Source organism: Sceloporus occidentalis, unplaced genomic scaffold, assembly GCF_023333645.1.
Source record: "Sceloporus occidentalis isolate IW3139 unplaced genomic scaffold, rSceOcc1.0.p SCAF_1, whole genome shotgun sequence".
Taxonomy (NCBI): Eukaryota; Metazoa; Chordata; class Lepidosauria; order Squamata; family Phrynosomatidae; genus Sceloporus; species Sceloporus occidentalis.
In genome coordinates, this window is record NW_028316981.1 from 216,818,171 (window position 1) to 217,064,172 (window position 246,002).

The 246,002-nt window shown below is 41.6% G+C and overlaps 12 protein-coding genes and 1 non-coding gene across 16 annotated transcripts; 4 read left to right on the top strand and 9 right to left on the bottom strand.

The window, feature by feature from the left end:
- Positions 1 to 1,355: 1,355 nt before the first annotated feature.
- Positions 1,356 to 5,107, bottom strand: LOC149323416 (taste receptor type 2 member 104-like). Its single transcript, XM_089477580.1, has 2 exons — positions 5,002 to 5,107; positions 1,356 to 2,248 (listed from the first exon to the last, which is right to left on the bottom strand). The coding sequence occupies exons 1-2, from the start codon at positions 5,105 to 5,107 to the stop codon at positions 1,356 to 1,358; spliced, it is 999 nt and encodes a 332-aa protein (XP_089333706.1).
- An 18,107-nt stretch (positions 5,108 to 23,214) lies between these two features.
- Positions 23,215 to 24,150, top strand: LOC149323417 (taste receptor type 2 member 10-like). Its single transcript, XM_089511182.1, has one exon. It carries the CDS (start codon positions 23,215 to 23,217, stop codon positions 24,148 to 24,150), a length of 936 nt encoding a protein of 311 aa, XP_089367308.1.
- Positions 24,151 to 32,098: 7,948 nt separating this feature from the next.
- LOC149323418 (taste receptor type 2 member 143-like) lies at positions 32,099 to 33,022 on the bottom strand. The gene has a single exon (XM_089511194.1). It carries the CDS (start codon positions 33,020 to 33,022, stop codon positions 32,099 to 32,101), a length of 924 nt encoding a protein of 307 aa, XP_089367320.1.
- A 3,031-nt stretch (positions 33,023 to 36,053) lies between these two features.
- LOC149323419 (taste receptor type 2 member 8-like) lies at positions 36,054 to 36,980 on the bottom strand. The gene has a single exon (XM_089511209.1). It carries the CDS (start codon positions 36,978 to 36,980, stop codon positions 36,054 to 36,056), a length of 927 nt encoding a protein of 308 aa, XP_089367335.1.
- A 490-nt stretch (positions 36,981 to 37,470) lies between these two features.
- LOC149323420 (taste receptor type 2 member 8-like) lies at positions 37,471 to 38,403 on the bottom strand. The gene has a single exon (XM_089511223.1). It carries the CDS (start codon positions 38,401 to 38,403, stop codon positions 37,471 to 37,473), a length of 933 nt encoding a protein of 310 aa, XP_089367349.1.
- Positions 38,404 to 49,459: 11,056 nt separating this feature from the next.
- On the bottom strand, positions 49,460 to 50,687 carry LOC149323421 (taste receptor type 2 member 8-like). Its single transcript, XM_089511237.1, has one exon. It carries the CDS (start codon positions 50,536 to 50,538, stop codon positions 49,615 to 49,617), a length of 924 nt encoding a protein of 307 aa, XP_089367363.1. The 5' UTR covers positions 50,539 to 50,687; the 3' UTR covers positions 49,460 to 49,614.
- A 17,494-nt stretch (positions 50,688 to 68,181) lies between these two features.
- LOC149323422 (taste receptor type 2 member 105-like) lies at positions 68,182 to 69,114 on the bottom strand. Its single transcript, XM_089511250.1, is given in 1 exon segment — positions 68,182 to 69,114. A coding segment is annotated over 1 exon segment (918 nt). The 5' UTR covers positions 69,100 to 69,114.
- An 11,833-nt stretch (positions 69,115 to 80,947) lies between these two features.
- LOC149323423 (olfactory receptor 2A1/2A42-like) lies at positions 80,948 to 134,560 on the bottom strand. Of its 2 annotated transcripts, XM_089488903.1 has the most exons (3): positions 134,540 to 134,560; positions 115,243 to 115,354; positions 80,948 to 81,889 (listed from the first exon to the last, which is right to left on the bottom strand). In XM_089488903.1, exon 3 carries the CDS (start codon positions 81,866 to 81,868, stop codon positions 80,948 to 80,950), a length of 921 nt encoding a protein of 306 aa, XP_089345029.1. In that variant the 5' UTR covers positions 81,869 to 81,889; positions 115,243 to 115,354; positions 134,540 to 134,560. The 2 variants fall into 2 exon arrangements, with proteins under 2 accessions (XP_089345029.1, XP_089345031.1); XM_089488905.1 differs by lacking the exon at positions 134,540 to 134,560 and having other exon boundaries at positions 115,243 to 115,357.
- Positions 133,945 to 161,732, top strand: SCNN1A (sodium channel epithelial 1 subunit alpha). Of its 2 annotated transcripts, none has more exons than XM_089488902.1 (14): positions 133,945 to 134,010; positions 143,021 to 143,066; positions 144,516 to 144,924; positions 146,435 to 146,690; positions 147,346 to 147,533; positions 152,846 to 152,946; positions 154,628 to 154,791; positions 156,137 to 156,235; positions 156,329 to 156,446; positions 156,728 to 156,806; positions 157,467 to 157,524; positions 158,245 to 158,300; positions 159,008 to 159,083; positions 161,353 to 161,732. In XM_089488902.1, exons 3-14 carry the CDS (start codon positions 144,530 to 144,532, stop codon positions 161,671 to 161,673), a joined length of 1,911 nt encoding a protein of 636 aa, XP_089345028.1. In that variant the 5' UTR covers positions 133,945 to 134,010; positions 143,021 to 143,066; positions 144,516 to 144,529; the 3' UTR covers positions 161,674 to 161,732. The 2 variants fall into 2 exon arrangements, with proteins under 2 accessions (XP_089345028.1, XP_089345027.1); XM_089488901.1 differs by having other exon boundaries at positions 133,966 to 134,101.
- A 1,301-nt stretch (positions 161,733 to 163,033) lies between these two features.
- LOC149323425 (vesicle-associated membrane protein 1-like) lies at positions 163,034 to 174,795 on the bottom strand. Its single transcript, XM_089488906.1, has 5 exons — positions 174,710 to 174,795; positions 168,688 to 168,820; positions 168,447 to 168,605; positions 167,712 to 167,763; positions 163,034 to 167,400 (listed from the first exon to the last, which is right to left on the bottom strand). Coding segments are annotated over exons 1-5 (363 nt in total). The 5' UTR covers positions 174,712 to 174,795; the 3' UTR covers positions 163,034 to 167,383.
- A 7,154-nt stretch (positions 174,796 to 181,949) lies between these two features.
- On the bottom strand, positions 181,950 to 189,425 carry MRPL51 (mitochondrial ribosomal protein L51). Its single transcript, XM_089488909.1, has 3 exons — positions 189,335 to 189,425; positions 184,533 to 184,640; positions 181,950 to 182,242 (listed from the first exon to the last, which is right to left on the bottom strand). Exons 1-3 carry the CDS (start codon positions 189,423 to 189,425, stop codon positions 182,046 to 182,048), a joined length of 396 nt encoding a protein of 131 aa, XP_089345035.1. The 3' UTR covers positions 181,950 to 182,045.
- A 2-nt stretch (positions 189,426 to 189,427) lies between these two features.
- On the top strand, positions 189,428 to 235,758 carry NCAPD2 (non-SMC condensin I complex subunit D2). 2 transcript variants are annotated; one of them, XM_089488908.1, is made up of 31 exons: positions 189,428 to 189,533; positions 194,514 to 194,589; positions 197,733 to 197,791; positions 198,233 to 198,414; positions 199,135 to 199,268; positions 199,535 to 199,662; positions 199,793 to 199,916; positions 199,987 to 200,134; positions 201,445 to 201,642; positions 204,055 to 204,189; positions 205,071 to 205,152; positions 208,938 to 209,112; positions 209,287 to 209,408; positions 209,832 to 210,044; positions 213,857 to 214,031; positions 214,398 to 214,482; positions 216,038 to 216,171; positions 217,183 to 217,315; positions 219,720 to 219,804; positions 219,894 to 220,055; positions 220,233 to 220,450; positions 221,477 to 221,588; positions 222,248 to 222,371; positions 222,510 to 222,665; positions 223,059 to 223,236; positions 225,374 to 225,468; positions 226,029 to 226,109; positions 232,114 to 232,300; positions 232,489 to 232,621; positions 234,114 to 234,266; positions 235,469 to 235,758. In XM_089488908.1, exons 3-31 carry the CDS (start codon positions 197,785 to 197,787, stop codon positions 235,546 to 235,548), a joined length of 3,939 nt encoding a protein of 1,312 aa, XP_089345034.1. In that variant the 5' UTR covers positions 189,428 to 189,533; positions 194,514 to 194,589; positions 197,733 to 197,784; the 3' UTR covers positions 235,549 to 235,758. The 2 variants fall into 2 exon arrangements, with proteins under 2 accessions (XP_089345034.1, XP_089345033.1); XM_089488907.1 differs by lacking the exon at positions 189,428 to 189,533 and adding an exon at positions 191,974 to 192,134.
- Positions 197,840 to 198,157, top strand: LOC149323428 (small nucleolar RNA U85). Its single transcript, XR_016279606.1, has one exon. It is a non-coding gene; the product is annotated as a small nucleolar RNA U85 (small nucleolar RNA).
- Positions 235,759 to 246,002: the final 10,244 nt, after the last annotated feature.

Genomic DNA, 246,002 nt, shown 5'->3' on the forward strand with positions numbered 1-246,002 from the left:
CCTGGCGCCTCGCTACGTCGCAAACGCGACGGTAAAAGAAGCTCCATTTTGGAGCTTCTTTTTCGGTCCGCGCGGGAGTCGGGCCGTCTGAAGGCTCCGGCTCCCCCGCGGATCTACTGGCGGCGGCGGCAGACCGCCGCAAAGCGGCGGTATGTACCCCGCCAATATAAGTACATTAGAAGTACAGTACCTAAAATGAAACATAGTTATAAAACTGATCATAAAAATCTATACCGCAGGTTCAAGATACAAAAATGGGAATATCTTATTAATAGTTTCCATAACTTTATTGTACCTTTTTTCAGCTTTAATTTTCTTGAGCCAACAACCCCATTTGATAAAGATCATTTCCTTTATTTAAACATTATATTTATCTTTTCTCTCCCTTAAATAATCAAATAAAAGATATTCTGCAATATAATGCAACCAAAAGCCCCGCTAACATTGTTTGTTTTTCCATCCCAATGCTATTGCATCATATGCTGCTTTTAAAAGATTCTTTATTACTTTTGTTTTATTCAATCTGAATTTTCTCAGATTCAGAGTTTAAACATTCTTCTTATCATATTGGAGGTTTCTCCCCATCATTCTGTTTATCTCTTGTATAACTTCTAACCAAATTTTTTTGTGCACAGGGGCACTCCCACCATATATGAATATATGTTCCTATTTACTCACATCCGTGCCAGCAATTTGGAGAATTCTTTTAAAGTTTATTTTTATTCCACAAGTGCTCCCAAATAGAAAATACAAAATATACAAACTAACATCTTACAAACATAATGGACAATGACCAAACCATTTTGTTATACATCTCTTTTTTATATAAACCAAAACCAAATAACATATATAGTCCATCTAGAAATGTTATAGTTAAGTTTGAAGGAGCATGATCAGAGATCCAGAAACTATATCTATGCATTTATCCTATTTGAAAACTATTTGCTTGATTTACTAAATTGTGGATTTTGATATGACCCATGGATAATAAGTTGAGGGTAACATTTAGGGGCATGTAACAAAGGATCTATAGGATGAAGCAAAGGAAAACGATGCCAAAGAATTTACAAAATCCCAGCAGGCATAACTGTTTGTGCTCATATTAAAGGCTGAATGGATGAGAGAGTAAAGAGGGGGTGGGATGATTCAAAAACAGCTTACGCTCCTGCCTTTCACCAGGTTCCTTTTTATATAAGAGTTAAAGAATTACATTGACCTGAGCATAAGTCAACTTAAATGTTTTCAGTAATTTTCCCCCTAAAATGTCTAGATTTATACATGTGTATATATACAGTAATTCAATTCTGGTTATCCATCCCCCCACCCCCACCCCCGGTATAAATGTTGAGTATCCATTATGAAGGTCTCTGTCTGATGCTTAGGATGTGAGCAGATATTTCTTTCAGTTTAGGGTTGGTTAATATTAATATAATGGAGTGCGCAGAAGGAAACAGAGACAACAAGATGTTAATAAGCATTCCATCAACTCTTCCATTATAAATAACATTTTTCGTATAAATTATCATAGCAATGAAATATAAAAGGTAGAAGAAAAGGCATAACAACAAAGATTTCGTGACTTTAATGTGGACCTGAATGCTGAGGTCTGTCACACCACTTTTCTTCATATTTCTTCTGTGCTTCTGTAGAGAAGTGAGCAAAAGGATGGATGAAATGGTGCTCAGGCAGAAATTTATGAAAGAAAGAAAAAATTCCAAAGGAAGCAAAATAATGAAAATGTTGTTGCAAACGTCATTTTGACTGACATTCTCTAGCAGAGTTCCTGTAACATTGCAATCCTTTTTCTGTCCAAAAAGACTGACAAGTGAAGGAAGGTACAAAACCATGGAAATTACTATTGATATTCCAAGCAGCTTGGGTATAAGCACATTGATCCTTGCTTTCATCCACAGGAAGAGAGGATTGGCAAAGCTGGTGACCTTCACACAATAAAAAACACTAAGCCATGTGGCACACCAGTGGCTAACCATGCTGGAAAGCATCCAGGAAAAGTATATTAATTCTGCTATGTAAATATGCATAGTAGGCTGAAGAAAGAAGTAGATCACGGAGCTGTTCACTAGAAGGATCAAATGTACTAAAAATCTGGAGGTGCTCAAAGTAGTCAGAAGAAAATCACAAGGGACCATCTTCTTGCTTTGCAGCCATTGGTGTCCATTCACCACTACGATGAATCCATTTCCCAAAATACCAATCAGGGACACAATTCCAAAAATAATCCAAGAAAAGATATCCCATCTAGACATATTTCTACCTGTTATTTCTGGTGAAATTGTCTGTAATTTTGTTGTAATTTTCCCGGTTTCTGCCTGATGTTTGCTGAGGAACACTGCTGCTTGGGGCTTTTTAAATGATCGGATCATGCTACAGAATGCAATGTAAATTTCAGGAGGATTCTGTTACTAGTGACCTAACCAGGGATCATGTGGCAGATGTGAAATAATCATTTTTCCAGTCAGACAACACTAATGTAACTCTCATTTATTTATAGTTCTGTATCTCTTATTTGAGCCTTTTGTTGATCCCAGAAGTGTGCAGGATAGGACTTACTTGTAGCCTTATTCATGCAATTCAAACCTACATTCTGCAAGGGGAAATCCTCAGGATTTCCTCAGTATTCATCCTTACCTGTAAACATAACTAAAGCCCGATACAAATGGGCGCCTTATGGCACCCTCAGGCCAAAACTAGGGCTCAGGAGCTCACAGCAACCGCACACTCCCAAGCCCTAATTCATGTAGACGGTGCCATTGTTATGTATGTAGCAATGACATGATGTGTGTGCCACGTCCAAACAGCGTGACATGTGTGTTACGTCACCACGACATCCCAGGGCACAAGTGGCGCCTTGGCGGTGGTTCACCAAAGGAGCTCCATTTTGAAGCTCCTTTTTACTGTGGCTCGTTGCCTCCGGCCATCCCTTTCTCCAGGTCTGTACCAGGTCTATATTACTAATTCCCTCTTTCTTTTCCACTCCATTTGTCTGACAATTCATAGAATCATAAAGTTGGAAGAGATCACAGGGGCCATCCAGTCCAATTAATTAACCTTCTTTGACCATGCAGGAATACACAATCAAAGCACTCTTGACAGATGACCATCCAGCCTCTGTTTAAAGACCTCTAAAGAAGGAGAATCCACCACTCTCTGAGGGAGCGTCTTACACTGCCAAACAGCCCTAACTGTCAGGAAGTTCCTCCTAATGTTGAGGTAGACCCTATTTTCCTGCAGCTTGCATCCATTGCTCCGGGTCCTAGTCTCTGGAGCAGCTAAAAACAAGTCAGTTCCCTCCTCAGCATGACATCCCTTCAAGTATTTAAACAGGGCTATCATATCACCTCTTAACCTTCTCTTCTCCAGGCTAAATATCCCCAGCTCCCTAAGTCTTTCCTCATAGGGCATGGTTTCCAGACCCTTCACCATTTTAGTCGCCCTCCTTTGGACACGTTCCAGTTTCTCCACATCCTTTTTAAATTGTGGTGCCCAGAACTGGACACAGTATTCCAGGTGGGGCCTGACCAGAGCAGAATACAGTGGCACTATTACTTATCTTGATCTAGACACTATACTTTTATTGATGCAGCCAAAAATTGCATTGGCTTTTTTAGCTGCTGTGTTGCACTGTTGATTCATGTTCAACTTATGGTCTACTTGGACTCCCAGATCCCTTTCACATGTAGTTTCATTCAGCCAGGTGTCCCCCATCTGTAGCCAAGGGTCCGTAGGGGAATTTTATTATGTTGTTATTAGTCCAAATATTGCAAGAGGGGGCTGGCTACAAGAGCCCACCAAGATCGTCTCCCGATATGTATACGGAGTAGACCAGGGCCTCCCAATAACTGGAGCTGAGACAGACTTCTAGAATTAATAACCAATTTATTTATAAGGGGGAAAACACATACGATTCACTAGCATATACACACACATACAAGGCTCAGGAAAAGCATAGGTTAGCATGGAATAGGATTTTAGGCATCACTGGGGTGATACGTACCAGAATGTAGACTCCCTCCAGGAATCCAAATGGAATATGATGAGGATGGCATGAGGCTCAGCCATGGAATGACTGGCCAGGAATCAGGAGCCAGGAGCCAGGTCAGGGTTCAAGGGGACAGAGCTTCCCCCTGAAATCCAGACTGGCCCAGTGAACAAGCAAATCTTGGGAGTATTTATAGGCAAAATCTTGCTTCTGGCAAAGGTGCTTGATGGTGAGAACAAAGGTGTTTAATTACTTGCTTTTCACCTGGATGTCCCTGTCTGATTGTCTTAGTGGTCTTAAGCTGCTCGGACAACAGACCCTGGGGAGGCAAGAGCCTCAGGCAAGGCAAATATTTGCTCTTCCTGGTCATATGATAATCCTCTTATGCGACTCTCTAGATATGATGATGTGGGTGCCCCTCAGGGGTGTGTGTACATGTTCTCATGCCTTGCTGGCAATGGTGGATAGGCTATTAGAGTTCATCTAGGGGTCATTAAGGGTTATCATTTATACCAAAATTTATATGGAGCAGCATGGGTAACACATCCTATATCTGTGCATTTCATTTTTCTGCCCTAAGTGCAGTCAGTACCTTACATTTCTCCCTGTTGAAGTTCATTTTGTTACCTGTGGCCCAGTTTTCTAGTCTATTCAGGTCATCTTTAATGTTGATCCTGTCCTCTCGGGTATAAGCTACTCCTCCTAATTTGGTGTCATCTGCAAATTTGATAAGTATGCCCCAAATTTTGTCCTCCAAGTAATTGATAAAGATGTTGAATAGCACTGGGCCCAGGACAGAGCCCTGTGGGTGTCAGAACCAGTTAAGATCAAGTATAATATTAGACATATCCAGTTATTTAATATTCACTTCATGTATTCAGCTCATATATGATCACTGTTGTATGTAGATAGATAGATAGATAGATAGATAGATAGATAGATAGATAGATAGTTCTGTGTGTTGAAACATTGTATAGTGTTGGGGGTTGGGAAAATAAGGTGGAATATTAAGGGTGAGGTTTGGCTTGTGGATGGGACCCTGCTAAAGGGTTTGGAATGTGGGATAGAATGTAACAGTTCTTCAACTGTAAGGTGGCTGGTGGCCATGAAGATTGGAGTCCTGGGTGGGGTTTTAAAGTGGGAACCTTTCCTTTTGCCTCCAGATTCTGCAAAGACATGCTTGTGGTTACTTCTGCTGTGCATCTTACAATAAACTTTCTTGTTTTACATTACGTTGGTTGTGGATCATTAGCCTAAGGTTCTCAATTCTCACAGCGGGATCCCACTGGTCACTTCTCTCCAGGATGAAAAGGAGCCATTGCTCAGCACTCTTTGGGTTTGGCCAGTCAACTAATTACAAATCCATGTAACAGTTACCTTGTCTAACCCACATTTTACAAGCTTGTTTGCAAGAATGTCATGGGGAACTTTGTCAAAAGCCTTACTGAAATCAAGATATGCTATATCCACAGCATTCCCTTCATCCAACAAGCTGGTAATTTTATCCAAAAAAAAAGAGATCAAGTGTCTGGCATGACTTGTTTCTCCGAAACCCATGTTGACTTTTTGTGATTATGGCATTGCTCTCTAGATGTTCACAGACTCTCTGTTTAATGGTCTGCTCCAGATTCTTTCCTGGTATTGATGTCAGACTAACTGGACGATAAATGTTGGGATCCTCTTTTTCCCCCTTTTTGAAGATGGGGACAACGTTTGCCCTCCTCCAGTCTGTTGGGACTTCTGTTCTCCAGGAGTTCTCAAAGATTATTGCCAATGGCTCCAATATTACATTTGCCAGCTCTTTTAATACCCTTGGATGGAGTTCATCTGGTCCTGGAGATTTATATTAGTTTAGATTAACCAGATATTCCTCTACTATCTCTTTGCTTATTCTGTGCTGAGATTCCCCTATTCTGTCCTCTGCTCCATTATCCTCATGTTGAACACTCTTTTCCTTTTCTCAGAAGACTGAGGCAAAGAAGGTGTTGAGTAATTCTGCCTTTTCTCTGTCTTCTGTTAGCATTTTGCCAGATAGAACATCTTTGAAGAACATCAAACAGAATCAAGGTATACTTCCATAAACCTTTTTCAGTTTAATAAAAAAAAAACTTAGATTGAATTGATGTTTGGAGACACCTTTATGGAAGTGCAAGGGATTATACCTACTTCTCAGGAAGACATAAAACCTTCTCAAGGATTGATTTATGTTTAGTCTCTAAAACATTGTGCAACATGATTATAAAAATTACAAAGTTATATGTAAAAAAATCATGGATATAATGCCAAGGTAAATTTCTGATCATAATCCAATTACAATGTCTCTTAGAGAATTAAAAATTGATTATAATTGGAGACGATGAAAACTTACAAAGCAATCAGGACATGTTTTAAAAAACCAAACAAATATTTAAATTGCATTTTGAAGAAAATCTGGATAAGGGAGTAAATATAATAACTGTATGGGAGCAAGGAAGGCTATGTGTGGCTTCTTTATTCAGAAAAATTGGAAAATTAAAAAGAAGCAAAAAGAGAAGATTTAGAAAATAATGTCAGGAGTTAGGAGTACAGAACAAAAACTACAAGAAGAACCAACGAATAAAAAATTGCAAAAGAATTAAAGATCTTATAGAAACAAATATCTATAGAGATATCAGAAGAAATGGCAAACAAATTAAAATATGCAAAACAAAAATATGTCCAATATGGAAACAAACCAGGGGAATGGCTGGTGCAACTGATAAGGAAAGAAAAAGAGTAAAAAAAATATTAGAAAAATACAAGATGGAGGAGAAACATTTACAGAACAGGGGAAAATCAAAAAGATTTTTTCAGATTATTTTTCAAAACTGTTTAAAGAACCAAAAAATGCTATTAGGAAACTAGAAGAATATCTGGGGGGGAAAACACAGATCATTCCTCTAAAGGAAAATCAGAAAGAAATACTAAACCAACCAATAACATCTATTGAAATAAAAGAAGCTATAAACAATTGTTAGACAGGAAAATCTCCACACCCCAACAGTTTTCCACCAGCATATTACAAACACTTTCAGGATGATCTAATTGGAGTTTTGGGGGGAAATGATGAACAACATTAAATAACACTTTAATCCCTAAATAAGATCGAAACCATCTCCAGCTCAAAAATTACAGACCGATCTCTCTGTTAAATAATGACTACAAAATAGGCTAAAGAAATTCTGGGAGAATGGATGGATGAATGAAGATCAATGTGGCTTTTTGCCAAAATGATATTTAAGGGGTAACATCAGGCATATACTTAATTTAATTGAGTATTATGAAATACATAATGAATAGCAGCTGGCAGTGATCTTCATTGATATTGAAAAAGCCTTTGACAATTTAAATTGGCAATTAATGTTGAGAATATTAGAAAACATGAAAGCAGGTAAAAGGTTCTTGGATTGAATAAAAGCAATTTACAGTAACCAAAAATCTCAGATAATAATAAATGGTGGGAAAACTAAGGTGATAAAGATAAACAGGGGGACAAGGCAAGGTTGCCCACTGAAGTTCTTGATTACTTTAGAAATCTTGCTGAAAAATATAAGATTTGAACAAAATATTAAAGGAGTAAGAGTCAAAGGCACAGAATTTAAAACTCGAGCATTTGCAGATGACTTGGTAATTTCCTTAGGAGAACCTCTTACAAATGTAAATAGTCTTACAGAAGCCCAAAATGTTATTTTTATTTCAAATATCCCCATTATAAAAAAAATGAGTCACCTTTTAAAGAACGGCAAAAAGGTTTAGCACATTTTATTGGGCCGGTAAGAGGCCCAGGATCAGATTTAAATATCTGCAGAACTGTAGAGAACAGAGAGGCTTAGCCTTACCAAATCTGAAAATGTATTATGAATCTAGTTGTTTGGTATGGATTAAAGATTAGGTTTACTTGTGCAACAGGAATTTAAAATTAGAAAGAGCTGGCTTATTTTATGGCTGGCATGCATATCTCTTTTACAACAAAGAGAAAGTTAATAAAAAAATTTAAAACCATTACATTAGGGACACACTTCTACGAAGATTTTACAAATATGGAAAAAACACAAAACAAGAATATGTGAAAAGATACCAACACGGGCTTCCCCTCACAAAGCACTATTCAGAATTGATCCATGGTTAAACAAACAGTGTTATAAATATGAAGATTTAATAAATAGCACTATATGTCAGGGATGTTTACACCAGTGAAGAGATCCAGGATTTATATTCTGGAAGCCAGGTGGAGAGCATCTGGATAAAAATGAAAGGGGAGAGAAACAACAGGGATGTTATTGTGGCGTCTACTACAGACCCCCAAGTCAGACTGAGGAATTGGATGATGACTTTCTAGAACAGATACAACTAGCTATACAACTAGAAATGTTATAGAAACATTGATAGGAAAACATTGATAGGAAAATGTGGGGAAGAACAGAAATAAAAGTACTTAGAAAAAGATAAAATAATACCTCGAAGATCATAGTTAAAGAAGTAACGAGTGATAAGATATTTATATGTAGTTAATTGCTGTTAGTAAGGGTGGGTTTTGAGGGGTGGATGTAAGTATGTATGTATAAGTATTGGTTTTTTTTCTTTTTGAACTAGAATTATTAAACCAATAAATCACCTTCTTGTGTCTGTGGCACTTCCTCCTTTTCCCCCTCCCCAGGTTTCTTTCAGAAATTTGAAGAAATGAAGGAAGAATCATCTTGTGCACTAGTAATGAAATCATTTCAAAGTGGTCTCTGTGTTTCTAAAGCTCGGGACCCTTTGGGAAGTCTATTTCTCAATCAGCCCTATTTGATAATCCCCACATCTTCTCAATCACAGTTTTGAAAATATTACTTTGTTTATCAGCTTGATCAATGATGGAAGTATCTTCTTGTTTACTAATACTGAAATAGATGCTGAAATCATTCCAAAGTATCCTCTGTGTTTCTAAGGCCCAGTATCTTTTATGTAAATCTCTTTCTGACTCAGTCCAGTTTAATGACCCTCTCCCCTTCTCAATCACAGTATTGAAAATGCTGATGGATTGTACTACTTTGTTTACCAGCTTGAGAGTTATTATAGCCATTTCTACTTCCTTCTTCCTCTCCTCTTTGGTAAGACTGCAAATTCCTAAGGATGGATACTCTTGAAATGTTTACAGATCACTTCTTCATTTCTAATGAAGAGATTTTACTAGCAAATTGCTGGTATTGGTGTTTTTGCTTATGATTCCAATGAAAGAAAAGTCTGATTGGTAGCAATTACAGTTCCTGGAATTGGTTTCACACTAAGAGCCATATAATGCGAGGCAGGTGAACTGAAATTGTGTCAGAATAATAGCACCTTTGGTTGATGCTTATGGCATGTCTTTGCCCCCTTTCTGATATTACCCCACAGGATACTATTTTAGCTGTGTTGATTTTTAGTAACACACACACACAAAAAAAGCCAGTAAGTACCATCTTTCCTGTTTGTGCTGACTTGGGGAGATGGGTATGTTTAGTCTGGAGAAGAGACAGTTAAAGGGAGCTATGGTAGCCCTCTGTAAGTATTTGAAGGGGTGTCACATTGAGGATGTAGCCCTCTGTAAGTATTTGAAGGGGTGTCACATTGAGGATGGAGCCCTCTGTAAGTATTTGAAGGAGTGTCACATTGAGGATGGAGCCCTCTGTAAGTACTTGAAGGAGTGTCACATTGAGGATGGAGCCCTCTGTAAGTATTTGAAGGGGTGTCACATTGAGGATGGAGCCCTCTGTAAGTATTTGAAGGAGTGTCACATTGAGGATGGAGCCCTCTGTAAGTATTTGAAGGGGTGTCACATTGAGGATGGAGCTTCTGTAAGTATTTGAAGGGGTGTCACATTGAGGATGGAGCCCTCTGTAAGTATTTGAAGGAGTGTCACATTGAGGATGGAGCCCTCTGTAAGTATTTGAAGGGGTGTCACATTGAGGATGGAGCTTCTGTAAGTATTTGAAGGGGTGTCACATTGAGGATGGAGCCCTCTGTAAGTATTTGAAGGGGTGTCACATTGAGGATGGAGCCCTCTGTAAGTACTTGAAGGGGTGTCACATTGGGAATGGAGCAAGTTTGTTTTCTGCTGCTCCAGAGAATAGGACCCAGAACAATGGATAATTATTATTATTATAATAATTATTTATTTATTTATATGCCGCCTCTCCCACAAGATTGAGGTGGCTTACAACACTGAGTAAAACACAGTATAAAACACAACATACAGTTAAAATACATCCCATTAATTCCCTCCCCCCATCTGTACTACTATAAAATATCACTAAACAAAGAAAGAATTACAATAGTCAATAATCAAGCCAGTGAGAAACAAGGGGATGAGCAGTTTAGGTGTTCTCTTTAATGGTCTGTATCCATGGGAGACCAGGTGGGTTATTCAGGCAAGGCCTGTCAGAAGAGATCTGTCATGACAGCCCTTTTAAAGCTGTCAACGTTGGTAATATTCCGCATCTCCTCCGACAGGCCTTTCCACAATTTCGGAGAGGCTGGTGAGAAGACCCTCTGGATAGCCATGGTCAACCTGGTATTTATTGGTTGAAGGAGGTCCTTCCCAGAGGACCTAAGTCTGCAGCGCGGATTATATGGAAGGAGGCAATCCACAAAAAGGTTGGACCCTAGCCATGTAGGGCATTAAAGGTGATAACCAAAACTTTGTACTGTGCCTGGAAACTAATAGGCAACCAGTGAAGAGATTTTAAGACGGGGTAATGTGGTCACCCCTAGCTGTCCCAGTGACCCCTCTGGCTGCCATATTTTGGACTAATTGAAGTTTCCGGATGAGGCACAAGAGTAGCCGCATGTAGAGTGCATTGCAGAAATCGAGTCGCAAGGTTACCAGTTCATGTACTACAGTTTCTAGCTACAGGAAAAGATTCCAGCTTAACATTAGGAGAAACTTCCTGACAGTATGAGCTGTTGGACAGTACAACACCTTCCCTTGGAGTATGGTGGAGTCTCCTTTAGAGGTTTTTAAACAGAGGCTGGATGACCATCTGTTGGGGGTACTTTGATGTTGAGTTCTCGCATGGCAGGGCATCGGACTGAGTGGCTCTTGTGGTCTCTTCCAACTCTGTGATTCTATGATTCTAAGTACCAGTGTTTGTGTATGACCTTCTGTATATCTTTAGTGATATGATTAAATATCAGAGAACAGTGTAGGAGATTAGACTGAGGTCTGTGTTGATTTTGTAGAAGCTCCAGTCTAGATTTGCCAGCTGCTTTTACCAACCCTTTGGATATCACTTTGAGACTCATAAAACACAGAATAGGAGAACATCTCTCTAATCTAAAGAATAGAAGGATAGGAGCTCCTTTGGTTGGTCATTTTGCAGAAATGCAGAGTTCTACAGCAAATTTCCAATAATAGAAAGAATTTATAGTAGCAAAGATTTTTTTAAAAAAGAGGTGGAATGGATTCTAACACTGAAATTCCTGTTACCTTCAGGACTAAATATAGATTTGGAACTACAATATTTAATCTGAATACAATAGAGAAAGATTGTGTTAGAATAGAGGTATATACATGAGTGAAACAATGGCATGAATGGGCTGAGTAATCACCTGGAGAGATTGCATCAGCTGTCCCTGTGTGTCATTCCAAGACATGTCATTGTTTAGCTGAAATATGTATGTATAAAGAATTGCTGTAGATTCTGATCTCTTCAATCTCCATGGTCCTGTATTTGGGAGAGTGTTTACAACTCTATTGAATTCTTTGGGAGGGTATGTATTATTTTTATATGAATAATGTGAGTATTTTTATGTTATAGTCCATTGAGTGTTGTCTCACCTTTCCAATATGTATAATATATGTGTATTGATATTTGTTTCCTGCCCCCGAAGAAGGCTTTTTTTCATTGTATCTGAAACATGTTGGACTTTTTGAACACTGACTAAACAGTTGACTATCCTGTTTATCACATGGAGCTTATCTCCTCACATTTTTCTACTTTTCTGTGTGCTTTTCAGTACTCTTTTCATTAATGATTAGATCTGGGCCTGGTGGTGTTCCAGACCTGATCATAAAAATCAGCAACTCAGTTTCATGTTAGGTCATCAATAGCCATTCTGGTGTAGCTAATGAGCCCAGAGTGGAATTTAAAACTTCTAATTCTATGGTTGAATTCCCTTCTTTATCCTTAAGTAGTGTGGAAACATAATCTTCCCATACATGGGAAGGAATATTACAGCATGGTGCTTCGTGACATTACATTACATTACAGACCTCTCCCATAACAGAATTGTTTGGTATTCTTCTGTAAAGAACATCAATCAATGCTGACCATTGTTTTTGCCTAGATTAACTGGTTCTTTTTGCTACTAGATTTTTATAGTATTGTTTTATATGTATTGTAGTATGTTTTAGGTAAATCTCGACAACTATCTCTCCTGTACTAATAATAGAGGTTCCCTAAGACTTTTGTTTCGTTTTGTTTTGGTGCATTCTTTTTCCAATTCTGTTTCTGGCCTCTTCTAATTGGAAACTGTTTTTCTTTCCTCGATGCTTCTTATGATCAGTGTAAACATAATAAAAAAGCATTGAGTAATCTCCCAACAAAATAGAGCTAGCAGCCTAGTTCTATATAACTGCATCCAGAGGCTTTCCAAACCAGTCCCTGAACAAGGAAGAGAAGGACAGCTGTTTCTTGGTGGCCATTTTCACTGGGGACCTTATCGCGCACACCATTTTCAACGTTCTGGGGACTGAAGGAGGACGCTCGTGTGCATGCGCAGCCGCCCAAAAATGGATTTTATTGCACACAATTCAGTCCTCCAACAGTCCCCGTTCCATCCCCCGGCACACACCCGTTCGCGTCCAGTCCTGACAGGCGCCATTTTTTGCCAACGGAAGGTAGTCCGTCAGGCAAAAATCACGCCTGTCAGGACTGGACGCGAACGGGTGCTCATCGGGGGATGGAACAGGGACTGTTGGAGGACTGAATTGTGTGCGATAAAATCCGTTTTTGGGCAGCCGCGCGTGCACACGAGCGTCCTCCTTCAGTCTTCAGAACATTGAAAATTGTGTGTGTGATAAGGTCCTTAGTGATAGTTTTAAAAAAAAAACTTGGAGAGTGTGTCTGTTGCTCAAGGCTTCTGTGAATCACTTCTGTGAGTCACTGGGAGGTGGAGCTAGCAGCCTGGCTGCAGTTATATAGAGTTAATTAAAGGAGCCCTAATGGTGCACAGAGTTTCACAGTCAAGGAGGACTTAGACCACAGTGCAGAAGGTGAACTGGGAACAGTTTGTGAGGGGAGCTCCTTTAATTTTTCACTTCTTTTCTTTAAAGGGCTTGTGGGGGGCTTTTGCTCTGAAAGCAAACTTTGCTCTGATTTCCCTCCAGTGGGAGCTAGCTGCCAGGAGCTCTCTATGTAGCTATAGCCCCGGTCGACTGAGGTCACTGACAGAGCTTGGGGACAAAGAGTATAGAACCATAGAATCATAGAATCGTAGAGTTGGAAGAGACCAAAAGGGCCATCCAATCCAACCTCCTGCCATGCAGGAACTCTCAATCAAAGCATCCCCGACAGATGGCCATCCAGCCTCTGTTTAAAGACCTCCAAAGAAGGAGACTGCACGACACTCCGAGGGAGTGTGTTCCACTGTCGAACAGCCCTTACTGTCAGGAAGTTCCTCCTAATGTTGAGGTGGAATCTCTCCAGGTGGAGAGTGTCTGGATAAAAATTAATGGGGAGGGAAACAACAGGGATGTTATTGTGGGAGTCTACTACAGACCCCCAAAAGTTTGCTGAATTTGAGTAGGTTATTCTGGAGAAAATTCATATGTACTTTGAGGTTAAAGTCCTTTTTTTCTGGGATTCTGTTTTCTCACCCCCAAAAAAGAAACAAGGTAAAATAGCCATCTAAACTTCCAAGAGTTTTCTCCCAACTGTGTTTTTTTAAAATATCTCTGTCTTTTCACATCCAGGAAAATAACTGTCCTATGAGAGTTCAGGAATTAACAGAGGCATTTTTAAAGGGGTGTGCCATTTTGTTTTCTTGCAGACTTGTGGACCTAGGAAAGCTACACTCTTTTCCAGATAGTCTCACAATCAAAAGATCACAGGTAGTTTTGAGTAGGTACTGCAGGAAGGTTTCACTCCTTTTGACATAAAAGGATGCAGAGGGATTTATTTTTGTTGCCCAGTGCCATACAAAATTAATTCACAGCAAGCTATCTTGTCTGAAACAGACTAACTAGAAGTTGCAACTTGGGGAGCATAGAGATTTGCCAGAGAACCAGCTTTAATCCCATTAAAGTTATCCAGAGCAAGGTTCCTGCCACATGATTCTGCTTTGACTGCTATGGGTGCATCTTATGAAATCCTGGTATTTGTAGGCGTTTATCAAATGGGTTTTTTCCAGCTCAGATCCAGGGCGAGTGTGAATCGAGCGATGCGAATTCACATCATAACATAAGTATTTTCACACCTGGTTCCTTTCAATGGGAGCTCCTCCCGTGGGGCTTCCGCAGGGCTTCCGAACTGAACCCTTACTGGCTCCTCATTTTGGGGAGTCCGCTAAAAAGTGCGTTGACGGGATTCGCATTGAGGCTCGGTTTGAATTCACTGCGTATTGGTCTGGTGTGGAATACCAGTTTGCTTGTGCTCTGGAACAGCACCGTAAAACCCCCAGGTTGCAAATTTCCCATGATGCCGTGCTGCAATTTTGCCCCATTTGCTTCCGGTGCTCCCCCCTGAATGAATGCATTCACATTTTAACGTGGACAGGAGACATGCTGGTGAGGAGGGGGGGGGGAAGATGGCGGGAGAGAGAGAGGGAAAAGAGGGAGCAAAGAGAGAGAGAGTGGGGTTAGGAAAGTTTCTAAAGGACTCTTTGGGAGTGGGGGGCAGGACGTCCTCCAAAGTGGGGCCAAGGTGAAGGCAGGGTTTACTTCCAAGTAGAACTGCAGTTTCTACAGTTTATTATTTTGCAGTGAAAGAAATTTCACTGATTATTTTGCAGTGAAAGAAATTTATTATTATTATTATTATTATTATTATTATTATTATTAAAATTCTTTCACTGCAAAATAACAACAACAACAACAACAATTTTGCCGGTGGGTGATACATTCGGATGAAGCAGAGGGCATTTAGAGTTGGTGACATTCCCTATCATTCACGTGAGGCTAGGGATGGAGGGTAGGTCCAGATGACAGATCTGAAGGGAAAGAAACAGTAGGCTGGAGGGAGAGATGGAACTCCCAGAATTCCATAGCCTTGAGCCAAGGACCCCACAACAAAATCCAACTCCCATAATAATAATAATAATAATAATAATAATAATAATAATTTATTATTTTAAAATAATAATAATAAATTTTAAAATAATATTATTAATAACAATAATTTAAGTTATTAGTTTGCTGAGGCACCAGAGCTCTCTGGCAGAGAAGGCTCAATGTCTCAGGACACTACAGTTCCCAGAATTCCATAGCACTGAGCCAGGACAGTTAAAGTGAAGTCAAACCGGATTATTTCCCCAGTGCAGATGCAGAGGCTAGCATTCACATGAAACTGGAAAGGGATGAGAGGTAGATTTCAATCCAGATGACAGATCTGAAGGGAAAGAAACAGGAGGCTGCAGGGAGAGATGGTACTCCCAGAATTCCATAGCCTCAAGCCAAGGACCCCACAACAAACTCCAACTCCCATTATTATTATTATTATTATTATTATTATTATTATTATTAAAATAATAATTTATTATTATTATTAAAATAATAATAATTAATTTTTAAAATATTATTATTAATAATAATAACAATAATTTAAGTTATTAGTTTGCTGAGGCACCAGAGCTCTCTGGCAGAGAAGGCTCAATGTCTCAGGACACTACAGTTCCCAGAATTCCATAGCACTGAGCCAGGACAGTTAAAGTGGAGTTAAACCAGATTATCTCTCCAGTGTGGATGCAACCTAAGAGAAGGCAACTGCTACAAAGGGAAGGAGAGATGTAGATGAAATGGATGCGGAGAATGACAAGAGGATAGATGTCAATATGGCTGAAATGGATGGGGGCTCTGACAGGGAGGAACTCTTTGAATTTGGCTGCCAGGGATGGGAAAATAGAAGGGAGGAAGAAAGGGGAAGCTGTCATTCCCGTGAAAGTGGAACCAGGCTCCCTTCACCCCGGAAGTGCAAAGGTTCAGGATGCGTCCAGAGCCCCACTGAGCATACGCAAAGGTCCCAATTCGAATAGTTGAATCCGCATGGTATGCACCAGTGTGGTAATACAATTTGCACTCACTCCGCTTCACCTGAATCCACATCACGTGACTTGCCTTGGATTTGATTCCCCCTCAATTCAGAAGGGCAACCAGGTGTGATAAAACAGTCACTCTATAACGTCAATTCGCATTGTTCGACCCACAGTCACACCTGATCTTAGCTTCAATAACCTCAGTGTGATAAATGCCGTAGTTTGGAGAGGCAGTAGAGCTCTCTGATTAGGTTTCTAAATGTCTCAACAATGGGATCATTGCAGTTGGCGTGGAATTGTAGAGCTATAATTGTATAGTGTGAAAGGGCTGAAGTAATGTTGTGTAAAGGGTGTTAATTTTTGGATCAAGGATCAGGTCACACTTTAATATAGATTACTCTCTTTGATGGTTATTCTCCACAAAGAACATTCAGTTTTGTACTTAGGGCTAATCGGAATGAAAAGCAATGAGAATGGAAAGGAAATTGCTGAATTTAGACTCTAAAAAACACTAACAAAGGCATGAGAGATAAATATTGTGGAAAACTATATGGGAAAACATATCTTAAAACTTCCATCTCAGCTCTGACCATAATAGTAATCTTTTGAATGCTTTTGGTGCTCTTTGTGTCATTTTGACAGCAGATAAACCATTGAGTCATAAAACATACAGGCCATTTGTTTCTATGGACCTTATCACATAGGGAAAAATAGGAAGAAGCAGGTATAAACTAACATTATCCTGTGAAAATCATACAATCATGGTGAACATTTTCACACATAGCGATTAAAGAGACTTATCCCAACAATTGATTTCCCCATTAATGAACTACCTGGTTATTGCCAAGATAAATCCTCTTTAATTGTGATGTTGTTCAAAAATCTTCACCTCAATTGCGCTATTTTCATGGAATAATGTCCATTTAAACCCCTGCTTTTCCCCAATTTTCCCTGCATGATAAATTCATATGTGTGTGTTTTGAAGATGATTTGTAATAATATTTTAATGCTGTATTTAAAACAGTCAATAAAGAAATGGGCATATTTTCAAAACCCTTTTTAAAAAAGAAATAGAAAGATCCTGAAGAGTAAAGATATATAACTGAGCACTAAAGTCAAAATCAATTAGGCCATTGTATTCCTCGTTACCATTTACAGATGTGAGGGCTGGAAAGTGAAGGAAGCAGACAGAAGGAAAATCAACACATCTGAGATGTGGTGCTGGAGAAGACTACTTATGATACTGTGGACAGCCAAGAAGACAAACAAATGAGTCCTTGAACAGATCAGATCAGAGCTCTCCTTGAAATCCAAGATTATCAAGTTGAGGCTATAATACTTTGGCCACATAATGAAAAAGCATGGATCGCTAGAAAAAATAATAATGCTAGAAAAGGTAGAGGGTGGAAGAAGGAAGGGAAGACCACAGACAAAATAGATGGACTCAATCAGGGGGATTATGGGCATGGACTTGTGGACTTGAGAAGAGCAGTGGAAGATAGGGATACTTGGAGATGTCTCGTCCACATGGTCGCCAGCTGGAATCGACTCAAGGGCAGCTAACAAGAACAAATGCACAACCATCTCTCTCTTTGGAATCGCCCATTTTATTCTCAGATTTCAATTCCCCCCCCCCCAAAAAAAACCCTTTCTTTGGGCCCATTCACACTACAAAAAAAATCGGTTCCCAAACCGATTCAATCACGTGAAGTTCATACTCACCCCGAATCTCACACAAGCGAATCTGAGGCTTGCACACCCGTTCCGTGGTAAATGGCCCCTGGCGCGGTTTTTTTGAAACTGGTGCAAATACCGTTTCTTTTGAAAAACCCCGGGTCCTGGGAATGAGAACTTTGGCCTCGATCACGATCGAGGCAAATTGAGGGAGGGATTTAGGTCAGGGGGTGGGCAAAGGGCAAGGCATTTCCTCCCCTCATCGGAGGGGAGGGGGAAGAGGAAAGAGCCCTGGGAAGAAGGGCTGCTGCTGGGCAAGGAGCAGGCAGGGCTCCTGGCGCCGGGAGGAAGGGGATGCTCTCCTCCTCCTCCTCCTCCTCCTCCTCCTCCTCCTGCTGGCCCCTGCTCGCTCCAGGGCCATTCAAGGCCGCCTCTCTTGCTGGGGGACTTGGCCAACCCCAGGAGGGCACATTGCATGCCCACGGAGGCAGCCGCTTCCAGCCTGGAGCCTGGCACCCAGAGAGGGGCTCCCCCGAGAGCCAGCCTGGCAGCCAGGGGATGGCGGGAGGAGGAGGAGGGTCGCTGGCCAGGCAGCAGCAGGCCTCCAGCAGCTGAAGCAGGGAGAGAGATGCCTCTCTCTCTCTCTCTCTCTCTCTCTCTCTCTCTCTGTGTGTGTGTGTGTCAGAGGGAAAAGGGGGGTAGTCTACTTCCAGCTCCCGCAGCCTCCCCCTTGCTCTTCTCCCTCACGATCCCAAGGCTGGAAGGGATCCCCAAGGGACATCCAGTCCAACCCCCAATCAAAGCAACAACCCCCCCTTTTTTCAAGCATCCTCTTTTGACAATCTATGCACATGATTTTCGGGGTGACATGCCTGGGATGTAGGGAAATGGATGCAGGAGAAGCAGCCTCTTTTGACAATTTATGCGCATTATTTTTTTTGGGGGGGGGGGGTGACATGTCTGGGATGTAGGGAAATTCCCAATTGATCCCATGAGGTCACTCTCTCTCAGCCTCAGTGGAAGGCAATGGCAAAGTGTAAGCAGGAGGAAAGAGTTCAGCAGAGGAGGAAGCTACAATAATGTTGCAAAAGACCTCACAATCAATGTTACATTTTTAAACAATTTGTTTGGTGAGGAAAAGGAAAGCTAAAATGTTGCTTTTAAAAGCAAAAAAAAATGCATGGCAATCCCATCCTTTGCCTGGGACAGGGGCAGATCTGACCCAAAAGCCCACAGGTTTATAAAAAAGAGAGAGAGAGAGAGAGGCATCTCTCTCCCTGCTTCAGCCGCTGAAACCCCTGTGCCTGGCTCTTTAAAAAAGGAGGACACTTTCCCCGATGCCCTGCAAACGTCACCATGACGATAGCTTGATTGGCAGCGGTCACCTCACCAGCAGACACAGAATGCATTCGATTTCTAATTTGTAGTGGGCACTTGCTAACGGAGCGATTTGGGGGAGGGGCATCCAGATCAACCCAGTTCCTTCCAGGTCTTTTAGGCCAGTATGAATGGGGGCTTTGCTTTAAATTTTTGTGCTGGAAACTTAGGAGCTAAACAGACTGCCGTAATCAGGGCCGCAGCAGCCACAGCCCCAATTTGGCATTTTTCCAGTGCAAATTGCCACTCCTTTTTACCCCAGAAAAAAGGTGCCCCTTTCACTGCTGCCATGGCTCTTCTCCACTCCTGTGACGTGCGGCATCTAATCACTGCTCAGAAGGAGCGTTCTTATGCTGCCCGCCATTTGTGAAGGTGGGTGGGCGGCATGACTCCAGCTTGGGGGCAGAGTCGGGGCATGGGCATGCAGTCGCCACTCCCCAACGCCACCTCCAAGCTGGCTCTTACTGCCGGTCTGTTTTCCCCCTTAGAGTATTATTGCATAAGACTCCTCCCCTGCCACAACTGCGTTACACTTAAACATTAGCATAACACATCATAATACAACAATGGCAGGAAAGGCAGTACTTTCTAGATTTGTGGTGTTAGTAAAAATCATTGCATCTAAACACCTCCCCTGTGGAATAATAGCAGATTAGGGGCAATGTCATAACATAAGCACCAACCAAAGGTGCTATTATCCTTAAACAATTACCTGCTTCGCATGATATGGTTTTTATTGGCTCATGGTGAAGGGTCTGGAAATCATGCCCTATGAGGAACAGTTTAGGGAGCTGGGTTTCGCCTGGAGAAGAGAAGGCTAAGAGGTGATATGATATCCCTGTTTAAATATTTGAAGATATGTCATATTGTGGAGGGAGCAAGCTTGTTTTCTGTTGCCCCAGAGAACAGGACCCAGAACAATGGATGCAAGCTCCAAGAAAAGAGGGTCCACCTCAACATTAGGAGGAACTTCCTAACAGTAAGGGCTATTTGACAGTGGAACACTGTGCCTTGGACAGTGCCTTGGAGTGTAGTGGAGTCTCCTTCTTTCCAGGTCTTTAAACAGAGGCTGGATGGCCATCTGTTGGGGTTGCTTTGACTGAGAGTTCCTGCATGGCAGGATGGGGTTGGACTGGAGGGCCCTTGGGGTCCCTTCCAACTCAATGATTCTACAATTCTATGATTCTAGTGTGAAACAAATTCCAAGAACTGTAAGTAATACTACCAGTCAGACTTTTCTTTCATTTGAATCATAAGCAAAACCAATATCAGCAATTTGCTAGTTAAATCCCTTAATTAGGAATGAAGAAGTGATATTTAAACATTTCAAGACTATCCATCATTAGGAATTTGCTGTCTTACCAAAGAGGTGAGGAAGAAGGAAGTAGAAATGGCTATAACTCTCAAGCTGGTAAACAAAGTAGTACAATGTATCAGTATTTTCAATACTGTGATTGAGAAGGGGAGAGGGTCATCAAACTGGATTGAGTCAGAAACAGATTTACATAAAGGATCCTGGGCCTTAGAAACACAGAGGATACTTTGGAATGATTTCAGCATCTTCTTCAGTATTAGTAAATAAGATTTGCCATCATTTCTCCCAAATGCTGAAAGAAACATTGAGAAGTGGGGAGAGAGCGAAGTGCCACAGACCTAAGAAAGTGATTTATGAGAATTGTCCAATGACCTCCCAAACACTGAAGAGCTGGCAAACAAAGTAGCATAAAATATTTGTTCATTGAAGCCCCAATGGCACTTGATTAGTCCATTAATATGATGGGATAGTGGTGTGTACTTGAGTTGTTTGACTCTAATAATAATAATAATAATCATCATCATCATCAACCACAAACTATGATGTTCCCTTGGCTTGCCATAACAAAAACTTCATTTGAAGTTCCTGGCAGGTTCCCTTGCTCTTCCCTCTCCCCCCCCCCCCCCCGCCATAAATAAATAAGAGAGAATCTGCTGGCTGGAGCCTGGCAGTCAGGACAAGGGAGGGAAACCAGCGAGGAGACATCAAGCAGGCTTGCCCTGAGGAGGAGGAGAGGCCAGAAGTTGGAAGTAGTGGTAGAAGGAAGAGGGAGAAAGTGGCTAGGGAAAGTCACTGTTATAGGCTGGCCTTCAGGTCACCATGCATAAGAAATAACTTGAAGGCACACAACAATAACAAAGGGAATGCTACTATCATGGATTACTACTGCATTCTGTGTAATACTGTGTAAGAGTTGGGACTCAACTTGAGACTTAACTTGAAAGTATCATACAAGGACTTGAGATGCAACTTGAGACTCAGCTTGAGACTTGGAGTAAAAGACTAAAATACACTACTATCATGGGAATTTACCTCCCAGTACCAGAAAAGAGAAGGACATAAATGAATCTCAGGAGCAAGGAAGCGTATTTGAAGCAACAGTGCTGTTGGATGCACTGAAGGCAATAGAAAAATGTTTGGCCCAGCATGCCGAACAAAGCTTTTATACCTTGTAGAACCTTATTGACTTTGTGATTGTTTGGTTTAAAAATGCCACCTTGGCAGAGAGTGAAACAGATGCCTCAATATCCCACCCATTAGTTGGTGTTTTTGCTGATAGATTTAAGGCACAGGGTGCTGTCAGTCTGTAAATTGCTTTTCAGCATACACAGTAAGCACATGCCAAAGAAAACAAGCCCAAGTTTCTTATCTCAATTAATAACAGAATCCTTCTAAGGGCTCATTCCCACTTGGACATTAATTTGGTTCCTGACTCTCCCTTGCTCTGATTTGGAAAGTGATTCTAAAAGGTCCCCTGTTCCCATTATGAAGGGAGATCTTTTCCCTCCCCCATTGAAATCGCTTTTTTTTTTTTTTTTGGCACAATTCTTGTCCCCACTGCTAGTGCCACTTCAAAATCCCCCATCAATCATCTGTGATGTAAGAAGCAGCCTGGCTTGGACATGGGGGTGGGTGGGTAGAGACTGAGAGAGTGTAACCTGAGGCTGAGAGAAAGTAAGGCTGAGAGAGTGTGATGAAGAAGGGTCAGAGCAGTATGAGGAGGAGGAAGAGGAAGGCAGGAAGAGGAGGATGGCAATGGAGCAAGGCCAGGGAGGATGGAGGACAAGGCAAAGGTCCAGGGAGGAGGCAAGGGACAGAGGCAAGGGATCCAGGGAAGCTTGGAAACAGAGGACACCAGGACCCAGGAAGGCTTGGAAAAGGAGGTCACTGGGACCCAGGGAGGCTTGACATGGGACCCAGGGAGGCTTGGAAATGGAGGGCACTGGGACCAAGGGCGACTTGTGGGAAGGAGAACAGGGCATCTTTTCTTTTCTTTCTTTTCTTTTTCATTCTTTCTTTCTTTTTTCTTTTTCTTTTTGAAAATAAAATTAATCAGTGTAGCAGTAGAATGGTTTAGCACCTTTGCAAGTAGTTGCTAAACCATTCTGTCACTTCATTGATTATTATTTTTTTAAAAAAAAAAAAAGAAACAAAAGTCACACCAATAAATGAAAAGACAGCACTGGGGGAGGGGGGATATCATATCCAAAAAAATGGGGAGGGATGGTAAATACCCCTCTGCCATTAGTTCCTCCCATCCAAAATGCTGCGATTCCAATCTGTCGTTCCCACTTGTTCAACACTCTTTGAGATCGCTTCTTTTCAAAAGAACCTCTTTTAAATTAGTGGCTAGAAAAGCCAGTTCTTTTGACTTTGCCTCGCTTCATCATGACAGGATTCAATCACATCGCAACAGGAATCAGTTTCAAATAGGAACGAGGGTCATTTGCACCGAATTGCAATTTGCCCTTAGATTTGCATTGCTTTCCATATTATGATCTGTCTAATTAAAAAGCTCCAAACAGCAGAGTGTCCTCTGCCAGACATCACAGATAAACCAGATAAATCACACACAGATACATCCTCTTGGTTTCTTTTTTTCTTTTCTTTTTTAAAGAAAATGACAATAATGGTTACCAACTCAGCATCTCCACTGGATTTACTCTTGTGGACCTTTACAGGAATTGTATCCATGGCTTGTCTTTTAGGAAATGGATTTATCACAGCTGTGCTGGGACAACAATGGCTTCAAAACAAAGAGATATTGACTTGTGAGTTCCTCTTGATAAGTTTGAGCACATCCAGATTTGTGATGCAACTGCTATCCTCAGTGAACGCTCTTCTGCATCTCGTCTCCCCAGAGACATATGTGGATTCTTCCAGACAGGCAGCAATCAATATTATCAGTATGTTTTTCAACATGGCCAGCCTCTGGTCTGCCACATGGCTAAGTGTTTTCTATTGTGTGAAGATCACTAACTTTGCCAATCGTGTCCTCCTCTGGCTGAAGCCAAGAATCAATATACTTGCACCCAGACTGCTTGGAATGTCAATAGTCATTACCATCGCTCTTCTTCCACTGGTTGAATATTTTGGGCACAAAAAGTGTGGAAATCTAACAGAAACTCTGCCAGGAAGTGTCATTCACAGTGGATTTTATCACAAAAGAATATTTATTTTTATTCCTCTGATGGTCATTTATACTTGTATAAATTTCACCATAAGCATAGCTGCATCCATTCTTTTAGCTACCTCCCTTTGGAAGCACATAAAGAATTTGAAGAAGAGTGGTGCTGGAGTTACAGACCTCAGCACCCAGGTCCATATCAAAGTCATAATATTCTTGTTGTTTTATGTCTTCCTCTTCTTTCTATATTTCAGCATCATTATAACATTTGCAGTTAATAGTATCAAGTTTAGAAACCCTGAGACACTAGCTCTGAAAACCCTGACAACTACACTTCCTTCTGCACACTCCATCATATTAATATTGACTAATCAAAAACTGAAAGAAATGGCTGCTCGCGTTCTGAATATCAGACAAAGAACTTCATAAAGAGAAGAAAAGGGCAGAAGACATGCACTCTTTTTGCGTGTGTCCTCAAGAGTGCAGAGGAGTTTATCTGCCAGTGTACTGGTATTTTGTGCTTGATACCTCCTTATGGGATTTGCCGTTCCCAAGCCTAGTACTGACTGGCAACACTAGCCTTGTGTCTGTTAGGGCGTGGCTCACAGGCCAGAACAAGCCTTTTTGTGATTAGGATTGCATATACTTTATGCTTTTTAATTTCCTTTATTATCTTTTTAGCATTCCATTGCTACATATTGTTTTAATAAAATTGCTGTGTTTCCCATTTTCATCCCCCCTAAACATTTGTCTACTCACTTGCTTGTTTCAGTTTAGGGTATCACCTCCCAGTTTTTCCAAGATATATACCAACAAAACAGATATTGTTAGCTGGAGTCAGGGCAAGATTCTTTCAAGCCATAGGATCTTCAGACTTCAGGTTCTGCCAAATTTACATCATAAACTACAGGAACTTCAGACTTCTTCTTTAAATGGACATATATTAATTGTGGATGTTGCGTTATCCATTTCTGATTGTTCCCTGGAAGGTGAATGTTTGTAGGGAAAAAGGTGAAAAGGAAAAGAAAAAAACAAGACAAGATCCCTTGATCTTTTCCTTGCCTCTGCCCCAGGATTATCTTCCTTTAAGGGAAACAAAAATAACAGTAACTTTAGGTAAAATCATAAAAACCCAGAGTGCTAAGATCTAATAATACAAATATTACAGTGGACCCTTTCCTTACGTTCCGGACCCACTTACCCCCATTTAAGGGAAATTCCGCGGATTCTCAAGCCGCATTAAAAGTAATGGGGCTCATGCCAGTGATGGTGTGGTGGCGCGCGCACACTGTGGGTGTGCACACCATTAGTCTTTCCAGTGTGTGGCGCTGCTTCTTCAGAGTATGCTAAAAACCATGTATATTGTGACAGTGTATGGTGCGGATGCATTAGTATATTTGTGCCTTTTTAAAACTAATAAAACAATCAGAGCATTTAAACTAATAAATCAGTCATCCTTTGAGCATCCTGAGACATGAGTTTCTTCTACAGATTTTATTGCATGCTTCCTAGTTTCTCTTTAAAGTATGTTAATTGGTTTCTCTTAGAACATGTGATTTAGCAGCCAGCCCTTGTAAGCAAAATCTGGAAAGTGATTTAAGGCGCGGTACAGAGCGCCGAAAAACAGCGCCCTACCGGTGCCTGTTTCCTCTCCACAGGGAAGCCGCAGCCACCAAACCACGCGGCTTCCCTGCGGAGTCAAAAGAACCCGCGAAAAGCAGGTTCTTTTTATGCCACGGCTGCTGCATAACAAGTACACCACTGGTGCACTCGTTACACAAGCACCACATGCTGCTTGTGTAACAATGGCGGTGCCCATGTGTACAAGGTGCCACCATTTTGATGCCCTTATCACATGCTAGGGTTGAGGGGCATCTGGAAGCATCACCTCAAGGCAACCCTTGCACATGATTAGGGCATCAGAAAGGGCCAGTCTGTACCAGCCCAATGTCAACATGTGTTTTCTTTTTCTCTCAGAAAAGAACTTAAGGAGGACTCCAGTTCAATGATTATTATAAATGCTGTTGCTAAACTTCAGGTGTGGGCACACTTACATCGTTAGTTTGTAAATAGTGACATTTGAATAAGCAAGATTGATAATTTATTTAAGACAAAGGCCCTGTACAAACGGGCAGGAAGGGGTGGTGAGACACTGCCCCTTTCTGCCCCGTATCAGTGCTGTGGCAAATGCACACCATGGCAACAATCCAGTCTCCGCAGAGCACAAAAAGGAGTCAGTTTTTCCAGCTCCTTTTTGTGCCTGCGAAGCAGCGCCATAGGTGCCGGATGGCTTGATCATGCCCCTTAGGATGCTGCGCCAAAGGGACGTCATCATTGCGCATGCTGTATGAATGAAGCACACCAAGATGGTGCCTGGGCAGTACAGGGAAGGCTGTGAACATGGGGACACTCAGCCCTCACTCCGCCTGCAGGACGGAGCTTTTTGCCCAACTGGACCAGACCTAAATTAACTTATTTTGAAATCACAAAAATACCTAAGTTAAATATATCATACATTCTAATTTTTCAATACAACCATGAACTCATAGGACTTTATCACACGGAGGCAGGGAGAAGGAAGAAAAAGGCAAAATCCCAGGCTATCGCACAATCACAAGCCAGATTTTCAGATGACGTTGCGCTGAATCAGATATTATCCCAAGAAGAGCCAGGAATGAAAAGAGAAAAAACTATTCACAGGATATCCCGTGAATAGTCTTCCCAATATCGCGACTGAAGCATAATTGGCAGTGTTTGAAAGTTATTTGCACTTCAGTTGCGGTACTGGTGAAGACACCCAGGCATTTTAAAGGGGCAGTAAATGTGAACTTGGCCCCAGTCATGATCGGGTCATTTAGGGGGAGGGCTAAAAATCAGAGGGTGGGCAATGGGCGGAACATGTCTCCCCTCTCTAGCGGCTTCTTTTTTTAAAAAAATATTTGATAGATTATGCAAATGCAACATGCTCCAGGGAAGGAATCCTCTCAGCTCCCTCTCTAGGCCCCCAGCTCCTACCCAACGTCTTATCCTCTGCTAATGGAATACTGAAATCCGTAGCCAGCTTATGAAAAAGCATGGCAGTTTACCACAGTTCTAGGTACTGAAAAACCATCCAGAAATTGAATTGAGAAATGGACTGCACACGAGATTGCATACTGATCATGTCTTGGAGTGAAAAAGGTGATGAATCAATCCAAATTTCCCTGGGGCAGTCCCTTGGCACCTCTCCCAATCGTGACGCTCTCAGAATGGCACTTTGAGGTTTTGAAAATGTCCTGCATTCCTCTTCAATTTTTGTAGCAACTATCTCAGGTAACTCCTTAGCAGATTTCATTTCTGTTTGCAACCCAGGTCCCATTATGGGAATACAATTTTTTTTTTATCAAACCCCTCCCTAATGTATGCAGCAACCAATTTGTCTGGTTAACAGGCCAGCAGGGGCAATATTATTTCAAGGCATACCGAGGTATATGGCAAGCCACCCATCCCCACTTGCCTGGTCAACTACAATACTTAGAATCATAGAGTTGGAAGAGCCCACAAAGGCCATCTAGTCTAACCCCTGCTGACATGCAGGAACTCACACTCAAAGCACTCCCTGTGACAGATGTCCATCCAGCTTCTATTTAAAGACTTCCAAAGAAGGAGACTCCACCACTCGTTCCACTGACAAACTTTCCTTCTCATGGGAGATTGGTGCCACTGGAGTGGGACGCAGCCTCCTTCCTGCTGATGGCTTTGAAGATGGGTCGTGAGAGGCCTGAGATAGCTTTCGCAGCCATGCTCCTATTTACAGCAGGTGCATTGGCACTTCCCCTTGTTAAATTCCCAGCCCGTCAGTCTGTGTCTTATTCCTACCAATTCACCAAAATGATCTGAAATTCTCACCCCTTCCCCTATGTGAGGCCCAACAATAGCCAACTACAGTTTATCATACAAAAGTTCCCGTATAGCTAGGGTTGCCATTCATCAGGACCTCCAAACCGGGACAAATGTAGGACAAAATGTTCAAATGTAGGACACATTTTTTGTGTCCTACATTTGAATAGGAGCCTCGGAGGCTTTCCCTCTCGGTCTGGGCCCCGCCCTCGGCAGGGGCGGAGCCCAGGCGGGGAGGGACTCATCCCCTTCAGGGAGGCTTTCCCTATGGGCCTGGGCCCCGCCCTTGGCGGGGGCGGAGCCCAAGCAGAGAGGGACTCCTCCCCTTCAGGGAGGCTTTCCCTATGGGCCTGGGCCCCGTCCTTGGCGGGGGCGGAGCGCAAGCGGAGAGGGACTCCTCCCCTTCAGGGAGGCTTTCCCTGCAGGCCTGGGCCCAAGCAGCAAGGGAAAGCCTCCCTGAGCTTGCCATATCTCGCCCGGGAGCAGGGGCAATCCCGGGGGCGGGGCCAAACTAGGGCGGGACCGTGCAGCCCCGCCCCAAACCGGGAAAGTCCCACCCCCAGGCGGGATATGGCAAGCATACGTATAGCCCCTGTGTTCTGCAAAGCACTCTTGCAGAATCCTATTCCATGCTCCATGGCAGCTGCCACTTCCTCCTGTGCTCCTGCCTTGAGCACATTCCCAGATGATTAGAGATGAGCCAGACCCTTTCTGGATAAGCTACTTGGACTAGTCCCCCCAAAAATGTGTATAGAGTTACAAACATAATAATTGTAATTATTCAGGGTCATTACTTTTCTTACTCCTAACGTGCACTGGGATTAAAGAAAAACTCTGGCTACTCTTTCAGAAATAAACGGAGATGATTCTTCAAGGCAGTAGGAAGGAATATTTAGGAAAGACCTTCCAGAAAAAGCTGTTAAGAGAGAAGAGATTAACCATTTTCTGCCATGGTTATTCAAAACACTGATGCAGAAGAACATTTTCAACTTTTCCCAGTACTCCTGCTCCTCACAAGCATTTTCACTCATTAGTGAATGACACCCTCATCACATTCTAGGGTTGCCTTGGGGCGGAGAGCCCACATGCCCCGCAACCCTAGCACGTGACAATGGCATCATTGCTGTGCGGCACCATATAGATGGTGTACATAGCGATGACATCACTGCTGCGCTACTTCCAAATGCTGCTTGTGGTGGCACAAAAAGGAGCCACTTTTTAGCGCTCCTTTTTTACTGCATAGCAGCACAACACAATTTGGTTGCTGTGGCGCTGCTGCGCAGCAACAAAAGGCGGCCCCCAGCCTGCACTTTCAGGCCCGTCTGTTCTGGGCCCTTGATTTAATAAATCAACCTTTTAATAATAGTAACAGTAACAAAGAGCATAATGTATAACAAGGTTAGGCACAAGTAATTTGTGCAGTTCTCTGCCTCAGGTGCCAGGATCTCACCAACCTTTGCTATTGTGTATCTTTGCCATTTTCTCATCTGTCTCAGAAAGCAAAATATTCTGGACTGGTCCTGATGTGGCACCTAGAATACTAGACATCAGAAAACTTCATCTACACTACATGCCAGAAAAAGTGTTGACGGGAAAGAGGAAAATGGGGCCACCCGAACTTACCGGCCCAGCCCGTTTGCTGGGGAAGGGGAGGGCCCTTTAGGGCGAAGTTCCTGGTGGCGCAGGTGGCTTGGATCCCACACAGCAACATCTGTCTCTCTGGAGGGAAGCGCACCAGTGGGCAGGCCCACACAGGGCATCCCATTGGGTGCTTGGGACACTTCCGGGGACTCCAACTCCCAGGATTCTTGGGAGTGGAGCAGAAGTGGACCCCACTGGCTGGGGGCTGCTGTCCTGGGATTGGCCGGGAGGCCCAGGAGGGCAGCATCTCTTGGTCTCCTGGCCTGTCATTGGCCACTGGGCCTATCTAGGGATCGACGCCATTTTTGAACCTGGCTTCCCACCCTCCCTCCCATGCTTTAGGGTCGATGACGCGCTGTTACAACTTTCTAGGGAGAGGTAGCATAGGTCTTGGATCTTAAGGGCATGGTTTCCTGTGCTGCGGAGTACTGGGTCAGAAGTCCTTCAGGGATCCAGGGGTACTGAGGGAGAGTGATGTTACCAATGCAGGGGCAACATCGATTCAGCGTTCCCCAGTGAGAAGGGTGGAAAATGTGCATATGCGCATATGCACATATCCAGCTGGGCGTGGTAACACACATTAGGTCGGTTACCCCTCTGTCATCCCGAGGCCTGGCCATGGCCAGGTGATTCGGTTCATTGATCAACACAGGTTGGTGAAGGACAGGTCCAAGCCTTATGCTTTTTGGGCCAACCCTCCCCCTGTTTTATGTAGTCAATAAAGTTGTGGCCTTTTCTGCCAATTGGGTGTCCTGTCTTCATTCTTCTCCTCCTCTTCCCCCATCCCCAGCAATCATATTTCTTGAGGGCAGCTATGTCAGTCTGTTAAAGTCAAAACAATAAAATCTGGATTCAAAACCAAAGCATGCATCTCCCCCCTGGCAGGCTTAATCCTCGGGTACAAACATGTTTCATTTTCTTTTCCTGTTTCATTAACTGATATAAGTTTTTCTTTTTTTTAATAAACTTTATTAAGGTAATATTTAAAAAAACATATATCACAAAACAGGAAAAACAGGAAATTGATACAAACAAATATTCAAATACCTATCTACCTACATACCTATATACTACAAATAATATAAAATATATAGACCTTAAGACATCACACAGAAAGAGCTTTCTGAGCTCTGTTTTGATATTTCAGTTATTAACTTATTCTCCAAGTGCCTATAAGTTATTAAATCTCTATTAAATCCCCACAAGCTTAACTAAACTACTCAAGTGAGTAAATATAAACCTTCCTGAATCATTCAGTACTGCAAAGTATAATATTATAGCATTAAATTAAAAGAGCGGTTAAATAATAACCTTCTTGCCTGTTTCTTTATACAGGAAGTCTATCAGCAGTTTCCAGTCTTCTTTGTGTTCATGGCAAGAATATTATCTCATCAAACAGGTAAGTTTATCTATTTCAATGCATTCTATAAGTTTATCATACCATTCATTTATATCAGGATATTCTCTGCCTTTCCTTTTATGTACATATACAATCCAAGCTGTTACAGTTAAATAAAATAAAATCTTCCCATATTTATTTTTCTAATGTCTCATTATTGACCATACTTAATAAATAAAACTTAGTGTCCATATTTATTTTGCAGTTAAGTATATTTCTAACTGAACTATGAATTTCTTGCCACTAAATTTTTTGCTACTCTACAGCGCCACCACATTTGGTGGAACAAGCCAATTTGTTAGAAGCATTTCCAGCATGTATTGCTGGTTCCTTTAAACATTTTTGCCAATCTAACCAGTGTCAAATACCATCTACTATACATTTTATGTACATTTTCTTTTACGTCGTAATTTAAAGAATAGTTTAGCCTCTTGCTCCGCAATTTCTCCCACTGGTCTAACAATATTTTGTTTGAGTTCCCGGGATCATTTTACCATACAATCCTTGATGGTTTCTTGTTCTGAGTCCCATTTCAAAAAAAGTTATTGGACAAAGGTATTTTATGGGTTTTTTTTGTTTTGTTTTGTTTTGCAAATAAAATATTCTCAAACTCTTGTTCTGCCTTTCCAATATTCAGGGTATTATTATATTTAATAAATCTTTGTCTTAATTGCCTATGTAGAAACCATCCAGAACAATATCCTTCATCTTCCAGTTCCTCTTGAGTTTTAGTCCTCATTTTTTTTTGTATTTTCACCCATTTTGATCAGTTCTTGGTATGTTAGCCATTTATCCTCACACATCATCTCTCTTTTATGGAAAGCCTCATTGGGTAAAGTCCAATTAGGTATCTGTCTAATATCTTTGGTTTATACTTTAACCAAACTCTCATCAAAACCTAACAAAATGATTAACAAAATCAAAGATATGCATGCAACCCAAATCTATTATCAACTCCTTCTAAATTTAATAATCTTTTGTTTTGGAGTTTAATGCACTCTAACAACCAGTCAAAGTAGCATGCTTCATAATAGATATTCAGATTGGGTAACTGTTAACTGATTTAAGTTTTTCAAACAAAGCTAAAAACAGTGAATGAGCCAATGAGTATTATCTATTTTTTGATGCCATGGCAATTATTCATTCAACTTCTTGTGTTAGAGTCATTTACATATGGAGGTATCTGAATGAATGATTACAGAATTACCAGACTGCATCTGGGATTTAAGAGGAGTCTTTCAACACATCCCAGGAATAGAGGTGTGTGGAAGGGGTAGCCTATGATTCTCGTTCAAGCATCTATCCTGCATTTTCAAGGCAATCCAAAGATCAAGATGGATGGATGGATTATCCACATTCTTTTTTGATGGTTAGCAGTCTCCCCATTTCAGAAGTTTACTCTTGAGGACACACACACACACAAACACACAGTGCATATCAGCTGCCCTTTTCTCCTCTTTATGAAGTTCTTTGTCTAATATTCAGAATGTGAGCAGCCATTTCTTTCAATTTAGGATTGGTCAGTATTAATATGATGGAGTGTGCACAAGGAAAGGTAGCTGCCAAGATGTCCAAAACTTGTTTTGCAGTAGTTCCATACTTCACAACTTTACTTACAAATAATATCATGCTACTGAAATATAGAAAGTAGAAGAAGACATAACACAGCAATAGCATTATGACATTGATATGGACCTGAGTGCTGAGGTCTTTATCACCAACACCACTCTTCTTCAAATTTCTTGTGTGTTTCCATAGTGAGGCAAGTAAAATAATTGATGCAGTTATGCTTATGGTGAAATTTATGGAAGTATAAGTGAGCTGCAGAGGAAGAAAAATATAGAGAGTTTTGTGTAAATCCCCTCTTGGGTTGGCACATCCAGGTGGAGTCAATGTTAAATTGTCCCACTTTTTGTGTCCAAAATATTCAACCAGTGGAAGAAGAAAGAAGATACTGGAAACGACCATTGACCATCCAAGTAGTCTCAGTGCAAGCATGTTGATTCTTTGCTTTAGCCAATGGAAGACACGGTTAGCAAAGTTAGTGACCTTCACACAGTAGAAAACACTTAGCCATGTGGCAGACCAGAGGCTGAGCATGTTGAAAAAGATCCAGACAATATAAAGATATGCCTGTTTATAAGAACAGGTCTCAGAGGAGATGAGATACAGAAGAATGTACGCTGAAGAATGCAGTTCCATCACAAATCTGGATGTACTCAAACTAATCAAGAGGACATCACAGGTCAACATCTTTCTGTTTCGAAGCCATTGATGCCCCTCTACAACTGTGATAAATCCATTTCCCAAAAGGGAAGCTATGCTTACAGTTCCTGTAATGATGGTTATGAGTATATCCACTGGAGACTTTGAGCTGATCATTTTCTTTTAAAATTAAAAAAAACACGAGAGGATATCCTTGTGTGTGATTTGCCTGGTTTATCTGTGATGTTTGGCAGAGGAAACTCTGCTACCTGGAGCTTTTTATATAGACAGTTTGTGATATGGAAAGCAATGCAAATTTTAGGAGGGTTCTGTTACTAATGAGATAAGCATCTCATTGAGCTTGTTTTCTTTGGCATGTGCTTAGCGTGCCTTTCTGATGTCTAGTGTAGATGGAATTGGTAGTGTTCTAGGTGTCACATCAGGACAAGCCCAAGATATTTTGCTGAAGAGCAGCTTATAAACTGACAGCAACCTGACCAAAGCAGAATAGAGTGATATTGTTACTTCCCTTGATCAGCAAAAGCACCAATTAAAAGGTGGGATATTGAGGCATCTGATTCACTCTCTGCCTAGATAGTGTTTTTAAGCCAAACAATTACAAAGTCAATAAGGTTCTACATGGAATGCTGGGTCCACCATTTTTGTATTGCCTTCAGTACATGCAAAGGACTGCCGCTTTAAATAAACTCCCTTGCTTTTGACATTGATGTCCATCCCTTTTCTGATACCGGGAGGTAAAATCCTATGACAGTGATGTATTTAAGTTTTTTATTCCAAATCTTAAGTCAAATCTCAAGTCGAGCCTCAAATCTTACTCAGTATTACAAAGAATGGAGTAGTAATCCAAGACAATAGCCTTTCTTTTGTTGTTGTTGTATGCCTTCAAGTCATTTCTGATTTATGGCAACTCTAAGATGATCTTAACAAAATGAATTTCAACAGGGAGAAATGTACAGTACTCCACTTAGGAAGAAAAAAAATCAAATTCACAGATAAATGATGGGGAACACTTGACTTGACAACAGTACTTGTGAAAGTGCTCTAGGAGGCCTAGTAGACAACAAGTTCAGCATGAGTCAACAGTGTGAAGATGCAACTAAAAAGGCCAATTCAATTCTAGGCTGCATCAGTAGAAGTGTCTAGATCAAGGGAAGTAACGATATCACTCTATTCTGCTTTGGTCAGGCCTCACCAGTTCTGAGCACCACAATTCAAAAAGGATGTTGAGAAGTTGCAGCGTGTCCAAAGGAGGGCAAACAAAATGGTGAAAGGTCTGGAAACCATTAAGTCCTAAGAGGAGTGACTTAGGGAGCTGGGTGCATTTAAACTGGAGAAGAAAATGTTTGTGATAGCCCTGCTTAAATATTTGAAGAGATGCCATATTGAGGCTGGAGCAAGCTTGTTTTCTGCTGCTCCAGAGAATAGGACTCAGAGCAATGGGTGCAAACTACAGGAAAAGATATTCCACCTCAACATTAGGGAGAACCTCCTGACAGTAAGAGCACGCACACGCAAGAATGGAAAACACTCCTTTGGAGTGTGGTAGAGTCTCCTTCTTTGAAGGTTTTAAACAGAGGCTGGATGGCCATCTGTCGGGTGTGCTTTGATTGTGATTTCCTGCATGGTAGGTTGGACTGGGTGGCCCTTGAGGTCTCTTCCAACTCTGTGATTCTATGATTCAACAATTCTATCACAGTCTCTTTCTCTAGCTACTTTCCTTCTCTTTTTTCTACCAGTACCTCCAACTTCCAGCCTCTGCTTCTCTCTTTCCTTCTCCACAGCCCAAGCCACCTTGTTAGCTCCTTGCCAGTATCTCTCCCTTCTCCTAACTACCTGGCTCCAGCTGACAGACCCTTTCTTATTTAATTTTTGGGAGGTGGGGAAGGAAGGAGAGGGAGAGGAATGGAATCTGCCAGAAGTTTGAAATGAAGCTGTTGTCATGACAAACGAAGGGAACATCAGGGCTTTGACTGGACTGTGGTTAGAGATGTCAGTGTGCATGTGTATGCATGTCTTTGTAGATGAGAGGAACATAGGGGATATTCAGACTTTTTTAGTGCATCTAAGTAAATAATCTCTCTCACTCATTCCAGGTTTTTTGTTCATACTAAAATTTTGGATTAGAAACACATCTCTGCACATCTCTGAGAGTTCTGTTGCTCGCATGTGTCAGCACTGCAAAGAAAGATGGATCGATGATGTGGATGTATTGGAAGCCCGTTCAAGGCATGAAGAGTTTTATCCCAGTTAATCCCAGATCTATTTGCATTGGTGATTCATACAGAAATGTGAATCTTTTAGAAAAACTGGGGGGGGGGGGGGGACCCAAGATCGATTATCCAAGATTAAGCGGGTTTTTTGGCAGCCTCCTCCCCCCCAAAAAAAACCCTTAATCAGTTGTATTCAAAATGCATTTCAACAATAAAATCATCCCGCATTTGTATTTTTTTCCTACTTTTAAATTCGTGTTTTTTAGTGGGATTTGTCTAGTGCGATAAGGCTCCATGTCACATTAGCTTTTCACAATGACACCCCTGGGCTAGATGGCATTTGTTGTGTAAAGGGCTGGCAGGATGGCGGCAGCCTCCCCCACTCACTCACACAAAAGTGTATGGTCAATTACACACTTAATAATTGTAATTATCAGAGTCAGAGATTAAAGGAGATTGGTCTTCAAGGCAGTAGGAAGCAATATTTAGGAAAGAGTTTCCAGAAAAAGCTGTTAAGAGAGGAGACATTAACCATTCTTTGCAATTATACAAAAGACTGTTTAGAAGAACATTGTCAACTTTTCCCAGTAATTCTACATAATAGAAAGTGAATGAGCAAATAAGTATTATATATTTTTCCATGCCTTGGCAATTATTCCATTTGCTTACTTCTGTTAGAGTCATTTACATATGGAGATAACTGAATAAATGATTACAGATTTACAGGAATGGTGTGTTGAAGAGGTGCTTTCAACACATGCCAGGAACAGAGGTGTGTGGAAGGGGAAGCCTATGATTCCGCCCATGGAAAGGTCTATCCTGCATTTTGAAGATAGTCGAGAGATCAAGATGGATGGATTTTCCCATTTTTTTCTTGATAGTTAGCAGTCCCCCCGTTCTAAAAGCTTACTCTTGAGGACACACACATGTGGGCACACGCACACAAAGAGTGCATGTCTGCTGCCCTTTCTTCTTCTTTATGAAGCTCTTTGTCTGATATTCAGAATGTGAGCAGCCATTTCTTTCAGTTTGGGATTGGTCAGTATTAATATGATGGAGTGTGCACAAGGAAAGGTAGCTGCCAAGATGTTCAAAACTTGTTTTGCAGTAGTTCCAAACTTTACAACTGTACTTACAAATATTATTATGCTACTGAAATATAGAAAGTAGAAGAAGACATAACACAGCAATAGCATTATGACATTGATATGGACCTGAGTGCTGAGGTCTTTATTACCAACACCACTCTTCTTCAAATTTCTTGTGTGTTTCCATAGTGAGGCAAGTAAAATAATTGATGCAGTTATGCTTATGGTGAAATTTATGGAAGTATAAGTGAGCTGCAGAGGAAGAAAAATAATGAATGCTTTGTATGCAACCTCACTTGGGGTGGCACATGCTGGTGGAGTCCCTGTTAGATTGCCCCAATTTTTGTGTCCAAAATATTCAACCAGTGGAAGAGGAAAGAAGATACTGGAAACGACCATTGACCATCCAAGTAGTCTGGGTGCAAGCATGTTGATTCTTTGCTTTAGCCAGTGGAAGGCACGGTTGGCCAAGTTAGTGACCTTCACACAGTAGAAAACACTTAGCCATGTGGCAGACCAGAGGCTGAGCATGTTGAAAAAGATCCAGACAATATAAAGATCCGCCTGTTTATAAGAACAGGTCTCAGAGGAGATGAGATACAGAAGACCACTCACTGAAGAATGCAGTTCCATCACAAATCTGGATGTACTCAAACTAATCAAGAGGACATCACAGGTCAACATCTTTCTGTTTCGAAGCCATTGATGCCCCTCTGCAACTGTGATAAATCCATTTCCAAAAAGGGAAGCTATTCTTACAGTTCCTGTAATGATGGTTAAGATTATATCCACTGGAGACTTTGAGCTGATAACCATTTTTGACATTTTCTTTTAAAAGAAAAAAAACCGAGAGGATATCCCTGTGTGATTTGCCTGGTTTATCTGTGATATTTAGCAGAGGAAACTCTGCTACCTGGAGCTTTTTATATAGACAGATTGTGATATGGAAAGCAATGCAAATTTTAGGAGGGTTCTGTTACTAATGAGATAAGCATCTCATTGAGCTTGTTTTCTTTGGCATGTGCTTAGTGTGCTTTTCTGATGTCTAGTGTAGATGGAATTTGTAGTGTTCTAGATGTCACATCAGGACCAGTCCAACATATTTTGCTGAAAAGCAGCTTATAGACCGACAGCAACCTGTCTATCCTGCATTTTCAAGTTAGTCCAGAGATCAAGATTTTCCAAATTTTTTCTTGATAGTTAGCAGTCTTCCTCTTTTAAAAGCTGTGTCTTGAGGACACAGATATGTGGGAGTGCGCATGTGCACACACACAAAGAGTGCATGTCATCTGCCCTTTCCTCTTCTTTATGAAGCTCTTTGTCTGATATTCAGAATGTGAGCAGCCATTTCTTTCAATTTAGGATTGGTCAATATTAATATGATGGAATGTGCACAAGGAAATGTAGTTGCCAAGATGTCCGCAACTAGTCTTTCAGTACCTTCAAACTTGACAACATCACTTGCAATAATTGTTATACTAACCAAATATACAAGATAGAAGAAGACATAAAACAACATTGGTATTATGACATTGACATGGACATGAGTCCTCGCATCTTTACCCCCAACACCACTCTTCTTCAGATTCTTTGTGTGCTTCCAGAGTGAGGTGAGCAAAAGAGTGCATGCAGGTGTACTTATGCTGAAATTTATGGAAGAGAACATGACATGCAAAGGAAGATAATTAACGAATCTGCTATTATATATCTCACTTTGGTTTGCTCTTCCAGGCAGAGGTTCTGATAGATTGCCCCGCTTTTGGTATCCAAGATATTCCACCACTGAAGGAAGAGAGATGATACTGGAAATAACTACTGACATTCCAAGCAGTCTGGGTGCAAGCATGTTGATTCTTGGCTTCAGCCAGAGGAAGACATGGTTGGCAAAGTTAGTTACCTTGATGCAATAAAAAACACTTAGCCATGTGGCACACCACAGGCTAGCCAGGTTGGAAAACATCCAGATAACATTTAAAACTTGCTGTCTGGAAGAACCTGCATGTGTCTCTGGGGAGATGAGATAGAGAAGAATGTTCACTGAAGATGACAGCTGCATAACAAATCTGGATGTGCTCAAACTAGTCAAGAGGAAATCACAGGGTAACATCTTTCTGTTTCGAAGCCATTGGTACCCCTGCACAACTGTGATGAATCCATTTCCTGAAAGGGAAAATATATACACAGTTCCTATAACAATCCAAATAAGTATACTAAGTGAAGAAGTTGTACTGATGTCCATTCTTGTAACTTACTAGAAGAAGCAAAGGTCAGAGATGATGTATTTGCTGGTTTATCTGCGAAGTCTGGAAGAAAAAACCCTGCTATTTGGGACATTTTAAATAGACAGATCATACTATGAAAAGCAATGCAAATCTTAGGATGATTCTATTATTAATGATCCAGTCAAGTGTCATTGGGGCTTTTGTGCATTGATATTTTATATCACTTTGTTTACCAGCTTTTCAGTGATAGTTCACTGGAAAGTTCTTTTAAATCACCTTCTTATGTCTGTGGCACTTCCTCCTCTCCCACTCCCTGGAGGTTTCTCTCAGCATGTTCAAGAATTTACCAAGAAATGTTTTTGTTTGCTAATGCTGTAGAAGATGCCGAAATAATTCCAAACTTGCCTCTTATGTTTTTAAGCCCAAGACACTGTTAAGCCCACTTCATCCTGTTTAGTTTCAAGCACAGGGATTTTCCAGGGGGGAAAGGATCACATTTTGTCCATAAGTCCACAACCTTGAAAAAAGTGTTCAGGATATGAGACTAATTAAAGTGTCTAGTTTGGGCTTCACTAGACACTTAAAGTCCACTTTGTGGTTATTGGCTTAATCTGGTGTCCTAGGGCAAAAATACAGAGATCTTAAATACTCGCTTGTGATTTGTCTAAAACAGTTGACAGATCAGGTATTTGTTTTGCTCCTATTCAATGCCACACCAGCTGTGGACTTCTGTGGCATAATGGACAACTCTTTAAATTGTGTGCAGAAATGAACAACAGGGCAACATAAGCGTCTGATCATGGAAGGGGATGTTACATCCACTGGAACTATATCAACTACAGCATCTAAGTCAAAGCATATCTGAGTGATTTTTGTTCTCAAAGTACTGTGGAAATTCTTCACAATAGTCAGAGGTTGTTTGGCAAGACCTTAAGAACTTCTTTCAACTCTTTGAAAGCAGGCTTCCATTTTCTACTGAGGACCAGTGTGTAATAAATCTCTAACTATGTAAAACAGCTCTGGTGGAAGGCGCTTTGCAGATGCTGCCCACGCTGCCATAGAGTAGACCTTCAAATAGGCCCTTGAGCATGTTCCATCAGGCTCACTCCAAATCTTCTGTAAATGTCATGCTAGTCTCCACCTTACCTGCTTCATCATTGCCAGTTCCCTGGAAAACAGGGGGCCAGTTTGAGTCCACTCTTTAAAAGGGGATACTCAGGAGCAATTGAGTCCACTGCCATGATCATTTCCCCATTCCAGAGATCAGATAGGATGTGGCCTCCCTCCCTCTTTCCACAGCAGAAAGAACTGGAAGTAGAGTATATGGTTGTGGTGGAGGTCTGCCTTTAAAGAGCTTCATGAGTTGAAACAAGAAATTCTTAAGGTCTTTGAATTGATAGGTGATCATTCCTCCCCAGCCCCAGCCATCTTGCCATAAATATAAGTATTGGGTAAGAGACTGCTAGCCATTGCAATATCAACATTTCTGAGCGGATGGCAAGGGAGCTGCAGAAATGATGATATACATGGATAGCGAGTGAGTGCCACTCAGAAAGCTAAATAATAAAGCTGTAGAACATCATATAAGAGCATGAGTGGAATAGACATGGTAACTTGACTGTACAAAAAGGACTTGTACCAGAGTCTGTGGTTCCCTGATGTTCTGAGAGTGCAGGGTGGATTGTGTAGTGAGAGGTGTTCCCATAAGTAACTCGGGCCCAAGCCTTGTAGAGCTTTCAAGGTAATGACCAACACCTTGTATTGCAGAGTGGAGGAGACATGCCTCACTTTATTATTTCCAGTGTCTAGAACAGAGACCCAAGAGGGAAGAAAATGATAAATTTTCTAGCATCAGCACATGAAGCAGCAGCGTGTCATACTTCACATGAAGAAATGTAAATACACCTTAGTTGGTTTATCCTACAAATGATAGAGCCATGCCTCATGTAAATATATGTCCAGGGATAAATTGAAATTTGCCTGATTAATCTCTCTGTTTCTTGTTGTTGCTATATTTGAATGAGGTGACTTGCAAAATAATGCAAAGGAGTACAGTCACTGACTGCAGCCTTGAACCTATTCTGAGCCTTGAAGTCATGGGCACAGAATTTATCACTGCTAAATGAAGCACATTATGCCATTCTTATGCCAACTACTCTAAGAAAGCTTATGGGACAGCAGATGATCTGAGAGAGAGAACTGAAGAGCACTTATATGAAGCAAAAGCAAAAGAGGAGACAAATCCCCACATGCTGATAGATGGTCACTTGCTTTATTTCTTATTAATTCAAAAAGCCCAACAAATTTTGGGCTCTATCAAAGTTTGCCTTCTTCAGGGGATGCACTAAAGAAACACACAAATATATCCCATGAAATATATTATCAAGGACAGCACACAATTAGTTATATTCTTTTAAAATCCTATGAATTAAACTGTTATACATATACCCTTAAACATACATTTCTGGTATTGTTTTTTTAATTATCATTTATTTATTCTAATATTTCTTAAAATTACAACAAACAGACATAAAACAACAGCAACAAGCTACAACTAACAAACAGTATGGACCTTATCACGCTAGAGGAATCCCACTCAGAAATGGAATTTAAAGTAGATTTAAAGTAGAAAAAACCCGCAAATGCAGGCGGTTTTTCACACAAAGTTTCTGCAAAAGAGAAATAATGCGAAAATAAAGTGAACGTAAAGGGGACAAAAATGACACCTTTTTTACTTTTGGAACTTTGGGAACGTTTGTGTTATTTCTGCATTATTTCTATTTTGCAGAAACGTTGTGTGGGGGAAAAACCACATTTATGGGGGGTTTTTCTACTTTAAATCTACTTTAAATTCCAGTTCTAAGCTGGTGTGACAAGGTCCTGTGATACAATACACTTCTATGTAACTTCCAATTATTTAAACTTATATATAGAAATATATATTTTTCATAGTACTCCTCAGATAACTAACCTTTACATATCCTTCTACAATTATTTCCTACAGCAATCATACTCTAATGAAATGTTGCAAAGTATATGCAAAAATATTATTTGAAGTTTCTCTTTTTTATAACAAAAAATTTGCTGTTATATTTCCTTTCTGAGCAACTCTTCCTTTCACCCCCCTCCAAGATAGCTAATAGATATATCAATATATTATTATATGCTGACGATACAGTTATATTATCTTTGATCTCCATAGGACTTAAGAGAGCTCTAAAATCTCTAAAATCTCTTGCTCACTATTGCATTGAGGAAAAATTAATAATAATTTTTTCTAAGACTAAGATCCTTACCTTCTCTAAATGTCCTAAACTGAGAAATTGGATGCTGGAAAGGCAGTCTATTGAACAGGCTAAAATCTTTAAATACTTGGGGATTGTATTTCAAGATTCAGGGAGAAGAAACGCTCACTTAGATTATGTCATTCAAAACACCCAAAGAACGGTAAATACTATTCAAAATTATTTTTTCTCCAAGGGAGCCCAGTTTATTCCCTTCACAATTAAACTTTTCACAGCCAAAGCAAGATCACAATTGCTATATGGAGCTCAATTAGGACCTTATAATGGCATAACTACCCTTGAACGAGTACAAAGTTTCTGAGGAAGATATTCCAGGTAGCTCTCTGTGTACCAAATGCTGTATTGCGAAGGGAAGCAGGGATTAGTAAAATTGAGACTATTCTGTGGATTAACATCTTCCCTTACTGGTTTAAATTAAATAAAAATTCTGGAGGATTAGCTCAGTTAGTCCTGGTAAACACTCATAAATCCTCTTGGGAAATAGCTATACAGTGGACCCTTGTTATACGCTGGGGTTTGGTTCCAAGATCTCCCATGTATAACAAAATCCGTGTATGCTCAAGTCCCATTAAATATAATGACATAGCAAAATGGTGTCCCTAATAAAAAATGGAACATCAAGGTAAATTTATACTTTTTTGGAACATTTTCAAACCGTGTATGCTTGAATCCGTGTATAAAAAATCCGTGTATAAGAAGGGCCGACTGTAATCAATAAATTGAATCACCTAGGACTTTCCAGGGATACCATTCAAAAGCTATAAATAGATCAAGCAAAATCGGCTATTAAACAAAGGATCTTAGACACTGAAGGCCAGATGGAAATTGCTGCTTTCTCTAGGTATATAGTGGTTAATAATCAAATGTTGTTCTCTTCTCCAGCTTCTTACCTATTTCATGTCACAGTACCTAAATTTAGGAGCGCTTTATCTTTAGCTCGATTTAATGCTCTCCCAACAGCAGTGCTAGAAGGAAGATATAGGAAAACACCTTATGAATCTCAGCTCTGCCAGTGCGATGATGGTGTTATTGAAACAACCGAGCATGTTCTTTTGTACTGTCAATTTTATAAAACATTCGCCATCAGTTGATTACTCCTCTCCTAAATAAATACCCTGGTCATACTGACAGTTTTTATTTGTGTTATCTTCTAGATTATCAGAAACCAAATGTTTTTCACAAGGTAGCAAAATTTTGCTATAATGGATGCAAATTATGCCACCAACTGGTTGACGGGAACTGAAATGTCTACAGGTGATCTGAAATTGTATTTGAAATTGTTTTAACAATTTTTAATAACTGTACTGTGCAATTATTATTTTATCAATTTTTGTATTGGTCAATGACCGAATGAATTTTACTACTTGCTGTGCAAGTTGTTTTATAAACCCCTACATTTTCCTTCCTATTGATTATCTCTTTTTGATGATAGCATATTTATTTGTAATCACACATTGTTAAATGCTACTACTTCATTTCCATATATATATATATATATATATATATATATATATCAGTGTCCCAGTGTCCCATGTTCCTGCATGGCAGGAGATTGGACTGGATGGCTCTTGTAGTCTCTTCCAGTTCTAAGATTTTATGATTATATGATCATATTTAGGAACTTTATGTCCTAGCTAATATCTTCAATAATATCAATTGCCCCATGTTTTCTTCTTTTACAGGGGGTCCTTGTTATCCACTGGGGTTTAGTTCTAGGATGCTCTACTGATAACAAAATCCGTGTATGCTCAAGTACCATTAAAGTCAATGACATAGCAAAATGGTGTCCCTCTTATAAAATGGAAAACGAAGGTTTACTATTTGGAATTTACACTTTTTTTGAATAGTTTCAAGCCGTGGATGCTTGAATCTGTGGATAACAATGCATGAATAAGGAGGACTGTCTGTACTACATAATATCCTATTAGTTCCGTTATTTCTGCAGTAATTTGTTGTTTATATGCCATATATCTTTCCAGTATTGTACAGTTCATTGCCATTGCTCTTCAACTTTTCTGATTGGTTTGTCATTTAATAAATTTGTTAGCTGGTCTATTTCTCTCATTTCATGTATTTTTTTTTTTGTAAAAGGTAAAGGTAAAGGTAGTACTTTGACATTAATGTCTAGTCACAACTGACTGTAGGGGGTGGTGCTCACCTCTGTTTCTAAGAGCCAGCATTGTCTGCTCACCAATGGCTCCTCTTCATTCTGGAGAGTTAGCAGGGTTCCACAGGGTTCTGTCCTGGGTCCAGTGTCATTCAGCATCTTTATAGAATCTCAAGTGCTTTATCTTGTCTTCTTTATTCATGTGGCCAGCATGACTGCAACAAATGCTGTTACCTTCCCACTGAGAAGTAGTACCTATCTATCTACTTGCATCTGCATGCTTTGGAATTGCTAAGTTGGCAAAAGCTGGGACTAGTGACAGGATCTCACCCCATCAGGCGGCACTCTGGCCTAGAACTGCCAACTTTCCGATCATCAGAATTAGCTTCCGTCAATTGGCCACCGCATCCACACCGCACGTACTTTTTGTAACCAATCATGAATAATAATAATAATAATAATAATAATAATAATAATATGTATTTATATCCTGCCTCTCTACAAAATACAATCGGGGTGGCTGAGGATTCATTAAGCTAAGGATTCTTTACTTTCCATTGTCTTGAGATAATTATTCTGTCTGCCATAATTAGATATAATATTTTTCTCAAGTGCTTTGTCTTGTCTTCTTTATTTAAAATTGAGCTTATATTTAGGATAAATAATTCTGATGTAAAGGAATAATGCCTTGACCTTGTGAATAATCAGAACTGCAAATATTAAGTCCACGAATGCAGAAGAAGTGTAATGATTTCTCTGGAACTGCTGCCGGAAGAGTTTGGGGGAAACACCTTTCGAATTGGAGCTGCCACTTCTGCCGCGGAATGCGGATTGCCAGTGGACACTATAAAGAGACTGGACAGGTGGAAATCCGATGCCTTGCGAGCTACATTTGCCCAGGTTGGGACTCTTGTATAGTCCCACACTGAGGACTTCGCAGGGTTGGTGGAAGGCATCTTGGGGGGGGGGGGGGGCCTTCAGTGGCCATAGCATAGGTCTTGGATCTGGTGGGCATGGTTTCCAGGGCTGCATAGCACTGGATTGGGAGTCCAAAGGGGACATGGGGGTGCTGAGAGCAATGTGGCATTTCCATTGCGGGTGCAACATTGATTCATCATCCCCCAGTGATAAGCGGCAGAGATGTGAACAAACAAACAACCAGTTATCGGAGTTTCAGATGGCCGCTTAACCAGCCAGTCCCTTTTTCATCCTGAAGCTTGGCCGTGACCAGGCAAATGGGTTTATCGATCAATCAGGGAATGATAGATAGCAGATCCAGGCCTCATACTCTGAGGCCAACCCTATGTTATTGTTGTTTTTGAGTAAAGTTGTGGCCTCTTGCTGCCAATGGCTGGTTATTCCCTTCCATGGCAACCAAGATATTCAACCACTGAAGGAATAGAGAAGATACTGGAAATGACTATTGACAATGTAAGTAGTTTGGGTGCAAGCATATTGATTCTTGACTTCAGCCAGAAGAAGATATGCTTGGCAAAGTTAGTTACCTACATACAGTAGAAAACATTTAGGCATGTGGCAGACCAGAGGCTGGAAAGGTGGAAAAATAGCCAGATAACATTTAAAACTGTCTCTCTGGAAGAATTCACATGTGTCTTTGGGGAAATAAAATACAGAAGACTGTTCGCTGAAGCTTACAGCTGCAGCACAAATCTGTATGTGCTCAAGAGGAAATTACAACGCAACATCTTTCTGTTTCAAAGCCACTGATGCCCCTGCACAACTGTGATAAATCCATTTCCTAACAGGGAAAACTGTGTATACAATTCCTATAATGATCCAAATAAGTATGTCAGGTGAAGAAGTTGTGGTGCTGCCCATTATTGTCACTTTCTAGAAGAAGCAACTGTCTGAGAGTATGTACAGTGCACCCTTGCCTTACGTGGGGGATCCATTCCTGTAAGGCAAATAGCGTGTATGCTTGAGTCCCATTGGATAGAATGGGGGTCATGCATGACGCACAGTAGGTGGAAGGGAGTTCTACGGAACCACCTCTTTGGGCCTTGAGACCTGGGAGGCGGGGAAAGAGACACCCCTTGGGACTGCATGGAGAATAAATCCCTCTCTTTAATTATTGAGCATTGGGAGAGGGACTTTCATGTAAATGTTCCTGATGTGGGCCAGACAATAGATAGCCCAGCTTTTGGGTTACTGTTGGGGCTCAGGTGCTATCGCCCAGGGGAGGCTGCAGAGGTGGTCTCGGAGATAGACCATGGGCTACAGCTGCTCCCATCATTGGCTCTTTCCCCACCTGGTTTGCAGTTTTGTTAAGAAATTAAAAATTGGTCAAGTTAATAAATGGCACTGATTGAACCCCCTTTCTGTTGTCTTGTCTCATTATTCCTAGAGTGGGTGGGCAAAACTTGGAAAACCTGGAAAAGCAGTTGCAAGTAGCAACATCATCAATATCAGCTAACATCACATACTTCCCCAAAGAGAAGCGGTTCCAGTCATCACATTAGCAGTGTTACTGTTTGACCAAATACAGCAGGCTAATTTTTAAATAGATAATTTTGTATGGCCTGTGAATGATGTTATAAATATCTAAATGGCCCTTGGAAGAAAAAAGGTTCCCTACCCCTGCTTTAAAGGATGACAAAAACATATGTCCTTTGGATGGGGAAAAAAACAAAAGCGCCGGCCTGCATACACACTAGGGTTGCCTCGGGGCATTGCTTATATACGCCCCACAACCCTACTATGTACTCCGTACATCAAAATGGTAGTGCTCTGTACACATGGGCGTCGCCATTTTAACGTGATGGACGCTTACCTTCCACACGTCCCAAAGCCATTGTGATGCTGCAAGTGCGCCATTGGTGCATTGCAGTGTCACAATGGCGCTGCAAGAAGAACCCACTTTTTAAGGGTTCTTTTTGCTCTGCGGGGAAGCCCCACAGTCTGGCAGTCTGTATCCTGCCTTAGATTTAAAGTTTTGCAAAATGTGAAAGAGAGAGGATTGTTGTTACTCAATTTAAAAATATATTATGATGCCTGTTGTTTAGCTTGGATTAAAGAGTGGATTATCTTAACTGATAAAAGACTTCTTAACGTTGAAAGTTCAAATATAATTTATGGCTGACACATGTATCTTTATTATAACAAAGACAAAGTTAACAGAGATTTTAATAATCATCATGTTAGAAAATCTTTATTGATGGTATGGAAGAAATACAGAGTTACAAAATACAATGGAAACATCTCCACACAAAGCATTTTATGAAAGAGAAAGAGGGGAAAATCAAAAATTCGATTAGCTATAAAGGCATTTTAATTCTACAAGATAAAAAATACAGATTTAAAACGCAGGAAGAATGATCAAAAGAGGGGATAAATGGACATTGGTATTTACTTAGAGAGCTAAGGGAAAGATTTCAGACGGGTTCAAAATTGCAAAATATAGAATCAAGAAAAACAGAATTAGAAACTATTTTAGTCTAAAAATAAAGCTTTGTTATAAAAATTAAACAAATTTCTTTTGATGACTGAGTTGGAAAAGGAAGTGATTAAAAACAACATGATTAGCTGGTCTCAAAATATTGGATATTCTATAGACTAAAATATACTAAAAGCCAAGATATCAGGGAAAACTACTATAAGATGTGTAAATTTACAGCGCTTTATAAATAAAGGTTAATAATAATAATAATAATAATAATAATAAGTTTTATCATTGATATTTGACAATGGATAAGCATTCTAAAATGTGTAAGGGAGGTAGATAATAATTGTTGGAAGTGTTTGAAGGAAAGAGGCACTTTCTGTAATATTTGGTAGAGTTGTTCAAAAGCAAAAAAAAATTGAGTTCAAATAAATTAATAGGAAAAAAATCTTCAAATTAATATTGAATTTAAACCAGAAACATTTTTATTAAATGTGACTGACTTGAATGTGGGGGGAAATGTGGCAGGGTTCTGGTTTATTTAACTACAGCAGCAAAAATGATGTACACCAGGTACTGGAAAAAAGAAAAGCTACCAGACATCAATGGCTGACTACTGAAAATGTATGATATTACAGTGATGGACAGATTGACAAGATTGATAAAAGAAGGAAAGTAGAAGAAATCTGAAGAGGACTGGAAATGTGTGATGCTACATTTACTTCAAAAATGGGGTCCATTGGTGATGGAAATTATCCTGTAGAATGTACACCATTGACAGGTTTCATTTTTATCGATTTTTAATTGTATGTACAGCACTATGTAAAAACTACAGTGCTATATAAATAAAGTTTAATAATAATAATAATAATAATAATAATAATTTAAAGAATAAATGGTGATTAATAGGATTAACAGTGAACTAAAAACAAATATGATAGTTAGATGTTGTAGAGCAGTGGTTCCCAACCTGTGGGTCGGGACCCCTTTGGGGGCGAATGACCCTTTCACAAGGGTCACTTAAGACCATTGTAAAACACATATTTGCATGTAGCAAAGAAAATAATGTTATGGTTGGGGGTCACCACAACATGAGAAACTGTATTAAAGGGCCGCGGCATTAGGAAGGTTGTTAACCACTGTTGTAGAGGATTATAGATGTGCATAAAAAGAAATAGTCACAGTTTCAGAGATAGAAAACCAGTCACTGCAGAAAAGAAAGAAATTCTTGTTATGTGTATTTTTAGTAAAATGTCTCATCCTGTCATTAGAGTCTTGTCATCATTATGTTAAAAGAAATTAAAACTGCTAAAGTAAGCAGAAAGTATGAGAAAATGGTATGCGGTAAGGTATAGGAGAAGAGGTAAGAGAAGTAGGTATAAAAGGAGTTGGAGGAGGAGGAGGAGAAAGTAGAGTAGGTATGTAGAAAACGTGACAATGTGTGAGAAAATGTTAAAGTGGTAAGGTAAAAGAGAAGGGGCAAGAGAGTGTGTGGGGAAAATGGTGAGAGAGGTAGGAGAACATGAGTAAGAGAGTGGAGAAGGCAATTTGGAAGTGGTAAGAAAAAGTAAATGGATTGTAAGGAGCGGAAAGGGGGAACGAATGGAAGACTGGATGATTGAATTAAATAACTTTTACATATGTTCTGATATAGAACAAAGTTGAAATTAGAGATAATACGTAGTGTGTGTATATGTAAGTATGTAAGATATATGTGTTAAGTTTATATGTTTACATGTCTATATGTGTGTTTGCATTAATATTTAATAAACATATTTTCTAAAAAACAGAGGAGAGATTAACCATTTTTTCAAGTGTTATACAAAACACAGTGCAGAACAACATTGTCAACTTTTTCCAATACGTCTGCTCCACACAGACACTTTCACTCATTAGCTAAGTTGTTATTAACCTTTTAATAATGCTAATAGTAACACAGAACATAATATATAAACAGGTGAGGCAAAAGTGATCTGTGCATTTCTCTGCCTCAGGTACCAGGACCCAACCCACCTTTGGCCACTGTATATTTTTGCCATTTCCTGACCTGTCTCAGGAAGCAAAATATCTAGGACATATCCTGATGTGGCACCTAGAACACTACAAATTCCATCTAAATTAGACATCAGGGAATGCTGCAATTTGAGTTGAAGGAAAAGAGGAAGTCATATTTCTTGAAGACAGCTATGTTAGTTTATTGAAGAAAAAGCAACACAATCTGGATTCAAAACCAAAGCATGCTTCTCCTGTTTCATTCTCTTTTCTGTCATTTTTCTGTCACGCATCAATCCTCAGTTTCATTCTCTTTTCTTGTTCCGTTTAAATGATTTAAATGTCTCATATAATAGCTGAAGACAATGAATGAACAAATGTATTTTTAATTTTTGGATACCTACTTGCTGCCCTTTTCTCCTCTTCATAAAGTTCTTTGTCTGATCAGAATGCGAGCAGCTATTTCTTTCAATTTTGGATTGGTAAATATTAATATAATGGAATGTGCAGAAGGAAATGTAGTTACCAAGATTTCAAAAACTAGTGTTACGGTACTTTCATACTTTAAAGCACCAGTTGAAATAATTGTTATACTACTGAAATATAATAAATAGAAAAAGACATAAAACAACAATGGTATTATGACATTGATATGGACCTGAGAGTTGAGATCTCTATCACCAACACCACTCTTCAGATTCTTTATGTGATTCCACAGTGAGTTGAGCAAAATAGTGCATGCAATTGTACTTATGCTGAAATTTATGGAAGCAAAAGTCGCATGTAGAGGAAGAAAAAAGGTGTTTCTATTATAAACCACACTTTGGTTGGCACATCCTGGTGGAGTTCCTATTGGATTGTTACACTTTGCATATCCAATATGTTCAATCATTGAAGGAATAGAGAAGATACTGGAAATGATTATTGACAATCCAAGTAGTCTGGGTGCAAGCATATTGATTCTTAGCTTCAGCCAGAGGAAGACATGGTTGGAAAAGTTAGTTACCTTCACACAGTAGAAAATACTTAACCATGTGGCAGACGAGAGGCTGACCATGTTGAAAAACAGCCAGATAGCATCTAAAACTGCCTGTCTGGAAGAACCCTCATGTGTCTCTGAGGAGATGAAATACAGAAGACTGTTCACTGAAGATGGCACCTGCATCACAAATCTGGATGTGCTCAAACAAGTCAAGAGGACGTCACAAGGCAACATCTTTTTGTTTCGAAGCCATTGGTGTCCCTGCACAATTGTGATAAATCCATTTCCTAAAAGGGAAACTGTGTATACAATTCCTATAAAGATCCAAACAAGTATATCAAGTGGAGACGTTGAGTTGCTGCCCATTATTGTCACTTTCCAGAAGAAAAGGCTTGAGATTGTGTATCTGTGTGTGATTTGCCTGGTTTTGCTGCGATGTCTGGCAATGAAAACATTTCTATTTAGGGCTTTTTAAGGAGAAAAGTCATACTATGGAAAGCAATGCAAATCTCAGTAGTATTCTGTTATTAATGATCCAGTCAAATGTCGTTGGGGACTCAATGAACAGACACCACTTTGACAGCTGGGAGTTCATTGGAAAGTTCTCTTAAATCACCTTCTTAAGTGTATGGCAGATCCTCCTGTCCCCCTCCCTGGAGGTTTCTCTGGAATGCTGAAGAAGATGCTGAAATCATTTTAAAATTGTCTCATGTTTTTAGGCCCAGGATCCTTTATTTGAGCCTCTTTCCTGCTTTAAAGACCCTCTCGCTTCCACTGACAGCATAACAGACTTTATACTTGACACACAAATGAACAATGGGGCAGTTTGGTCATGTAAGGGGCAGTGACCTCTGCTTAGGTCGGGCTGGTTTTTCCAATGTCAGCGGGACGGTGAATGTGCTCCTAAATTTAGAGCAGATTTTAGGGAGCTAGCCATGGTTCTGGACTTTTGGGGGGTGGGGGTTATGGTCAAGCACTTTGGATATTTTCTTTAAAGTCTGGACTGAATCCCAAATTGGGTTCACAGTATTACTACTACTGCTACTGCTGCTACTGCTGCTACTATTACTACTACTACTGTTGTTCCCTGAAGATCAGGATGCTGGTGAGTGATGTTTACAGTGCTCTCTTGGTTGCAGGGCATGTGTAGAACAGGAGCTGTAAAGACCCCTGGGGAAGGAGGAGAGTCCTGTCATTGCCACCTGTCTCAGTGTACCCAAAGAAAGCTGAAGAAAGATTATTTACTAGGTACATGGAAGTAATATGCACTGTATACTAATATAGCCCAAGACGAAGCTTTAACTATCATGTATTCCACTTTAGGGAGGAGGGAAGTTAGACATAGTTATAAGAAACATTGCTATTTAATAGAAAACATTTCAAGATGTTAGATCTTGTAGCATCTTTGAGACTTACTGAAAGAAAGAAATTGGCAGCATGAACTTTCGCAGACTTCAGTAGACTTCAGCAAATGCATCTGAGGAAGTAGCCTGACGTCTACAAAAGCTCATGGTGCCAATTTCTTTCAGTTAGTCTCAAAGTTGCTTCAAGATCTCTCTATGTACTGATTTTACAGACTAACACGGCTATATCTTTGAATTTCAGCATGTTGTCAAGAGTTGCAGTGCATCATGCCTGCCATGATAAGTTTGAGAAATTGGGATGATGGGTTATACAGCAGATGAAAGTAGTAGAACAGTGGTGAACATATGCAGGTGTTGAGATAACAACGGAAAAGAGGCAAGACACAGCTCTAGGCCATTCTGCTGAGAGACTAACTGTAACAAGAATGTGAGGAGTGGTGTGGGAATGAAAGGAACTACGCTGTTTATTAATCAGAATGGATGGAAATGAGGCTGCATCTCCACAGCAGAAATAATGCAGTTTGATACTGCTTTAACTGCAGCAACTCAATGCTATGGAAACTTGGGATCTGTAATTTTGGGAGATATTTTGCCTTCTCTGTTAGAGAGTTTTGGTGACACCAAACTACAGAACCCTTTATAAAGCAATAGTAATTACCATGTAGGGTTTGCATTTTATTTGCTTTGTTGGCTGATTATTTTTCCCCATTTATTTGTAATTGTGGGGAAAGAAATTGAGGGGGGCACCCTAAGAAATGAAAAGAAAGTGAAAAACAGTTAATGAAAAAGGATGGCCCTGCAGATAATACACTGAAAATGCAGCATCAAAAAGCCATGTATGCATAAACGTCTAGAAAAGGTGAACAAATACCCATTTGATATTGGTCTTATATAATTTAAGACATTTGTACACAATTTAGATCGTGTTCTACTTTACAGTCATGCAATTGTCTTATACACTTTGTGCTATATCATACGTCTGAGGAGCTGAAACATATATACTGAAATAAAATGCCTTGCTGTTGTTGTTGTTGTTGTTGTTGTTGTTGTGATGTCCAGTGCAAGGGTAAAGGAGACAGAAATGCATATCAAAACATGTATAGACCTGAGGCAGATACAAGTCACATAGTTGCAACTAGTGATGCCAGAGACATCCACCCCAAAATCCACTGGTATCAGATGTTCTCGAGGGGAACATCTTCATAATGCTCAACAGAATCTGTGGCTGGTAGGGAAGGACCTGCTATTCTCAAAATGTACAGAGTAATTTACATATATGTCTATGGAAAATACTGTATTACCTTTGAAGGTGATGGATGAAGATGAAAGAAATGGGGGGGAAAGATAAGGAAGAAGATTTTTTTTTGCATGTGCAAATCCATATAGGGGGGTTTCATTGTAATATGTCTTGTAGCAAGATGTGTATAATTTTGCATATTATTCTACTTCCCCAATCCTCTACCCCCCCCCCAAAATATATCCAAAAATGGTAGTCTGTGGACAGTAGAATGGACAAGAGCCCTGACCTAGAAAAACACATGCAGGTTGCATTACGCTTGAGTCATAGGACCCTAATTATAACTAACCACAGCTCTGCTCTCTCTCCTTTTTACATATGCACCAGCAAAAAACTGCTATAGGATGAGTCCAAAAATCAGGTATTGGGGCTCTTGGGACATAACAAAAGCACAGAAAGTCTTTGTGTCTTTGGACATAGGTGATTTCCCCATCCTCCCTGCCACAGTTCCTTGATTCTGTATGTGTGTTGTATGGCTACAGGTCGTTTCTCACTTCTGGCAACCCTAAGGTGAACCTATCCTGGGGTTTTCTTGGCAAGATTGGTTCATAGGAGGTTTGCCACTGCATTCCCCTGAGGTTGAGAGCATGTGACTTGCCCAAGGTCACAGAATGGGTTTCATGGCCAAGCAAGAATGAAACCCTGGTCTTCAGAGTCAAAATCTAATGCTCAAACCACTATGCCACACTGGCTCTCCAGTTGGCATTTAAAACAATAGCCAGGATCCTCTGTCCTCACTTCTTTTTATCTCAGCAGCCATGATTGAAGGGTGAGCCAGGAGCCTTGCCATCCCACGCCACCTTTACTCTTGCTGGTATTGTTGCACTTGGCAAATAGCTGGATTTAAATCAGCTTTCCTATTTTACAATAGCTTGCTCCTAAGATTGACTTCAAAAAGAATGTTGTACCATGTAACCAGGAATACCACAGACATGAACTTACTAATTGCATCAACAAGGGCCTTCGCTTTATGTTCTGGAAGTATTTGCCAGGTATGCCCTTTATGTTTGTCCCATCAAAGATCTCTATTAGAGCATCATATATAATATCAACATGGCATCTCAGTGGTTTCAAAGCATAGCTTTGACTCTCTCTTCTTATTTCATTCAATGGCTTAACAGTTATACCTAAATCTGGTACATGGCTATTTAGAATTTTCCAATACTGCATCAATGTAGAGAAATAATAATAGTTCTGTTGAACCAAACTGAAGAAACTAGTTGTTTCCTGGCAATACTTAGTAGCATAACTGACTACCAAATTAGACTCTCTTTTGTATACCATTTTCTTTGCCCTTCATGACTATGATCATGAATATTTGACCAAATAAATCCTCAACTGGTAAGCCCATTTCTCACGTTGTCCGAGAAAAGTTTCTGTCATAAAGGCACCTGTAGTCTACTAGATCAATTCCACAAGATTCAGGAAATCAAAGAGAAATTTAAACCAAGGGTGGGGATAATCTCCTACCACAAAGGGAACATAATATATGACCAAGATGAAATAAAAAGCAAAGCAGAGCTATATAGAAGAGCTATATAAAAAGTGTGAAAGGCTGAAAAACACATGGGAAGAAGAAACTTATAAAGATGAACCCCAAATTCTAGAAAGCAAAGTGAAAGCCTCACACAAAGCAGTTGGGAAGAATAAATCACCAGGAACAGATGACATATCGATAGAACTGTTGCAATCCAAAGAATCAAGTGCAATTCCAACTAAAATCTGCCAACAAATACGGAAAACAAAACAGTGTCCCACAGATTGGAAAATATCAATGTACATTCCAATGCACAATAGGAGACACAAAAGACTGCAGTAACTACAGACCTTTGCACTAATTTCCCACACGAGCAAAATTATGTTCAAAATTTTGTAGAAAAGACTCCTACAATATATGGAATGAGAAATCTGAGAAATGCAAGTGGTTTCAGAAAAGGAAGAGGCACTAGGGATCACACTGCAAACATACAATGGATAACAGAACACATCAGGGAATTCCCAAAGGAAATTTACATGTGCTTAATTGACTACAGTAAACCTTGTAACTGTATAGATCACAAAAAACCTATGGAACAGTCTCAAAGAAATGGGAGTACCACTATTGTCCTGATACATAACCTGTACTCAGGACAAGAGGCTGCTGCCAGAACTGAGTACAGAGAAACAGAATGGCTCCCAATTGGAAAAGGGGTCAGGCAAGGCTGCATACTATCACTTTTTTAATTCAACCTGTTTGCAAAAAATATCATACACAGAGCAGACAGACCCAGAGGGAAGAGGAGTGAAGATCGGAGGTAAGAGAATTAAGAAGCTAAGATACATAGACAATATAATTCTACTAACAGAAGCCAACAAATAGTGATGTGACGATCATTCGTCATGGTTTACTAAAGACACAAATTGGTGATTTCTCAGCTCCTTTAACTGTTTTATGTATGAGCCGTGGTGTGAGAATTTTCACATAATTCACTTGCAAATGAAGTAAAGAGGTGGAAAATTCCTTTTGAAGTTTGTTGTTCTAAAGGTTTATTTTTTGTGACATCATTGCAATAAAATTGCAGATTGCAAGGGGTGTTCATTTTCACACTCAAGTCGATACAAAACTGTCTTGCCACTGAGGTGTTGAATTTGTGTGTTGCTGTTGTTTTTTCAATTACTAAACTCAAATTTTTCAAAGCTCAAACAGAAAATATCACATAAGGGAGGGTGGGTGGAGGGAGGTAGCTTGGTATAGTTTCTGAGGGAGATAGAGTGAAGAAGACAAACTGGGATCAGTTTTGATAACAAGTCCTATACCTGAAAGGAGGATTATGGAAGCTGTAGTCCATAACTTTTCCAAGCTCTATTCTCTTTCTTTCTCTATCTTGCTCTCTTCAGTGCATATTATAATGTCCTGAACTCAAGGGAGTTATGGAGTCCAGCTATTTTTGGACTGCAAATTCCAGCAACCACTAGCTGAGGTAGCCAATGCTGAGGAATGTTAGGAGCTGCAGTCCAACAACAGCCACATCTTGGAAGCTATGTAGGGTTAGTCAGAGCTGATTAGTACTTGGATAGACTAAGGCCCTGTACAGACTGGCGCAAAGCTCCAGCCTAGTGCCAATTTTAGGGCTCAGAAGAGCAGAGTGTCCGCATGCTCCCAAGCCCTACCGCACATCCAGATGCCATTATGGCTCACCTCCATCCACACGGGGGCCGCCATGATGATGTACGTGCAGCAAAGCGTCCAAATGGCACAGTGCCTCACTGAAGTCATCGTTGCGCATGAGAGCAGCAATGGCACCTCGTGCACAGCACAAAAAGAACCCACCCCACATGGAGGCCATTTGGTTGGTGTGGCCTCCATGTGGGGCAAAAAACAGCGGATGCGGGCCGCCCTTTCAGGAATACTAGGAGCTGAAAACTAGCTTTCAGAGGGAGGAACTGGGAAAATCACCTTTGCAGATGTTCGCTCTCTTCTATGTCCTGCTAATGTGCAGTAACAGAAACAAAACTGTAGGCCCTCTAGGCATATAGCACTGTCTGAGGAAAGCACTCTCAACAGTAGCTAAAAGTAGCAGAGTATGGAAGAACCAGTTCAGTTTTAAGTATTGACAATGCATTGACCACAAACTCACAGACAAGTTCTTGGAGGGTCTTTATCTTGTTGCAATATATACAGATATGCACAAACAAAACAATAGTATATTGTAGGTTTTTTGGGCTATGTGACCATGTTCTAGAAGAGTTTATTCCTGATGTTTTGCCAGCATCTATGGCTGGCATTTTCAGAGAATGTTGGCATAGAAGAGATCAGGATATATACACTACTAATGGGGCTTGAGCATACGTGTTTCTTCCCTTAAGCAAGGGGGTCCGGAATGGATCCCCGCGTAAGGGAAGGGCGAACTGCAAAAGACGTTAAACAGTGGTTTACTGGTGCCTCCTTCTGTGCACTGCTAATGAAAGTAGTACTGTGCCACTGTTTTTGTTTTTGAGAGATTCTCTGTCAGGTTCACTGACACACAGACACACACACGCACACACTGTTAGATTGAGTGGTTTTCCTATTCACTTTCCCCCTCTACTATTCAGGTTGTTCCTCTGTCAGGCCATGTGCCATCCAGCCTCTGGCCTCACAGTACTAACCTAACCTCAGGTGCTCCAGACATCACCCTTTGGCTTCTAGACTCCATTCCTGTACATGATCCTCAGAAAGAGAGATTGGCTAACCCTAAGTAGAATCATAGAGTTGGAAGAGACCTCAAGGGACATCCAGTTCAACCTCTGATAAGCAGAACCACACAAAGTACCCCCGATAGGTCTGACCAAACCTTCACCTGATGAGCAAAAGATTGTTATAGCATATGCAAATTCACTTGTTTTTGTTTATACTTATGAAAGACACAGACTCAACAATACAAAACAAATACAGTGAATGTTGTAACAGAATCTCTCCAGATTTTGCATTGTTGCTGATTTGAGCATGTAGGAAAATATTCCCCAGATTTTTCCTCCTTGTCTGATAAATCATCATGTGAGATATATTCAACAACTTTTCCATAACATTTTCCATAGCAAAACATTAAATGAAATTGAGGTCTATTATAGAATCATAGAATCCTAGAGTTGGAAGAGACCACAAAGGCCATCCAGTCCAACCCCATTCTGCCATACAGGAACTCTCAATCAAAGCGTACCTGACAGATGGCCATCCAGCCTCTGTTTAAAGACCTCTAAGGAAGGAGACTCCACTACACTCCGAGGAAGGAGTGTGTTCCACTGTCAAACAGCCCTTACTGTCAAGAAGTTCCTGCTAATGTTAAGGTGGAATCTTTTTTCCTGTAGCTTGCATCCATTGCTCTGGGTCCTAGTCTCTCCAGCAGCAAAAACAAGCTTGCTCCATCCTCAATATGACATCCCATCAAATATTTAAACAGGGCTATCATATCACTACTTAACCTTCTCTTCTGCAGACTAAATATCCTCAGCTCCCTAAGTCGTTCCTCAAAGGGCATGGTTTCCAGACCTTTCACTATTTAAGTTGCATTCATTTGGACACACTCCAGTTTCTTAATGTCCTTTTTGAATTGTGGTGCCCAGGACTGGACACAGTATTCCAGGTGGGGTCTGACCAAAGCAGAATAAAGAGGCACTATTACTTCCCTTAATCTAGAGACAATACTTCTATTGATGCAGCCTAAAATCGCGTTGGCCTTTTCAGCTGCCGCATCACACTGTTCAATCGTGTTCAACTTGTGGTCTACTTGGACTCCTAGATCCTTTTCACATGTAGTACTATTAAGCCAGGTGTCATCCATCCTATATCTGTGCATTTCATTTTTCTGCCCTAAGTGCAATGCATTACATTTCTCTAATATTATATTGTTGTTGTTGTTGTTGTTATTATTATTATGTTGAATTTCATTTTGTTAGCTCTGGCCCAGATTTCTGGTCTATTCATGTCATCTTGAATCTTGATCCTATCCTCTGGGGTATTAGCTATTCCTCCTAATTTGGTGTCATCTGCAAATTTGATAAGTATGCCCCCAATTCTGTCATCCAGGTCATTGATAAAGATGTTGAATAACACTGGCCCCAGGACAGAGCCCTGTGGGACCCACTGGTCACTTCTCTCCAGGATGAAAAGGAGCCATTGTTGAGCACCCTTTGCGTTTGGCCAGTCAACCAATTACAGATCCATCTAACGGTTACTTTGTCTAGCCCACATTTCACTAGCTTGTTTGCAAGAATCTCATAGGGAACCTTGTCAAAGGCCATACTGAAATCCTCAGTCTGCTGGGAATTCTCCTGTTCTTCAGGGATTCTCAAAGATTATTGCCAGTGGTTCCAATATTACATTTGCCATTTCTTTTGGATGCAGTTCATCTGGTCCTGGAGAGTTATATTCATTTAAATTAACCAGGTATTTCTGTACTATCTCTTTACTCATTCTGTCTTCCAAATTCTGTTTCGTCCTTTTCTATCTGATGCAGGTTTTTGTCCATTTTAAATCTTTCTAAAATTTGTCTGTAAAAAAACCAGTTGCACTTGTATCCTTCTTCCAATAGTCCTTCCATTGTTTTCATTATATATGTGTCTTTTACCATCTTTAATAATTCATCGTATTTTATCCAATCATTTTGTTTCATTCTCTCTCCTCTAAAGAATGCCTTATTTATGCCTTGATGTCCATTTTGGTATTTTCTGTACCAATCGTGGTTCATATTTTTGCCAAATTCTTAACAAGGATTTTCTTATAGAGTTGTTGTTGAATTTTTTGTGTATTTTAATGTTGTCATAGATCAAATATGCATGTCTACCAAATGCTATATCAGATCCTTCTAAATGTAATAATATTTCATTTGTAATTTGGACCCATTCTTTAATCCAATCGAAACAGCAAGCATGGTAATACATTTTTAAATTTGGTATTCCTAATCCACCTTTTACTTTTTTTATCTTGCAAGATTCTCATATTGACCCTGGGTTTTCTTTTATTCCAGATAAATGCTGAAATTTCTCTTTCCAATCTTTAAAAGGACTATCATTGGTGATAATTGGTAAAGATTGAAAAATAAACAGTAATTTAGGTGTTACATTCATTTTTATTGTTGACACTTTTCCAAGCCATGATAAATTCAATGTAGACTACTTTTGTAGATCTTTTTTATTTCTTGCCACACTTGACCAGAATTGTTTTTGAAAAAATATTCTCATAATATAAATGCCTAAATATTTGATCTTTTTACTTATTTCAAATCCTTATATTTGTGTTAAATTTTCTTTATCTTTCTTTACTATATTCAGTGCCAGCATATTTGTTTTCTTTTGACTGATCTTCAAACCTGCATATTTTCAGTATTCTTTGTTTGTAATAGAGGTGTTATACTTTCCAGTGGATTAAACAGAGTTATTACCATGTCATCGGCATATGCTTTCATCTTACATTCAACATACTTAATTTTGATTGCAGTAATTGTTTCCTCTTTTCTAATTTTATTGTTTAATATTTTTAAAGTTGTTATATATAGTAAGGGCAACATGGGGCACCCTTGTCTAGTCCCTTTCTGTATTTCACAACTGTTTATTTTCACACCATTTATCAATATTTTAGCTTCTTGTTTTTTATACATTGTTTTTATCCAAATCAAAAAATTCTGACCCAATTTCATTCTTTTAAGTGTTTCTATCAGAAAATCTCAGTTTAAGTTATCAAAGACCTTTTCTACGTTGAGGAAAACCAATGCTGATTGTTTATCAGGGCTCTTTTCATGGTGTTCTATAATATTAATAATACAGTGGACCCTTGTTATACGCTGGGGTTTGGTTCCAAGATCCCCCGTGTATAACAAAATCCGTGTATGCTCAAGTCCCATTAAATATAATGACATAGCACAATGGTGTCCCTTATAAAAATGGAAAATCAAGGTAAATTTATACTTTTTTGGAACATTATCAAACCGTGTATGCTTGAATCCATGTATAAAAAATCCGTGTATAAGAAGGGCCGACTGTATTTCTTATATTTTCTTTCATCAGTCTTTTAGGTAGGAATCCACACTGATCTCTATTTATCCATTAATCTAATACTTTCTTGAATCTTTCTTCCAAAATCAAAGAAAAATTTTATAATCCGTATTCAATAGTGCTATAGGTCTGTAATTTTTTTGGATCTTCTAATTCTTTGTCCTCCTTTGGAATAAGTCTCTGGGTTTGCACCTTGCAATATGGCATTCATTGTTATTTGTAATGGGTTTGCAATGTAGTCTACCAATTGTTTACAGCATACAGCTGATATACCATCTGGTCCCGGCAATTTCCTAATTTCAGGGTTTTTTATTGCTTCAACCATCGCTTTCATAGTTACTTTTTTAATCCAATTCTTCCCGTTCTGCTTTAATTGCTTGTATATTTTCATTGTTTAAAAAATTCTCCATATCTTCCTTGTTTATTGTCTTTTTAGTAAATAATTCCTTACAGTATTTGTGAAATACCTTTTTAATTTGACTTTGATCTGTGTCTATTTTTATTCCTTCTTTTATTTTCCAGATTGTTCTTTTTTCTTTATTTTTCTTCAACTTCCAGGCAAGCCATTTTCCAGGTTTGTTGGTGAGTTTGAAATGTTTTTGTCTTGTACATCTGATTTTGCTCTTCATATCTTCCACCAAAATTAACTATATTTGTTTTTGTAATATTTGTATCTCTTCTGTCAATTCTTTTTTCCCTGGGTTCTCTTTTAACTGAGTTTCTTTTTGTTTTATATCTTGAAATATTGTTTCCATTATTGCTCCATTTTTCTTTTTTTTCTCTCACAACTTTTTTGGATTAAAAAAACCTCACATCACTGCTTTAGCTGTATCCCAAACAATGTGTGGATCTACATTGTTGTTTAAATTTTCCCACGTAAAGATTTGTTTTTTTTTCCCTTTTTTGTGGACTATTCAGTCCTTTTATATTCCATCACAGAAATTTAATTGACCTAAACATTTTTTTTCTGTTATTAGTATTGTTTGGAACTCTTCATCTTGTTCTTGTTCTTTTCCTCCCGAGTCTGTTATTCTTTCTTCTTTTCTGTTTTTCACTATAGTGTTCTCCAAGAGTTGCACTTTCATCTGCACTTGTTCTTGTTCTTCTTGTTGTTGTTCTAAGTCTTTAAGAAAATCTTCAAGAAATTCCTTTGCATTCTGTATCGAGTTTATTTTGGCTCTCCTTTGTCTATATCGAAACGAGGTACCTTCTGGGTTCTCCCATCTGTATCTTACTCCAGTTTCTCCCAGTTTCTTTGTTAGAAAGACATATTCTCTCCTTTTTCTCATTACATTCCCCAGTATGTCCTTCAAGAGTGGCAATTCTACACCATATACTGATAATTTTGTTTTGAAATGTTGATGTAAAATTAGATCTTTCATTTGTGTCTGCACAAAATAAATTACAATGTCTCTTCGTACTTTTTTGTTTTGTTTTGTTTTGCTATCCAAGAATTAGCATCTTATCAATTTCCAGTTCCATAATTTCTTTATCTCTGCCGATAAACTCTGCCCATACAATTGTCATAAATTCAATTAGGTTTTCGTTTTCCATTTCTGGTAATCTTCTTATTTTCAAGCATCTCTCCCTCATTTTTTATTCCCAGATTATTCTCTCATCTTGTATTTTTTTTCTTTAATAATAATAATTTGTTTTTTTACTCTTTTTTTACTCTATTTACTCTTTCAATCTTTCCTCTAATTCTTGATTTTTCTTCTCTAGTAACTTCACTTTAGATTTAACTTGTCTTAACATCTGTTGAGATAGTTTTTATTGTTTGGTTGATTTCATTAAGATCAAATCTTATTTCTTGTTTTATTTCTCCTTTCATTTTCTCCATATCTTGTCTTAATTCCTCTTTGTCTTTTTTCCCCTTTTCTTGTCTCATTTGTCTTATTTCTTCCAAACGCATTGTATTTACCCTATTTCCCCCAAAATAAGACATACCCATAAGGCATAGCATGATTTCTAAGCATTTGCGCAATATAAGCCATACAGGCAGGGTGCGGAGTGGAAGGGGATGGGGAGGGAGCAGAAAGATTGGGGCCAATGGTTCTAAAGGAAATGGATTTGCAAGAAATTTGGGATGGAATTCTGGGTTTGGAGAGTTATGATGATGTTCCAGAAGAAGACAACTTAACTATATTTAAATAAATGTAGGTTGTTGTACCATACTTAATAAAAATAAGGCATCCCCTGAAAATAAGCCATAGTGTGTCTTCTTGAGGAAAAATAAATATAAGAGGGTATCTTATTTTCGGGGAAACACCGTATATCCCATGTTTTAGAAAGCTCTATTGATGGCCTTCTTTGTGATTGTATTTATTGTTGTTGCATTTTTGTAGTTTGAAGCCTTGTTGTTACAGCCATCCTGTCCCTTAAATGATCAAATAACAGTTCACAATTATTGTTTCAACAGTAATCAACAATATCAGTAGCTCAACAACAATAATTATTATTTCAACAATAATATACAATTACCAAAGTAATTATTAAAACTATTTGTGATTATATGAAATTTTCTTGATCAAATGGTATAATTCTAGTTGAGAGATTTTTTTTTCTCTCTGTATTCGAAAATCTGGTTATTCCTTTTTTTACCATTCTTTTCATTTATTTCCTAATGAATTGATTTCTCTTATAATTGTTTCCCCCAATATGATTTTAAATAATCACTATGCAAATCTAATAATATAATCAATGTTTTAATGCAAAAGTAAAAAAAAAATTACCTTACAAAGATTCTGGAGATCCAAGTCTATTATAAATTGTAAATCCAATTAGACACTGTATCTATTAAATCAAAAAGTTATATCATCAAATATATAAGTGCTTTGAAATATAACTGTTATCTATATTTCTTTCTATTTTATAATCTTTTCTTTAAGCTGATAGTCATCAACAACAACAACAATGTTTATTGATTAGTCGGCTGATCATATCAACAATAAAAATTCAAAATACCAAAATGCATACACAGATAAAAATAATCTCTATCTTAAAACACATATAAAAATTAACTAGATAAACAGGATGTGAACAGTGTCCTCTATGACTGGAGCACCACAGATAGACACTCTTTCATGGTATGGTATTTTTTAAAACTGTCCTGTTCTTACCATAGAATTCAGTTGCTCTAATCTAGCTCTGGTGAAAGCTATTCTTAGGTTCAGCCTAAGGTACTTTTCTAAACCAAGTAATGTTTTATTTTTGGCCAACCAATTTAGAGACTTGAAACAAACCAACAAAGCTATGTCTGTTTGGGCACTGATACCCAAAACTCTTTGTTGTAATGTTTCCTGAGCTGTATGACCAGCGGAAAGTAGAAAGCTGGTACATTAGTTTGAATAACTGGCATATCCAAACATTTGGTCACCGAAGATCTAGCTGTTCTTCTAAGCAGAGTTTAGGGAGTCTCCCTGGGTCCATTTTGAGGATCCTTAGCCAGTAATTAAAGACTTTTATCAAAACCTGGCACTTGATAGAATGGGCCCCAGGTTTTGCTCTCACTGCTTTGGCTGGAGTGTTCTTATCTGTTCCCAGTATCCTCCTTAGGAAGCAGCTCTGTTCCTGCTCCAAAATGGGTACTTTCATATGACCCCATAGTTCTGCTCCATATGACAAAATAGGCATGATTTTAGTCTTATAAACTTTAATAAGATAGCGGATAAACTAGTGGGATGGTTGTAATTTATCAGTTTTTAAAGTACACTGGAATTAGCTATAGCTCTCTGTTTGTTTCTTCTAAGGTGATATGTCCATTTTCCTGTATTTGAGAAGGACAACCCTAGACATAAATAGGAATTAACTTGCTCAATCGGGACTCCCTCCAGGAACCAATTATATTTTTGTACCTTTTCCAAATATCACCACCTTAGACTTATCTTTGTTGGTGGCTAAAGAGTTAAGGGGACAATAAGTAGCTAGGTGCTCTAAGAATCATCTCAAACCCACCTGTGAATGAGCGATCAGAACCATGTCATCGGCATAGAGAAGAGCATTAAGAAATGTATTGCCTATCTTTGGTGTGTGGACCATTGTTGAGGAAAGAAAACCTGAGATGCCATTGACATATAAATTAAATAAAGTAGGGGCCAAAATAAATCCCTATCTAACTCCTTTATGCACATTGACTTTCTTGGACAATGCATCACAAGCTCCAATACACACTTTAAGGAAGGTATCTGAGTGAAGAGCCTTAAGCAGATAAAGGAGTCTTGGCTCCTGGATGAAAGTTCCAGAAAAAGAGATTCCACCTCAACGTTAGGAGGAACTTCTTGATAGTAAGAGCTGTTCGACAGTGGAATACACTCCCTTGGAGTGTGGTGGAGTCTCCTTCCTTGGAAGTCTTTAAACAGTGGCTGGATGGCCATTTGTTTGGTATGCTTTGATTGAGAGTTCCTGCATGACAGGAGGTTAAACTGGATGGCCATTGTGGTCTCTTCCAACTCTATGATTCTATGAGAAGACACAGCATTGCGTTTCTCATTGCATTTCAGTTTATTTATGTTACCTCCTCAGCATTATGAGGAGATCTCCCAAATCTCCTGTAACAGAACACAAAATTCATGGACAGCCACATTACTATGAAACTAAGGGGCTTTCTGCACGGACATTTGGGACGTCCTCCGGACGTCCCATTTTAAAAAAGGGGCGTCTCTTTTAGACGCCCCATGGTCTAGTACGGACTCCGTCCGTACAAGATGGCGGCGCCCCTTCTACATGGGCGCCGCCATCTTTACGCATCGGACGCACAGCGTCCAGACGCGTCGCGCCGCTGCTGACGTAGCGAGCGCGCCCCTGGCGCCTCGCTACGTCGCAAACGCGACGCAAAAAGAAGCTCCATTTTGGAGCTTCTTTTTTCGGTCCGCGCGGGAGTCGGGCCGTTTGAAGGCTCCGGCTCCCCCGCGGACCTTCTGGCGGCGGTGCCAGACCGCTGCAAAGTGGCGGTCTGTACCCCGCCAATACATACCTAATCTGTACAAATGCTAGCTATTTTACTTCAGCACTTTGAAGGTCAGACTCATCCTGACAGCAATGTTTGAGTTCTGAGAACTCACATTTGCCCTTCAAATATTTGTCCACCCCTTGGAAATGAACATTTGGTGAATGGATTTTTTATTTCCTGTCAGTGGCAAGAAGACTTTGCTTCAGCATTGGACAAATAAATGTCAGTTCTCAGAGCTATGAAGTTTTGTCATCAACAGCTGATAAAGTACATGTTTTGTCACAAATGGAAATGATCAAGCATCATGTTAAATAAAATGGCATCCATCAGTACACTATTTGGGGGGGGGCATAGGGGTACTCTTCCTCATGTGCAGAAAAATAAGGGAGAACCCTGCCTCAATGCAATGTTACCTCCCCATGAAATTTCCTTGAGCAAGGTAGGGGGAAAAAGCAGACAATCTGGGATGAGGCATTGGTAGGCACCGCTTCATTTTGAAAATAAAAACATTTGTCATTAAAGAAGTAGCTCTGCTAGCTTGTGCCAGCATAAGGGAAAAGGGAGGGGGAGAAATAAACCTAGTAGACTTTTAAGACTATCTGGCTCTCATCATCATCATCATCATCATCATCATTTATTTATTTACATAATGCCATCCATTTACATAGTGCTTTACAAACTGTTACAGAATAAAACTGTTTATTTATTTATTTGTTTGTTTAACTAATTTAATTAAATTTATTTTAAATTTTATTTGTTCATTTATCCATATATTAGCATGAGCTCTTGTGTCTATCATCCACTTCCCACATACAATGACTGAGGAAGTGATTTGATATCCACAAAAGCTAATGCTCAAATATCAATCAGTTGGACTTAGAAGAGGCTGAAGATTCCTTTTTCCCATCTCCTCTCCACCCTTTTCCCTTTTCATTCATTCTCAAATGTGATTTGTCATTTTCCTTCTTCAGCACTTTTTCTTCCCTCAGAATGATGACTCCAGGGGAGATTTTAAAGGGGGTGGGAGCATTATCAAAGTCTCATAATGTTGGGTCCTCATATGACCAGATCGGCCAGATTTAAGTTCAGATTTTAGGCATTGTACACAGTACCTGTTAGGATGCAGACCTGTTCTCTGCTGCCCCGGAGGTTAGGACCAGGTCCAATGGTTTTAAGTTACAGGAGGGTAGATTTTTACGGAATGTTAGAAGGACCTTTCTGATAGTAACAGTGGTTCAGCAATGGAACCAATTGTCCAGAGAGATGGTAGGGTCTCCTTTGTACATCTTCAGAAAGAGGATGGACAGCTACCTGCTGGGGATGCTCCATCTGATGATCCTGCAATTAGCAATGGGTTGGACTCAGTGGCTTATGAGGCCCCTTTCAATTCTATGATTCTATGCTTCCACAAAGGCCCCTAGTTCATCTTACATTCAACACAACCAAAGGAAGATGTATCACAGATTTCATCTATGCACAGAAACTGATTTGTCGTTTTTCAATGGCCTGTTACAGACAGCCAAAATAAAGCTGCTTCGAGTCACAGTGGAGGTATGTTGTTTCAATGATGCATGCGTCCTAAGAGTCCAGAAGTTGCACCAAAGCCACGCTCCAGCCCTAAGGACTGGAGCGTGGCTTTGGTGTGGCTTCTAGACTCTTAGGACGCATGCATCATTGAAACACTATACCTCCACTGTGACTCGAAGCAGCTTTATTTTGGCTGTCTGTAACAGGCCAATGTTATTACATTTTAACTGCAAAGAAGGAAAAAGGTGTCCTTGCAGTTTTCTGCCTGAGATGCCAAAATTACTTGAATCAGCTCTATCTTTGCCATTTGTTACTAGGCTTGACTTCAAAAGCTGTCTCTACTTGACCACAAACTATCTATGCTACCTGACACCAAAATATAAAACAGCAATATGTTTAAAGTAATCCTCCATTTCTAAACGATGGCCATGTTAGTCCTTTGTACAAAAAGGAAAAAGCACAGCACTCTTTCCTCACATGCTTCATCATCTGGTTGTAAACATGGCAAACAAAGTTGTCACATATAAGTGCCTTATGTTCTGCATTTACTAGATTATGGCAGTAGTTCCCTCAATTTATAGGTGTTGCAGTGATTTATATGTGGAAATGTCTGGGTAAACTATGCAGAGATCTGGATTTCTAGAAAGAAGTGCATTATGGAGAAGATTTACAAAGAGCAGTCAAAACATCCCAGGAACATATCCACATGGAAGGACACCATAGCAGCCAGCCCATTCATCTTCATTCCTTTGTGATGGCTACAAGCCTCAGCCATTTTGGTATTTACTGTATCTCCACATTTTTTACATTTACTATCCATGTGTGTATGTATAAACACATATCTGTGTATATAACCATGCCATAGTCTCTCCAATTTCTATGTGTGGTTGTGAAAGCTGGACAGTCAAAAAAAGCTGATGGGGAGAAGTTCATCTCCTTTGAAATGTGGTGGTAAAAGAGAGCTCTGCAGATTCCATGGACTGCCTAAAAGACAAATAAATGAGTCCCAGAACAAATCAGTCCTGAACTCTCACTAGAAACCAAAATGTAAAGAAACCAAAATGTAAAGTAGAAAGCAGCAAGAAAAAAGAATGGATCGATTCAACCAAGGAAGCCTCAGCCCAGAGTTTGTAAGACCTGGACAAAGCTTTTGATGACCATAGTTCATGAAGGTCTCTAATTTGTAGGGTTCCCAGAAGTCAGTCACCTTGACAACAATACAATAAGCAACAGCTAAAGTGTGTGTATGTGTGTATATATATATATATATATATATATATATATACACACACATACCACACAGAATGTGGGTTGTCTTTTTGTCTCAGACGGAAAACAACATGCCTGCTATCCTCCTCTACCTTTCATGAAGCTCATTGTCTGATGATTAGAATGCACCCAGCTACTTCTTTCAGTTTGGGATTGGTCAATATTAGTATTACAGAGTGTACCAAAGCATATAGAGACAGTACTATATCAGAAATCATTCGCTCGGTTTTTCCAAACTCAAAAAGAGCACTGACAGCTATCACCATAGAAGGAAAATATAAAATATAGAAGAAGACAGACACCAACAAAAACTTCATGACTTTGATATGGACCCGAGTGCTGAGATCCTTAGTGGCAACCCCACTTTTTTCCAGATTTCTTGTATGTTTCCAGAGAGAGGTGAGCAAAAAAATGGATGTACTCAGGGTCAGGCTAAAATTTATGAAAGCAAAAGAAAACTGTGGAGCATTCAAAGCATTGAAGAGTTTGTTGCAAACGTCACTTTGACTAGCATTCCTTGGAATAGTATCTGTCAGACTGCACCATTTTTTGTCTCTTAAATAACTGAGAAGTGAAGGAAAAAATAATACTATAGAAACTACTATTGATATTCCAAGCAGTCTGGGTGCAAGCACGTTGATTCTTGGCTTCAGCCAGAGGAACAGGCAGTTGTCAAAATTAGTAACCTTCACACAATAGAAAACACTGAGCCATGTCACACACCACAAGGTGGTCAGGTTGAACAACATCCAGATAAAGTTGAAAGCTGCTATTGTGGAAGTATGGAAATAAAGCTCTGGAGAGATGAGGTACAGAAGATAGCTCACTGCACAATCCATCTGCAGCAGAAATCTGGAAGTGCTCAAACTAGTCAACAAGAAATTGCAAGTGACTATCTTCTTGTTCTGGAGCCACTGATGTCCATTCACAGCTATGATAAATCCACTTCCTAAAAGGGCCATGATGACCAAAATTCCTAAAATGGCCCAAGTAAGAATGTCAAGGAGAGACATTATGGGAATCACTGTTGTTAGTTTCTGGGAGAAATGTCTATGAGAAAGTACGTTGTGGCAATTTCCCTGTTCTCTGTCTTATGCTTGGAGGAAGAAACTCCACTGTCCAAGGCCTTTAAATAGTAAGGCCAGACTACAGAGAGGAATGCAAATTTCAGGAGGATTCTGTTGCTAATGACCCTACCAGCTATCATGTCACTTGGGGATATATAATGTGACTTGCACAACTAAGATTTTTATGCCAGTTTATTTGCCAGGAAAAAGAGATAGACAGGATGATGGGCCCCAGAGGACACTGGCAGTCCTGTCATGGTGGCAGCAGGAGCAAAGCCCAGTCCATCACAGACATCAGGTGCAGATCAGGAGAAGGAAGAAACACTTTATCCTCTTGACAACATAAGTATGTGTCTTGATATTGCCATATGTATACAATATCCATGCTTGCATGTGACTATATTCTTGTTCTGGAGCCATTGAGGTCCATTCACAGCTTTAATAAATCCATTTTCTAAAAGGGCCATGATAACCAAAATTCCTAAAATAGCCCAAGTAAGAATGTCAAGTAGAGATATTATGGGAATCACTCTTGTTACTTTCTGGAAGAAATGTCTCTGAGGAAGTACGTTGTGGCGATTTCCCTGTTCTCTGTCTTATGCTTTGAGGAGGACCCTCCACTGTCCGAGGCCTTTAAATAGTAAGACTACACTTTCTGCACACGTGTACAGGACGTTTTGCTCCAATGCATGTTTTTACAATAATAATTGCCAATGACATGACTGGATAATAAAGCAATATTATTTGCAGAACATAAACTCTTAATCGACTATACAGTCAGCCCTTCTTATACACGGATTTTTTATACACGGATTTAAGCATACACGGTTTGAAAATGTTCCAAAAAAGTATAAATTTACCTTGATTTTCCATTTTTTATAAGGGACACCATTTTGCTATGTCATTATATTCAATGGGACTTGAGCATACACGGATTTTGTTATACACGGGAGATCTTAGAACCAAACCCCAGCGTATAACAAGGGTCCACTGTAGTGCAATTCCATCTTGCACTTTAAGCAGGGAAAGGAGTGAGTGAGATGGATGGAAAGAGGGGCTGGGGGAATTTTCAAGGTATGAGATTTTAATCTGGGACAGGAGGAAGGAAAGGAGAAGGATAGGGAGGGAATATTTGCACAACATTTGATTCCTGCAGCAAGTCAAGGCTTGTCTGTGCCAAAGTATGGCAAACGCCATTAGCCTTTTAAAGTATTGGAGGATACACTTTTCAGAAGGGGATGTATTCTGCCCACCTCTGTCATAAATACTTATCCTCATGGTTTTCAGTTGAAAGAATCACTATTTATGCTTATATATTTAATTAGAATATATAAGCATAAATATAAATATTTAATTAAAATAAAAATTAAAATTGTTGGCAAATTCAATAAATATCTTAGCTACTTAGTAATATTTTTTTTGAGATCTGCACTAGCCCTATCTTCTCCATAAGACATGTTACTTTTACAGTGTGATTTTCTACAGCACTTTCTTTTTCAAGGAACACCATTACTGCATTATAGCAGAGCACAGGTCCCAAAACACCACCACCACCACCCGCCTTGGAGAAGGAGGGAATGCCCACCAGGTGAACTGACATGGTGCAAGAAGCAATTCCAGCCTCTTTCAGCCAAACCAAAAAATTTAGAACAGGATAGGCCAGTGGGGCTGAAGACTGGCCACACTGAAGAATGCATGCAGCTTACCCACAGCTTTCCTGTAAGCTATGAAGGTGGCTGGGGCCAGCGACACCAGGACGCCCTGCAACACAGCAGATTTCCAACTTTCCACAGTTATCCTGGAAAGGGCGTGGGTGAGGGCTCTACTCCAGGTGCCCAAAGCCAGAACCTAACATCCTGAAAACGAGAAAAAGCATCTGCAACATTACTCTCAAGGCCAGGTATGAAGTGGACCCTAAACGTGATGTTCTTGTGGAGGCAGAACAGGACAAAATGATGCAGCAAGAGCATGACCCCCTCAGACTTACAGGTTTGGGAGTTGAAGATCCCAACCACTGCTTGGTTATCACACCAAAAGCAGACTGACCTGTTGGCTAAGGCACTGCCCCAAATATGGACTGCCACCATGATGGGAAAGAATTCAAGGAAGGCGAGGTCACAGAGAATCTTCCCCTGCACCCAATGTGTCAGCCAGCATTGTGCACACCAATGTCCCTGGAAGTAAACACCAAAGCCTAGGCTTCCAGCAGCATCAGAATGCACCTGAAGTCCCTGCCCCAAATCTCATAGCCACTGCCATAGGGAAACCCTATTGTAATCTGGTAGGAATCCATCCCACAGGTGAAGGTCCTCTTTGATGCCTTTGGATAAGCAGATACAGTGGTGGGGTGCCCTATCACCTGCCGTGACCCTCTCAAGCCTGGCTCAGATATCCCTGAATGGGGAAACAACCCTGCAGGCAAAGTTAAGGTGCCCAAGGATGGCTTGGATTTCCCTTAGGGTAGACTTATTTGATGAGAGGGTGGCCTTGATCAAGGAGTGCAGGATGAAGAGTTTGTTCTCTGGGAAGTGAGACACACCCATCACTGAATCCAACTGGATCCCTAGGAATGTGATGTGGAGGGGTCCTCCCTCTTTATCACTGCTATGGAGACGCCCAGCTCAGCTGAGAGGACTTGAAATGTGGCCTAGAGTTCAGCACAGCTCTTAGAACTGGCCTCGCCAATTAAAAGGAAATCATCAAAGTAATGGATAACCAAAGGGGACGTGGCCCGCCTCTTCACCTTCCACTCTAAAAAGGAGCTAAAAGTTTCAAACGCTGCACAGCTGACAGAGCAACCCATGGGCATGGCCTTATCAATACACCACAGCTCCTTGAACTTGAAGCCCAAGAGGCAGAAGTCATCAGGGTGGACAGGCAACAGTTGGAATGCCGACTGAATATCACATTTTGCCAAGAGAGCTTCACACCCACAAGCCTGGATGAGCCTGACAGCATAGTTGAATGAGGCATAACAGACTGAACAAAGCTTGGGAGGGATGTATTGTTGACAGAAGCGCTCGGAGAATAAGATAAGTGGTGAATGAGCTGGAATTCCCCTGGGGCTTTCTTGGGGACCACCCCCAGAGAGGAGACCCTGAGGTTGGGGATGGGTGGTGATTGGAATGGGCTCACCACCCTGCCAGCCTCCCACTCGAGAATCTTGGACCTGAGGACCTCTGGCATATCCCTGGCTGACTTGAGGTTCTGGGTATCTGAAGCTTCCCATGGACCAAACACCAGGATTCTGAAACCCCGGGTGAAACCAGCAGCAAAGAAAGTGACTGCCTCCTTAAAGGGATAATTGCGGAGGAGCTGAAGTAAAACAGAAGGGTGCACAGGTATGCAGGTGAGAGTGAAGTGCAGCCATGCAGCTGCACTCACTTTAGACCCCCCCCCAACCCCCCGGTACCAGAACTGACAGATCCATCTTTCTTACCAGAGGCTGCTGGGATGGGAGCCCACTGGACGACAGCAAGCCAGCTTGGTGTGTGGGCCCATGCAAAACTCTCAGCAATGTTCAAACGTACAGTGTGTCTGAACATACTTTCCTTGCTTGAATTCCCAGCACACCAGCCTGTGGATATCTTTCTTCCTAGCCCTCTTGGAACTCTTGGTGGGATCACCCTGCCCCTGACATGGGGACCCACCTCCAGGAGCCAGATCTCACTATTGATGAGATCCCACCTGTTAGTGTCATTCTGGGAAGCCCACAGGAAGAAGGTGGTATCATATGCTATGGCTGCAGTCTCCCCTGCAATGGCCCTGGTCTTGAGGAACATTGGCCATGTAGTTGGTCAAGTGCCAAGCCCGTTCAGGGTACACCATAGAACCCACCCCCAGGTAAATGGAAAAACCTTAGGTTCAGTTGGTGAAGAAGCGCTCTACCTGGTGGGCTTTAGACTCCCATTTATCACTTCTTTGGGGAACGATGACACTAGCTTCCTTACCCAAGGGCTTCAACAGAGTGAACACATCTACAAATTTGCCCCTGAGGATTTTTTCCTAACCTTTTTGGACAGATGAGCTACAGAATCAAGCCAGTAGGTAGGAACAATGGGCAACCCAGGAATGAAGATTGAGAAACAGACCAGACTCAAGTGACTTATAGAAAAAAGAGTATTTTAAAAGCTAATGATATGTTCAAGTCTTTTAGTCCAAGTCTCAAGTTAAGTCTCAACTCTCTACCTTCAAGTCTCAAATCGAATCTCAAGAACTTGCAAGATACTTTCAACTTAAGTCTCAAGTCAAGTCTCAATCTGGGAGATGACTTCTAAAAGAAAAAAAGGAAGGGTGTTTTTTTCAGAGGGAACAGCATTAAGCAATGAGCTTGAAGTGAGGGTTGAGGTCTGCTTGGCAGCATGTCCCTGCTGCACATCAGAGGAGCCTTCTAAAGCTTTAGAAGGATCCTTCTGCCTCAAGTACATTGCCTAACACATTTGCTATTCTCTTCCAAGAAATACACCTCGCACATGGGGGGAGTCTTGCCTGCTGCTCGAAGTTAATTGGCACCAGCAAGTCAGAAACCAAAAATATGCAAATGTCAAGTCAAGTTGGGTCAGTGTGTTATTTTTGCCAAATCAAGTCCAAGTCAAGTCATTGAAGTGACCTGAGTCCAACTTATGTCCATGTCAATTGACCCATGTCTGCATCACTACCAAAAGCTGGGTTGAAGAGATAAGGTCAGCAGTCAGGATGATTTTGTTGGATATGATATTAAACTTGTCTCCAATGCCCAGCATAATAGTACCCATGTTTAATGTTTCCACCTCTGGCTTAGGGCAGGGAAATTGCACTTTGATCTCTCACTCTCATTCAGTGACTGAGTTCATGTCCTCTGTCTGCATTGCTGGCACTGATGAGACCAAAGCTGAACCTTTGGTCTCATCAGTACCACAAAATGCTGTGTAGTCCAAATATAACAGTGCTCATCACTCTGAGAACACCATCTCCACAGTGAAACATGGTGGCAGTATTATGTTGTGGATATGCTTCTCCTCAGAAGGGACTGGAAAACCGAAGGAAAGACTGAAGGAAAGATTCAAAGAACCAAAATAGATTTTAGAAGAAAACATATTTCACTTTGCAAGAGGAACGCAATTGGTTTAGTGGTTCCAGCTGGACACTGTCCCTAATTACGTAGCCTAAGTAGCATTGGGGTGATTTTAAAATAAGTATCTGTATGTTTTAGAATGACTCAGTCAAAGCCCAGATTTCAATCTTTTTTTTTATTAAAATTCTATAAACAAACATACAACAGAGCATACACACAACTTGCACAAATCACATTTGCATAAAAACAATTACAAAAAACTTCCTTTCCTTTACAGCGATTATTTCTGAACTCCAGTTACACTGGCTAATATGACCTTCATATTTCCCCTTTTCCTTGTAACCTCTTTGGCTATATCCTTCATGAAGGTATAGATTCTTTTTTGTATTTCTAATTTGTTCTCTTAACATGATATATTTCCTGGTATCTTATCCTTTTATTTTTAGTTGACTCTTATTTATTCTTGACTAATGCACAGAATTCATTTCTCAAATGCTATTACACCATTAAGACCATTCTCAGTTTTCAGATAGTTAATGACTGGTTGCCATTCAGTTCTATATTCAGCATTTATCTCTCAATAAGCATGTCATCTTATCTAATTCCATAATCTCATAAATTTTCAAGAGCCATTCTTGTACTGTCAATTCATCATTCCCTTTCCATTTTTTTACAATTATAAATCTTGCAGCGGTTAATAAATAAAACATGATTTTCCCATACTTTTTTCCCACATCATCTTGCAACATACCTAACAAAAATATCTTAGGGTCCATCTCAATCATAATATTTAACATTCTTTCCAATTCTTTATGTATTTTTTTCCAGAATTTCTTGACCCGGTGACATTCCCACCACATATGGAACATAGTACCTAAAGATTTATTGCAATTCCAACAATCACCTTTACTGTTTTTATATATTTTAGATACTTTCTCTGGTGTCAAGTACCATCTAAATTGTGTTTTATAATATTGCTCTCTAATTCCATAGCTTAAGGTATGTTTAATCCTTTTTTCCAATTTTTTTCCCATTCTTCCAATAATATAGGTTGTCCAAAATCTCTGGCCCAGTTTATCATATATTGTTTGATAGGTTCAGATTCTGTTTCTATGCTCAGCAGTATTTTATAGAGTTTAGAGATAATATGTTGGTTTTCTAGAATTAACACTTTCTCGAGCTCTCTGTCCTCCTTCTCAATTCTAAACAACTTTTGATCCGTTCTGAACCTCTCATGCAATTGTCTATATAAGAACCAACTGTTTTCATATCCTTCCTGTATTAATTCCTCAATTGATTTAATTTTCTCTTCTCCTTTTTCTTTTTTTAATAGGTCTTTGTATGTAGGCCAATTACCTTGCTTGATTCTTTCTCTGGCAAAGAAAGCTTCATTCGTAGATGTCCATCTTGGTATTCCTCTTATCATTTTGTTTTTATATTTTAGCCATACCCTTAATAGATTTTTGCGGATAAAGTGATCGTTGAATTGCTTGTTTACTTTGACTTTATCATACAACATGCCAACCGTAAATTAAATCGAATTCTTCCAATTGCAGTATTTTTTCATCATCCAGTTTTATCCATTGTTTGACCCAATCGAGACAGCATGCATAATAGTAAATTCTTAAATTTGGTATACCCAATCCTCCTTTATCTCTTGTTTCTTGCATAATTTTCATCCTGATTCTTAAAGCCCAGATCTCAATCTGACTAAGAAGCTGTGACATGATTTGAAAATTGCTGTTCATCAATGGTCCCCGTTTAACCTTCCAGAGTTGGACCAATTTTCCCAAGGAGAATGGACAAAAATTGCAGGATTCAGATGCACAAAACTGACAGAGATTTACCTAACAAAATTTGCAACTGTAATGGTTGCCAAAGGTTTCTTGTTAACTGTTGTCAAGTCAACCTTGACTTATGATGACCCTATGGATGAGAGGCCTCCATGGCCCCCTATCTTCAGTGCATCTGCTCAGGTCTTGCAGACTCAAGGCTGTGGCTTCCTTTATTGAGTCTATCCATCTAGAATGTGGTCTTCCTCTTTTCCTACTGCCTTCTACCTTACCAAGCATTATAATCTTTTCTAGTGAGTCATGTCTTCTTATGATATGCCCAAGTACTACAACCTCAATTTAGTCATCATGGCTTCTAGGAAGGATGCAGTCTTGATTTGGCCTAGGAGCCATTTATCTGTCTTTTTAGCAGTCCATTCTATCCATAGAACTCTTCTGCACCACCACATTTCAAATGAGTTAGTTTTCCTCCTATCAGCCACTACATCATGCTGGCTTAGACTGATTTGGAGATGAGTGTACTGTTTTTAAAGCACCTTATCCCCAATGGAATAGAGGCATGTTTAAATTTACAAACAGGTTTTATCGCATTCGCCCATATACAGCCCGTATGCCAGCCAGGCTTATTCTGAAGCGTTTCAAGAATGGGAAAAGCCTGTTTTTGAAAAGCTGCAGAATAAGCCTGGCTGGAATCCAGGCTGAATATCAGTTGCATTCACTCAGCCATGGGTGAATGCAATAAAACCCATTTGTAAATTTAAATGAGCCTCTATCCCGTCAGGATAGAGTGAGCTATTCTCCCTTGTCTCAACGTAAATCAGGAAACTATGGCCAGATAGGAAGGAAAACAGAAATCTGTGGCCCAATGGGAAGGATCCACTGCCTTCAAAATTTGCAGAGACATTTTCATAGACGTCTCTAGAAAATATTGTCTTACTTTGAAAGTGATAGATGAGAATGAAAGGGAGAAGAAGTGCATTTTTGAATATACAAATACATATGTGACCTTGTATTAACAAGCCTTGTAGAAAATGTGTATAACTTTGCATGCTATTTTCTGCTCCAAACATGATAGTGTCATGAAAAATAAAAAAATGCCATTAATCAGAAGCAGTAAAATGCCATAATCAAAACCAAGTAGCCATAACACAACCTTTGTGTTAAGAATTTATATGCAGTCGTCTCATGGGAAATCACTAGCCCAGTTAGAATATGCACTTGCTGGGAAGGTCACAGCTTGCAACATTAAATGTGCTCAATGTCCAGGCAAACTCTGCAAAAAATAAAAGAAACTACTTCACCTTAAATTATATAACATGAAGCTTTGTGCAGGTGCATGATCAGTACATAGTAAGAGAATGTTCAAACTATGATTGGTTGCAGAAGGTATACGGAACTTCTGTGTAATATTAGGGAGACTACCTCCCCCCCCCCTTTCTCTCTCACTCTTGGCCTTTGTTCTTTGTTCAAAGAAAGTGGGTTTGTTCTCTCTCTTTAATCAAGTTGTCCAGTCCTTCAGCTAGATAATGAACAAAGGAGTGGTTTTCCTCCCATGAAAATTGTGTGAAACCCCCCCAAAAAATAACTTTGCAGGTGGGGGGGAACAAGAGCACCTCAGCTACTGAAACATATATGGATGGATTATGATTGATTCACACATCATCACTGCTGGCAAAACTGAGATGTAGGTTACTTCTGCAATTGCTAAAGCAGGCACCCATCTCTCAGAAAATAGAAACCTTTCAGAATACTGGAAAGAGAGTCCCAAATATTGGATGTGGTTGTTGTTTTTTATTGGTTTAATCTTTTGCCACTGCTACTTCCTTTAAATGGAGAATCCCCATAGATGTGGCTGCACTCTCCTATGAGTTACAAGCTTGACCAAGTGGATGGGAAAACTCAGAGGAAGGGGCTATATTGACTGGTTTAATTCAGAAAGAGAAAGAGCTAGAAGTGGAGAGGAGCTGCAGTCAGCAGGGGCTAAGTGGTGGTGTGGTGTAGTGGTTTGACCATTGGACTATGACTCTGGAGACCAGGGTAAAAATCTTAGCTCGGCCACTGAAACTTCTCTAAAAATAGAAGATTCCTATTGTCTGAGATATTCATACCAATTGTCCAAACTGTTGTCAAGCCCACCTCAACTAATAATGACCCCATGAATGAGAGGCCTCCAAGTCCCTAGAAAGCTGGGCCAAAACTAACAAAATGAAATTCAACACAGAGAAATATAAGGGCGGAAAAACGAAATGCATAGGTATAGGATGGGGGACACCTGGCTTAAGGACACTACGTGTGAAAGGAATCTAGGAGTTCAAGTAGACCACAAGTTGAACATGAGTCAACAGTGTGATGAGGCAGCTAAAAAGGCCAATGCAATTTTAGACTGCATCAATAGAAGTATAGTGTCTAGATCAAGGGAAGTAATAGTGCTATATTATTCTGCTTTGGCCCAGCCCCACCTGGAATACTGTGTCCAGTTCTGGGCACCACAATTCAAAAAGGATGTTAAGAAAATGGAGCGTGTCCAAAGGAGAGCGACTAAAATGGTGAAGGGCCTGGAAACCATGTCCTATGAGGAACGGCTTAGGGAGCTGGGGATGTTTAGCCTGGAGAAGAGACAGTTAAGAGGTGATATGATAGCCCTGTTTTAATATTTGAAGGGATGTCATATGGAGGAGCGAGCAAGCTTGTTTTCTGCTGCCCCAGAGAACAGGACCCAGAACAATGGATGCAAGCACCAGGAAAAGAGATTCCAGCTCAACATTAGGAGGAACTTCCTGACAGTAAGGACTGTTTGACAGTGGAACACACTCCTTCCTTGGAGTGTAGTGGAGTCTCCTTCCTTAGAGGTCCTTAAACAGAGACTTGATAGCCATCTGTCAGGGATGCTTTGATTGAGAGTTGGACTGGATGGCCCTTGTGGTCTCTTCCAACTTTACTATTCTATGATTCTATGATTGTATGATTTCCCCTATCTTTAATGCTTGTGCTCAGGTCTTGCATGCTCAGGATTATGTGTTCCTTGATTAGTCTATCCATCTAGAATGCAGTCTTCCTCTTTTCCTACTGCGTTCTACCTTACCAAGCATTATAATATTTTCTAGTGAGTCATGTCTCCTCATGATATGCCCATCTTTTGGCCATTCTTCTCTCCTGGAAAACCATTTAGCAGTGAGTTAATCTATTCATTCTGAGATTACTACCCTGGGATATGATTCTGAGTATATCTACCACCACCTAGAGAATAGCAATTTGGTCTACTTTAGTACTGGGCAGACACTCTGTTCATTCTACTAGACTACTCAATAATCTGGCAAGGCAGCTATTGAGCCATTTTCATTCTGGATGCCCATCAGTTGGAACCATGCATCAGGATCAGTACTGTATTACCATTAGAAAAGCCTCCATACAGGATTCCAGCCATGGAATTAATAGAAATGATTCAAGAAGAAAAATTAGCACAAGAATATAAGAAGCAACATTAAAAGTAACAATTTTATTCTCCTTATTTAAGCAAAACTCCCACTAAAGAAATGTGCGCAGTAGAACAATACTTCCTCAGCTCATGTTGCTAATTTATCAGCTCCACTTCACATAGTGAATTGGAATGAATATTAATTAAGACTGGAGTCCTAATTAACATTTTTTAAAAGCAGAGGTGGACAACTTTGGTGAATCTAGAGGTACATTTTCCTCTTCCTGGAACAACGGGCCTCATGCATCCTGTACATCAGTGGTGCACTACTAAAATGTAACAGCAAATTGCAGAAAGTAGAAACATCTTGTTTTGAAGGAGTTGTTCTGGTTTGTCACCGGATTTCAGAAGCAAACTACAAAGACCCCTTTAAAGCACATATTTCCAGCTCATTGTAAAGGGCTTTTCATAGTCTGGTTTTGAGTATGGCTGAAGACAACAAAAAAGCCTTAGGGCCCTGCTTGCAGCTCATGGCCTGTGTGCTGCCCACCCATTTTAAAGTATGTTCTAATTTGATCTCATAAACATGGGAAAGAGAAGGGAGCGTAGCTTAAGGAATGGGATTTGCATTCAGAAGCCTGAGTTTTAACCCCGGTGTGTGTGTGTGTTGTGTGCCTTTGTTTTTTTACTTATGGCAACCCTATCATGGGGTTTCTTGGCAAGATTTGTTCAGTGGAGGTTTGCCATTGCCATTCCTGGAGGTCGAGAGAGTGTGCCTCGCCCAAGGTCACCAGTGTGTTTCATGGTTGAACTGGGAATCAAACCCTGGTCTCCAGAGTCATAGTCCAGCATTCAAACCACTACGCCACAACCCTGGTAGTCTCCAGTAAATAGCATAGTGCTTCCCCAGAATCTAGAGCCTGTCTTTCCCCACCATAGGAGGTGCAGTTACCAAGGAGCAAAAACTGGGGAGCAAGCAACAGCATATACAAGAGCCCAAGACAGCACAGCTTCAGAGTCTTGAGACTATTGTTGCTAGTTGCCTTTGAGTTGACTTTGACTCATGGAATCTCTGTGAAAGAAACATCTCCAAGACCTCTTCTCCTCAACCTCTCTGCTCAGATCCTGCAGGGTAAGGCCTGTGACCTTTTTGATTGACTCTTGCCATCTGGTGTATGGTCTTCCTCTCTTTCTAATGCCTGCTCTACCTTTCCTAGCATGTTGTTTCCAATTTATGGTGACCGTAAGGCAAATCCATCATGGGGCTTTCTTGGAAAGATTTGTTCAGAGGGGGTTTGCCTTTGCCTTCCTCTGAGGCCTCTGAGAGTGTGAATTTCCCAAGGTCACCCAATGGGTTTCCATGGCCCAGCAGGGATTCAAATCATGGTCTCCAAAATCATAGTATCAAACCACTACACTAGGGTCAACATAAGTCAGAAATGACTTGAAGGCAAAGAGCAACAGAGGTACATCCAGAAAGAGGCAACAGGGCCATGATTTGGCAGGATCTTAGGAAGGGGGGAATCAACCAACCTAACACTTCTGCAGAATGTTAAGCCAAGCTCCTTTCACCTCCTTGTTCTTCAGGCTGTATATTACAGGATTGAACAAGGGAATGACAACACTATAGAAGAGAGAGATTATTTTATCCTGACCTGGGGAGTGGCTAGACTCAGGTCTCATGTACATATATATGGCTGCCCCATAGAAGAGGATCACTACAGTCATATGAGAGGCACATGTGGAGAAAGCTTTGTGCTGGCCTTGAACAGATTGGATTTTCAAGATGGAAGTAAGGATACGGATGTAAGTCATCATGATGAAGGTGATAGGAAAGAGTAATGTGAAAATGCACCCCACTGAAGTCACCTTTTCAACAATATGGGTATCAGCACATGCCAGTTTCAGTAACGCTGGGATTTCACAGAAAAAATGATCAATTAAATTGGGTCCACAGAATGGTAGCCGCCAGGTTAGGACAATGTGTGCCACTGGCAAGAGAAGTCCACTTGTCCACGTGGCTGCAGCAAGGTTAATACACACTTGTTTGTTCATGACAGATGTGTAGTGCAATGGGTGACATACAGCTATATACCTATCATATGCCATCACTGCCAGGAGGAAACATTCAGTTGTGGCCAAAACCAGGAAGACATACATCTGTAGAGCACAGCCAGCCAGTGAAATAGGCTTGCTCGGATTCTGGAGGTTAATCAACATCTGAGGGACTGTGCTGGAAGTGTAGCAAATGTCCACACAGGCAAGGTTGCTCAGGAAAAAATACATGGGTGTGTGTAATCGTGAGTCCAGCCAGATGAGCATCAATATGATTGCATTGCCTGCTAGAGTCATGGCATAGGCTGTAGAAAAAAGTCCAAACAATAAGAGACGAACCTTCAAGCTCCTGGAGAGCCCAAGCAGGAGGAATTCAGCTACAGATGTTGCATTGTTCATGATGCCCCACCAGTCTCATTTCTAGATAGGAAAAAAAAGGATTGAAAGATGTTGGATGAGGGAGGAGAGAGAGAGAAATCTCTGGACTTACATTGGAGAATGAAAAATACTGATCATGCCAACTATCATAAACATTTCATGCATGCAATTCAGACAAGTCCTTCCATGCAGACAATGATATGTTGAAGAAGGAATGGAGCCCAACTGGCTAGCCCTGCAAGAGATGCTGCATCTCTTGCTCCATAGAACCATAGAGCTGGGAGAGACTACCAAGGCCATCCAGTCCAATCCCTTGCCATGCAGCAACACACATTCTAGGCACTCCTGACAGATGGCCATCTAGCCCCTGCTTAAAAACTGCCAAAGAAGGAGACTCTACGACATTCCATCCCCAACATCTGCTCATTACATGCAGTATCTCCAAAGTGAGACTGCAGTTATACTTAGGCGATACCTATATGTATCCTGTAAAATTAATCTACGCAAAGAATTGGAAGAAAGAACAAACACTGGACATTCTAGAATAGATGGGAAAGATGATGGACCTAGCTATTTAGCAAAATTAACTAGTTTAGTAAATGGTGATGATATGGAAGATTTTATAAGGAGTTGGAAACCATTTCTGGATTATGTTAAAGAGTTAAGAGGAGACCTAGTGATATTGTGTTTTAAGTTATAAGATATTGAGAGGGGAAGAAGAAAAGGGACAATAATAATAATATGATTTTTCTTCTTGTTGTTTTTTCTGTCCTCTACTTTTTCCTCTCTTTTTTTTTTCTTTCTTTCTATAGAAGAGTAATAGTAGGATGTATATATAAAACTATCAATTAGATGAGTGGGAAGCCAAACAATGCACTAAAGTGATGGGTTAGGGGTGCTAATATTGTGTGTGTGTGTGTGTATTCTATTTACTTTATTACTTTATATTTTTCTCTATTTCTTTTTCTTATTTACTAACTTATTCTTTTTTCCTCTAGTATATTTTGTACGTGATTTTGATATAAGATATTTTATATATAATTATATTACTTTCTTATTACTATCCTTTTTATTCTGTAAACTCTATTCCATTTAATAAAAAATTAAGCCTTCTTTAGAAAAGAGAATATTTTAAAAGGAAGATGGAGTAAAGACAAACACTTGCTGACAAGGGATGGAGGAATCTATAAAATCAAACCATAAGAAGTTATAATAGATAGTATAACTTGCCACTAGTTACTATATAGACAGCTGAGAGAAAAAATATAGATGGAAATGCAGTTAAATGGCTTTGGTGAAAAAGAAACTAATACTGTTTCTTTTTTAGCAAAATCATCTAATTGTATTTCCATCTTTATTTTTTTCTCTTATAATTACAAATTCTTACAATGTGGAACCAATGGATACTACTGAAGATTTAAAAGACATTGTTAAAATGAGACACCAAAGATGAAATGATAAGGAACCAATGATAAAGTGCTCGCAAAATCTGGATCAGCCAATTGAATTGCAACATTGGGAGAAGTTGTGGATCAAAAATATGCAAATAAAAAAAGGAATTAAAATCAAACCAATATCTCAGAGAAAAAACAACTGAGGTTGGGAGTTGTAAGATGTCACGCTGTCTGTAGAAATATTTTTTAAACTCTGTGTGTGTGTAGTTTTTAAAATATTTTTATAGATACTCTGACATCTTACATCTTCTAACCTCAGTTGTTCTTTTCCAAAATTATGAAATATATTGCAAATCATAATATAAGAGAAAAAATTATAACATGTATTATAGATGGTATTTGGCCCCAACAAACTCTCAAGAATGTGCAAGACTCTAAGATGCTGAGCAGATGGAGGCAAAAAGCCGGTTTATCTTCAAGCTTTATCTTCATGGGGAGAACCCAATGACTGCACCACCAGCTCCCACAACAAGCTGAACACCCACAGGCAGTCTTCATCGCCCCGTTCTTCTGCCAAGAGAGGGCATTTGCAGGTACAACCTGTGCTACATTGTTATTATTTTTTTCACCCCAAAAGCATGTAAACACATGAACGGACATGTCACAAATAGCTACCAATCTTCTCCCTCATCCTACCCAGCTGTCAGCTCATTTGAAGCTCCAAGCAAATGGCTATGTGATCAGCCACTTAATCTCACAAGCAGTTGATTGCCCTTATGGGCGCATTGGTGCACTCAGTGATATATTGGCACAGTACAATCATGGAGACCACCTGTACATAAGCCCCTGTTGGACTGATCAGTTTGTTGATGTTCTTATTAAATCCATTGTATTTTTGAAGACCTGCCATGTTTGACATCATTTCATTTGGATGATGGTGCAGCTGACCACTCATGCACATACGTGCCCAATTCTCTAGCAAGCAACAAAAATACTATGGGTAGCAATGGCACTAGCAACTCACTGGACCCTTCCCCATCTCCACACCGGTGCAGAGACAGCATGCTGGTGTGATAGTTCACACTTTCTGGATTGAACCAGAGCAAACTGGGGATTATTTTGCTGCAGTGTTTAGCGCCATAGCATGGCTTTATTCCAGTTTCCTCCCTTTTTGGCCACATGTGTTGTTTAAACAAGTAGTAGTAGTAGTATGTTTATTTGTATTGCACCATAGGCTTTACATAGCGCTTTACAGAGGAGGGAAAACAACAATCCAAAATAGAAACAAAAGCCTGCCTACATCGCACAATCTAAAACCACAAACAAGATTATAAAATTAATAAAATAAGTTAAAACAATACTATAAAAGTGTAAATTAATACAGATAATATGTCATAAAAATATACAATCATAAAATCAAAGTGAATGGGGTGAAACTGCTTTTTTTGCTCATGCAGACAGCCCTCTGATAACTATAAAGTAAACAATTTTGGAAGACACTAAGTAATAAATGCTGGAAATGTGGGAAAGAAGTAGGTACCTTCTTTCATGCTTGGTGGTCATGTCAAAAAATTAAGAAATTTTGGAATTTAGTGCATTGACTGATAGAAAAAATACTTAATTAAAAAAATAAAGACGACCCAACAATGTATTTACTTGGCTTCACTGAATAAAAACTAGATAAAGAACACAGTAGAATCGTGTTTTATATGACTACTGCAGGTAGAATATTAGTTGCTCAGGTTAGGAAAAAGGATTTTCTTCCATTTATTGAGAATTGGATTTTGAAATTATTGGACATAGCTGAGATAGATAAATTAATCTGTCTCTTAAGAAAGGGTAGAACAGGAACTTTTAAAAGAGATTAGCATATAGTAACAAAATATAAAAGTAATATATGGAATTACTAGTTATTGGGGTTTTTTGTGTTGAAAATACTGCGGCTCCAGAGAATAGGACCCAGAGCAATGGATGCAAACTACAGGGAAAGAGATTCCACCTAAACATTAGGAAGAATTTCCCAACAGTAAGAGCTGTTTGATATTGGAACACAACTCCCAGAGGCTTGAACTGGATGGCCCTTGTAGTCTCTTCCAACTCTATGGAACTATGATTCTCTATGATTCTATGAACTTCTCCAGGAATGGGCACAGTTGGCACAATAACTTTAACTGTGCAAATGTATTCCTGATCACTGCTGAAACATGGGCTTTGAGGCTCAGGGCTGAATTCCTAAACTGCAAACCTGTGTATTCATGGGAAGTGTAAACCCATCTAACACAAGCTGAATCCCTATTTTCAGATCTATCTTTTAAATGACCAGGAGCACCTCTGTCTTTTCTGGATCAAGCTTCAATTTATTTATCCTCATTTAGTCCATTAGGTTCCAGCATAGAAACAGCTTCCTTGGAATTGCATAGAAAGGACTGATAGAGCTGGGTCCCACTATCATACTGGTAACGCCTGACTCCAAAACTCTGGACAACCTTTCCCAATGGTTTAATGTAGATTTTAAATGTCATAAAGAATAAGACAGAACCATAGGAGACCCCACAATGGTTGAGGAGTCAAGCAGGAGTCCCCCAGCACAGCCCTCTGAGAGCATCACTCCATGAAAGAATGGAGTCACTGTAGGGCAGTATCTCCAAGCTCCATCCCAGAGAGGCAACATGGAAGGATGCTATGGTTGATGGTGTCAAAAGCCACTGAGAAGTCCAGCAGAACCAAAAGGAACACAGTCCTCATGACCCAATGTATCAATAGAAGTATAGTGCCTAGATCAAGGGAAGTAATAGTACCACTATATTCTGCTTTGGGCAGGCCCCACCTGGAATACTGTATTCAGTTCTGGGCACCACAATTAAAAAAGGACATTGAGAAACTGGAGTGTGTCCAAAGGAGGGTGACTAAAATGGTGAAGGGTCTTGAAACATGCCCTATGAGGAACAGGTTAGGGAGCTGGGTATGTTTAGTCTGGAGAAGAGAAGGTTAAGAGGTGATATGATAACCCTGTTTAAGTACTTGAAGGGATGGCATATTGAGGAGGGAGCAAGTTTGTTTCTTGCTGCTCCAGAGTACAGGACCCGGAACAATGGATGCAAACTGTAGGAAAAGAGATTCCACCTCAACATTAGGAGGAACTCCCTGACAGTAAGGGCTGCTCGACAGTGAAACACACTCCCTCGAAGTGTGGTGGAGTCTCCTTCCCTGGAAGTCTTTAAGCAGAGGCTGGATGGCCATCTGTCGGGGATGCTTTGACTGAGAGTTTATGTATGGCAGGGGGTTGAACTGGATGGTCCTTGTGGTCACTTCCAATTCTATGATTCTAGGTCATCCATCAAGGTAAACAAAGCTGTCTCCATCCCATAACCAGGCCTGAAACCAGACTGAAATGGAGCTAAATAATCCACCTTATCCAATAACCCCTAAGGGGTCTTACAACAGCTTCCTTCAAGTGAGTTGTGACCCTGCCTTGTCGTAAAGAGGCATTAACCACTTTCTTTACCCACTCACATACTCTCCTCTAACCTTTTTTAATAAACCAAGAAGGGCTATGGTCTAATACCCATGTCGTAGCTCTCGCCTCACCAAGAATCCTATCCACATCCTTGGGCAGAATAATTAAGATACATTTCTAGGCACATTTATTTGGGACTGAGTTTCACTGAAGCTAGCAGCACTTACTGTCATGAGTCTATGCATAGGATTGCACTGATTGAAGGAACACACATTTTATTACATTAATTGTAATAAAAACTCTTTCAGATTGCAAAAGCAAATACAATATTAACTGTATTTTAAAAGTATGTGTCAATTTAAGAGAGGGGAGAAGGAGGACAAGAGATCTGTGTATCACTTCACATCATAGAAAGGAGACTGAATTTCAAAGTGTCACTTAAAATACAGAGAGCCAATTATGCTAGAGTGAAAGTTTGGAAGTCCTGAACTATTGGTGACAGTTCATGGGAGAGTTCATGGGAGAGTGCCCTGTAGCATTGCTATTGTTCCGGATTAAACTATGACCATTATAAATAGTGGTTTGGAGCTATTTCATAATTAGTCATTTGTCAACATTTAATAAATCATTAATAATCAGACTATTTTGTTGCTGTTAACTGCCCTTGAGTCAGTCCCAACTCATGGTGAAACTGTGGATGAGATATCTCCAAGCCTCTCTCTCCTCCACTGCTCTGCTATATCCACACTGCAAAAATAATCCAATTTGACACCACTTAAACTACCATGGCTCAATGCTATGGAACCTTGGGATTTGTATTTTGTTATGGCACAAGAGCTCTCAGACAGAAAAGGCTAAATATCTCACAAAACTATAGTTCCCAGAATTCCATAACATTCAACTATGGAAGTTAAAGTGGCAACAATCTGGATTATTTCTGCAGTGCAGCTGCAGCCTTAGATGCATACAATTAAACATTATCATGCATAATTTGTATTGAGCCTCTCCTTTGTTAACTTGTTTCTGTCTTTGTTTTTCCCATTGGTTCTGTATTATTGTTCTGTATTATTTTATGTTGTCTCTATTGTATAATTATTATATGTGTGAATATTGTATGTTTTATGTAATATTTGAGATTTAACAAATGTTTACGTTTAAAGGAGAACAAGACTTATCTGGGAGTAAAAGATACTATGCCCTCAGCCATAATTTTCTTTGGTGCCTTGTCTATTGGCTAACACAGTATTCATTTCAATGTGATGACAATGTTGTGAACTGTGATCAGGAATCTAAAGTGTGCTGGGAGCTATCACACACCCGGTAGGTTTCCTACTTCAGACCCCCCCCCCCCCAAACCCAAATTACAATGTAAGGACAGTTGTGCTCATCCATTTAATGTAACTGTAAATTGCATGGTAAAAATAACATATCATATGTATGTAATGGTTTCCTGATAGCCCCTGTTCTGATGGAAAATCCACTTTTGGGAGGAAACAGCCAAATGTGGAGAAATAAAGGGGGAGAGGGTGCTTAACTATTTCCCTACCCACCATTTCTCTTTTCCACGTCACTTCTAGCAATTCCCTTCTCTTATTTAAGTATAAGTTTGAGAACTTTGGGGCTTCAAGACATAGTACAACTTCAGCCATAGTACAACTAAACTAAAGGCAGTGTGTTTGTCTCATCCCTGTTTACAATTTTCTTCGGGTTAGATGGAAAAATCATTGGGGAAACAGGAGAAAGTTACAAATGGAAGTGTTGCAACACATCTCACACACACACATCACAATTCCTGATAAAAGTGAACGCATCTCCAAGTTAAAATCAGAAAGAACAGAAATAAAAACCTGGGACTTTCTGGTCTTTTTCATCAGCCTGGTTGCACTCTAAGACAACTATGCTGAAATCACGATGTGAGCAGATTTGGAGAGAAAAAAATGTGAAAGGGCTAGGGCATTTCATGCACAAAACAACAGCAAAATCAGGCTAGTCATTTTTTCATATCTTGTGCAGTTTGGCCCTACAAAAGATGGTTACCTGAATATGTCAGACAGGAACTGATCCTAGAGTGATTCCTCTCCAGGCTGAAAAACTGCCATTTGTTGTGATTGCTGCAGCTGGTAGGGTGTTCCAGGGAAAGAATAATAGAAGCTATGCACACTTGTTCTATTTCCAGTCTTTGCATAAAGCTGAGTTTTTCTCTCCAAAAGATTCCCTAGAGATTTTGTCTCAAATGCCCTTTAAACCAAGCTACACTTACTTCCTTTAGTGCAATGTGCTTCCTTTGGGAAGTGTAAAAAATAACATCATGACTTCCCCATAGCTACCTCAATATTTCTAAAATAAGCTAAATGACAAAATGATATTTAGTCAAATCATCCTAATTCTTGACAGCCTTTGAAAGCAGCCACAAGAAAGTGGTGTTTATTGGCACTCAAAGGGCAGAGGTCAGGTCAGCAGAGATACAGCCCATGGGTCATTACAAACAGAGGTAGTTAGGCGGGATACAGACGGGCAGGAGAAGACGTCTTGGAGGTGTATTCTGCTGAATACGGAGCCTCCAGACCGCCCGCCCCGGGGACGTGCTTCAGGTGTTGGGGCTTCCACACGGGGGGCAGTGAAGACGCCTCACCTGGGTCCGTTTCGGACCCGTAGCTTCTATACCGCCGCCTCGGAGGACGCCGCAAAGAAAGGGGCAGCTTCCTCACGGGCGGCCCAAACCGCGGCTTTTTTTTTTTCCTTTGCCGGCTGGTGGATGCGCAGCTGCGCATCTGCAGCGCTAAGCAGCGGCGGCAGAAAGCCTATGTGCGCATTTAAAGCGCCCAGGCCCTTTTAAAACTTTTTCCCCCGCTCTGCCCAAGAACAATGGTGGTCTCCTGCCAGCTGGTGATCAGCTGGTGTTGGCATCCTTGTCCGCTTGCACTTTGCCAGTGTCATCAGCATCATAGGTGCCTCCTCTCCTTTGGTCCCCGCGCTCCTGCTGAATCTGCAATGCACAGCCACAGCTGTCGCCGCTGCCACCGCTGTCCCCCTGCCATCCCCCATCACCTCCCTTGTATATATGTAAATATTTACAGTTTTAGCGGTTTTTATTGTTAGGTGAAAATGGCACAGGAATGTGTGTAGGGGCTCACTTTAAAGTCCAAACTTTCCAAGCAGCGCATGCGTACATGTTGCTCTAGGGTTAGGGTTAGGGTTAGGGTTAGGGTTAGGAGTCTTAAAATGCGCTGCAGCTGTGCTGCAGCTTCCACACCTGCATGGCAGCGGACGCTGCAATTAAAGCCTGACTGCAAACTGCGCATGTTCCAAGACCCCAACTCATTATGCGACGCAGCAGACACGGAGCTTTTAAATGGGCAACTTAAATTAGCGGCGTAGCAATTCTGGTGTACCGGTGCAGCAGCTCTCATGGCTTCTTCCACTTCTCGATATGTGTCAGCATTCAGGTAGGACTGCTCCAATTTTTGCAGAATGTTTGGCTGGGACCATATAGCTATGAGGTCAGCCGTCTCAGTATGAGACCAAGACGTCCCCCTGCCTTTTTTCGGGGTGCTGGTGGATGGCTGAGCCATCCTGCCTGGTGCCAAAGGGGAGCCGCCGCACAGCTGTGCCAGGAGCAGCCGAACTGTGCCCGTTCCCAGGTGAAAATGGCGCAGGAATGTGTGTAGGGGGTCACTTTAAATTCCAAACTTTCCCTTATCACTTTCTACAACCAAAACATCCGCTGGCAAAACTTACAACTTCCCGCGGTTCCAGCAACGCATGCGCACATGGAGCTCTAGGGTTAGGGTTACGAGACTTAAAATGCGCCACAGCTGTGCCGCAGCTTCCACAGCTGCATGGCAGCGGACGTTGCAATTAAAGCTTGACTGCAAACCATGCATGTCCCGGACCTCGACCCATTATGCGACGCAGCTGACTCGGAGCTTTTAAATGGGCAACTTATATTTGCGGCGTAGCAATTCTGACATACCGGTGCAGCTGCTTACATACGGAGCTGTGCACGTACGCCACAAATCAAAAAGAAGCGGAAAAAAGCAGCACCTTTTTAATGCCGCCTCTTCCCGCTTGCGGCGTGCGGGCGGCGTGTTCATGACGGCATTCAGGTAAGGGCCGTCTGAAGGCTCTACCTTCATGACGTCATGAATACACCCCTTTTTGCCCGTCTGTATCCCGCCTTATATTGAATTCACTGCTCCTCCATGGACCCTCCACTGTGTCCCATCAGTAGGAGAAATACATAGTGGGAGCACATGGGAGAGGACATTTTCTGTGGTGGCACTGATTGTGGAATTCTCTCCCTCTGGAGGCCCAATTGGTGCCAACATTAGAATCATTTTGTCATGAAGTCAAAATTTGACTTTTTTCTTAAAGCTTTTAAGCCAAACTGATTTTATACAAGCTACACATGTTTTACAGTTTTGGTACTCAAGATTGTTTTAACTGGTTTTGAATGGTCTGAAAAAACAGATAAAATGCTACAAGTAATAAAGGAAAGAAGAGAAGCAAAACACAAAGGAGATAGGAACAAGTTAAAAACAATGAATGCAACAGTACAACAGCTAATGTGAAAAGATAAAGAAAACTACTGCAATGACCAATGCAAAGAAATAGAAGACAACAACAAAAAGGGAAGAGTGAGAGACCTATTCCACAAAAGCCGGGAAATCAAAGGAAATTTCAAACCAAGGACCGGGATGTTCTAAAACAATAAAAATAACATAATTTAAGACCAAGAGCGGATGAAAAGACGTTGGATGCAATATTCAGAAGAATTATATAAAAGAGATGATAAAGTGAATGACATGTGGAATAAAGAGCCATATGAACATCAACCCCAAATTCTAAAAAGTTAGGTGGATGCTGCAATAAGAGAAATGGTGAAAAACAAATCACAAGGAACAGATGATATCCCAGCTGAACTGCTGCAATCCATGCTGGCAGAGTCAACTATAGTGCTAACTAACATATGACAACAGATATGGAAAACAAAGCAATGGCCAACACAGTAAAAACAATAAATATATACGCCCATCCACAAAACAAGGAGACACAAAAGAGTACAGCGACAATTGGACCATAGCACTAATCTCCTACACAAGCAAAATTATGATCAAAATTCTGCAATATAGACTCAAGCCATGCATGGAGGGAGAAATCCCAGAGGTCCAAGTGGGGTTCAGGAAAGGAAGAGGCACATTACAAACATACGATGCCTAATGGTGCACACCAGGGATTTCCAAAAAAAAAACAGCATGTGCTTTATGGACTATAGCAAAGCATTTGACGCCATAGATCATGAAAGGCTATGGAATGTTCTTAAAGACATGGGAGTGCCAGCACATGTGATAGTCCTGATGAGGAATCTGTACTCAGTACAAGAGGCTACTGTCAGAACAGAACAAGGAGAAACAGAATGGTTCCCAACTGGCAAAAGGGTCAGACAAGGCTGCATCTTATCAACCTACCTGTTCAACTTATACGCAGAACATACGCCATAATACTAGCAGAAAACCTCCCAGACCTGGAACAACTACTAAGGAAGATCAAGAAAGAAAGTGCAAAAAGCAGGCTTACTGTTGAACATAAAGAAAACAAAAATAATGACCACGGAGAATCTACACAAATTCAACCTAGGCAATAAAGAAATAGAAATAGTAAAAGAGTTCTCATACCTGGGATCAAACATTGATAGAAACAGAGACTGCAGCCAGGAAATCAGAGGAAGATTAAGAATGGAGAGAGCAGCTATGAAAAAACTAGAAAAGATCCTAAATGCAAAGATATACAACTGAGCAGAAAAGTTAGAATCATACTAGTGAAGAAACAAGATAAAAAGAAAATCAATTCATCAATTCATTTGAGATGTGGTGCTGGAAAAAAAGGACAAACCTATGCAGTCCCTGTTTGTCTTATGAGCAGATCAAGAAGATTGGTTGGACCCAAGCCATTTAGGGTTTTAATGGTAATAACCAACACTTTGTACTGGGCCCGGAAACTAATTGGCAGCGTGATTGTCAGGTGGTTGCATTCCTTGCAAAAAAAGGGAAGGCTGGTTCTCTGTGTCCATTTTGCTTGGGTAAGAGCTTAAACTTTTAAAGTGTGAGCCACTTCTGTGGGTCACTGGGGGTGGGACTAGAGGCCTCATTCTATATAACTGCTGGCAGCAGACTTCCAGGGCATTCCTTCCAAAAATGTGGTGTGAGATGAAAAATGAGATGTGGTGCTAGAGAAAAGTGTTGAGGATACTGTAGACAGCTAGAAACACAAACAAATGGGTCCTAAAACAGATCAAGCATGAACTCTCCTTGGAAGCCAAAATGACTAAATTGAGGCTGTCATGTTCTGGCCACATCATGAGAAGGCATGATTCACTAGAAAAGGCAGTAGTGCTAGGAAAAGTGGAGGGTAGCAGAAAGAGAGTCTGACTGCTCAACAGATGGATAGAGTCAATCAGGGAGGCTACAGAACTTAGTTTGCAGTACCTAAGGAGGGCAGTAAAGGATAGGTCATCTTGGAGGTGTCTCATACATAGGGCCACTAAGGGAATAGCTAGGGAGAATCTAACACTGGTAATACACTCTATTACAACAATATCCCAAAATAAAACCAACAAGACTGTAACAGACAAAATTACAAAACTGTTTCAAAGCGTCCCCAGAAACTCAATGGGAATGCGATGGGAACACCTGGCAGCGACGGCAGCGTTCCACTGTGCGGTAAAATAGCATTCTGGGCCCTATCAGGTTCCCATCACGCTCCATGCGCACCCTCGCGCGTGCATGTTAGAACGCACTGGGGAATGTTTTAATCCCGGTGCGATAATCTTCTATGTCTTCATCAGTAGCAGTGAAATGTATATTCCAACTGAGTATAAACTTCAAAAACCAGTTTCCTAATCGTAAACTCAGTTTCCCAATTTAACTCGTAAAGAATTCCTTATTTTAAAAACATTAGCTTTGAATCAAAATATCATCATACAACCGACAGATAAAGATGGAGCTATATTTCTTTTAGATAGACATCATTATCAACAGGAAGTTGAATGCCAACTTAGTGATCATAATAGTTATCAAACTTTAAAAAGCGATCCAACCAAATCTGTTCAGTATGTAATTAAAAATTCTAATAGAAGAATGAGAGTCCTTTTATTTTTCTATAGTTTTTTGGGGCATTGTTTTTCAATCACTTGCCCTCCCCCATCCAAATCCTGTATCCCTTGGGGTGTACCCCTTCCCCAACATTGGAAAAGTCAAAATGGCTCTATGGGGGTCACATCTCCAGTCTGTGGAGTAAAGTGTTCTGTTGAAAAGAACAGAACAAGGGACTGTAGAAGTGGATTCTCTCTCTCTTCATGTTTGACAAAAAAGTATAATAGAATCATAGAGCTGGAAGAGACCGCAAGGGCCATTCAATTGAACCCCCCTGCCATGCAGGAATACACAATCAAAGCACTCCATCCCAAGAAAGTGCTAGGCTGGGAACAATAAATAAGACACTCTATTGTTTATCTCTGTAGGTACTAAGATATGGGACTGAAGGGTCAATCAGCTGAAGCAATGCACAGGAAATATGTGATGTATCTTCAATGAGATTAATGTTGTTGTTAGCTGCTCTCAAGTTGACCTCAACTCATGGTGGCCCAGAGACATCTCCAATTCTCCCTGTCTCCACTGCTCTGCTTAGGACTTGTAATTTCAGGACCATGGCCTCCCTAATTAGGTCTAGAAATCTAGTAGGCAGTCTTCCTCTCTTTCTACTGCCTTCTACCTTTCCTAGGGCCATTTTCTTTTCTAATGAGTCATGCCTTCTTATGATGTGACCAAAGTACAACAGCTTCAGTTTTATCATACTGGCTTCCAAGGAGATTTCAGGCTCTGTTCAAGGACCCATCTGTTTGTCTTTTTGGCTATCCATGGTATCCTCAGCCCTCTTCTCCAGCTCCAAAGAATTGATTTTGTTTTTATCTGCTTTCTTCACTGTCCAGCACTCACATCCATACATTGTGATGGGGAATACAATGGATTGGATGTTTCTAACTTTAGACTCTTTAGGGTCTAGTATAGTTCCTTTGGTTATACATCTTTCACCACTTGGAAGAACACCACTTCTAAATGAAGGCTCATCTGTTTTTCATAGAATCATAGAATTCTCCTAAAGTCTAGAATGTGTGTCTGACTGTGCCTGGCTTCTCCTTTCCGCTGTATAACAAACTCCAAGAGAACATGATCACTTCCACCTAAGCATCCCACCACTTGCACCCCATTAACCAAGTCATCCTTGTTGGTTAGAATCAGATCTAAAATAGCTGATCCCCTTGTTGCCTCTTCCACCTTTTGGACAATGAAATTGTCTCCAAGGAAAGTGAGGAATTTGCTAGACTTTGAGGATTTGGCTGAGTTTGACTTGCAGCAAATATCAGGATAGTTGAAGTCACCCATCACTACTACATCTCTCCTTTCTGGGTGTGTGGTCAGCTATCTTAGAAAGGCTTCATCCAATTTCTCCATCTGGCTTGGGGATCTGTAGTAGACTCCCACAATAACATCCCTGTTGTTTCCCTCCCCTTTAATTTTTATCCAGACGCTCTCCACCTGGCTTCCAGTATTGATGTCCTGGATCTCTTCACTGGTGTAAATATCCCTGACATATAAGGCTATTCCTCCTCCTTTCCTGTTCACCCTGAATTGGCCCTCAGTTTGAATCTTTGGGTTGGTAGTACTTGTGCTTTAAATTGTCAGAGTACACAAAATGCATGGAGATTTGTAATATTTTACTGATTTTTAAACAACTTTTACGCTTCCTTTTGAAAATAGTACCATGAATTAAAATTAAGACAACAGGAATAAAACAAGGACATTTTTTTCCTGTTACTGTAATTAGCCACAGTTGACTTCAGCCACTGGGGGAAAAACTCCAAATAGCTTACTTATAAGTAGCATCTTTCTGTAATAAGGTCTTCTGCAACATCTTGTCTTGGTTGACTTTCCTGCATTATTTTATGGATGAAAAAAGAGTTCTCTAAGTGATCCCATTGTGGCTTATTATAAACATATCTTACGAATTCTCCATGGGAGATCTCTGTTGATGTTACTCAGGTTAGGTGCAAACCAGAAATTGCAAATAAATCATGTCTTTATTAAGTTTAGGACCCCATAGTTTAAGAGTCAGGATGTATAGTTTAGTTATGTTCTGCCATGTCATCTTCAGTCATGCCCCTGTGAAATCATTTCAAAGCACTGTTCCCACCCTTTCACTTTTGCAAGGCAACTAGGGGCTGGTTCATTGGTGGTGGTGGTGGTGGTGGTGGTGGTGGTGGTGGTGGTGGTGGTGATGACGACCACCATCACCACCGCCATCATCATCATCAGGAAGCTCTCAACATTAGTTTATGTTCCCTCTCCCCATGTTTGGCTCAGAGCCCCGAGATTTCTATTTCCTGGAAATGTTGAGAGTCCTGTATGAATATAACATGAGTTCTGAAAACAATTTCTTACTTTGTCTTACTTTGGACCCCACTGCAAAGTGTGTATGTATTTCTGCTGCAGAAATAATCTTTTTTCCTGATTCCTTGCTCAAATGCCTTTCTAATTTGGATCAAGCTGCTAGATGCAAACCTCACTCTTCTGACAGTTTTGTGGCATCCAGACACATTACCCTGTTATCGCCAATTACCCAAGGCATCATCAGTGTCAGTGTCTCACTGGGCTGCCCAGCATGTCTGTCACCACAAGTGGCTCATTCTAACTGAAGATAGGGGGAACTGAAGATCTCTCATTCATAGTGTCACTCTAAGTTGAGATCATGGAATCCTTGAGTTGGAAGAGACCTCAAGGGCCACCCAGTCCAACCCCCTTCTGGCATGCAGGAACTCACAATCAAAGCACCCCCTGGGACTGATGGCCATCCAGCCTCTGTTTAAAGACCTCTAAAGAAGGAGGTTCCACCACTCTCCAAGGGAGTGTCTTCCACTGTCAAACAGCTCTTACCATCAGGAAGTTCCTCCCAGAGTTTTAGCTGGAATCTCTTTTTCTGTAGTTTTTAATATCCAGCTTAAATAACCAGCTTTGGAAAGCACTCCCTCACAGAAGGGAAGTCATAGTCATACTGAGGTTGTTTTCTGCTGCTCCAGAGATTGCAGCAGCTGTCTGGATAGGTTTCCTATTGTCATCCTCTGAGGCTGAGAATATGTGACTTGTCCAAGGTCACCCTGCTTAGCAGGGAATTGAACCCTGATCTCCAGAGTCCAACACTCAAACCACTACGTCATGCTGGCTCTCTGCGTATATTCATATGAAAAAATAAAATGTTGCGACTCTTCTACAATTTCCCCTACTTCACACAATAGTAAACATATTAAATACAATAAACTCTAATGGAGAGAATAGCAATGCAACTCTTTAAGAGATGTTTCTTTATTTTCAGCTCTCTACTCAATCTGAGGGACTATTTTTAAAAAAACACATGAAGGTGATGAACTTCAACCAATTATTAATTTTCAAATAAATTTATTAATAAATTTAAGGTGATTAAATATTAAATGCTACAATTTAATATTTATTAAAACCCCGGAAAAAGTGCTTTTCAGGAATTAATCCCTTAGCTCAATGGCTTTTGTTGTTTGTTGTTGTGTGCCTTCAAGTCATTTCCAAATTATAGCAACCCTAAGAGGGACCTAACCATGGGGTTTTCTTGGCAAATTTCTTCAGATTTCAAATTTCTGCCATTCTCTGAAGGCTGAGAGAGTGTGATTTGCCCCTGGTCATTCAGTGGCTTTCCATGGCCAAGCTGGGATTTGAACTCTGATCTCCAGGTTCATAAACTGCAACCGTATTACAGAAATAATCCAGTTTGACACTGCTTTAACAGCAAATGTAGCTGCTTCAAGAGGAGGGATTGAATGTTTCGCTAGCACACGGAGCTCATGAAATGTGCTAGCATGGAGCTCAGCAAATTTGATCGTCTCTGTAATTCCCAATTGCTCTAGACACCATAGGTAATGATGGGGTTACTAAAAAAAGAAAACTGATGTAGAGGTAGGGCTATTCCGATGTTCTTGTGCATCCAGGAGGGTGGGAGCCCTCGCTGTGCCTTTCCCAGTTGTCCAAAAATATGCGACCAAGTCTCCAGCCTATCTTGGAGGGACAGAAAGGCAAGCGTCTGTCACATTGGGCCTCTCTGTGCTGTAAGTGGTTGTAGCCATCTCTAGCCATTTCCAAGGACAGAGTAGCCAAGTAGTTGCAGCTGCTTCTCCACCCTTAGAATCATAGAATCAGAATCATAGACTCATAGAGCTGGAAGAGACCACAAGGGCCATCCAGTCCAACACCCTGCCATGCAGAAACTCTCAATCAAAGCATCGCTGACAGATGGCCAAGCAGCCTCTGCTTAACTACCTCCAAGGAAAGAGATTCCACCACACTCCAAAAGAGTGTGTTCCACTGTCGAACAGCTCTTACTGTCAGAAAGTTCCTCCTAATGATGAGGTGGAATCTCTTTTTCTGTAGCTTGCTTCCATTGTTCCGTGTTCTAGTTCTGGAGCAGCAGAAAACAAGCTTGCTCCCTCCTCAATAGGACATCCCTTCAAATATTTATAGAGGGCTATCATATCACCTCTTAACCATCTCTTCTCCAGGCTAAACGTCCCCAGCTCCATAAACCATTCCTCATAGGGCATGGTTTCAAGACCCTTCACCATTTTAGTCGCCCTCCTTTAGACACACTCCAGTTTCTCAGGCGGGTTACAGACCACCTGTTTAGGGCGGGCTGCACCCACCCCTTTCCCCGGGGTATCGGGGTCTCAGTGTCCAGAGCGGCAGCCGCTGAGGCCCCAATCCGCCGCTTTCCAGGCTGCGGGGAAGTGGCAAAAGGCCCCTTCCCCACCGCCTGGAAAGGGGTGTCCTTGGGGCTTCAAGCCCCAAGGACACCCCACGGCGGTGGGGAGGAGGAGAAAGGGGCCACTTGGCCCATTTCTCCTTTGGTCTGCTGGGCACAGCCATGTGAAGGCTGCACCCAGCGGACCAAACCAGGAAGGAGCTCCGAAACGGAGCTCCTTCCTGCTCCACGCTAAGGGCGCACTAAGCGCCCTGGCGCGGAGCAAGGACGTCACGTCCACGCCGCCCCATATAGAGGCGGTGCGGTCGTGATGTCCTCATGGCGGCGGCCGTGTGGAACGGCCACCGCCATTTTGTGTGTGCAAAGCACGCACTAGGGTTAGGTGGGTGCAGAAGCACCGCCCCTTTCTAACCCTAGTACGCGCTCAGCGCGTACTTTCCTGCCCGTTTGTAACGGGCCTCAATTTCCTTTTTTTGAATTGTGGTAACCAGAACTGGACACAGTATTCCAGGTTGGACTCCTAGATCCCTTTCACATGTTGTCTCCTTAAGCCAGGTGTCCCCCCATCCTATATCTGTGCATTTCATTTTTCCACCCAAAGTGCAATACCTTACATTTCTCCATATTGAATTTCATGTTGTTAGCTGTGGCCCAGCTTTTTAGTCTGTTCAGGTCATTTTGAATTTAGATCCTGTCCTCTGGGGTATTAGCTACTCCTTCTAATTTGATGCCATCTGTAAATTTGGTAGGTATGCCTCCAATTCTTTCATCCAAGTCATTGATAAAGATGTTGAATAGCACTGGGCCCAGGACAGAGTCCTGTGGGACCCCACTGGTCACTTCTCTCTAAGATGAAAAGGAGCCATTGATGAGAATCCTTTGGGTTCAACCAGTCAACCAATTACCAATCCATGTAATAGGTACTTTTTCTAGCCCACATTTTACCAGCTTGTTTGCAAGAATGTCATGGAGAACCTTGTCAAAGGCCTCGATGAAATCAAGATATACTATATCCACAGCATTCCCTTCATCTACCAAGCTGGTAATTTTATCAAAAAAAGGAGATCAGATTTGTCTGGCATGACTTGCTTCTCTGAAACCCATGTTGACTCTTTGTGATTATGGAATTGCCTTCTATATGTTCACAGACTCTCTGTTTAATGATCTGCTCTAGAATCTTTCCTGATATAGATGTCAGACTAACTGGACAATAGTTGTTGGGGTCCTCTTTTTTTCCCTTTTTGAAGATGGGGACAACATTTGCCCTCCTCTAGTCTGCTGGGACTTCTCCTGTTCTCAAAGATTATTGCCACTATTTCTGATATTTCATTTGCCAATTCTTTTAATGCCTTTGGATGTAGTTCATCAAGTCCTGGAGACATATTCATTTAGATTAACCAGGTATTCCTGTACTATCTCTTTACTTATTCTGTGCTGAGATTCCCCTATTCTGTCCTCTGCTCCATTATCCTCAGGTTGAGCACCCTTTGACTTTTCTGAGAAGACTGAGGCAAAGAAGGTGTTGAGTATTTCTGCCTTTTCTCTGTCCCCTGTTAGCATTTTGCCATCTTCTCCGTGCAGTGGCCCTACCATTTCCTTTTTCTTCCTTTTGCTGCAGACATACCCAAAAAAGCCCTTTTTATTGTTCTCAACTTCTCTGGCAAGCCTGAGTTAATTCTGCACTTTAGCTTTTCTGACTTTACCCCTACATGTGCTGTTGTTGTTGTGTGGCTTCAAGTAATTTCTGACAAGGCAAACCTATCACAGGAGTTTCTTGGCAAAATTTCTTAAGAGTAGGATTTGCTTTTGCCTCCCTCTGTTGGGCAAGTGTGACTTGCCCAGCATCCCTCACTGAGATTCCATAGCTGAGTCAGAATTTGAACCCTGGTCAGTCTCCAGAGTTGCAGTCCAGTGCTCAAACCACTATACCATGCTGGTTCTCTTGATTCAGCCTCACAGCAGAGAAATAGTGTTGACAGTGAGGGAGCTAATGGCAGCAACCCACTTAATCTAATGCCATCTGGGACTAGACTGTTTACTGGGCTGGACCCTTTACGGTTACAGGATTTGCTCTCCCTTTCCAGGCTCCCAGGCCTGTTCTTTGAGGAGTGGAAAGTCTTAACTCAGACTGGGCCTTTTTTCTTTACTCCTCTTTTCCACTCAATCCTCCTTGTTTGTCATGATAATTTGACTTTGGATTGCAATCTGACTTTGGGCCCCTGATGTGGAATGGGATAGTTCCTAAGAGTGTGGACTCCAGAGGTCCCAGTTCAATGGCCCCCACTCAAGAACCCCCAAAGACAACCTTTAGGTCCTCCTCTTTCTAGTTCACCTTTGTACATGGTTATTGGTGAATAAAGGATCAATACTAACGAACAGTAGTCCTTCTTACACTATTCAAGATCCTCCAGTTTGATTGGAAGCAAATTTAAGTATGCTAGAACTGTATTAAATGTTTCTGTTAGTTTTAGTGATGTTCAGCAGATGGCAGTATTGCCTTTTTCAGCTCTTTGTTTTTTAAATGTAAGTTTAACTTCAAAATACAGCTGGCAGGCTGTATCTCCACAAACACAGCCTATCTCCACAGTATTTCAAGAACTTCACTGGTTTCTTTACTATGTTTCTAAGAACAATTCAAAGTACTGGTGCCTATTTTTAAAGCTCTTTGGGATTTATGACCTACATATCTGATAAATTCCTCCTCCTGGGTGAATCTGCCTATGTGACGGAGCCACACTACACACTTATAGCACTTTGATACCATTTTTACTGTCATGGCTGAACAAGTAACATGGGTTAGTACCAATTTAACTGCTGCTTAGAATCTCTGTCAGAAAGCTCCAGTACTGTAGTCTGGGGAAGTGGACAGGAGTATTCTAAGTATGTCACAATCTAAGGCCCCTTTTCACACTGGCGCATTTGCCATGGATAGATCTGGGCAGATCCGGTAATCACCACACCAAATGTCTCCAGATTGATGTGCCCACTGCTTTACCCCAAATGAACATCCCCGATGCAATTTACCTCGCTGATTGATATTCACACTTGTCTCCTTCTTGTTGCCAATCAAATGATTTACATAATCACTTCCGCTTTCACAATGGTGATGTGCCATGCAACCATTTGCCAATGGCATGGGTGCTTTCCCCGCTCCTTTTTTTAAAATCTAGTGGGAACATTTGCATATTCTGTCATTTTGACAGATTATGCGAATGCTACATGCTCCAGGGAGGGAACACCTCAGCTCCCTCTCTAGGCCCCCGGCTCCAACCTGCCCTTGGCAGCCTCGCCAGCAGGGAGCCTGGACAGAGCAGTCCTGGGTCCTCCTCTGCCTCCTCCTCCCTCCCTCCCAAGATGGGAGGCATATTCCACCCACTGCCCACCCTCTGACCTTTAGCCCTCCCCCTAAATGACCCAATCATGATCGGGGCCAAGTTCACATTGGCCTGACCCCCGGTTTTCTAAAAAGAAACAGGGAAAACCCCAGTTTCAGAAAACCTGAGCTGAGGGATTTTGCCCTGGATCGGGTGTGCAAAACCCCGATCCAGGTGTGCAAAACCTGGCGCCACTGGAAACAAACTACTTTTAAATCGGGTTCAAAATCGGGGTATATGGTAGTGTGAATGGCCCCTACAACTCCCAGGATTCTGTAGGATGGAGCCATGGAGATTAAAGTGTGATTAGATAGCTATAATCATCTAGTGTGGACACATACATGTGCAGTTAGGTCCTTCACAGAGGGCCTCTTCCAAATGTCCTCCTCCAACCTGAGTCAGTACATTCTTGGGTATATAATCCCATATGTGTGTAATTTACACACACACACACACACACACACACACACACACACACACTGACAACAGTGTCATCTATTTGGAACTAAACAAAAGGAATTTTTGGTATCCTAGTCTTTTAATGACTAATACAGCCCATGGATTGTGCAATGTCCAATAATAATTGCAAACATGGCTAAATTGTAGCAAATGCAAGCCATTGTTTACAGTTCAGATCTGTGAGAAGATGTGCTGAAATTCTCCCTTCTCTGCAAATGCCAGAAGCAAAGGAATCTCGTTCCAGAGTTGCAGGGACAAATATTGTAGGAGATAAAATCTGCCTTGGATTTTGCACTCATCAAAAGCTTGGCTTGCTAGCTGTTTTGAATTCTGATCACCTATCAATGCACTGCCACGCTGACTTCTCATATGACCCATTGTGGTACTTATATTCCTTCTATGAGACATCCTGGACCTAGTTTGAAAAGTGCACTGATCCCATGCTAATAATTGTCAAATTATGTAAAAGTTATTAAGTAGTTGGAGGGGTTGCAACTCTAAGATCTGGACAACCACAAACTGTGGGGAATATCACTTTATCATACGGGGGAAATCAGGGGTTTAACAAGGCATTTTACGGAGACAGTTGCACGATTGTGGCAAAGATTTTCCCATGACATCGTGATTAGAGAGGACTTATCCCGGGAAGAACCGGAAATGCTTCAACAACAAATCATTCACAGGAAAATCCTATGAATGATTTGTTGCTGGAGCATTCTTGGTTCTTCCTGGGATAAGTCCTCTCTATGCATAATGTGTGTGAAAATCTTTGCCGTAATTGCACAACATTATTATTGTTATTATTAACTGTCCCGTTAATAATATTGCCTTGTTAAACCCCCAGTTTTCCCCCATGTGTTAAAGTCCTATGCACTGACATGACCAGGTGGATGCCCTGGTCTATGAGATGCCCTCACTTCAGGCCTAGTCCATCAATTCAGCTGGAGAAGGACAGGGGTAGTAACAGTACTAGGGCATCTCAAAGACAATAGCCTCCTCATCTCACTGGATGTTGGCCCAAAGGTTATTATGACAAGCTCACAAGGTGGACTTCGGGGGGCATGGGACAGTGAAGTCCCATTGTCTTCAGTGGTGGTGCAGCGCTGTGGCTGCATCACCATTGAAGACAATGGGTCTTGAGCATTTGCAGATTTTGATATCTGCAGGGGAATCCAGAACAGATCCCTCGCAGATAGTGAGGGCCCACTATATACCAACATGCCGATGCTGTAAACATCAGCAATAAAGACAGTTTGTACATCAACACCATGCGCCAGTGAAAATGTAGAAAGCAGTGATGAAAGAATCCAAGAAATCAGCCCTGTGAAACCCTGTAATGTAGAAGAGCCAGTGTCTAAACCCTGGAGCAATGTGAAACACATTATCTTGGGCAGTGGCAATTTGGGCGCTGACAAAAAAATTAGTTAAAATTATCAGAAAACCTAACAGAAATAGGTCTCTACTGAAAAATTCCACATTCATTTAACATGGAAAGAAATGCTATTTTAAGCTAAAATTAGTGGATGGAGGAAGGAACAATGTAAGAGAGGACTGCTGAACATTTCCTGAATGTTCTCTGGGAGATGTTTGAAATTCTTCAACAAGATAGGAGGTGCTCTCAAAAGATAAATAAATTCAAATTTGTTTCAGAAAATCCCTCTCTGGAAAAATTTGGCATATTCCTGAGAGAATTACAAATTTTCACAGAGGCCTGCCCATTGTATATTTGTGTAAGTTGCTGCTCAGGACTTGTCTCCTTCCAGTGAGACAGTGAGTCATGCAAAAACACAAAGGGGATTGACTGCTCCAAAGGCAGCTTTTTCCAATCCATGGGCCGGTACACATGGGCCCTTTGTGACGCCCTCATCACGTGTTAGGGTTGCCTCGGGGCGGAGTGCCTACATGCCCCGTAACCCTAGCATGTGACAAGGGCGTAACAATGGTGGCGTATACATGTATACATGGCTGCTGCCATTGTTATGTAAGTGTTGTGCAGCGTCCGCATGGCACCGTGCGGCGCTTACATAACGAATGCACCAGTGGCACACTTGTTACACTGCCATTGTGGCTTTAGAAAAACCTGCTTTTCACAGGTTCTTTTTCTGCCAGCGGGAAGCCGCATGCTTTGGCGGCTGTGGTTTCCCTCCGGCAGAAAAAAGGCCGCTGCCAGCCCAGATAAAACCCCAGGTATGTACTGGGCCTTAACTATAACTAGCATTTCATATTCAGTAGCATTTCATATATTTGACTACAGGCCCAGCAATGGAGACAGCCTCCAATTCTAACTCACCATCAGAGTTGCAGAAGCATGAATTTAAAAGGTAGCAATGTGGTTTGAAAACCACCATCACAGACCATGGAAATCTCTCTGAAGAACAGTCTGTCTATTTTCACCCAAAGAATGCAGTGACTGGTAATTCTGCTGTATCTTGTTTGGATAAGGTAGTACTCTACCAGTCTTTAAAAGTCAAAGGAGTTTTTTGCACATCTAAAAAAATCTGACTTACTTTTCCCAGTTTGAATCCTCTTCCAAGATGCAGCTTGATATTATCATTTGCATTTTGCTGCTGATGCCACCTCCCACCTAAAACCCAGCTAGAATCCAAGTTCAGCTGGCCAATTTGCAAAGCGGGAGGCGGCATCAGCAGCAAAATGCAAGCGATGAACTCTGGTTACATCTCGGAAGACGATTCAAACCAGGCAAGTCGCATTTTTTTAGCTGTGTGAAAAACTCCAAAGTGTGGTGAGATGTGTTTGCAGAAGACTAGCAAAGAGATTTTAGTAATCCTCATCCATCCATATGCATTTCTTATAACATATGACTAAACATACATATAGTAGCTTCCTTTAAAGACTATGGCCTGTTACAGACAGCCAAAATAAAGCTGCTTCAAGTCACAGTGGAGGTATGGTGTTTCAATGATGCATGCATCCTAAGAGTCCAGAAGCCACACCAAAGCCATGCTCCAGTCCTTAGGGCTGGAGCGTGGCTTTGGTGTGACTTCTGGACTCTTAGGACGCATGCATCATTGAAACACCATACCTCCACTGTGACTCGAAGCAGCTTTATTTTGGCTGTCTGTAACAGGCCTATGTTTCTTAGCTTCATTGTATTCTGTTTGGGTTACTCAGTGAAGAGGCCTTAATCTTAAAGATAAACAGAGATACAGCCAGGGTGATTGTACTAGTCCAGGTCCAGATGTGAAGCTCACTCTCTGAGAGCCTTAACTTCTCTCTTAGTCTCAGAGGGGGAGGAGAAGAGGGGAACCAAACCCATCCTGAACCTCAGAGTGTCATCTGATATCCTCTAAAAAGCTTAGTCTGTTAAGGTATATGATTTCTACCCATGAGGGATTTGCTTTGCCTCATTCTTCAGAAGGGGAAATACCTGCACCTTATCTAAGGAGTTTATCACACAGAAAGTGCCCAAATCCCATGGATAAACGGGGTTTAAATCCTGGGAATATCCCGGAAGAGTGAGATTATATTCAGACATGTTGAGCAATTTTGACATTAACCCAACATTAACCTGGTCAGAAAACCACAAAATTGCTCCATTTTTTAACTTCAGGGAAAAGTGGTGCAATTTTATGGCCTTCTGTTAATGTCATATTAATGCCCAAGTCATGCGACGTCATTAGAAAACAATCCCGCTTTTGTGGGATCTTCCCGGGTTTAAACCCCATTCCTTCCCATGTGATAAACTCAAGAGTTTGAAGGCCCATCTGGAGCTAAGAGAACATGATATCTAGCAGCCCAGACCTGAGGACAATCTGCCTTGAGGCTCTGTTTAATTAGATGTGCATATTTTATCATGTTTTATCATATTTTATCATATTTTGCACTGCATTGTCCAAAGAGGCAGCCAATTTGTGTGGTAAAAGGAATGAGCTTCAGAACTCTTAAAGGATCACAACCATCCTCAATGTGTTGCCATTTTTAGGGAGGGGCCCAAAACTAGGATCTTACCCTTGGGACAGGAATGAAAAGTCATTACAGTAAGCAACAAAATCACTTTCTGTCCTCGTGCACAACAACACAGGACTTCTTTGTGGTACTATTTCTCCTCAAATATTAGGTCAGTGAAGGGCAACCAGAATGCCCTGTTGTCCCTTTGTTTGCTAAGAAAAATGATTCCATTGCAGGAGGGTTTTCTCAAGGCACACAATGTCAAGTAAGTGATGTCTGCACTTGTTGTTGTTTTTTCCCTTGTGCCCATTGAAGGCTGCTTCCTGGTTCTCGGCTATGATGATGGCGGAGAGTAATTCATCATTTACAGAAACACACCCGGAATGAGCACTCAGAAAAGCCCAGCTTTGTTTAAGGACCCACAAAACTGACAGCATAACTGGACTGGTTAAAGAGCCCACCAAACTGCCTCACTGCAGGGTTTGTTTACACGGCAAACTCTTGCAGGCTGAAGCAGGCCAGAGCTCCACAAAAATTTAACATTAACTCTGACCTGGAACCTGGAAACGCTTCTCAAGCAGCCTCCAGATGAAAGAGCAGTAGCCTAACACCTGCTGTTTCAATCCTATATTACCCTATGTGGTGTGATAAAATGTATACAATTGCAATAAGCTGCAATGCAGTAATCAGAAACAACGTACTTACTACTTGCATTGAGACTGTGAAGGCAATTACTTGTAATATTTATTTGTACAGTATATATACAGATTTACCTTTAAAAGAGATCTTGCTTCAGTTTCTACAGAAACAACCATCTTGGGGACTCTTAAAGCACTACAAAATGTACTTTGGGCAGGTTCATAGACAGATGTTGGGGATGATATTGATGGGGAAGCTGCAGGTACTGAGGTCAGAAGAACTGGGAAAAGTACAGACACTGGTAATTATCTGCCCAGTAGTTATTCACAAAACAACGGCACAATATAATGTCTACAACATTCTTCCACCGAATTCTGCAGTGTGATAAGAAAATACCCTTCTTATACACAGATTTTTATATATACGGAGATAAGCATCCACGGTTTGAAAATGTTCAAAAAAAGTATAAATTTCAAATATCAAACCTTGATTATCCATTTTTTATAAGGGACACTGTTTTGCTATGTCATTATATTTAATGGGACTTGAGTATCCACGGATTTTGTTATCCACGGGGGATCTTGGAATCAAACCCCAGCATATAACAAGGGTCCACTGTATTTGCCCTTGTTCAGGGCCACATGAGATAGAATCATTTGATGCAAATCTCAAGAATTATGCACTGAAATCTATCTTGAATTGATTTGAAAATGGATTGCAAATACTGGTAGGTGCCATGCATATTTATAAACCTCAGAGACAATAGCTTGTTAGCATGCTGCTACAAAAACAAAGAGTCTTATAGCTTTTAAAGACTAACATGTAATAACTGGCATGAGGTTTCACAGTCTGTTGCCACAAGACTGTTCTTTTTACTGCCATAGACTAGAATGGCTACCCTGCTGGAAACAGTAGCTTCTGCTTTCCAAGCCTTTTGGCAGATGACCTGAAAAGGGAAAAGAATGCTTCCAAAAGAATGCCTTCTGTTTTTAGTTTTTAAAGCATCACTTCCAAGTTTTACCCTATTCAGGACTTTATCACACCCACCTGTTTTCTTGCAGCAATCACATGGTTAAAGCATTGATTAAGCACATGGAAACATACCAGTATAGAAACAATCACTATCACCCTTCTCTTCAATAGTGTGATGCTGCTGCATTGGCGATGCATGGTCCTACTATCAGTGTACCACACGGTTTCACTGGCCTGGCCTCCTATCCATCTCATAGCACATGCATGTTTTTCCTTTTTGGTTGTCACCATGCAATTGTGCAATTTCACCATTCCTGGAAAACCACACACTGGTTATATACTATTTTTCACCATAACAAATTACAATTTGTGCAATTACATGTGCAATTATATCATTCTTGCAAGAGCACCACTATAATTTCAGATTTCTGACAGTATGTAAAGAGCCTTGGTGGTGCAGTGGTTAAATGCTGGTATTGCAGCCACAACTTTGTAGGTTTGATCCTAGAGGAGGGCTCCAAGGTGCATTCAGCCTTCCATCTTTTCGTAAGTTGGTAAAATGAGTACCCAGCTTGTTGGGGGCAATTGGTTGACACATTGCAAACTGCTTACAGCAGTGATTCCCAGACTTTGGCCTTCAAGATGTTTTGGACTTCAGTTCCCAGACCATTGGCCAAGATATCTGAGGCTTCTAAGAGCTGAAGTCCAAAACACCTGGAGGACCAGAGTTTGGGAATCACTGGCTTAGAGCGTGCTGGGTTCACTGATAAGTGGTATAGAAATGTTATTGCTTGCTATTTCCCCCTGTTGCTGTCATTTTGCTCTCGAGCCATCTGGGCATAGCAATCTGCTGCTCCAGCATCTGCAACATGTGTTCACCTCTCAATGTCTCTGTGATCCTCTATTACCATGGATCCTGTATTGGAAGCTGCCCTGTTACTCATCATTTTGGTCAGCCCATGGAGGCTTTTTTCAAGAGAGGGTGGAACCAAAAGCTTAGGCAGAAGTGCCTCCTACTGTATGTTTCAAGGTGTTTGGAAAAGATGGGGGCTTTCATTAGGTACTCTTTCCCAAAAAATATGTTTGCAGCCCAAGGATACTCTGCTTGCTTGGCTTTGCACCTGCCCTGCACCAGGATGTTGGTGGGTGAGGCCTCATGTCAGGTGGCGGCGGTGGAGAACCTAGGAGTTCTCCCTGTGGGATGGCAACATGTAGCTGCACAATTTCAGAATGATGAGGGCCACACTGTTCCAGACTGTTGATGTTCTGCAACCTCACCTCCAACACTAGAAAATGGTAATGAAGGAGACCATTAGCACTGAAGAAAGAGTCACCATTGCAATTTGGTGGCTCTCTAGCCTTCTCATATACTGCACGATAGCAGCTCACATTGGAGGTCACTGAGCTTCCCATAGAGGTCTGCCTCAATACTGAGCATGTAATGCTGAGAAAAATAGTTCAGATAGATGACTATCACAAAGTATTATGCCCTTCTCAAAAGGAAACGTAGGGCAGTGTAACCTTACATACAGGAGGTCTGTAAGTAGCACAAAAGACTAACAAAGAAAATCCTGGTGCTACTCATATAACATTTAGTAAATAATGCCAATATTTATTCAACTTATAAACTGCATATATTTACTACTGATTAAGTTACCTTACAAAGTTTTCAAAGCACCAGTATCTTTCCTACAGTTTTATATAATAGAAAAATAATACCATTTAAACTATCTAGAAAACAATCATATAGCAATATTTATTTCAAAACAACCACAATGTAAGGCATACCATCCCTGAAACTGAAAAATACCATTAAGGGAACTGAGTTTGGACCAAATCCCAGTGGACACCAAGGGCCCACTGTACCTGTGTCAGCTTTTTCTTTTTATTTGGCTGTTATTTGGTTATTTGGTTGTGGGTGCTTTATTTTGGATTTTTTTTACAAAAATCTGGACTTAACTCTATTTTTTACTCTATGGTGTCACTAAACAATCTCATTCTCCAAGTGCTGCAAATATACTGTTCTCCTTCTTGTTTCCATTTAACTGATGTTTACTTGACAGCTTGAACAAATCCACCAATGCACTGAAATTATCATGGTGCTGGACCTCTTGACAGCTTTTGATGCCATCAACCATGGTATCTTTCTGGGCTGCCTCTCTGGGATGGGTTTTGGGGGCATTGTTATGCAGTAGTTCCAGTCTTTTTTGGAGGGGCAAACTCCAAAAGTGGTCCTTGGAGACTCTTGTTCGACTCCCTGGTCATTGGCCTATGGGCTCCCCCAGGGCTCAGTTTTGTCTCCCATGCTGTTTAATATCCACATGAAACCACTGGGGGAGGTTATCCAGAGTTTTGGGGTTCAGTGTCACCATAGAATCATAGAATCGTATAGTTGGAAGAGACCACAAGCACCATCCAGTCCAACCCTGTGCCATGCAGGAAATCACAATCAAAGCATATCCAACAGATGGCTATCCAGCCTCTGTTTAAAGACCTCCAAGGAAGGAGATTCCACCACATTCTGAGGGACTTTGTTCCACTGTCGAACAGCCCTTACTGTCAGGAAGTTCTTCCAAAGGGCAAGGTGGAATGCAGATGACACCCAACTCTATCTCTGCTTTCCATCCAATTCCAAGGAAACTGTCTCAGTATTTAACCAATGTTGTCAGTAATGGATTGAATGAGTGCAAACAAATTGAACTTAATCCAGACAAGACAGAGGACCCCTTGATCAGTCAAAAGGCAGATCAGGGAATAAGGACTCCGCCTGAACTGGAGCAGAGTATGCTCCCCCTGAAATCTCAGACTTGAAGCTTGAGTGTGCTCCTGGACTCAACTCTGGGTCTGGATGCCCAGGTTTCAGCAGTGGCTAGGAGTGCATGGTACAGGTAAAACTAGTGCACCAGCTGCGCCCATTCCTTGAGATGTCAGATCTGGCTATGGTGACACATGCCTTCATTACATTCTGTCTCAACTCCTGCAACGTATTCTGCATGGGGCTGCCTTTGGAAACTGTTCAGAGGCTTCGGTAGGTTCAATATGAAGCAGTCAGAATGCTGACTGGAGCCAGTTACAGGGAGCATATAACTCTCTAGCTGAAACAGATTCAGTGGCTATCAGTTTGTTTCTGGGCACAATTCAAACTGCTGCTCATGACCTATAAGACCCTATACGACTTAGGTGTAGACTATCTGAAAGACTATTTCTCCACACAAAAAGCTATATGAATGCTAGGATCTTCAGGGGAAGGCTTTCTCTTAATCCCACCACCATCACATACTCCCTTGTGGAGAACCTTCTCAGTGGCTGCTCTTACCCTTTGGAACTCCCTTCTGTGAGATGCTATGCTGGCCTCTTCCCTACCTTCCTTTTGTCAGCAGGCTTTAAGCAGGCTTTTAATGGTTAGGCAGGGAGAGGTTTGTTTATGTGTGTGTTTTATTTCTTTTTAGCTTTCATAAGCTTTTAAATGATTGTATAGTGTTTAATGTGGGGATTTTTAATTGTTTTTAATTTTTTAATGTGAACATTTTTAATTTGCTGTTTTTGGAAGCTGCTTTGGGTCTCACTTTGGGAGAAAGGCAGCATATTAATGAAGCCAATAAATAAATAAATAGCCTTTTTTCACACTCCCTTACTTCAGCAGAGCACACTGTAGAGCAGAAAAGAATATTTGTGGTTTATTACAACTCCCTCCTTGTTGTTGATGCCAGTTCCATCTAACCCTCCTCATGAAGCCTGAAAGTACCATTTTCATTAGATAAATATGGTAGGACATACAGGATTGACTGTCCCCAAATACTAGTTACAGAGATTGGGGATGCCTGGTTCACAATTTAAGACACTGGTAATAATTCTATTGCATTATATAATTAATCTCCTCTTCCTGGCATTGCACTGGGCAAGGAATGCTTGCGATTGTAAGGAGCATATATCTTGTTCACACAATGCAATGGGCCATGCAATGTATTGCAGAGAAGGCCAACACATGAAAGTAAGAATTACGCATACTGTGGTTTTATTCTTCTCTTCCCAGATTTAAACCAGTGGCTGGGGAACAATATGCTGAGCTGAAAGTTATGTATGACCTCCTCCTTTCAAACATGTCTGGTTCTCATTTCTAACGGGTATTCCAAAAGCTCCTTTCACACTACATAGTTATATTGGTAAATTTCTGCTGTTACTGGCATGTTTCTTTGTAATCCTGGGGTTTACAGCTTGCAGTGGAGGCTCGGATCTACGGCTGCTTTCACGTGCCCAAAAAATTACCTTTAAGGGCCAACCAGTTTATAAACTAGATGTATAAAATCAAAGTCTGGAAAATTAGTATGCAGAAGAATCCTGTAGCACTTTTGAGAAGTTTCAAACGTGCTACAAGATCCCTTTGCATAGGTGTCTGAAACTTGTACTAAGGTCTTTTTGCTGATCATATGAGCAGAAAATGACACAATGTCATTTTGATTGTCTTAGAGTTTGGTCCATGTTTAGCAAGTACAAAAGAATCCATACATACCTCCATTTTCTCTCTTTCCAACACGCAGAACCTCCTTGGCCTACATAAACCAGGTTCTGAAGGATGGCTACAAGAATACAGCTCAAATCATTACTGGTAGGATCCACAATTGCCATGGCTGAATCTCATTGACTTAAAGAACTCTTTGGGGTTTCCCACCTATAAACTAGATAGCAAGATAATCCAGGGAATGCAGCCATTATTCATACAGTTTTCTTGACCACACACACCTTTCTCCCCATGTATCTCACCCTTCCTCTCCCTTCCAAATAGCCCCATACTACTCTCACCTATGCAACCCTGGGGACCCTCTCTTGTTCATATCCCATGCCCAACAAAAACCTGGATTCCATGGGCCAGAGGACTGTATGGTGGAGGTCATTGAAAATGGCTATAAAGTATAGAAAAGTCAACTGGGAATGTGTTCTTATCACAGTGATCCCTACACAATATGTATTCAATTGCTGGGGTTTGTTTTCCCCAGAGATTTGCCCTAGGAATTTCCAGTTGCTGCAAACATGTTGCTGTCTACTTGAAAGAGAACATCTACATAGCATTTCACACATATTTATTATGAATAACTTCAAGTAAACCAAAAAGTTCTCAAACAGTGCAATATAACTCTTTTTTTTAAAAAAGAGACTTTTTTAAAGTGTGCATTAAAGAAAACAATTTCAAATACTGGGGAAACTGATGCTTAGACGACTAGGAAAACATTTTTGGGGTGAAACCGTCGCATGTCCATGTGGGGCAAGCACACAAATATAGATAGTTCAGGGACTGTAACAATCAACATTCCTCTTCTGCTGATCACATCCTTTGTCTTCAGCTGTCTGGAGTGTCACTTCTTCCATTTTTGGTGATGTGGGTGGCTGCATGTGGAGAATCTATTGTGTTTGTAAAGGAGCGCTGTTGCACTGTGTTGGAAAGAAGTTCTCTTTTGAGGCCAATGGGGAGCAACTGCCCTTCTGCTTCTTCCTCACTATGGCTCCTTTCAGTGGGGTGTTAATTGATGTTGACCTCACTCTCTGGCCTTCTTGTCCAGTGAGCAGAAGCCGCTGTGCAATGATTCATCATGCAGTTGGCCATTCCAGTTAGGGCAGGCATACAGTCCACCCATTCTCTCCACTGTTCCTAGCTGGACTTGCATCCTCGTGTAAAACACATACCACATCACACAGAGTATGGAAAAATATGCCCATGCTATGCAGAAACTTGTCTCAATCTTCCCTTTGTGCTACATGTAACAGCTTCATCTCTTGCTGAGCTTGCTCCATTATCACAAGGGCTATCATCTCACCTCGACAACCCTTCTTTTCTATGTTGCAGAGAAAAATCCAGGCACATCTCAGGAGACAGTGTTACTTCTAGAGGATCAGTGTGCCACCTCGGGTGGGGTGGGGTACAGAAAACATGTGAGTGAAGGATTCCAGTGTGCCTTGTCTTTATTTATTTATTTATTTATTTATTTATTTATTTATTCATTCAAATATTTATATCCTGCCTTTCTCCCACAATGGGATTCATCTCTAAGCATGAAAGTATCCAGTATCTCTTCAAAAACCAAACTAAGCATATTCACTGGTTCCAAAATGTGACCAGTTAACACTCAGGTGTGCATATTAGCTTGGCCTTGACAACAAAAGCAACAGATAACATAAGAAAACTGAACAATTGTGACAATTGTGTTGCAGGACAGAGTAGGATACTGCAACATCTTTCAGTGGAGTTGTGACTGTGTGCCTCTATATGAGACAGACAGCCATGCACTACAGTTTCTGCAATCTGCCCTGTCCAGTAATGCCCTGTTCATTATGAGCAAGGTTAAGTGGAGGCTATTTATGGTAAATTGAGGCTATTCATATGGTACATTCCCACTAAGGTATAAGTAGTATTCCACTTAGGAGACAAACATTTTTAAAAGACAGAAATGGTGTGGCAATATCATAGAAGAAAAGAATATCCATAGCACTCAGACAACATTTAGTGAAGTCCAGTCAAATAATATTAGTAGCATCCGATGGCAAAGATCTTTACCTTCAGCCATTCAAAAAGAGGCAATGCACTATGTGGATCAAAGGTATCTATGTTGGAGAATAGATCATAAATCATTTAAGGTATGCGGGGGGGGGGGGGGGGGACTGCTACTATGCTACTCATATAAACTGGTATCAGCTCTGCCACTTGGGTTTCCCATCCTTCTTCTGCTGATCAATCTTCTGGAGCATGCCCTGTGAAGCTGGAAGAAGTGATAATTGGAAGTTGGGAGAAGTGATAATTCAAAGGTAGTATCAGGGCAATCTCTGCAGGCACACCACACAAAACAAAACCTAAGTTCATCATGGCCAAGGAGAATGTGTGTCAATGGCACTCATGCCCAACCAGTGTTTCCTATGGAAACGCAAAAGGATGCAGCACTTCTCACAATATTTACTCCCAGAACCCTCAAACTTCACAGTGATGTACGGAAGCTAACTCCCAGTCAACACTTTGGAAATATAAGAGGGGAGCAGTGAGGCTATGTGCTGCATGGCATTCTTCAAACCTATGCACCCTGTATGTGCTTGTCCTAAATCAGCAGAAAGCCACACAAGGAGCACCACAAATTCACCCTCACTGGTGAGAACGTTAAAGAATTGCACTGGTTATTCCTGAAAAAGAGTGTCACCTTTGAAACTGTCTAGAAGTGTTTACATGTATATTTAGAACAGAAAAGTAATTTGGCATGCGTTCCCCTACCACATTACAGAGCAAATCAACATGTGAACTAAGCCATGTTTCTTACTAGGTTCAGAATTTCTGCCTGCATGTTCATTGGTTTCTTGAAGCTTAGATGTTTAGATCACCTGGATTGGCAAGAGGTGGGTGCATTGGGACTCCTTGGTGCCAGTAGTCTTGCGGCAGGCCCAGCAGGACAGAAAACCAGATGCCATCATCATTCAGCTTGGAGAGAATGATCTGGGGACAAGCACAAAACTCGACTTTTTAGACAACACAAGGAATGATCTAACAGAACTTCAAGATCATTTCCCCTATATGACAATTATGTGAAAGGAGTTATTGGAGCAGCTTTGCTGAAGAGATGCTGACCAGCCAGAGGAGGCAGACATTGTGCATCACAAACTGACATGCCCAGTGGGGGACTTCGTTTTGTCTTGTGAGTGACAGTGGGTTGATCATCATCATGATGGTAGAATTAACAATTTGAATCACATAGATCAAGTGCATCTGTCAGAGTAGAGTCAAGACACATGGCTATAAGCATTGCAGTTTGAATTATGATGCTGGCTGCAGTTCCAGGTCCAGTAGATTTGGTGGAAGAAGGGAGGTGGAACCCCTCCCACACCTTTTGTGGTGGCTTGGCATAGGATCTCCATCCAGGGGATTGCACACCCATCAGAAGGGTAAAGGGATCCCCTTATGGGACCTTGGAAGTGTGTGCAGAAGAGATCATGTCCATCTTGGGGGGCATTTGGATTTGTCCTGCTCTGAGGTGGCAGAGGAACCAGGCAATTCTGTCTACCCCTGTGGATTCCTACATCTGCCATTCTAAATGGAAGACCAGCAAGCAGCTCACCAGCCAGGAGGTAGGTGAGTAGATCCCTTGATTAGGAGCCATGTGGATGTCTAGCTTCTTTGCAGCTTTAACATTGCCTGTTTTATTCCAACTGAAGAAGCCATATGTGGTTTTTGATCAATGAAGCAGCATTTCCCAAAGAACCTGCAAAGGAAGATATGGCAGGCACAACTGGAACTTATATTGAGTACTGCACCAGAGTGACTTATATTGAGTACTGCCCCTCACTTCCCATTATCAGCAGATAAGCCTGGAGGGGGAGGGGAAAGTAACTGGGATGGCTGTGTGTTGAGGAAAAACGTGTCGATGCAAAATGAAATGTAGAAGAAGGTGGCCAGTGTGGGGGATCATGATCTTGGAGGCCACTTTCCATAACTCTGTGATAATGTCACCAGTGTCCAGCCAATCTGCACAGTACACCAATGCACAGAATTCATTTTCTCCAACCTCAGTCCCACTGTTTATGAGAACAAAATACAGGAAGCACTTCACCGCCATTCTACTGTTCAAACCACACAAGACCAGAGCTTAGAAACATTACTTTTTTGAGTATCACTCTCAGAATTCCCCAGCCAGCCTGGAAAGTGGTAATATTGGCTAGATTATTTTGGAGATATAGTCCAGAAATAACTTTCCCAAACTCTGCCCTTGAATTCCAGCATGCAGACTCCACTGCAAGTATTTGTCTGCATTGGGAGAATCAGAGAGCAAACAATGACTTGCCTCTTCTTCTATTGGAAGATTTTCATTGGATCAGGCTAGCTAGTCAAGCATCCTTCCCCACAACACACATGACTAGTCAACCACAATTCCTGGATGCTTACAAACAGAACAAGATGGCATTGTTTGTAAACTTAAACCTTGTTTTAAAATCTGGCCACAGGTATTTAAGGCAAATATCAAAATGTTGCTCCCTCAAAGGACTGGTGATCAATGGCAGACAAAGGCTTCCATGTCCGTGGTGAATCCACTTTGGGTTTTATTCTAGATTCTGAAGGAACTATCCAGGGTGCTTAGCTGCTATGGGACCTATGTTGGGAGAAAGGAGGGATATAAATCTAAATTAATAGATAAATGTTGAAAATATGTTTAATTGTTTGGGTGGGCCCTGTAAAGTTCAGACTGAAACATGGACTAGTTCCCCCAAAGCATTAAAGTTACTAGTTGCCACTGCTGGTAACAAGGGCCTCTCCTTGCCAGTCCTGCCCGTGGATGGCAAGCTCTTCTTAAATGCTACTTTCACTGCCTCTTAAACAAACTTGGATTTCACAGCTTCACACAGGAGGACATATTTACAAAAGTACTCCTGCAAATATTTACAGGGGGGAAGAATACATGAGAACAGCAACCTTTTGAACTTAAAACTACTTCCTGCAGCAGGGGCCACAAATGACTTAGCACTATCAAAATGGAAGAGTTATTCCAGTCAGCCCAAGATGGAAAAGTTGCACGGTTGGTTGTCCTGAGGTGGGAATCCAAACATGTTGACACAGAGCTCCTGTTGTTTTCAAAGGGGGGCTGTGCAAGCAAAGCTTCCTGGTGGATTTTGCTATCTGCCACTTTTCCACAAGGAATCTGACACCTACTCTAACATTGCTGGGGGAGGGAGGCACCTAGGCAGTTTGGGAGATGAAGAAGGTTCCTCCAGACTGGCAGATCATCACAGAACATGCACATTGTTCTTCTATTATTAATAGGGTTGCAAGGTCAACAGTACGCATCTGAGATTTCACGGATCTGAGGATTAAAGATATATTTTTTCAAAAGACAGCAGCATCTACCATTATCCCACCCTCTTCTCTCTCCTGTTTTCTGCCTTATTCAGGGAAGTTCCAAGAGGAGCAGGGAGGAGATAGACTTGAACTGATGTAGATTTTGGGAGTGCCTCCTGCCCAGCTTGCATCTCTGGCAGCAAATATCTGTTTCCCATTTCTAGCACTTCAGTGAGTGAGTGTGGACAGAGAAGCCAATATGGTACAGGCCTTATTTAGTGAACTTGGGGCAAAGTACCCAATCCAACCCCACCCCATTAGGATACTCCTGCACCCCTTCCTTCATTGGAACCAACTGAAAACACATCCAGTGATGAGAAAGTCTCCTGTCAACTTATGGAAACTCCAGGAGTTTTGTAGGAAATTATCAGATGGGGAAAAATCCAGGAATAAAAGGCATACTCCCAGCAAAGCTGTGCAATTGTGCTGAAGATTTTGAGACACATTATGCTTATCCAGGACTTTAACCCATGAAGATCCAGGAATGCTCTAGCAACAAACCATTTATGGGGAAGTCCAGGGAATGGTTTGTTGCTGGAGTATTCCTGGATCCTCATGGGTTAAGTCCTGGATAAGCGCAACTTCATCTGAATGCCTTTTCCTTCCCTGATTTTCCCTCATCTCATAATATCCATAGAGCAGCAGTTCTCAACCTGTGGGTCACAACTCCTTTGGGGGTCAAGTGACCCTTTCACAGGGGTCGCCAAAGACCATCGGAAAACACATATTTCCAATGGTCTTAGGAACCGAGACACTGCTCCTGTATTCATTGGAGGTCACCACAACATGAGGAACTGTGTTAAAGGATCACAGAATTAGGAAGATTGAGAACCATTGCCATACAGTTTTCCTAGGGAAGGAATACTCAGAGGGGGGGTTGCCCATTACTTCTTCTGAAATATAGCCTACAGCACCTGGTGGTCTGCAGGAGGGATTTAGTCATACTGAAAGCCATGTGGGGAGAAGGGGCAGCACGCCCCATAGGGATGAATGGGGTGTGTGCCCATGGCGTGCACGCACCGCCACGCCACCACATCACTGCATGCACGAGCCCCATGCATGGAAATGGGGCTCAAGCATAGGCGGTATTTGCTTTACGCGGGGGAATCTGGAACGGATTCCCCGCACAAAGTAAGGGCGCACCATACATGTGAAAACTATGCCTCTTTTTAAAAAAATAGAAGAATAGTGTTGATGAAGGACAGCCAGTGTAGTGTCATGATTTGAGTGTTGGACTACAATTCTGGAGACCAGGTTCAAATTCCTTGCTCAGCCATGAAACCCACTGGGTGACCCACACTCTCTCAGCCTCAGGGGAAGGCAATGGCAAACCTCTGAATAAATCTTGGCAAGAAAACTCCATGACAGGTTTGTCTTAGGGTCACTATAAGTCAGAAACGATCTGACGGCACAACAACGAAGTGTTGATGAAATGCATAGGTCTGCTATTCCTTCATTCTTTAAAAGAAATAAACCTCCCATGTCTACCCATCCCTTTGTCGGTAATAAGAAGTATAGGCAACGACAGTATTTTTTAAAGTTTTTGTTACTAAAACCCCCTTTAAATATCTTTGCCACCGAGGACCACTAACACTTAACTCAAGATTTAAAACCCTAAAAACAAATTAAGTTGCAAGGATCTTCAAATCTGAAGAAAAGAGATTAATAAGTAAATGCACACACTCCTATAATTTGTTAGTTGCATGATTCCATACAGATTTCAAATACTAATACTAATAACTGAACTGAACACCAAACCATAGCCAAATATTACTTATTAATTTTAATTAATTAATCAGTGAGAATGCTGGTGCTGCATTTCAGTTACAATCCTTGTTATATCAAGCTCAGTAGGTAAAACTTGTATTTTTGAGTTCAGACTACATTTTTCAAACAGTTTCTGTATTTTTTCGTAAGCTAAAAAGAGCAAAGAATGGTTTTTCACGCAAATATTTTGTTACAAAATGCATCAATATTTTCATAACCCTCTTTGATAATTCTGCAAAATCTGCTTGTGAGCCCAGAAATTTGGAAGGGACCTTTCCTTGAACTGCAATTTCAGAGCACCATCCATGGATATTTGTATGAGCTTGTCTGCTTCTGCTGCTGTGAGTCCCTCTAGCTCATACATATTAACTGAAAATGGATCTCTAGTCCAGTTTTTGTTTGCATAAGGAGCAAGAAAATATTCACAGAAATAATGCTACAAATCTTTCAAATGACAAGTTGTCCTCCTCAGACAACTCTTCGGCAGTGGAACCAAGAAAATTTGTGAGGTCTGGGAAATGTCTCATAGCTTCAGTTCAATAGGCAATGGTGCCATGATTCAAAATTTTTCATCATGGATTCAGTCTTGTCTTCAGTTTGAGAAACTGTAACTTTTTTTCCTTTAAGATTTAATTTGAGCATATTTAAATGAGTGGAGATATGTGATAAATATGCTAATGTTACTAATCTGGAAAAATGTCAAATGACTGCTGAGGTGAATTTGCTTCTCCATCAAAAATAATCTTATCTCATCTCTCAGTATCTAAGGACTGGAGCGCAGGCTTTGGTGCAGCTTCTGGCCTCTTAAAATGCATGTGTCATTTAAACAGCATACCTCCAAAGTGACCCAAAACAGCTTTATTTTGGCCTGTCTGCATGTTAAGACTCAAAAATCCCCTTTTCTGGAGTAGAACACTTGTGTTATTCATTACTAATCAGGCCAATAATTCTGTTACTATAATTGGGGTAGACTGGTATCTGCTCGCTCTCTCTCTGCTTGAGCCTCTGTTTGGTGAAAGACTGCTAATGCTGTTATGTTTTCTGCTGCTTAAAGTAAGTTCTTGTGTGAACCTCTGTCTCCCTGAATGTTATTTTTACAAGGGAATAGACAGGGGTGAGCCTATAAGGTTTATTGCTGAAGTAAGTAAAACCAGCAATAACCTTAACAGCATCTTCATCAATATAATCTGTGGTTCTACATTTCAAATTTAGCCACAAATCCACCCTCAAGATCATTTTCAATAATCCACAGTTATCATTCTGAAGTCTGTCCAAACACTCAGTTACTCACACTGACTAACTCTGGCGCGTTACAGACCGCCCAAAACGGGCAGTCTGCCGCCACCGTCATTTGCAGCGTGGAGGAGCCCCAGCATCCAAACTGCATTGTTCCTCCACACTGCAAAAAGAAGCCGCCAAACGGCGCTTCTTGTTGCGGTGCGCTTATGATGCCGCGAGGCGCCAATGGCGCACTCGCGGCGTCATTTGTGCTGTGCGATGTGCGGATGCAACGTGTCCACTATGTCAACATGGCGGTGCCCGTGTGGAATGGGCGCCGCCATTTTGTGCATGCTCTGTGCGTATTAGGGTTAGGGGTGTCAGGAAGTGATGGAGCGCATACTATAGGCCCGTGCGGAACGGGCCTCTGACACTCTCTTTCCATAAAAATGGTCTTACTTGTGTACATGAACTTCTCTGAGAACATTCTTGACACAGCTACAGATTCTGAGAAGCAACAGGGAAGCAACAGACATTCTGAGAATGTGAAGGCACAATGTGGATAATGCTGGAGTTCAGTACAGCTACAAATACAACTTCTGGCTTTATGTGTCGTAGGACGAAATGTTGTGTGCTTTCTCTAAGCCGCTCAGCATCATTCACTTGCATGGTCTCACAACATGCAAAAGTAGAAATTTTTTTGGCTATCAAACAGTAATTTTCATAACTACTGTAATTTTGTTTTGTTTTGTTTTGTTTTTAATGGAGGCAGTAAGTTAGAAGAGCCCGGTTTTACACAAACAAGTGAGATAAATTTCTTGTTTGCTTTTAGTCGCTCCCCATGTCTGTCTTTCCATCACATGACTCTTGAATTGTTTGATGTATCTCAATGAAATTTGATATGGGGAATGTCCATGATCTCATTATGGTCTGTGTGTGACTGTCTGTCGGTCTGTCCATCCATCTTTTGTCTTGGTAAATGCCATTCAGATAAGTTTTGAATTATGTGAGAAATGTTTATTTTCCAATAATGTTTGAAAGGTTTGAAATATTGTAATGAAACTTTGTACAAATATCTATCACTAGTAAAAGACTCCTTCTCTTTGAGATCAATGTATGACCATCTGTCCGTCTGTCTGCATTTCATTCATTCATTCTATTTTAACCATACAAGTGCGTAACATATCTTCAAACCTTTGCAGATCACCTGTGCAGACCTGGGGGGGGGGGGGGTCTATGGACCACAAGTTAAAAACTGCTGGGCTATGGTATAGTTTTACTTCCCCTCCTCCCCCTGTGTGCCACCCAAAACCTCATTTCTTGTCAGCTGTTCAACTGCTATCTTCCCTTGGCAAAGCCGCTTCATCATCTGTGTGTTCCACCAACGTATCTCAGATGTTCAACCAGCATATTTTCATGGTGGGGGTGTATCTATTATTTTGTTCCTGCCCTTGGGGTATTATCCATCACCACCATCCATTTTGTGTCATCTGCAAATTTGATAAAAATACCATCTATTCCATCATCTAAGTCATTTATAAAGATAGTAACCAACACTGGACTCAGTCTAGGCATACAGCCTGGTTTGCTCTGGAAAGCATCAAGCCCAGATCCTGACATGTGAAAAGTTGCTTTGCCCCCAAGCAAACTGGACAGGCAAAATTCCACACGGTTTTTGAAGGTATGGGAGTTTGTACAATATGTACAATGCCTGTAAATATTAGGTGCATAACTAAATGTGAGACACACACACACACCCCACTTGAACTTGCGCAGTTCTTGGAAGAGACAGTGCTTCAGCACTGTCTCTTTCTAATACCTAGAAGTCAAGCCTCCATGTTTTTGTTCCCAGCTACAGGACATATCCTCTGACTCATTGAAATTAGGGAATGAGATCTACCTACTCAAAGCACAAAGTCATGTGTGTTGCCTGGAGGAGCAACATCCAAGTGCTTAGCTTTGAGGCCAAAGCTGAATGATTCTTGTGTCCTTTTCCATTCTCCTGGGCCAAGAATGATCACTTCCTCATTCCAGACTCAAAAGTACTACCCAAAGTACCTAACTGTCAGGAAACCACCCTCCTTCAATCTTTCTCTTCTAGTAACTGAAGCATTAAAGTCATCCAAGGATGAATTCCTGATAGCAGATCTTTCATAGGAGTGTGAGATTGGGGGGGGGGGGGGCAAGATGCCAAAAACACAGAAGGGTTGCTTCTCTTGTCATCAAAATGCACATATGAAACTATATAAAGTGTTTTCTTTATTTATTTTTGAAGTGCTATCAATAAGTCTTGAATCTGCCCCTTTTTTCCTTTGCTTTGCCTCCTGTCCTGTAAAGATAACAATCCTATCAATGATAGTTTTGTAGAAAAGAGTCCTCACCCATTAAAACGGGAGAGGGTCTATCCTGATTAAATGTTTGCAAAGCTCTCCATTTTCATTACTGTAAAGAGTTTGTAGCTAATCTCTATTCCTGGAAAGGCTGGTGCTAGGACAGTTAAGCTAATGTTTGTATTTGACATCCGTACAGGTTGAGTTTCCAATCCTACCTGTTCCCTCCCTGTGATCCCAACACAGGCTGGGCAAAGAGCCCAGGCAAAAGCTGAGCATTTTAATCCTTCACCATTTATAAGCCCAAAGGCATTTCCAAAGGATGGGCCGATAGAATCAAACTGCTTCCAACAGGATTCAAAATTTTAACAATTTTAACAATTACTCCACTTGTAATGATATTGTGATGACCATGAATTAGCCCTTCTGTCAACATGGAAAAAGACTGCCTGGCTACCACAGTGGTCTGGAAAGTACATGTCGAACACTTTTACACTTTTACTACAATTGTTGTGTGCCTTCAAGTAATTTCCGACTTAATGACGACCCTAAGGCGACTCTATCATGGGGTTTTCTTGGCAAGATTTGTTCAGAGGAGGTTTGCCTTTGCCTTCCCCTGAGGCTGAGAGTATGTGACTTGCCCAAGGTCACTAATGGGTTTCATGGTCAAGCAGGAAATCGAACTCTGGTCTCCAGAGTTACAATCTAATACTCATAGAATCATAGAATTGTTACTCAAACGACTATACCTGCTGGCTCCCAATATCTATAATCCTGTTAAAACTGTCAAATAATTTTGTTTTCAGCACTCTCTAAATCAGGGGTAGGCAACCTTTTTGAGCTGGGGGCCGGGTTGCTGTCCCTCAGACAACTGGGGGGGCAAACTCAAAATGGCGCCTGGAGCGGCGCGGAAGCTGCGGCGGGGGCGGCAATTGGCGGCAGGACCGGACTGGGGCCGGTCCCAAGGCCTCACCAGGTCGGATCCGGCCCGCGGGCCGTAGGTTGCTGACCCCTGCATTGAACCATTGGCAGTCATAATGCTGAATATATTTATCATGCTTAGATTTTAAAACCTGCCAAGCTAGATCCTACCAGGAGTCATTCAAGCAATTTTTTTACACTACACTTTTTATATTTTTAATTTGTTTAGCCAGGCCTTCATGCCACCTACTATTTATTTAAGTACTTCACAACATTAAACAGCAAAGTAGAAAAAAACTTTAGATAGAGAAGTCGACAAGTCACTGGGATCTATTTGTGATGAGAGAAATTAGATAAGTGGGGACTAGAAAGTAGAAGAGGGTAAGAGGAAGTGTGAAAACAAGGAGAAGAAGAGAAAGATGGACAAGAAGAGAAATAGAAAGGGAAAGCGAGAAAAATTGAGAAAGGAATAGATAGGGTTAGAGATAGAGAGAAGGAAATTTAAAGGGGGGAAGAAAGGGAAGATCCAATGACTTGATCAATTGCTGAATTTAAAAAACAAAGAAGCATTTGTTTAAGTTAGCAAATATAGTTTTGTTATAAATTTAAAGAAACATGATTTGATTTTATTACTATAATACTATAGAGGTGTATATGAGATGGATATAGATGTGTGATGATTGTCGATGGTTTGAGTGCATGGATATAGAGTATGTATAAATGTATGATGTTTTAATTGAAATACTCAATAAAAATATTTTTTAAAAATAAACAACAAAGTAGAAAGTATTGATTAAAAGCAATAAAATCCCCCCTGTAGCTTCAACAAATTTGTTGGCGTGTCTGCTTAGAGAAAATGAAACCCCACAGAAAATTAAACTCCAAAAACATTGACTATTTTTGAGCACTTTTGATCCATTACTAATCAAATCCTTAATGGCATTTCAGGGGAAATAATTGAAGAGACCTACAGTAAGAGCTTAACTCTTAAGAAAGAATGGGAATTAGACTTAATCATGACATTACCTGACCCTGTCTGGCAAAAGAAAAATAGAGCATTCCTCCATTTAAACCAAAGTCTGCACCAGTTAAAGTGAAATTAATTCATAGATGATTTGAAATTAATTCATAGATGCTCTCTCACTATTCATAGCTACTATTCATAGATGCTATCTCACTCCGCTACAGATTGTGAGAATTTCAAAAACTCTTCTGCAAAATGCTGAAGAGCTTGTAATGACAGTGGTACCTATTTACATATGTGGTTTTATTGTTCTAAGATAAACATGTTGTGGTCAAATGTGATCTCAAACATCACACAACAAAATACTGTTCTCTGTCCCGATCTTTCACCATTATCCATGTTTGTTGCTGAAAACAAAGATGTGAATCATAAGAACCTAATCTGTTTCTTGTTAGCAGTTACCAGAACAGAGATTGCAAACTGGAAGACAAGCAACCTACTCATAGCTGGTGGCACAGTTTTAGGGATATTTTGTTAATGGAGGGAAATAGCAGATAGATTGAACATGTTGAAGGAGTCCATGTTACATGATTCTTTTATAGAGAAATGGCTTCCATTCCTAGAATAAGTTAATAAAAATTCCAAAATGGCGACTCCACCAATCCATTTTCTAGACCTTTGGAACAATGTCTTGTAGGTGACTTCAACAAGGTTCTGATTCCCAGCAATATCCGCCATAGTTGTTTTCATCCTTCTAACCCTACCCACTAGCATCCTTCTTCACCTTTTATTTTTATTTCATTTATTTTTTGACTATGTTTGTTTTATTAACCTATTTGTTACCTGTTATATTTGTAATATTTCATGTGAAATAAAATAAAATTAAGTAATAAAATTACATTTCCAGTATGTATTGTAGCATAAATAGCAATGAGCCTTCTAACACCTTAAGGTCTAACGCATTTATTTCACAACCAGCTTTCTTGGACCAAAACCCATTTCATCAGGTGCATGAAATTTAAAGCAATTGAGGGGTCATCAGATTAGTAATTATAGGGTCAATCCTCAATCAGTAAATGGGAGGTAGAGCTCATTTCAAAGACCTGGGAGGATAACGATGTTTTGTGCTGTCTCTGAACGGAGGGAAGTGCCAAAGCAGGCCAATAGTGGAAGCCAGCAATGTCCTATAATGGCAAAGGGTATTCCATAGAATGGGAAGCAGCAAATGGAAATGCACTACTCTAATTGTATTCTAATCTTGCAACCATAATGATACCCTGTGTAGCACTGGACAAGTCTTCAAATCTTTTCTGACTTATGGTGACCCTAAAGGAGCCTGTCATGGGTTTTTCTTGGCAAGATTTGTCCAGAGGTTTCCATTGCCATCTTCTGAGTCTGAGAGAGTGTGACTTGCCAAGGGTCACCCATGGCTGAGCTGGGATTCGAACCTTGGATGTACTAAGATAAAAGCTTAGTTTTTAAGTGCACTTTGTTCATTCACAGTACTGTATGTGGTTTAAAAATTAGACTGCTCCATCTTCAGATGTGATATTACATTTGTAATAAACATTAATCAAATACTTCTTAGGAATGTGGGGCATAGAAAAGTTTGGAAACTACTATAGGTTTTTTGTGGGTTTTTCAGGCTATGTAGCCATGTTCTAGAAGAGTTTATAACTGACGTTTCAACAGCATCTGTGGCTGGCATCTTCAGATAATGAAAACTACTGTTCTAATCACACATTATGTTCCCATGTGGGCATCTGAGAAGAAGGGCATAAAAGTGAAGGCTTTTACTCATTCTTTGTCCACAGCAACCAGCATATCATATTCAGAGGATCACTGCTTCAGTTTTAGCTTCTGCACCCAACTCTTCTCCCTCCCAGCCTTATTTAAAACCAATCAGTACTATCTCATGGGAGAGGGGAGTGGTAGTGGTGGTACCTATGAAGATATCCCAAGGGAGTGACAAATAAAGCAGTAGAGCAGTTAGGATGATGACACAGCCCTCAATATCTGAGAACATGTTTCCTTAAAGCCTCTTTATGTAAAGTTAAGAACAAGAAGAGCCCAAGACTTAAGTCAGATTAGTGAGAATGTACTGGGTTACCATCACTAGAACATTAGAAAGGAGGATGGAAAACCCAGCTTCAGCCCCAGCTCAGCAAATCACTATAAAGGGAGGTCTAGGCAGAAGTAGGTGAGGAATACATATAACCTCACCTTCATTGTACATTGGACCCTTGTTACACGCTGGGGTTTGGTTCCAAGATCCCCCATGGATAACAAAAGCCATGGATGCTCAAGTCTCATTAAATATAGTGACATAGCAAAATGGTGCCCCTTATAAAAAATGGAAAATCAAGGTTTGATATTTGAAATTTAAACTTTTTTTGAACATTTTCAAACTGTGGATGCTTGAATCCATGTATAAAAAAATCTGTGTATAAGAAGGGCTGACTGTACTGTATGGACAAGGCTTCTCTTCAAATCTTCTCATGATCAGTGCAAGATCTGTAAATTCAGTTAAGTATGATTGGAAGCCTCTAGGCAAACAGGAATGCAAGTCTATCAAAGTTTTTGGACAGACAACGGCATCTGCATCTGCCAGCCAGACATACATTCAGACTTAATGTATTACTAGACACTTGAGAGAAGCCTGCCCAAGTAGGGTCCTTGGGGATGGGGTTCGTACATATGTTTCTGTCCCTCCAGGGACTTCCCTTGATCTAGACACTATACTTCTATTAATGTAGCATAGAGGAAAGACAGGGAGACCACAACCAAGATGGATGGACTCAATCAGGTGAGTCACAGGCATAGGTTTGCAGGGACTGAGCAGAGCAGTGGAGGATAGGAAGTCTTGCAGAGGTCTCATACACAGGGTTGCCACGCATCAGGACCAACTCAAGGGCAGTTAATAAAATCAGCTATCATACTTTCCTGGGTTCCTTGAAGGAAGGGAGGAATATAAGCACATCACAGAATAGGTTTGGTTCACTTATCCAGCCTTTTAAAATAGCCATGTCTGAAACATCTGTGAATACAGTACCATCTTTTGTGCAACTAGTAAGTGTACAGTGGAACTGCCTATATCTCTTATTCTATTTATATAACAGGTAATCCAGCTGCTTGACAAACAGGTAAACCCTGTTTTGGAGTACTAATGCCTTGGAGAAAAATATCAAGATGCATGAACGATGGTATAAATGAAAATGTATGTCAGATTCTTACATGGCATAATGGGGCAGCTGCCTCCAGAAGTGGGGTGGGCACCATGAGATTTATATACTAAATGTGTATACTGTTTCTTATTATTTATTTTAAAAAAACACAATTTACAAACAAAAGTAACAATACAAAACATAAAGCTATTAAAACTAAACCAAAAATTCATCAGGTTCAGCCATCAGTGAAATAATGCATTCCAAAGATTGTTCAATGCAAAGAGTACTCAAAGCTCTTATCAAAAGTTCTCAAAGTCTCAGAGTAAAGCAGTGTGCCTTCTGCAAGTGAGCTACTGAAGTCACCCCATTCTCCTCCAAAGGGGCTGAGTTCCATAACAAGAATGCCACCATTGAGGAGGATCTTGATCCGGTCATGGGTCCCTGGCCTGGAAACCTTGGTAGATGGTGGCTTCCATGTCAGTGGAACAGTGAATCCATTCCAAGTTTCAGTCCAGACTTTTTAAGACCAGTCCAAGATGCTGAACTCTATCCTATAAATAGGCCTGGCACCATGGATAGCTCCTTTGAACTTTGCCCTAGGACAGAGTCATTGCCCCACTGACATGGAAGCCATTGGCTGCTACTTGGAGGTCTTTGCTCATAGACAGAACCAAAGGTACAACTCCCACCAAAGATTGCAAAGGCCAGACCAGCAAGTTCCAGGCTCCCCCAATGGGAACTGAAGATGCCAACTTGTCTACACCACAGACAAAAATGTTTTGGGCCAGACCTGAATTTTTGGTCAGGTAACGTGCAGATAGGTGCAGATAAAGTGAAGATAGGAGGAAGAAACACTGGCAACCTAAGGTACACAAATGAAACCATAATAATGGTGGAAGATACCACAGATTTGGAATGGTTACTAAGGAAAGTCAAAAATGAAAGTGCAAAGGCAGGATTAATACTGAACATATGGGGGGGGGGAATTATGTCCACAGAAGAGATACATACATTCAATCTAGACAACGAGGAGATCAAAACAGTTAAAGAATTCCTGTACTTAGGATCAAATACTGACCAGAATGGTCACTGCAGTCAAGAAATAAGAAGATTAGGAATGGGCAGCTTTGAAAGAGCTAAAAAAGCTGCTGAAGGGTAAAGATATACAACTAATTGAGCACAAAAGTTAGAATTCTCCAAGGCATCATACTCTCCATCACCAGGTACAGATGTGAGAGCTGGACAATAAAGGAAGCAGACAAAGGGAAAATCAACTCATTTTAGATGTGGTGCTAAAGAAGAGTACTGAGGATACCATGGACAGCCAAAAAGTCAAATAGATGGGCCTTGGAACAGCTCAAGGCAGAGATCTTCTTACAAGCCAAGATGATTAAATTGAAGTTGAACTCAAGTTGAACATGAGTCAACAGTGCGATGCGGCAGCTAAAAAGGCCAATGCAATTTTAGGCTGCATCAATAAAAGTATAAGTGTCTAGATCAAGAGATGTAACAGTGCCACTGTATTCTGCTCTGGTCAGGCCCCACCTGGAATATTGTGTCCAGTTCTGGGCACCACAATTCAAAAAGGACATTGAGACACTGGAGCATGTCCAAAGGAGGGTGACTAAAATGGTGAAAGGTCTGGAAACCACAATTCAAAAAGGACATTGAGAAACTGGAGCATGTCCAAAGGAGGGTGACTAAAATGGTGAAAGGTCTGGAAACCTATGAGGAACGACTCAGGGAGCTGGGGATGTTTAGCCTGGTGATATGATAGCCCTGTTTAAATATTTGAAAGGATGTCATATTGAGGAGGGAGCAAGCTTGTTTTCTGCTGCTCCAGAGAACAGGACACAGAACAATGGATGCAAGCTACAGGAAAAGAGATTCCACCTCAACATTACGAAGAACTTCCTGACAATAAGGGCTGTTCGACAGTGGAACACACTCCTTCCTCGGAGTGTAGTGGAGTCTCCTTCCTTGGAGGTCTTTAAGCAGAGGCTGGATGGCCATCTATTGGGGATGCTTTGATTGGATTTCCTGCATGGCAGGGGGTTGGACTGGATGGCCCTTGCGGTCTCTTCCAATTCTATGATTCTATGATTCTGTGATTCTATGAAGCTGGTGTATCTTGGCCATATAATTGATTGATTGGGTGGCATATAAATAAATACTATTATTATTATTATTATTATTATTATTATTATTATTATTATATAATGAGAAGGCATGGAACACTGGAAAAGACAACAATGCTAGGAAAGGTAGAGGGTAGAAGAGGAAGACAACATGCCAGATAGATGGACTCAATCATGGAGTTCATAGACATGAATTTGCAAGAACTAAGTAGAGAAGTGGAAGATAGGGTTGTTGGAATTATCTCATCCACCGGGTCACTATGAGTCGAAATTTACTCGAAGGCAGATAACAACAACAGCAAGGTGCAAATGGACAAAGGCAAAAGGTAATAATGAGAGAATCCACACCATCTCCAAATGAAAGGATCCAGAATGCCCATGTCTGCATTGTCAAAAGAAAGGAAATATATCACCAAAATAGAGGACAAGGGAAGACATCAATTTACACAAATGGTGCATATGCTGATATGAACATAATTATGATTTCAGTGAAAGCACAATGTTTCTTGCCAATGCAAAGAAGACAGTGACTCACTGAAGAGACCATGTAGCTACCCAGTCTGCCACCCAGGTGCTTCCTGTCGGATGGGAAACTTCAATACTCCTCCCTCCTCTCTCTTCTAATGAACTTGGAGGGATGAAGAGCTCTTCAAAGAGATTATTCCTTTAAATGGAAGACTGCCTTTGCACAGAGGACCGCTCTCTGTAAAACAGGGAACATGGCCAATCTGTTGCAGGCAGGCCCATTGGCATTGCTAAACAGCACAGAGTTCTGAGCACAGAGAGCAGGAACCATTAATCCTAGCTATTGCCTAATCCGCCACTGAAGTTTCTTTGAGAATTTGTTGCCAACTGCTGCTTTTATTCTTTTTTTCCCTTGTACTGTAGCTAAGATATTGTTTATCTGCCCTCCCCCACTTCCAGGAACACAATGTTCTTTAAGTAGTTTGCATCTAAACCCTGAAGCGGAAAGCATAATTCTTCCAGCTCACCTCTTTCAGGTGGCTGAGACGGGAGATTGTAATCGCACCAAGTAAGACACACTCAAGCAAGACATGGGACAAAATGGTCAGCAGCTAGGCTTTTCATTTTTACAAAAAAACCTGTCCTGGAGAAATTAAACACATGACACTTTTGGGAGCATGGAAGCAAATTGAAAGGGGGGGGTTGGAAGGGGAAAAACACTTGACCTATAGTGAAGGTTTCACAAAGACCTACAGTCATTAAAGGCACACAAGTGTGCATCCTCCTGGGATCAGATACATTTGCTCTGCTCTGTATGGCTGCTGGATAAAGATTTAAAAAGTTACTTTTGGATTACAGCTCCTAAAATCCTCCAGCAAACATGGCCCTTAGCCACACTAACTGGGGGATTCTAGACATTCTGGTCCAAGAAAGTAACTTTTTTCAAACTCTACTGCTGGATAAATGGCTTCATCTGACAAAGAATTCCATGAGATGCCGGGTGCCAGGGCTTTCTCAAGAGACAATGAACTCTGATGTTCTTCTATAGGCCATTAATGAAGTGATCAGAATATAGAAGATTATCGCACTGCATTCTGAGACCGTTCTCATCACGTGATGAGAACGGAACGCATTTGAGTATACCGCACGTATGTGTTCCAATCGGGTTCTCAGAACGTTTAAATGTGTTCCAAATGTGTTCCAGGAGGGTACAGATATGAATGTGTTCCCAGAGAGCTGAAACGTGATGAGAACGTTCCAACAGAGGTGTGTGCGGTATTCTTATCTGTTCTCAAATCCGTTCTCTCATTCCTCCGTCTCCTGATTGGCTGAAAGAATGACAGGCAGGGAGGGAGGCAGGCAGGCGAGCGACTGCAGTGAGGGAAGGTGTGTGTGTGTGAGGGGGGAAAGAAGGAGGGAGGGAAGGGAGGAAAGTTGGGACAAGTGAGAGAAGAGGAAAGAAGGGAAAGAGAGAGAAAGAGAGAGGGAAACAGGGGGGCCAGAGCAGAGAGCAAGAGGGAGAGGGTCTGGCTGTTTCTGCGGGGGCCTCTAGTGTCATGTCCAGCGGGGCTCCTGTGCTGGCAGCCTGCAGGAGGCAAGGATGGCAGGGATGCCCAGGACCTTCTCCTCCTTCCCTCCGGGAAGGAACCCACAAAAGCTCCTCTGTTTGGAGCAACACACAAAAGCAAGCAAACAACTCCCAGAATTCCATAGCAAAGAGCCAGACAAGAATTAAAGCGGGGAGGGAAGCTCACAGGCCCCACCTGGAATATTGTGTCCAGTTCTGGGCACCACAATTCAAAAAGGAGCGTGTCCAAAGGAGGGCGACTAAAATGGTGAAAGGTCTGGAAACCATGCCCTACAAGGAACGACTTAGGGAGCTGGGGATGTTTAGCCTGGAGAAGAGAAGATTAAGAGGTGATATGATAGCCCTGTTTAAATATTTGAAAGGATGTCATATTGAGGAGGGAGCAAGCTTGTTTTCTGCTGCTCCAGAGAACAGGACCCGGAACAATGGATGCAAGCTACAGGAAAAGAGATTCCACCTGAACATTAGGAGGAACTTCCTGACAGTAAGGGCTGTTCGGCAGTGGAATGCACTTCCTCGGAAGGTGATAGAGTCTCCTTCCTTGGAGGTCTTTAAACAGAGGCTGGATGGCCATCTGTCAGGGATGCTTTGATTTGGATTTCCTGCATGGCAGGGGGTTGGACTGGATGGCCCTAGTGGTCTCTTCCAACTCTACGATTCTATGATTCTATGATTCTATGATTCATGGTTCCATCCTAAGGAAGGCTGGCTTTTGTAGCGTGGAGCTCTAGTCCATTCTCTTGAACTAAATTTCCCATGCCTTAATCAAAATCAAGATAAAATGGGAACAGAAAGTGAGGATTAAATCTCGGCATTCCCATTTGCAGGTAGTGTGTCAGAACATTCTAACAAAGAATTCTAAGTCCTTGTCAAAAACTAAACATCCCAGTATTTCTTAAAATAATACAGCCATGGCAAGCAAAGTGGCACAAAACTGCTATAAACATGTCATGTAGATACACTTTTGGTTTAGAGGGATGATGGTAAAGGCAGTCCTATACATCCCTTTCAGGGACAATTCTGCTGCCACAAGTCAGTGCAAACAGATACAGCGAAAGAGGTGTGTTGTGTTTGTGAGCCAGAGATGGAGAAAGTACAGTTGGCCCTCTAGTCTATATCCACAGATATCCATGTCTTGAAAATATTTTTAAATATATAATTCCAAAAAGGAGACCTTGATTTTGCCATTTTATATAAGGGACACCATCCTATTGTGCCACTGTATTTAATGGGTTTTGAGCATCCATGGATGTGGTATCCACAGGGGATCCTGGAACCAAACCCCAGCAGATACCAAGGATCCACTGTAGTGATACAGTAGCAAATAGGCTGTACAATGAGATGTCAATCAAACTGTAAGACTAGTCCCTGTAACTCAAAAGTGCACACACATCCTTTTCAGCTAGGCTGCTCTATTTTCTTGTTCATCATCATCATCTGTTCACCTCCTCCCTCTTCTCCTTTCCTTTTCCCCAGCCTTTTCTTCGCTCAGCTGGGGTCTAATGAACTGGGACGCTGCTGCTTCTGCTGCTGCCAATGCAACTTTTCTTTCATCCCAGCCTCTTTCACGGGGCGGGGAGAGGCAGAGAGGGCCGGAGCAGGGCAAGTTGCTAGACTGATCTGGAAAAGAACCAGTTTAGTCCCAACCATCCAGAAAGGGAAACTGCCAACCAGGCAAGGACAGCCTTCTGAGATCAGGCCCCAAAGGTAAGCCAAATAAAGAGAACTCCCTTCTGGAAGCAGGCCTCCAGGGAGAAGGCAGCAGGACTAAAGCATTGTCAAAGGCAAGATGCATGAGGTTGGTGGTCTCTTTGATTCTGCTCTGAATTCATTTCTTCTGAGACAAGGAATAGGGATGTGGTAGATAGATGGGAGGGAGGGAGGCATTGTGCCGGTCGGGAAAGAGCAAGGATGGGCCACTGGACAAGCCAAGAAGGGATGCAAAAGGCATGAAGAGGAGGACAAAGGCCACTTTTTTCCACTAGGATAGCAAGTGTTGCCATCACTCCAAATTTATAACTGAACTAAGTTGCTGAGTGTTTTGATAGCTGGTCCTTCTCTGGTGTCTTAACAACAGCCAGCCAGCCTGGGATTCAGCAAGTGACACACTTCATTTACTCATCATCTTATCTCCATGCTAGCAGCGTCTTTGCCTGCTCAAAGGTTGTCATGCCAAGCTGATCTTTAAAGGCAGAGCTGTGTCATCGACAAAATGGGCAACTCTGTAAATAGATACCTGCTGGGTTCAGTTTCTTCCCCATCTAATTCTACTCGCCTCTTGGTTTCTGTCCGATTCCTTGTGTCTTGTTTCTACTGGGCACTGAAATAGCAAACTGCCAGTATCCACCCTCTCTCCTCTCCAAGGCATAACTTCTTGCCCTCCCTTGCATGAAGGAGGTACGCAGCACATTCAAGTACTAAACAACGCTCTCTCACACCCCCAAAACCCTGTGTCACGTTGTTTGTCCAGCCACTTATGTGGGGAGAGGGAAGAGGTTGGCACTAAAGTTTACCTTGTGTCTCCAAGCATTTTTTTAAAATAAAAATTCTAGATTTACTGGATATTTTTTATAAAAAAAAATAACTTGTAAAAAAGTCTGTGTCTCGCTTCAGTGAGGCTGCCAACCAGTGCAATGGTTTTGCACAAGGAAAATCAACGCAGATTGTTAAGAGTTTGTTTTGATGGTAAGAGTCAAGTGCAACTTACACACAAAACATAAGGGTTAACCCTCCCCCCCCAAAAAAAAAAGAAAGAACCTCAACCTTTTCATTGGAAAATATTTATAGAGGAAAAACTGTTAAGGAGCGATACTTATTAATCCTTCCCTTGCCCAATGCTTTACTGGTGAAATCTTCCTTAGCCACGATGACTTCTGCCCCTCCAGGGAAGTGTCTTTCTCATCATGTAAGAATCAAATACTCTGTTCTGTTTGTTGTTCACAGATCTCCACTGTCAATGTATATGGGTGGAGGGGATCTCATTTTAACACCCAAGGAGGTAAATGGGTGGGTGGAACTTGGTCTTCTCCCACTTACCTCTCTGTGCTCCGTCACACAGATACTCCTCTGTCAGCCTCTCTCTTATATGGTACCTGAGCCCTGCTGGTAGAAAAGCCAGAGCACTGGATGATCATGATGGTGGTGGTGGTAGTGGTAGTGACTTCTGTCATGCCCATCCATTTTTTCATACACACATGCCCACTGCCCTTCATGCATGAACAAGCCAGATACGTGCATAAAAATGTAAGTGGGTTCACTGCATTTTCTTTGGCGCTTGATGGTACATTTTCATCCCCCCTTCCCCTCATGTGCGTACACTCACACACATACAAAAGAAACTTGGATAATCTGATGTAGAGGCAACCACTTTTAGAAATCCCACCTCTATTATTATTTTAGTTTAATTTGTATTTCTGATTTTTAATGATTTCTACAAGATGCATACAGAAAAGTTTTGGCTTTGTGGGGGTACAGGCTAGTGCCTATCAAAAAGGAACCTTAGGCCCTGTCCAGACAGGCCAAAATAAAACTGCTTCAGGTCACTTTGGAGGTATGCTGTTTAAATGATGCATGCGTCCTAAGAGTCCGGAATCCACGCTAAAGCCATGCTCCAGTCCTAAAGACTGGAGCGCAGCTTTGGTGCAGCTTCTGGCCTCTTAGGACACATGCATCATTTAAACAACATACCTCCAAAAGTGACCCGAAGCAGCTTTATTTTGGCCTGTCTGTATGGGGCCCTAGTTATTGCAAGAATTGGTGGGGGAGCAGTAAGAGGGTGTGATAGGACTGGCAAGAGAGGATTCTCACCTACAAAAGGGACCTGGTAGAAGTGTGGGATTTATTTGCTTGGGGCACAGTCCATCCACTGGTCCTGGTGGCTGATTTGAGCCTGGGGTATCATAAAAGCTATATTCCTTGCATTGATTCTGCTGAATTTGTTAGCCACCTTTAATACTGGGGACCATGTTGCTAAGAACATCTGGCAGGTGTCTGAGGAATCATAGAATAGTAGAGTTGGAAGAGACGATAAGGAGCATCCAGTCCAATCCTATTCTGCCATGCAGGAACACACAATCAAAGCATCCCCAACAGATGGCCATCCAGCCTCTGTTTAAAGACCTCCCAAGAGGAAGACTCCACCGCTCTCCAAGGCAACTTATTTTGCTGTCGAACAGCTCTTCCTGTCAGGGAGTTTTTCATAATGAATCTCTTTTTCTGTAGTTTGAATCCATTTCTCCAAGTCCTATTTTCTGCAGAAACAGTAAACAAGCTTGCTCCATCCTCAATATGACACCTCTTCAAATACTTAAATAGGGCTATCATATCACTTCTTAACCATCTCTTCTCCAAGCTAAACATACCCTGCTCCTAAGTCACTCCTCATAGAATTTGGTGGTTTCCAGACCTTTCACCATTTTGGTCATCCTACTCTGGACATGCTACAGTGGGTTCGTCCCTTTTTGTCCAACAGAACCCAATTATGTGATCATAAGAAAGGCTTTACTATTTCCCCAGGAGTTGTCCTGTGATGTTCCCTGGAGATCAGTGATGTCCCCAATGGTTTCACAGAATCATAGAGTGGAAGAGACCACAAGGGCCATCCAGTCCAACCCCCTGTCATGCAGGAACTCACAGTCAAAGCACCCTCATCAGATGGTCATCCAGCCTCTGCTTAAAAACCTCCAAAGAAAGAGACTCTGCCATTTTCTGAGGGAGTGTGTTCCACTGTTGAACAGCTCTTACTGTCAGAAAGTTCCTCCTAATGTTGAGCTGGAATTGCTTTTCCTCTAGTTTGAATCAAATCAAACTACTCCCTGAAGCTGCCAGTAGAGATGACCTTTTGGATATCAAGAAGCGTATGGTATCCAGCTCTGTGTATCTTTCATGAATCACCCAGGAATAGTTGTCTCCATCCCATCCAGGGTTTCAGAGAGGGAGAAGAAGTGGGAATGAAAACCACTGAGGTGATGTTGGTAGGCCATAGTGGTGCTCCAAGAAGCATTACACTGCTTGTTATTGATGGGGAGTCTGTAACACCTACTAAACATTATAACAGGGATGGCTGGTGCATTTCTTGCAGCATGGATGGTGAACTGCTGCTGCTGCTCCACAGATATTCTGGGAAACATCTACTATTGCCAGCTAGGGTCCAGAACCAGCAGACCCACTTGGAGCAGTGGTAAATACCCAGAATAGACAGCCACCCCTGCATTTTAGAACCTAGGTATGCTTCTGGATTCGTTATTGGAACTTGAGAAGAAAACTAGGCTTGTTTCCAAGTGGACATTTCTCCATTTTCAGTTAAATAAGAGGCTGGCCCCCTTCTTAGGCTGCTACTGCATAGCTCCATCCTATAAAATCCTGGGATTTGCAGTTTGTTTGACACCATCGCTCTCTAACAGAGAAGACTCAATGTCTCACAAAACTACAAATCCCAGAATTCCATAGTGCTGAGCCATGCAGTTAAAGTAGTGTCGAACTGCATTAATTTTGCAATGCAGATGCAACCCTGACAACGACATTTACCACACGGGGGATAAAATGTTCCCCAATGTGTTCTAACGTGCGCGGGCGCACGCGGAGCGTGATGGGAACCCGATGGGACCCAGAACGCGACTTTACCACCCAGGGAATGCCGCCGCCGCTGAGCATTCCCATCACGTTCCCATCAGGTTCCAGAGGGCGACATTTCTGGGAACGCTTTTGAAACAGTTCCCAGAAATGGCGTCCAATGGCGCCCTCTGGAACCCAATGGGAACACGATGGGAACGCTCAGCGCTCAGTGGCGGCAGCGTTCCCTGTGCAGTAAAGTCGTGTTCTGGGCCCCATCGGGTTCCCATCACGCTCCGTACGCACCCGCGCTCGTGCACGTTAGAACGCATCAGGGAACGTTTTATCCCCGGTGCGGTAAACTTCCACATTTCATCACAGCTTGATGTGAAAATTAAATTTTTCAACAACAAATTTTAAAAAGTAATTAAGTTGTTATCAGCCATACTAACTAGTTGTGGATCATTTAATACTTCACTTTGTTTTATTTTATCATTTTAATTTGTTGTTGTTGTATGCTGTCAAGTCATTTCTGACTTATGGTGACCCCCTAAGGCAATCCTATTATGAGGCTTTCTTGACAAGATTTGTTCAGAGGAGGTTGCCCTTGCCTTCCCCTGAGGCTGAGGGCATGTGACTTGCCCAGGGTCACCCAGTGGGTTTCATGGCTGAACTGGGAACTGAACCTTGGTCTCCAGAGTCATAGTCGGACACTCAAACCACTACTACACCATGCTGACTCTCATTATTTTAATACTCTCCTGGAATAAGAGTTCAAGACCTAGTGAGGACAGAAAAAGATCCCTTTTCCAAGCAGCCAAGGAGAGGGACACAAGGACAGACATGGGTACATGTGGTCAGCAGCAGCCTTCAGTGGCTTTCTTCATAGGGCAGGGGGTTAGTAGTTTGAGAGATGGGTGTTTAAACCCTACAGGGAACAGGGGACAACATTCTCCTCTGGCACACTTAGAAAACAAAAGACGTCCTGCTGGAACAGAAAGGATGCTTCTGAAACTTGAGCCCAGGCTGCAGATACCTCAGAATGATTCTTTTTTTAATCATTTGGTCACAGCAGCAAACTGGGGATACATAAGACACAGCATGGAGCATTTATTGTCTCATCTCATCCATCTACCACATCCAGTCATAGACCCAATAGAGGATCCCTTGACAAATTCAAAAGCTCATGTTTGAATGCTTTAGATCTTTGATTCAAATTTGGGCTACAATTCAGAGCCTAGAAATACAGTCATCCCTCCATATTTGATATTTGCAGATTTTATTATTCACGGATTTCATTAATATGTTTTCTCTAGGACTGTCTAGGTCCTCCAGTGCAACTCTGTGGTCAACTTTAACTAAAGGTTGCACTGAAAGACCATTTGTAGCTACTCCAGTGCCATGTTGGACATTGACCACAGAGTTGCACTGGAGGACCTAGAGATTCCTAGAGAGGTGTCCTCTCAGGTAAAAACAGTGTTTTTGTTATTTGCCATTTTTCCATATTCACGGGGGTCTTGTTCCCCTAACCCTAGCGAATATGGAGGGACAACTGTATTACTTTTTCCAACTGCAGGTCCCAGAACCACCCAGCCAAGCAGCCACATTCTGAGCTAAGAACAGATATGCTATCTGTAATTGAGAGCTGGCATACCGGCCTAAGCTGGCAAAGGGCAGTTTTAGCCATCCTAACCGCCACATCTGCTGAGTCCTGAAGAACCTGCAGGCTGTGAACTGAGCCTTCCAGGGCACTGCTGGCATATCCAGTATTCTTTGTGGCACCACCACTATGCTAGGAGCAGCTTCCACTGTTGCATAACTGCCATTTGTGGAGCTTTTGTGAGCACAGGAAACTGCCTGGATCAAATCAATTAATAATCCCATGAGTAGCCAAGCACTGCAAATGGTTCAGTGATGTACAGAATGTGGTGTAGGATGGATCAGATGCCTGTGAGAGAGGGAATTGTGTAGACCATAGGGAAGGAGCAAATAAGAACCAGTGACTGGAATGTATTAACCCCTTGGACAAGGAAGGAGGGAAAGAGGTGAACTAGTGCTACCTGAGTCCATAGCCCTCTGAGGTAATATATTCCACTTTTGAACAGTACATAGGACAGTACGAAGAACAAGAGAGACCCTCTCACAGCAGCAGGCATTTGCTGCATACTGTGGAGCTGCGGACAAGTCTACATAGGGCCCAGCAAAAGCAATGTTCAAACACAAATCAAGGAACACAAGAGACACTCCAGACTGGTTTAGCCAGAAAAATCAGCAGTAGCAGAACACTTTATAAACCATCCTAGCCATAAAGTACTTTTTGAAAACATTGAAATTCTAGACCATGCCAACAACTATCAGGTCAGAATGCACAGGGAAGCCATTGAAATCCACAAACACCTGGACAACGTCAACAGGAAAGAAGAAACTCTGAAAGTAAACAAAGGGTCCAAACAGACAGGCCAAAATAAAGTTGCTTCAGGTCACTTTGGAGGTATGCTGTTTAAATGATGCATGCATTGTATGAGGCCAGAAGTCGTGCCAAAGCCACGCTCCAATCCTAAGGACTGGAGTGCAGCTTTGGTGCAGCTTCTGGCCTCCTATGACACATGCATCATTTAAACAGCATACCTCCAAAGTGACCCGAAGCAGCTTTATTTTGGCTTGACTGTTCAGGCCCAAAGTTTGGCTACCAGTCCTGAAAAACATCAAAATCAAGAATCAACACATGCAAATGAACATCACCCAGGGTCAGGAGCTTTCCAAGCTGACAGTGGATCACTAATTAAATAGACACAAAGCCTTCTCACATATTCCTTCCACCCTGAGGCCTGGTCATTCACCAACAGGCCAGCACAGATTAACATGTAAATCACTTCCCCCCAAACAAGGGTCACACAGTATATATACCCCACACATCTCTATGCCACCATGCTCTGAAGATGCCAGCCACAGATGCAGGCAAAACATCAGAAATAAACTCTTCCAGAACATGGCCACATACACTGGAAAACCTACAAAAAATTATGGATGCCAGCCATGAAAGTCTTCAACTTCACAACTAACTCTGTCTGTTACATGGCATCCTTTCAGATAACTATCATGTCACCTCTTCATCTTCTTTTCTCCAACATACCCAACATTCCCAATTTCCTAAGTCATTCCTCCTCAGGCTCAGTTTCCAGATCGTTGATCATCTTGGTTTCCTTTCTTTGGATATATTCCAGCTTTGAAATATCCTTCTTAAACTTTGGTGCCCAGACCTGGACACAGTTTTCCAGACAAATTATGAACAAAACTGAATAAAGTGGCACTACTACCTCCTCAAATCTGGACCCTGTACTCCTGTTGATGCAGCCTACCATTTTTGGATGGCACATCCCATTGTTTACTTATGCATTGCTTTCAGGACAGATGTCATCTATCTTCTATATGTACATTTTATTTTTCTTCCCTAGATGGAGCACCTTATATTTATCCCTGTTGAATTCATTTTGTTAATTTTGGCCCAGCCATCCAATCTGTCAAGGTCATTTTTAGTGACATATGGGAAAGGTGACAAGCAGTTTCAGAAATTACGTGTCTTCTCTTGCTGACCTGTCTTGCTTTATTCTATACCCATAGCTGATGGACAGGATTTGGGTGCCATGTGTCAGTGTATCTCAAGGCAAGGTGCCTCTTAGGGGTATCTTGGCAGAGACATTTTAGCAATGTGCTCTGCTTCCTGTGCATTTTCTGAGCTCTGTATGTTTTGTGCTAAATGCTTCTTCATGTGTGCAGCAAGAGTTGGAAATGTTCTGGACTACAGTTCCCAATAGGCCAGCTAGCATAACCAATGATGAAGAATGAAGGAAGCTACAATTCAGTAACATCTGAGGAAATGCTCTTATGGCGTCTGAATTAAGATCCATCCATCTCAGGTTCTTCTATTGGTGATGGTGGTGTGCTGGGATTGAGTGCTGAGATATACTATATTTTGTGCTCTTATCATGGTAAAGGGATGTAGAACTGATCAGCAATGCAGCTGCGTCTAATTTTGAAGTAAATGGGAAGAGACTTTCCTGTTTCAGATCTCAAACTGGTATAAAAGTTGTCCTGTCAGCAGGGGCAGGGCCATATATTTACAAAGTAAAAGCTATGCTATACCTTTGCTTCCTCTCCTTCCACTGAATGCCACCCAAAATATATTCATTATTTTTCTATTGTACTTTTATCCAAAATGGTATCCAAGGTGGCATTCCATTTCATCTGTTTAATTGCCATTCTCTCTCCTGGCAAAGCAGTTTCATCACCTGTATGCTTCACTATTTCTCTGATGTTCACCCAGCATACTTTCATGGTGGGGGTGTATCTATTATTCTACCACTCTATAGCATGACTTCTACTGAACTCTATAGCCCTTCAGCTGGTGTTTTTCAGTGTAGGTTACACCCTTACTATTTTATTGTGTTATATTGTATTTAAAGAGTGCCAGCATGGCATAGCAGTTTGACTTTGGAGATCAAGGTTTGAATCCCAACCTATTCATAGAAACCCACTGAGAGATCCTGGGCAAGTCACATTCTCTCAGCCTCAGAGAAAAACAACAGCAAACCCTTCTGAATAAATCTTGCCAAGAAAACCCCATAATAGGTTTGCCTAGGGTCCCCATAAGTAAGAAACAACTCAAAAGCAAACATCAAATACAACATTTAGCAGCTGCTTTCAAAATATAAGCAAGCTTTCAAAGCAGATTATACTATATTACAATGAAATACCGGTTTTAAAAGCTACTACCTGAGTAGAAGTTTAAATAAGCCATTTCACTGAAGAATTATTAATAAAGGAATATTACATTTAAATCTGTTGGGAGAAAGTCACATTGTCCAGATCATGCCTCTCTTTAGCCTCTCTGCTTCATTATGTAACCTCAAGCAGTTTTCCGGGTAATCTGAAGCAGCACTCATTTTCTGGTGGCACTTCAGGACAATGATCTGAGATCAATTTTTAAAAAATATTTGAAAAATGGTTACAGACCTATATCCAGAAATTAAGGTGGGGCAGTTCTGAACAAATAATGTATCGGGGATAGCTCTGTGTTTCACTATCTGAGTATACATTTATGGACGGGTGCAGCGTCTTTTCTTTCTGGAAATGTTTAGTTCCAATTATTTTTGTTTTTATTGTTTAGTTGGAGTCAAGGACTAATGACCTGAGCCAAAATCTTCATGGAAAAGGTAGGATTTCTGTAGGGATGCATAACTCAGCCTATTTTTGGCCCGTCTCAGTTTTGTATAGGTTTTGCAGAACTACTTCTGTTGTGGATCCCCTCTCCAGGCTGACTTTCCAGTTCCAGCCCTTGGGATCCTGTCCCTCACCTTGCTCCCTTAGGATCCCTCCCCGGATTGGGTACTTGGGCCTCAGGGTTATCCCCATGTGGACTTGGGAGGGGGGTGTTGTTCTGTTGATTCATTGTGGTAATCATGACTGGACTGTGCTAAAACTTCACAGAAATAGCCAGATACAGCTGTAAAAAAGAATAAACAAGTGGAAGTGTATTAAGACACATCTTGATCACACATCAACCCCTGAACTATTTAATCATTTGTGGCTCTCCAAATCCCTGAGTCAGGGTGACCAGATATCATAACCACCAAGGAGGACAAGGCAGTGCAACATGTAAGACATTGCAAGATAAAAGCTTCAAACAGTAATATAAATATAAATTCATTCCATACGGTTTATTTACAGCTATATTACATATACTACATTTTATTATGTACTCAACTGTATTTTTCTGATGAAATTACCTTTATTGAAAGGCCTTGTTGGCTTGCCATATACTTACAGAATTGTGAGCAAGACAAATACTTAAAACTGTATGTTACTAGCAACACACCTTTGATGAATTTACGTTTAAATGATTCCTTTCATTTGTGCATTGTGCTGAAATTAATGGGAAACCCCTTTCAACATTTGCATTGTGTCTTCAAGCAGCCCATTGCCTGAAATGCTTGCTGTCCTTTTCTACTCCAAGAAACAAAGGCACTGTGAGCTCTGGATGCGAGTCTTGTCTGCTGCTGCTCCTAGGAAAAAATAACTTTAGAAGGATCCATCTTATCCCCCTATTTGCAGTTAGGACAGGCTGCCAAGTAGACAAATTTCTCAAAGGGGAACAACAAACATGGTGATTCTCAGTGTGCTCATTAGTCATGCTCAAAATGGAAGACAGTTGGGAATTTCTCCTAGACAGAAGGACATGTAGGACATGTCTTAGAAAAGAAGTCTGGCCACCCTGCTCAGATTAAGCATTTATAATTAAATGCATTTTGCATGCTCCTTGAGTCAAGTGCTGCTTTGCAAAATCCAGAAAAGTATGAAATATAAAGCAGAATTATATTTGGACCCATACATTAGTTTAAGATGTGTGGAGCAAATCATTTTGCACTGAAATGTTCACAAAGATAGAATATCTTGAGCACTGTGGAATTCCTAGTTTTCTATTTGTTTCATTTGTTGTTCAAATAGTTTCAAAATAGACATTGTTAGCCTGTAAAAAGGAACTCAGAACTGCTTAACCGGTGCTTCAGTTCCTTGTCCTTGCGGAATTGTGATCCCTTTTCATCCTAACAAGACTGTCGTAGGAGACACACTGAAGTTTGAACAACTTTGACTCTGTCTTTCAGGTCTAATTGGAACCATGAAGGCTGAAAATCAGCCCAAAGACAAGAGGATAGGACAGCTCAAACAGGAGGCAAAGCAGCAGAAAATGAAGGTAGCAGCAGAGGTGGAAGAGAAGAAAAAGAAAGATGGTGAAGATCTCATAGAGTTCTTCAGTTCCTACCAGGAGCTTTTCCAGTTCTTTTGTAGCAATACAACCATCCATGGGGCCATCCGGCTAGTGTGCTCTAAGAAAAACAAGATGAAGACTGTTTTCTGGTCAGTACTCTTCTTCCTCACCTTTGGCCTCATGTACTGGCAGTTTGGAATCATCTATAGAGAGTACTTCAGCTTTCCTGTCAACCTGAACTTGAATCTCAACTCGGATAGGCTTACCTTTCCTGCTGTCACATTGTGTACCCTGAATCCCTATAGGTAAGCTTAGCAGTATGGACTACTTCAGGGTTGGGATGTCTTCTGCACTGTACAATGTACCTTTCTTCCCTACAATGTGTACTGTTTTAAATTCAGAAATAGTCAAAATCTACTCATAGTTAAGGCACAACTGATCTGTGCTATGTAGTTCTGAGTATATAGTCAGTCCTCTGTATCAAAGATTCTTTATTCGTGGACTCAATCAAATATTCCAAAAACATATAAATTTCAAAAAGGAAACCTTGATTTTGCCATTTTATATGATACTATTTTATTATACCATTGTATATGTTATGGGACTTGAGCATCCACAGATTCTGGTATTTGCGAGAGGTCCTGAACCAAACCCCAGCAGATACTAAGGCCCATCTTCCATTAGAAATAATATGGTTTTATTGGATCACTTTATCTAGTCTAGCATTGTTTTGAAGAATCCCAGGACAAGTGAATCATTGGGCTACTAGTGGATTGTAAATTATCCTCTGCCTACATCTAGGCCTAATTCCCACTTACCTCTTAAACCGGGTTTTGAACCAAATCTACGATATCTATGATTCAGTTCGGCCCCAAACGTGGTTCTCACTATCTTTGCACCGGAACAAGGCCAGTTCTGGAGAGGCCACTGGAAGGCCCGGGCAGAGAGGCCAGGCTACACAGCAGAGAGGCCTGGGGGATGGAGGAGGCAGGCCGGGCCAGAAGGATGGAGGAGGTAGGCCGGGATGAAGGCTGAGGACAGAGGGAGGCATGGCCAGGGCAGAGAAGCTGGGAAAAAGCCACTGCCAGTGGGAACCAGAGAAGATTCAGATCCGATTTGAATCTGCCTGGTTCCCACTTGGGCTGAATCGATTTATTTATAAATAAATAAATAAATGACACCCCATTTAACCAGTGTCTTTTTCACATCGGTTAAATGGGTAAAAACCATGTGTGTCCCCCCACTTTCCAAATTGCTTCAGCAATTCAAATTAAGTGGGAACCATGGTGGTTTAAACTGAATCATTTGGAATCATAGTAGGAATTGGGCCCCGGTTAGGATGTGGAAAATCACTTTTTCAAAGTAATTTGTTCTTTTTACTTGTTAAAATGTCTGAGATGTAATTTGCTACCATCGCTCATTGCAGTCTTCAAAAGGGAATCCACTGACTTATTTGCCACTTTCCCATTACATTCTGTTTCTTTTGGTGATTGAATTGGTGGGGTCCAGAGACTTATACTTAAGAAATGAGTAGCACAGAATTGGAAAGTTCCTGGCAAAATGGATCTAAAAACACTGTGAAAATAATTTTGAAAAATTAAAAACTTTATTCATTACACTAATAAACAACTTCATCCCCACTTGTTACATTACTTTTAAAATGTAACTTTGCCAGACCCAACCACCTACGACATCCCCTCAAAAGTTGTGGTGTCCACATTATTTTCACCTTGTTACTTCAAAGGTCTGTTCCTGGTGTTCCCTGAAGGTAATGGTGACAACCTGATCCTAGAGTCCTGTCCTTCCATCTTATAGGTTCAGTGCTCTTCAGAAGGATCTGGAAGAACTTGATCACATTACCCAACGGACTCTGATGGAGATGTATAAATATGATATGTCCCTGGGGCAGAGTAACTGGATGGCCCAGTCCTCTCGGAAACGCAGCTATCGGAGTCTGTCCTACCATGTCTATCGTCACCCGTTGCACAGACACAAACGTGACAGCCAGGCCAGCATGGAGGACAACAATCCCCAAGTGGGCAAGAATGACTGGAAAATTGGCTTCACTCTGGTAAGGACAACTTCACAAGGGATTCCAAAGTTTACCTTCCCTGTTGTAAGGAGGCACACATGGTCAAATAGAGTAGAATCCTGCTCTTTCCCAGCTCAAGCTTTATTCCGCTGATTACCACAAGTGTGCTTCTGCAATTCAGTGTCAACAGTCTGTGTTTCTCCAGCCCTCTGCCATCATCCTCCCAATGCCAATGTTACTTGAAAAAAAGTAACTTCTAGCTAGACAGAGAACAAGAAGGAAAGGTTGGTCTGGGAAGGCAAAAAAGACTTTGTAAAACAAAGCTTCTTTCTTAGATTAATTGGTTTATGTCCTTCAGTTAACATTATCAAGTATATGGATTAATCCTTTTCTCCAAGGTACGTGTCTTTATTGGAACCAATAAAATATGAATAAAATTGTAGTCAAAAGTAGTTCACCATGCTTCCACAGGAAAGATACTATGGATGGCCTCATTCAAGTAAGGGGGGAAAGAGTAGGTGAGCAGGAAAGACAAATTTGATGTTGAAATCATGGTATTTGTGTGGCTGGGGTGGAATTTGTTCAATTTCCATTTGAGATTTCTATCCACTGTTTCTCCAGTAGCCCAGAATGCCTTCCCTCTGATTTCCTTTCTGTCCTAGGAATGAGCTAATAGGATTAATCTCCTTTGCAGTGCAATGAAAACAATACAAACTGTTTCCAGCAAATGTACTCTTCAGGTGTGGATGCTGTGCGGGAATGGTACAGTTTTCATTATATCAACATACTGTCAAGGATCCCTGACGCCAAAGCTCGTGACGAGTCTGACTTTGCAAGCTTCATCTATGCCTGCCGTTTCAATGAGGTGACATGCGACCAAGCGTGAGTCCCAAAGCAGCTGCATTTCTTTAATCTAGTTCCTACAGTGTCCTTTATTTAAAATATACACTCCCAGCTTTTCCATCATTGATCAAGAAGGTTATCATATCAGTTTAAAACACTTTCTAAAATAGAGACAGTGGTCCAAAACACACTGCAGAAATAATCCAGTTTGAGACCAGTTTGACTGCCCTGGCTCAGTGCTAGGGAATCCTAGGAATTGTTTACTGTTGCACCAGAGCTCTGTGACAGAGAAGGCTACATGTCTCACAAAACTACAGTTCCCAGAATTCCCTAGCATTGAGCCAGGACAATTAAAGAGGTATCAAAAGGGAATTGTACTTTGGGTTGTTTGGTGTAACAGCATTATTTTCCCAAAGGGTAATTTGGGGGTTTGGACATGATCTTTATTCCTAGTGACCCAAACAGAAACCTCTGAATTAGAAATGAAATTGGGGGGTGGGAGGTGCAACATAGTGCTAAAGCTGGGGGAGGAGTAAAAACCTCATGTTATCACCTAGAACCACACTTCTAAGGTCTTTGCAGATTCCTAGGCAAAGAGCATGCAAGGGTATATCTTTTAGCACTAGGTCTCAATATGACACAAGTTCAGCTCTTCCTCCAACCTGTGGACCAAACTCCCAGGGTGATGGAATGGCACCTGTTTCCCCCCAGCCCCCTGTCTCTCTGTGTTCAGCAGGTCTTCCAGTGGTTGTCCTAGGTGTCACTTGGAAGGACCTACATTCATGCAGCTGTTTGCAAACAGACACCTATTTTGCTCTTCTGCTTCACTACCACAGTCTGGGTGGTGCCTGCACATGCGATTCCATTATCTGCTGAACATGTGTTCAGGCAACACATGGAACACTCTTGTGAAGGAGGAGTTAAGGGTCCCCCCCTCCCAGTAGTTTCTTTCAAATTTGGAATCCAGGCATGAACTTCATTCTTTTCAGCTCTGCTAAGGTGTGTCCCTGCAAGGTGATTTCATTCTGTAATGTGCTCCAATATATGTCTTGTGGTTGAGGAGCCTACAAAAATGTAGCATATCCGGACCTGATTATGTACTCTGTGGATGGCTTTTTAACAAGACTTGCATTACGTTATTAATCATTAACTTTCTAAAGGCTAAAAGAGCAATGAGGAGATGCCTCTGTCACACATATACATATACAGTGGCCTGATCCCTATTGATAATCCCAACTAGAGTGCACTGATCCAATCAGTTGATGAACTGTGGGTCAAAAGTTGTGGAAATCCCGCTAATACAATGGGTCCACTCTGCTTGTACTAACGCTAGGAGTCAGACTGTACATACAGCATAATTGTCTTTTTCTGAAGGTGGAACATCCTAGTGAAGAAGGTCCTCCTCCTAGCTGCCACTCAGTTCTGTTCAGACAATGGCAGCAAGCAGAGGAATGGGCCTAGAGATCATCTCAGAGCATAGGAAATATTCCCTCAGATATGGGAGATGTTCCTTCAGGTGCCCTGGTTGTGAGCCATGGAAGTAGTTTGAATTGTGCCACAAATGAGTCGGCGAAGCTCTTCTGAGATATATTCCCTGGCTGGTTGTCTTGCACTTGCATTTTTTTTTTCCAACAGAGGTTTCCAAGTAGACTTCAGAAAAGGCAACTTCACATACAACACAATGAAGTAGTTGAACTGAGAAGCTACCAAAGCACAAGTTAACTGATGAAATAATACAGGCTGGCATCCTGTTAGTGACCTACGATGGCACAAGTCCAACTTAAGTCATTGTAAACCAGTTTTCTTTAGTTATTGTAGCAGAAAGATGGAAGTAGAAAAAGAGGAAGACCACACGCTAGTTGGATAGACTGTATTGGGGAGGATACAAGCATGAATTTACAGGAGCTAAGCAGAGCAATGGAGGATAGGGAGTCTTGGACATGTCTCACCCACAGGGTTGCCATGGATCATGGTCAATTTGAAGGCAGTTAACAACAGAGATCAGAATTCTGTTTCATTTGCATAACACCAAAATCATTCCCCAAAACCCACCTTTTCAGCGTGTAGCCGCCCCCCCCCCCCCCCCACACACAAAAAAAACAACCAGCCATTTCCATGTCATTGAAGAATAAGAGGAATAGCAGAGATGTGTTTGGCTATTGTCTTTAGCTGGAGACATTGCAATAAATGTGATGGGGTGGAGAACAACATTTCAAGCCACTTCCCTCTTTTAACTTTATTCATAAGGTGCTGGGTTTTTAGTTCTAAGATTAATTGCTTAGAACATGGATACTAACATTAATAAAAGTCACTTGAGTGAATGTTTTACAACTCTGTTTTTCTTCTTGGTCCTGTTCCCACCAACTTCATCAGGGCCCTTTATTAAAATTCTCACTAGGCATACATTTGCCTCCATTTTTATTTATTTATTACCATTTCACTTTTTATCTTTTTCATAGTTCTAATTCTGGTGATGTGTGTTTTCATATTAAATGGAATTTATTTATATACTTTAGCAATTATCAGAAGGGAGATGATGCACAGTGACATGAGGACAGGGAATGAACGGTGGTTGTCCTAATAAGGGCCCCAAGAATCATTTGTGTGTTAAGCTGTTCCAGTTCCATTTGTGTGTTTATGGTGATTGCAGCCGTGTTGGTGAACATTCCCCTCCTTCCAAAAGAGAAGCTGAAAGTTATCCCCTTAATAAGGAGTCCCTTCCAAAATGGAGAAGTGCCCCATGGCTACATGAAGAGAACTCTGCTGCTGAGACAGGACCGCATGGCCTGTCTAGGGTTGCCAGAGAAAACTAAAGCTGGCTCCTATACCTTTAATGGTTGTACAGAAGTGATTGTGTGACATGCAACACCTGCAGAAATTCCCCCTTCTATGCAAGCGTTAAAATTACAGGAGCCCTCTCCAGTTTTCACTCTGGCAACCCTACCCATGACCCACACACAGCCCATTACCCATGAACTCAGGCATGTTGCAAGGAGCTGAACAACCAGCTTCCTCCTTTCCATGTTTGCTGCACCAGGCAAGCAGCAAAACAAGGAAGTTTATCAAGTCCTAGTGGACTGTTTTGCTTTGGTGATAAGGCAACACATGGCAATTAAACAGGAGCTTGCTATGTTGATTGAAGTCCTTGTCCAGAATGGAAATACCCTTGTCCGCCCCCCACTGAATCTTTCTGGTTTTGGTCAGACGGTATCCAGGCAAACCATAATCGTTTCCAGAAGTTGTTTGCAATTGCTGACAATTAACCTTCCCCTGCCCTTTCTTTCACTACTTGTGTACATCTTTCTCCCCCAGCCCCACCTGCTGCTGACACTGAGCTTCTCTACAAGTATCTTGAATCTGTGTTGAATGCCATGTATTCTTGTTTAAATCGGCATTGCATTTAAGCCATACAGATTTGCACCTGATGCTATGGACTCTTTATTTACAGTGTAGACACAGCTTGTGGAAGGTCACCTCCAGCAGCACCATCCCTTTTACATCTTTTACATACTCCAGTTTGGAAGCCCTTGCTCCTCCTAAGATCATGATGCTCATCTGTCACTTTCCTTGATAAACTGTTCTGTTACAGCAGCCCTTTTCAACCAGGTGCCCTTAAGAGGTGCTGGGCTACAGTTCCCATTATCCCCATCAAACATGACCACAGTAGCAATCCTTAGAAGGCAGTAGGCATTGGAAGCCTGTGTTACAGGTCATCATGGGTATAGATTGTTAAGCCTAGCTAAAAACTCTGAGCTGTCTCACACTTTTCTTCAGGTAGAATGTAGACCAGGGCCGGCTCATCCATATAGGTGAACTAGCCAGCCTCCTAGGGCGGCAAAATTTAGGGGCAACTTGGTGGCCTTTTTGTACAATTTTTTGGCTTTTTGACTAATTCTCAGTATTATGATGAGAGACTGTAACCTAAGTTTTATGTCATATTTAGCTTTAACAAGTGAAACAGCGGAAATCAAGGGGTGAAAAAAATTATGAGGGGTTACAGGGGGTGCCTAAATTTTCCGCGCCTAGGGTGGCCAAATACCTAGAGCCGGTCCTGATGTAGACATAGAAAATAAAGTGTGAGCAGGTAGAGGAAAGAGGTAAAGATGTTTCTGCTTGGCTTGTAAAAATCACAAATCACTAAAATCAGCTTTTGCAATAGCCTGAAGGCAGAATGGAGGAAATATTACACACTATCAGCCTGCACCAGTGCAAGGCATCTCTGCAGGACTGAATAAAAGGCCAGAACTGCTTTAACCTAACTACATTTGTGCAATGTCTCTTCAAATCCAACTTAAGAGGGTTACAAGCTATAGAACTGGGCCTTTCATCACAACCACCACATCGCTTTTCCCCTCTCAACTCATTAGGGGGCTTAAGAGCCAATGTACAGAAAATCTCTGATGCTCAAAACCTTTCTCACCACTAGATGTGCTTTTTAATTGGTTCCATTAAAGCAAGGAGTGGGTTGGAAGGACTGCATAGTCTCCCCCATAAGTGAGTTGATGAGTCCTTTTCTACAGAGCCAGCATCATAGCCATAGGATCCTCTGCTTCTCCACTAGGGGGGAAAACCAACAAGAAAGTGCTGCTAACTAGTGGCATTACTAAGGGGGTGCGGAGGATGAGGACAACAACTGGTGACCCTAAGATGGGTGACACCACTGCTGCTCAAATATCTCCTTTTTGGCAGAAATGGACTGTGACATTCACATGTGTCCCATTAAGAGAGGAAGAGATGGGATGAGTGGGGTGAAGCTCAGTGGGAGGAAAAAGGAAAGGACTCAAGTTTTTTTAAAAAAAAATTAAAGAACTGGAAAAATATATATATATATTTTAAATTTTCTTTTAAAACATCACCTTTTACCAATTTTTCACTTCAACCACATGAAATTATACACATGTAAAATACATTGAGGCTGCGTGTATGATATTGTAATTTAAAAGTATAATCTTAATTTTGCTAATCTTAATTTTACTATTACCATAACATTCATGATATGCAGGAATTATGATTAATAAGTAACATTAGTACAAAAAACTTTGCTAAATATTCTATATGGCGTGGGATGGGAAGAGGTCAATGAGGGGGGTGACGCCAACCCTAGGGATGCCACTGCTGCTAACTTTTATGGTGCTTCTATCAGTCCCTTTCGAACTGGGATCCTACACCTCTTTGCATGCAAGCTTCCTTGTTTATAATTAAACCGACAAAAAGCATGATTCCCTCCCCTTCAGTATAGGACCTTTACTGCTGCTGACAGTTATTCTAGTGAGCCAACACAACTGCTCACATTTCCTTCCAGAACTGAATAACTGAGTTTAACCATAACCCTTTTGTGTCTGTTCTTTCAGGAACTACACACACTTTCATCACCCCATTTATGGGAACTGTTATACATTCAATGACAACAGTAGCACCCTCTGGATGTCTTCCTTGCCTGGGATCAATAACGGTGAGCAGGTGTATGTGTACAGATGGATGTCACAAGTGACTGCTTGGGCCCTATCATTGCCTTCCCCTTTCCATATGAAACAAGACTAGTAGCTAACAGGTGCAAAAGGATAGGTTTCAGAAAGAAAGCACTGCTTCTTTTTGTTTCCTGTGATACACGTTTGTTGTTGTTATGTGCCTTTAAATCCTTTCCAACTTAAGGTGGCCCTAAGGCGACCCTATCATGGTGTTTTCCCAGCAAACTTCCATCAGAGGGGGTTGCCATTGCCATCCTGAGGGTGAGAGAGTGTGACTTGCCTAAGGCCACTCAGTATGTTTCCATAGTTGAGCTGGGATTTGAGCTCCAGTCTCCAGACTCATAGTCCAACACAACATTCTCGGCAGCACCCAACAAGGACCCCTTTTCACCTAGACTTGGTTCACATAGAAAGCATACAAATGCTTCCCCACAGGAATAAATTCCTGCGCATAGGCAACTAAATGAGCTTGCAAGAAAAGCGAGTACTTAGGGTACTAACTCTTAGGGTACTTCCAGAATAGGCTTTTATTGTGCAATTTGCCTGCCTCAATTTAGAGTATTAAAGTGGGTCCAAATATCACCACCCTCCCATCATACCTCTTCTTCCATAATTTCTTCCACAAATAACTGGAGGGGTCAGGGGGGAAAAGGAATACTGCATAAGGGCTTGCACCCTTAGTTTTCTAAATGCAGGTAGCTTATTGTTCAGTCCCTAAGATTCTCAAGCCTTATTTCCACTTACAATTTGGTGCCTGATCCGAATAGATCAATCGGCGCAAAAATAGTTCCTGGTTCCCACTATGTTTGCACCGATTCTACTAATTCGGACCTTGGCCTCTCCTGGCCCCAACTGTCCCCGACCCAGCCTCCTTACCAGATTCTTCTGTCCTCCTTCGGCCTCTAACCGGTTCCCCCAGCTTCCCTGTAGCCTCCTTCTGTTCCCTGCGGCTGGGGAAGCTTGCAGAGAAGCGTCCCTGGCTTCTCTGCAACCTCCATCCCAGCTTCCCCCAACCTTTTTCCGTTCCCCACGCCTGGGGAAGGCAGTTGCAGGAAGGTTGAATAGATGCCAGTGGCCCAGGTACAGAGAGGCAGGGAAGCCGGTGATGGGGAGATGGCCGGGGCCATTGCAGCTCCCCCCCCCCCGTCACTGGCGGTAGAATCGAATCCACCCGCCTAGTTCCCACTTGGGCTGGGGCAGATTCAAATCCACCTGTGGTTCCCACTGAGATGAATCGATTCATTTGAGAATAAATCCATCAATTCATCCCAAAAAACGCCCCTTTAACCCAGCGTCTTTCTGACACGAGTTAAATGGGTAAAAACCATGCCCCCCTTTCCGAATTGCTTCAATGATTCGAATTAAGTGGGAAGCATGATGTTTTAAACCGGATCATTTCAAATCACGATTCAGTTTAAACCATAGTGGGAACAACCCCTCAGTCCCACAAGTTTTGTTTTCATGGCTAAATCTAACGAAGTCTCTGGGAAATCACAATGGCCTAACATGTCCTAGGCACCAGACATTCATCAAACTCTTTTTCTCAACCCTCCTCTAATCTTGAGTTTGCTTGACCCACCTTCCTCCCACAGCCATCTCCTGCCCTGTTTTCCTTTCCAGCTAATGATTCCAGGCCATGATCTTCCTTGCTCTTTGTCTCCACAGGCCTCTCTCTTGTTGTTCGCACAGAGCAAAATGACTTTATTCCACTGCTCTCCACTGTGACAGGCGCCCGCGTGATGGTCCACAATCAGAATGAGCCAGCTTTCATGGATGAGGGAGGCTTTAATGTGCGCCCTGGTATAGAAACATCTATTAGTATGAAAAAGGTGAGAGTGAAAAGAAGATGAGAGACAGTTGAGACTAAGGAGGGGACAGCATATGGCTACAATAAAACTGCTTGGGTCACTCTTATTAACCCCAAAGTTTAATATCTGAATTCATATATCACAGGAAAAAAATAATTTGGGTTATTTAAAAAGTTTCCTAAAATACCTCATGAAAAGAGACAGTAACCTGAATTCTTACTATGACAAATCTACCACTATCTATCTATCTATCTATCTATCTATCTATCTATCTATCTATTTTGTACAACCATGGGTCTGCACAACATACTCTATGCCAAAGCTAAAAGTTGAGCTATAGAATACCTGAATTGACCATTAGTATCTGCCTATAATGTATAAACTAGTCATGTACTTTCTCCCGAACCTATAAACTATGTTTTTTGTTGTTGTGTGCATTCAAGTTGTTTCCAACTTATGGTGACCCTAAGGCAAGCCTATCATTGGGTTTTCTTGGCAAGTTTCATTGGAGGGGGTTTGCTATTGCCTTCCCTGAGGCTGAGAGAGTGCAGCTTGCCCAAGATCATCCAAATGGGTTTCATGCCCAAGCTGGGAATCAAACCCTGGTCTCCACAGCCATAGTTATACACTCAAATCATTACACCACACTGTATAGATGCATTATGGAGCTAGAACAGGCCTCAACTGTCATGATCGTTCCTTGTTAGCCTAACATTTTCACCAGATTATCATGAGAATTACCTTGGGAGATGGCAAATGTGTTTGTTTTGTACGTTAATACATTTAAGACAGTTAAGACACTAACCCTCTACCCCACCTGCCCAGAGCACCAGCATAACTCCCCCTATCCACTACCTCTGCACCCAGCATGCCACCACTATGCCAACCACACTGTCTTCATAGCAGGCTATTCACTGCCAGCCAAGGCCCTCATTTTCGCATTGAAGCATTCCAGCAGTTTCCCTGCCCCAGACACTGGCAGACAGCAGAACCAGGACAGAAACCATGCATTGGAGCCAGGCAAACACCAGCTGCAACTGAATATTATACGGTCATGAAGCACAGAAAAGCTCGAAGTCTGTCTTTGTGGCTTATTGCTAACATCACGTCTAGCCAGTCCAAAGACATCATGGCAACTACTGATGCCAGTATTTCTTTCTGCCCCTTCCAAGAGTTCAGGAATAACCAACAGCAATGCAATCTTGTGGCAAGTCCCCATGTCAACACAATTCCTAGTTCAAGCTGGAGACACCATATTTAGTATGGGAGGAGGAAAAGTGAAGACAAGATGACCCCAGGGATAGATGGAAACAAAAGGGGCAGGACAAAATTGTATTGATTTGCCATGTTACATATTGACTGGCAGGAAACAACAAACCGCCTTGGAGGCACTTACAGCGACTGCACAGAAAACGGGAGTGATGTGCCGGTGAAGAATCTCTACTCATCCCGTTACACTGAGCAGGTACCGCCACTGCACACCTGCTAACATGAATTTGCCAGGGGAATGTCAATATTGCAAAGTAATCAACTTTTTCCTCTTCCGCCTTACTTCTAGGTCTGCATTCGTTCTTGTTTTCAGAACAGCATGGTTGAAAGGTGCGGATGTGGCCACTACTTCTATCCTTTGCCTCCTGGAGCAGTTTACTGTGACTACACTAAACACACAGCCTGGGGTAAGTACAAACCAAAGGCTGCATACCCTATCCCCCTAGAATATAGGTAAGGAAACTGTACGTTTTTATTGTTTATTTGGAGTATTTATTTATCCTTCCAGGTGTAGTTGGACTGCACCTCCCAGCATTCTTCACCATGTGCTGTGACATGCAATCCAACATCTGAAGGCCTACACAATTTCCCTTAGTCTAAATGTTTACCCTTAGTCTAAAAGTTCTGATCACATGCACACATTGTGCATAATGAACATTAATCAACATTTCTTTTGCTTCCTACTAAGGGTACTGTTATTACACACTCCAGGCTGAATTTAAAGCAAACTTTCTGGGCTGTTTCACAAAATGTCGGAAACCTTGCAAGTAAGTAGGCTTCAAAACTTGCGGAGTTGCATTCCTAGACCTGGTCAAATACCAAAGAGCTTGCTTGGCAATAGAAAACTTTCTGTGAAATGAAGAAAAACAGGGTTTGAACCTGGCACACTATTCTCGGCTAGCCTCCCAAATTTTATTGCAGGAGTGAGTTTCCAAGTTGAAGAGTTTACTAGCATTCCGGTAATGCAAAGTGGGAAGGGTGTCTTCAGTGACCCTTTTGGTGAGCCATCACTGTATTTCCCAAATGCAACAAACATGTTGTGAACCACAACATTCTTGTACTAGAAAACGATCATGTCACAGTTGTCCTGAATCTTTATTTTTTACTTACAACATGATGTAGTGGTTTGACTGAGGGACTTGGACTCAACTCAGCCCCAGAAACTCACTGGGTGACCTTGGGCAAATCACTCATTTCCACCCCAAGAGGAAATCAATGGCAAACCTCTTCTGGATAAATCTTGCCACAAAAAAAATCCTAGGACAGAGTTGCCATAAGTCAGCTTGAAGGCACATAACATATTACACAATGTGAGATCATTTTAGTCTAGGCTTAACAGACACAGCATAAGGCCCTTCATGGTGAACTCTGGATGTAAAAGTCTTGGTGCAAATTTTCCTCTGAATCTCTCATCTGCAATTCTTCAGGGTGACAGAGTATCAGCTGTCAGCTGGCTATTCGCGCTGGCCTTCTGCTGCATCTGAGGTAAGCTGTTTTTAAGTACTGTTTTTACTTTGATGCTTTTAATTGTTTTAAAACTTTTACTATAAAGTTTTTAAAAATATTTTTATTTGTAACCAACTTGAGTCCCTTTCTGGGAGAAAGGCAACATAAACATAGAATAAATAAGCTGCATTTCTGACTGCATATCCTAGTCTAAGTATGATCCAAAACCCACTGCAGAAATAATCCAGTTTGAGACCACTTTAACTGCTCTGGCTCAATACTAGGTAATTCTAGGCACTAGCCATCTCTACCAGAGAGCTCTGGTGCCACAACTACAATTCCTAGGATTCCCTACCACTGAGCCAGGTCAATTAAAGCGGTCTCAAACTGGATTATTTTTGCAGTGTGTTTTGGCCCCATGTTTCGCATAAATATACATAGGAGAACCACAATGCCAGTTTCTAAAATGACAGAAACCTATGTCTTAAATGCACTGGCAAGAAAAGTCACTTGCAGCTGGTGACTTGGAGCACAAGAAGGGAGAGGAGTCAAGTTCTTCCTTTCCAAAATGGCTTTTCATTTATGAAAGAAGAAAAACTGCTAGGGATCAGGAACATTCATGTATAAGAGTGGCTTTTCATGTATATAAAAAAGAAAAATGCTAGGGATCAGCAACATGCATTCAAGTATAACAGGTATTTTGCTCCTGGATTGTTTATGCTGCCCTCCCACTTTAAAAATGTGTACTGTCCCTTCCAGGCCTGGGTGTTTCACATGCTGTCTCTGCAGAATAAGTACAACATCACATCCAAGAGGTAAGAGCACCACCTAGAGCCAAAAAGTAAGAATTCAGTACAAAAGATTAAATCCAGGCTGGAGGACAAAGGCTGCATCTGCAGTGCAGAAATAATCTAGTTTAACACCACTTTAACTGCCATGGCTCAATGCTATGGAATTCTGGGAAGTGCTGCAACAAACTTGAATTCCACTGAGCCATGGCAGTTAAAGTGGTGTCAAACCAGATTATTTCTGCACTGCACATGCAGCACAAATGTAAAGACTGGATCGGAATGGAGAATATAATGTAGCATGGAAGACATAATTTCACACCTATTCTTATGATAAACCACAATGTGTCAGATGGGATTACAAGATCAAGGAAGAAAATGCTCGGGGCCAGGTTTAAGTTTGATTGTTCGAATTAAATGTGTGCTTCCTGGATATACGGAAGGAATTTCTGGTGCAGAAAGCAACACAACTATCTATTTCCCCCTAAAATATTGCAAATTACTTTTATCAGCCGCAACACATTATTGCTCAAGAGTGGTAGCTTGTAGGTTTCAGGAGCAGGTGCAATATGAAATCTTAAGTTTCTGAACCGACCCTCATTATTTTCAATTTTTTGTTAATGCATTATAGAAGGGTGTTTAAGATAGAATATCATATATTAGATTAAATAATGGTTAGAAATATCTTGGAATCACTTGAAGGCCTAAATCCACGCAACCTTTTTTATTGGCAGGAATGGAATTGCCAAGGTGAATATATTTTTCGAGCAGTGGAATTATAAAAGCAATGGAGAGTCGCCAGCTTTTACAGTATGTATTCCATTCACACATACCACCAATTGCTAACTTCATAAAACACTGCTCCTGTATCATATGAAACCCAAAGAGCAACCATCCTTCATGGAGCAGCTCATCATTTCTGCATGTTGAGGGGCCACCTTCCACCTTCCCTAAAGCAACAGAGTTATTTCTATCCAACAACAAAATGCACTCATCATTGAAAACAAAACATGCACACATGCCTTTTTAAAGCAGATCCAGTCTTCTGCAAGTCTCTGACAACGCAATTCTGGTTTAAAGCAAAACATGCAGCCGCCCCTCCACATTTGCAACTTTGACTTTTGTGGATTTGATTATTTGCAGTTTGGATTCATACATTCTCTCTAGGAATCTTTAGGTCCTCCAGGGCAACACTGCTGGAAACTGACCACAGAGTTGCACTGGAGGACTTGGAGATTACTAGAGAAAACACTTCCCTAACCATTTGTAGGTCCTCTAGCGGGATTCTGTGATCACCGTCTGGCAGATGTTGACCACAGAGTTGCACTGGAGAACCTGCAGATTCCTAGATAGGTGTTCTTTTAGGTGAAAGGAAGTTTTTTATTTTCTGTGTTTCCACATGCACAGGGGCCCTTCACCCCTAACCCTAGCAAATGTGGAGCGATCACTGTAGGCACACATTTCATTTTTCAAGGAAATCATGCTTGGTTGTGGTGGCAGCAGAGAAGCCTCCTGTAGGCTATATCCTGAGTGATGGGAGCCTTTCTAGAAAGTCATTTTCTGGAACTACATACCGTATATACTCAACTATAAGTCAACCTCATGTATAAAGTCAAGGTCAGGTTTTGGGGCTAAAATGGATTTTGATATGACCCATGTATAAGTCAAGGCTAAAATTTAGGTCCATGTGACAAAGGATCTATAGGATGAAACAAAGGAATATGATGCCAAAGAACTTAAAATTCCAGCAGGCGTAACTGTCTGTGCTCCCACTAAAGCAGTGGTTCCCAACCTGTGGGTCGGGACCCCTTTAGGGGTCGAATGACCCTTTCATGGGGGTCACCTAAGACCATTGGAAAGCACCTAGTTATGAAGTAGCAACGAAAATAATTTCATGGGTTTGGGTCACCACAACATGAGGAACTGTATTAAGGGGGTCACGGCATTAGGAAGGTTGGGAACCACTGCACTAAAGGCTGGATGGGTAAGTAAGCAGAGGGGGGGATCAGTGCTTTCAGGACTGATTACACTTTTGCCTTTCACCAAGGGCTGGTTTCCTTTTTATAAGAGTTATAGTACTTACATTGACCTGTGCATAAGTCGACTCAGATTTTTTGGCTCAGTTTTTTGACTAAAATTTCTAGACTTATCCATGAGTACATACAGTAAGTTTAGTTTTTAAAAATGTGCTTTGTTGCACAGGCAGCAAGGACACTGCAGCTGGAAGAGTTGTTTAGAATGCAATGGTCAGCATCTCTTGGGCAACTGGGAAAAGATCTTGATGCCTTCACTAATTCTGAACCATACAGCTTTGTCACCTCCCTCCCTATCTGCTAGAACAATCTCCAGTGAAGAATAAGTTCACTCTAGTCTCTAGAGAAACATTCCATTTTCCATCCAGAACAGGGGGCTCCAAACATCTGTAAAAGGCCATTCTGAGTGGAGTGAGAAATTAACACTATGCATGGGTGCTAACGGTGGAATGGATTCCAATTCCCTTGTTCAAATTTTGATGGCGATGTTAACTGTTCTCTGAATATGGTATACGTTCACACGTTTTCAGCAAATATTTGACAATAATGCTAGCATTTAACATGCAAAGATTGTGCTGCCTCCATTTGTGGTATGCCACAGTCAATGTTCCACAGCAGTCAAAACTTGCCACCAATATGTCCTGCATTACAATTTAGTAAAGTTGCAGTTGTACCATTCAACAAATCAAGACAGGATTGTCAAAATCTGATAGCAATTTCAATTCTGAAACACAAGTGTTCAGTTTGGGATCAAATATGAGCATAAAATAGGAATTCCAGGATTTTACTTCCACTCCAACTGTTGCTTTTGAGGGGGAAAGAGCAGTAATTTCTGTAATTTCCTATTACGGGTATTCTGCATATTGCACTCCCTCATAGAACAGACACTACAAGGTTAGCCTACAGCAGTGGGCAGACAACTGACAAGCTGAGTCCCAAAGCAAAGAAGGGATGCTTCACCATTCCTATTAACAGCTCCATTATGTAGTAAGAATGTCTCTAAAACAACAATTTTTAAAAATTATTCTTTGATCTTCCTTGTTTAGGTGGTGACACTGCTTTCACAGTTGGGGAATCAATGGAGTCTCTGGTTCGGGTCATCTGTCCTCTCAGTAGTAGAACTTGCTGAACTGATTTTGGATTTTATTGCCCTCACCTGCATTCTGGCTTTCCACTGGTTGAAAATGAATCAATCATCTGACCTTCATGCTCCCAACAGCAACACCGCCAGTACATTTCACAATGTACAGCCTACTCCCAACACCCCTCCACATGTCTCTGTGGCTGACAATGTTACTACACTGCCATCCTACAAGAGCCTGGAATCACTAGCCCTACACAGAGTTTCCTTCCAGCGGACAGAGTGAGGTCTGGACCAAGATGGCTTGCAGCTCCACAAAAATACATTAATGCTGGCAGGACCTTAAGTCATGGAATCAGCTGACAAGCCGTACTTTCTGACCACCAACAAAGATGATTCAATGTCTTTTGTAAAGGTTGTAGGCAGTATGGCGTCCTAGCACAAACACCATCTGGGCATCTCTGTTCTTTGCCTGTGCTGTATGCAACCCCCTGCAGTGGAAAGATGACAAGGAGAATGCAAAGACACACTGCAATTCCCACATACTTACCACAGCAGAGCAAAGAAGTCCAGGGGAATCCCAGAAGTATTCCCTTACGTTTGAAACCAAAGCACCATCTCATTCCCACTGCAAGGGCCACCAGAGAGCTTGTGGGGCCAGAAAGGCAGTATTAAAAGAACTACACCACAATAGCAATATTAAATGTTTATGGATCTGGTTTTAAAAAATCATATTAAATATCTGACTTAATAGTGAAGTGAACCTCTAGTGAAGGAGGTACTCTACCTCAGCTATCCAAAAGTTTATGGAGGCTTTGTTTCAACACCCTCCTTTGACACAACCTCATGGGAATTTGTTAGGTTTATATCTCTCCCAGCTGGCTTACAAGGCCATCATGTTGTTATCCTCACAGCAAGCCTGGGTTAGTCTGAAAGGTGTCCTCATAAGCATCATGGTTGAGGGGGCTTTTAACATGGACCACTCCAATCATACCAACACTTTTCAAATTCATGTTAACAGTACAGTGGGCCCTTGTTATACACTGGGGTTTGGTTCCAAGATCCCCCGTGGATAACAAAAGCCGTGGATGCTCACGTCCCACTAAATATGACATCGCAAAGTGGTGTCCCTTTAAAAAAATGGAAATTCAAGGTTTGATATCTGAAATTTATACTATTTTTGAACATTTTCAAACCGTGGATGCTTGAATCTGTGTATAAAAAAATCCGTGTATAAGGAGGGCCAACTGTATTCTCTTACAATGCTTACAACCCTCATGAATACACTTACCTGGATGTGATCCCCACAACCGAGCTCTGTAAAGGTGTTTCTATTGGTCTCTCTCAATTTCTCTTTCAGAACATACAAGGTACACACCATGCTATCCTTTACACAGGGCTAGATCCAGTCATGCCACAGCCCTCAAGGACTTTAGCCAGGGCTGCATATCTAGCATGGGCTCAGACTCTTTCATACTTGTGCTTTTACCAGCAGCGCCAACTCTACAGAGAAATGAACACTGTAGTACTCTTTTCCTAGAGCCCATAAAAAATTGAAAGAGTATGTTGTCCCTAAAGGGGCGTCAAAATGAACTTCAGATCTTCTTCGTCTCTAATGATTGTGAGCAGGAGCAAAGTAGTAGCAGAAATAAAAGCAATTTGTTTCTGTTCCAGATGTTACTGCAAGAACCACTTACCTATTCAAGAGTGTGTCCCACCATCTCCAGCTTTTGTTTTTGACCTCCAGAAAAGAAAGTCTTCTGGGAGAACCCCTCTAACTTCAGAAGTTCACTAATTTCAGAAAAAAACTGGAATCTCACCTCCCCATATAAAAGTACACAGTAATACAGGCTGCAGAGACAGAGTTCCACATAGTATTTTTAGGTTAGCAAGGAACCAGACTCCATCAGATTGCAGGGCTCTTCTCCCAAGAAAGCTTTCCCACCTTCTAATCTGAATTAACTTTTTCAGATCCTACTGTACTACCTACAACTTGTCAAATCAAGGCAACAGTAATAGTGTTTCATGATGAAATGGCTGGAGTATATTAACAGGACTCCTTTCTCCTTTTGCCATGCATTTCTTACATTTACCCTACCAGATGGAAACCACATATCTTGAGTGTCTGTCACTCCTGTGGTAACACATGCATCTGTGATGGCTGGAGGCTATTGCATACATATACCGCGATAGATTCTTCTGACAATTCAGATTTCCCAGTAGATCACCGTATCTTACATGGTCTTCTGGAGGTGCCTTTATTAGACGTCTGTTAAGTGGCTATATTCCAAGTTGCAAACCATATTCTAGTAGTTCAATACCTGAGCAAGGACACGTGCCCTCTTCACATAAATGTGGATGCATACATCATTAACTTATAGCCTGTTATACCATACACTGCAGCTGGAGATGATCATATTGAACTGTTTAATGTATTGTATGACAGTTATGTTTCCAGTGTATCTGTAGCAAAACAAACACTTGCCTTGCAGTTTTAAATCAGTGCAGGACAGGTTGTAGAGAAAATACATACATCATAGAGCAGAGAAAGAAAAACAGCCTTCTGCCACATGATAATTTGGGAGGGCCTTCAGACAGCAAAGAACATGGGTATTATAAATACACACAATGGCCCTGTTTTAATTTGCACTGTCATTTACTTGAGTCAGACAAAATATTGCTCTGTCTTTGATACCCATAGATGTATAAACTTGTGATAACAGCAGCAACAAAAGACTTTCAATGCCATTCCCACAACTGACAAGACAACAAGGACAGCAGTGACACAAGTAATTGTGACACGCACAATGCACAGCAGCTCTGAACAGCTTTTCTCCTCCCTTTTTGTAAAATGTCTGCTTGCACTGTAGTCACTTAAACAGAAATGGTACAAAGTCAGTTTGATGGGAGAGGGGCCCCCAATTTGTGGCTCTCCAGTTGCTATCAGACTCCAATTTCCACTAGGCCTAACCATCATAGCCAATGGAGAAGGGTGACAGAAGTTCCAAGCCAACATTTCAAGGGCCACAAGCTTCCCCAGGAGTCAGATTAAGTGGATGCAGAAGCATGCTTCTCCCAGTTATGCTGGCACTTCTAAAGTGAATAATAGGAAGTGAAAGAGCACACAAGAGCACACCTCTGCAGTGCCACATTTTAACCAGGCCTCTTCATTTGTTAGGCAGGGTATATGTTTGATGGAAACTGGGGACCTCTCATCGAGGTAAGGGTACTTAAGGCCTTTGGTAAAGCAAGCACTCAGTTGAGTGTCAATATAGGAACAAGACTCCCGTGCTCTCTTAACAATAGCTTCCAAGTATTTCTGCCTCTCTGAAGGAAAACTCCATTGCCAGGTACTTGTTTATCTAAATGCTATTTATTCTGCTTATAAGGATGGCTTCACTAGGGTTAGTTGTTTATGTGAAATAAACAGGTACATAATGCCAGTAAGGTAAGGACAAACAAGAGACACAGGTGCTAAGCAGGGCCTGAGCTAGCCTGGGGCATTTTCTCACCTTCCACTGCTAATAATCTTATCTTACTATTCAGAAATTCTCCAATTAGGCATGTACTCCCCACTAGTAAGAGAGAATGCAATGCAGGTGCTTGAGTATAGAAGCAGACCCTTCAACCAGGGAGCAGGAAGAACTGCAATTTACTGAAGAGAGAAACAGCAGTGGCACAGCCATGCCAATGCAGCAAGGAACATGGACACAGCTGCACCACCACCAAACTCACAAGCTCTCCTGGGCCCATCATGGTGTCACACTGTCCACCTGTGCCCTAACAGATCATACCTTTCATCAGGTACCACAGCCTATGCTTCATACCATTATTTTAGTCTGACTTCTTCTGCTTTACTACAGCCTGCAAGCAGAGCCTTGTCCCTCCAGTACTCAGACAGAAGAACCAGACTCATTTGGGTGGTGAAGAAGTGCTTGTTAGCCGAAGTTAAGAGTACACGAACTGGTAGTTACACATGCCAGAGGAAAGATTACAGCTGCGTTCCTCACAAGGACAAACCACACGTGCGTGAGAAAGCGGCTGAAGTCCTGTGCATAGAGAAAGTAGTCCCTTGCTGTAGGCACAGAGGGCCAAGGGTTGTTTTGCCCATGCATAAAGAGACGGAGCAGTGGAGGGGTAAAAAGCAGAAGAGGCACAACATACATGAGAACAGACAACACACACACAAAAAGCAGCCAGGAGAACTTCTCTCCAAGATGGCAGCATATCAAACCAAGATCTTGTCCAGAAGAGATCAAGAGGGGCCTCAATATCTTACTGTTTCTCTTCTCACACTGACAGCAACGACACCATCACCTTGGACCCTGGCTCCTCTTCGGATGTTGCACTTCCATCAGCATAATTCCACTGAGATGGGAGAGGTTTGTCCAAAGAAGATAGGAGCTCCATTCCTGTTCTCCTCCATCATTCCCCAATGTGGAGAAGATGGGGAATTGCAAGAAGACGGATTCTGCAAATGAAATGCTGGTGCATGGCAGTGAACATGCAAAAAACGTCAGCACCTTTGCAGCATGCTATGGGGACAGTAGAGGCTATTCCTACCACATCTGGGGTAGAATTTTAGGAGGTCAAATTAAATCACTTTCGAATAAAGTGCAGGGGGCAGTGGCTGACCACCCCTACCCTACAGCATAATCACAGCCCCTACCCCCCTTTCAATAGCATTCCATCTGGCTGAATCCTGACTAGCACTCCAGCAAGGCAGACATTTGTGCATCCAGATTAAGGCCTCAGACTATGCTGCATAGCTGTGCCACCTCTTGTGTCCTGATTGGCAAACACAGCAGAAACCTCTCTTAAGCACATTTAGCTTCACAACTGTGTTACTTCAAATCAGGGTTATACAACTTCACCATAGCATGTTAAGTTGTCACTGAGCATTAGCCCATACGTGTATGCTCATCGCTGACAGCATTATCGAGTGATGACCTAAAAGAGGATTGTTGAAAAGACTGCAAGAATCAGCATTCAGTCAGTTTCCAGATATACTGCATTGCTATCTCAAACCCAAGAAACCTCTTCAGTTTCAGTCCTGTCATTATACAGCGCAACTGCCTTGAAAGCAAGTCCTACTATAACAACATGTACAGAGTAAGAAGTCTTGGATACACTGGTACTATTAAGCTGCTGCATATCCTATTAAGCTACGGAGCAAGCAGCATGGGACTTGCTAACTAAATGGCAGATTCCCAGTAAGCTACCTGAGTAGTCAAGCAAGCCACAGCAAAGATCTATACAGTATGATACTATTGCTGCTTTTGACTATAACTATACTATGAATGTAAATAACAATATACCTGCTTTGGAGTCAAGGAGAACTAATCAAACCAGTATCTTTTCCACTACATTTGTGAGGCCAAGGGTGCCTTGGAGATAGTACAGGAAAGATGATGGTCTTCATAGGACTAGAATTTCTGCAATCAGAGCATCCAGCATGAGCTTATAATTAAAACTAAGGGAACATCAGACCAATTCTGGTGTCAAATACCTCAATCTTGTCCCTGGGAAAAATGGTCAGGACTCAGCTTCTCTCCTCTCCCACCAACTATTCCTGTGGACATTTCATTAACACTGTCCATAGCCAAATGAAATGATTTGCAAAAAAGTCACAAAAGAAAAGGACTCCTGCAATGTACCACAAACCGCAAGTGAAACTCGAGTGTATCATCAAGCAGAACACACCAGCCCATGCCGCCCCCTTTACATCTTTCCTCCACTAGGCCCATTGCCACCCTTCAAAAAGAGATGGCACACTCAAAGGCTGCAGCAGTTGTGAAGGGATTCAACTCAAAACTGGAGCTGGAAACAGTGCATTAAACTGTCATATGGAAGGCAAACATAACTAAAGGAAAACAGATGACAAAGCCAGAATGAAGGGAGAAAGGAAAGAGAAGATGGAATTGGGAGCGGAAAGGGCTTTGGGGAAAAGGAGGCTGCAGACTAGGGAGGGGGAGGAGGGGGAAAGGACCACATTCTCAGGTAAAAAAGTAGACTGGGAACAGAAGCAACAGAAGGAAGAGAAAGGAGAAAACAAGAGGGCATGTTACACTGAGTACCCCACACTTAACAAAAGCTGCTGAACATACAGGAAAAGGAAAGCCCTCCCATTCTGCCATCCTTGTCCCACACCCAGGGAAGGAAACAGCCATTATCCCACAGGACATTGGCTCAGAGATTTTGCTGGTCTTTCATATCAAAGGGAAGAGCAGTAGGAACTACCTCCCACATGCAGGGTGATGTGGTTGCTTATCCAGTGCTTGTGACTCATAAACCCAGTTACCTTGGTCTCCCTTTGATACTTACGTGCAATTGCAATGACAACAATGGCACAGATCACTCCCAGCATGATCATCATCTAAAGAGAAGAGTTATGATGAGGTAAAATATCCAAAACCAAACCCAGCAAATGATAAGAATGTCTCTCACCAGGACAGGCAATCAGTTCACCATTTGAAGCCGCCTCAAGCAAAGATAGACCACTGGCCTGCTCTCTACTCTAACTGGCAGTTCTCCTTGAAGCCTGGAAGAAATTTCTTTCCTACCTAGGCATGGACAACTGTCTGCTTTCATTTTTATGTATGCATTTTTTCAAACTCAACTTCATTCCATCCCAATTTCGTACTAAAAATATGTGTCTATGCACTTTTCATACACATATTTGTAGCAAAAAGAATTTGGAAGTTTTGTCCCCTAATATTATGTTTGTCTCCTAATATCTTCTAATTAACATTTTTTTAAATGGAAAGCTGTATCACAAAATTGAGAGAAGTGGGAAAACTAGAAGATATCTGCATTCCACTGTGAAACAGATCAAAGTTCTCATCCATCTGTATCCCCATTCCTGTCACCTGACATACATTTCACTTGGAAATTCCATGGATTGAAGCCATAAACATGCATATACAAATTATTCATTCTACTTGTTATGGCCTCTACTTTAATTCAGAATTCAGAAAACAAGCTGTGAAACCATCACCCAAGGAACTGTCCTCTTCAACTACAGCTACACATCTAGTGAACTGTCCATTATTGGCTCACCTTGCAGTTCTTCCACCAGTACTTTCTCTTGAGCGCTGCTGCACTGCTTTCAAATACTTGGGCACCGGCTTGGAGTGCATCTGCTCGTTCATCTAGTTCTGATAGCTTCTGATCTCTCTCCAAGACTTTGTCCACATTCACACGCATAATATCCACCACCTAAATGGAAAACACAATTAATTCACAAATAAAAAGAAGAGGACGAAACCATAAACAGCAGCCAAGTAGGTTAGCAACTTACTTCTTCCACCTGCGCTTGAGTCTGCTGCAGGCGACGATTACTGGTCAAATTTGGAGGGGCTCCAGGGGGTCCCCCAGCATTTTCTCCTCCTTCTTGTCCTGCCCCTGGTGCACCTGGCTGAGCTGGATCAGACCTGGGGAGGCACATCAAGTATAAAAGGTGATAGTATGTGTCTATGCCTAACATTCACCCATACACCATACAGACCAGACGTAAATGGCAATTAAAAGTGGCAACCAAGATGTTACATTATCACCAGCATAGAGTTGGTCCTCTATATCCACAGATTCAAACATCTCTGGATTGAAAATATTTTTTTTTAAATTCCAAAAAGAAAACCTTGATTTTGCCTTTTTATATAGAAGGACACCTCTTGGTATGCATGGGGGATACCAAGGGCCACACTGTACACGAGTTTAACCCTGGAAAAGGTACAGAAACAGATCAGAGGATTGGGAATTTTCCCTACAAAGAAAAGCTAGAAATGTTTAATTCTTTTTTCTTTAAGACTAAAATAAAATTCTAATGGGAAACAAGAGAGAATTATGCATGGTACAAAGAAAAATGTATATCCTTTATAATAATGGAATTCAGGGTCACAATAGTGACCTTGGTTAGCAATACATTCAGGACTGGAAATTCTACACACAATACAGTCAGTCCACCATATCCAGAGATTTTTTATCCACAGACCCAAGTATCCATGGCTTGCAAATATTCTAAAAATATATAAATTCCAAAATTTCTTGATTCTGCCACTTTATATAAGGGACACCATTTTACTATGCCATTGTACATAATGGGATTTGAGCATCCACAGATTTGGTATCCCCAGAGGGTCCTTGAACCAAACCACAATGGATACCAAGGGCCCACTGTATATGATATCTAAAACTGGACAGTACAAGGAGGAGAGAGGGCCAACAGCTTTGAAAATGACAAATCTCAGCATGTATCAGCCATTAAAGCTAAAAAGGAGATGTCCATGTTTAGAAGCAGTATAATATGTTTCTCAGTACTAGCTGCTGGAGCAGAGAAACAGATGAGAGCTGCTTTCATACACTAGTTATGGCTTCCCACGACTATCTGGCAATACTAGAAACAGAGTATTAGACCTTAGGTCTGACCCAGCAGGGTTCTTTTTATTTTGTTCAGCAGACAAGGAATACTGTGGAGACGGCAACAAAAATTACAGGCCAAATGAACAGACATCTGAATAGAGCAACTGCCATGTAAGTAGCAACATGATGAAATTCTACTAATCCAAACAGTTTACTTCTTTTGTAGTGATCCCTTGTTGTGCGACAATAGAAGAAGGATCTCTAGTGGGCCCTTGGTATCCACTGGGTTGGTTCCATGATACCAAAATCTGTGGATGCTCAAGTCTCATTAAATAGAATGACTTAGGAAAATGGTGTTCCCTATATAAAATAGCAAAATCAAGGCTTTCTTTTCAAGCTGTGCATGCTTGAATCCACGGATAAAAAACAATCTGTGGATATGGAGGGCTGACTGAATGTGCAAATCTAAATGTTGATGCCAGAAGCCACACAAATCAAGCCATGCCTCAGTCATGAAGTCTCTAAGTGGCTATCTAGGTAAGTAATTCCTTTGGCCTTCACTCCCGCATTCCCAATCACCATTGGGGAGTATTGGCCTTCCTTACAAACCTGATAATCACTGTGGATATCATGAGGAAAATGCTGCAGCAAACCAAGTCAGGAGACTTTTCAGGCATCAAGGGAAAGGGTGACAGCAAACATGGAAGAACTGCTGTGTCATAAGAGAGGCAGCCATATCCACTGGAAGATATTGCCATCAAGGTCCTTGCTTTTACTGTCAAGTTCCTGCCTGCATCTCCAACAAGAAAAGCGCCTCTCCAGTCCAGAAAGCAAAGCTGGGTCTGCCATTCAACATCAGAGGGGTGAGAGGCAACCTGGATCTCAAGAGAAGCATCTCTTTTTTATCTTGCTAACAGAACTTAAAATGTTTATTTCCTGAAATACCCACATGGACAGGAGGAGGAGAGATCGGCCTGCATGAATCCCCCTCCAACAACACCTGAACTTAAAACAGCAACATACTCAAAATGCAGGCTTGAGACTAACATAGTCTTAAATTTTTCCTCTTCTGTATGATTTTAACACCTTTGTCTGATGAAGAAGCCAGTGGAGCTTCAAAAGCTTGTATTTTCCAAGACATAGCCATGTTAGTTTGTAGAATCAATATGTAGTGAGATCCTGTAGCATCTTTGACACTTGACTTAAGTCTAGGAAAGCTCATGCTGTCAACATCTTTCTTTCAGTTAGTCTCAAGGGTGCTACAAGATTTCTCTACAACATGCATTTTGTACATTTTGTACACCCCTGTCTTCTGGATTTCAGATGGTATTGTACCAAGGAGAAGAAAGCCAAAAGAAAGCAGACCAAGCTGGTAGGGCACAGGCTGCATCAGTCAACGTGGCCATCCTGGTTTGGCCCACAGATGATCAAAAGCAAAAAAGAAAGATAAGATTCAGTGGAGAATGCAGGGAGTTCAGACCGGGACAACACCAGAGATAAGGCTGTATTAGGAACAGTTTCTTGCACAGGCAGAAAACTCTAGCCTACTTCTCCACCTCGGTGATGCCTTCCTGGCTGTGGAGCTGTGGAGGATCCGTTTAGATGGCAGCGCTCCTGCCCACTGCGTCCCCTGTGTGCCCTTCAGCTGGGGCCAGCAGGAAGATTGCCCCACAACCCCCCCAGCCCTCAGCAAAGCTGCCTCCTCACTGCAGAAATAATCCGGTTTGACATGGCTCCATGCTATAGAAATATGGGAATTGTCATTTGTTGGGGCACTAGAGCTACACTGAGCCCCCTGCGATCTATCTCTAAAACTTACATGGCCAAGCTGAGAATCAAACCCTGGTCTCCAGAGTCTTAGTCCAACACTCAAACCACTGTGCCATGTTGCCTCTAGTTAAGATCATTTTTGTGTCATCTCCTCATTTTAATACTCCCCTCTGTCTACTTCCCAATACCACAGAGTGTCTTGCAACACACACACACACCCTCCAAAGTCGCTCATAACATTACTTACTGGTCACCATTGCTGGCTTACTTTTTTTCTAATAAATAAAGATAAGTACGGACAGACCTCTGTATCCATGGATTAGTCTTAAGAGGTCAGAAGCTGTGCCAAAGCTGTGCTCCAGTCAACAACAACAGCAATTTATTGAGTAGCCCAAGGGCCGTTTCAAAATGCTAGTAACATAATAAAAAACAGTATCACACAGCTATATATAAAATGTAAATATAGTGCACTAGGTGCAATAAATCTCCATACAATATAAATACATATGCATAAACTAAGCGTGCACCAGGACCAGAACATGCACTACTTGTATACAGCTTATATATATCTAAAAGATATACAATATGTGCTAAAGGATATACTAATAAACAGATAAAATAAAATAGTTAACAATTAAACAGTAATCTGTAAGATAGTTACCATAGAAAGTAAAACAGAATTAAAATTGGAAATAAATGAAATAGGACTGGAGCATGGCTCTGGAACGGCTTCTGGCCTCTTAGGATGCATGCATCATTTAAACAGCATGCCTTCAAAGTGACCTGAAGCAGCTTTATTTTGGCCTGTCTGTACAGGCTCTAAGTCACTATATTTAATGGGACTTGAGCATCCATGGATTTTGATATCCACAGAGGGTCCTGCAACCAAACTCAAGAGCTCACTGTATAATCCCTGCAGCCTGGCTGAAATTTTTAATTATTATTCCAGTCCCTTTCTGTTGATGACAGAGAAGACCCCTGACTTGGTTCAAAAGAAAGGTCACAAATCATCACCCAGTTATTGACCTATTTTGGGTTTTAAATTTTTAAAAAATCAATCAGCCAGCATCCTGCATCTGGACAGGGGCCCCCTGCAACCTACCCCCCAGTTTTTTAGGCTCCCCACCAGAAGGATTTCTGGGGCACTAGAGAGTGAGACAAACTGGCCAATTCTTTGCTGACTATCTAGCTCCCCAGCAGCTCAGACAGCCTTCTGTTGGCAGTTTCCTGTCATCACATGGAGGTTTGAGAAGCATTTCTGGTTGTTCCACTGGTGCAACGCCTGTGAATGAGGAGAGAGCAAGCTTGTTTTCTGCTGCTCCAGAGAATAGGACATGGAACAATGGATGCAAGCTCCAAGAAAAGAGATTCCACCTCAACATTAGGAGGAACTTCCTGACAGCAAGGGCTGATCGACAGTGAAACACACTCCCTCAGAAAGTGATCGAAGTCTCCTTCCTTGGAGGTCTTTAAACAGAGGCTGGATGGCCATCTGTCGGGGATGCTTTGATTGGGAGTTCCTGCATGGCAGAATGGGGTTGGACTGGATGGTCCTTGTGGTCTCTTCCAATTCTATGATTCTATGATTCTGTGAATGTGAACACCAACATTTATGCCTTCATCAGTCCAGATTACAGCATCATAAATAAGTGAATAGGACGCTAACCCGATCAAGGATAACGATAGAAGAAGAGCAAAGAAGGCCAATTCCATTCTTGGTCGCCATCTTGAAGTTGCACCAGATTATTTTGTGCCAAAGGAGTCAAAACTCTTCCCAGCATTTATCGCCTTGAAATTCCTTTTGGAGTCCATATTTACCTTGGAATATATAAGTCTTCTATTTGTTGTAAACTGTGCTCCGGTGGCCCAACAAACTACAATCCCTCCCCTCAAATTCCACAGCAGGGGGCTGTGGCTGTTAAAGCGGTGTCAAACCAGGTTATTTCTGCAGCAGTGAGGAGGACTGGATGCAGGCATGAAACCCAAACCTGGTTGGAAAGGCTGGACTCCAACTCCTGTCTGGTCATCCATTCATCGATTCATTCATTCACATGTGCAGGAGCCACCTTGCCTTTGATAGTCTTCCCATGAAAGGAGGGCGAAGCCTTCCTCCAGCCCTTGGCTTCTTATAACACCCTCATCAAGGCCTTCGCTTCCAAGCTTGGACAGGGCACGTCCTCCTTTTCCTGGACCCGTCCTCCGCTGCCCAGGAGCAGTTCCAAAAAGCCATCCATTCTGAGCAGGACTTATTTGTATGTATATATATATATACAGTGCCGCCTCTGTATCCACGAATGCAAGCATCCACGGCTTGACAATATTAACTATATGAATTCCAATAAGCAAATCTTGATTTTTACCATTTTACAGAAGGGACACCAATTCACGGCTCCATTGTATTTAATGGGACTTGAGCATCCATGGGTTTTCGTATCCACAGGGGATTCTGGAACCAAACCCCAGAGGATACCAAGGGTCCACTCTGTGTGTGTGTGTGTATTCAACATTATATACATCACGTTACAACATATCCACATTCATTATTATTATTATTATTATTATTATATCCACATTCAAAAGAAGGAAAGAAAGAAACCACAAAAACATACCTATACTTCAAGGGATCTTACCTATAACTACCAACCCTATATTCTCCCATTCTTTTCTCTCCTCTCTCTCTCTCTCTCTTCCCATTCTCTCTCTCTACTTTCTATCCCCTGCTTCTCCTCTTTACCTCTTCCACCTTCAACCTTCTGAGCAGGACTTTCAGAAGGACATTTAAGCATGGACCTTTCTGGGGAGTGCTTTGCAGCTTTTATTGGGCCACGTCCTCCTTTTTGTCCTCCTTGGTGGTTAGGAGGAGGAGGAGGAGGAGGAGATCTGGTCCTTCTGCATGGAGTTGGAGCTGGTCCTCCTAGGAGTGTTTATTTGGGGGGGGGGGGGGAAGGGGGCCTGTCCTCCTTTTTCCTGGGGTGTCCTCCATTCCGATGCTCTAGGACCCATGGGGGCAAATGGGGGAGGAGGAGGGCTCTGGAGGCCGGGCGAGAGGGAACGGGGGCGGCGTCGGTGGTGCTGCAATGCGCCACTCGGCAGCAGGTGCCGCAGCCGGGCAGGGAGAAGGGGAAGCAGAAGGAGAAGCGAGGGCGGATGGTAAGGGGTCCCTTCCCTCCCCTTGAATCCCCTCGACTCACATGTCTGGGCTGCAGGAGACAGGCAGTGACACGGACCCCTTCCTTTGGCTTCGACCCCCCGCAGCACCTCCACTCCAGACCAGAGAGTTCTGCCGCAACAGCCCCTCGGCGCCTCCCCTCGCCTTTTATAGAGCGAATGAAGGGGCGGAGCTATGGGCGCAGAGAGAGCCAATGGGAAGCGCGCTCTGCTCATGCCACGCCCCCTCGCGAATTCCACGCCCCCTTTTTAGCCATCGGAGCCTCGCAGCCCCTCACCCAATCAAAGACGGCCTCATCTGCATAGCCCCGCCCACGGCCGCAGACTGGAACTCTGTCTGCAGTCGCTTCTTTGGAAGTGAGATGCGAGTCAAGGAGGCTGCATAGACACGTGTGAATGGCTGACACGGGAGTCCCGGCTTTGGAAATTAAGAAGGAGAGTTTGGGTTTTTACCCTGGTTCTGACTGCAAGGCGCCTTGACAAACCTTGGGGTTTTCTTTTAGTTCCATACCTTTATTAAATCTTGATCTATTTTTAAAAGAGTTTTAAGGATCAAGAATATAAAGCCTTTATATTATTTTATCCTTATTATTCTCTTTTAAAAATGTAAATATTTAAAAGAAAAAAAAAATATTACACTGGATAAAACCAAGATTTAATAAAGGTATGGAACTAACCTGATCCTATTAGCCACTGCTGCTTAGCTCCACAACACACAGCAGAAATAATCCGGTTTGAGACCGCTTTAACTGCCCTGGCTCAGTGCTAGGGAATCCTGGGAGTTGTAGTTTACTGTGGAACTAGAGCTTTCTCTGACAGAGAAGGCTAAACGTCTCACAAACACTACAGTTCCCAGGATTCCCTTGAGCCAGGGCAGTTAAAGTGGTCTCAAACTGGATTATTTCTGCAGTGCGTTGTGGAGCTTAGAGAGAGGAAGGCATTTGGGTCAGAATCCAAAGTCTCAAAGGTCCTATAGCCCTAATATTGTGGTCTTTGTATTGTAGGACAGAGCAAGCATGGCCAAGTAGTTTGAGCATTCGACTACGACTCCGGAGAGCAGGGTTCGAGTCCCAGCTGGGACTAAAAACCCACTGGACGACCTTTGGCAAGTCACACTCTCTCAGCCTCAGAGGATGGCCATGGCAAACCTCCTCTGGACACATTTTGCCAAGGTTTGCCTTAGGGTCGCCATAAGCCACAAACGATTTTGAGGAAGACAAGAACAAAACAGCAACAAAATATAGGGCTGTCCTGTTTTCCACAGTTCTAGCCACAAATACCCCAATCTGCATTTACATTGGAACTGGAACCAGCAAGGCTGTGATTTAAATGTACACAGTTGGTCTTCCTTAGCCATGGATTTTTTTATCCAGAGTCAAGCATCCATGGTTTGGAAATATTCCAACAAAATATAAATTCCAAATAGCAAACCTTGATTTTTCCATTTTAAATAAGGGACACCATTTTGCCATGCCATTGCATTTAAAGGGACTTGAGCATCCACAGATGTTGTTATTCACAAGGGATCCTGGAACCAAACCCCAGCGGATAACAAGGACCCACTGTAATTTGAAGGTTTTCACAGACAGCGTCCATGGTTTTCTGGGCTATGTGGTTGTGTTCCAGAAGAATGTATTCCTGATGCTTTGCCTGCATCTGTGGCTGGCATCTTCAGAGAATGGTGGCATGGAAGTGTGTGGGGTATATATACTTGTGTGACCCTTGGTTGGGAGGAAGTGGTGGGTGTTGGCATGGTCCAGGTCAGAATGCACAGGGAGGCCACTGAAATCCACAAACACCTGGACAACTTCAACAGGAAAGAAGAAACCCTGAAAGTAAACAAAGTTTGGCTACCAGTCCTGAAAAACACCAAAATTAAGACCCAACACATGAAAATGAATGCCACTCAGGGTCAGGGGGTTTCCGAGCTAATTAGACACACATATCCTCTTCGCTTATCCTCCCACTCTGAGGCCTTGCCATTCAACAAAAGACTATCTTAATTCCAAACTAAGATGGAAATCACTTGCTCCCAACCAATGGTTGCACTATATATATTTATCCCACTCACTTCCATGCCAGCATTCTCTGAAGATGCCAGCCACAGATGCTGGCAAAACGTTAGGGATAAATTCTTCTATAACGCGGCCACATAGCCCAGAAAACCCACAGAAAATGTGTAATTTGTCCTTGCTGTTGTTAAATGCCTTCTCGTCTGACTCATGGCAAACCTGTAGATGAAACAACTCCACGCTCTCCTGTTCTCCTCTGCACATCTTGTCCTAAGTATAGGTTTCTCATCAGGACTATCAGATACACTGGTGTTCCCGCGACCTTAAGAGCCATCCATAGCTTTTCATGATCTATATGCTGTCAAATGCTTTACTATACAAAGCAAGTGCTGATTCTTCTTGAATTCCTTGGTGTGCTCCATTAACCATCGTGTGTTTGCAATCTGGTCCCTTGTGCCTCTTCCTTTACTGAACCCCAGCTGCACCTCTGGGATTTCTCTCTTCATGTATGATTGAAGTATGATTGCTGTATGAATGCTGCAGAATTGTAAGCATAATTTTGTTTGCATAGAAAATTACTGTTTGTGTGTTGTGTGCTTTCAAGTAATTTCCAATTTATTACAACCCTAATGCAAACCTATCCTGGGGTTTTCTTGGCAAGATTTGTTGAGAGGGGGTTTGCCATGGCCTTCCCCTCAGACTGAGAGAGTATGACTTGCCGAAGGTCACCCAGTGGGTTTCATGGCTGAGCTGGGAATCAAACCCTGATCTCTAGAACTCTAATCCAACACTTAAACCACTACACTGGCTTACACTGGTTCCTAGAATTACTTCAGTCTTTTGTGTCTTCTTTTTTCTGGATAGGAATGAATATTGATCGTTTCCAGTCTGTTGGCTATCATTGTTTTCCATATTTGTTGACATATGTTAGATAGCACTAGAGTTGTGTGCAGTTCAATTGGAATATCATCTGTTCCTGGTGATATGTTCTTACCGATTTAACCACTAGCTTAAATCTGCATCTGAAGAAGCAGACTTAAGTCTAGGAAAGCTCATGCTACCAACTTCTTTCTTTCAGTTAGGGCCCAAACAGACAGGCCAAAATAAAGCCACTACAGGTCACTTTAGAGGTATGCTGTTTAAATGACACATGCATCTTAATAGGCCAGAAGCTACGCCAAAGCCGCACTGTAGTTCTTAAGACTGGAGCATGGCTTTGGCGCAGTTTCCAGCCTCATAGGACGCATGCAGCTTTTAAACAGCATACCTCCAAAGTGACCTGAAGCAGCTTCATTTTGGCCCTATGTCTCAAAGGTGCTACAAGATCCCTTTGCATACTGATTTTACAGACTAACACAGCTATGTATTTGAATTTTAGGTTAACTATAGTAATAAATATTTCCTTGCTTATCTGAATGCTCCAAATATTTTGTGCTAAAAGGAGTCAAGCTATTCACAGCATTTATTGACTTAAAATTGCCTTTGATTCCATGTTTAACTATGGTCTTTGGAATAAATCAGTATTCTATTGATTAATTGTGCATCTGTCTAGTTTTATTGCAGTATATGAAGATAGTCTGAAAACATGTTTGTCTTATATTCAGATAATAAAGGTATCATCTTGCTATAACTTTATATTTGGCAGACTTTCCACTTACGCTGGAGATATTAGCATCTCACCTACCTGATTCACCTACCATTGATTCAACAAAGCCTCAGTTCTTCTTTATGCTGATGTTGCTGTTCTGAACTCTCAGACTTCATTCGGCTCTTAGGTGGCTACTGAACAGCTTTGTTGAGTACTACAAAATTATTTTTTAATAATTAATTTAATTAATTTATCAGAGCCAGAGTGTTGTTGTTTGGGTGCCAGACTAGGATTCTGGGAGATCAGAGTTCAAATCCCCACTCAACTATGGAAATCCTCCCGAGTGATCGTGGGAAGGTCACACACACTCCATGGTAGAGAAAGACAATGGCAGATCTCCTCTGAATAAATCATGCCAAGAAAAGCCTAGGCTAGGGTTGCCAGAAGTTGGAGCCCACTGCAAAGCACATAACATTTAATTAATTACTCCAAAACCAAAAAACTTGTCTTTTTTTTTTAAAGAAAAAGGCCAGATTTCCATGAGTTTGGGGGAATACAGTGGGGCCCTTGGTATTCATGGATGTTTGGTTCCAGGCATGGATACCAAAATCTGCAGATGCTCAAATCCCATTATATACAATGGCATAGTAAAATGATGTCCCCTATAAAATGGCAAAATCAAGATTCACATTTTGGAATATATATATATATATATATATATATATATATATATATTCAAGCCATGGATGGTTGAAACAGTGGATGGAGAATCTTTGGAACCGTAACAGAATTTAACAGGTTGGTTCATGTACTTATTCCCATATAAGGTTTCATGAGGCTATAAACTGAGAGGTTTATTGCTGTTGTTGTTGCATGCCATCAAATCGTTTTCCAACTTATGATGACCCTATCATTTTTTTAGATTATAAGCCTGAGGGCAGAGAACTGTTTAATTAACTACTTGTAAGCCACTGATAGAGTGGGGTATAAGTACCATAAATAAATAAAATAAATAAATATCATGTGGTTTTCTTGATAAGTTTATTCAGAGAAGGTTTGCCATTGCCATCCTCCGTGGTTGAGAGAGTGACTTGCCCAAGGTCACCCAATGGGTTTCCACGCCAGAGCTGGATTCGAATCCCAGTCTCCAGAGTCAGAACTCAACAGCCAAACCACAGGGAAAAAAATACCAGTATGCCAAGTATAAAGCAGAACAAAATGTGGGAATGACAACCTATTCAACTCAACACTAAAGTTAGGATTGTCCAAGCCATAGTACTTCCTATCACCATGGATGGATGTGAGAGCTAGACAGTGAATAAAGCTGATAGAAAGAGAATCAGCTCATTTGAGATATGCTGAGGATGTCCTCTCCTCTAATTTATTAAATGTCCAGCCTTCTAATTTATTAAATGGCAGATTAAGATCTATAGAGCTCCTTCCCCTGCTACTTTTTCTTTTCATATGGAAACAGACCAACATGGCTATCCACTAAACCATAGAAGTTACTCCTAATAACAGCAAAGTTGAGTCTATATTGTGTGTTTTCTTTCATGGCATTTATTACCAATGGGCTAGAAAAGACCTAATATATCTGATCATACAGCTGTTCCTAGATCACTTTCTTCTGATCATTTTGCCCCAGGGCTCCAACATAACAGTCACTAACAAACTAAAAGAGGCATCTGTTAATCTATGCACACTTAAAATTAACTATAGTTTTGATAGTAAAATATGCAAACACTTGTGGTACTTGCCAGAACAAGAATGTAACCTAAAGGAAAAAAAACCAGCCTTAATCACATAACATCAATCACTAAGGTTGGTAAACAACTGTCTTTTTCATCCCAAAGTCTGATATGTTAGGGGCTCACTAGAAAAACCCATTTCTTTGTGGTTACAATGGAAGCAGTGTGAACCTCATAGTTCCAAGTAAAAAGCATTTTACACTACAAAATGCCCAGAGCATGCTAGTAGATCACTGAATAAGAAGAAGGAAAAGCAATGTACTTCGCTACAGAACAAGTGTGGGCAATTTGTGGTCTGCTGCAAGTTGTTGGACTGGAATTTTCATCATCCCTCACCATTGCCTACTGACTGATGGAGCTCCAGTCCAACTATCCCTTTGTTGGTCTGAGAACACACTCTTCCCAGAGTGTGTTCTACAGCGATGCTCGGTATCCCCCCCCCCTTGCAGGGTAGGATACCAGACTATTTTCAAACCCTTTCACTGCTGGTGTTGAGGAAGGCCTTTTTGTTTGCAAGACTGAATGTACGCCCCTCAAATGTGACCAGGGGCAGATATCTGCAGGCCCCATTTTTGAATCGTGTACGTCACTTTGATCAAGCTCCAGATGTTCTCCATCATATTGTACTGCTTTGTCCATTGTATATAATTCCGAGGGGGAAATTGTTAAGAAGGTTATTGGAAATGAATATCTCTTTGAATGAGTTATCAGTGGAATACCTATTGGAAGATTGGAACCTACACATTACCAGGTTAATGGCTAATTTTCTGGTGGAGGCAACAAGATTATGGTTTAAATTTTAATAATGATTCTGAAGTTTTATTGTAAATGTTGTAAATGCATGTTTTGTTCTATGCCTAATAAAGGTTGACTGACTGACAAAAAATATGTTCATCTGCTATGGAAACTGTTACTTCCTCCCATGCAGTTCTTCTTTCCTCACCATGCTGTTATTTCTCACCATAGTTCTTTACATTTGTCCACCAGTTACTCTCTTACTAAGAGACTTTGCACATAGAATTCTGAGGTTTTTTGGCACAACATGAACATCTTGACCAAATGTAGGGCTATGACTAAGGTCGTTTTTTTTCTTTCTCCTGTAGGATTTTAATACAGTCAGCCCTCCATATCCACAGATTCAAGCATCCACAACTTGAAAATATTTTAAATATATATACATTCCAAAAATCAAACCTTGATTTTGCTACATAAGAGGCACCATTTTGTGGTCACATTGTATATAATGGGACTTGAGCATCCACAGATTTTGGTATCCACATAGAGTCCTGGAACCAAACCCCAGCAGGTGCCAATGCCTCGCTGTATGGTTACCTGATGAAGAAGTGGAGCTACGATAGTTTGCAACATGTATAATGTGTATTTTGGTTGTCCTGATAAGGGTATCACTGTTTTGTGGATTTTGGATGATATTGTACTTTTCATTGTATGCTGCATAAATTAATCCATAACTGCAGATGCCAGAATATCAGACAAGAGGAGGCAATGAAAGAGATCTGTCATTTTTGTAACTATATTATTGACATCCTGCAGATATTTATATTGTGACAAAGCTATTTTCTCTTTAAAATATTTTTTCCATTCTGAAATAAATTTAACTGCAACTGCCAAGAAAAGTTGTCCCTTAAATTTAAATTAAAAAATAAATCCAAGGAACAAGAATTTGAGGTGTTGACAGTCACAGAAGACAGTGCACAGCAACTACTGTGCATTCATATACCAAAAACATGATAGAAACTGCAACAAGAGTTATCTTCAGACTATTAAGCATATGCAGTTCTTCAAGGATGGAATTTCAGTGCATTATAAATAATATATTGGTAGATGAAGTGGGAAATAGATATAAAATAGAAACAATCAGAAAACAGAATAAGGAGATCATTTGAACAACATCACACATCTTTCAGACTGTGACTGTATTAGTGATGAATTAATAGTTTCCATGAACACACCAAGTACTTAGGGACAAATGTCAGGTCTTGAGTTGCTACTCTTAGCGATGCTTTCCTGTACGATTAAAACGTTTGTACAAAAATTTAATCCTCTTTTTCAGGTTGTGGTAGTCCTCAACAAACATTCGGTCACCAACCATCTTCTTTTTGCGGATACATCTTTGCAGCTCATTCCCCCTCCAGCCACGCAACCATTTTGGACCAATTATCAGGTCTTTGGGATGAGCTAAAAAGTCCCCTAAAAAGAATGGAGAGGAAAAGGGGGGGGGGGATATGGTAGAAAGAGTGGTCAGCCTTGCTATCTACATACCCCCAAGGTATCCTCCCTTCCCTCTCAGAATACCAAAGTATTTGTCTATGAGCACAGAAATGTACCTTTCCCTGACCACATTTTACTGAAAGCCAGCATATACCACTTAATTGAACTGGAAAGGAAAGATTTCATATTGATCTCCTCTGCAACTGCCAAGAAAAGTTGTCCCTTAATCTTCTTTTAACCTCGTAGTAGTATAAACGGAAGAGGGGTTTACAGGAGCAGCCAGGTAGGGAACACTTCTCAACCACCTTTATGTGGTGCGGAAAAGACAGAGAAGAAAGGGCACTGGTATAGCAGAGGAAATCTGAGAGCAGTCTAAAGGAAGGATTATGATTAGGAGAAAGGAGGAAAAGAACTTGAAAACAATGAAAAATACGCAGTTAAAAAGGGGAAAGAAAAAATCATTCTTACTGTGCATTATTATTTTTAAAAAATAATACACCAGCTGACGATCATTGGATGACTAAAGCAACAAGCAATGTTCCTTTTTGCTTCTGGAATGTTCCCTGGGGAGGATTTAGGCCATTTTGGTATGTGTTTTTTGGCTTTGTTTTTTTTAAAAGTGAGAAGCAAGCAACAAAATGAGTTTGTTTTCAATAACAAAAAAATGGGAACTATCTACTTTGGATTCTTTTTTAAAAAAATATTGGATTATTTTTTAAAAGTAGAGTTGTAAGCTCTGCTCTCTTTGCTTCTCTATAGCAGAAAGCAAGGCAGTTGGGCTGTGATACACCAAGCACATGTGATTTCCAGCCTGGATACGCAGACATGGAGGCAAAGGAGAACCAGGATTGTCATCTGGTTTTGTGAACTGACCAAACTAAAAAGATGCTCACTAGCTGACATTGCTCTTATTATTTTTTAAATGCCCAGGTCACCAAACTACCATTTCTATACATAGTATTGTTATGCACAAAACAATGCAGAGAGCAGGAGATCACAACCTGTGCTCTGAGGAGCCTTTAAGGCTCCGTGTGTACTTCCCAGGTGCGCAACGGCCATTCCAGAAAAATGAAAGAAATAAAAATTGAATGACATTAAAGAATAAGAATATATTGTTTTATATACTCCTAAAGACAACTCACTTGTAAGACATAGAGTTGGCCTCTTAGGGGCTCCGCCATAGAAGTAAGGGCTGTATTAGTCAAAAAGGTTGGGAACACCTGGCACAGTGCAAATATGAAGGAAGGCATGCTCCAACCTCTGCCTATGAGCCAGAAGACTGACCTAGAATCATAGAGTTGGAAGAGACCACAAAGACCATCCAGTCCAAACCTATTCTGCCATGCAGGAACTCTTACTCAAAGCATACCTGACAGATGGCCATCCAGCCTCTGTTTAAAGGCTTCCAAGGAGGGGAAACTCCACCACTCTCTTAGGGAGTGTGTTCCACTGTCAAACAGCCCTTACTATCAGGAAGTTCCTCCTAATGTCAAGGTGGAATCTCTTTTCCTGTAGCTTGCATCCATTGCTCCGGGTCTTGTTCTCTGGAGCAGCAGAAAACAAGCTTGCTCCCTCCTCAATATGACATCCCTTCAAATATTTAAACAGGGTTATCATATCACCTCTTAACCTTCTATTCTCCAAGCTAAACATCCTCAGCTCCCTAAGTCATTCCTCATAGGGTAAGGTTTCCAGACACTTCACCATTTTAGTCACCCTCCTTTGGACACGCTCCAGTTTCTCAACATCCTTTTTAAATTGTGGTGCCCAGAACTGAACACAATATTCCAGGTGGGGCCTGACCAAAGCAGAATAGTGGCACTATCACATCCCTTGATCTAGAGACTATACTTCTATTGATGCAGCCTAAAATTGTTTTGGCCTTTTTAGCTGCTGCATTGCACTGTTGAATCATGTTAAACTTGTGGTCTACTTGGACTCCTAGATACTCATACAATGAAGAATACAATGGCAGGCAGGAGACATGCCTAGGCCCATGCACTGGTCAATGAAGATGAAGCTGTTCTGTTCCTGTGTTTGCCTCTCTCTTCCCTCCCCATTTCTTTTCCCTTTTATACCTCTTCCATTACTCTGTAAACCTACAAATAAATGCACTTCTGTCTTTTGTCAATAAATGCATAAATGCCTCTCCCATTACAATACCACTAATTCACTGCTATCAGTTCCCATTGATTTGCAGTTCCCATCCACTGGAAAAATATTGTCTCCTGTCTGTTTTTTAAAAATGCCTGACAGATATAGTACCTACCCAAAATTCCAATGTTGTCATAGACCCCAAATAGTGCTCGTTTTTCTGTCCATCGGTCAACCTCTTTGGGGCGGGGGGGCTCCCTTACACGGAAGGAGTTAGGAACGCCTAGAAAAGATAAATAAAGGTTAGCATAATTGCCAAAAATTATATTGGAAAATCTGCCCCTTTAGAGTCTCTCTTGGATTGCTTGTAGTTGGAATTGATTACTTCTGGGGGGGGGGGGGGGACCCTTTATCCAAAATCAGTGTGGATATGGGAGACAGGTTTGCTCCAGGTACACAGCACTGAAAGAGTCACTCACTCCTAAAACCTTGTACTTCTATTTATATAAACAAAGAAGGACACACCTCACAAAGTTGTTTGCAAATCAAAAACAAAAAAGGACCATAAAGCATTTGGAATCTATATAATGAATGTAATGTAATAAAATCTACAATGGATTTCTTCATATAAATACTGTAGAACCATCTGTCTCTGACAGCCTGGAATCAGGCACATGGTCCCATCCCAAGTAGGTAGCCCAAAAAGATACTTATGGCTAACAGCATCAAAAGCACAAAGAGTAAGGGTCACTGAAATCACTTACAGTGTGTGTGTGTATTCTGCACTGCTGAAGCCTCATCTGGAGCATCGCATTTAGTTTTGGGCACCTCATATAGGGCTAAAACACACTGCAGAAATAATCCAGTTTGAGACTGCTTTAACTACCCTGGCTCAGTGCTGGGGAATCTTGGGAACTGTAGTTTATTCTGGCACCACAGCCCTCTGACAGAGAAGGCTAAATATCTCACAGTGTGTTTTGGCCTATTTCTACAGTGTGTTTTGGCCTATAGATAAGTTGGGGCAGGTTCAGAGAAGGGTAAGAATAATAAGATTTTATATGGAGAACCAAACATATAAGCAAAGGTTGAAGAAACTGGGCAGGTTCAGCATGGTGAAACAAATGAGGGGTGACAATACTGCACTCTTTAAATACTTCAAGGGCCTCCACAAAAAGGAGAGGGCAGGCTTGTTCTCTGATATCCTAAATATAGGATCAAGGTCTAATGGTTTTAAGTAGCATGAGGGTCATTTTCGATTTAACATTAAAAGGAACCTCTTTACAGTAAGAGCAGTTTGGCAATGGGATCGCTTGGAGAATTGGTGGTGTCTCCTTTAAAGGTAAAGGTTTCTCCTTTGAGGTGACTACCTATAGTTGTGTCCAACTGTATGAAGTAGTGTTCATCTCCATTACCAAGCCAAAGAGGCAGCATTGTCAAAGATGACTCTGTGATCATGTGGCCAGCATGACTAAACACCGAGGTGCATGGAACGCTGTTACCTTCCCACCAAAGCAACACCTATTTATCTACTTGCAATTTTACATGCTTTCAAACTGCTAAGTTGGCAGAAGCTGGGACTAATGATGGGAGCGCACCCCTTCACACAGCACTTGGGCTTCGAACTGCCAACCATCAAAATTGGCATCTTAACCACTAAGCTCCTGGAGGGTTATTGCAAAATCAGTCTAGCAAAAGGGAAGGCAAGTCTTTCTGCCCAGGGTGGAAACCATGAGATAGTCCTAGGAGAAAGCTCTCATCCCAGGAATGGCATCACTAGGACATCTCCCTTGTTGACACCTCCCTTACTGTGCTGGAAGGCATTCATATTCATTGAAAGGTTCTGAGGCTGGTGCTCTCCTCACCCTCAAAAAGAAAAGGAGGAGGAGGAAATGATATATTGCAAACAGTCTGTGGCCAAGCGTAGTTTTTTGTGGGTTTTTTGGGCTATGTGGCCATGTTCCAGAAAAGTTTCTTCCTGACGTTTCGCCAGCATCTGTGGCTGGCATCTTCAGAGAAGCCAAGCAATTTGTTGATGAATTTTCAGACATCATGAGAAGGAAGGACGCAATGGAGAAGACAATAATGCTGAGAAAAGTGGAGGGAAGGTGGAAGAGAGGAAGGCCACATGCCAGATGGATGGACTCTATTACGGAGGTCACAATGGGTTTTATGGGGTTGCAGGAATTAAGCAGAACAAGGGGGCGTTGGAGATGTCTCATTCATAGGGTCACCATGAGTCAAGATTGACTCAAGGGCAGTTAACAACAACAAAAGAACTTGTCTTGGAAAAGAAGGATGACCGGTCTCCTTGTGGAAGCTAGCTGGAACCTATTCCTCAGAAAAGATTACCTAGAAGCAAGTTCCCTTAAAAGTCCCCTCAGTTTCTCCCAAGTTGGAATTCCTCCTGAAATGTAGGACATAGGCTGATACGTATCATGTGTCCTGGAAAAGGAGGATGCAAGGTCACCCTGAACGGAGAACATTCCTCCTGGACAGAGGTTTGAAAAGGTGGACAAGTCCTGGAAAAGGAGAGCGTGTCTGGTCCAGGGCTGGGGAGTAGGAATGAAGTGGGTTAAAGACAATACTGTTCAGGGAAACATTCCCATGCATTACATCACTGTTATTTAATGTTATTTTAGTTTGTTGCCTGCCTTATTTTATTGAATGTTATCATGTACTAATCACAGAATCATAGAGTTGGAAGGGCCCTCCAGTCCAACCCCATTCTGCCCCGCAGGAACTCTCAATCCAAGCATCCCTGACAGATGGCCATCCTGCCTCTGTTTAAAGACCTCCAAGGAGGGAGGTTTCACTACACTCCAAGGGAGTGGCTGAGAATGTATGCCACAGGCAGGTTTACTTTATCTATTTTATCTATTTTAACTGATTCTATGTACAGCGCTGTTTAAATTTACACTGCTATATAAATAAAGCTTAATAATAATAAAGGAATATGAAGCTTCTACTGGAGTAGGACCACGAGTAACCACTGCCCTGGTGGCACAGTGGTTAAAAGTGTATACTTCATACTGTATATGATAACTCTTGCCAGGATGGTTATAGCGAAACATTGGAAAGCGGATGAGGACTTACAAACAGACGAATGGTTATTAAAGTTAAGCGATATTAGACAGCTAGATATACTCTCATGTAAACTGGAGGATAGGAAGAAAGATAAAATTGAAAAAGAATGGGGACAAATAATGATGTTTTTGGAAAAAAGATGGTGTCTGGATAAAAACCTGGTTGATTTGGTTGTGTGAATATAAAATTAAAATGATATAATATTGGACCAGGGAATGAACATATTTTAGTCAAAACAAGGTTATAAATGTATAAGATAATTTCTTGGAGAATACATGTGGATTTACAACCAATGGAAAAAGTGAAAATGAGATTATGTATTATTAGTTTCATATAGGAAATGATGTGATAATTATTTTGGGGGAGAAAATGGGTTGTATATGGACAATTGCAAGAAGCAAAGGAAGACAAACAAGCAACACAAAAGAAGATTTATAAAGACAGGAAGTAAAGACGCAAGGAACAACTGGTGTTGTAAATAGAAATGGAATATTTTGGAGCTTCATACAGTCGATCCTTCATATACACGGATTTGTTATACACGGATTCAAGCATCCACGGTTTGAAAATGTTCAAAAAAAGTATAAATTTCAAATAACAAACCTTGATTTTCCATTTTTTATTAGGGACACCATTTAGCTATGTCATTATATTTAATGAGACTTGAGCATACACGGATTTTGTTATCCACGGGGGGTCTTGGAACCAAACCCCAGCGTATAACAAGGGTCCACTGTACTATGTATATAATGAGAAAACTAATAAAGATATATTGAAATAAAAGTGTATACTGCAGCCACTCACTCGCAAACCACAAGGTTGTAAGCTAAATACCAGTCAGGGGCTCAAGCTCGACTCAGGTTTGCATCCTTCTCAGGTCGCTAAAATGAGTCCCCAGATTGTTGGGAGGCAACTGAAGAAGAAGAGAAGGTTAAGAGGTGATATGACAGCCCTGTTTAAGTATTTGAAGGGATGTCATATTGAGGAGGGAGCAAGCTTGTTTTCTGCTGCTCCAGAGAACAGGACCCAGAACAATGGATGCAAGCTCCAGGAAAAGAGATTCCATCTCAACATTAGGAAGAACTTCCTGACAGTAAGGGGCTGTTTGACAGTGGAACACACTCCCTCAATGGAGGGTAGTGGAGTCTCCTTCCTTGGAGGTCTTTAAGCAGAGGCTAGATGGCCATCTGTCAATGGGGATGCTTTGATGGAGAGTTCCTGCATGGCAGAATAAAGGGGTGGGACTGGATGGCCCTTGGGGTCCTTCCAACTCTATGGCGGGATACATACCGCCATTTAGTACGTACAGAATACGTACTAGGGTTAGGAAGGGGCGGTGCTTCCGCACCCCCCTAACCCTAGTACGTATTCTATACGTACAAGATGGCGGCGCCCCTTCCACATGGGCGCCGCCATCTTTACGTATCGGACGCTGAGCGTCCGTACGTGTCGCGGGGGTTGTGACGTAGCGAGTGCGCCCCTGGCGCCTCGCTACGTCGCAAACGCGACACAAGAAGAAGCTCCATTTTGGAGCTTCTTTTTCGCTCCGCGCGGGAGCCGCGCTGTCTGGAGGCTCCGGCTCCCCCGCGGATCTACCGGCGGCGGCGGTTTGTACCCCGCCTATGAGTCCATAAATTAGGTTGAACATTGTGAACTGCTTAGGGAGTGCCTAAGTGGTATAGAAATGCACTTGCTACTGCTAAAACCAGCCTTGGGACGTTCTCCCTGTAAAAGCTGGCCAGGACCTCTTCCTCAGAAGCAGTTGCCAACTAGAAGCAAGTGCCCTCCCTTAAAAATCCCCGGATGTTGCCCCACGTGACCAAGCCAAGACTGGGAAGAGGAGCAAAGGAGAGCCCCGAAGCGACTCCCCCGAGGCCCTTTTCCGTCCCCCACCTGTCGTAAACAGCCGGAGAGCCTCGGGAGGAGCGAAGGGGCCGCGGCCCAACAAGCAACGCGCGGTCGCTGCCAACAACGCGGCCGCCATCGAGCTCTCAGCGCCGAAAACGGTTCAGGGAAGCCTGGCTGCCTCAGAGCGCCGCCATTTTGGACGCCGGAGCCTTCCCACAATGCACCTCGGCCGCGCAGAACGGCGGTGAGTTGCGTTACGTAGAGGTACGAAACATGTAGAGGCAGCTATGTAAGAGAGCCTTCCGGGTTCCTTCAGGAGTCTTCGTAATGGAGAGCTAGGAAAAAATTAGAGACTGCTGGGACGTGTCCTTCCGGGTTGCTTCCTACAGCTATAATCCAGGGCAGTGGCCCCAAACTGTGCACAACATCTTTACTAAGGACTGAAACAACATGCAGGCATCTGTCTAACATCTCCAATTGTTCTGGTTTTCCCCCCCAATCCTGTTTGGTTTGTAACATCTTGCCTGATGAAGAAGCCCATGGAGCCTCGAAAGCTTGCAACATGTATATTGTGCATTTTGGTTGGCCAATAAAGGTACCACTGATGGATTTTTTTGTTTGGATTTGTTAAATGGCCTACACAGTTACCCCTGAATTGATTTTGGACTTCAGCTCCCAGAAGCCTCAGCCATGTTGGCCAATAGTCTGGGATTCTGGGAGCTGAAGTCCAAAAGCCCTTATAGGGCACAGTTTGGAGACCACTACTTTAAGGGCTTTTGGACGTCAGCTCCCAGAATCCCAGACTATTGGCCAACATGGCTAAGGCTTCTGGGAACTGAAGTCCACAATCTGTTAAAGGGCACAGTTTGGGGGCAGTTTGACACCACTTTTAACTGCCATGGCTCCATGCTATAGGGTCCTGAGGACTGTAGTTCGTCGTGGCACCAGAGCTCCCTGACAAAGAAGCCTGATTGTCTCACGAAACAACAGTTCCCAGAATTCCATAGCATGGAGCCATGGCAGTTAAAGCAGTGTCAAACTGGATTGTTTCAGAAGTGCGGATGCAGCCTTTTTGCGCCCTCAGAGGCGTGGCTCAGCGCCGTGGCCTTTGGCGTTGTGTTATCTGGACACAGCACCAGAGGCACACCATGATGCCGCGTGCCGTCTGGAGCGGCATATGGCGTCAGGGTGCCCTGGAGAGGCAGAGTCAGGATGCTGCACCCCAACTTTGCCCCCCAGGCCAGCCTTCAGGCCAGTCTGTAAATGCCCTTAGTCTGTAGAATCAGTACGTAGAGAGACCTTGTGGCACCTTTGAGACTCACTGAAAGAAAGAAGTTGGCAGCATGAGCTTTCATAGTCTTCAGTCTATTTGCATCAGTCTATTTGCATCTTCAGTCCAAATGCATCTGAAGAAGTAGACTTAAGTCTACAAAAACTCATGCTGCCAACTTCTTTCTTTTGGTGACTCTCAAAGGTGCTGCAAGATCTCTGTGTAATAATAAGAGCATACATGCAGCAGCTTTGCACTTTTTAAATGTTTAAAATAACAACAATGAGATGGGACAAACTATTATGGGGCAACTTGAATTCTATAGAGCTGTTTTTGGGCCCATAATGACAGGCCAAAATAGAGCTGCTTCGGGTCACTTTGGAGGTATGCTGTTTAAATGATGCATGCGTCCTAAGAGGCCAGAAGCTGCGCCAAAGCCATGCTCCAGTCCCGAGGCTCTCCTGGCTCCTTAGGACTGGAGCCTTGCTTTGGCACATCTTCTGGCCTCTTAGGACGCATGCATCATTTAAACAGCATACCTCCAAAGTGACCCGAAGCAGCTCTATTTTGGCCTGTCTGTACTGGCTCTTTGTTTTGTTTTTTAAACACAGTCCCAAACTAATTGTCACCCTAAAATAAAGGGATAATTGTTTCAGTTGACGGATGAATTTTAAAACATTTCTTTTTACAAGGTCTTTGGCTTTCTCTGCCAAAGGGTACTGGCACCTCACAAAACTACAAATCCCAGAATTCTCTGGGATGGTGTCACGGCAGTTAAAGCAGTGCCAAACTGCACAATTTCTACAGTGCAGATGCACCCAGAAACAACTGTCTCCAAAATATCAGATGGCATTGGCCTCATCCGCACTGCAGAAATAATCCAGTTTGATACCACTTTAACTGCCATGGCTTGGTGCTATGGAATTCTGGAATTTGTAGTTTGCTGTGGCGCCTGAGCTCTCTGACAGAGGAAGTTAGATGTCTCACAAAAACTACAGTTCCCAGAATTCCATAGCATTGAGCCGTGAAAGTGGGGGTTAAACTGGATTATTTCTGCAGTGTGGAGGCAGCCATTATCCTTTTCTTAATCTTAACTATCATTGTGGTATTTGAATGCGTTGGAGAATATCACTCCCTTAACGCGATTGGCTGCTGAGCTCTGAACTAAGAACCTGATTGGGCGAGCCCTCGCGATTTGAAATGCTGGCGCGCTTTTTTTGTCCCCCGCTACTATTGGCCCGCGGGCCGGGCTCAACGTTTCCAACCGCTCCCTCCTAATCAGCATACGAAAAAAATGTTCGTGTTCTGATTGGTCAGCCTGGCGTTCCGACGTCACTGATTGGCTCTCCCTTTCGCAGGCAGACCGCCTCTATGGAACACTAAGTGTTGGTGGTTCAGTCGACTTCCGGCCACGGAAGGGAAAAGATCTGAGCAGAGGAAGCATGGCCTTCCAGCATCCACCTTGGGAGTTCTACTTGCCTCTGTCTCCCGCCGACCTGCTTCGCAGCCCGGCGCCCTCGCAGTACGCGGTCCAGGAGGTGCAGCCCGTCCAACAGCTCCCAGGGCGCCTGGCAGGTCGGTGGGCGAAAGTGGAGCTTGGGGTGGGGAGAATTGGGGAATGCTTGCCCATAGGGGATCATGGGAAATTACTTGCCCATGGGGAATCATGGGGGAATGCTTGCCCATAGGGAATCATGGGGGAATGCTTGCCCATGGGGAATCATGGGGGAATGCTTGCCCATGGGGAATCATGGGGGAATGCTTGCCCATGGGGAATCATGGGGGAATGCTTGCCCATGGGGAATCATGGGGGAATGCTTGCCCATGGGGAATCATGGGGGAACGCTTGCCCATGGGGAATCATGGGGGAACGCTTGCCCATAGGGAATCATGGGGGAACGCTTGCCCATAGGGAATCATGGGGTTTATTTGGTTGTAGGGAATCATGGGGATTACTTGACCATAGGAAAACATAGAGGTTACTTTCCCATAAAGAATCATGGGGAATACATGCCCGTAGAGAATCAAGTAATCCCCATGATTTCCTATGGGCAGGTATTCCCATTGTTTCCCTATGGGCAAGTAATCCCCATGATTCTCTGTGGGCAAGTACTGTCCTTTGTCTTAGTAGTTACCAAGTCATGTTTTTCTTTCTTTTATATCCTGCAAATTCTGTCTTTAAAAACACTCCCCTAAGATTGCTAATGCTGCAAATGGAAGCAGAGAGAGTGTGGCTTTCTAACTTGAGCAGGGGTAGGCAACCTTTTTGAGCCGGGGGCCGGGTTGCTGTCCCTCAGACAACTGGGGGGCCGAAGCCAAAAAAATAAATAATGAAATAATTAAAAAAAATTAAATATATAAATAAACCAGGACAAATGTAGGACAAAATTTTCAAATGCAAGACACTTTTTTAAAAAAAATGGAGGACACGCAAAAATTTTTGCTGATTTTAAAAAAAAATGTTAATATAAATGCATGATTCTGAGGCTTCTATAGACAATTGCCCCCAAAGGCCCCGGCGGCAATCGGCGGCAGGACCAGGCTGGGGCCGGTCCCAAGGCCTTGCCGGGCCGCATCCGGCCCGCGGGCCGCAGGTTGACTACCCCTGAACTTGAGGCTGAGAGAGTGTAGCTTAACCACTGGGCGACCTTGAGCAAGTCACACTCTCTAAGCTTCAGGATAGCCATGGCAAAAAAAAAAAAAACCCAACAACAACCCTAAGAAATGTGACAAGAAAACTCTGTGATAGGTTTGCCATAAATCGGGAAGGCACACCAAAGCCAGACATCACACTATACTGTTATAGCGCTGTTGTTCCACTAACTGCTAAGGCTGCCTCCTATGGAATACTGGGATTTGTAGTTTGGGGAGGAGCATTTAGGATCCTCTGCCATAGAGCTCTTTTGTTGTTGTTGTGTGCATTCAAGTCTTTTCCAGTTTATGACGACCCTAAGGTGAAGTTGTCCCAGGGTCTTCTTGGCTGCTTTGGTTCAGAGGAGGTTTGCCATTGCCATCCCCTGAGGCTGAGAGAGTGTGACTTGCCCAAGGCCTTGCTAAACTACAAACCCCAGAATTCCACAGGGGACTGCCGTGGGAGTTAATGTCTGTGTTAGTCCGATCTGAGATGGCATAATGACTCTATACATAATGTATACACTATACATAATGACAAAATACATAATGTGTATTTCCCACATGAATGTTTCTCGGATAAGGTGGACTACAGATCCCAGCACCCCATAGGTCTGCATTAGCCTAAACTTAAAGTGCGTGTTGTGTGCCTTCAAGCCATTTCTGACCTATGGCGACCCTATCATGGGGTTTTCTTGGCAAGGTTTGTTCAGAGGAGGTTTGCCATTGAGTGGGATTTGCCCAAGGCCTCTCTAATCCAAAACCCAGTAATTCACAGCGGCAGCCATAAAGTAGAAGAACAGTTCTGAAACAGTTTAGGGTGGTGTTGACCTTAAGACTACTGGTGAGTCTGAGGCATCGGTGAAGCCAGTGTTGAAAATACAACCATTCCTCCTCCTATATTATAGAATCTATATAGCAACACTCCTAAGGAAATTCCCAAAATATAAAGAGATAAATCAATACAGACCTGACATGTTAGGCACATATGTGCATTTCTGGCAATTTTCATTTCTGCCAGAAGTAGGTCTTTTGTAAAGTGAATGGATCATGCCTGTTCCAGATGTTAAATGTTAAACAGTGTTTGTATAAAGCTGCCAGTGCTAGGGATCCTGATCTGAAACCATGCTCTGTAGTTGTCCTTTCTCAGCATGAACAGCACTAGCTGGTAAATACTATTCTGCCTCTATTCGATGAAGCTTTGCTCATGTCCACTGATCTATTTTTCCATGAATATAACAGCGTATGACATTTTCTTAGAGGCAGGCCTAAACCCTTGTGTGAAATTTGACCTTCACATGTTGACTTTCTCTCCTTTTGCAGCATTTCGGACAGTGTTCCGCACAGAAGGAGCTCTTGCTATCCTGCAGCATTTTGATACCTTATACAGTATTCTACAGTGAGTATGCATATCTGAATGCACTAGTGTTAATATTATTTATTTATTTATATCCTGCCTTTCTCCCAGGATAGGGACTCAAAGTGACTAACGAAATTTACAACAGTGCATGTTAAAAATAATATGAAGTATTAAAATGTAACTGCAATGTTTAAAAAACTGAACAATTTTAAAACGTTAAAATATTACACATTAAAATTTAAAATATATTCAAAACTCTATACAAACCTTGCATAGCATTTAAAGTCCAGCCCTTGCCTGTTTGAGAAAGCCTGGGGGCATAAGCATGTTTTTACTTGACACTGAAAGGATTGCAGTGATGGGGCCAACCTGGCCTCTTGAGGGAGTTCCAGAGCTTGGGAGCAGCCACTGAGAAGGCCCTCTGTGTTGTTCCCACAAAACAAACCTGAGAGGGTGGTGGGACACAGAAAAGGGCCTCTCTGGAAGATCTCAATACTCTAAAGGGAGACACGATCCTTCAAACAACCTAGACCCAAACCGTATAGGGCTTTATGGGTCAAAACCAGCACTTTGAATTGTGCCTGGACCAGCAGCCAATGGAGCTGTTGCAGCAAGGGAGTTGTATGACTGCTCCCGGTAGCCAGTTTCAGTTAACAACCTGGCTAAAAGTCTTTTGTGCATGTGGCCAGATTTGAGCTTGCCAGGAACAAGCACAGCTGGCACACTAGTTTTAACTGCAAAAACACTCCTGGTCACTGCTGATACCTAACCCTCTATGCTCAGCGCTGAATCCAGTAGTACCCCCCAACTGCAAACCTGTGTTTTCAGGGTGGATATAACTCCATCTAACAGGCTGATATTTTTTGGAGAGAGCTTTTCTCCTTGAGGTGTAGGTTTTCTTGGCTTTGTCTTATTTCTTAATGATTCTTATGTTAGTAATAGTAATAAAAAGTAGGTACAAAAAAAGTAAAAAAACATCAAAGTATATAAATATCAAATTTGCAGATGACACCAAATTAGGAAGAGTAGCTAATACCCCAGAGAACAAGATCAAAATTCAAAATGACTTTAATAGATTAGAAAGCTGGGCCAAAGCTAACAAAATGAAATTCAACACAGAAAAATGTACAGTACTGCACTTAGGGCGGAAAAATGAAATGAACAGATATAATATGGGTGAAACCTGGCTGAACAAGACTACATGTGAGTCGAAGTAGAACATAAGTTGAACATGAGTCAGCAGTGTGATGCGGCAGCTAAAAAGGCCAATGCAATTTTAGGCTGCATCAATAGAAGTATAGTGTCTAGATCAAGGGAAGTAATAGTGCCACTCTATTCTGCCGTGGTCAGGCCCCACCTGGAATATTGTGTCCAGTTCTGGGCACTACAATTCAAAAAGAATGTTGAGAAAGTGGAGCATGTCCAAAGGAGAGCGACTAAAATGGTGAAGGCTCTGGGAACCATGTCCTATGAGGAAAGACTTAGGGAGCTGGGGGTGTTTCGGAGCCCTGGTGGCGCAGTGGTAAAATGCCTGTACTGCAGCCACTCACTCAAAACCATAAGGTTGCAAGTTCAAGACCAGCAAAAGGGCTCAAGCTCGACTCAGGCTTGCATCCTTCTGAGGTCGCTAAAATGAGTAGCCAGACTGTTGAGGGCAAATGAGCTTACAGTTGTAAACTGCTTAGACACTGCTTAGGCAGTATGAAGCGGTATATAAATGAAGCTTGTTTTGTTTAGCCTGGAGGAGGAAAGATTAAGAGGTGATATGATAGCTCTGTTTAAATATTTGAAGGGATGTCATATTGAGGAGGGAGCAACTTGTTTTCTGCTGCTCCAGAGACTAGGACCCGGAGCAATGGATGCAAGCTCCAGGAAAAGAGATTCCTCCTCAACATTAGGAGGAACTTCCTGACAGTAAGGGCTGTTCGACAGTGGAACACACTCATTCCTCGAAGAGTGGTGGAGTCTCCTTCTTTGGAGGTCTTCAAACAGAGGCTGGATGGCCATCTGCCGGGGATGCTTGGATTTGGATTTCCTGCATGGCAGGGGGTGGGACCAGATAGCCTTTGTTGTCTCTTATGATTCTGTGATATTTTAAAAACATTTTACTAAACAAGCCATAGCATTTTTCTGTGACGTGTTAATGGTAAAAGAGCTGAGTCTGAAAGGCACTGTTTGCTATTTCCCATGCCAGCATTGCTGTGCCCGAGATGTTCAAAATGGTTGTTCTTTTAAGACACAAATTAAAAATTTGTGAGAAAAGTTCTAAAACTAACTGTTAACAAGCTTTTAAGTTTTGTAAGATGTATACATTTGTATCTAAACTTTCCTCTGTGTTCCAAATGATGATCTGTCATACAGAATAGTTTACCTCCTTTTGACATGAGTTACTTTGTTTTAGGTCATGTACTTAATTTGGAAGAAAAAAATTGGTGTCAGTTCTTAGATTTTCTTAACATAGGAAAACATGATTGAAGTAATCCTTAGAGATGTCATTAATGAAAGAGCATGTGAAAGCTTATTTGTATTGGCTCTACTATTTAGTGATTACTTGGTTTTTCCTCTAAATCATGTGATTTGATTTATTATCATACTCTCTTTCTGAGAGCCAGCATTACATAGTGGTTTGAGCATTGGACTATGACTCTCAGGACCAGGATTCAAATTCCCATTTAGACATGGAAACTAACAGCTTCAGAGGAAGACCAAAGCAAATCTCTGAACAGAAAACTTCATGGTAGGGCTGCCAAAAGCCAGAAACAGCTTGGAGGCACACAACAACAACATGCTCTTTGGAAATACTTTTTTTAAATTGCAAAAACTTTCTCAGTCTCATTTTCATGACATCTTATAGACAGAGAATTTTGGATTTGGTCTCAGAAATGTTGTTGTGTGCCTTCATTTATTTATGGTGACCCTATCACAGGGTTTTCTTGGCAAGATTTTTTCAGAAGGGGGTTTGCCTTTGCCTTCCTCTGAGGCTTAGAAAGTGTGACTTGTTGAAAGTTACCCATAGTTGAGCATGGATTCAAACCCTGGTTTCAAGTGTCTTAATCCGACACTCAAACCACTACACCACACTAGTTCTCCTGGAAGATGCATAAGGTGCTAAGAAAAGTTTGTGCCAGCTGTTACTCCCTGTCCTGGTTACATTAAAAAAAATCCATGTTTCTGTCCTGTAGCTATTTCAGAACGGTGGATTCTACTATTAAAGAAGATGCTCTAGAACTGATAATGAAGGGTGAGTAAAATTTCTTGAGGTCATAGGATGTGTTAGTACTTTTTGGCAGCTTAATGATGATATCAAGGCGAATGTGACCTCATTGGCAGGCTGCTCCCTCAATCTGTTCCTCATATAATGGTCTGTAATCTTGGTGGTCAATACAAAGTAATGTGTGTTTGCTGTAAGGGCAGACCTACAGGATATTCCATTCCTTCCTCCTTCCGTTTTGAAGGAAACAGCATTCTTTTGCAAAGCATCACAAGGAATGCTAAAGGGAATGGGGACAGGGCAAGCTTCGTGTGCCTGGGGTACAGGTTGCTGGGTGTTGCCAGAATTTTGGCCGTTGGGGCACCATGAGCACAAGTCTTTGGTAATCTGAAAGCTGCAATGATTTTGTATATAAGGCAAATGTGCACAAAGAGCAGGTCTGTGATCATATTTTCTTAATTGTCTTTCCAGCTGTGGCCAGCCATTCAAGTGACTTGACATCCATCTTGAGCAGTAATAATCTAGCATGCTCACTTCGTGCTCTTCACCTTAATGTTCTCAAGATGAACTGTTATATACTAGTCCGACTAGTAGAGGCTTTTGAAATGGAGTCTGGGAAGAGCAATCTGGTGGGACTGGATTCCAAGAGAAAGGTAGAAGGGTGAATATGTAAATTTACTTAACTTGAAATGACATTTCTCTCTGAAGACATTTACTCCAAAAGAAACTGTCATTCTTGCAATTTGTATGAAAACTTTAAAGTGGATATTTCAGTCTGAGTATTCTTGGCTGTTGAAGGATCCTATGCCTCTGAAGTAATCTTTGGTGCAATATTTAAATGGTGGATTATTTTCAGTTCTTTTTGCCCCCCTCATCTGACACTCCTATACCACTGCTTTTCCTTCAATACTCTATTGATTGAAAAATTATCTTCCAGAAGAGGATGGTAAATTTGAGTGGCTTATTCATCCAGCTTTATCTAATAACCAAGGCTATCTTAATTGGGGCTTTTCTAGTCCCTTTTTATGAGAAGAGTCCTTTTCCTGTTGTATTCCTGCCTGCTCCAAGACAATACAGAGCAGTTCTGGCATTTTACTCACTTTGAATTTGGCTCACCTCTGCTCAACAGCTTTCATCACTAGGCTGTTTCTCCCCCCCCCCCCCCCTTCACTGGGAGAGTTGTAATGTTGAGTCTGTCATTGCTGGACTCGGCGTAAGAATAGGCCTTTCTTCCTTTGCAGTAAGCTTGCTCCAAGCATGGAAACTAATTTTTGAAGGTGTCTTCTGTATACTAAATACATAAATGAATAATTACTTGCTTTTCCTCAATATACATGCTTTTCGGAAGTTGACATTCTGCACTTGCCTCACAGAGCAAGAAAAGCCAGTCTAAAGGCTTTATGTGGGAAGAGGAAAGGCTGCCCGTCTTACAGCTTCTCACACAGTTACTTCAGCTGGACCTCCATCAGTTGTGGAGTGGCTTAATAGTGGAAGAAGAGTTTGTTAGGTATGCATACTGAACGAGACCTCATTGGAAGCTGTTTTCCAAACGTGGGCTTTTAAAGTGTATTGCTGCACTGAAAGAAAGGGGAATGAATCAGTTATTTGAAAGGAGAAGGGGCTTGTTAAAGGAATGTGGTGAACTTCATCATGTTGTAGTAGATAATAGGGGGTTCGATTCTTAAAACTGGTAGTATCCAAAATCATACCACTGCTGTGGTCCCCAAGGATAATATACAACTATTCCAATACCTACTTTGTTTTTTTCTTCAGTTTAGTCACAGGCTGTTGTTACCGCATGCTGGAAAATCCTAGCATTGGCCATCAAAGGCATCAACCAACACGAGAGGCAATCATCCACTTACTAGGAGTTGCTCTACGACAATATGACCATATGCTCAGTAAGTCTGTGCTTCTTGCTTCAAATTATTCCAGTGTTAGATGCAATGTGACTTAGCTGCCAATGTGTACCCCTAGCCTAAACCAGCCTACCTACCCTCCTAATGAAAATTGATATTCTGTTTTTGGTAGGTGCCACCCTGAAGGTTGTGCAAATGCTTCAGCACTTTGAACATGTGGCTCCAGTCTTTGTGGAGGCTGTGTGTGTTTGGATCAAGGAGTATGGCATGAAGAGCATCGTGGGCGAGTTATTGAGGTGAGAGAAACTCTTCTGGTCCTACCTGGTTTCAACAGCTTCGGCTACTGACTCTTGGTTCACTGTTCAGGGAGATTGGACAGAAGTGCCCTCAGGAGCTGGCCCGAGATGCTTCAGGGATGAAGGGCTATGCCACCTTCCTTTCAGAATTAGCGGAACAAACACCATCCATTGTGTTGGCCAACATGAGTGTTTTGCTGCATCATCTGGATGGAGAGGTACTGTTTCACAGGCACCCTACCTTTAAAATATCATTCAAGGCAGAATAAATCCTTGCTTTCACATGGCATAAATCCTTTCTTTGTCACGGGCATATGAGAAACCTGCAGCTGGACCAGGTTTTAGACCTGTAAAGAAAAGAAAAGTGCTTCATTGTATAGCTTCGATGGCTGTCTAGGGTCAAATTTTTGTCCCTATAAAGGATGCATAAAGGGCCACAGATGCCCAAAATCAAAAATGGCTAGAATTCCACTTCTGGTTTTGAAAAGTAAGTATTCAGTTGTTGAACTGAGTGGAAGAAGGGGCTGCAAAGTATTTTAAAGGCACATCACTATTCCTGGAATCTTCCAGGAAAGAAAAATCACCCTTTTGTGTGAGCATGTGCCAGAAAAAGGATAAGTTGGAGGGGCCAAGGGGGCTGCATGTAGCCCCAGGGCCACCCTTCGCCCACTAATCCTGTATGTTTCACAGCAACATAGTTTTGTTCTATGATTTTGCTTGGTATGTTGTATTTCCTTGTTACTGCATTCCAGAAGGCTCAGAACCAGCTTTTACCTTCATGAATTTCCTGGCTACTTTCAATCTCATGTTCCAAGGCAGAAAATAATAAGCATCCAGACTTCAGACACTCTTTTTTTACCCTAAATTGTAATTTAGCACTCTGACTAAAAATGGAAATTTGACTTTCTGAAGTCGCATTATAGACTGTTGAAGTTTCTGCTTGATTTCTTATGAGAAAGAGCCTGGCTCAAATTCAATTCAATTCTATGATTCTCAATTAATGAAGTTGTATGTTGGTAAAATACCAGTTCTGATCTGATGGTGCTTATTTAGAAATCAGTGGAGTTAAACACTGAAATTTTCTCCTGAGTAATCATAGTTTGGATCAGGAATCAATTCTTCCTTAAGCCTGTGGTGCAGGTGGAACAACAGGAATGCAACTGTGCCAGCACTGAAATGCCTTTTCATCTTGCCTGAAAAGGAGGGTGGGTGACTTCTTAATTCTCTGAATGTACATTTAGGTTATGACTCTTCATTCATTCCCAAGTATTACATCAGCAGATTCTGAATTTGGATTGCCATTTCCCTGCAGTATTTGGCAGTTCATGACAAATTGGCCCAGCTTGTTACAGAGCTGCTACTATAGAGGACATTTGACCTGTGATTGCTGAATAGATGATGCAACTCATTCCATTTCATATTTGAAGCTTCTTCAAATATGCCTCCTGAGCATCTTGTCATCTCTGGTTTACAAGATTTTCAAACTACCAAGAAAAATACCATTCTGAACAATATTACTGTCCTACAGAGCTATGGAATGCGGAATGCCATCTTGACTGCTATGGCAGAGATATTGCTGCAGGTCCTGAATGGAGAGCAGCTGGAAGAAGCTGCAAGAAGTACAAGGAATCACTTTCTGGACACCCTACAGGCACATATGTGTGATGTCAATGGATTTGTTCGCAGTCGTGTGTTGCAGCTCTTCACACGTATTGTGCAACAAAAAGTGAGTTCTAAGTGAGGATGAACTTTTTTTCTTTTAATTGGCCTTTGATTCCTTTACCCAAAGTGTAGGAGTACTGTTTGGTTAAGAAGTGCATTCGCTTTTAACTTTGAGGCGGGTTTGGATAAAGTAGGCCCTTGGTATCCACTGCAGTTTAGTTCCAGGATCCCTGTGGATACCAAATTCCGTGGATACCCATCCCATTAAATACAATGACATAATAAAACGGTATCCCTTATATAAAATGGCAAAATCAAGGTTTGCTTTTTAAAAATGTTTTCAAGCTGTGAATGCTTGAATATGTAGATTTAACAAATCTGTGGATATGGAGGGCTGGCTGTATTACTGAAAACAGAGGTTGGGAAAGAAAAGATTGTGTACTGTTTTTGGGTTGCCCTTATCCTAAACCTCTGTGTCTCTGAAGGGGTTGGGAGTACAGTCATCCCTCAATTTGTGCAGACTTCAAATCAATGTCTCTTGCTTAATCGCAAGGGGCAAACAGAGGGACTTAAAATGGCCATTCAAGCCAATAGGGGTTGAATATTGGTGGATTTCTGTTTTTTGGTGGGGGGGAGTCCAGAACAGATCCCCTGCAAAAACAGAGAGACGACTGTATTCTCCACTTCATCAGTTATCACCTTAACCTCTTGTGTTAATTGCCCAATAGATTCCTTCATAGAATCATAAAGTTTGAAGAGACCGCAAGGGCCATCCAGTCCAGTTTATCAAATTGTTTCATCATATCCTTCTGGATTTGATTATTTTAGTACTTCTGCTGGAGTTGCTTTGTCAGCTGATATGTCACTGATGATCTCCTTTTTTCAATACCTTTCTGAGCATCTGTGGCTCTAGTAACTCTAGATGTCATTTTCTTTTTTTAAAAAAAATATTATACACATTTGCAGACTTGGCATTCATAAATTTGGTTATTTGGAGAGGCCAGGGGAGCCCCTCCTCCTTCCATGCCTGGGACAGCTGGCAAGAGCTTTGGAGGAGGTGGGTAGGGATTGCCTCATTCGCCTTCTTCCCCTAGGTACCAATAACTCTTACCCCAATGGAAGTCAATCAGTCTTGATGTGGTAAAAACAGAAGACTTTTATTGCAGACCGTAGGAAACAAAAGTTTCCTATCTTTCCTGCTGGGAGAAAAAAAACAGCCTTTCCCAGCCACCAGAAATTTCAAATTCACTGCCCACACATTCTCCAGCCAATGGGAAGCGAGCTACAAGAATAGGAACCAATCAATGAGGGCTTTACATGCCCAGTTTGGTACATGTGTCATAGGTTCACCATCACAGCACTGGGTGGTAACACTCAACCACTTCACTCAGTTAAAATGCATTCCATTTTTATTTATTATTTTTTTCTTCAGCATTTTCAATTGGCCCTTGACTTTCACAGCTTTGGCACTCATGGATTTGATTATTCGCAAGTCTCTTGTCGTGTGTATGCGCACTCCTCCTCCTCCCTTCCTCCTGGGCTTTTCCTCTGGGAGCAGGGGAAGAAGCCCATTAGGGAGGGAACATTTGGGAAGGGTTGCGCACATGCTTCTTTTGCCCCTCCTCCAATGCCTCAGATAGCGCAAGCAACTTTCTGAGACATCAGAGGAGAGGGCGAGAGAAGTGTGTGTGTGAGCGAGTCCCTCGCCTCCCTTCCAGTGGCGCAGAGAGCTTGCCTGAGCTCTTTGATGCATTGGAAGAGAGGCAGGGGGCACACACTGCTCCACACGCCCCTGCAAAAGTCAAGGGCTGACTGTAGTTATATCTGGATTCACCTCATCTAATCACTAGATTTAGATTGGGCCATTTCCCACAGGTAAAATCTAACTTTCAGTAATTCATTTAGCAGTCTTGGAAATAATTGTTTTCATAATTTTTTTTAAAAGGGCATTTTGACTTTTTGATTTCAAACATCACATCCACAGATTAAAGGCCACTTGAAGGATGGGCTGCTTTTGACCTCAAAGTAGACTTGTTTTTAACACTGAGATTATTTTATGGTTATAGTTACAGTATTTGGGGCATAAGGGGTCTGTGGTCCTTACATAATCTTAAATGGACAATATGGATGCATTAGTCTAGTAAGGATTTAAGTTGCAATGTTTACACCAAAACAAATTTTCCTGACTTTAAGGCATGAGATTTAGCAAAATGGACAGATGTCGTCCACCAGGGTCAAGCGAGTGTGTGAAAAGGGTGCCTAGACCTGTCAGAGTGGACCATTCTTGATCTAAAGCCTTGTCTAGATCCAGTAGGAGATGATTTGAGTAGATGTTGCATTACTGCTGAACAGTGTTTGAAACCTGGGTATGGTGGCATAGATTCTGTTAATAGAATCATCCCTTACTTCTGTTGAGGTCCCAGTTCTGCATCCCTCTTCCATTTTATTTATTTATGTATTTATTTATTTGCCATAGGCTCTGCCTTTGACTCGATTCCAAGCGGTAGTGTGCCTGGCTGTGGGTCGACTACAGGACAAATCTGTAACTGTGGTTAAAAATGCTATTCAGCTGCTGACTACCTTTCTTTCCAACAACCCTTTCTCTTGTAAGGTAAGAGAACACATTAAAAAGATTTAAATACAACACATTGTATTATTACATTCATCACAAATATTAAATCTTACCTCTTTTTTCTATATTTAATTCTATATAAGACCAATATAATTGATCCATTGCAGCAAGTTAAATATAAATGATAACACTGCAAATAAGTATGGTTTGGATTAAAATCTCCAAGGACACAAGTTGAAATCATGTTGTTTAAAATACTTAAAGGAGATTTTAAAACCAAATATAAGTAGTTTATCTAGCAAGGTTTTGGAGAAAGTGAAATTAAACTGCCGCCAATAGTTGGCAAGTTGTGTAGTTCCCTTTATTAGTTAGGGTTGTCTTGTAGTGTTACGTGTGTTTTATGTTGTGTTTTGTGTAGTTCTTTTTTCCTGTATGTGAATTTATTCAATAAAATTGTGTGTCTAATCAAGATTATTACATTGCTCGCTTCTGGGAGGGGGGGAAAGATATTAAACACAGTGAAACAGCATGAAATGCCATATATGACAAGATTAAAGCAGCAATAAAAAGGTTCAGCATAATGTCATGCCCAAAGACAGCTAGTCATACCTTTTTTTCATAAATAACCATACCTCTTTTTCATTTGGAGCCATAAAGTATTTGGATATGCCCTATTTAGTTAATGGCTTAATATTTTATGTTCATTTGTGAACTACATTAGGTATGAGGAGGCAGGATCCATAGCTGCTGCATTTTAGAGCTGCTTGTGCTCAGGGAACTGGAACTCAATCCAGTTTTTGGCTCATATTATTTTGAATCCCCTAAAAACCAGGGCACAGAATTTGGAGATAAGAGAGCAGAGGAAGCCTTGACTGGAGCCATGAAAGTGGTTTTATTTAAAAGAATTCTCTCACCCACAGTTAAGCTGTGCAGAATTAACTGAACTACTTGAAAAGGAGAGGCAGAAACTTCAAGAAATGAAGAAATGCCGAACCACACCTGGTAAGATTCTTTCTCTTTCTATGGAGAAGGGGGTAACCAGGAGTAGATTCATTCTCATTCCTGTTCTGGCTGCCTCCTGAGTCCTGACACATAAAGTGCCCCAGTTTAGGCAAATGGAGAAATGGGAAGGAAATGGGCATGGGTTGCCAATGATGAGACCAAAGATGGAAGAGTAGCAAAAGGGAAGATATCCTGAAAGCTATAGTGTTGCCATTAAAACCCCCTGATAGTTGTATCTGCAGCTCCAGCAAAGCCTGTGTTAAATAAATTTCCAAGCATATACTTTAAAAAACTTGCAGTTATCATATTTGTTTGTGATGTCCAATATTAAAGAAGCTTAGCTTCATTTTATAAATACAGGGCTCTGTCAAACTCAGTGTTCTCTGTTTCAAATATTTATTATGCTGGTCCTCAGATTTAAGGGACAGTTTACTGTAGTATGGTGATACATTTCACAAGCAGGTTATGTATGAACTGCTTACTTTTCAGAACATGTGTTTGCATTTCAAGTGGTCCTTCTGCAAAAGACTGTATTTATAAATATAATAAGAGTTTGAATGCTTCTGTGGTTTACTCCACCAGAACTGACTACAGAGCTTCCTCTCTTACTGAGCATGTGACACTGTTTGTCCTTCTGTGCCATGCCTGTAACCTACTGTAATCTCTATGAGAAAGTAACATGGGAGTAAACTTCTATGTAGTTTCTGGAACATTAGCTATATGATAGTCTAGGGATATGTACCAGGTATGCTCTCAAGGCACAGGCATGAATTCATATGTCATCTGTGTATAGAAAACTATTGGATTTTTTTTATCTTTGGCAATAGTGTGTCTAGGTCAGGGGTGGGAACTATTCTCTAAGCTAGTGAACTGTAACTCCCAGCTGCCCTAGTCAGCATAGGTAATGATGAAGGATCATGAGAGTTGCAGCTGAACAACATTTAGAAGGCTATACAATTCCTACCCCATGTCTGAGTAATACACATTCACACAGAGCTATTGAATGGAGATTTTATTAAACACCCAAGAACTAAGATACACAGTTTTACTGGAAAGCAAAAATATTATTGTAGAGCTTTATACTTCTCTGAATAGAGAAATATTAACTCAAAAAAGTATTAGGAAGTATTAACTACAAAGCTGTGTTGTAAGATCTAGGGCTATTGTTGCAAGTCCCAGGTAGGCTATAAAGGGCTGGGTTCAGATTACTGAAGATAGCAGGGGTTGGGGTTAAAAATTGTGGGGTTCAGTGGTTACTAAGAGGTCAGATGGGTAGAGAGAAATTCAGAACATCAGGTCCGGTGGTCAAAGATCTTTCTCTGAACCTGGAGGCAAGGGGCAGACAAGACACTGCCGGGGCAGGAAGGAAGTACTCCCTGAAAATGGATCTAGGCTGCAAAAGATCGTGTCGCCTGGATTAAATTGGATCATACTGAAAAGAAGTTATGTGAGAGCTCTTTTTGTTGTTGGAGCGGTGCCACAGACAAATCTTTAGTAGAGCTTTTGAATGAGGTTATCAATCTCATCCATCAAGTTCAGAATTGTTTGTGTTAATAGAACTCAAATAATTAATCTATCCTATTCAGTTTTAAAGCAATCAATCAAGCTTCCCTTCTATTGATTTGTCATATTTGTACCTCACCCACAGGTAGGTGGCGATGTTGCTATTTTATCCTCTGAGAAGATAAACTTGAGTGATTGCCTGCAAGTCCTGGTCTTCTCTGGCCGAAGCCTAGTCTCCCACCTATCCTGCCAGTAAAAAACACCCCTCCTCCTTTGGTCCTCCTTCACCTCCTATAGCAGTAGTTCCCAACCTGTGGGTCGGGACCCCTTTGGGGGTCGAATGACCCTTTCATGGGGGTCGCCTAAGACTATTGGAAAACACCTATTTAATTACAGTTATGAAGTAGCAATGAAAATAATTTCATGGGTTTGGGTCACCACAACATGAGGAACTGCATTAAAGGGTCGCAGCATTAGGAAGGTTGGGAACCACTGTCCTATAGAGTGCTTCCTGCCCTCTGGCAAGCAGGAAATGACAGAGCCATACACACTCCTATTCCACTGATCTCCTTTCGATTGTATTTTTCAAACTGTTAGGAAACAGCAGGTATACCTTATGGGCAGTGGGAGAGCAACTCCCTGTTTCTTTCATTCTCTAGCCAGCAAAAATAAGAGAAAGCCCTGTTCCTCTCTTGACCCATCAAGTCAGTGGATGGGGGAAGAGAGTGCAAGGTAACCACAAATAATGCCAGTTGCTAAAGCAAGCAAACATTTATAGACTGTCATTTGCACTGAAACAAAGTTGGATAGGTTAAACAATGACATGCAGCCAGAATTTTCTAGAAGCAAAAAAACCAGGATGGTAGTTAATGGCCAAGGTAGTGTTTCTCCATAATTTATGCATGAAAAGGTCATTTCATTTTTAGGAAACTTTGTTCGAAGTTCAGATTTTATTTTAAATCCAGTTATGAAAAACTTGGATTTTTTTGGGGGGGGGGGAATCAAATGCAGTAAAAATATTAATCTGTTTAAAAATATGTTTTTATTTAGCCTGCCCATTGTTAATAGTTATAGATAATAGGTATCTTTTGCCAAGTTCTCTATCTAAATCCCTCTATCCTATTAAGCAACAACACTTAACACCCCACAGTGCCTCTTTCTTGATATTAGTCTACTGTTTGTGCACCAGCTAGCCAGTGGCATCTGCCTCATCCTCTCATGTGCAACATTTGCTCAGCCTGTTCTTCCCTTTTATTTGCACAGGCCTTACAACAAAAGGAAGATTGGCTGTTCTGCAAGACCAGCACAGGTGAGTGGCTGCTCGGTCGCTGCTCCCTTTGTACTCAGTCACCCTGGGAGCAGCAATTGAGCAGCTCCTTGCCCTTGCCAGCTTTGCAAAAAAGCCTGGCCCAGAGAGAGGCTGTTCAGTCACTTATCATAAGATGCTAAGGGAAAAGCTTCTCCATAGCAAGGAATAAAGTCTCAATCTTTCTTTGTCAGGGCACAGCCAACTTCCCACTTTTCTCTCCAGCAAGGAAGGACATTCAGTCTGAGAGAGGTGAAGGACTTTTGAAGAATTGATTCAGAATATTCCTCCCTTCTTCTTTTCCAGAGACATGCTTACCACACACAGCTCCAAGCCTTATACACCCACACAGTTTTCTTTGCTACCTCTTCTCTTGGCCTGTCCAATAAAAGAAAGCAGGAGCAGCAATGCAGCTCAAACCTGCCACCCAAGTCTTGGCAAAACGTCTAAAGCTTAACTAAGGTCCCAAATGTGAAAGCTCCTTTTTGCTGCTGCTTTCCCCCCACTGCAACATGCCTTAACCCCTCATCTCCACCATGACCCTAAAGGCCAATGGTTCCCCTTATCTTTCTTATACACCAGTACTTTGACTAAAGGCCCTCTTGCCACCCCTTTTCCCTCACCGATCTCTGGATCTTTCCACTACCCATAGTAAATAGTACCATTTCCCTATAGGAATCTTTGATCTAAGTGGTTTGTTAAGCAAAGTACTGCATATAAATTGGTTAAATACTAAAAAATAATTCAGTGATATGATTTGGAGGGGGAGACTTTTACTAAAGGATAAAAAATAGTTTTGTTATATTATCAATACTTCTAGAATTATTTTGACAATAATATTGGTGTGGAAGACTGGTGAAGCATTGATTATTTGAATTCTCCCTTTCCTACCTCTTTCATGCTAAAAATCTCCACAAAGTGTTTTTATCCCTATGGAGATGGAAAGCTATATCTGATTCTGTCTTTCACCTCATAGCAGTGGTGATCTCTCCAGAGGAAGAATGGGAAGCGATGCAACCAGAACTCCAGTCTACTCTGAACTATTGTCTTAGCTCACAGCTACAGGAAGATACAACACAAGAGTTCAGTCAAGAGGACCCAGCACAACTATCCACCAGTATTGTCCAGCTGTTGAGAAAATCCAGATACAAGTGAGTGAACGGGGGAAGGGTTTGGGTGCTTCTTATCACAGTAGGAGCGCAGACATTCCATATTTTCATTTCCAAGTGATTCTTGAAGTAGTTTACACCTTCCATAAATACATGGATGAAGTGGAAGGAGTGGTTGGAACATGTTTAACCTTATTGTGCCTATTGTCAATGTAGAGATGCCATCCGTCTGACACAAGAAGGTATGCGCCAGTTCCAAGGGGTGGAACCCTTCATCTCAACAGCAGAGAGTGATAATGAAAATCTTATCCAGAGCCTGTTGAGAACATTTTACCTAGGTAATCATCTGAAAGTACCTTTCTTTCACATAGTTCCCTTGTTCTTAGAAGTCAAAGATTCTGTTTCCCAGGGCAAAATTAGATGTAACATTGGCAGCCATATGTGTTTAATTACATGTCTTTTCTATTTGCAAATAAAGCAGAAAATCTCATTCCTTCCACCTTATATGGCCCTTTGGATGAAATTAGATCCACCCACTCCCAGTTTTATATATGATTGAGTAAAATGTCTTCCATAATTGCCCCCTGATTCTTTTCCACATTGGATGTTTGTCTGAAAACACCACATTTTTCATTATTCTGCTGTAATTGATGAAAATTCTACAATTTCAATGATAAATTTCTATTTGTTCGCTATTTATATGACTGCATGAGATGAGGAAGTTGGCAGAACATATTGGCTTCCCTATTCCTGCTGTGTAGGTTCGCATGTTGAAGATACTGTCCAAGAATCCACAGATGCTTCACATTCTGCTGGGAGTCAAGTGGAAGTGCAGGATGAAAAGGAGCTACCAGAAGATTTAGTAAAGCAGGAGAAGCTTGTACAGTACTTACAGAATGCCTATAACTTTTCCACAAAAATCACAGAAGCCTTGAGCATGATCTCCAAACTGATGTATGAAAGTTCAGTCTCTGGTAGGTACAGTGAAGAGTTCTGCCTAATGGACAAACAAGCTGTCACACCTGAAAAGGCATGACATTAGTAATTTTAAAAATACACATTCTAAAATTCATTTCTGAGTATTTTAGGGGCTCTCCAGACACAGTTCACCAAGTTGAAAAATCTTTTAGACAATGTAACTTCAGCGTATAGGTGAGGATTTTATATGGTGCTTCCATCCACACCTCTCAAAAACTTCCCAAGATAGAAAACTAGATTCTCAAAAAATATCCTGGCATAGTTTGTGTGATATATGATACTTAATTCGTAGAACCCAGGAATAAGGACAGGATTCTTGGAGAAATGAGAGATATCACGTGTATTGTCAATGCTGGCTCTTCCACAGTTTATAAAAGCTATCAGCAAGAGACTGGTTGTGAAGCTGTCAGAACAGTTTTGCCTGTTCTCTGTGGTGACTTTTTGTCTGGAGAGCCTCAAATTTCCATATGACAGCTTTGATAGGACCAACTAGCAATGCATTATATAAGAATTGCTGCCTTACATTCTGAACGTTCACAACACGAATGAATAAAATTGTATGACTAACATGGTGTTCACACTGCTATTTAAAGAGGTAGCTCCATTTTAGAGAAACTTCAGCTTCCCTAGTATCAGTTTTTGCAGAAACATGCCAAAAAGTTAACAGTCTGAAAGCTTACAATGGGAGTAGCTTCAAGATGAGCTGATTGATGCAGGAGCCAAAGATCTAAAATGTTTAAGAAGGGTCTTTAACATCCAGAATAGTTTATTTCAAAACCTAGAAAACACAGTACAGAACAAAACAGTGCATATATTATAAAAAACCTCATAGACATTATTTTGTATTGGTGATTATAGAGAAAGTCTTAAAGCACAAATTTCTAAGATCCTTTAAGAAATTATGTTCCAGAAAATAAAAGTGTGGTTGGTCTTCATGGCCTTTGAAGTCTATTCCAGCTCTTTAATTCTAAAATTCTTCACGCTATTATTATTCACCTCTGGTATACTGTTTGTTTATCCTATCGGATCACACGTACAGCGCTTTTTGGGAAATATGTTGCATGTAACCTCTATCTGGCTTGCTCCTATAGCTAGTTCTCATCATAGAGAATTCCTGTACTTCCCTTCAAGGTGTCACAGATGCCTTCTTCATTTCCCCTGCCTGCAGTACTAATCATTACTGACATGCTGCTGTATGCTTGATACGAACGCTGCAGGAGATCACGGATTGGAATAATGTTTCCACGGGGATGTCTTTCAGCTTTGACGATGTTGAATCTCTTTGTCTCTGTACAGGTGTGGCTAGTCTTCTAGATGTCTGACTGGCCACTCCTATACTCCTTCTTGACACTTTTCAGTACGCACTACACATTTTCATGCTAGTCAGCTGGACCATTGAGCTTTTAGGTACAGCATGTCTTATTTGTCACAGAAATTATATCTTGCACTCTTCTCACTGTCCCTTGTTGTCAGTGTATTGCTGGAACTGGGCAAGATACTATTTCCTCCTGATAACCAGCATAATTATAGAAATTCTTACAGGGGTTCTACTCCAACTCGATACCATTTAGGCCCTCCCTACATTGGATGAACTGTCCAAACCTTTGTAAATAAGGAGACCTTGGTCTGGGGAATTTATCATTAGCTCAAACAGAGGAGCGGTCTCTATCCTATGTATACGAAGGTAGCCAAGGTAATAGGTCAACAGAGACAAGTTTTATGAAAACTGAATACTGTTTATTATTCATTCACACATAAGACAATCATACACTCACACAATCATCCAAGAACTCAGGAATATAGTAAGTTAGCGTTGGATAGATAACATGAGGCTTTCTAATGGTTATATTCGCCTGTATTGGCGGTGCTCCAGGTCCAGATTGATGAAGACTCAGCAACACGGAGGGGAAGGAAAGAGGGGGAGTGGATTGGAACTACAGTGGTACCTCGGGATACGAAATACCCAGGTTACGAAATTTTCAGGATACGAAAAAAAATAATTTAAAAAAAATTTTCCGGGTTAAGAAAGTTTTTTCGGGTTACGAAAAAACTTTTGGTGCTTTTCGGCGCGATTTCACACGGAATCGCGGCTTTTCCCCATTAGCGCCTATGGGGATTCGGCTTGCGAAAGCCTTTCGGGTTACGAAATTGACAGCGGAACGAATTAATTTCGTAACCCGAGGCACCACTGTATATCAGAACTCACCTTGGTGGTGCTGACAGTTTCTGTCTTATTTCTTAGCTGCTGGTGCGCAGCCACCTTATGGCTGAGCTCATATTTGTTTGCTTCACTCCCTATGCTAAAAGGACAGTTAGTCCTTGCAGTACTTTAGTTTCGTAGGATCTGTCTATTGATGCCACATATAATGACCTTGAGTGTCTTTATTATACCACTACCTCTGTCCTACATTGAAGATCCAGATAGATATATTTTCAAATTTTCAAGGGCTTGATGAGCCGTTCTTTGATTACCAATGCCATGACTTGTGCAGTTCCACATTGTTGTAAGTTTCTTTCACCCTTCAGGTTATGCTGCATTTTCTCATTGAATCAAGAACCATTTGTATACCATATCTTCTTGTTTTCAGTATGTTTCTACTAGTCCTATATCAGCTTACAGTTGATAGCTTCTACTGTCTCTACGTCACTTACCTATTGGATAGTTTTCTGTTGGAGATCACCATTGCCAGCAAATCTGTGCCCTCTGTCTAGCTCAGAGGTTTCTTCCTTTGATAATTTTGTTTCTGCCCATATCAGGCGGTCCTGGTGGCACAGGGGTTACTGCTAGTATTGCAGCCACACAGTTGTAAGTTCACAGTGTTGTCAATTTGATCCTAGACTTACACCTTAAAAACCATTTAAGGGCTGCTTAGTCCACTACTAACAGTATAAAAATGTAAATGGTATTGCAATTCCAATACTTCTTATCTATCTCAATGTTGTCAGGTGCTGTCCTCCAAAGTTATTCCCCTGTCGCTCATCCATAGAGTAGTGATGGCCAGTACCTCCAAGGTTTCCTTGTTGCTGATGTCTAGCAACTGCCTGTGCAACATATGAGTTAGCAGGCAAGCCTGTTTTTCTGCCAGTGTAAATGCTTCTTTACTTAGCTTGGTTGCTGTTTCCATTACATCTCTGTTGGATTTTTCTGCTTGACGTCTGTAGAGTCGTCATATGATCGAGACTGCTCGTTCTTGTGTCTACATGTCCTTTGACTCAGGTTCACAAATGGTGATTCTATTTGGGAGCAGTGTGCCTTTCTTGTGTGGCATGGCACTCCCTTCTGTAACTGCAGCTTGCTAGTCTAAACCCATTTGTGTGATTCACAGAGGCCACAACGAAGGAGGACAGGTTGCTTACCTGTAACTGTAGTACTTTGAGTGGTCATCTGTGAATTCACACAAACCCGCCCATCCTCCCCTTGCCCTGCCTTGCCTCTCCTTAGATCCTGGGCTGCTGTGTTGGCATCCACGGAACTGAGGGTTTAGGCAGAAAGAGAGCCAAGTAGGCAGTTGGAGAGTGGGCAGGGCTACCGCTGAAATGCTTCTAATAGCTCTAGATATTTCCGAATATTCTCTGCGCAGGTGCAGAATAACCCATTTGTGTGAATTCACAGATGACCTCTCAAAGAACTACAGTTACAGGTAAGCAACTGTCCATACATGTATTGTGCTAAATAGCAGTCTAGAGCATTTGATTGGAGAATGGTTGCCGAACAAAATAGGGATATGGTCATTTCGTTGCTGTTTGGCTAAAGGCATTGATCTGAACTGCAATATAAAATCACCCTCCCCATCTTCTTTCTTTTTAGTGGTACAAGAAGCCATTGAATTCTTTGTGATAGTCTCTCAGTTTGGTGTCCCTCAAGCTGTTCTAGGAGTCCGTCAGATGCTTCCACTTATATGGTCCAAGGATCCAAAAATCAGAGAGGCTGTGTTGGATGCTTACAGGCGGCTCTACCTCAACCCTAGTGGAGACACTGAAAGGTTTGGATGACCTTCTACTACAAACCATAGCAGAGGAAAGTGCATTCCCTTAACTGGGGTATTGGTAATTATGCCACTCAAGAGAACACAGAATGTGATTATCAGATGCTGTTGTCCTTAAAATAGGCTTTTTGGTTCTGCAGAATAAAAAATGTAGATCCAGTGAATAACTGGTATGGGCTCCCCAGATACGTTCTTCCCAAATGAATCCTTGACTATAGGCATATGCTAAGTTTGTTGTTGTTTATAATTCTTGATTGCATTTTTAATAGGTTTTACAATCAAGATAGCTGGCTGTAGAGTAGAATCCCATAATGACAAGTCCTTTAAAATAATTCCAAAACATTTTCTTTCTCTTTTATTTAGGATTAGAGCTCAGAATTTGGTACACTCTCTCTTCCTTCTTATGGTAGATGCAACACTGAGTACAATTCGGTGCCTTGAAGAAATTGTGAGTATACTTTCCCTTATAGCGTGCCAGCTCACAATCCTAGTCACACTTACAATGTCTTGGCTTTGTGATTAAGAATCTTGCAGGTCTTGCAATCTGCCTTATTTGACTTAGGGCAGAGGGGTCTCATACTGGACTGTTCCATCTGTACCTCCAAACTGGCAGCATTACTGTCTGTCAAGGACTTTTTTCTGCAATTATGTTAAACTTCTGTTGCAGGTGTTTACCTCTTCTAAATGACATTTTCAAGTTGCTTGACTGTGTTCTATGTCTATAGGGGCCAGGAATTTGATTGAAGTAACTAACTTGTTGATGCTAGCTTGGTCTTCTATCCTTGGAAACTAAAAAGAGACATGGGAGTAGAATATAGCATTATTGACCACATGGAGAGAAATTCTTCTCTTGTGGGCCTGGATTGTAGAACTAATCAATGAAATGCAAAGATCTATTTTCCAAAATGCACATTTATTTAGAGAATGTATTATTACAAGTAACAGTGGTAACCACTGACTTGGATCCTTTTAAAAGATACAAGAAAAATTCACTGGCAGCATGATACTCCAACATTAAACAGAGTAAATGTTGTGTAAATCACTCCCGGAGCAATGATGTGTGTTAAATGCAGTTTCTACCTTCAGCAAACTGTGTTCCTCTGAATACCAGCTGCTGAGAGAAAACAACATGGCCATCTATATTGTAGGTTTCCTGAAAGTTTCTTTCTAAAACTGAGTAGCAGAATGGTATGTCCTCAGTCTGATCCTGCAAGGCTCTCAAATTAAGTGGTGACAATGTCTTTGTTAAGTAAACCACAGAATAAAAAGGTAGTATGTTGCAGTGTTTTGAGATACTTGTCATCAGCAGTTTTTAAATTTGAGACAAATACTTTACATCTTCTTGCATTTCTCTGAATTCTCAATAGAATCCTCCTGATACCCCCAATTTTTGTACAGATTAATCTTGCCACTTGCTGTTGTTGGCAGAGCCATTCAGATTTGCCTTGTACATTCTGTAAGTGGAGAGAATCATAGAATAATAGAGTTGGAAGAGACCGCAAGGGCCATCCAGTCCAACCCCGTGTTATGCAGGAAATCCAGATCAAAGCATCCCCGACAGATGGCCATCCAGCCTTTGTTTGAAGACCTCCAAGGAGGGGGACTCCACTACACTCTGAGGGAGTGTGTTCCACTGTCGAACAGCCCTTACTGTCAGGAAGTTCTTCCTAATGTTGAGGTGGAATCTCTTTTCCTGCAGCTTGCATCCATTGCTCCACGTTCTAGTCTCTTGAGCAGCAGAAAACAAGCTTGCTCCCTCCTCAGAACCTCCAGCCAGCCATCTGCAAAGCAGGGACATTTATAAAGCTCCAGTTTTACATCAGAGAAGGGAAAACTCCTTTGAAATCCTGTTTCCTCTAGCCAGGGTGGATTACGGGTTAGGCTTGCTCCACATAGTGGATCTTACGTTGACTTTTATGGGAAGAGTGTGGTCACTAACTTTCATTATTGCTTTCTCTTTAAAAATGCCTCATGCTTCCTTTATGAATTTTGTTGTTTTCTAGATCTCTGAATTTGTTCAAAAAGATGAGATAAGACCTGCTGTGATCCAGTTGCTCTGGGAGCGGTTTACAGAGAAATCACACTGCTCAGTGTTGGAGCGCCATGCTGCTATCATGCTTTTGGGCATGATGGCAAGGTGAGTCAGTAGCTCAGCTTCCTGTTCAATTAATAAGCTGGCAGGATACAAATGACTTCATAATAACTATATCATGTACAAGAGACCCCCAAAGAAGAGTCAAAATGTCCATGTTTCCCAAAAAAGTGCAGAACACATTTTCTTGCATCCATACAAGCCTTCATTCTTAAAGATTTGAAAATACGTGCATGCTTCAGTTAACAAAGTCTGTCACAAAGAAGCTCATTTTAAAAGTATTTTATGCCCACCCAGCCTTCCTTTCCTCCTTGTCCTCTGTCTAGCTGGAGGTTTTAGCAACATTAACATTGGGAACATGGTGAAGGGAGCTGGATGAATATAGACTTGGTGTGAGGTTGCAGTAGTTTCTGTAGTTTAAAAAAATGAAATGAAGTTTGGGCTGGGAAAGAATGGGATTCTACTCTTGTTGATCCTACTGGTACTGTGTTTGCCAGCCTGCAAGGTATGGTAAACAGCAGCTGCCTCCAGAATCCTTTTACTTAGTCACACATGAACAAGAGAGACTGGGAAAGGGGAAAACAAATAAACCCACCTCACCTGCTATCCCAGCATTTTTAAAAAGCAGAAGTCTGTAAGTTTGATCTCCAAAGTAGACATTAGAAAAATGAAGGCTGATGGGAAAAAAAGTCATCCCTGGATGCATTGTAGAAGTAGCCATCAAATGGCCTTTAGAAGCTTCAAATGTTTTTGTTTACTTATGAAGGCTTAACTGACCTAGTTGTCTCATTTCACATGTGCATATAGTTTCACTCTGAATAAAAGTTTGCTGCAACATGTTGACCTATTCCTCTTTTTTGTGATACAGGAACCATATCAAGTTTTTTCCATGTTATTTCTGCCTCTGGTATCATATTTTCTGTTAAAAGTAATCCACGGGAACATCTACTTTGTTATTTGAAATATATGTGTATAAGATGTTGCTTTGGTCACTGATGTGCATCCGAATTTCTACAGTATGTTGAATGTAATTAAATATATTCTTGCCAACACCAGGGGGAAGCCTGAGATCGTGGGGAGCAACCTTGATATTTTGGTTACAGTGGGACTGGATGAAAGAGTGCATGCGGATTATCGCCTTGCCCTGGAAGTTTGTAATGCCATCTCTAAAATTGGCAATAATCAGAAGGTTAGAATATGCCTGTGATCACCACTGTTTTTTTCCTCGTATTGTAAATGCCACATCAGGTGCACCCAGTTTTTTTAAGTCTGGTCTTCAGGTAAGTATGAGGGCTTGCATAACAGATGCAATGGGATAGCTATCACAGATAGAAATGGGTCCAGTATTGTTTGGAAAGAGTCTTTACTGAGTTGCCATCTTCCATACAGAACCTGCCCAAGAGGGGAGATTAGATTAGCTACTAAATGGGAAAGTTAATTATTGTCCAAAATCCACAAAACAGTAATACCTTTTGGACCAACCAAAATGCACGTAATACATGTTGCAAGCTTTTGAAGCTCCACTACAAATATAACATCTTGACTAAACGCAGGGCCATGACTAACATCATCAATATTTTTTTCCTCCTTTATCATTTTTAACACCTGATAAAGAAGTCAGTGGAGCTTCAAAAGCTTGCAGCATGTATAATGTGCATTGTACTTGGTCCCATAAAGGGTTCTGTTTTGTGGTTTTTGGATGATGATGTACTTTGCTATATGGCCAACACAGCTACCCTTGTTAAATGGAAAAGTGTTTAGGGTTGCCAGATGGCTTGTTTAGAAGGGTCTGAGAAGCTAAGATCACTTTCTCTGAAACATTTTGCAGCCAACTGGTTATACTAGCACCACTGGAGGCCACTAGATGTTACAGTGGATCCTTGCTATACGCTGAAGTTTGGTTCCAAGATCCCCTGTGGATAACAAAATCCGTGGATGCTCAAGTCCCATTAAATATAATGACATAGCTAAAAGGTGTCCCTTATAAAAAATGGAAAATCAAGGTTTGATATTTGAAATTTATACTTTTTTGAACATTTTCAAACCGTGGATGCTTTGAGTCTGTGTATAAAAAATCCGTGGATAAGAAGGGTCGACTGTATTTATTTTGATAGGTGAGAGTGGTGGGTCAACTAAAATTCATCCATTTTCTCCACTATGGCCAGTCTAGTATGGTGGCAGCCTTGAAAAAATGTTCCTGGGCTAACATGTTTATTTCATGTTTATTTCCATGGATACTAGCATCCACTGCTTGAAAATATTCAAACAAAGTATAAATTCCAAATAGAAAAACTTGATTTTTCATTTTATATAAGAGATACTATTTTGCTATGCCATTGTATTTAATGGGACTTGAACATCCACAGTTTGTTATCCATTGGGGGGGGGTTTCCTGGAACCAAACCCCAGTGTATACCAAGGGCCCACTGTATTTGATTCATGAAATGTTTGCTCTTCAATCTTCTTTTCCTCTGCAAATTTCTCTTCCCTTCTGTAAATCCATGTATGGCATTGATCCTGGCCAGAACAGTTGGGGAAAGGCAAGACTCTTTTGATTTCAAACCCTTTCTGTAAGAAAATTCCTGGAGAACATTAGTCATAGTTTAGGATACGGATAGGCTCCTTTCTAGCAGTAGAGGCCACACACACACCCCAGCTGTTGCTACCACCGACACCTGTACTATCTTTCTGTTGTGCTGTTGGTGGAAAAGTACATTTTCAGTGGGGTCTGTGAGGGGCACATACCTTATTTTCTAGGAGAGTTGTGCTCCCAGTTATCCACTGAGACAACGGTTCTGCTGGGAAGCAGACAATACTTTTCCAACAGAAACTTTATTAGTGACTGCAGGATCTTGATGAAAAGGGTGATACAAAAGTGGCTAAGGCTGCACATTGCCCACTTCCCCTTCAGGAGTTTGAATCTGTTCTTTTTTTCTTTTTCTTTTTTTTCCCTACATTTACCAGTTTTTGCTACGTCTACCAGCCCTCTGCATCCACTGATTCAACTATCCACAGCTTGAAATCATTTTTAAAATATGTAAATTCCAAAAAGCAAAGCTTAATTTTGCCATTTTATATAAGGGGCACCATTTTACCAAGCCGTTGTATTTAATAGGGACTTGAGTATCTATATTTCAGAGACTTGAAAGTCCTACATTTAGTGTATTAATCCTTACAAGTGCCCAATCCTATACTGTATCTAGTGTAAGCACTTGCACTTTAGAAGCTTTTAAAATCTATAAGCCAGTTTGAGCTGCAAGTTGAAACTAGGAGGCTTTCAGCTCATGTTCTTGGTCACTTCACCATGCTCCACTATCTGAAAGCTTGCAGTTCCCAAGTGCCACATCTCAATCACACACAGCATACACTGACAAATAATCAGAGGTAGTGTGAATTAGGATACTGAATTTGCATATCAAAATCTCAGTATTCTGGTTAAGTTTTCTATATAACTGGAAGCTGCTGTGTTTGCCCCTGCTTTCCACAACATCCAGGGAAGTTGGAACTGTACATTTTTATTGCCCTTGTCGGTATTATTGCTAAGAGAAACAAAAGTTTCTGCTGTGCAAAACGCGTAATCTCCCTCCCTACAGCCTGGCATTGGGAAAAGCAGCGCCCCTTTCCGGCTTCCGCAATCACACCTGCTCTTCAAACGCCTGCATGAGGCCATTACTGTGGGTAAGTTATTGGACCTGAAACCTGAAGTTAAGACTATACAAGCCATTTGCCTTGTCTGATTATAGGTCTGTCCTCTTGGCTTCCCTTAGGCTTTGCAAAACCAAGCGCACACTGGATCCCTTTCACTCAGGTGGCAGTTGCTCTCATCTATCAGTTGGCAGAAGGGCCTGAAGAAATATGTGCCCAAATTTTGCAGTCTTGCAGCCAGCAGGCCTTTGAGAAGCTGCAGGAGTCTGAAGGGGCTGAGGCAGGTGAGCTGAAGGCAGCAAACTGTTTCTGATAGAACCCCCCCCTTTGAAGTGGGGATGGGTGGGCAGTTGGCTTGGAGAAGAAATGACCAGGTGACATCACTCTAAAAACAATATTTGTTCCAAAGAAATGACTAAACAGACCAAAATATCTCACCATTTTTTGTATTTGTTCTTCAGGGCCTGACCCTTCCCCATGTGAAGTTGCTGGTGACTCGAGCACAATTGATACCACAGTTTTGACACATTTGGTCTCCCTTGCGGGGGATGTGGCCTTGCAGCAGCTTGTACATTTGGAATTGTCAGTAAGCAATGAGCTACGAAGGCGCCGACTCCTTGGAGAAGAGCAAGAAGCAAAGGAACATGCAGCAACCACTACAAAAGTACAGAAAGACAAGGTAAGGTGTGGAGTTCTCTTTACTGTTTTTGATGCTTCCTATACCTGGATACTGTACAGCACTGGTTCAAAAATCATTTGAGTATCTATAGCTCAGTTTTCATTTTAAAAAAAAGCAATCTGAACTAATTCTTCTTTAGAAGCCTTGCTAGGACACTTGCCTGTTGCTGTTATCTGGTGGAAGAATGGGGAAAGCTGACTGGCTAATTCTGTAGTTCAGGAGTTAGCAGTGTCCATGGGCCAGAGTTATGTACTCTGATATAGCAGATGAAACCTAATCTAATGAATAAATTGTCGTTTCTTCAGTCCTTTTACCTGAAATTGATGTTGAATGTAGTTGAAAAGGTCATAAGGCTTCTCTTCTTTCTTGTTTTTCAAGTAATTTTCTACTCATGGCAACCCTAAGGTGAACCGGGTTTTCTTGGCAAGATTTGTTCAGAGGAGGCCATTACCTTCCTCTGAGGCTGAGAGCATGTGATTTGCCTGAGGTGACTCTGGGTTTCATGGCTGAACTGAGCATCAAGTCCTGGTCTCCAGAGTCATAGTCCAACATTCAAACCACTCCCTCTTGCAACACCTCATTCAATTACAGTGGGCCTTTCCCTTATGTGGGGAAACCGTTCCGGATCCCCCACATAAGGGTAATTCCATGTATGCTCGCACCCCATTGAAAACAATGGGGTGCACGCACCATATACTTTATTGTCACGCGGCTTAAGCGTAAGCTTGAAGTCACATATAGTGCACTGTACAATGTTCATATATGATTTACATTTAAAATCATATTTATATTATTAGCTGTCCTTTAGAGGAAAATATGAAAGTTCATTCTTCAGAGTTGATCCCCAGTATCTGAGCTACAAAAACAGCCTCATTTCCTAGCAGTGTTTCTTTTGCTTGTATGAAGTGCCAGGATATTAGCTGCAAAGGTTATGAATGCCTTCAGCTTTCATTCTATTAACACTGTTATGCTTCAAACTAGGCACTCAACTGAGGAATAATTTGTGGCTTCTTTCCCTCTGCTTAGAGTACTGGGAATGACACCACCATAGAGGAGGACCTTGGCTTGGTTGGGGCATCTGCCGAGGACACAGAAGCAGAGCTCATCCGCAGCATATGTGAGACAGAGCTGTTGGACGGTGAGCATGCTAGTCTGAGTGGAAACCTCTCTTTCTGGCACATGACTTCCATGTTGCCAAATGTCTCTGTTACCGTAATTTTTGTAGTATAATGGCTAAGAAATCAAACAACAAATTGAAAAGCCCAGATGGCATCTTGCCTTTCAACTAACATAAAAATAAAATCTGATTAATATGTCATTATTGGGATGTTTTGACATAATATAATTTTACTGTGTTGTATCTAACTTTATTATTCTCCATGAGAATATTTTAATTTGTAATTTAAGACATAAAGTTGAGTTGGTTTCTAGCACACGTAGTAAAAGTATAGACACTTAATATTCCTAGACTAGGCGTTGGCCCTCCTCCCCACTCAATGAGCAGGTTGTGTGGTTGTTCTTGGTATGATTGGAAGCGACATCACATTACTGAGCATAAGAATGGTTTATTTCTGCAATTTTTCCAGGGTTTGGGGTCAGGAGCAAAGGTACCTAAATTATCATATTTGTTTTGGTGGGTTGGGTTATTTGTGGGTGCCCAAATTAGGGGAGGAGGAGTCTGAGGCCTTGGAGGAGTCTCCTGGAGACTGCAAAAATGGTTCTTGGAGACTACATATGCCCTGGGGATCACTCTTTCCCGCCCATGCCCTAGATAGACCTACCACTTATTGTTTATAGGAAAACAGCTGCTTTCAGTCTTTATTCCACTGGTGCTGAAGATTTGTAACCACCCAGGAGCCTATGGTGATCCAGCACTAACAGCATCAGCTGCACTGGCCCTTGGGAAATTCTGCATGATCAGGTATTTATGTGTTCCTGTCTTCTCTTCCTAGTCCTCATTCCCCCGGGGAACCTCTCACATTGTTGTGTATTTTCTGCCAGGTGGAGGCAACTTTACTGATATATACCTGAAATTGGTTTGGTTTCCTTTTCCATGCAGTACAGAATTTTGCGATGCTCACTTACGGCTCTTCTTCACAATGATGGAAAAATCCACACTCTCCAGTGTGCGTGCCAACCTAATGATTGCAGCTGGAGACCTGGCCATCCGCTTCCCTAACCAGGTGGAACCATGGACACCCCACCTCTATGCCAGGTAAAGCTTTGGTGCAAAGAATGGTGGCATGAAGGGCCTGAGTCTGGACAGTGGCGGGCTGTAATGGTCTGCAGTGTGGTTAATAGTAAAGACAAGACATTTGGAGGCAACAAAGCCCTCAAGGAATCTTGACAGTACAGCAAGTGATGTGGCTTTGATAGGGAGCCCTGGTTGTGGCACAATGATTAAATGCTGGTACTGCAGCCACAAGATTGTGAGTTCAATCCCAGGGGTTCCAAGGTCCACTCAGCCTTCCATCCTTTCATAGGTTGGTAAAATAACTCCTCAGATCGTTGTGGGCAATTAGCTTACAGATCACTGGTAAGTGGTACAGAAATGTACTTGCTATTTCTATTGCTATTTATTGCCACTTTGGATGTCTTTGTTCCTCAGGCTACGTGACCCTTGTCAGCATGTGAGGAAGACAGCTGCTTTAGTAATGACTCACTTGATCCTGAAAGACATGGTAAAAGTTAAGGGACAAGTGAGTGAAATGGCAACTCTTCTCATTGATCCTGAAGAGGACATTGTTAGGCTGGCTCTGAACTTCTTCACTGAACTCTCCAGCAAGGTGAGTCAGCATGTTACAATGTGAAGCTAGAACACAAATCGGATTATCTTGCTCACTTCTATGCTGTTATAGTTCCAGTGTTGCTGTATGAAGCAGATCACTAAATCATATTTTCCATTTAAAAACTCTTAAGTTTGTGACAGCACTAGGCTGTTTAAAACTAAAAAAATTAAGAAATAGTCTCAGGAAGTTTGGCTGGGGACGTGCCCATCCATGCCCATCAAGATGTACATTGAATCTCATAATGTTATAATCAAATTATCTGGATTTTTATTCTGTGTAACATTCATTTGCTACTGGCTAATACCCATATTTCCTGTAGTTTCACTTCCTTTAGTAAGATCTGAATGAAGTTACATTTGAATTCCTACTTCAGCAAAGCTAAAGTATACCATACGGGTGGTTAATGAGGGTGGCAGCACATCTTCCTCGCCCCCCAGTTGTCCCTGCACAATAAGCAGGCAAGACTTGAATGCAGTAGGTGTTTTGATCTAAATGGCCCTGTTATGCTGAGGCAAGAAGCACTGAGAAATATAGTATAAGGTCCCTCTTATGGTGACAAACCTGTCCTTGACTTTACTACTTCAAAGGATGGCGTGGGATCTCATGTAAAATATATATATATCCTACACAAAGAAAACCAGCTTGTCCCTATCTCTGTTTGGGAAAGGTTTTTGTTTTTGTTTTTTAAATGTGGAGAGCCTCACTGTGCACCCTTATAAGTCATGAAAGAGTGGTCAGCAAAGCTCTCACCTTATAATTGAAAATTTCCTGCTTCCTTGTTATTATCTGACTGTAGGAAATATAAATATCAGGTCACTTCCTACTCCTTGTCTGCGTTTCTGCTTCCAGCTTAATAGAGACTCCAAGATCTAGTGTTCTCTAACGTATCATCTTCTTTAGGAGTGTATAGTTGATGCAGGGATTTATATTCACATTGAAAAGCATTTTGTCCCCTTGGGTGATAAAAGGATCCCTAATATTCCTCTCTAGTCTATAGGTAAAAAGCAAACTAGGGCCCGTTCTGCACGGGCACCCTAGTACGTGCTTGGCACGTACTAGGGTTAGGAAGGGGCGTCCTTTCTGGACACCCCTAACCCTAGTATGCGCTGAGCGCGTACAAAATGGCAGCACTCATTCTACATGAGCGCCGTCATCTTGGTGTCGCGGACGCCTAATGTCCGCACGTCACGCAGCGTAAATGACTCCGTGAGTGCGCCGTTGGCGCTTTGCGATGCCATTTCCGCACCGCAAAAAGAAACCACTTTTTGCAGCTTCTTTTTGCTGCTCGGAGGAGTGGCGTGGTTTGGCCGCTGAGGCTCCTCCGCGCAGCAAATGAGGGCGCTTTTCCTATGTCCCTAAAGTTATGAGTTGCATCAGATCTTGCCATCCATCAGAGTAAATTGACTTGGTTCAGGTAACACTGTTTCTTGAACCAATGTTGTGCCTTTCCATATCATCAGTTTGCAACTGGTAAAATGATAATATTAAAATAAAAGCAATGTGAAACAGTACCCAAAATAAAACAGATAATTAGACTAACAAAACATAGAAGCCTATTAAAAGCTACACAAAAGAAAAGAACACTCCTGGGAGGAGGTTTGGACAGGCAAATTGGGGCTTGGCATTTGATCAATGCAAAAAAAAAAAAAAAAAGACTAACCATAGAAAAAGCATTAGACAGGCAGGAGACCATTTGGATTCTATTTCAGGCAGCAAAATGGGTTTGGCACTGGTTTCAGTGCAACTGCAATGTGTAGATCCACCTTCGCACAGTGCTTTCTGAATTCATATCTGAACTGTGAGGGGACTGTGGTTGATTCCAGATCCTGCTGAGAGATTCAGGCAAATCATCTCCCTTTCTGTATGTCCCTAAACTGATAGTGGTGTATATTTTCCAAGAGTCTCCCCAAGTAAACTAAATTGAAGTTTGAAGGCAAAGCCTGCATTCTCCAAAGTGAGAAAAAGGAATATCTCTGCATGCTTAATTGAGGGGAGGAAATGGGCTTGTGCCTTAGTTTAGTATCTGTATCTTAACCCAGACTCTCTAAATATTGTAGAGACTAGACCCCACTCCAAGCCTGGACCCCTGGAGTTCATGGTCTTAGCAACTTCTGCTCTTGTTTTGTCTATACAGGATAATGCCGTGTATAACTTGCTGCCAGATATTATCAGCCGTCTCTCGGATCCAGATTCAGGCATAGAGGAGCAGCCATTTCGTACCATTATGAGGTAGCTTTAGTTTTTTTATTTTCCCCCTGAAAGTTGCATGTCTCAGACACAGAGAGTCTTGAATAAAATTTGTGGTAAATGAAACAGGGGATGTGTGACAATTTGTAAAACTATGAATATATACATGGAGTATCTAACGTATCGAAGACATAAAAAGTCTACTTCTGGGTATGGAGTATTCCATTCTTGAAAACCGTGCTTTGGTATAGTTGCTCAGCAAATTGCAGCTTCTGCCTTTGGGTAGATGTGACTATGTTTCTGTTCTGAAGTAGTTGTAACTCCAGCTGATCTGGAAAGTGCAGTAGGAGAGATTAAAAATACTGATCACTGGGGATAGATGAAAGAGACACTTTTGCTCTCCTGCTTTCTTACATTTCTTTTTGTAGGAAGGATTAATTTTAGGTCAATTCTCTGTAGTTACATTTCTGATTCCACCCTGACAAAAAAAATCTGACATTCTGTGTAGTCTGCTTCCAAACTCATCATAATAATTTAATTCACTCCAATAAACCACAACTAGCTTTTTTTTAAAAAATGCTTTCCTCCCTCCCTTCCCCCAGGCAACTTTTTTCTTATATTACAAAGGACAAGCAGACAGAGAGCTTGGTGGAAAAGCTTTGTCAGAGATTCCGGACTGCACGGTGAGTAAAGGAATTAATGAGGAAATGGGTATATCTGGGAACAAAACTCAGCTTCTTGGATTGTGAATTTGGAAGCCATGAACATGATGGAAGAGTGCTTTTTTGCAGAAGTAAGGTGGTTATGATTCAGGAAGGCAGGCTGTGCTGTTGTAAAAGGATGCAAACCATAAAGCACACTTGGCTACCACTGAGGCTGTCTAAGGTGTAGCCAGTAACTGAACCAAAAACCTTGGAAACTCTGGCAGAGGGGCAGACAGTTCCTGGCTTTTCATTCCTGGTGGGAGCAGGATATCTATCAAAACTATTACAGTTGGCTCTTGGAACTCATGAAGAATCCTCCCCCCCACAAATTCCAAATATTGTGCATATTCAAGCCCCATAGGCCTGAATGGGGGGCATGCTCCATTGCCGTTAATGGTGATCGCCCCTTCACGGATTTGCAAGTCTGCAGACTTGGAGAGGCGACTCTACTTGTTTGGGTTGTATAGTTTGTGCTTGCATTGGAACTGTTGATAGAATTACTGGGAGAGAAACCCTCACCAACAGTGTGTGTCTTAGAATAGCTATATTAGCTGCACTGAGGATAAATTGTGCTATAAATTATATTTTCATGCTGGAGGACTGCCCTCTGCTACAACTGTTTTGAGACTAGTAGAGGCAAGTCGACTGTTCCTGAAGTTTAAAATCAAAATTGCCCTAGCTTTAAGAAGTTCTATATCATGCTCTCTACAGCACTAGAAATAATGTGTGCCTAAATAATAGCGTCTGCAGACTTTTTAATTTGTGTAATCGCAAAGATTATATGGAAAGGAGGGAGTCATCCAAATTGAATGGAGACCCAGAAACTGAGGAGGCAGTTACAGCCATCGAGCAAACCAGGGTGTTATGTAATGCTTTCTTTTATTAGAGTTAATTAGTAGTCTAGTCTCTGATAAATTTGTAGTTTTTACGTGTTTGTTTGTTTGTTTGTTTGAAAATCTGACTTGCCTCACACCCATCTTCCTTGAATGGTCCCAACTCCTTATTCTTCCACTTACCATCTACTTTTACAGAGGCTGTCACTGAAGATAGCTTGAGATACTGGTGTAGGCAGTATTTTGTCCTGTGTCCTATTGCCCAGTGTCTCTGGATTTTGCTGTCTGCATCCTAGTCCTTCACATGAAAGCTTGGCCAGCCGGTGTCTGGACTATACTACTTTAGACTGCAGATGGGAACTCAGAGGATGGAAACATTCCTTTTTTAAAATGATTTGTAAACATAGAAAACTAGCTTTGAACTGGTTTTTCCACAGAGAAAGCCAGATCCTGGTCAGCAAGGTGATCCTAGGGCTTCCTCCAAGGCCTGGAACTACAAAGTAGAAGGCATGCACTCCACCCTGTCTCCACCTCTCAAGTTCACCCTGGTTATGTGTTTTTGGCACACATGGACACCCATAAACATCTCTTCATCTCCTGTCCCTTCCTGCAGACTACAGAGAGGAGGCACAAAGGTAGCTTAGAACAGAATTCCTACCCACCCCCTAGCAACATGCCTAGAGCTGCATACCTAAAACAGGTATGTTTCAGAGCCCTGACAGGAGGTTAAGGACACAACTCTGACACTTGGAGGAGAGGGGTTCTGATGACAACAGGGTTTTGGTTAGCCAGCCAAATGTTCTCAACCACTGACATAGCCCCAATATTTATAAGCTAACCTCTCTCCTTTAGTAATGGTTCTGACATCTTCCTCTTTTTAGTACTGAAACTTTTTTTCTTCCTCTATTTTTAATGTGGATTTGTGCAAATCTCTAATTGCCAAATGCCTCCTAATTTTTGTAATTTGAGTGGGAAACAGTTTTGCTTCTGATCTTGCATAAATCTGCTTACCTCACTATTGAGAAACTTAGACATTTTCTTTTCTCCTTTTTCTGATACACATCGTTTAAATTATTTCAGACTGTGCACATCTAAAATAGCTGAAATAGAGCATTTTAAAATTTCTTGAGAGTCTGTTGTCTCAGGGGGAAAAAAATACTATATACTGAGTCCAGAGTAAGCAGTTGAACTTAAGTGTCATTTGAAACCAGAGCAGCTAACTTACTTTTCCAGAACACTGTACACAAAAACACATTTTCCTTTAAATGATAAATTTTTAGGGGTACTAAATGTGCATAAGTGTTGCATGCCAACAGAGGCTGGATAGCCATCTGTTGGGTATGCTTTGAAAGTTCCTGCATGGCAGGGGGTTGGACTGAATGACCCTTGTGGTCTCTTCCAGCTCTATGATTCTATGATTCTGTGCCTTTCATCTCCTTGTTGCACCTTTGGTCTGTTTCACCAGGGCAGTTGTGTTCCTAGCATTGCTTATCCTTACCATGTCATTACTGTTTTGAGTGCTTCCTAGGTGTTTTCTTGTGTGATTCCCCATAGCTGTAATGCTAGGGTCATGGTGGTGTAGCTAAAGATAAAGGCTCTGATACACTTAAGTTCTTTAGTCTAAGCCAAAGGAGCCCTCTGTCATGCTTAGCCCTGTTGCTGGCAAGGCATCATATGTTCTATCAAACTTGTTTTTTCTAGCGATCCCTGGATCATCACTCAGTTCTTTCCCTTGATGTCATCCAGGTCAAGTCATTCTTCACTCCTTTTCAGGGCTATGTGTTTTGCATATTTAATTGCTTTCCTAATTTTTTTAAAATGTAGTTCTATTTCTTCTCTTTGCTGTTCTGGTGTTTTGTTTTTCCTCTCTCACTGTCCGTTTCACATCCTTCCCCAAGTAAGCAGAAAGCTCAAAAAGGGTTTATCCTTTTATATTGATCCCTGTTTTTGTGTTTTCTTCCCTACTTAAGTGCCTGGTTTGGTTTTGCCTGTCTCTATTCTAGTTGCGTGTTGTGACAATGGGAAAGCTTACAGTGAAGTCTCTTGCCAAACCATGAGGAGACAATACAGAGACATAGTAATGTTAGTCTGAAATATCAGTATGAAAGGGATCTTGCAGCAACTTTGAGACTGTCACAGTTGGTCTCAAAGGTGCTGTAAGAGCCCTTTGCATAAGGATTTCAAAGTCCTCTTTGCAGCAAATGTAGATGATCTGAGACTCTACAGGACTCCAGATGACTCCTCCAGGAGCCATATGAGTCTACAGAGTTCCATCTCTCCAGTTTTGGTATCAGCCTCTGCTATTAACAATGCAGAACCAGTTTTGGCTGCCATGTTCACAGGTGCCAAAGCTTGCTCTCTCCTGCTAAGGGAGAAGCATTAGTGACTGGAGAGGTTGTACAAGTGTTTCTCAGAGCATGTTTGAGAGGGAGATGAAACTTAAGGATAGAAAAAAGGAATGGAGCCCTTCAGGCCATTTTTGTCCAGGAGGGTGAACTCTGGTGAAGTTCTTTTTCCCTGCCCAAAAATTGTTTCCCGGAGTAGCAAAGTGGCAAGCTCAGCACTCTCTGGCCCTATATTCGCAGCCAAGGCAGCAGCATTATCACAATTTGACAACGGACATTTCTATTGCCATTCTATATCAGTCAGCCACTTTTAAGTACAAGCTGTTCCTATGACTTTTTGTACTCCCATTTTATTCCTTTCCTGTATTCAATAAGGGGTGCTTATTATACAAAAAAAATTGTACCTGCCCTGACAAACAATGCTCGGCTGGTGGCCTCATCTCATCAGGGAGTTAACCTCCAGTTAAACATTTCAGACTTTGTGTGTGTGTGTGTGTTCCCTTTCTTTGTCCTCTCCAGCTCTGCTGAGAAAGCCCTTAGGCCTCTTCATCTTCTGCAATAAATAGGCAGACTAATCAGTGTTATCTAAGTCTGTTTCTGAACAAACACATTCTTCTGATGAGGATGAAGGCACGTCCTCTTAGCCTAGAGAGTTGGTGAAAATGTCCAAGGCAAAGTGAGTTAGGGATGTAGGTGAAGTTTCTCTGCCTTCAGCATCAGTTAACAATTGGTCTGATCATCAAGCAAAGGAATCATCTGTCGTTGGCTGCATTGGATAGTGAATGAGGCAAATGGCTTGGAGGCCAACTAGTTTACATCACGCTGTGCCTCTTTTCAAGCCTATGTGCCCTGAGGAGAACAAAGCTATAAAATGACCCAAAAGGAGCAAAGAATTGGCCTCTTTAAAGCTGCCCTCACCAATAGGAACACACACTTTCAGTTTCAGAACCCTGTAATCATTAGTGACTATCAAAGCCCATATAAACAAGCTGGGAGGATCTTCTTTGCAGTCTTGCCCTAAAGGAAGCCGATTTATCTATTTATTTATTATTTTGGCTCTAAGAGGTGGCTACAGGTTGCCTCTTAGGGACTGACTGTGTCTGCACAGTCCCTAAAACAGGGGTAGGCAATCTTTTTGAGCCAGGGGCCGGGTTGCTGTCCCTCAGACAACTGGGGGGCTGAAACCAAAAAATAAATAATTAAATAATTTTTAAAGAAATTAAATATATAAATAAACCAGGACAAATGTAGGACAAAATTTTCAAATGGGAGACACTTTTTTTTTAACAATGGAGGACACGTGAAAAAATTTGCTGGTTTTTTTAAAAATGTTAATATAAATGCATGTTTCTGAGGCTTCTATAGACAATTGCCCCCCAAAGACCTCGGCGGCAGGACTGGGCTGGGGCCGGTCCCAAGGCCTTGCCGGGCCGCATCTGGCCCGCGGGCCACAGGTTGCCTACCCCTGCCCTAAAACATCTTTTAAGCTGTGTCACTCAGATTTTTTTCTTTTTAAAAGGTGACCATCACCTCCACAAGGGGAGTGTTTGAGCTGAAGGCTCAGTCAGTGCTTCCCTTTGTTGTTTTGATGAGGATTAATTTACCTTGTGGCTTGATCCTTGTTTTTTGCAAAGTGAATTCCACCTTCCATAGATCCTAGTTTATTCTGCCCTCATTTGGCCCAAATTCCTCCCATTGGACAAAGAATGGTATAAATTAGACATGAAGGCAGACTAGTTCTTTGTAGCACACTGAGGCTCTCTTTGTTTCCTTGTTGTCAGCTTCTTTAGCAAGACATATTTCTTCCTCACCTTAGCAAGATGGTTGAGAGTTTGTATTTTTTTTTTCAACATATAAAGTGCTACAGCTGCTAAGCCCTCTAGAGTTATTACACGGTGTACTTCCTTCATCTTCCACAGTTTTCTCCACACTACTCAAGAAAGTTTTGCAGAACAACTTTGTGAACTTTTTTCCCTGATTTTTCAAAACATTACAAATTGTTTCCTCTAGTATCGCCATTGACAGGAGTATTTTCGAGAGTGTTCTGCCACCTTAGATGTTACACACAGATGTGCCACTATGCCTCCCTGGGTGGTTTTGTCACATTTTTTTGCATATTCTATGCTGGACAGAGAGAGAATGATACATTGGGTACTTTCCGTGAAGTTTCATTCTTGTGTGTTGAGGTGACATCCATGTCACCCTAATGGTGGCAGATAGTTTTGCTCCCTTTCCACTATTCTTTTGTGCTTTGTTCTCTCCTTCATTTGTACATTACAGTCGGTCCTTCTTATACACGAATTCAAGCATACACAGTTTGAAAATGTTCCCAAAAAGTATAAATTTCAAATAGCAAACCTTAATTTTCCATTTTTTATAAGGGACACCATTTTGCTATGTCATTATATTTAATGGGACTTGAGCATACATGGAATTTTTTATACACGGGGGATCTTGGAACCAAACCCTAGCGTATAACAAGGGTCCACTGTATTTACCTCTTAATCTCCTTATGTTGTCTTGATTATGTAAAGGACTGAGGAAGGGATCTCTAGGGATCTCTCTCTAGGGAAAAATCCAAGCCTAACAGAACATATGATCCCTTATCTTACCCAGGCAGCAGTGGGACTATCCCATGCTGGATGGCTTCTTTCTGCAACCAAGAATGAATGTTCTTCATGTCCAGTGGAGTAATGTGTGACGTGTCTCATCTATCTAGTAGTAATAGGAAGGTCAGACTTCTGGACCTAGTTTTGCTTTTGTGAAACTGAAGGCAGTTTGTTTTTCCCTTTTTTCTCCTTGCAGAACAGAGCGTCAGCACCATGACCTGGCTTACTGTCTTACATTGCTGCCTCTCACAGAACGAGGTCTCCGTAAAATGCAAGACAACTTTGATTGCTTTGCTGACAAACTCCAGGACTCAGAAGTCTACAACTGCTTCCTGGCTGTGTTGGGCCGACTCCGCAGGGTGGGGACAAAGCCTGAGATGAAGGTGAGGCTCACTGTTTCTCCCCAGACTACAAAGGGAATAGTTCCCACTCCCCTACTCTACTCAAACCCCCTTGAATTAAAAAAAAAAAATCAAATCATAGAATTCTTACATTTGAACCCTAAGCATGCAATATTCTCTTCCTCTGAGATGTATTTGTATTGTATTGTGCTTGTGATGTCTTTTATTAGGTAATTACTGACGAATTTGAGCAGAAGCTCCAGATGTGTCACAACAAGGGTCTGGACTCTTTCACTGAAGCTCCTGTATGCCAAGAAGGCAAGAATACACCTGTGCTGAAGCCAGTAAAGAAAACAGCAGCAAGTATGTTTTTTCCCCTAAGTTTAGAAATGTTTAGAAATCACTTCCCTTCAAACAACAGTATACTGTATTTTCCAGCGTATAAGATGACTGGGCGTATAAAACGACCCCCAACTTTTCCAATTAAAATATAGAGTTTGGGATATACTCACCGTATAAGACTACCCCTCTTCCAACGCACACCAAATAAAAAAAAATTAAAAATCAGATTTGATTTCAGTATAATTCAAATGCTTATGACATGCAGGTACTTAGAATCATAGAATCATAGAATCGTAGAGTTGGAAGAGACCACTAGGGCCATCCAGTCCAACCCCCTGCCATGCAGGAAATCCAAATCAAAGCATCCCTGACAGATGGCCATCCAGCCTCTGTTTAAAGACCTCCAAGGAAGGAGACTCTATCACCTTCCGAGGAAGTGCATTCCACTGTCGAACAGCCCTTACTGTCAGGAAGTTCCTCCTAATGTTGAGGTGGAATCTCTTTTTCTGTAGCTTGCATCCATTGTTCCGGGTCCTGTTCTCTGGAGCAGCAGAAAACAAGCTTGCTCCCTCCTCAATATGACATCCTTTCAAATATTTAAACAGGGCTATCATATCACCTCTTAACCTTCTTAGCAGGAAAACTTATTGTATACAAAGCCTGCTTGGATTGATCAGCTCTCCCTGCCTGCCCAGCCCTCCCTGTCTCCAAGGCTAACAGAGCGGTAGTGCAAACATGGCCCTTTTTTCCATACCCCGGGCGTCCCGGTTGTCTGCAGCTTTTTCCGCCCTTCACTTACACCTTCCTGGTGAGGCACCCCCTCAGTTCGTCATCGGGATCATGTTAAGTCACTTCTTTCCATGAATCCTGGTGAGTGGATTTTCTTCTACTGTACTTCCACAGCGCCACCCTTGCTGCTTTCATACAGTTGCCGCATACGGTGGGGATGTGGCCGGGGCTGTTTTAGAGCTCTCCTCACCATATGCAGCAACCGCAGATTCTCCAGTCCAGCTCGGAAGTTTCAGCACCCACACTATAAGACAACACTCAGCATATAAGACGACCTCTGACTTTTTTCCTGGGTTAAAAAGTAGTCTTATACGCCAGAAAATACAGTATATACACCCCACTCCTTTCCATGCCAGCATTCTCTGAAGATGCTAGTGGCTAAATGTCAGGAAAAAACCTTTCTAGAACACGGTCTTATAGCCCAAAAAACCCACAAAATACTATGGATGTTGGCCATGAAAGCCTTCAACTTCACGTTTTCTAAATTGTTTCAAGAGGAATAAAGCTTAGTGCACTGCTGAGCAGTGGTTTTAAGGGGAGGATGCCATAAAGGACAAAGGAATAATGCAGAGTGCATCAGACTTTTGGAAAGAAGTAAGAGCATTGTCTTCCTTCACTCACTGATTTTGTAAGGGCTTATTTTAGAAAAACATACTGCAGGTTAGTTTTGGGTTTGTTTGTTTGTTTATTTTGGCTCCTCTAAATGTTTACTTCCTTTTTACAGGCTCACGTCGGCGACCTCTGCGAGCTGCCAACCGAGATACAGACTCTGACTTCATAACTCCTAAGCCCCATGTTACCAGAACCCACAGAAAGACTGTAAAACAAATAATTTCTGTTGTCTTTTCAAGTGATGAGGAGAACAGTTTGGAGGAAGGTGAGAATATGTTATCTGCTTGCTTGATCGTTGTGCTGTTTGGAATATATTGGAAGATTCCCATTTTTCAAGATCATTTTTAGGGAGGAAGGGAAGTTAGAGTCACCTCTCCTGTGCTTCCACCTCTGTTCTCTGTTCACTTAGCTGCCCTGGTAACTAAGTGACTATGCTGACAAACATCCATAAAGGACTTGTGACAGAGTGGTTAAAATTCAAAATTTTACTTATGCTCAGGTGTTGAAAATTATAGTACTGAAATGAACTGAGGGCAAAGTTTGTCAGGATGAAGGATTCAGGTCATGTCAAATTCTCTGCTTTGAAATGTAAACAATTTGGAAATAGCTCCTAACTTAAAATTTTAATTCAAATAAAAGGAAGAACTGCATAAACAGTTTAAGGACAGTGAAACAAAACATATGGATAAAAGACTGATTGATGTGGGATAGAGACATATGCTAGAATATCCAATGAATATACAGAGGTGCAAATGTTTAATTCAGTGTAACCAATGAAAATGTGATTTGTAGTTGCCTTTGTTCAAAATACTATAAAAACTTGGTTCATTTTACAGCCGTGGTCCCAGAATTTGGAATATGAATTTCTTTTAGGAACAATGCTGTAGCTCAAAATGTTTCCTTTCCAATCAAGCTCCTTGGTGTCTCTGCTGATTTCTGGTTAAAATTCTGGTTTTAAAATAATAATCTATAACAGACTTAATCACAAAAGGCTTGAAAAGCAGGATTAGAGTAGAATAGTAGCATCTGTGGCTGTACCTTATCACATGATGCTATGTCTGTTCAGTTTCTTTGGGTTTTTGTTTGTTTGTTTGTTTACTTATTGGATTGCCATTTTCATGCAGTTCTACAAAAAATAAATACAGACTAAAAGGCATTCTGGGAAGGGCATAGGGCAGGGAGGAGGGGCTATGGATGTCAGCATGCAGAAAACAGGCCAGGACAGAAGCAGCACCGTTGTGATCTGGAAGAGCTGTGTGATAAAGAATGTCCTCAACCTGGTATTTTTGTGTTTTCTAGACTAAAACAATTGTGGCACCTTACGAGCTTTGTGTCATAAAGTCCAAGATAAATAAAAAAGGAAAAAGATATTATTTGAGGCTAGCTGCAATGGCTGCTCATTGCTTTGCTCTCTCTGCACATGCCAGCTTTCCCTTAAAGCCACCTGATCTTTCCATTCTTTTGCAGAACTCTCTGCTGAACTGACAGAAGAGGAGACACCTAGCAAAACCACACCCATCCGCCGTAAATCCTCCTGTGTTCGGTGATGTTGCCTTTCCCCATCTGCAGCCAGTTGGGCACATGTTTATTTCCCTGTGCCACCAAGCAAGGCAGGAATAATAGCAGTGATCTGCAGCTTCTCCCTCTGTTCTTTTTCCTCACCGGTAGCTCTTTGCTTTTCGGCTTGCTCCTTTCATGTATTTTGTATAGTCTTACCTCCTCCTTTTGTAAACTGTTGATTTGTGAGAAATAAAGTACTTTGGGTTTAAGATGTACTGCTTTTCCTGGTTTTGTATGTTAGCTTGGATATGATGCATTACATCATGAAAACTGCTTAGCTTCTCTGATCCTGAGCTATAGCAGAGATAGGTGCTGATATGAACTGGCATGTAAATAATGACAAAAGCACATAAGCATACAGCTTTATCTACATTTGTTCTACTGTTTCACAGGAAGGTGTGAAATAATCATAGCTGAATGCAGTTAGGTGCTGCTTGGCTCTGCCTCTGCTGTTATTATCCAAGCCCAAAAAACTTCCTCACAGTGGGGAGGAAAGATAGGACTTCAATTAGGCTGTTTGTACCATTTAAAAGGGAACAGTGCCATTTTTTTCATATTTCCAGGCCATCACGTCATTTTAATATAAACATCAATTTTGTCTCATTTTTTAAAAGCCCTGCTATGTTGCAAAAATGGATTGAAGATCCCTGTTTGAAATTTTGATTGTCCAAAAAAAATTGTCATAGAGTTTGAGAAGTTTCATGATAAAGAGTTGAAAGACCAAAATTTGCTGCATAAGATTACTTCATCAGGGAAATATTCATGGTACAATCGTAGTGAAACACCACCCTCTGCGTCTGCCTACATTTTTGTATGAGTTCTGTCACTGAAGAATTATTATTAACTCAATATCTTCATGTAATAAAACTTTGTTATTGTCTTTTTCCTGAATATGAAATATTACATAACCCGTCCCATTTTTGCCATTCCGGTGTCCTGTTTTTGTCTCAAGGATATAAGATCAGGATATAAGATATTACTTGAGTGGGAAAGAGCACCAACCTGCTCTGCTGTACAATCCACCGGGTTATAACTACACATGAAGTAAGCCACAGTTGGTAAAATGAGGGCTGGGAGGCAAGGGCATATATGCACCCCAAATCTTCTGAGCTGTGATCTAGATCATTTAATATATCACTTCCCTTAGTGCAAGCCTGCTTCTTCCTTACCTGAATAGCTTTGCATTGATTAGGACAGTGCTACTTAAAGTGGTAGTCAATGGATCATTGCTAGTTTGCAAGCCATCCACTGCTAGTCCCTGGTGAGTTTCCAGGGAATAAAAAAACAGTTGTAGCCAAAAGGCACAAATATAGTAGCAGTACTTTAGGTGAGAAAATGAGAGCTCAATAGACAAATACCACAATTTTTACATGGTGGCAGGAGGGGTGTATAGCCTGTAAATAGGAAGCCATGCTGAAGATGTCAACAGTACCTTTACTTTCATATGGCTTATGTAAATTGAAAATCAATTTCTTGGCTGTTAAATCATGAAGCCATGGTGCAAATTAAATTGGGTGGGAAGACAAAGGAGAGTTTGCCTATATAACAAACTTTTATAAGAAGCTCCTGGAAGAATTAAAACAAGGGATTATTTTCAATCCTAACTGCAACATCAGTTAGGGAATTGTATTTTTATGGACAAGAAAGAAAAGCACTAATATTTCCCCCTTGTGCTATGAGCTCCAGGAGGCACCACCACCAGGTATGCACAGCAACTTTTGGCATTGATGTGCAGATGGACAGTCGTCAAGTGGAGTGTGTGAATGTATGTAAAAAGATAGGTGCCTCTCTTATTTCCTCAGGCAGGAAAAAAATTCCCATAGTATAGAAGAGCCTCTAAAATACCACTACCACTTTCCTATCCATGACTACCCTTGCTGTTGCTTTGTGCCTTCAGGTCATTTCTGACTTATGATGCCCCTATCATAGGGTTTTCTTGGCAAGATTTGTCCATTGCCTTCCCCTGAGGCTGAGAGCATGTGACTTGCCCAAGCTCACCCAGTGGGTTTCATGGCTGAGCAGGAATTTGAACCCTGGTCTCCTACTCTCAAGCCATTACCCCACACTGGCTTTCTCTGCACCCCTCTCATTTTTGGACTAGCATATCTGTCTACATCAGAGAGCTGAGCTGTCTGATATAACTGCAAATGCGTTACTGAAAGATCTACCCTTGTGTAGTTTTAAAGGTTAAAATACATTATGAGAGATGGTGACACTTCTCATGAGTACCTGTGGTCTATAAACATCAGGATTCCTCTGAGCCACATGGCAAGCAGGATTGGCTGGCAATATCCTTTCCCATTTAATCCTCAGTAACATGAAGCTCTTCGTCACCCAAGTATACAGTGAGTTACAGTGAATCCCTACTACTACTTTTACACTGTGTAGTATCAAGTACAGCTTGGCTTGATCCTTGCTTTTCCTAACTTGCTCTCTGTGCATAGTTTTACAAACTGCAGACAATTGTTTCTTTTTAAATAAAAACTAGGTGTCAACTGTTACCACCAGTTCCTTAAGGCTTTTCATGTAATGATCCTTCCGATAATTTGAAGGGTTAAACTACATGGTATTTTAAACAGAGAGAATACAATTAAAGATCCTGTGCTTTCTTATGTGCATGTAAGTGCATGTCTTGATCTGGATTTGACCCAACCTTTGCATGTGTGGTTCTAGAAGATGTAAACCTTCCCTTGCCCAGCTCTTTTTAATTAAAAATTAAGGTCCCTACCAAAAAAAGAAAAAAAAATCACTTGTGTATGTGATGGTCTTGATCCAGGACAGGACAGTCTTTTAATTTTAATGTGAGGCAATCCAAAACTACCCAAAGCCTATAACTGAGTGTACTGTGTATGAATAGTTTTCATTTCCCACACAAAATCCTGATGTGGTTGTTTACTTTATTTACTGAAGCAGTAGTGCATTACTCAAAACTAATTTTTTAGTTTTAAAAGGCAAAAGCCTACTCCCACTTTCAGTGATGCATTCTGAATAGCCAGTGTATTGTGTATCCATTTGCTACTTCATGGTATTGTGGCTTGTGTTCTTACTTCTGTTACTGTCCATGCCCACGTGGAATGCTTTGCACTTAGGCCTGAGAACTGTTGAATGGCAAGCAAACAGGAATGGATGGTGCAGCTGGAAGCAAGAGAGTGAAGGTGCTCTGCTTATTGCTGTAGTCTTTTTCAAAACCTATAAAAAGGGGACAGCTTCCCTAACATGGCTTAATATCTAGTTTCTCTGGAAAGGGAGGGGGAGCTGCAGATGGAGGGGGAATGCAATTGTAGAGGAGCCATAGTTGCCTTGGGATTTGACAGTTTTGGAGGATGTCATGCTGGAGTGAATACGGTGGGCGCTTGGTATGTGCTGGGGTTTGGTTCCAGGAGCCCCCATGGATACCAAAATCCATGGATGATGGAGTCCTATTAAAGATAATCGTATATTATTAGTACTACTACTACTACTACTACAGTGGGCCCTTGGTATCTGCTGGGGTTTGGTTCCAGGAGCCCCTGTGGATACCAAAATCTGTGGATGCTCAAGTTCCACTAAATAGGTATTATTATCATTATCATTACAGTGGGCCCTTGGTATCCTCTGGGGTTTGGTTCCAAAATCCCCTGTGGATAACAAAATCCGTGGATTTTCAAGTCCCATTATATACAATGGCACAGTAAAATTGTGACGCTTATGGCAAAAACCAGTTTTATTTATTGGAATTTATATATTTTGGAGAATATTTTCAAGCCCTGGATGCTTGAATCCATGGATTAAAAAAATTGTGGATGTGAAGGGGCAACTGTATTATTATTACAGTGGGCCCTTGGTATCCGCTGGGGCTAGGTTTCAGGACCTCCCATGGATACTATAATTCATGGATGATCAAGTCCTATTAAAGACAATAGTGTATTATTATTGTTATCATTACTATACTTCTACTTCTACTACTACTACTACTACTACTACTACAGTGGCCCCTTGGTATCTGCTTCTGCCATACACTTGCTGCAACTGATGGTGTGAGTGAGGTCTGACTGGATTGCTGGCCATGCAGGGACCACCATGCCCTCCATTCTTACCCACTTTCTGTTGCCCTGCAACAGAAATAAGGGCAGAGCAAGGCATCCAAGTGGGGGAGCGGGTGAAATACAGTGGATAGTATAGTGGTCCCTCCACATTCACTGGGGTTAGGGGTGAAGGACTCCCATGAATGTGAAACAAACACACATGGGGGGAAAAAACCACTTCTTTTTACCTAATACAACATCTCTCTAGGGATCTCCAGGTCCTCCAATGCAACTGTATGGTCAACATCTGCCAGAGGTTGTTCCTAGAATTGTGTTTTCTCTAGGAACTTTTAGGTTCTCCAGCTTAACTTCATGGTCAGCTTCTGGTAGAGTTGTGCTGGAGGACTTAGCGATCCCTAGAGAGAACATTTTAATCAAAACAGCAAATAATCGAAGCTACAAATGCAGAGGGCCAACTGTACAATGGATATGTAATAATTTAATAATAATTTGTTTTATTTATATACCGTTATTCCAAAGATCATAGCGGTGAACAGCAAGTAAGCTAATTAGCAAGTAAGCTAATTTGCCCCCAACAGTCTGGGTACTCATTTTAGCGACTTCGGAAGGATATGTAACATGTAATATGTCTGTATCTGCATCGTAATCTGACTTTTAAATTACCCAGCAAAACAACCCAGCCAAATGAAAGTATGACTTCCATGAAACCAGGCACAAACCTGGTTACTGATGCTGATCAACTTAAGACAGTTATGCTTACACTCTCACACTCAACTCTATATACAATAACATCCGAAATCCACAAGACAGGGATACCTTCATGGGGCTAACCAAAATCCAGAAAATACATGTTGCAAGCTTTCAAAGCTCTGCTGGCTTTTTCATCAGGAAGAACTCAACTCTTAGCTCAGTGGGCTAAGTTACTCTCAAGATTAATGTATTACAAATGCTGTGCCTTGTTTAATTGTTTTGCTTTTGTTAATGTTGATTCTTATGTACACATTTAATGACATGTTATTCCTTGATTGCAAAAAGTAATACAAATAATTGAGTTTCTTTCAGAATTACTCCATCTAGAACAGCCCCAAGGAGCCAGTGTGGTGTAGTGGTTTGAGTGTTAGACTCTGGAGAACAGGGTTCAAATCCTGGCTCAACCATGTAAATAAATGCACTGGATGACCTTGGTCACGTCACACTCTCTCAGCCTCAGGGGAAGGCAATGGCAAACCTCCTCTGAACAAATCTTGCCAAGAAAACCTCATGAAAGGTTCAGCCCAACAGTAGCCTTTTATAAATAATTAAGTGTAAACCACAGTTTTGCTCAATGTAGTTTTTAATGTAAATGTTATTATTTTACCAGGCACTCAGAGCAACGTGCAGCCAAAAAATAAATGTTAAAAGACCCGCATAAGTATGAAAATAATAAAAATAGCATAAAGGAAATTGCAATACAAAACAAGTCTATAAAACAGGGTATAGGAGACTTCTGCTAACAGGAGTTGGAGTCCAGCAGTATCTGGACATCTACAGATCACCACCTGAATACTAACAGAAATATTAGCAAAGAGGGTCAAACCAACCTCAGTAATAACCTTCTAAACTCTAATGCCTTCCTGAACATCGCAGAGTTACCTGGAAGAAGCAGCACAGAACCAGGGAGGACAAGATATTTTAAACTCCACACTGGCCCTGCCTGGAGGCGATGTAAACATATTTGTTTCTTTCTAAGTCCGTTCCACTACATGCAACCTTGCAGCCACATCTGTCATATTTTTCATGCGAACATTCTGTTACTGTGTGCCTCCAAGTCATTTTTTACTTATAGTGACCCTAAAGTGAACCAATCATAGGGTTTACTTGGGAAGTTTCTTCAGAAGGGGTTTGCCATTGCCATCCTCTGAGTAGAGTGTGACTTGCCCATGGTCACCCAATGGGTTTCATGGCTGACAAAGGAATCAAACCCTGGCCTCCAGAATTGCAGTGCAGCACTCAAATCACTATGCCATGCTATCACACTTAAACACTAATTTATTCTATTTTGCAGTTCCTTTTGTGTGTTATGTGTTCTGCAGTTCCCTTTGTGTGTCATAGAGAGTCAGTGTTTTGTATTGGTTTGAGTGTTGGATTAGGACTCTGGAGACCAGGGTTCGATTTCCAACTTGGCAATGAAACCCACTGAGTGACCTTAGACAAGTCACACTCTCTCAGTTTCAAGGAAAGGCAATGGCAAACCCCATCTGAACAAAGCTTGCCAGGAAAACCCGATGATAGGCTTGCCTTAGGGTTGCCATTAATTTATTCAAAAGATGTATGAGTCAAGAAAACCCCATGATAGCTCCACCTATCTGCCATAAATCAAAAATTATTTAAAGACACAGACCAACAACAACAGCAATCTGTGTGTCATTATTTTATAAGTAATGTTGGGCAGCAGGCAATTGCCAGCAGATGGCAGCAACCTTGCCAGCATCTTCATGAAATGTCTCAGAAGATCCTAGCTGTTCTCTGTCTGATTTTCCAAAACCTTTTCCTGCTCAAAAGAGGAGGCAGCAGACATTTTTGTAGTGCCTTTAAAAACAAGTCCTGCCAAAGTGTTTTTATATTGCTGCCACTAGGCTTAAGGGGGCACAGGCTAGGCCAAGTCTAGTTCTGTTGGCATGCTGTTCACTGCAGACATTATTTCACATAAGCTCACAAGAACAGTAGCTGCTTGTGCTCCCTGTGATGGTTGCCAGGTGCCCTCAAACTTTCTCTGGCCTAGTTTTTGGAGACAGGGTAGTGGTGTTAAAAAGTGTCTTTCCTTTATCATGGTTATTGTTAGGATCATTGTGCTACTATTTTTTATAAAGAGGATGGGTGGTAATAATGAAAGTGTGGTGTAGCGGTTTGAGCATTGGGACTATGACTCTGGAGACTAGGGTTCATTTCCCATCTTACTGGGTGACCAAGTCACACTCTCTCAGCCTCAGAGGATGGCAAGGGCAGGACACACACACACACACACCAAAGAAACTTACCAAGAAAGCCCCATGATAGGTTCCTCTTAGGGTCACCATTTCAAAAATGACTTGAAGGCACACAACAGCAAATGGGAATCATGCAGCTGTTCTGTTGTTGTTTGACTGCAGCTCTTAATCTGCAACACACCTAAGGATCAGACATGCTGGGATTTGCTGTCATAATCTAGAGAGCCTTGATTGGCATCCTTGTTCTGTAAAATCACAAAATCCTGTATGGAAAGAAAGTGAAGAAGGGAAACTTGAGCTCTTTAGCCAGGTTACCTAACTAGTTGGTGGCTACTAGAAATCCAAAACTTATCAGTCAGTTTTGGAAGTTGTGATCACACAGGCCTTGAAGTATCTGTACAGAGGAGTAGCTTAATGGTACATTTTAGTACAGGGCCCGGACAAGAGAGAAATTGTGTCATCAGGGGGCAAAGAGCATGTTTGGAGCTCTGGAGGATGGAGCAAGGGCAGCAGCATGAGTTGGCCTTCTGCCATGTGAAGGTTTTTATTATGCTGTACTTAGGCTTCTGGCAGCAAACTCTGGCCTAATGCTAAAGGGCAGCAAATTTCCAGGGAGATAGAGATCCCATTCTTTTCATCATATAGGGTGTGCTTTTGGGGACTTCTGCCTTAGGCATAAGCAACATCCATAAATGGCTCTAACCAATGTACATCCTTGCCATTAGAGAGCACACAGGCCCTGGCATAACTCCCTGGCATCCCCAAGAAGGGCTGAGGAAGGCAAATTTAAATTCAAGGACAGTGGTCCCTTGGTATCCGCTGGGGTTTGGTTCCACTGTGGGTACCCAAATCCATGGATGCTCAAGTCCCATTATATACAGTGGTGTAGTGAAATTGTGTCCCTTATATAAAAGCAAAATTAAGATTTGCTTTTTGGGATTTATATATATATTTGAATATGTTAAAAACCACAGATGCTTTAATCCGTCGATAAAGAATCCATGCATATGGAGGGCCAACCATAATAAAATAGCAATTCAGTCACATCCAAACAATGATACCCTTATTGGGAGAACTTAAATGCACAATTACATGTTGCAAGCTTTTGAAGCCGCACTGGCTTCTTCATCAGGCAAACAGGAGAAAGAAATTGAAGATGTTAGTCATAAGCCTGCATTCTGCTGTTTCTGGTCTTAGTTCAGATGGTAGGGCAAGATTTCACTTCTTCCTTTGACCATGTGGTCACTGGGAGATTCTCAAAGTCAAGGAAATTTAATGTAGCATTTGCAACTCAAAAGAAGATTCTTTATTTGGAATCTAGCATGTCTCCTTGCAACATGTAATTGTGTATTTCAGTTGTCCCAATAAAGGTATCATGGTTTGGATGTTATTGGATTTGCTATATGGCCAACGTGGCTCCCCCTGGATGTAGTAAAATTGGGGAGAGCCAGTGTGTTGTTGTAGTTTCAGTGTTGGAGTAGTATTGTGGACAGCGTAGTGAAGGGGACCAGGATTTGATTCCTGCTTGGCCATAAAACCCACTGGGTGACCTTGGACAAGTCACACGCTCTCAGCTTCAGGCGAAGGCAATAGCAAGCCTCTGCTGAACAACCATTACCAGGAAAACCCCATGATAAAGTTGCCTCAGGGTTGCCATAAGTCAGAAATGACTTGAAGGCACACAACAACAGCAAAGTAAGATAGGTGGACCAATGGCCTGACTACATAAGGCAGCTTCCTTTGTCTCTAGCCAATGTTCATCCTCATAGAATCATAGAATCGTAGAGTTGGAAGAGACCGCAAGGGCCATCCAGCCCAACCCCCTGCCATGCAGGAACTCTCAATCAAAGCATCCCTGACATATGGCCATCCAGCTTCTGTTTAAAGACCTCTAAGGAAGACCTATATAGATGCTGTCAGCTCCCTTTGCAAAGCACCAGGGTCAGCAAGGTAAGTGTCCTAATTCCAGTGAACTTAGAGAAACATTAGCACCTAGTGTTCCTCTCTCAACTTGTCCTCTGTCCCCTGCACAGAGTCCTCGCTGGCAATTGTTTGCTCATCTAACAGAATGCTCCAATTGTGCAAACTGTCTCATTCTGAACTTTCCGTCCCCTTTCCTTTATAGTAATCCTGAAAAGCCTGAGGCCATAAAGAGAATGCAGGTTAGAAGCAATATGCTTGTCAGAGCCTCAGTAAGTCCCCTTTTTGCTGCCTGCCTGAAAGTGTAGTGGTTAAACACCTGCAGGTGTGCCTAATGGTCTTACTCAGACTTTCCATCATCTTGCATGCACACACCCATGTATGTGGGGGGAGGCAAGAGTATGACATTACATTTAACCTCCAGAAGCCCACATGATACACACATGGTTTGGTGGTCAATGGTTGCAGTGCTTACCTGGTAGCCCATATCCATTGCAAGAATTATCATCCTGGTGCAAATGGTGGGGTGTAGTGTGGTGTAGTGGCTTGAGCATTGGACTAGGACACTGGACCAGGGTTGAAAATTCCCACTAAGCCATGAGCAAGTTACACTCTCTCAGCCTCAGAGGAAAGCAAGAGCAAACCGCTTCTGGCCAAATCTTACCAAGAAAACCCTATGACCTTAGGGTTGCCATAAGTCGGAAATGACTTTAAGGCACACAACAAGTGCATGGTAGCAAAAGGGTCTCTGCCCCCCTCCCCAATCTTTTTAGTATCAAGTTAGTTATAAACCATCCTTCTGGCCTTTCGTTAAAGGTTATAACCTCAGCCAGGGCTAAACTTAGTGCCTTGGTCCTTCAGTAGCAGTGGGAACAGCAGCTGGGTTATAAGAATCAAATTTCATCCTGAGCCAAATGAACTTTCTCTGGAGTCTCTTGGTATCTGCTCTGCAACCCATCCTCCATCTCCCTCCTGCTGGCTCCTCAGCAATTCTCTCCTGTTTTGCAAAATCAAACAGGCCAAGGAATAACAATGGGTTCTATTATAAAGGCCAAAATATTTTAATGGCAGGTTCTTTAAGGGAAGTTTTCTGCTAATGGTACTGCTCAAAATCCTATATGGAGAGGTCAGGTTTATTCTTTCAGACTGGCATTTGGAGGAAATTGAGATTAATGCACAATGTATGAGCTGGGGCAGGCAGTAACCATTCCAGATCCCATGTTCCAGTTGCCTTTTTCTAGCTACAAAGGCTAGAATCTAATATGCTAAATCTTGATAGCTGTCTAGTCTCCTTTAATTCTGAAGCACTCATTTGTATTTCTCAAGAGTCAATATTGTAAGAATAACTGCTATGTTGCAGTACTCAGGAGTTAACATTGTAAAAACCGTTGTTATGTTTCAGGTTTTCAAGGGTGTAGTTTTGTTAAAGCAAAAGGAAAAGCCTTGCAGCCAAGTTTTCATGAAGACACAGCCCACTTCCTCATTGTCACACAGAGGTAGGCTCTTCTGAACTATTAGCACTGCTGGAGT

Bases quoted from the DNA above. Each gene is read 5' to 3' on its own strand.
- LOC149323420 (XM_089511223.1), bottom strand. From the start codon at position 38,403: ATGGACATCAGTACAACTTCTTCACTTAGTATACTTATTTGGATTGTT.
- LOC149323425 (XM_089488906.1), bottom strand. The intron at 168,606-168,687 runs GTAAGTTGCTAA...TTTTCCATTTAG, and splicing joins CTCAAGCGCAGGTGGAAGAA to GTGGTGGATATTATGCGTGT. The intron at 167,764-168,446 runs GTGAGCCAATAA...TCTTCTCTTTAG, and splicing joins ACTGGTGGAAGAACTGCAAG to ATGATGATCATGCTGGGAGT.
- LOC149323421 (XM_089511237.1), bottom strand. From the start codon at position 50,538: ATGGGCAGCAACTCAACGTCTCCACTTGATATACTTGTTTGGATCTTT.
- LOC149323418 (XM_089511194.1), bottom strand. From the start codon at position 33,022: ATGATCAGCTCAAAGTCTCCAGTGGATATACTCATAACCATCATTACA.
- NCAPD2 (XM_089488907.1), top strand. From the start codon at position 192,002: ATGGCCTTCCAGCATCCACCTTGGGAGTTCTACTTGCCTCTGTCTCCC. The intron at 220,056-220,232 runs GTGAGCTGAAGG...TTTGTTCTTCAG, and splicing joins GTCTGAAGGGGCTGAGGCAG to GGCCTGACCCTTCCCCATGT. The intron at 226,110-232,113 runs GTGAGTAAAGGA...TTCTCCTTGCAG, and splicing joins CAGAGATTCCGGACTGCACG to AACAGAGCGTCAGCACCATG.
- LOC149323416 (XM_089477580.1), bottom strand. From the start codon at position 5,107: ATGGCCACCAGCCACCTTACAGTTGAAGAACTGTTACATTCTATCCCA. The intron at 2,249-5,001 runs ACCTTATTTTCC...GATGGGATATCT, and splicing joins AACCTCACCCTTAATATTCC to TTTCTTGGATTATTTTTGGA.
- LOC149323417 (XM_089511182.1), top strand. From the start codon at position 23,215: ATGACAATAATGGTTACCAACTCAGCATCTCCACTGGATTTACTCTTG.
- LOC149323423 (XM_089488903.1), bottom strand. From the start codon at position 81,868: ATGAACAATGCAACATCTGTAGCTGAATTCCTCCTGCTTGGGCTCTCC.
- LOC149323419 (XM_089511209.1), bottom strand. From the start codon at position 36,980: ATGGTTATCAGCTCAAAGTCTCCAGTGGATATAATCTTAACCATCATT.
- MRPL51 (XM_089488909.1), bottom strand. From the start codon at position 189,425: ATGGCGGCCGCGTTGTTGGCAGCGACCGCGCGTTGCTTGTTGGGCCGC. The intron at 184,641-189,334 runs GTGGGGGACGGA...TATCTTTTCTAG, and splicing joins TCTCCGGCTGTTTACGACAG to GCGTTCCTAACTCCTTCCGT. The intron at 182,243-184,532 runs GTAGGTACTATA...CATTCTTTTTAG, and splicing joins TGACAACATTGGAATTTTGG to GGGACTTTTTAGCTCATCCC.
- SCNN1A (XM_089488901.1), top strand. The intron at 156,807-157,466 runs GTAAGTAGGCTT...GCAATTCTTCAG, and splicing joins AAATGTCGGAAACCTTGCAA to GGTGACAGAGTATCAGCTGT. The intron at 158,301-159,007 runs GTAAGAGCACCA...TTTTATTGGCAG, and splicing joins TACAACATCACATCCAAGAG to GAATGGAATTGCCAAGGTGA.